Below are 288,358 nucleotides of genomic sequence, written 5' to 3'. Positions count from 1 at the left end.
GGCAAAAATGTCGAAATTTGACCCGTCCCAAAAACAGCTAAAAACCACATTAAACTGCATAAAATAGCCTTCCAAACCACCCCAATGCATAGAAAGTTGCAAAAAGGGCAAAAAACATCACATTTTGAAAGGTCGAAAAAATGACCAAAAAAAGCAAGGCTATAGTAAGGCAAAAATGTCAAAATTTGACCCGTCCCAAAAATAGCTGAAAACCACATTAAACTGCATAAAATAGCCTTCCAAACCACCCCAATGCATAGAAAGTTGCAAAAAGAGCAAAAAACATCATATTTTGAAAGGTCGAAAAAATGACCAAAAAAAGCAAGGCTATAGTAAGGCAAAAATGTCAAAATTTGACCCGTCCCAAAAACAGCTAAAAACCACATTAAACTGCATAAAATAGCCTTCCAAACCACCCCAATGCATAGAAAGTTGCAAAAAGGTTCAAAAACATCGTAATTTGAAAGGTCCAAAAAATGACCAAAAAAAGCAAGGCTATAGTAAGGCAAAAATGTCAAAATTTGACCTGTCCCAAAAATACCTCAAAACCACATTAAACTGTATAAAATAGCCATTTGAGACATACCATAGCATAGAAAGTTGCAAAAAGGGCAAAAAACATCATATTTTAAAAGGTCGAAAAAAAGACAAAAAAAAAGCAAGGCTATAGTAAGGCAAAAATGTCAAAATTTGACCCTTCCCCAAAAATAGCTGAAAACCACATTAAACTGCATAAAATAGCCTATTGAGACATACCATAGCATAGAAAGTTGCAAAAAGGTTCAAAAACATCATAATTTGAAAGGTCCAAAAAATGACCAAAAAAAGCAAGGCTATAGTAAGGCAAAAATGTCAAAATTTGACCCGTCCCAAAAACAGATGAAAACCACATTAAACTGTATAAAATAGCCTTCCAAACCACACTAATGCATCGAAAGTTGCAAAAACATCATGATTTGAAAGGTCGATAAAATAAACGAAAAATGCAAGGCTATAGTAAGGCAAAAATGTCAAAATTTGACCCGTCTCAAAAACAGCTAAAAACCACATTAAACTGCATAAAATAGCCTATCGAGACATACCATAGCATAGAAAGTTGCAAAAAGGGCAAAAAACATCATATTTTAAAAGGTCGAAAAAATGACCAAAAAAAGCAAGGCTATAGTAAGGCAAAAATGTCAAAATTTGACCCGTCCCAAAAACAGCTAAAAACCACATTAAACTGCATAAAATAGCCTTCCAGACCACACCAATGCATAGAAAGTTGCAAAAAGGGCAAAAAACATCACATTTTGAAAGGTCGAAAAAATGACAAAAAAAAAAAGCAAGGCTATAGTAAGGCAAAAATGTCAAAATTTGACCCGTCCCAAAAATAGCTGAAAACCACATTAAACTGCATAAAATAGCCTATTGAGACATACCATAGCATAGAAAGTTGCAAAAAGGTTCAAAAACATCGTAATTTGAAAGGTCCAAAAAATGACCAAAAAAAGCAAGGCTATAGTAAGGCAAAAATGTCAAAATTTGACCTGTCCCAAAAATACCTCAAAACCACATTAAACTGTATAAAATAGCCATTTGAGACATACCATAGCATAGAAAGTTGCAAAAAGGGCAAAAAACATCATATTTTGAAAGGTCGAAAAAAGGACAAAATAAGCAAGGCTATAGTAAGGCAAAAATGTCAAAAATGACCCGTCCCAAAAACAGCTAAAAACCACATTAAACTGTATAAAATAGCCTTCCAAACCACCCCAATGCATAGAAAGTTGCAAAAAGGGCAAAAAACATCACATTTTGAAAGGTCGAAAAAATGACAAAAAAAAAAGCAAGGCTATAGTAAGGCAAAAATGTCAAAATTTGACCCGTCCCAAAAATAGCTGAAAACCACATTAAACTGCATAAAATAGCCTATTGAGACATACCATAGCATAGAAAGTTGCAAAAAGGTTCAAAAACATCGTAATTTGAAAGGTCCAAAAAATGACCAAAAAAAGCAAGGCTATAGTAAGGCAAAAATGTCAAAATTTGACCCGTCCCAAAAACAGCTGAAAACCACATTAAACTGCATAAAATAGCCTATCAAGGCAAGCCATAGCATAGAAAGTTGCAAAAAAGTTCAAAAACATCATATTTTGAAAGGTTGAAAAAAATGAGAGAAAATGCAAGACTATAGTAAGGCAAAAATGTCAAAATTTGACCCGTCCCAAAAACAGCTAAAAACCACATTAAACTGTATAAAATAGCCTTCCAAACCACCCCAATGCATAGAAAGTTGCAAAAAGGGCAAAAAACATCATATTTTAAAAGGTCGAAAAAAATGACAAAAAAAAAGCAAGGCTATAGTAAGGCAAAAATGTCAAAATTTGACCTGTCCCATAAACAGCTTAAAACCACATTAAACTGCATAAAATAGCCTATTGAGACATACCATAGCATAGAAAGTTGCAAAAAGGGCAAAAAACGTCATATTTTAAAAGGTCGAAAAAAAATGACCAAAAAAAAGCAAGGCTATAGTAAGGCAAAAATGTCAAAATGTTATCTGTCCCATAAACAGCTTAAAACCACATTAAACTGCATAAAATAGCCTTCCAAAACACGCCATTGCATAGAAAGTTGCAAAATGGTCCAAAAACATCATGATTTGAAAGGTCGAAAAAATGACAAAAAAAGCAAGGCTATACTAAGGCAAAAATGTCAAAATTTGACCCATCCCAAAAACGGCTGAAAACCGCATTAAACTGTATACAATAGCCTATCGACACATGCCATATCATAGAAAGTTGCAAAAAGGGCAAAAAACATAAAAATTTGGCATGTCGAAAAAATGACCGAGAATGCAAGGCTATAGTAAAGCAAAAATGTCAAAATTTGACCCATCCCAAAAACGGCTGAAAACAGCTGAAAACCACCTTAAATAGCATGCAAAGACTTGCCATACCATAGAAAGTTTCAAAAACAGCCCAAAACACCATAATATAGCATCTCGAAAAAATTACCAAAAATGCAAGGCTATAGTAAGGCAAAAATATCAAAATTTGACCCGTCCCAAAAACAGCTGAAAACCACATTAAACTGTTAAACTGCATAAAATAGCCTATCGAGGCAAGCCATAGCATAGAAAGTTGCAAAAAGGGCAAAAAATGTCATATTTTGAAAGGTCGAAAAAATGAAAGAAAATGCAAGGCTATAGTAAGGCAAAAATGTCAAAATTTGATCCGTCCCAAAACAGCTGAAAACCACATTAAACTGTATAAAATAGCCTTCCAAAACACGCCATTGCATAGAAAGTCGCAAAATGGTCCAAAAACATCATAATTTGAAAGGTCGATAAAATGACAAAAAATACAAGGCTATAGTAAGGCAAAAATGTCAAAGTTTGACGCATCCCAAAAACAGCTGAAAACCGCATTAAACTGTATACAATAGCCTATCGACACATGCCATATCATAGAAAGTTGCAAAAAGGGCAAAAAACATAAAAATTTGGCATGTCGAAAAAATGACCGAGAATGCAAGGCTATAGTAAAGCAAAAATGTCAAAATTTGACCCGTCCCAAAAACGGCTGAAAACAGTTTAAAACCACCTTAAATAGCGTGCAAAGACATGCCATAGCATAGAAAGTTGCACATACAACCAAAAACACCATAACATGGCACGTCTTTAAAAACACCTGGATGCAATACTATAGTATGGCGAAAAATGACGTAAAAAATACGTCATGTCCCAAAAACTGATGAAAACCACATATTATAACTTGTAGGGATGCGTCATACTATACAAAGTAGAAAAAAAGGCCAAAAGCGTCACAATTTAGCATGTCCAAAAATTCACAGAAAATGCCATTATATAGTATGTCGAAAATTTCAAATTTGAAAAAATCAAAAAAATGCCTGAAAACAACATATTATAACTTGTAGAGACGCGTTATAGTATGCAAAGTGGGGAAAAAAGACCTAAAATGTCATAATTTAGCATGTCAAAAAAATCACCGAAAATGCCATACTACAGTATGTCCAAAAATGTCAAATTTTGATAAGTTAAAAAAATGCCTAAGAAATGACACATAATAATAATTTATTAAGATAACTTGCAGAGACGTGTCATCGTATGCAAAGTGGGAAAAAAAGGGCCAAAAACAACATAATTTAGCATGTCTAAAAAATTGCTGAAAAGGCCATGGTATAGTATGGCAAAAAACGTCAAATTTTTGACATGTCAAAAAAAACAGCTAAAAACAACAAGTTATAGCTTGTCAAGACATGTTTTAGTATACTATGTTCAAAAAATGGCCAAAAACATCATAAAATAGCATGTCGAAAAAAATGCCTGAAAATGACATAATATAATATGATGAAAAACGTGCTAATATGCTAATATAGAAATACTATATTAGCATGTTTTGAGATACTACACTATGATTTTTTCGATATGTTTTCGGCTATGATTCTGCTCACCCAAAATGCTATGATTTTTCCAAAATGTTATGCTATGATTTTTTTCTTTTTTTTAAGTTACATACTAAGAACTTTTTTAGACATACTTACTTTTTTGGCATACTATATCATGACTCTTTTTTGACATAATGTACTGACTTTTTTAGCCTAAAGTAGGAATTTTTTTCAGCAGATTATGCAATGCATTTTTAAAAAATGTTTTATGACACACTATACCTTGACTTTTTCATGGCACACGACATTTTATTTTTATTTATTTTTTTTACAGAGTATACTATGGCATTTTTTATGACACACTATACAATGACATGTTTTTTTGTGACATATTATACCGTCTTTGTCATTTTTTTTAAATTAAATTCTTTTCTATGACTTTCGATAACATACCAGTCTATGAAGTTTTTATTCGCTTTCATGGCATACTATACTACAACTTTTTCTGTCACTTTTATGACATACTATCCTATCACATTTTTTGGCATTTTTTTGCATGTTGCACCATGACCTTCCATGGCAAATTACATTATGACTTTTTTCATGAAAGACACTTTTAGTTCAATGGTTTCATTTAACATTTGAAACAAGCAAACATCACTCCTGATCAGCGATGCCATCTCTGATTTTGCAGAAGTGCCCTCAGGGCAAAGCAAGTTCAACGTCCTCGATGTATCATCACCTGAAACAAAGATTTGAATTGTTGTTTCTACCATAGAATGAGCCTGAATATCTACAAATGGAGCAGACGCTCGTCCACTTTGTCCCCCATGTTTCTACAGAAGTCCATAACAGCGACAAAACGCTGCGTCTACAGAGAACCATTCATGTTTTTGCATGCGCTTGACATCAGTTGGTTGCAATCTAAAACCTCACTGCAAGATGCTGCTAAATCTTATACGCTAGACCAGTCGTACTCACCTTACGGGCTGCAGGCGAAATCTGGTCCCTGATGAGATGCTGGGTGCTGGGTGCCGCCCCCCCGGGGATATTCTAACAAACAAGAAAAAAAAGTGATTTGATTCACACTTGGAAATGATTTTGTACTTTTAGTATACATTAGGTACCGGAGTGCATACAACAGCATCACAACAAAGAAAAAGTCAGAGGAGGATCTCTGCACCCCCCAACAGAGATCCTAGCTAAGCCCCTAATGTCCTAAAATCCTAAAAAAGTCCTAAAGTCCAACAATCCTAGAAACATCCTGCAATCCTACAAATGTCCTCAAATCATAGAAACATCCTTAAATCCCGAAAAAGGTCCTGAAATCCTATGTCATACATTCCTAGAAACGTCCTTAAATCCTATAAAAGTCCTAAAATCCTAGAAATGTCCATTAAGTACCAGAGTGCAAACAACAGTGCTAGTGGACCATCCCCCACATCCCCCGATCCTAGAAATGACCTAAAATCCTGGAAATGTCCTAAAATCCTAGAAATGTCTTAAAATTCTAGAAATGTACTTAAGTCTGAGAAATGTCCTAAAAGTCCTAAAAAAGTCTAAATCCTAGAAACATCCTGAAATCCCTGAAATGCCCTGAAATCCAAGAGAGAGTCCTAAAATATTTTTTAAAAAGTCCTAAAATTCTATGTTCTTCCTAGACATGTCCTAAAATCCTAGAAACATGGGACTGCTGCTACTGTCCCCTGGCCTCCTGTCATTTTGCAAAAGTGCCACCCAAGCAAAGCATGTTGAGTATCCGTGCACTGCACCTTTAAGACTAAAAAGATTGTATTTTGGCTGGTAACTGGGATACGGTGTGGAGTGAACTGGACGTGCCAACTGGGAGTAAACAAAGGAAAAATCTGCAAAAGTACACGGGAAAAAAGTGCATAAACAGTGATAAACAGTGAACCAAATAACTACAACATCCTGGGATCAAAACTGGCCACATTTGATTTTCACATCATCCTTTGCTTACTTTGACCTTTCATTTCCTGTTCTATTTCTGACTGTAGAACAAAAGGGGCAAAGTATCATGAAACAGTCTTCTTAAAAAAAACAACAGATTTGTTTTTGCTTGTTTCTCTGAGTGAAGGCCAAAAAGCTGTCATGAAGATGAAACGGAAAAAGAAATTCTCAGCAGCAAAGTCTATTCTCGGAGCTGGCAGAATGGAAATGTCAGCGTTGTGTTTCTTTCACTGGAGTGCCAGTTATTTAAAGCTCAGACTGCTGCAACAAAACAGCAAAATTAGCATTATTCAGCAGCAGGTTCGAGCTACAAACATCCTCTGTGTTCCCGCTAAAAGAAGGGGCTTTGTTGGGTCACATGGGAGCAATAATGATAATTATCATGGTGGTATTTGTGTTCCACTTTTCTTGGCAAATGTATTAATAAAGACAAAAAAAGGAACAAGGATCTGACTGAATATATAGTCTACTGTGCCTGAAAGAGCCCTTTGTCTTAACTGTATACACACTGTGAGGCAGTGATGTAAATAGTTTCAAAAATGAGAGTCAGTCTAAGGGACTGTTCTTTATTCATCAGAGGAGGGATGACGCTGTTTTTTTTGTACCCTCCCCAAAGCCACAAATATTTTTACTTGAGCCTCTCTGAGTGACTCGGGGACATGCATGAAGCATTCGTCCTACACGATGTCGATGTCAAAAATGTTAAAATCCAACAATGATGTAGCTACAGTACAATTTTACAGTTTCTGGCTGCAATAAATGGTGTAATTTTGGCAGGTGGACCATGGGTTTTCTTTAAAAATAAATAAAAAAGAAAGAAAAAAAACAAATACCCACAACAATACCCACAATTTAAAAAAAAAAAGAATTCATTTTTAAATCACCAACATTTTTAAAAGAAAAAGAAAACTCACTAAAAATGTTTACAGACAGAAAATCACCAAAAGGTTTTGAAGGAAAAAAATTGCCAACTTAAAAAAAATAATAATAATAAAATAAAATTACTACCCAGACCTGCGGGCCTAGGGGTTTGAAAGGCATGTTTTCTTTTTTTTTTGGCTGAAAGATAAATACATAACCATTTAAAAATGGATGCCTATCACATAGGCCAAAATAGAAAACACAGTCTGTCCACAGTGCTTAAAGAATTATTTCACATGCCTCCAAGTTTTTGCACCTGCCCTCTCATAAATAACAAACAGTCCCTAAAAATGATTTAAAAAAACCTAAATATAATAATCTGTCCATACTTGTGTTTGTCTTAATGTTCTTTAATGAATTTACAACCTTTAACAAAAATACAGACTATTTTTTCAACCCTGTTTAATGCATTTTTTTCAAATGAAAGCATTTGTAAATTATTGTTTCTACTCAGAGCTAATTACTAGCACCAATACTTTTAACATCACAATTAAAAATTACTGTTTTTTTTAAAAAAAGATTTTCAGGATATATAAAATAGCAGTGTGCATATAAAACATCAAAATAATGTCTTCAAATCCTATAAATGCCCCTGCTGTGAGACATAAACAGGGTGTTTTAAATTAGTATTTTAAGTTACTCTCATGTACATGCTTACATGGGAGTCAGTTGTTTTGATTTAAAAGCAATTTTAAAAAATGTGATTGTAGCTTTTGAGGAAAAATAACAGTCTGTGTTCAGCCTCCAGCTCCTGTTAATCACCAGCATGTCTGAGCAGTTATTTCCAAAAGGATGTTTGGGTCAAAATTTTCCACAAACTGAAGCTGTTTCCGGCAGCTCCACCAAGCTACTTACTGCCATCATTTCAGAGCCTGCAGCTTAATTTAACCCTTTGAAACCTGAGCAGATTGGCGTGATTTCCCATCAAAAAACATTGGAAGAAGGCAATGAAAAACTTAAATACATATAACCCAAAAAATTTGCAACAAATTAGTACAAAGCAGAAGAAAATTACCTGAAATCACCTCAAATAAATACACAAAAAAACAAATCAAGTAAAAGAGTTATAAAAGCACCTTATAAATGTTTTTTTTAAAAAAAATAAAACAAAATCTATAAAAAAAAAATCTTTAAAAAATAGTGTTTTATAATTACTAATTTCTTGTTAAGTTTTGCCTTTTTTCCCCGAAAGAAATTGAAAAAATACGTGTTTAACGTGTGTGAATGCTTTCACAGGACTTCTCTGGGAGGCTGTTTGTTTTTAGTCCGCTCAGTTTAGGAAAGTGACGTCTGTTTTGCTGTGTTTTTGTTTGGTTGTTGAACAGCAGGTTGGCTTGATTTAGCTGATTTAGGCTGAAGCGCCTCCATGAAACCAACACAAACATTTCACTGCGTAAAAATACGTTGATCAACGAGCAACAAAAAAAAAAAGCGTACTCACCCAAACATTTCCCATGACAGCAAAGCTTTCTGCGTCAGGTGATTCAGCCCAAAAAGTGCTGACTCATGACTAACACAAGTTTTTTTGATTTTTTTTGCAAAACCGGAGCAAAAGGGCAGCCAGCGTGTTTCTCCTCAGGAGCTGTCATGGAGCCGATCACCAATCAGGAACCACCGCAGCCAATCACAGCAGCCCACCTGCGGCTCACGAGACACACAAAAATAAAATAAAAAAAAACGTCTTTGGCAATAAAATGTTCCCTGATATCTTTATTTAAAATATAATATTTCTCAATGTGCAAATAGGCCCTTTTGTTATTTTTTTATTTTTATTATTTTATCAATGTACACTTCTTCCCAGAGACTTTAATGAGAAGGTCTTTTTTTTAATCACTATTTTAAATGACAGCATGTTGTCTTTAACCGTGAAATCTGGGCACATTGGTTTGATTTCTTTCAAAAACATGGGAAGAAAGCAAAAACAACTTGACAAGAAATTACCACAAACAAAAAAAAGAAAATAACTTGAAAAATAGCAATTAAAGAAAGTAAAAAAACAACAATGAAAAAAAATATATGACCTGCAAAAAACATGCACACATTTTCTGTAACATTCTTTTAAATATATAACAATATAATAATAGTTTTTTTCCCCTATTACAAAAGAAATCTAATATTTTCTCCCTTTCTCGCTCATCTCTCTTTTTTTTAAACTAGTTTTCAGGTAGTGTTTTTATTTATGTATTTATTTATTTTAACATTTTACTCATGTCTTGCTTATTGCACTTAGTGTTATGTTCAGCGTGTATAAAATGTGCTATGCAAATAATGTCTGATTGATTGTTTGATTGATTGATTGATATTGCCTTTTCTTCATGTTTTCAAAAGAAATCAAACCAATCTATAGTTGTATTAGGTTTATAAAAAGTACCTGAATGCAGCACAAGAAAACTGATGTCGATCCAGGTGTCAAAGGGTTAATGCGAGTTTGGGTTGTAACAGTGTACATGTACCATGTACATTTACAGGAACATGTTTATCAACGTCTTTGATAATTATTTTTAATAGTTTTCAACTTACCTTAACGAACAGACTCCAATTCAAATCCAGCCTGAGGTTCACGGGTTTACAGTCGGAGGTGATAAACTCTTCAGACGCTTCAGTTCACACTGTTGTTGTACAGTCTGTCGTTTCCATGACGACAACACCCTCAAAGTCACAGCATAATACTGTAGTTTTCACTGTGTGGATGAGAGACAGAGATGTTAACTGCAGAAAATAAATGATCAAGAACAACATTAAAATAATATCATAAGTACAGCTCTAAAATTGGAGTATACAACAATATTTCAAATATTTAACGACACAAAGTTTCAACATGTCCACTACAGATGTCGCCCTGAAGATACAGTCTATAATCTACATGAACAATAGTTCAATGCGACTTCTAAAACACCAACTTTTCAAGCAAATTTGACCCGTAACTCACCTAATAACGGCTTAGTGGAAACTGCACCAAACTCAATTTCAGCCTCTGAAACAACCCACACTTCTGCTTTCTAAGCTTTTCACTATAACTCGCAGCAACAGCTATATAATCAGGCGCCAGAAGACATGTTTTATTTATGTACAGGTTACATTTGGTTGTTATTGTAGTTTCCACGGAGCAGTTTTTGTCACATATTTCAGGAAAGCTGGCAGCAGTGAAGGTGTTGGAATGCAGCCTCCCGCGTTGGCTTGAATACCTTAAATCTTGTATTACAGGATTTTGTAGGATTAGGGTTTATTATGCTGTTGAGGGGATTTAGGTACATAAGTCCCACGAGTTGGGAAATTGAACTTGAATGGAATGATATTTGTCTGTGTGTGTGTGTGTGTGTGTGTGTGTTTAAACGTTGTCTCGACTGCAGGTGTTTATGTATGTCAGAGATACTCAACTTGCTTTGCTTAGGGGCCACTTTCGTAAAATGACAGGAGGCCAGGGGCCAGTCGCAGCAGCCCCATACATGTTTCCAGGATTTTAGGACATTTCTCAGATTTTAGGATGTTTCTACAATTCTAGGAGATTTGTAGGATGTTAGGAGATTTCTCGCATTTTGTTTGTTTCTAGGATTTCAAAACGTTTTGCATATTTGAGGATGTTTCTAGGATTTTAGGACATTTCTATGATTTTAGAATGGTTCTAGGAGTTATGACCATCCTCGGATTTAAGGATGTTTCTATGATTTTAGGAGATTTCTCAAATTTAAGGACATTTCGAAAATTTTAGGGTGTTTGTAGTATTTTAGGGCATTTGTAGGAATTTAGGAGATTTCTCGTTTTTAGGACATTTCCTGGATTTTAGGACTTTTTTTGGATATTGTTTAGCTCGGACCTCTGACAGGTGGGTGGGAAAGCTGAGTATCACTGATGTACATTGTTCGCTTCTGCCTTCACATATAAATCACACAGACACATTAGAACTCATGAGTTCATTTTCTGAAGACAAATTTTTTATTAAGAAATAAAAAAAGTTTTACACCTTGTAAAACCTGTTCAAACACATATATTTTTTTTTCATTTTTTTTCACCTAGCTTACAGGTTGGCCATAGAAATAAAAAATTAAACCTTTCAAAGTCTTTTAAAAATGTTTTTTTTTCTTCACCAAGAATTAAAAAAACATTTTCCCATGTACATTCTCAAAAAAAGAAGGGCTGGCATACAGTATAATGCAGGAAAGACAGAGGCATTGTCATTGGAGACCATGATCAGTATGAGTCTGGTAACACAGAGGATGGGGAGGATGAGCGGGGCTACATTTCCCAGGGTGCTGAGATCACCGTCTTTTTAGGAAGAAAAGATGATTTTACAGCCTTTTGTGTCTTTGTTAGGATCTCGTCCTCACAGGTCAAAACTTGAATCAAAGCTAAAAATGCAATAAAACCCCAAAACAATTAGGTTTAATACGATATGCAACACAGGTTTGCTGCGTGAGGACGACAACTTTTTCAAACTTTAAACCATAAAATAAAGATGATCTTTGCATTTGGGAAATAGAGCCCCATTTATCTTCCTTTGCACAGAGTGACTTCAGTGATAAAAAAAGATTTTGTGTCACCTCTATGCAGCCCAAAAATCACATCTGTACGGTCTTAACGTTGCATCTTTTTCACAGAAACGAGACAATCAGATTCTGAATCCTGCAGATATGGTGGCGATTTTCATATGAACGCGATGGAGGCAACATGGGATTTAGAATCAGGTTATCTGTTCCTGTGCAGATGAAGTTTGGTTCTTCAGTTTTTTTTTGATAAAGCACTAAGGTTGCAGGGTTTGGCGAAGTGGAGTTAGATAGAAATGTCTGAATAAGCAGAATGTAGAAATTGCATACGAGGTTTAAAAAGAAAAGCCCACATTTGATATGGTGCAATCTGGTTTTTATTGGATTTACTGCCTCTGTTGCAGAGGGGCAGGCTTCCCAAAAGCAGCCGAGATTAGTCCAAGCAAACAAATTACAGTTACAAGCCTTACATTGTAGATCTGGGAGATATCGTTGATGTGTTGTTGGTTAGAAATGAGGAACTTTGGTGGTGCTTTTGGGACGCTGCCTGATTTTGAGCAACGGAGCAGATAGGCAGGTAGGAAGATGGTGGGCTTAGTGGCAGTGTTACTGTGTTTCATACCCCTCACAAACTCACAACTTAGCAGTCTGTCACAGAAATAAAAAAAAAAAACAAACAGCAATTCGCTAAGAAATTCAGTTTGATGTGACAAAATTTTAGTATCATTCTCAGTGCATTTCAAACCACGAGATCTTTGATGGAATAGTGGTTTAGTTTGGTTAAGCTCCACACTGCAAAGCATTTTGTGGCGGGTTTTTAATTTAATTGGACCCTGAAGATTCAAATTTTCTTCATTAAGAATTCACAGGCTGTCGTGTTACTTCAAAGGTTAGTACCACCTCTTGGGGAAAAAAAACAGCAAGAAAATATTCTACAAAGTATTGCACATAACAAATCGTAGTTTTTTTGTGTTTTTTTTGCTTGTTTTTTTTTTGTTTTTGATTGATAGTTGTACATGTTACTCCAATGACAGAGGTTCAAATACACTATATTTGGAATACAAAAGGCAAATGTGACAGACACACGATCAAAAAAAACAAAAAAACAAAGAAAACTGCTGAATTCAATAAAATACGGTCGGTAAAAATTAAAAAAAAAAAAAAAGTTCTTCTTTTTTTCACCCCTAAAAAATAAATCTTCAGAAACTTTTACATTCACCCGCAGGTGACTTTCACATTTCAACATTCGGCGGTAAAAACTTGTGCATCGCTAATGCTTCGATTCTCTTGCAAATTCATTATCTCTGAGAAAAAGATCGGTTAGCTTAGGTTAAGGTTTTACGTAGGCTAACTGAAGGGGAGTGTAAGAAGGCAGAGGGACTGGTACATACTGTTAATATACACAGAGAGGCAGAATAAACCAATAAATGACTGCATTAGTTATTATTTCTGGTTCACATTTACCCACCGAGAGAAGGATCTTTGCACAAGGGAGGAATTTCTGAGAGTTTTCAGAATATGGAGGCTCATAAATCTAAATATATATATATTTTTTAAATCAGTTTTTACATTTTGCAAAATTGAACGTAAGGTAGAATATTTAACAATCAATTTTTGTGCCATAAATAATTTTGTAAATATTGTATTTCCGATGCTGTTGTTCTTACTGGAAGGAGCTGACAGATCTCGTCTTTCAGCATTTTTTCTGTTTTTTTTAACCGCAGTGCAAAGATCCTTCAGGGGCAACTGAGAACCAGATCTGTACAAAAGTTTACGATTAAAACGAAGCTTTGTATCTGTATTAAAATGGGAAGGTCTGGAATGGGAGCTTAGCTGTACAAAGACGACTTATATAGGAAAAGTTTGTTACTGTATGAAAATAGATGTCTGCTGTGGATTTGGTTTCACAAATCCCTTTTAATGATATGAACTACTTTATTCTATTCGAAAAAAATTAAATAAAAATAAGCTTAGATGACGCACAAAATGAGGCCCTGGTCTGACCATCACTTGGTTGTGATGTCGTTGGTCAAATTCCTGCAACGCACGAGTGCTGGATATGAACATTTTGATCTATTTTATCTGAAGCACTTAAAGCTAAAAGCTTAAGAGTTTTGAAAGTATTAAGATTTTTTTTATTTTTACAATGAAAGCCAATAAGGACCCTGAATAAAAACATGGCAGTGTTTTTTTTTCTTTTGGCCTCATCATTTGATATGAAGTCCATAGTCCAAAAATAAGGTGCAATAATAACTCATTTGACTCGCTCTTTTTGGATAAAATGTGATTTTTTTTTCATCCTGTGTGGCAAAGAACTGATCCGATGGCCTTTCGAGCTGGACAAAAACATCAATTTCGATTGCTACCGTTTAAAACCGGCTCTCGGTCACCCACAGTTACAAGTCTGATATTTTTTGGACGCTGGGTTAATGCAGCTTTACAGTAGATAAAAGCACTACAGAGAAGGTCCTGAGTGGATGGTCCCTGGTGACACGTACACGTGGGATTGTTACACAGACATGTTAAAGTGAATGTGTGAACGTCAAACTTCTCAGATAGTCCGCTTTCAGTTGTTAATGGCTCACAACGACAAATTAACGGCCATTTAAAGACATTTTAATGAGCTGAAGTTAAGGCTCTAAATGCATTAGCATGTGTTAGGTGCAGGTTTCAGGGGTGTCTGACAGTCATTTTCTTAAATGTTTAACAGCCTTAAATAACTAGAGTGCATTTATTTTAGTTTTTGGTCTTAAATTTGATTCCAGGCAGCATTTTAAAGGAATACTTCACCTGTAAAATTATCATTTGTGTATGTTTAAAAAGGCAAACATTGTTCACAAATTTCAGTAAATGGGATCAACATTTAACATCAGCAAAATTATATCAAAATATCTATTTAGTGCAGTATAACCCGGCAGATTCCAAAATCTACCACCCAATCAACAGATTAAGATAATTTAAGATAAAGTTAAATTAGCAACTTGCAGATTTTAGCTTTTGTCTGGTGGCTGGCGCTAATTTCAAACCCTGACACCAGAACAAAAAGTCTCCTGCACGGCCAAGTAACATTGCATTGTGCATACAACTGAATAAAGGAGACTTCAACTCGACTACACCTTGTTTTTCTATGCTATGTACTTAATGCTGTTTATGCAATAATCATTTTTATGTGGTAGCCTCTATGTTCAAGACAAATTTCCCAAGAGACAAATAAAGTAATCTTGAATCATACTGCAGGAGTTTTTTTTAAATGGGTGTTTTGGTAGAGTATTGCTGTTGTTACATGTGGACCCCATTTACTTCAATTCATGAAGAATGTTCGACTTTTTTGGATTCTACGTTCATAGTGAAAGCACGCACAAAAAACAAAGTTTTCTTCACGAAATCAACTTAACACATGGTGAGTAACTGATGTACAAATGGTAATTTTACGAGTGAAATGTTCCTTTAAAATCTTAACATTTCAACATTTTGTTTTTGTATAATTGTTTGAATGTTGCAAATTATGTTTTATTTACTGACGCTGCACCACAAAACTCTTTCTACTAATCTAAAATGATGACAGACACCCACAAACTTGCAGAGAATTTCAGCTGCAAAGTGTACAAATCCTAAAACTTGCATCTTTTCATGCTTTTTTAAAGCCGTTGGGTTAAAAAATGAAGCTCTCCAGCTCTCATTTTGAATGAGGTGAAGCAACATGGTGACGGTGAAAAAAAAAAAAAAAAAACATGACCAAACTTCATTCACTGGCTCTGATTTGTCTGCAGCCAGCTGCCACATTTCACAGTGTCTGGAAAAGGAGTTTGACACTCAGACGAGTCGACAGTCTGACGCTGGCTGATTTGTTAGTTGCTTTGAGTCATTGAGTTGGTGACGTTGTTTAACCATTGGCTGCTGTGCCCCGTCTGGCTGAATCTATCCAAATTAAATACTGTCCCCTGGTATTTACAGAAGAGGAAAAAGCTATAAACCCTCGACGCCTACGAACTTACAGTTGAAGCCATTGTAGAATTCCCATTTTTAAAACTTACATTACTTGCTTAATGTTTGACCCGCTGGAGATAATATTTGGGAAAAAATTGCTTGATGCTAATTGTTGGCAGGACCAACGCCGCATAAATGAGCGATGAGGACTATTACTACAATGGCTGCTGCTGTAAATGTATGATTTGTATAATAGCTTAGTATTTTCACCCGATGAACAAAGTGTTCCTTCTTCTATGTAAAACTACAGCAATTATCATCAATAGTGAATATCAATAACATTATAGTCTTAATAATAATAAAAAAAATCTAAACATTGACAGAGGAAAAACTAATAATAATGTAACTTCCTCTGCAGGAAATAAAACAAATCCAATCCAAAATTGTAAGCCAAGAGTGCCTAGTGCAGTCACTAATGTACTGTAAACTGGTCTAGGACAGAGAAAGATAGATAGAGAGATAGATATAGATAGACTGATTAGCTACTACTGTACAGTACGCCACAGACAACACACTCAAGGGTTCAACCTCCACACTTCAAATCCTTTCAGATACCTCTCTCTTTGTGCAGGAGCGGGTTTCCCCGACACGATTCAGTGCTAGTTTTCTCTTTGACCCATAGTTTACGGCTATGGAAGATGGGGATATTTGTGCTAAGGTGCATTTAAGAAGCAGGATCCTGGTTTGGAAAAGGGTCGCCGGCTGTCATGGCTGTGTCAATTTAGCAAATTTTTCTTCTAAGCTGCACCAGGCTGTGTTGTGTGTTAGACCATGTATGTAACCTTTTGGAGTTTTTTTCCTCGTGACAGCCACATTTTGTAATTTAGGTTGTTTAATTTGTCAAATTCTCATAAAACAAAAGCTCGCCTCGTGCAGCTGAAATTACAAAATGTTTCTTCTCAGAAGTTCTGATTACCGAAGGGGGACAAACAACTTTACACAGGGTTCCCACACATTTTTAACCAATGAGTTTTCACAGCTTTTCTGTGACTTTTCCGTGTTATTTTACTTTGAGTAGTTTACAAAGGGCAGACCTATAAACGTGCACCTCCGAGGCATTTGTGAATAAGAACTGTCTGCTATATTAACTCGCATTTAAACATTCCCAGCAAAATGTCACGCCTGCACCTCGTTTTGTGTGACTGAAAACTGAAAATCAATGGTAATGCAGTGCAGCACTAGATTTTAAATATAACGTATTTGCATAATGTTAATGACACGTTTTGGGAATTTTATGAATGTAATTTAAACAATTGTCAAAACAGCATTTATTTAAAACATTTCCAAACATTCTCTTAATTCCAAGCCATTTCCAGGCCTGGAAAACAGTTTTTCTAATTCCATAACTTTTCCAGGAATTTCATAACCGTGGGAACCCTGTTTAAAGCCGTCTTATTTCAAATTTTTTGATTAATAATGTACCTTTGGTGCCTCGATTTTCTACCTCATCTCAACTCGGCCGCATCTGAACAGTGGAACCGAATAAGCGAAAGTCGAACCCTATGGCACGTCCTCAGATTAACGGCACCCTGTTCATTGTGTCCCAGAAATAAAACTATAATATCTTGAAAGAACAGCCCAAAAACTGCTCTTCTGTGATCAAACCTTTTTCACATTGTGGCTACAAAACGCTGTTTGATTCCAAGACTCGATAACCACTTTCTTCCATTTTTAGAACAATGGCTGGTTTTCTGCAAAAGCTGGAACGAACATGAACGTACCAGCGTGTGACCAGACGCTGGTGCGAATCTGCCACTCTGCCTTTAAACAAGACAACAGTGGGACATCACATGGATATTATAAAGAGGAATACAAAGGACCAGCACCAGTAATTGTGAGTAATTCAGAAAAAGATTTGAAATGTGATTGCTACCCTATGGAGAAAACCCACCAAGAGCAAACTACTTCCAAAGTATTCCAACAAGATTTGAAACGGGAACTCCTTTTTTTTTTTTTCCTTAAAACCCTTATCAGTCCACCAGACAGACAGATAGACAGATAGACAGAAAACTAGCTAGCTTTAGAAGCATCTTAGAGGACAGGACAGGAGAGGAGAGGAGAGCGATCTCATGGAGAGCCTCCGCCTCCGTCCTTTTACATCATGGTCTCTACGATGGTGTGGGTGGGGGCCTTCATCAGCAGGCCCTTGTTCCCGTTGGGGTCCAGCGGGTAGGTGAGCTCCTTGAGGCCACGGTGGTCTGCGGGGCGGGAGCTGGCCCCGCCGCGAACCGGGGCTGCCACCGCCTTAATCCTCTGCAGGAGGGAAGGAGGGATGGATTAGAAAAGTGCGAGAGAAGGTAAGTGAAAGAGAGGAGCTTTCTTTTTCATTACTATATAACAGCTTTTTAAAATATATATTATTTAAAGATATAATGAAATCAGAACAGGATTAGACCTGTTATTTCAATATAACTAAGGGACTGTTCATTATTTATGAAACAGGAGGGGGACGTGCAAAAAGGGGGAGGCACGTCAAATTATTTTTGAAGCACTGGGCAGGGACTGATGTTTTTATTTTGGCTTTAGGGGAGGGGCATACAACTTTAAACACTGACAGTGAAATAAATACAAAATTCTGCCATTTATATAAAACATGTCTTCGAGGCATTCGAAATGTGGGCCAGTTTGTTTCTTTTGGCAATTTTTACTTTAAACATTTTGGCTTTTTGTTTTTCTTTAAAAATGTTGGTGATTCTTAAAGAAAAGCAATTAATGATTTATTTTTCATAAAACAGTGTTTGCATTCTTTTCCCCCTTTAAACATTTTTGAAGATTTTTTAATAAAGCAGAAATGTTTGTGATTTTTAAAGAAAACGTGCCTTCCAATCCTGCAGGCCTGCAAATTCCAAACTTTCAGGTTATATTTAGTTTTCCTAAACTTTTAACATGCTTGGAAATTTCTATTTGCTGGTTTTCAGGTTTTTCAGGGCTGTATAAACCCTGTTTAAAACCAAACTATTTGACGGCTCTATAACTACCAGAAGGCTCCTCCACTCACCTCAATGAGCGGCCCATCAGATCGAATGATCTTGATGACGACCACCATGGGGATGCAGATCATGGAGGTCAAGGCCAGAGTCCAACCTATTCCGACGGCCCAGTCAGGATACTCGTAGACCTTGTTGTACGTCAATGGCTTGTATTTGACCAAGGAGAAGATAAAGCAGCCCTGGAGGGGAAGAACACGTTTGAATACAAAAATTTAAAGGGATATTTTCAAGTTTTAAACATTTTTTGTATCCGGTCATTCAGATTAATCAAAAACTTAAAATAAATAACTTTATTAAATTTTAAATATACTACATAGCATTTCAACTAAAATGATACATTCAAAATGGGGACATGTGTCTTTAAGACATAACATTGTGGTGACACCAGTACAAGTTTTAGGAAGCAGAAGAATTGTGATAAAAGTGGGAAGAGGAAGTCAAACTCTTGTCTCAGCTCATCATCTGCGCTCTGAGCTTCACTGATGACTTTAGTTTACTGTTAATTACAATGAAAGCGGGCTCTCACCATGCACAGTACAGGAGTGATAATAGTCCAGCTCCATTTCATCCAAGGATTTGGTCTGTAGCCAAGCATGTCCTCAAGTGCATCGTAGAAATTATCAACACCTGTGAGGAGGGTCAAATTCCAAGTTAACAAAAATGCACCAGGACGTCTTATTTCACAGCAATAAAAAAGGAAAGGGAAGATTATTTGTGCAGAGCATTTCAAGCACAGAAGCAATTTAGTGCTTTACATAAAATGAAATAATAATGAGGGATTTTTTTTTTAAATGAAGAAAAAGTAGACAGTCAAGACCCTTTTAATGATAAACTCTTGCTTCAGAAGATTTATTTTATACTGGAAAAAGTTCCAAAATGGCCCTAACCTGTAATTGTCTCAACAACATAAAACAAATGTCAATATCTTTTGGCCAGTGCAGTTACCAGAAAATAAAGTTGGAACTGTAAGTTTCTGCAAACTGCAAATGTATTAAATTTGGACATTTCATGCATATAATATAAACGTGGAGGTGGAGCTGATGGTGGATGATGTGACACCTCGAACACACGCCTAACAAGCTGCAGACCACTGTTAAAGACCAATAAACAACAAAACCTGTTGTTTTTTGTGACCTGCAGCTGTGATTCAAACAGGGATAATGCCACTAAAAACAGCTGTTTTTCACAAAGTTGCTTTATAAAGTGATAAAGCGGCTGCTTTTTACTGAGACACTGCTGGCCAGATTGAGCAACCAAAACCAGGTGCTTTAAGCCAAAACATAACATAACAAAGTGTTTTTTGTGCATAAACCTAACCACAGAAAATCTGCCTCATATTAATGAACAGATCTGATGTATTCGTAGTTTGCAGTAACATACAATGACAACATTTTCTTCTGGCAACTCTGCTTTTGCAGGACCACAATTATCTGCATCTCATGTTCCATTTAAACTACTAAGATGTAAAAATGTATATTTGTTATTGTATCCTACAACAAATCGCATATTTGCAGTTGCATTTTCAGCAATAAGCATGTGGTAAGACATATACTTCTTCTAAATGGACTTTGCTGTGAGACAGTTATCACGGTGGATGCTCTTTTATAGAGAGACATCACATTCATGCACAGACACTACAGGAAAAAACATTAGAAGCATTAATATCCTGCACACTGAAGTCAGCCAGTAAGTATGCATCCCACAGGCTTACAAAGTTTTCTTATAGTTTGAAGGATGATACTCACCATAAACCCAGGCAACAGCTATACATTCAAAGAATGCCACCCACAGAAGGCACACACCGCTAGCTGCATAGTAATCGAACAGCTGGAAAACATACATGCCACCCTGCAAACAGACAAAAAGACAAACAATCAGGTTTTAAAATCAGTTTTTTTTATTCAGCTACATATAAGACAATATTTTTTTCCCATAGAAAAACCTGTGCACCTCCAGTACTTATTCTGCCTCTCAGTGAATGCACTCAATAAACGGCAAGAGCTTGTACACTAAATTCGTAACTCTTAGAACAGTTACATTCGGCCAAATCTGGCCAGTGGTAGGATGCCCGGTGGTCCCCAAACCATTTTCTAATTTGAAATAAAAATAAATTGATTCACTGGGAATTGGTTTTGTACTTTTAGTATTCATAAGATACCAGAGTGCATTAAACAGCATCGAAATAGAGCTTGCTTATTAAAAAGTACCAGTGGAGGATCCCTGCAGCCCCCAACAGAAGTCCTGGCTAAGCCCCTAATTTCTAAAAGTGCGAGAAGCATTATGAAATCATAGAAATCTCCTAAAATCCTAGAAAAAAACTTAAATCCTAAAAATGTCCTAAAATCCTAAGAATGTCCTGATACCTTGGAAATGTCCTAAAATCCTAGAAATGTCCTAAAATCCTAGAAATGTTCTAAAATCCAACAAATGTCCTAAAATCCAAGAAATTTCTGAAAATCCTAGAACTGTCCTGGAGTCATAGATACATCCAAAAATTCTAGAAAAGTCCTGAAATTCAAGCAACATGTTAAAATCTTAAAAAACTTGCTAGAATCCTGAAAATGTTCTAAAATCCTAGAAATGTTCTAAAATCTTAGTAACGTCCTAAAGTCCAAGGAGCATACTGCAACTGGCGCCCCGCCTCCTGTCATTTCACGAATGTGGCCCCCAGTCACAGCAAGTTAAGTACCCCTGCGTTAGGGGATCATAAACAACGATCATTAAAAGATTTATTAAGGAGACTGAACATAAAATGTGAGTAACCGTCGACACGTGAGACTGCTCCTGTGTCCGAGTGTGTGCGCGCAGCCCTGTGTGTGCTCACGTGTGTGTGTGTGTCCAGTGTGAAAACTGTTTTAACAATCATGGGAATCCTAAACTTGAACCAGGCCACCGCAGCCATAAAAAGATGTTGTCATGGGAACGGCAGAGGAGGAGAAAGAGCGAGCAGAAAATAGAATGACGGTGAGAAGGTTGAGTGTGTGAGAGGAAGGAGAGGAAGAGGAGGGACGAAGAAAAGAGTGATGATAACGGGTGAAAGTATGGTCATCTTTGAGACAGTGGGTGAGATTAAAGCTGTAGCTGATGACTTTTATGAAAGTTTTGCCATATTTGGGGATAATTTGGGGATGAGCAGGAGTACTCAAGTACTCATTTGGACGTTAGTATCATTCTGCATATAGCGTACTCGTTAACACCCCTTCCACATGTGAACATTACTTTTATAACTTTAATTTATTATTCAAAATGAGTAAAGTGTGTTTTATTGTGCTGCGTGTAGAGCCGGGATACTCATCTGTAAAGTGACAGGAGGTCAGGGGAAAGGCTGTTCCTGTAAATGTTCCAGCCTCCAACTGAAACTCTGAGTTCCCACAAAGGAAACACACCGAATAAGCGTGTGTGTGTGTGTGTGTGTGTGTGTGTGTGTGTGTGTGTGTGGCACTATCTGACACTGACACACCGTGAGGACAGAAACTGAGGTCTCGGCAGGGACGTAGCACCAGGCATAGCAAGCGAACACGCCGTCTTGTTATTTTGACTCGACCAGCAGACTTCAGTACAGGCCGGTTGGCTTTTGAATCAGGTGGAATCACGTTCTAAAAACTTTCACCAGCGATTTGAGTGAGACTGTCAGCCGGATCGAGTCGAGCTCAGACCGGCTGGTTCACACCGCCGTAACTTTTCTCTGCCGCATTCTAAAACGGTCTTCGGTCTGAACTGAGCTTTATTATACTCTGACTAAAGGTCAAAATGTCAAACTGAGGAGTGAGGAGGCTCAATAGACCATTCTCACAGCTGACCGTGCCATGCTATGACTCGTAATGAAAAGCTCAGGCGTGACAAATGATTTGGTTCCATTGTGTGTGGGAGTCCTGCTAAGCCACAGAGAGCCAGCATTCACACCACCGGAGCCCTGGGACATTATGACAGTTACAATTGTATGTGGAGAGTCAAAATGTCTGCACTGAGAAGGGTCTGTTGGTGCAGGGCAAGTGTTACGGGGGATGATACATCATAATGCCCGTATAATTGACTCTTGACAAAGAGATTCAAGATTTTTTTCTGGTTAAATAAAGGTCAAAAAACAAATAAATAATTCAAGGGGGAAGAAATGTCAAATTTTCAAGTTAGAAAAATGTCGAAAAAGAGAAAAGCAGCCATTTTACACAGAAATGACAACATAGGGTCGCTACAAAGTCCCTTCTGTACACCACCTTTGAATTTTTACACAGAACCAAACAACATCATGCTGCTCCTGTGTGTGATTATAAATAGTGTGCCAGCGTCGTGGAAACAAAAAAAGGCGTGACGGGTGAAAGGTTTAACAAAACAACTACGGCCTCTAACATGACATATAACATTTGCGTCTGCAAACAATAACAATGGTATAAGGCGGCAATAACTATCATTTAACGTCTCTGTTATATGGCAGCTAATTTCGTCCTCTGCTCAGAGAGCGAGGAGATCCAGAATCTTATTCTTTTGTTGGATTTTTGGAGATTTATGTCTCCTGTTCTTCTTGAGTTAGACGCTACACTGCTGCCAACTGTCTTTTAAATCGCCCTCTGGTGTCTGGCTGCAGTATACGAGACACAGGCCGAACTAAAAACTCACAGTGCACGTCAAAAAATTTTTTTTTACCAAAGATGGCTTCTGTCACTGACGGTAGGTCTTATCACCCTGATGTTTGTTCAAGTGTTTGTTTTTCTGATAAGTTTGGTTTTAATGGGTTATTTAGTTCGGCAAAAGGGGGATTTTCCACCATGATTTGCAGCTTTGTGAGCCAATCTGTACGCTCGCGTTCAAAGGTGCTGCTCGCATTTGGTTGGATGGGTGATTTGGCGGAAACTACTACATAGACTCCAAATGATATCACCGATGCAAGACGGCAGCTCAGTTAAACATAGCGAAGGTAAAAGTAGTGACGCATTGTCCATCTTTATATACAGTCTCTGGTCATGTCCTCCCTAAACCCCAATTCTCCGACTGTACCTTTAATACAGAAGGGCGAAGCAACATAATGGTGCAATATTTCTGCCTTGAACAGGCAGTGTGAAACGGGCTAAAATTGGTGATGCAAAGAGGAAAAAACTATGAAAAACAAACATCAGAAGAAAAGAGAAAACAAGGCGGAAAATTTATAGAAAAAGAGAAGAAGCGAATGACAGAACATGAAGGAAAGGACGAAGATGTGATGAGAAACAACGGAAAGAGACAGAAATAGGAGAGACGAAGTAGGAAAAGAGAAAGATTCAGAAAAGCTAAGTCAGGTCTACTGTATCTATTAATACCAGAGGAGGGAAGGGAAGTTCTCATGACTTGACAGTATAAATAGCCTGCTGTCATCTCCCCTGGGACCAGCACTAATAGCTGTTGTTCCTGGTGTATTGAGCTGTGGGCTCAAGCCAGCGGTCAGCGGTTAAAGTTCATATATGCAATTATCAATACAGGCTTTGTTTATACTGGATAGATTTTAATAGTCTATCCAAATGCTGCCCTAAACTCAACAATGAAAAAGGACAAGTGCCGTTTTTTGAGGTCAATTGTATAATAGCAGTGAAACCGTCTGGGCTGATTACTGTTTGAAGTTTACACCATTTCTATGTTTTGGTCACGATTAATGTTGCTCATCTTTTTTCAGTTTTTGCTTTTGTGGTGTTGTTACCTTGGTAACCATGGTGAGTCCAAGCAGGTAGCTTATGCAGCAGATGATAGCGATGAAGATCTCTCTGCGGTAACCCTTCCGTAGGAAGGACGGATACAGATCCACCAGTGATGTGATCTGCCCTTCCACCTCCACAAACTGCAGCAGGACACACAGACACAGCGGTGTTAAAACAAAACAAAAAAACACTCCACCATCCAGTCAAGCTGCAGTTTACATCCATGTCTGTAATTTATATGAAGTCACGACAGTAAGACAATGCTTCAAATATGGATATCACTGCAAATAAACTACAATTTTTAATAATAATAATAATGATAATAACAATAATTATTTTTATTATCATCTTTAACTCGGCAGCACAGAAAATCTTTAGAATTAGCACAATCACAAGGTGGACTTTATAATATTATAGTCAAGATGAATTTTGACCTTTTGGAAATAAAATGTCATTACTTTATCTTTTTATTCTACAAAGTATTTGACATTTGTGTGAAATATATATATCCTTTATTTAACCAGGTAAAAGACTCATTGAGATTTAAAATTTCTTTTCCAAGAGTGACCTGGCCAAGAGGGCAGCCTAATACAAGAAAAATATTACTAATTAGCATATGAGCTCTTGAGTTATGCTAATGGATAAACCTGCTAAAAATAGGCTATAGGCTCCTTTCCCATTGCCAGTAGCACAGAGCCATGTACATGGCTGTGCAGCAGACTGGTATGCCTATCTGTGTGTGGGGATTTCATTCGTTTTTTTGTTACTGGTGTGTCACATTGACATCACGGACCGGCCTAAACACAGATTAGATTAGCGAACAGCAGAAAGCTACATGGATGCCACTGAAAATGTAACATGGGTAAATTCTTTATATTCGTTATATCTCTTTCTTTCTTTTTTGCAGTGGTACTTTCTGGCGGTCTGTCATTGCATCCTGCAAGCAAATGGGCTTAAATTAGTGCTTCCACCTGGGTGTCGTATTGTCATCACTGCTGGAGCCGATAAATACTTGTGACTACTGCAGAGTCATTTTATCCAGGAGTGAATGTAGATTGAAACCTTTCCCATTAAATAAAAAAGGCAGATGTTTTTTTTTGTGAATTGTGAAAGGGGCTAAAGTAAAAAGACCCTGAAATATAATTCCTTTAAAATGGAAACAAATATTTTTTGGACTTTGGTTTACTGAAAAAAAAAAGTCAAATTCACAGAAACAACACATTCCCCAAAATAAAATATGCTGCAGGAGGCTTTTCAAACACTCTGAAAGCTTGTGCACGGTCCTCTACTGTAGGCCTGTGAGACAGCCATTGATGAGTGTTATGAACCACTTCCTTAGCATGTAGACTCCGGCAGCTCTACCAGCTGTACACGTGTGAAAGTTTCTGCTAACCTGACTGTCGAGGCCAAGCAGCAGCAGCATAATGAAGAAGAGGATTGCCCAGAGTGTAGGAAAAGGCATCATGGTTACAGCCTTGGGGTAGGCAATGAACGCCAGGCCTGGACCTGCAGAGGAGGGGGTGGGGGTGAGAGCAGACAAAGAGGGGTGGGGGGGAGGCAACATTAGTATCACGTTAAGCTCATCTGATCTGCCTCCCTGTGGGATGAAAAAACCCCCAACAACGGAGATGCAAAACCAGATATGAATGCATGATCAAACCTGGGCTACAATACTGCGAGCAGATGTTTGTGTGTGTTATGCGTTTGTATTTAGCTAGGCTTATTTAAAAAATGTTGATATCTAACACGTCTTTACTTACCTGTTAGTTCCTTCAATGTAAACATTTATTATGACACATCATTAATTTTATGCACTTAATACACAGCATCATTTCGTACTATTTGCAATACAATACAAATAACAACATAATATAAGTAAAACTTTCTTTCCATAGCAAGGAAAACAAAACAATAATACGAAACATTTAGAGTACAACATGTAATGTGAATGACTGGGCTTTGTGTCAGTGCATCTCTGTGGAAGTAAATCATGAAAAGAAATCATGAAATATACTAGAAATGGATGTGTGTACAGCAAGTTCAAGATCCTTACTATAGTATATGTGTTGTGTGAAGTTTAAGGGATGGTTTGGTTCTTTTAAGGTGAGGTTGTGTAATGTACTTTTGCAAGGTTGATTTATTACCTACAGTAGGTGGCTGTGTTTGGAGAAGCAGGCAGGAGAGAAGCTAAGTGATGTACTGCTGTGGACGGGGGCTGCAGCAAAATGTATTTAGCCACTTGAATGAAGAAATCAATAACATTTTAGGGCAGGAATACTCAACTTGCTTTGCATGGGGGCAAAATGACAGTGAGGCCAGGGGCCAGTCACAACCGAACCCCCTATGTTTCTAAGATTTTAAGACATTTCTAGGATTGTAGGTTGCCTCTAGATTTTAGGACATTTCTGGCATTTTTTAGACAGTCCTCAGACATTTCTAGGATTTTAGTACATTTCTAGAATTTTAGGACGTTTCTATATGTATGTGGGACATTTCTTTCTTGGCTAGGACCTCTGTTGGGGAATGTGGGGATCCTCCACTGGCACTGTTATGATGAACAAGCTCTATTGTGGTGCTTTTTTTATGCACTCTGGCACCTTATATATAAAACTAAAACTACAAAAAAATTCCCAACCGTGAGTCACTTCATTTTTATTGTGAATTAGAAAATGGCTGAGGGGGGCAGATTTGGGCCCCAGGCATTAACGTGAAAAACACCTATTTCCACTGCCTTTGCTGCTCTCCCAGTCCACAGCAGTACATTGCTTAGCTTTGGTGCTGGCACTCCTGCCTGCTTCTCCAAACCGCAGACATATCGACTGACATTTACTGTATGTAACACACTGACCATGGATAAGTACCTCACACAACCCCACTTCTAAAGATCCAAACTATCCCTTTAAGTTAACAATATCTAAATAAGTTGTATCTAAAATAATTTAGTTTTTATGAATGTCGACACCATTTTGCATCTCTGACTGAATTCAGCATGATCCGCTGTATGAGGAATGCAAAATGGTTGTAGCAAAACAGCAGCAGATGCAAACAAGGATGTCAAATAAAAAGCTTTTTTTCCCCACTAATTTGACGTTGATGCTACATTGGGAACAGTAAAAACAGAAGTTAAGAAAACAATGAAGCAGCAAAACAGCATTGCAGCTAATAGCAAGATACATGAGTATGTTCATTTTTTTTGTTGCAAATTATGACAAGGCATCCAACCAAACACCGCGTTGACTCAAAGAAAAAAGTACCAACTTCCATTCTCTTGAGAGGGGAAATAATAGCAGAACGTTAATCAAGTAACTCATGAAATATGATCCACTTAAAACTGCATGATAAGTCATTACTTGACTATGCAAAACATACTATCTTATAAAACCTAAGATTTAATATCTTTTCAATACAGTCTTGGGTCAAACGAAGCTGTAGCATATGTGCCTATGTTGCACAGTGAAAACCACACATTGTTCTCTGAGTAGTCAGTGAGAATTATTCTGGAAACATTCATTCGTCTGTCAGGTACATCAGAACCAAGCAGTTGCATTTAAGGCAGACTTACTTGTGATGTTCCCAAACTTTCAATAACTCAAGGGACTGGTGTTGGAAATCAGGTTCAGCTATGTGTACAGTACATCTACTGCAGCTGTCAATGTTTCTCTGTACTCGTCTCTTACAAATAAACTAACCATTCTTAAGCTAATAGCACATGGGCACAATTTTCCAGGCTGGAGAATTACCTCTTCATTAGCGACTGAGCTCAATGTTGCTCTCTGTAGCTCCTCTTACATACACTCAACCCACTCGCCAAACACAACGCTGATATTGGATAATTCTGCAAAAAATAATTTAGGCACTGACTGTATACTGGAGTCTACAGAATTGTCCAATATTCGTATCGACTGGGCTGGCAGCATGGACTGCGCTAAGCTAAATTTGCTTTTTTTGAAGTGGATGAAGTTGGGGCAGCAGATGAAGCCTTGGTTTCACAAAAACAGTTGACACTAACAACATCATTGTTCTGTAATCAAGAAAAACGACAGATTTCAGGTTATGTCTTATTTAATGCCAAACAAGATGAATGAGGCATGTAACAGAAGCCTGTAAAAACCCAGAAAAGAGGAGATTCAAACTAACTAAAGGTTAACAGATTTTTGTAAGACTTAGTCAACAGCCATCTTTAGGGCCCAAGGTTGAGATTGGAAAAACAACCATTAATGAAATCCTTGTGTGTTTCTATCAGAAAATCAGGCATAACTTCCATCTTAAACTGGGTTAACGTCTCCTCACAAAAACTAAAGTTGCATAAGAGTAACTGCACATTATCATAAGGTATCACTATATACTGAAAGAGATAAGTTTTGGGTCTATATTGGAACTTATGGTTTCATGAAAGCTTTTCAAAAACCAACTCAGTGTCATGTGATCAGAAATTCATATTTTGGATGCACCAGTTTATTGGCTAAATATCAGTGTCGGCAGATAATCGCCTTGTCCATCTGCCTATTGGCAAACAAAACAGATGACTGAGTCGGGAGATCGGATTACTTTCTGCAATGTAATTAATTAGTTATTTCATAGCTGTGGGTTCTAACATACATTACAAAAAGATGAAGTTGCCAGTCCTAGAAAAAAATACATATTTTTGTCAAAACAACTAATAATGCCAATGTGTCGCTCAAAGACTCCCTGGTGGAAGAGATCTCGTATCTCAATGGGACCTTCCTAAGTAGAAACAACAGCAATAGTGAAGTCAGACTGTCACATGAAGGTAGAAGAGGAACACCTTAAAACCAAAACTCAGCATGCTGAAGCCTGCACACTGGCACAAGATGCACTGTACATTAACGCAAAGCTAGCTCTAAGCCTAAACGTTGCCCCCTAATGTCTCTAACTCTCGCTCTTCAAAAACTAAATCATTTTCCAACATCTCTTGCTTAGTCCTAATCCATCCAATTTGCAAGACCGATCAAATAGGTTCATATTTTCTAACATTCTGCTTTTGTCAAGTAGTGTTTGATTGCGGAAACTTCCATATTCCGATGCCGTCATTTTTGATTAATCAAGGAAACCCATTGAATACCAAGTTGCCATTGAATTCGAAAAATAAACATATTGGCGAATTCTCTTTTGGGATACGTTGCTGTTTTTCTTTGTATTTACTGTTGTTTTATTTGTTAACCAGGAAGCAGCGCCCACCATCACTGCCGCCTTTACAGAACCCTCGTACCTGACTCTGCCACATCAGCAATGTCCACCCCTTGCTCTTGTGCCATGAAGCCCAGGACGGAAAATATTGCGAAGCCAGACACAAAACTGGTACCACTGTTGAGGGCTCCCAGCAGCAAACAGTCCCTATGTCACACATATGTCATGAGGAGGATTTGTTAATGAACACACAAGGATCCCTTCACTCCCCTCTCTCCCCTACCGCTAACCCCCTCACTGAAAACTGATGCCTCACCTGTAGCAGTTGTATTTGTACTTGTTGTAGCTCCCCAAGGACGTCATGGCGCCCAAACAGATGGCATAGGAGAAGAAGATCTGGGTGCCGGCGTCAATCCACACCTGTCAAGTGAGGGGAGAAAGTGGGGACAGAAAGGCTGAGGCCTGCTGATGAGGGGAGGCAAATTGGCGTGAGTCGTGCGGAGAAGCTAAGGGAGGACTTTAAGTCTTCGGTGACACTAATATAGACAAGGGAAGTCAGACTCTGGAGAAAACGTAGTATAATATTTCTGTTGTGACTAAATTATGCCTGATTTTAGTGAATGTTCTCCCTCGCAAAGTGACATAATTTATTGTATCGTGAATTGTTTGATTAGGATTATTAATTGCCACTGTTTACAATTGAGTTTCAGATTCTTTGGGCCTTATCTAAACCCACTATGGTACCATGTTCCCTCAAGGTAACACACCCATTTTTGGCTGTTTATACTCACACAATACATCTTCAACTATTTACAATACTTAAAAAAAACGAGCCAGCCCTAAAGAAACCAATAGCACTGTTTATATTGTAACATGACTTTCTGGAGGCCATTTTGAGTCCCTTTTTCAGGGTCTGTCTTTTTCTGGAGAAGATTTGATTCACAATTGAAGCAACACCATATGTTAATAGAAACCTACCTTGACATTTTATTTTAATTCTTGAATTTTCTTTTTATTTTGTCTATTTTATAACCAAAAAAACCTCAAACATTAAAACCTTTTTTTCTTTCTTTTTTTTTTTACCAACTGGCAAAACTATGAGTACCACAGAGGGTTAAACTCAGTGCAAAGCTGTCATTGCTAGTTTCAGACTGTAGGGTTTGTCAGCTTCACAGCCAGCACACATGTTAAGTTAATGATTGCATCATTAACAAACAAATCCCGGTCTCGAGACCATTGCACAGTATTTTCCTGCTTTTCAAGGACGCGTTAGTCAGACAGTAAGATGTGCCTGCATAGGCGGATTCACTACACTCTGCTTGTTATGCGCACACGGGTCATGGATGAGTTGCAGATATGTGAGATAAACCATTAATAAGAAATAATTGATACATTCTCCAAAAAGCGAACATAGCAGAGATAAGTGCAGAGCTGCAGAGCTGCTGTTGAACTAATTTATGCATGGAGCAGAGTAATAACATTGATCATTTCAGAAGCTAAAAGTTTAGTTCTGCTGCCCATGTCAAGTTTAAAACTACAGATTTTAGTTGTAGCACTGTTGCTAAAATGTCCTCGTCTCAGCAGAAAACTAGTCTTCATAGGTTGAATTTGCCCAAAACACATCTTTGATTAATTAAGGGACTAAATACAACCCCTTTGTCCCTTGCACCCAGATTATGCACCGTTTATCTAATAAAAGTGGAGCTGGACACACCCTAAATGGACTTGTGCCATGCATTTAAGACCAAGTGCTCATAGATGTCTGACCCGACACAGCGACTACTTCTCACTCAGGCAGCACAGGGGCACCTACCTCTGGGTCCTTCAGACGAGCGAGGTCAGGGTACAGGTAGAACTTGATGCCAGCAGAAGCACCCGGCAGCGTCACACCACGAATCAACAGCACGATGAGCATGACAAACGGGAACGTGGCTGTGATGTAGACCACCTAAGAAGAGATACAGAAAAGCAAGGTCAAGCATTTTGGAAATACTCCAATCTGTATGATTGTAATGGTGAAGTCTATTTGATTTTTTTAGCTGGAGTTTAAAAAATGATTTTCCTTGGCCATGACATGGATGCTAATGTTTTATTTGGTCCACTAAATAACATCTCCGTTGTCCTTAGAGGGAATTATGTTTGATAAATGTGTAAACTCTGGATGTAATTTTTGGATTAGGCCATGAACAGACCACAGGCTGTCCCTAAATCAATAGCAGTGTATCAGTATCTGCTGTTTGGAAAGCAGCGACCACACTTGGCCTTGTAGGAGAGACTTTATTACCAGAGTTACAACTTGGAGCAACCAGAGAGCATAAATCAGACCAGAGCGATCAATAAATAGTGTTGAGGCTATAAAAAGAGCAGTCTTGGATTGATTGAGCTCCCTCTGGTCTCGGGTGAGTTGTTGTTGTTGTTGTTGTTGTTGCAGCAATTGAACAAGCTCTGACATGTTCCCTTGATGCATTCATCCAAGGCTACATCCATAAACCAATACTGTACAAAAAGATAGCTGCTGCAGAATTTCCCTCCATAGACTTTTTGTCTTGTTAAGCTGTTAAACAGAGAGTTATGATGTGATACAGAATTGTAATCCTCAAATCATCAGCCAATTACTGGAAGCAACGTGCTCCCCTGTCCTTTTCTCATTGGATCGAAGATGTTGTGCAGAAAAAAATCAAATACACACTTTATTAAGATATGGAGAAAAAAATGCTAAAAGAATCCCTCAATAAAGAATAGGCTGGTACCTATAACAGTTGCATTACAGCAGAGAGCTGTTTTTTTGTTCATTATTTTTATTCAATTTTTTTTTTTTATGGCCAAAATATTAAAGTAACATTTGCAAACTAAAAACACTAAAATATTTACATCCAGGACTGAGCCTACTCTGTGAATCACCATGGTTACAGTGCCTAACCAAAGCTATTGTCCTCCTGGCAACTTGAGAACGAACAGCATTCACCAGTCATTCAGAGCAGCCACGCCCTTATTTATGCATGACTTTAATCCTTAATAACATTTAACCAAAGGAGTTATGTAAAGCTTATCCCTCTGCACAGGTGACATAAATGGGGAAATTAGCTTTAGAGACTAAAACAGTTTCTTGTAGCAGTCTGTGAAGATGTTTATTTCTGCTGTAAATTTGGGGGTCTTTAGGAAGTGACTTACTTTTGAAGCCATCCTCAAGTGGCCATTAGAGTTGCTTCTGGATTGAAACACATCAGCTATGGCACAGGATACAGAATTGCGCAGCTTTTTTTGTCATCTTTCAATTTCTTGGATGTAAAGGCTCAAAAAAATATTTTTACATATTTGTTTATTACAACAAAAAAATGCACATGCATTTGCTTCCTCTCAGCACGCCCAGGCCTCCAGAAAGACTTGAATTTTCTTGCACTTAGTTTGAACACAGCCCCTATTGTTCTCTTCGTCTGACCGCAGTGACAAAGTCATATGAGCATCACCCTGTCACGGTTTCCAGAAGTCATTATGATACCACAATGATACAAGCAGACACATTAGTCCTGTTTTATTTTGACTTTAGCTATTTCAAGAGGAGGGACATAGTGTTCCTCAGGATTAATGGTGCAAAACACAATCAAAAACAAAGCAATAAAGATAAAGTGCAGGATGCCAACAGCAGAACAGAAACACTTATTTACCTTGCCAGTGGACTTGACTCCCTTCCAGATGCAGAAGAAGCAGATGACCCAGACGAGCAGTAAACACAGAGCCAGGTCCCATTTAACAGGACCAATATCCTCGATTCCACTGGTGATACCCAGCACATTATGTCTGCAACAGAAAGGGAGAGCTCAGTAAGCGTGTGGGTCCATCTGTGTAACTCAGTGACAGCACTTCAGGGCATGATGGCAAAAAGCTTATAACAATCAGCTTAAGTTTTAAGCCTCGTTACAATCTGAATTTGAGAGCTACAGCGATCTATTTGTCAAGGTCTGGTCAAATGAGGATATCGAAAGAACTGACAAAAACAAAGGAAAATACTAAATGGAAACAAGAGATGAAGTTAAGCAGACGTTGGTAGTGCTCATCAACAACAATGCCTCCGAAATATTTGAGAATTCAAAAACCTAAAACTTCTACATTCTGTGTTTTTTCCAAAGGTCCCTCTATAGTCTCTCTAACCACCATTCATTCAAATCAAAGTGAACTGCAGAATTTATCAAGATGCTGTACCTCAACTAAACTTTTTAAATGACACACGAAGAAAATTTGGTGTGCTTATGCAAGCGAGCATGTATGTGTGCTCTTATGTAACTCACTCCCAAAACTCGGTGACGGGGGAGGTGAAGTTGGAGGCGTTGGCGGCCAGCCAGAGGGATTTGTTCTTGCGGTAGGTGTCCTCGATGCAGCGTGGGGTGTTCCAGGGCTGTTTGCACTTGGCCCAGGGCAGCTCCGGCTGAAAACACTGAAATAAAAAACAGGAGTTACTTAAAGGATGAATTTGGGACGTGCTCGCCTCTGATTGAAACTGACTGATTGACTGAATGACTGATTTGAAATAATTGACCGTGGACATACTAGGTGAAAATTTAAACACAGCTTGTCTTTTTGTCTATGGCAGGTGGTCACGGACTAAGTGTGATAATATACTCTAAGGCAGTGGTACTCAACTTGTGGCCCAAGAGCCAAATCTGGCCCCTAATAGGGTGTCGGGTGGTCCTCCAATAATTATCTAATTCACAATGAAAACGAAGTGATTCACACTGGAAACTGTTTTTGTACTTTTAGTATACATAAGGTGCCAGAGTGCATTTAACAGCATCAAAATAGAGCTTGTTTATCCCAAACAGTACCAGCACCTAAGCCCCTAATGTCATAAAATTCTAGAAACGTCCTCAAATCCTAGAGACATGCTCAAGTCCTACAAAAGGTCCTAAAATCCAAGAAACATTCTAAAATCTGAGAAATGTCCTAAATTCCAAAAAATGTCCTAAAATCCTAGAAACGTGTATGGGGCTGTTGCGACTGGTCCCTTGCTTCCTGTCATTTTACAAAAGGGTCCCCCAAGCAGAGCAAGTTCAGTATCCCTGCTTTAAGGTGTTAAAACCAAGACACTTAAAACAGTGTACCAACTAATAATATTGTAATAATAATAATGATCTTTCTGTACCTCGCTTAGCAGGTGAGTCTTCCCCGGAAATTCAACACCTAACAGTCTAACGTTTTGTACCATAAATATTAGCCGCCCACATTGCAGTCTGTCAAGGCTCAAAAGGCGCCTGCTTTGGGTTAAGGGGAACCATCAAAGGGCTCTTTTGGTTATTGAGTCAGCTTTAAACCAGTTATCAAAGAAATCAAGGAGGCTGCACAACAGATGACAGACAAGTACCGTTCTTAGTACAGGATATTAACAAGAACACTTCTTTGCCTCTATATCTAAAAAACTTCAGCTACAGCACAGTATTAGTTTAGAGAGCCTATAAGAGCCAACTTTGACCTGATAAACTCTTGAAAAAACTGGGTAAATAGATATTTGCTATTAAAGAAAATGTACTTTTACTGGTTTTATTCCAGCATTACTCGTTCCATTAATGTTGCATCTTCTTTCAGGTAAGTATTTTTTTTAAAGGAACAAACTCGGCTTATGCCGTGTTCAGGTGCTGGTTGGAAATTCTGATTTACTTTAGATCAACTATTGATTTCACTGATTCTGATACTCCAGAAAGCAGAGGTTAAAGAATCAGAAGTCACATTGCCCTGATAAACATCCTTCAGTATCTCTACATTTAAGTCATTTGTAATCATCTATTAGTTTCTTTTTCATGAACCTACCTGGAACAGGTAGTAGAGACCCCAGGCCAGGATGACGATGTAGTAGATATTCAGCAGGGACACGATCACAATGGAGGCGTAACCAATACCTGCAGAGAGGAGAGAGGTCAGTCCAGTATATCAGCCGAGGGCAGCTGAAGGTCACAATGTGATCCAAGTCTCTGGTGAAAGGTCATTTTCTTGCAGCAGCAGAGATAGCGGCAGACACATTTTTATAATGGCCTAAACAACAACAAAAAACCCCAAACGACTAAACATATACAATTTTTTTTGAAAAAAAAAAAAAAACCAACAAAACCCAAAAAACAGCTAAGGAATGTAAAAAAAACAACACCTAAACAATTTAAGTAAATAATGGCCTTATCTAAAAGAAATTATTAAAATGTGTGTAATTTTTATTTTTATTTTTATTAAAGTAATTAATGGCCTTATCTTAAAAGAACAACCTTTAAAAAACAAACAGATTTAAAAAAAAAAAAAAAAACTTAATGCATTAAAAGAACCTTTATAAAAGTAAATAACGGCTTTATGTTAAAAAATAAAACATGCATATATTTTATACTTTAAAAAAGAGTAATTAATGACCTTAAATTTAAAAAAATTAAATTTTTGTATTTAATCTTCTTTTTTTAATCTAAAATTAAATAATAGCCTGAAATAAAGGACTTTAAAATATGTACAATTTATATATATATATATATATATATATATATATATATATTAAATGATCTGGGACCTTTTTTATGGCCACACAGAAAAAAATTACATTTCCCTCCAACCGCATGTAAATAAATGATGAATGACATTGTCAACATCCTGTAAAAATCCCCGCAGTTTTCAGCATATTAGTCCCTGTAGTGTCTGCACATTTCGTTCTTGTGATTAGACAGAAAACAGGATGTAACGGTGGTGAGTTCATAATGAAAAAAGTGTTATGTCTGAAAAACTGGGAACCACCACAGATGTTCGGTGGATAAAAGTTGTGTTGATTGTGTATTTTCACCATATGACACGTTCATTTTGAGATTTCCTCGTGAAACTAACAGGATTAGGTTCTGATTTATGCTTCTGTCTTAGCCTTTTGGTCTTCACTTGATGCTGCCAGAGCCACATTTATTCAAACCCACAGAACTGTATTACATAAAACGCCTCAGGCTAAATTTCATCGCAATGTGTATGAAATGATGTAAATCTGATGCAACGCTGCAGCCGTAAAAAGAGAAATTAAATGAGAAAAACTCAAAATGTCAGGAGGCTCTGTGCTGATATTTTTTCACATTCGCCCGTGTTCATAAATACCCACAGTATTTTTAGCCTCCTCAAAGTCTGCAGCAATCATGTTTTGGTAAATCTACCCTTCGATAGTGTTGCCCTGAACTTAAATCTTTGACGTGTGTAAGGGACCGATGAGCGGACTTTCATTGCGTCGATACTGGCCTTGAGACAGAGCAGACGGTAAACACAGGATCAAGGCTGTGTGTGTGTGTGTGTGTGTGTGTGTGTGTGTGTGTGTGTGTGTGTGTGTGTGTGTGTGTGTGTGTGTGTGTTTCTACCACACAAGGATATAAAGATAAGAAAACGGGAACAGGTGTAGGAGTTGGGATTTGGGTCGAGATTTGAACATGGATTAGGTTTTAGGTCAGAGGTTAAGTAATGATTGTTGTCGCTGAGGGTCCTCATAAGTATATTAGTACAATTTATGAGTGTGTGTGTGTGTGTGTGTGTGTGTGTGTGTGTGTGTGTGTGTGCTATCAGTGAACACACACCGCCGACCGAGGCCACTCATCCAAATTAATGTCCTTCAACGTCATTGGCCATCTGTGTGTGTGTGTGTGTGTGTGTGTGTGTGTGTGTGTGTGAGAGAGAGTGAGAGGGGGAGTGTGTGGATAATGTGTTGGTCTCTGTGAACTGAATTTCAGAGTGTGTCTTCAGAGTGTGTGTGAAAGTGTGAAGTATTTCACCACCGCATCATGTCGTTTTAATCACTCAGCTAATTAGCAGCTGCCCAAAAGCATCTAACATCTCTCAACACACACACACACACACACACACACACACACACACACACACACACACACACACACAGCGACTTGCTCAGATCACATGGAACAGTGCTGATCAAACAAACAGACGCGTCCGCCTCCATGATGTCATTTCTTGTGCTCGTCTGCTGACCTCGGCTGACCTCGTACGCTCTGTTTACATTAAAAAATGATCCTTTTTGACGCACATAACCACTGTAACGATGAACTGTCTGACTTTACACGTGAGGAATCATCTGGAAGGATCTCTTTGTTAGATGACATAACGGGCGTAATTCTGAGTCAGGTAGAGACTCACATGTAACCATGACTAAGACTCAACAGATCATCGGCCCTGCTGATTATCAAGGCCGATATTTGGCATTTGCAGATTATCTGCATTTTATTTTAATGATCGCCGAGGAAATGAATGAATTTAAAGTACAGAGAAAGTGTCAGCATGGAAGGAGCTTTTACTTTGTAAAACCTCAGGGAGCTATTTTTATTTATTCATTTCTTTTATTTAAAAGGGTTATATGAACGTAATGCCAAAAGGCAAGAAAACGCTACATTTTTGAAATATACTTGTGTAGAAAGTCTTGGTGGAGGGATGCAGCAGGGGTCAAAGGAAGATCCAATTAAATTTTGCAGCAGATAAAAATTTGAGGGCAGATACACCATTTATTTTTCACTTTCATTGTGAGATATAGGGCACTTGGCCATGGCGAAGGTCTGTGCTCTCTGAGTGCTCGCCTCTTTGAGATGGATTAAACTGGAATGGACAGACTGAATTGGCTTGGTTGTTTTCAATGGGCACAACACAAGACCCTTTTCAAAAATCACAGACGTGGGCAGCAATTCAGACGTCTGGAGTGATGCGTCTCGACTCTCTTTCAAGTCTCTCGCTTTTATTTCGGTTCAAATCCTGAACACTTTATTACCATAACATTTATTTTTCCCATGTGTTTACACAAAGGTGTACACGACATACAAATAGCACAGATGGATCTCTTTTCCTTCAGTTTCCTTTATTATCCTTTCACTTTCTTCCCCCTCTCTTTCCTTGCTTTATTTTCCATTCTCTCCTTGTTCCCTCCATTTTGTCCCTCCTGTGACGGCCTCACTAATCTGTGCCTCTCTCCTCAGCTTCTTCCTTTGCTGCAGCCCCAGAGTAGTTGGGCCGTCTAAATGGCTGGCCACACCTATAGGCGGGGCCTACCTCTATAAAAGGGCTGCTGGAGTCACTCTGCTCTCTCTCTCTGGTGGTTGAGCAGCTGACGCTACATGGCCGATATGGTTTAGTTAAGTTTGGTTTGTTCTTTGTTTGTTGTGCACACACACACACACACACCTCATTCCACCTCACACACTGATCTACTGATATGCACCTTATTTTCCTTTTAATTATGTTTAGTTAAATTACATCTCCTTATTCCCTGGCAAACTTTGTGTGGACTCCCTCTTTGTTGCAAACCAGTGAGCCAGGTTTGTAACACTCCTGTCTCACTCTTTTCCTCCTCTGTACTCCTCTCTGTTTGTCTTCTCTTCCCTCTGTCTCTGTTTTTCTCGTCTCCCTCTTTTTCCTCTCAGTCTCTCCTCTTTTCCATCCATCCTCTCTGTCTCTCTGCCTTTATTTCTCTCCCCCTTTTTCTCATCTTTATCAATCCAACTCACGGCTCCTCAGATCTCGCTGCTCTGCTTTTCTCTCTCTTTCTCCATCTCTCTGATGTGTTGCCGCGCTGTTGCCGTAGCAACGCGTGATTTGGGACACTCTGTACACCGTCTCGGGTGTGTGTGTGTGTGTGTGTGTGTGTGTGTGTGTGTGTGTGTGTGTGTGTGTGCAAGACGGCAGAGGGATAATGTGCCTGAAAGGGAGAAAGACCGTGTGTACATGTGAGAGTGAGAACCGCAGCTTAAGTGAATAATTAAAAGAAGATAATGAAACTACAAGCGGTTAAGACGATAGAATTACTGGAAGTAAATTCAATGAACGAGGCAGAATCAGAGAGAGGCTTATGTGCCCGAGACGAAATCGTCAGTATGAATATTAAAAATCAGAAAACAGTGATGAATATGTTAACCTAAATCAGCTGGTGGCGAACAGGAGGAGAGGGGGAGGTGAGAAGAACTGATGAGGGAAATGGAAAAAGAGCAGCGGAGAAGCTCGGGAGGGAGGAGAGGGAAGGAGATGCTGCTTAAACGTCCTGCTCAGCTGTTTGGAAGAGCACATTTTGAGTCACTATATCGAGCCATCTCTACCATTCAGTTTAGGTATGTTATGTTGAGAAAATCCACTGGATGTCGCCCTGTCTTTGAGCCTTTGAAACCTGGAGCAGCATCACTTTTCTGGAGCTGCTTTCAGACACCTTTCACAATTCAAATCTTAAAACTTAAATTTGTGCATCAAAAAAATAAAATAAAAAAAACTTGGGCAATGCACAACTTTATAAAAAATGTTTCACAAACGGCAAAAATTACTAGAATTAGAAAAAAATAACGTGGCTGGGAAAAAATTACACTTTTAGTCATTTTTACTTTTTTTAAAAAAATTATTTCGTCTGTCATTGCATATTGGCTTCTACCCATGTATTTAAAAGAAATCAAGAATATTGCTTTGGGTTATTGTATTTAAAACTGATTATTTGCTAAGAAATTAATGAAATTCTGGTCATTCATTGTTACTAATTGATACATTCAATGTTATCCATTATATATGCGATTAAATCAGTATGATGTTTTACTGGCTAAATCTATGCTTAACCAAATGGTTAAATTGGTCTTGCAAAGGTATTGTTGCTATGATGGTAAATTTTATTAAATAAAAATAAAGAATGAATATTTATTGTTAATACCATAAATTACATGTCATTATATAGTTGATGAAAAATATCAGTATGATTACCATTATTTACTGTAACGGTAAATATATATATATATAACTAGAATATATGTAAAAAGTAGACTAGTACTGGTACCATGGTCACAAATTGAAATATATTGTATACTAACATAGTACAAGCAATATGACATAATTTTTAATTTAGATTTTTTCTTTCTTTCCGTTTTATAATTACCATAAAAAGACATCTCAACCGTTCGGTATGGGGTGTGTTAAAAAAAAATCGTAGATTTTTGTGAAATTAAAAATGCAAAGAAAAAAAGATCCACTGCTTTTTTTCTTAGTCAGGACATTAAAAGGTTACGACGGAAAAAAGGAGAGAGAAGTTGGACTGAAGAAAGAGGATTATGACTCTCCTTGTGATAGAAGAAGTAAAATCCGAGACAACATCTAAGATCTCTAAATATGCTTTCCTGGAAGAGCGAAGGTTTTCACAGGAGACGAGGTGAGAGCTAGAGGAGGTTGAGGCAGAATAGAGGCCTCAGTGTGTTGGTGTACCAGCACAGCCCTGGTTGCCTGGTAACGGTTGCAGGGTAAAGTCTCAGCAGTCTGATTGGCCGAGAGTCTGGTGTGACTCAGCCTTATGTTGCACAGCCATTCCTCTGTGAAAAACAACAGAGGTCTGGAAAAATTTAAGCAGAGTAGTTGGGCAGGAAAAAGGCAGGTGACACCGTGCTGTGTGCTTGTCAGTCATCGGCGAGATGTCAGGAGGGCGGAGCAGAGGGCGGGGCTTGACGCAGAGCTATGACAGCAACACACCACAATTGGTTCAAACAGGTAATAAACTGTGTTTGCAGTGAAGTGCCACAAGCCTAATTTTAACATCTACTCTCACAGAGACAAAGGGCCTCTGAGCACAAATATGCAAAAAATTTGCTCTCAGGAGCAAAACACACAGACTTTATGGTGGTTTCGCCTCTTTTTGTTGCTTTGTGTTTTTGTATTGCTTTGGAGTAATTTAGTGTCCCTTTAGGTAATTTTCTGTCTCTTAAAACATAATTGTGTCTGTCAGAGGTCATTTTGTGTCCCTGCCTTTATTTTACCTCTTTCTGTTGTTATTTTCTGTCTTTTTGCATTTCCTTGTGGTCTCATTTACTCCTTCACCACCAAAGTTCACACATGCACATTCAAACACGGGTAACCCCACTAGAAAGAGGCTATAGACTGCTTTCCCATTGCCAGTAGATTACAGATGTGTACAGAGTTCATTCCAGGGTCAAATGACTCTGCAGTAGTCACAGGTATTTGTTAGTCACAGCTCCAATTGGCTGTGACTAACCAAATCCATAACATGCTACCACAAAATACCATCAGTCTTCGTCCAAGCAGGGCTCGAATATCAATCCGAAGTAATCAGCGCTGAAATTTAAAGAGTATGATTTAATTGTTTCATATAAAATAAAAAGTAATCACCATAACAAAAAATAGAAAAGCATACTCGTCTACTGCAGTGCATTGTACATGTGTCACATGTCAGCTAGCAATGGGAAAAGAGACAGTCACCTGTTTTTAAATCTCCAAAATCATGCACTAATTGCAGTGGAAAATGGGTGTTATTTGCATGTAATATTGTTTAACTACGGTGGTATTATGTGCACCGTTGGACGTAGACAAAACCTTTTACAAGAGAAAAATGTTTTTTCTTCCTCACAAAGAATACAAACAATATATCAACATTTTGTTGGCAGTGTAGAGTAAGTTTTAAGAGGTTTTTCGCTGAAAAGAGCTGCCTACTGTGTCTGAAGACAATGTTAAATCTCTGCATTCAATTTCTCAAAGTTCTTTTGACCTTCTTTTGAGTACCTTTGCAAGATTTTAAATATTTTCAAGTAACCATACTCAAGTTCATGAAGCTATTAAAAGATCAAAAGTCTGCGGACCATACACAACATTAAAGGCTTTAGTTTGGTCTTTTGAGGATCAAATTAGTTTGTTTGACCCCTCAAATGTACTTAAATCATGCCCGTTCAAGCTCAGTGTTAATGATCTTAAGTGTTCTGTCCCCATGTGAAGGTAAACAACAATTTCAGAATGATGCTCATGATGTTAAGCGAGGGGTTGTCCATGACAAGAGTTTTAAAGCCCCCATGAGACCAAACACACCTGAGACACTGTTGATGCGGGTGAGCAAGTCATCCGCTCACAGCGTCACCTCCACACCCATTCTTCTTGCTGCTTGCCCCAAAAGTAATGCAAACAAATACACAATTTAATCAACTGGTGAGGAGCTACGTACCAGTAAAGATGGGGCAGAGCTTCTCCCAGCAGGTGATGCCACCCTCAGAGGTGAACTGACCCAGGGCAACCTCCAGGAAGAAGACCGGCAGGCCTCCGCCAAACAGGAAAATGAAGTAGGGGATGAGAAATGCACCTGGTCGAAGTGAAAACATCATCAGCATAAATCCAAAGCAGCTCAATGTGGAATTTGAGAGCATGTTTGATGTGCAGCTTGCCCTCTATGCAAATAAATAGTGCCTTACCTCCACCATTCTTATAGCAGAGGTACGGGAAACGCCAGACATTCCCTAAACCAACAAAGCCGCCAGCCACAGACAGAACAAAGTCCAGCTTGCTGGCCCACTTCTCCCGCTGGGGGTGTTTGCCCTCTGCCTCGTCCTCAGGCCGGGTGCCAGGGCTTTTACCAGGAGATGGCTTCAGAGTGTCCTTGTGGAAATCCTTCAGGCACTGAAGTTTCTCTTTTTGAGCCATTCTGTAAAAACAGGAGACAGAGAAGAAATCTAGTGAGAACTGATTTGAAATTAATCCACTGCCTTTAAATTCTGCCATCAGTACATTAAAATCTTAACAGACTTTCAGATTTTAAAGGGACCACTTGACCAAGGCTGGCTGCCCGTCAAAGTGACTGAAAGACCGACACACGGGCCACAACTCAAGACTTTCCAGCATTTAACTGGTGACTGGTGGTATTTAGGGTCCGCAAACAATTCAACCAATGAATTTTTAAAACTTTTCTACAGCCTTTCCATAAAATTCAATTAATTTCCACGACTTTAAGAAGTTTAACCCTCTGAAACCTGAGAAAATTGATTTGATATCAAACACGGAAAAAAAAAATGAGCAACTTGGCTAGAAATGTCCTGCAAACTGCCAAAAATAAGGTGAAAATTTGCTGTAGAGGATTTTTAGATTAGATAGATTACATTTCTGGGAGGGTGACAGTCCACGATTTCACTGAGGAATTGTGGATTAAAAACTTTGGATGGTTGGCTCAACTTTTAAATAGTTTTGTGATGCAGTAACAGCTCTTGTAGCACCTGCTGCATCCTGCCCAAGGACACCAGTTCCCACTGAAAAGCACATAGCCGTAGTGTCATGTGACCTATAAAAGCAAAAAAAAAGTGTTTCCATAGCAGTTTTATGAAATATGGATTTTTCGAATCAACTGAAATACCACCTTATATCAGTGTAAAATGATATAAGGTTTGTGATAAAAGGGAGTTTTTTGTTTTCATCTGACATATTTTACATTCGCAGTTTCAATATGTGCAATTTGGAAACCCGCCATGTGACGTATGAAGGCATGAAAATTAAAATACCACCCAACTTTAATACCTTCCATTAAAATTCCATGTTTGACGATGTTGCCAGACTTTAAAACTGTCTGTAAGCCGCCCATTATGAAAAAAATAAAAGTCTGGAATTTCTAATAGAGTGGTGAAATAGAAATTCAACCCTTCCTCTGCGTCCACCCTCCCTTAACTATCCCTCAACTATTAAAAATTGCTCTGTGATTGGTCAGAATGTCTGAGCAGTGCATTTGGGGCCACACTGACACAACCAGAGCTGTAAATTTCCACCTGACCATGACCATGAGAGAGAGATTCAGAGGGAGAGAGAGACATACTTGGTAGTCAGCAGATGTCTGTCATTGTGGAAAATGTCATGTCTTTATCTCTTTCCATCTGCCAGACTGCTGTACCCTCAGCTCCTGTCTCTCTGTCTCTATCACTCACTCTCTGCAAGATATTTACCCTGAGCAGGATCGAGGACAAGACGGCTCTTCTGTCGCTGCCTACTGATACACATATATTATTTTCTGTGTGCCGTTTCCAAAATAATCTTTTTTACCATAAAGATATTGTAGACACAGTAGCTTCTTTTACAGAACAATCAATAAAAACATGAAAGACAGAGATAAAACACAACATTGGGATGACATTCTTCTTTCAGTGAGAAAGTATTTCCAGCAAAATGTGCTTATACAGATCTGCACTCAGATAAAGGAGAGAGCCGCTGAATGCAAAGAGGGGGAAAAAAACTCACTTTTCTGGTTTCGAAAGCTCAACCAATTTCCTCTTTCAACTGTTTTTTGTGGATTGTGATCTGTACAATTGGTATGCTTTTTCTGCCGGCGTTCTGCTTATATGTAAAGTATATTTGGCATCCGTCTAAAGATCCCTAAAACGAGTTAATGATTTCACAAACACACACATTTCACTTCATGGCTAACTTCCTACACAGTTAATTAATAACACAGAGGAAGCTGTGTGTGTGTGTGTGTGTGCATACTTCTAAGTATTTCCGGCTTGGAGAGACAGTGGACTCCATTATATCTGTGACAAACAGTTAACAGCAGTAGACAGTAATGGCCATGAATTAAAGTAATATTACTTTCAGTACAGAAGCAGAGTGGCATATTAATGAGACCAGCTACAATGTATGATGCTCTGTAACCATGAAAAAAAATGGAAACACTTGAATGAAATGACTGTGAATAAAAAAATGAACAGGATGGACACCAATATAGAGTTAGGTGTCACTAAATGACAGTCAAAACAACAACAAAAAATTTCAATCCTTGCAAATGATGAGCCCCTGTACAAACAATGCATATTTTAAAAAGTAGAGGGGCCAGAAATGCGCCTTGTGGCACTCCACAGAAGCTTTTTAATCACCTTTTTAATAGTTACCGCTGTTAGAATGAGTGAAATGTATTAAATGAGACTTCTTAGTCACATATGACACACTATCATGAAATGATAGATAAAAAAATACCCCTTTTCTGGTTTCCCCCCTCCCTGTAATCCATCTCCAAGGAAACCAATCAAATAAAGCAAAATATGCCAGGACATTAACCAAATATTGTTATTTTGAAGAGGTTAATCTCCAAGACATGGGCCTTGTTTCCATACTAAACTTTCATTTAGCATTAACTGGCATATTTAGCCATCTAAAACCTATAACAATATGAACACTCCTGAACAAGAAGGAGAAAGAAAGAAAGAAAGTGGAGATACAGAGGAATAGGATGAGAGTTAATAAGATCCACGATCAATACTGATGCACATTAATATCAATAATTGAAGAAGTAATCTGTGTGTGTTAATATAAATGGATGTTTGTTGGGCTACTTTATGTTTCTGCATCCTCCTTTTAACCTTGTCAAGTTAACAAAGGCTTTCACAATTGTGTAACATATTTACCCTCTTGTAGCACTTTGCAATATCGAAATCTCTGCTGTACAGGAAGTGATGCATTTTGTACTTGAAATTCTTTGAAAATTTCAGTGTAGTTCTTCCAAGCAGTTTGCAAACTGCAGTCCTTTTTGACATTGTTGAGAAATATTCATTATAGGCTTTAAAACCAAACAGCCGAAAGGTAAATGGTGCCACTCTGAACATAAAAAAAGCATTTTAAAGACACCTACCATTGTCAATACTTTGCATGCTTTTCTTGGGTTTCATAGAGCCTTATGCCAACAAGCTGCCTGACAGACAAAATTGTCCACTCGTTTCACACAATTTTGATTGCCACTCTAACAATGTGTCCGATCCAACCAATTTCATGGGGGAGGGTGATTCCCTAATCACTAGAGACCAATGGATTGGCCTGAATCATTCACACTGGATCCACACTCATAGCCATGCAAACCTGTTTTGCCAGGGTTTTAAAAGTGGAGTTAAGTAAAACAAAAAAAAAGAAGAAGTAAGGTGAAGCAACAGTCGGCTTCATCACCGCTAGTCTTTGATATCTGTTTGGCATGTCTGGGCCTTTAGAGATACAGTCAGGAGCTCATTCATGTGATCCGCTGCTCCTCTGCATTGAAAGGAGCCAGCTGAGGTGATTCCAGCATCTGTTTTCTGGACGCTTTGCTGAGTAGATGTTCAAAGACCAGGAGACTAGATTCTGAAAAAGGACATGCCTGGGGAGTTGGACATAACGGCTACCTTGAAGCCCAATAATCAGCAGATAATGGATGGAGCTGAGCAGTGAGCTTGAGCAGAAGTAGCTGCCATCGCTAACCTGCCAAAGAAAAGAGCGCCACCCAGAGAAGCTCCATCTGAAGACCCACAGGAAGCAATGTCATAAAGCACATTTACGTTTGAAAAAGTCAAATTATTGTGTTAGACTGACTAAAACTGGACTTCTAAAATACAGGTTAACGTGTAAGTCCAAATGAAATCGCATCGCAGTCGAATTTCTTGAAGTTGGACTAAATTAATTTACTCTTTCATGTATACGCCTTAATCGAACCTGAACTGGCCGAGGGCAGTGCAAAGGCACGTGCCCTTTGACCTGGAAGTGAAATGGCTTAAATTCGTAGAAGAAAGCCAGAAAAAAAACAAAAGAAGAAGAAGCGGGAAAGAAAACAAAACAAGACAAAGGTATCAACATGGCGAGTGCTAGAGCAAGAACCATGCATTTCTAAACAGACGGGGAGACACTCGCTAACTTGTTTGGTTTGTGATGTAATAGCTCAACTGGAAGAATAGTCCAACAGCAGTTGGCCGAAAGGAGACGTATCTCCACCAACTGTGGAGGAGTCGAACATACTTCCATCAATAAATTGATTCTCCCTTGTTTGCTTGTATACTGGGACAAGGACATTCATCCAGTTAAATGGCCCAATCGAGCTATAACCCCAGCGACTAAACTGTGCATGTGAACGTACTGATAGAAAGTCATCAGAGTTACTGTCGGGAGTTCTCAGATAACAGCAGTGATACATCAGCAGGATATGTTGTTGCTGCACCGTTGCCTGCAAGACGACCTCCAGAGAGAGCGAGACTGGCCGTGGGAATCGCTATGAACTGTGGGACGATTTAAAAGCTCGGGCCAAAAGCTCGGTGTAAAACATAGAGACTCATTGTCTAGTGTGTGTGTGTGATTTTTGGGCCGCGACTCATGTAGTGACTTCAGAAGCCAGCTAGCATTACACACACAAACACACACACACACACACACTTTCAAACCACTTACATAACACACTCTCCTATTTTAAGACCATGTACATTTCCACTGGGCTGACCACCTATTAAATCCACTCCTCTCCTCCACTCTCCTCCATCCTCCTCCTCTGCTCCACATTCTATCACTCCTCCTCATACTCCTTCAATCACCTCCTTTCCCTTTCAGTTTTGTTATGGTCACATATAGGGTTCCCACCCATTTTCATGGACAAAATTTCCAAACTTTTCCATGACTTTTTGAGGACCCAAAACATCTTTCTTTTTCTTGCCCCACTTGTCCAGCATTTCAGTTAAGTTGAAACATAATTTCAGCTACATTAGGCAGAGAAGGAACGTGGGAAGAAAATGAAGAAATGCAAGTGATAGTGAACAAAATGTCTCACACACAGCTATGTTACACTGACAGATACAGAAAATAAATTTGCCATCATTTTACATTACATAGACATTATCCATGTAGTATTACTGTAATAATTTCATTGCACATGACAAAGATGACATGACCTTCCCAAACCTCCAATGGTTTTCACTAATAATGTAACTTCTCCAGACCTGGAAAATGTTTTTGTAAAATTCCATGACTTTTCCAGGATTTTAATGACTGTGGAAACTGAATAACACTGGCTGCATTATTGTAAGTCAATGGTCCATCCTCATCTCCTCTCTCTGTTGTTTCTTTCTTTCCTATCTTTTCCCCTCCCCCTCATTTTCTCATTCTCTCCCTTCTTCCCACACCTCCTACTCTTCTCTCAACTTCTCACCATCTCAATTACTCCTTCTCCTCCACATGTTCTTGTTTACTTTTACCTCCCTTCCTCTCCTTCTTTCCTCTTCCACTCATCCTCCTATCCTCTCTGTCCTCCCTTCTTGCTCTGTTTTGACTCACATCTTATTTTTTCATTTTTTCTTCTTCCTTTTGACTCAATTTACATCTTCCCCTCATGTTACCCCCTGCCTCCTTCCACACACCTCCTTTTAAATCACTTTAGTCTTGGAGAAATAGAAAGAGACAGACTTCATTGTGCATATAATTGTGCGAGAGAAAAAAATGGGGCATGAAGAGGAGAAAAGGGAGTCAGACGGAGAGAGAGAAAAAAGATGGAGAAACAAGTGATGGGCAAAGGGACAAAACAAAGGAGGGTAAAGAAAGAGCTGTTAAAAGTTAACCAAGAAAAAAGGAGGGGTAAACAGACACAGACAGAAGATACTAAACAGAGTGACAGAAAAATGAGTCACATGCAGATAGAGGCCGAGACAGATGCAACAGATAAAATGAAACTGAGGAGGTTTGAGACAGCACAGGATAACAGACAGAAAGCGTAGCAAAGAAAATCACAACAAGACAGAGTTTGCATGTGAGAGAGTGAAAAGCACAGAGATAACAGGAAGTGTAAAAAGTTACAGGAAAACTGAGAGGTGCTTACCTTTCAGTCTTATCTGGCCAAAGTCAACAGTCACTGCTGATTCTCGGTAAGTCTTTTGCATTCTAATCATATGATATCTTTTAGGTGAAAATAGGCTTTGGTCCTGTTTACACACACTGCTGACATCTCATTCTCACTCACTCAGATTCTTCCAAATTTTCCACGAAGCATTGGGTTATTTTGGTTGTTGAGCGGAGGTTGGCCCTGATAGAGGTCCGTGCTCTTATCCTGAGTGAGTCAGTTCAGTACTAAGCCAGGGTTTATAATGAATTATGTGTTGGCTGCAAGAATGCACCAGCTGCTTTTATCATCCTAACCCTGCATTCATGTCATGACAGATAGGTGGGAAGTACAAACTGCTAATGGGATTTCACTGAGTCAGATCACAAAATAATCTGCTACCAGTAAATCATCAGATTCTTAAAAATAAGGAGGAACTACTCACAGTTTTACCAGCAGGTGACACCTTAAGTGAAGTTCATGCACAATGAAATACCATCAATTGAGATCGATACAAAACCTGAATTTTTTGGTTAATAACAATCATGGCAGACAGTCAACTATAATGGTTATCATACCAGCATCTATTGTAACTCACCATCAACTAGGCTTGGGCGGTATCACTGTATCACTGTGTACCAGGGTACTTAGAAATCCCAGAGGTAAGTTATTTAGTATTGTCATAAATACAGCCCCTCCTCATTATATTAAACTCACTGGATGAAGTGCACAGCATGCACCACCAGAGCTCAGTCTCCGGTCTCTACTGCTTAGACAAGCAGTCAAGCTGAAAGACCCTGCAACACCTAGTGTTGGAAGGATAAGTTACAGGACTGTAAACAGCTGGTGGCCAGCAACGGCAGGGAGAGACCGTAGGGAATAACAGCATTTTTTTTATATCTCACTTTCAACTCAGCTCCCTGTTCTCCCTGCAGGGACTGGAGACTGAGTTCTAGTGGTGCGTGCTGTGCACTTCATACAGTGAGTTTATGAGTATTTATGATGGTACTGAAAAACATACCTTATGGATTTTCAAATACACTGGTATACCGTAATACCATGATACCGCCCAAGTCTAGCCCCATGGCGTCATGTGACAGTCTGAGCAATGTAATTTCACTCTTGGCCAGTATGTAAAATTGGCCTCAAAGCCTGGTGCTGTTACTGGGGAGCTTGGCCATTCACCTTCTATCAGAATGATTGACTTCCATCATGCTGCATGAGGATGTGCACTTGGCGTTCCTTTTAATAACATTAAGCTTGACCCTCAGATGAGAGCCGACTGTAAATCAACAACTTCACAGCTTTAACCTTCAGCTGCAAAGGTAAATGAGACCTTCTAAAGCTGCTGACTATGATAATTAGCTGTTCAAATTACAACACAATTTGATAAAATTGTACAAGATTAAAGCAGTAGTTATGTGGGTCAGTGGTTCATGATGGTTAATATGTACAGCAGCAGCGGGTGTTCAGAAAGAGCTGAAGGACACGGGGTCATAAACAATAAGTTTGACGGCAGCTCCTCCAGTGGAAGTGGTGATGATTTTATTCACTGTGTCACTGGAGACACTCTATTCCTCTCTCAGTTTCCATTTGCAGAAACTACTCTGGGAATGCTGACGTCCTTGTGGTAAAGGATTTTACCAGCACGTTTCACTACCCTCAGGTTAATGATTTAAATAATTTTAAAGGCAAACAAGCTTGTAGTTATTGCAGCAGCTTCCTCAGTGACAAGATTAACAGGACTGACAGAGAGACAACCATCAAACAAAACCTATAAAAGCCCAGTCAATTTTCACTAAAATAAAATGGCACAACTGTCAAATCTACGTAATCAATGAAAGCTGTTATTTTTTTAACTGTTTACATGCAACTGGATACCTAAAAATATGTGCAGGAAGTGATGCATTCCTTGTATTCATGTTATGCTTTTTGCATAATAAAATGAAGAACCTGGAAGATCAGCGGAGCAGCAAGAGTAAGTGCGCCACCTACAGAAGCTAAAACTCCACCCAAAAAAAACTCCAAGGATTTTTGAAATTACCAAATTTGGAAAATGGGTGTTTTAAGGTGTTCATACACAGATATGGCCATTGATTCATCACAGCCCGAGTGCAGATGAACTGGAACCTAATCAGATCAGGTGTTGACTAACTCGCCCGATGAGACACCTGATAACAGGTCACAAAAACATGGTAAACACGACAAGCACTCCATATCAGGATTAAATTAACCCTTTAAAACCCGATTTCTTTCAAAAATATGGGAAAGAAGGCGATGAGCAACTTGACAAGAAATTATCCCAAATTAGCAAGAAATTAATAAAAAGTTACAAGAAAATTTTCTGACAATGAGCAAAACTATTTTTTCTGTTATTTTCTTTGCCTTTTGCCTTTTATTTGCCTTTTCCCCATGCTTTCCAAAGAAATCAAACATATTTACTTAGGTTTCAGAGGTTTAAATACTTGTGAAATACTTGTGAAATGCAGCACAAAAAAAAAGAATGATGTCGATCCAAGTCTCAAAGGTTTAGGAGCTCTCACACACAGACAGCACACAGACAGCTTAGTGCTTGGGGGGGTTTCTGCCACCTACTACATTTCCCTCAAATGCTGACTAAGTGTGGTTGGTCACCACATTTCAAAGTGCTGCAAACCAAGAGGAACTTTGTTAGTTTAAGGGGAAGTTTTTATCGACCTGCTGTTTCAGAGACGTTTCCATCCTGCCAGTCCTTCAAACGCCTGCATCAGTTATCCTTGTAGGATATCGACTGTAACACCAAACATGGACATCCTCAGAACTATTGGGCTGGAGTTTGATAATATTGATTTGCATCCAGTTTTGACAGCTTATCAAAACTATTAAAAGGGCTATGAAAATCTGGAAAAAGATAGCTGATGGTTGAGTTTCATTACCATGTCCAGACTCAGCAATCAACTATCTTTGTCAAGAGCTACATAAGGCACCTTTAACTATCACTTGTTTTAAATCTAAATTATTTAAATCAGTGGTTCCCAACCATTTTCCGCAAGGAACCCCTTTTTGACATATTATATGGATATTTCAAATTATATTAAATGCATAACAAGGCAGGAAGTTTGTGTAAAGCAAGAGATTTGGATGAATTTGGAGCAGATCATTTCCTGTGAATATTACATCAGAGACGAGCTCTCCTGATGCTTTTAGGACCTTTTTAACATGATTTTCTCTGTATAATGTTTTTTAATAACCACACATAGTTTATAGGCTTCTGTCCATTGTTCTAATAGTTATTTGGTTGTTTTAACTGCTTGCTTTTTTGCAGGACTGGGCTATTAAGCAGAGAGCGAAGCCTCTGTGAATATAGCTTTTGTTAGATTTTTTATTGTTTTTGTCTTGAATAATAATCTAAATTTAAAAAAACAAGAACTTTATTTAGTTTTCTTCACAAAAAATGATTACATGTTGAGATATCTGGCAGTAATATATATATTTTCTTTTGTTTTCTTACACCCCTTGAAATCAAGAAGATCTTGCGACCCCCTGTAAGGCTTTGGAGACCCCTAGTGGGGGTTGGGACCCCAGACTAGGAACCAGTGGTTTGAACTTTTGAAATCTGAGCAAACTGGCTTGATTTCTTTCAAAAGCAAGGGGAGAAAGCAATGAGCAACCTAAAAAATAAATAACCTAAATTTACAAAGATATTTGTAAAAAGTATAAGGAAAATATTTGACAGTAAAAAAGAAAAACAAAGTAAAAAAAAAAAAAGAAAATGACCTGAAAAAATGCTTAAAAATTACAATAACATAATTTTGAATATGTTACTATGATAATTACAAATATAGTTTTCCCTATCATATTCCCTAGACAGTTTTACCTTGCTTTTATTTTATTTTTTTGTAAATCTATTAATTTCTTGCAATTTGTAAAAGGCGTCTGACAGCAGCACAAGAAAAGTGATGTCAAGGTCTCAAAGGGTTAAATGTCTTTTTATATATAACATTTGAATTTAAGTTCTAAGAATTAAAACTAAGGTTACCATTGCGAAAAGACTTTACACTGTAAAAAGAAACAATGTGGTTTAACTTGAAAAAAATAGTGTTTGGGCAGCCTTTAAATTCTAAAATGACTGAATTTGAAAAGACAAGTTGAGGTATTTTTGTTTTGTTCGAATGCTTCTTCTCAAATTCAGTCAACATAAAACTTTAAGGCAGCCGGGACAAAAACTTTACTAAATCAAAACACATAGTTTAGTTTTACAGTGCATCAATACCTGGCTGCCTGAATGTAACGGATTGTGCTCTTTGCTAAAAAAAAAAAAAAAAAATCTGTTGGTTAGACTTTGAACTTTATCAACTCTGGGTAATTTTCCAACATTGCAGCAGATATAAAATGAACCCAACTGCTATCAAACCCAGCCCTACAAAAGAAACCACCACCTACATTAACCTTTTGGCATTTGAGCAAATTGGCTTGATTTCTTAAAAAAAGAAAAAATGGGAAGAAGGCAGTAAGCAACTTAAGAAGCAATTACCAAGAAACAAGCAAGAAATGAGAAAGTTACCTGAAAATTAGTTAAAAAAAACAACATAAAAAGGGTAGAGTAAAAAAAAAACAACAAGGAACTGACATGAACTGCTTTAAAAATATAATAATTTTAATAATAATTTAAAATACATATTTATGATAATTTTAAATATAGTTCTCTAGATTTTTTTCCCTAGCCTTTTTTTTAATTTCTTGCTAAGCTGCTTGTTGCCTTTTGCCTTTTCCCCCCATGTTTTTGAAGGAAATCATACCAATTTGCACAAAGGTTTAAATGCTCGTTAAAGGCGTCTGAATGCAGCACAAGAAAATTGAAGTAAGTCCAGGTTTCAAAGGGTTAAAAGAAACGCGAGACACAAATAAACTCAAGAGACACCACCAACAGACCCAAGAACAACCAAATACAGCAACTATAATTATTAATACAAATCTAAACCGTATGCAGAGATGCGTCTCTACATGCATTTGACATTTAAGGTGTCAAAAGCGCATATCTGCAAAATTATCCAAAAATATGCACGGCTGCATTTTCCCCCTCAACATATTCCAAATCTATTCTTCATTGTCACGAGGCTGTTAAAAAAAGGGAGCCAAACTGAGAGATCCGACAAATAAAAAGAGGAAACGAGACAAAGGCAGAGAGACTATGAGAGACAGGCTGGAAACAGAGACAGAGAGAGAGAGAGAGAGAGAGAGAGAGAGAGAGAGAGAGAAACGGAGAGAGAGTGCGCGAGCGAGTGAGAGAGAGCGCGAGAGGAGGCTCGTGGTGAGGAGAAGCAGCGCACGATGTGCAACGTGCGGCTGACGAGCATCTCCGCCTTCTCACGGCTCCGAGCGCTTCACTTCCCCTTTCTGATGTCGTCCAATAACGGAATTAAAATTTAAAAAAGGGTTATATAAAAAGAAACCAAAGTCACATATTTTTGTTTAAATGGAAAACAAATCTACGAAACTACACATGTGGAAAAAAAAGATAAAGACTGAATGAGCGTAAAAGATTTTAAAAGTCTAAAATAAATGAACTGCTCGACATCCTAAAAGAGACGGAAAATAACAAATATTAATAAATTATAAATAAAACATGCCCCAAAACCGTTTGACGCCCGCATGTGGGGAACAGTCTGCACCTAACACACGAAGAAGACGTGGAAAAAAACCAATAAAGATATTAAGAAATCCACCGATTCAACGCAGAGAACAGCCTGTATCCAAATTAACATGTACAGCTTCCCCACCTGCACACATCAGCAAAAACACCAAAAGATACAACAAAAATACTCTTAATTGATTTTTTTCCACCAATAAATGCACATAAACTCTCATTAACTGCTTGTGATATGCAGGAAAAATCTCACTCAGACGCCAAACGCACACAAAAACACGCATTTTATATCAAAATAAGAATAAAATCAGAATAAAAAAAATAAAAGAAGCACAGTCATCCTGCTTTAAAGGTGTGCACCGAGGGTGTTTTCTCCCCTTACCTGCTCTGTTGATGTAATGTTGTGTATTATTTTGTCCTTTTAATGTCCTCTGAGCGTGGTCCCTTGTCCGTTTCGTCTTGTCTGTGTCCTCCTGTGTCCGTGAGAGCGACTGAGGGCTGGACGCGTCGGTTGCCTATATTTTAGCCTGTTTATAAGCCTCTCTTTCTGACCTTTGTCTCTCAAAACGGGGGGACATGAGACATCCGCGGCAGTGGAAAAACACCGGCCTGCCTCCTCTCAGAGCAACAGGAGAGCTGTGTGACGCTGGTTTAAGACCCGCCTCTCAATTCTGTCAAGTGCGCCGTTACACGAGGGAAGCAGCGCAGAGAAGTGGATGCAAACTGTGACCATTGGCGCATCTTTTCCAAAATCCACCGCACGGACCGCTAAATGCATGAGCGCACTTTTCCTCCTCATTATTCTGTTACAAAATGCCTCTTTTTCGAAATCTATTGTATCATCAGCTGTCAACCACAAGCATTTAAAGGCTCCGCCGAGTGATAAACACATTTTTTCAGTTGTCAAAGTCAGAAAAGGAGATTTACGAGCAGCACGTGAACGCAGCATTAAGGGGCAGTAACCCCCCACCCATTTCGCGAGTTGGTTGGTTGGTTGGTATCTTAACCGGCTCTCACGGGCTCTCTAGATCCTCCGCCGCGCTCCTCGCACGCCCCCCTTTACGCGCGTGCCCGTCAGCAGGCAGCGCTGGAGTGCACGCGGCGATGAAAATAAAGGAACTCAGTGTGAGGAGTGTGTGCAGCTGCACCAGCACGCGAGGAAACAGCAGCAGCTCTGATCCTCACTGAGAAATTAAAGAATCATGGCTTGGATGTTTACAGTATTTTTTACAGGCAACAATATGAATACTAAGTACAACTTTTTTACCACCTTAAAGGAATAGCTCAGATTTTTTGAAGTGGGGTTTTACAGTGATACTCAAGTTACGGCCATGGGTCACATCCTGCCCCTTATAAGGTGCCAGATGGTCCCCAAACCATTTTCTAACTCAACAAAAATAACTGTTTTTGTACTTTTAGTATAAATATATCTATACCGTACCAGAGTGCATAAAACAACATCAAAATGGACCTTGTTTATCAAAAAAGTGCCAGAACTAAGACCCCAATGTCCTGAAATCCTTGAAACGTCCTAAAATCCTACAAATGTGCTACATTCATACAAACATCCTTAAAATCTACAGACGTCCTAAAATCCTAGAAATGTTCTGAAATAGCAGAAATGTCCTAATTTCTAGAAACATCCTAAAATCCTAGAAATGTCTTAAAAATCCTAGAAACGTTCCAAAAAGGAAACCCAATGGAAAAATCCCCAGGGCCTTTTAATGAGGGAACCAGGCTGATGCTAACGTTCACGTCGGCCAGAGAAATGTACTCTCTGGAGCACTCTATTTGACGCACTTACTGTTTCATTTGAGGTATTTATTTTTATGCAAAATGTCAGTGCATTGTCTCCCCATTCTAAGTGCAATGTTGTACTCAATATTAAACAATTCCCTGCAGAATTTTTAATTTGTGTCAATACCAATGAGGCCATCATTTTTTAAATGTCAGACTGTGATGGGCAGCCATTAAAGTTTATTGCACACATGCTGTGGCATTTGGTTTTGCTCAAGAGGTATAAAACCCACAACTACCAGAATACACTATGCTACACTGTCCAATAAATGCACCTGCCACTGGTGGGTGACGTATTGCAAGCTTAGCCTTTTTTTTTTAATTTGCAGGAAACAATTGGGTGGATGGCTGGTAACAATCCAGTTTGATGTGGAATTTGTTAGTCTCTAGTAAAGATGAATGTTAAGTTTCAACATGTTGTGTCGAATAGTGGAATGGAAGCAACGAATAGATGCATCTGTAGTTAAAAAATGTGGCTATTCTGCAAGACTCTACTACAGTATCCGCCCACTCAAGCAGCTATCCATCATTAGTAACTGTCACCCACATCATTCAGCAATTTACTGCACTGCCAGTGAATATTCTGTATTTCAGCAAATCAATCACTGGATGCGTGAAAGTGTTCTCCAATTCAACAGAGATAATACCGACATAACTGTCCTTGGGCCACAAAATGAAAGACAGAGTGTCAGCTCTCACCTTCAGTCCTTCTCTCTTATTACTAAGAGTCAAAGTAAGAAACCTTGGGGTTATCCTGGACTCAGATTCAAATTTACATAGCCACATCAAATATCACTAACTTCATTATTCATAGTTTGACTACCATTAAAAACACATTGCTTGAGTCAGAGGAATAATTTCAAAGCAAGACCTTAGAGGGATCGTTCACCCAGTAATGAAAATTAAGTCATTATATTTTCACCCTCATGCCGCTGGAAACACAGGTGAAGTTACAGTCAACAAAACATTGCCGTAGTTTCACGGCGAAAAGGCGCTGCACTCATCTCCCAAACAACTGAAGCAAATGGTAACCAGGATTGAAACGTTAAAAAATACATAATAAAACCAGGACATGTTTCCATACTGCTCGTCTGAAGCAATCCAAATGTCCTGAAGCCCCAGCGTGCCAAATTGTTTAAAAAAATCTCACTAGTGCCATGTTTTTAGCCATGCTGTAGTCTGTAGTTTCCAGTGTGGGTGCCACGTTCACCTATTCACGCTCGCACCACTGAGAGCTCTTGGCGTCTGCATCCCAGTGTTTACATGCTACCCTAAAGCCCCGTGAAGTACGTAAAAACTGGTGTGCAGATACTGCGAGCTCTCGCTGGCCTTGCCCCTCTGCGCATACATAGACACAGCTCCCGCACTGGGAGCTACAGACTGCAACAAGGCTAAAAACATGACGCCAGAGATGTTTTTCAAAACATCTTAGCACGTTGGGGCTTCAGGACACTTGGATTACTTTGGACGAGCAGTTTGGACACATTTTGTGGTTTTAACAACATTTGAATCCTGGACACCATTTGCTGCAATTGTTTGACCGATGAGTGCAATGCCTTTTCCCCATGAAACTCTGGCAGTGTTTTTTGGGTTATGAAACTTCACCTGACTTTCCATCAGCATGAGGGTGAGTAGATAATGGCTGAATTTTCATTTTTGTGACCTCTCAAAACAAGCTGCTCAAATTCAGCTTAATCAGAATACCGATGCGAGGGTCCTGACAAAATCTAGGAAATATGACCACATTACTCTGATTCTAAAATCCTTACTCTTGTTACCCAGAGAAGTGATTTCAAATTCTTGCTGCTTGTCTATAAATCACTCTGAGGCTCAGTACCAAAATATATATCTGACATGCATGTGCCATATAAACCTTCTGGTAAGCCTCAGGACATCTCGTGCTGGCCTGCTGACCATCTCAAGAGTAAGAACAAAACACGGATAATCATGCAGCAGAAACCTGGAACAACCTCCCAAATGATGTTAGACACTTTTAAGTCAAAGCTAAACACATTCCTTTTTTACACTGCCTGCACCATCCCGTACTGACTGCAAACTTATTCTCAAATTTAATTTAAAAGCTTTTAAAATAATTGTATTTTTATCTTTGCACCTCTTGTCTGCACTTTTACTAGTTTTAATGATTTTTTATTTTTAAATCATTCAGAAATTAATTTTACCTTTTATATCTTGTTTTTTTACCCTTTTATCCTAAGTCTATGTCCTTTTATATTTTTCATATTTTACTGCTCTGTGAAACATGTTGAATTACCCTGTTGTATGAAATATGCTATAAAAATAAAGCTGCTTTGCCTTCCCATTTCCATGATTCTCTCATTAAGTAAAACAAGATTCTCTCCCACATAACGAGGCATGGCGCTGGCGTTGCCATTAGTGTTGGTCTTAGCGATGGCAAGACCGCTGTCCTAAAAAAAATTCATATCTACATCTTATCTTGAGCCCTTGATTGGCAGTTAATGTAGCCCTCCCCCCTGTTTTTGAAACACTATCTCACTTTTGTCTTTATACTGGTGTTATGTAATGACTGAGAATAACCTCTCACATGTAGGTTATGGTTTTGGGAGGCACAAATAAAGAAATAAGGTTAACACACCCGAGTTAGACGAGAGACTCAGACCTACATAAAAAGATCTAAACAGCAGCATTTAGAGAGGAAGCAAACCAGGAGGATTCAGACCTATATAAATTTAAATAACACTAGAATTACTTTCTTGCAGCATCAACACCATTAAAGCCCAGAAACACCACACCGGCATCAGAGAACTTGCATCCACAAAAGCCACCAGCTGCATTGCCTCACATCCATGTCTCGGCCAAAAAGTTGCACATGAATGCACCGCAAAGATTACACCAACGGCCAACAAGCATGTTCATTCTGCGCCAACCTCAATATATTAAAAGGCAGTGCACCTGCGTAACTTAACAGAGCTCAAAGCATCACCGTTTCTGTTGAAATGAATGTTTTGTCCTGTCTCCTTGATTCCATATGAAAGCAGCATAACTTTAAAGGAAATATATTTTTTTTTAAACTAGGGTACTTCATTCATTTGTTGTTGCCAGTATTATTTGGTAAGTTTATATATATTGGTAGTTTACTTAAAAAACATATATAAAGCAGAGATACTCAACTTACTTCGCTTGGAGGCCAATGTTGCAAAATGACAAGAGGCCTGGTCATTCGCAGTAGCCCAATACATGTTTCTAGGATTTTAGATTGTTTATAGGATTTTGGGACATTTCGTGGCTTTGAGGGAGGGTTTGGGATTATATTATATTAGGACGTTTCTCACATTTTAGGAAGTCTTTTAGGACGTTTCTGGATTTCAGGACATTTCTCGTGTTTTAAGATATTTCTAGGATTTGAGGAAGTTTTTGGAATTTCAGGGCGTGTCTAGGATCTTGGAACATTTCTCTAATTTTAGGAAGTTTCTGGGATTTTAGGACATTTCTACGATTTTACAACATTAGAGGCTTAACTAGGACCCCTGTGAGTGGGTGAGGAGGATCCTTCACTGACACTTTTTTTTTTTTAAATAATCAAGCTCTATTTTGATGCTGTTTTATGCACTTTGTCACCTTATGTATACTAAAAGTACAAAAACAATTTCCAGTGTAGTCACTTTATTGTTATTGTGAATTAGAAAATGGTTTGGGTGATGAGGCCAATGGGCCACAAGTTAAGTATCAGCTGAAACAGACTCTTTATAAACAGGCTGGTTTACACCTCACATACAAAATATGAACACATGAATAAAATCTACCCTTGAAAAACTTTCTACTGTTCATGCAAAAAGTGAGATGTCATCAACGTTCACCCAAAAGTTTGTATGTCAGGGGAGTTTGTTGCTCTGGAAGCTTCAGATTTGCATTTCCTAAATTTAGAAATCCGCCTGGTGTTGAAATTAACTATTTGAGGAATGTTGATTCTTGAAAAACATTTTTTAAGACATTACTTTGCTGATGATGTTTATTACTGATACCAGTTTACGCTCCCGGGTACCACGTGCACTCTGAGCCAGGACACCCGCATGTGCCCATAATGGAGCTTTATCTATTCAGAGCATCTGGTCAGCACCCATGTGGTGCTACAGTTAACCAAGAAACTGGCACAACAAAGCTCACGGGCCAGAGCAGCAGGTTGAAGATAAGAGGTGTGTCAGTTTTACTGCTTTGTGTCAATGTATAACAATATCTGATAATGTGTAGAAAAGCAAAGTAACAAAAAAAAACACTTTTTTCCATGAAATGAAGTGTTGTTGAGATCATGGATTGTAAATCCTGGCCAATTTGCACCTTCCTGCATTAAGTTTTGTTGTTGGACGGCAGCATTTGTCAGAGGGCAGGGGCAGTTGCTTTCCACCACGTCATGATGAACCCGTTTCCCTCACACATTCTCTGAACACCTTTTAACATATTAATAGAGGAGGTTAACCAGATCAAGAGTTAGAGGGGACATTAAAGAGGAAAACACCTTTTAGTGAGACAGCCTTCATGGTGAGAGCTTCCCAGTTTTGGAAAATGATTCCATTAAATAAACAACAGTGACTCTCTCTGCTTCTGTGTCTATAATCTTTAAACCTGGTTAAAAAGCAACCAGACTAGGCCTTGTTTTTATTCACTAGACGTGTGTTGTATTGTCTCCTTGTTTTATCTGTGTCTTCAGTGTTAAAATGTGATCATGTGACATGTTTTAAAAAGATGGTTCACTCCCAAATAAAAGCACATATTTTTCCTCTTACCTGTAGTGCCATTAATCAATCTAGATCTGCCATTAATCAATCTAGATTGTTTTGGTGTGAGTTGCTGAGGGTTGGAGGTAGGATGTCTGCCTTCTTTCCAATATAATGAAACTAGATGGCACTCAGCTTGTGGTGCTAAAAGCACCAAAAAAATACATTTGAAAAATTCAACAGCGATGACTCTTTCCAGAAATCAGAGATCTTTGGATGTCATGTGGGAATCTGGCAATTTTAAACGCTGTCTCTCAAATTATATAACACAAAGAATATGTAATTAGTTGTCTGTGAAGTTCCCTGCAAAGACGGGTTATGTTACATAAACACGCTTGTCATTAACAACTGTGGAATGGAAACAATGTGTAAATGGAATGCATCATTTCGAAAAGTAAGGCTAAACGTTTTTCCTATTTGTTTAGTATCGACCACAGCGGTTTACACTCTGGAAATTTGTCTTGATTTCAATGATAACATTTTCATGAGCTAAAAGGAGATACTGTAAACTGGAGAAAAATTTGAGGGGGTTTTCTGGAAACTTTTTTAGGCGCAACTAAAATTTTTCTAAAATAAACTGGCTGATTTTTTCTTAATTTTATCAACAACCATTCAGCATATTTGCAATTCATCAATTGCTTTTCTTAGTATGCAGTATCTTCCATTGTTACTGGAGGAGTTTGCCACTCACACACAGGAATTAAATAGAAACAATTAACCAAAGTCACCAATTCATGTAAATTGATCATTGCCAAATTCTACATAGGCCTGTGTCTTCTTTTTATTGCCCTTTGTTGCCTTTAAACACAAAGATGCTTCCTGTAATAATAAAAACAAAAACACCAACACTCACGCACGCACACACACACACACACACACACACACACACGAAATAGACAAACTGGCAAGCGGATTTGGAGCACATCATTTCCATGCTTTGGCATTGTTTTTCTGGCTGTTATATAAGCACTAAGGACAAGATTTGTTTAGGATTTCCATAAACAAAGAAACACACACACACACACACACACACACACACACACACACTGCATTTTGCACACTGAGCTTCACTCAAATAAATGACACAAACACGCACACGCTCGTCTGAAGGCAACTTTGCATAATTCAAATGACTCAGTCTGACCACCGAAATCGGCTCCGAGGTACCAAACATCCTGCTCACTTGCCTATCAAATCAAGTGGTCTGGTCCTGATAACACAGTAGCACTCAAGTATTTGAGTGTTCTGCTGTGATGCACTTGCACACGTTGACCTTTCCCCGCGCTCTGACACGAGACCTGCTGTGGCAGTTGTGTTTTATGTATCTGCCGGTAATGAGACAGAAAAGCCATGTGATAAAGGTGCTATAAATCGTTACAACATTGTCAAATTGATTGTGACACCATGGTACAAAGGGTGCCCAGATGAGTCAATGTTGATTTTAGGCGAGAGAGGGTGAGCAAGAAAAGTGTCCATAAATGCTGTTTTTTGATAAGCAAGGCAAGTTGAGTAATACAGCATCTTTGCTTTTCTATGGCGCTCCATAGCAAACACAAAAAGGTAAAAAGGTGTTTACCTTGATGCCATGTTGAAACCCTGTGTCCTAAAGCACGTCCAAGCTGTCTCTCCTTTCTGGCTATTGGTGTCAGGTCGAGTCAAGTCAATTATATTTATAAATCCCACTATCAAAAGATCACAATGTACCTCAGAGGGTGTCTTATTCCAGGTGTTTGGAGGAGGAGATTTGTTTTCCCTCCTCTCACTCTCTGTTTATTTTCTCCAAACTGTATGAAGGCTGTGCTTGAGCTTTGTCTCTTGTGTGTATATGCCGTCTGTCCTCTTTACTGTCTCCAAGGGGACATATACATTTACAATATATATTTGATTTTGTCATCATGATTGTCCATACTACAATTATTATCATCTATTGCATGACTGTCTGACTGATCCTGCCTTGGTTGCTCCTCCTGATCCATTTTTTCCCATCAAAGACAAAAATACAGCTCATGAGTTGCAAAAAACACCCTTGCTTGGTGCCTAAAAGGCTGCCAGTGAAACAGTGGCAGGTCGATAAAAAAACACTGACGTTGGTGCCTAAAAAGGCAGCCTGGCAGACATCTCACCTAAGTGTAACAAAGCCAAAAAATGATCTTTGATAATAAAATCTTTCATAAAATGTATGTTTTGTTTTCATTAATGAGATGGGACTAAAGTGTCTGTGTTGGGCTATCAGACCATATGAGTGTTATGAGCATCAACAGGTTGATAAATGCCAGTAAATAGTCAGTGTCAAGATGTTTAGCTAGCCAGCAAAACACTCACACTGGAGTAGCGTCAGCTGTCAGCATGAGTTTTGAGCTTTGATTCAGCAGTAAATAAGTCACAGTGTGTTTCTGACTTTAGATGGTGGAGCTGTTGTATGTATTTTTGGAGTTTGATGGTTGCAATGGTGGCTGTTAGCAGCTAGCTCTGCGTGTTAGCCTTAGACCTGCAGCAGCGCGAGCAGCCATCACACATCTGTTAATTCCTGAAGGAGTCAACTCAGATCCGTCTCGCGATTTTTTCTGGTTTGTTTGTTGTTTGACATGCGGGAAGGAGGCTTGGTTATCTGTGAGTGTGGCCATGCTGTATGTAAATAGTCTAAACCATGCAGAGTCTTCTTTGAACTTTTATTAGAGCAGAACGTTCGGTTTTAATAACATCACTAAAAATACGTCACATATGGAGACAAACACAAGATCAATCACATGATCATAGAGGTTGTTAAGAAAAGAAAGCAAAGGTCAACAGTAAGAAAAAGATTACCTTAATTCTCCATTAACATCCACCACCATTTACAGACTTCTTCAAATATTTGCAGTTTTGCCGTCATCATAATTCTTAATAATAGTTTTCCTGTGCAAAGAGGGATTCATTTATAAAGCCCATTATCAAAAGATCACAATGTACCTCAGAGAGTGTCTCATTCCAGGTGTTTGGAGGAGGAGATTTGTTTTCCATTTTTTCCCCATCAAAGACAAAAATACAGCTCACGGGTTGCAAAAAACACCCTTGCTTGGTGCCTAAAAGGCTGCCAGTGAAAAAGTGGCAGGTCGATAAAAAACACTGACGTTGGTGCCTAAAAAGGCAGCCTGGCAGACATCTCACCTAAGTGTCACACCATTCACCATCTTCTCCACCTCTGGATGACAAAGTCATCTCATATACCACGTTAATTCAGAAACGTTGTTATGATCTGTACGACACAATCATGGTTTGCAGAAAGCCAAAACATTTTCTTTCCAAAACATTTGTACATTTGTATTGCACATTTTAGACACAAAGTTCATTCAAAGTGCTTTACATAATGCAAAAAATATTTTTTAAAGTAATCAGTATCAGTATAATCCCACATAAATGTGGGACAGAAGGACAGATAGTCTGTGATGAGTGTTTAAGGTTCAGGCAGCACAGAACAGAAAAATGTTTACCCTGGATTTAAAGAAGGTCAAGGTTGGTGCAAGTCTGATATCCACTGGAAATGTATTCCAGCTCTGTGGTGCACAGTGACTAATGTTGCTTCTCCATGTTGAGTCTAGTTGCACTCTGGGAACAGGTAGCAGTGCTCTAACTGATGACCTGAGAGGCAAAGATTGTTCGCATAGTAAAAGACATTCAGAGATGTATTTCAGTCCTGTAGGCTGTTGAAAAAATGCACCGTTAAGCAGCAGAAGTTCTCTCCGTTTAAATTGAATTACATTAATCTTACCTGCTGGAAATGAAAGCACAGATTTGCCTCTCAAAGCCCTGCATGGACACAAATCCTCTGATTCTCACTATGTTTTTAAGATGCAAGAATGCAGACTTTGTAATTGATTTGACATGACTGTTAAAGTTTAACTTGAGTCCAAGATTGCACAAAGAGTGTATTCGGCTTGTGTAATTCCTCCCTGCAATTTTTAGAACTGATCAGCTGACAAACTAGCATTGACTTGTGCTGCGAACGAAGCTCAGCAAATTCTGTAATAAACACATCACATTTCACACGTACCACAGTCAGGAAGACTTGAAATGACCACAGAGAAGCACAAAACGACTAAAAAGAGATGCAATACAACTGCAAAAAGACACAAAGAAACTCGCAAAGGCTACAAAAAGCCAAAACTAAGAGACATGGAATAACTACAGAGAGAAACACAACGATGACAAAAACCCTGCTTAGACCTGGCATCAACATGTATCTCAGGTGATCTGATCTGGATAGTGCTAAATACAGGTACGAACCAACGCATTTCCAATCCAATCACTCAAACCACTTGCTGAGGTGGTCTGGGATGCTATCGACCGCATATGTTTTGTGATGTAAGAGCTCACGCCGTCCTGATGTGTCTCAAACAAGGACCACGTCATCGGCGCAGGGCGTGGTGGTTGTTTTGGTGACAGCATGCTAATGCTCTGTAATTTAACCATTTTCTGTCAAGTTGGATGAAGTGATGCATGACCATCCCTTGTTTTGCCCTTTGGAGAGAGACATGTTGTTTGTACTGACAACGATATCTCCAGCTATACTGACACAACTGCTAACGTGAGTAGTGAGCATGCTACAGAGCAGCTAGCAAAAGAGTTGATGTAAAAACTGTGTGCGAGGCAGTACTGAAATCTGACTACAAGTGGAGACCCATAAAAGGGACAGGTATGAACAGTGATGGGTCTCGGTTGTCCACTTGCTTTCAGATCCCTGAAACACATGCTAATACCAGGTCTAAACAGGCTCAAATATCGCTTTCCCACCAAAATTAGCCTGTGAATGTGGATTTTTCAAACACAGATATACCCGCTGCATTCCCACAGCGCATGAGTCTGCCTTGTGTGTGGGGGTTGTTTTGTTGGTGTGTCGGTGAAACGTCATAGACAGATGGGAGAACAGCTAAACAGTAAACGGCAACAGGAACAAAAGTCTTTGAAAAATTTTCAGTGGTTTCTACTTTTTCTCTATCTCTAACTTATTCAGTCTCTCTTTAAACTTGGTACAGATGTATTTGGATTGGTGATTTAGAGCTGCTCAGGAGGAGATGGATGGTAATTAGTGACGACACATCATTGCATCTCGCCGGTTAAGGAGCTGAAATTACTACATTCACCCGGTGTATTCCCATCAAAGCAGATAGGAGCCAGAGGTGATAAAAACCTGTGACTACTGCAGAGTCATTTGGCCCGGGTGTGAATGCCAATCGTATGCATTCCCATTACATTTAAAAGCCCAGATTTGCAGGAATTTATGTAGTGGTAATGAAGCTAAAGAGACATAAAGCAGCTGTAATGACACTAAAAAAACGTACACAAAATGCGCAAATGAGTGAAATTAAACTTCAAGCTCCAAAGCTTTAATTACAAGCTACTAAAGTACTTTCTCTTTGGTCACCGGGCCAACCACATGCATGCTGAGCTGATCAGTTTAGCTCAAGACATGGCTTTTCATGACTATGGGGAGAAAGGGGAAAAACTTAGAGTGAATAATGTTTTTTGAGACCCAGGTGAGTCCTTAAGTGACACTGCATTGATGTAAATCATATCAAGTTTTATAACCATTTTCGATTAATCAGTAACTTCCTGTTGTAGCTCCTCCCATTGGAGATGTCCTGTGTTTTCTGAATGGAAATCTCCACTACATGCTCCTTCCCTGGATAAGTCTAATTCTTATCCCTTTTTATTGGCTCATTTGACAGCAGGAAAACATGTCTGCTATCAGATCCTGTTGGCACAGACAAGTAGGTTGATTTCAACCAGTCAAGTATGCTTACATTTTAGAAAAAGCTGTATTAATTAGTTAGTCTGACTAAAACTACTTTTAAAATACATGTTAGTCAGACTGAAGTTGTACTAAGTTAAATTTCTGGGTGTCAGACTTATACACCAAGATAATGCAGTTGGGGGTCCATTTATGCTTTCATGTATATGCCTCAACTGAACTTGAACTGGCCTAGACATTCTGCGCATGCTCCATAGTCCCTGCGCCGCGCTTTGACCCAGGAGTTGAACAGCAAAAATTCGTAGAAGAAGCCCCGGGAAAGACAAAAGAAGAAGAAGAAAGTAAGAAAACAAAACAATGGTACCAACATGGTAAGTGCTAGAGCAAGAACCACACATTTTTGGACAGACAAGGAGACACAGTTTATGCTGTGGCAGCAAAAGGGAATCAACATGCAGCCCGTTTACTGCTTGCTAACTTGTTTGGTAGATGTAATAGATCAACTGGAAGAAGGTCCAACAGCAACTAGCTGAAAGGGGGCATATCGCCACCTACTGTGGCAGTCAGACATGCTTCTGTCAATAAATCCTGTCTCCCACGGTGCTTGACAACTGGGACAAGGACAGTAGTCCAATAAAATGGCCTAATCAAGCTATAACCATGACTTGACTTAACTCTGCATGTAAACATACTGACTATTCATTAACGAAGACTATGATGACAAATGGCTGTCAACCTTTTTCCATAATGAAGACTAGACGTTGACAAGCCAAAAAATGAGATGGGACTAAAGTGTCTGTGTTGGGCTATCAGACCATATGAGCATTATGAGCATCAACAGGTTGATAAATGCCAGTAAATAGTCAGTGCCAAGATGTTTAGCTAGCCTGCAAAACACTCACACTGGAGTAGCATCAGCTGTCAGCATGAGTTTTGAGCTTTGATTCAGCAGTAAATAAGTCTCAGTGTGTTTCTGACTTTAGATGGTGGAGCTGTTGAATGTATTTTTGGAGTTTGATGGTTGCTGTTAGCAGCTAGCTCTGCTTGTTAGCCTTAGACCTGCATCAGCGCGAGCAGCCACCACACATCTATTAATTCCTGAAGGAGTCAACTCAGATCCGTCTCGAGATGGTTTATGGTTTGTTTTTTTGTTTGACATGCGGGTAGAAGGCTTGGTTATCTGTGAGTGTGGCCATGCTGTATGTAAATAGTCTGAACCATGCAGAGTCTTTTATTACAGCAGAACGTTCGGTTTTAATAACATCACTAAAAGTACGTCACATATGGAGACAAACACAAGATCAATCACATGATCATAGTTGTTAAGAAAAGAAAGCAAAGGTCAACAGTAAGAAAAAGATTACCTTAATTCTCCATTAACATCCACCACCATTTACAGACTTCTTCAAATATTTGCAGTTTTGCTGTCATCATAATTCTTAATAGTTTTCCTGTGCAAAGAGGGATTAATTGTAACACTGCAAGTGTGCTCACTTTCAGTTTGACCTCCAGCTTGAGTGGTTTAGATAAACTGGCTGACCTGATGCCCCCTCCATTTTACAACCTGTATTATCTGAGCGATTGAGTTTGTTGCCCAGTTTGACCTATTTTGTGATGTTTCCACATTGCCAGATGTCATGCTGTTGAGTACATTGTTATTGCTGATAGAGTCAGTGTCTAAAGCTACAAAACTGAGGCGCTTTTTACACAGTGATCGTGTCATAGGCCGCATAGCCGAGAAGCTGACGCAGATGATGGCTTCCTCATCAAAATAGGCTGTGTGACGCAAATGTAAAGCGTAATTGGAATTCAGTTACCTCCATCATGTGCACACCTCGAACTTTAACTGGACTAAGCGTTCTGCGCATGCTCCCTATTGGTTGTTAGGGATCGGGACTGTTTTTCACCCATGAGGGGGAAGTAGTGCTGCAAAACAGGTTGAGTATTTTTAAAAAGAATTATGCACTGAGGAAGGACTTATGTTTATAATTTTGGCTTAGGTGAGGGAAATACAATTTTAAAAGGTAGTCTTTTATATTTATTTCGAATAAAAAAGTCACACCCCAGCCACACCCATCCGCTGATACATGAAGTACAGTCCCACAACACTGGCACAGAATCTAAGCAATGTACTGCTGTGGACGGGGCTGCTGCAAAACATATTTTAGCCAGATAAAAATGTTTTAGTGTAAACTATAATTTGAATATTTGCTCCATTTTACCTCACACAATAGCTGGTGGAGGCAGCAGTAGACCAGACACTCCACCATTCGGTGGAGTAAAATGACAGTTTTCCTCAGTGGAGTCTGGTGTTTTTGATGTAACGGCTTCAAATACCTGTTGGTAAGGGCTGTTTTACAGCAAGGTAAAATGGTGAAAATATTCCAAATATAGCATACACTTAAACTGATATTGATTTTTTTCAGGTGGCTTAAAACTAATCAGCAAATGCAGAGTTTGCTTAGTGCTGTTTGACTATATGTATGTGATGCGGCGATTTTCTATCCTGAAGTTATTGTTAAGAAACAGTAATGATTGTGATGCAGCCTATATCAGACTGTAAAAATGATACAGGACCAAAGCAACTTGCTGAAAGCGGACATGTCACCACCATCCATGGTGAAATTGGACATACTTACGTCAATAAATCAATTCTCTCCAAGTGCTTGTATGCTGGGACAAAGACAGTAGTCCAATTAAACGGCCTAATCAAGCTATAACCGCAGCTAAACTACACTGTGCATGTAAATGTACCGAGGCCTGCAGGAATGACAGCAGGTGGTTTGGAGTCCTAATCTCTGCACACCTGTCATACAGGGCACCTAGTGTGTTTGTTACTATCAGTACTTATGATTGGGTATCAGAGTGCACATCTGGGTCAACAAGAGCGAGCATAGGTATATCAATGTCAGTTTCAAGAAAAGGTTTGTTTGATCCATCCACCTCTCCTTCCACCTGCCCTATATGGACCTTCATGCTCCTTATATTATGTTGTTATCATTTCAACCTGATGCCATCCTTCCACACATCATGCTTCCACGATAGGTGTAATCTTGCAGCGTATAATAACACAGTAAAAAGTTCCCTCTGGCTGTATTCTCAGCTGACGCTGTCCAGCGGCTTATCATGCAGATGGAAAAGGTGTTTTTTGGCGTCGAGATCTTATGCTGAAAGCGCTGCAAAAGAGACAGTACTTGATGACTTCGGGATAAGAACGGACTGGTATTGGGAACACAGTGAGACAAACTTCAGAGTGATGGATTTTGCCACTGTGGATGCTTCTATGAACTCTCTTATACACTGAAATAATGGGTTTTTATTGGTGTCTATCCTGCTGAAAACAGCAAAAAACTTTTTTCTAAGTCACATTTCCTGTCTACACACGGTAAGTGTTTGATATTCAATAGTTTATTTATTTAAATGGTAGATTGTTATTTTAGGACCAGAGAGAAAGAAAAAAGAAAGTTAGAAGAAACAGCTCTCAGCAAAAATATTCATGTAAGTAATGCAATGCCATAATTCATCCGATGTTGTAGTGTAGTGCAGAAACAAGATAATTAAATGTTTTCTATATATTGTGTTTTCTTTCAGCCTCTCTTTCGATCTTACAAACACAAGTCAACACCCAAGATGTGCAGATTGCAGGCTGTAACACCAGGAGCGGAGGTGTTATGTTTGCACAGCCGCTGTTAGTGCCGTTGGACAGGAGGTCACATGACAGGAAAAGAGACAAACATCTAGATGGTAGACTTCCTGAAAGAGGCAGAGAGAGAGAGAATAGATGCAAGGCTGTGTGAAACAGCTGGATCCTGCCACTCTTCTTTGTTTAACTTCACCTGTTTGCTTTGTTTCCACATGAATGATTCTTTTGTGTCTCGCTGAAGTGAGTTAAATGAGAAAGAGATGGTGGGACAGCTAGGAACAGTGAGAGGAGAAAGAAGAGAAAACAAGTGTGTTAATTCCCAGAGGAAAGAGAGACAAAAAGTGAGAAAGAAGACAGGTGGCTTCAACTCCTAATGAAGCTGTATTTCAAGAGCATCTCACTTCTATAATGTCAAGTATTTCCTGTCAAAACAGAGTATGAAAGCCTGCCATCCAGCAGGGTATCACGTGGACAAGAGAGTTTCTGATGGCCATGTTTTCAAGTGACGCCGCCCGTCCGCATGCTGCTGTGGTGTGGAAGATACAGCAATGATATCTTTAATTTACCCATAATAGTACTTTTATGAATATGAATAATGAGGAAATAAGTATTCATACATCTTTGCAGAGGTTATGTCTCTGCGTGCACCGCTGATCCTTGAGTGGTTTGTTTACATGATGTGATGGAGTTTTATTTTAACGGATTGAGTGTGAACAGCAAGTGTACGATGTAACGCAATGCGGCACTATGTCTGATGCTCGCGTCCAGTTAGGACTCAGTGCCAACCAAAACTATAGTACTGCTTCCTGTGCTGTGAAAATGGGCACATCAAACTCTATTGCGATGGTGAACCAAACCCAGTTTTAGTTGCATAGAAAAGGAAATTGTTGAAAGAAAAGCAAAGAAAGTGGGGAATGGAGAACCCTGCAGCTCAGAAGTTAAACTAGGAACTTTCCCTGTTTCCCTGGGACAAACGGGGACTGTAGCAATCGCAGGCTACTTCAAAAAAGCACAAACAGCATGCTAATCTCAAACTGTCCTACATGAATACACCACCAGTCTGTAAACTGCCTAAGGGGCTAGCAGTATTGAAATGCACAGCTGTTGTCGGATACTGGTTCTCAAGTGACTACAGTTCCATCGTAAAGACAGAACTTATCAGGTCAAATCCTTCAATGACCTTTTACAGGTTGAACGTGCAGCTGGGCAATCTGCCCCCTGTCTATGTGACACAGTGATCGCTGGCAAATTCCCCAAAGACTTTCTTGAAACTGACACTGAAAAACCTACGCTCGCTCTTGTTGACCCAGATGTACACCCTGATACCCAACCATAAGTGTTGATAGTAACAAACACACTAGATGCCCTGTATGACGGGTATGCAGACATTAGGACTCCAAACCACCAACCATGTCGTTATGGTCACAGGGCAGTACTGAACGCACAGAACAGAAATGGCAACTAGGTTTAGTCAAAATGGGAGGGAAGACTCCTGCTGTCATTCCTGCAGGCCACACTGTTGTTTAGGGTCAGCCAACATCCCAAACCCCTCTGCAGACAAATGGGTCATTGTAGGATACCCCACTTAGTCATCACTGCCTGGTGGTCTTTGTGAAAAAAGTTGCATGATCACACTTCCTATTAATGCACAGCGCAAAGTGCCTGTTATGATATATATATATATATATATATATATATATATATATATATATATATATATATATATATTTAAAAAAAAGAATCAGAAGAGGATATCACAATTCAAACTACCTGTGTTGTTCTCCAAGTCTGAGATTTCCACAGAATCCTATTGCAAAAATGGTGCAATCGATCAGCTCATTCAGAAAAAAACTCAAAACCAGACTTGACCTTTAACTTTGGAAATTCTCCAGTACCACAGGAGTGGAAAGAGCATATCACAAAAAAGCTGAATGCAATGCCTGAAGTCTTCTTGCACCATGACATGGATTTCAGATACACGAACAAGGTGCAGCGTAATATTAAACCCCAGAAATGAGACTCCCTTTAATCACCCCACCAGGCCCAAACACCCTCAAGATGATTAGGTGATGTGATGTGAAAACATCTTCAAGAGTTGCTTGATGCAGGTGTGATAAGAGAGTCTGAATCCCTGTATTGCTCTCCCATTGTTTGCTTGTGCATTGACTATCGGAGGCTCAACCTGCAAACGATGAAGGGTGCCCATGCTCTCGCAGGTCTGGAAGACTTTTGCAGCGCTAACAGCATCCATTTGGTTCACTGTGCTCGACTTCAAGTCTGGTTATTACCAGATTGAGGTTGACGAAGCTAACAAAGCCAAGACAGCATTTGTGACTCCATAAGGGTTCTGGGAATTCAACCCCATGATGCAGGGCATAACCATCACGCCAAGCACTCTCCAGAGATTGATGGAAAAATATGTTGTGTTGTGTAAGTACTCACGCTCATCTGTGCACCCATGAGCATTTTGGTCTTAAAATGAGGTGTGGACGGGGGCATTGTTGGTGTTTTTCTATTTTGAGGCAGCAGAAAGTGATGACTGACTGACAAAAACCTGGTGTAAAGTCAGAATGGTGCAGTATTTTCCTGCTATTGAAAGGGTGCATTGTTCAGATAGTAACATGTGACCACATAGCAAATTCATAAAGTGTGTACACTCTGCTTGTTACACATACAAGGACTGTGGATGGGTTGTGGGTGGATAAAATAATGCACCACTCATGAGAAAAATATAAAAAAATTTCAAAATGTCCCAAAATCTTAGAAATGTACTAAAATACTAGAAAATATCCTAAAATCATAGAAACATCCTAAAATCCTAGAAACATCCTAAAATCATAGAGATGTTTTAAAATCCTAGAAACATCCTATATCCTACAAATGTCCCAAAACCCTGGAAACGTCCTAACATCCTAGAAATGTCCTGAAATCCTAGTAACATCCTAAAGTCTGATAAATGCCTAAAAGTCCAAGAAATATCCTTAAATCAGAGAAATGCCCTAAAATCCTACAAAAAACCTTAATCCTAAATCCTCGAAATGACTTAAAATGCATAAAATGTCCAGAAATCCTAAAAACATGTATTGGGCTGCTGCGACTGGCCCGTGACCCCCTGTCATTTTGCAAACGTGGCCCCCGAACACAAAAGTTGAGTATCCCTGATTTAGGGTAACTCATGATTTAATTCCAACATTAGAAATCTGTCTGACAGTGAAAAGGTTGTTTGGTGTAACGCCGGCATTAAAGAGAATGAAAGTGGTGAGAAAGATGTGACGCAGCTCATCATCTGCCAGCTTCAGTTCACCAGAGTCATCATCTCCGCTGAGCCCACTTGTTGGGTTGAGAGCCGGCTATGTGATGGAGGCGTGCTCGGGTTTAATCCCACATTAGCGGGCAGGCAGTCAGTCAGGCAGGCAGGCCAGAGATTAGCGCCTGTCATCTGACCGCTCCGGCCGGCCAGGGAGAAGGATTAAACCGAAATAAATGCACCACTTCCTAGTAAACACCAGTATTACAAGCAAAGGAGGGTCGCTTAGTCTCTGAGCAGAAAAAAAGTGTTTTATAATTAGACGAGTGTTGAGTGAAGATGTTTTTATTCACTCTGTTTCATTAGGGGACAAAAGACACTATTTCTACTCACTGATGTATCAGGCAGATCACAGTAAATGGGGAGAAGATGTGATTTTGCAGCGATGGTGATCATATTATATCTGCAATTTTAGACGACTTAATCAAAGCAAATGCAATACATAGATAGCTGTATTGTCTTCATAACAATACATCTATCTTTGCTTAGTACAACCTCTTGACATTGTTAAAAGGTTGGAGCCTTGATCCGCTATGGAGTTAAATCCATCTCTCTCCCCACAATTTAGCACCCAATCCTCATTAGTCAGCCTGTTTCTCTTTCTCCATTCATGCGTGGTTTCATGCAGCTCTGAGAGGTCAGACAGCTACCTCATGACATCGGGATTATTTAAAGGACCATACTACGTTTTTTTTTTCCATTTATTACCAGTAACGTGTTTACTTGTTTGGTGCAGTTTTATGGGGAACTTTTTTGTTCGGTAACATAAAAACAGTTATTGATTTGGTATATATGGATGATGCACAGGGATTAAGAAGGTTATTTATGTCTGAAACATTTACATTAGCTCAATATCTGGAGAAAGCATGGGAGGTGAGAAAACAGGCTCTTTACCAAGATAAACTGTAGATTTGTAAGATTAATTTTTCACTGTACATTTCATTTTTGCAAGACTATAAATCATACATTATGTTGTAACTTAATTTATTTTGAGCACCAACTTTTGCTGATATCTGTAAAACTGGAAAATATCACACGCTTTGTATTGTGATGGTGTTTTGTAATCCAATGTGGGATGGGCCAGAAATGACATGACACAGAAAAAAAAAATAACTATAGGCATATATATATATATAGCTGCAGCAGCCCCGTACGTGTGTAGGATTTGAGGACATTTCTATTTTAGATGTAGCATGGCTAGGACCTCTGGTGGAGTTATGCGACGGTAGCATAATTCATTTGCCCTAACATTAGCTTTTTACTTCTGGCAATCGCAACTAGGTTTCAAAAATCATCACAGTAGTGTTCATTTGTAAAGATTATTTTGCTCAACAGAATGTGTAAGGCTTTATGACGAGGAAACCTTTGCATCGGTCGACGGAAAAACGTCATCCCTGGCGTCCGGCCAAACTCAGCTGGTTCAGGCCCAATTGGGTTCAGGCAGAGAATCAAATTTTAAATTCAGACTGTGAAAAATAACCTTTCTCAATTCCGAAATGTGTATATAGTCATTCAGTGAGTGAACATCAAGCACAGTCATGTGAGCTGATAATGAGGACACTGAACTGTTGGGAACTAAACTGAAGCGTGGCGAGAAGTGCGGCTGGCAGCGGTGCATGAGACGGTTTTATGGTTGATCAAACAAAAAGGGGCAGGATGTCCTGTCATGATATTGCTGCTGCGCTGTGTTTTATGATCTAAATTCAACACTGCAGCAGAGTTGAACTTGCAGTAAATGTGTCCCAGGAGATTTCCACATAATCTTCATGCCTTATTGGAAACATCATTTCAATCTTAAGGTTAAAATATGGCTTCATTAGAATGCAGCCTCAACTCTGGGTGCTATTCACTGTATCACTTTCACATGCAAATAAATGAATCAATCAAGCTTTTACATTAAGTTTTTTGCAGTCAAATGAGCTTCTGCTATAACACTAAAGAGGCAATATAAGAAAATGATCTGGGACATGAGATGTTAACCCACGGCATTATCATTCTCTCTGCAGAGAATAAAAATGATAAAAGAAGGATAGGAGAGGTGCCTTTCAGATCTGGCTGGCATGCTTGTGATTGTTGCCATGCAACTTTTGATAATGTTGCCATGGAAATAATCATAGCTGCTGAGCGTAAGGCAGCATGTCTATCTGTTACCATGGCAGAGGCTGTGTTTCGGAGAGCTCTCGGGAAGACAGTGTGATCTCCAGACAGTTAGTCCGCTCATGCATGAAACATTCAATTGTTCATTTTCTAGACATGTATTGAGGGTAGGTAACGATTCAACCAGGTGAGTAACATGTTAAATTTAAAACAGACAAACAAAGGGTTCATTAACATTTTTACCAAAAAATTTTCATGACTTTGAGGCATATTTTACATTCTCTGAAACGACAATCTAAACTTTTTACTTTGTTACTATATGATAGCTTTTTTTAAATATAAATTTAAAGTAAATAATAAATTCAGAACAGGATTTGAACTGAATATTTATATATAACTCAGGGACTGTTCATTATTTATGATGGAGAGGGGCTGGTGCAAGACGGGAAGACATGCCAAATATTTTTCTAAGCACTGGGGTGGGACCGTCAATTAAAAAAAAAAGGACATTTTTTTTTCCTTTAAAAGGTTTTGGTGATTTTCAAAGAAAAAAAGTAGGTAATTTTTTTTCACAAACAGTTTGGTCAAAGAAAATTTGGCAATTTTTTTGTCTTTAATTTATTTTGGTAATTTTAAAGAAAATAATTTAGCAATTTTTTAATTTAAAATTTTTGGTCATTATATTTTTTTTCCTGCAGTTGGTGCACGCCTTTGTGATCTCGATCGATCGTGGTGTAAGGTGGTCATAAAACTCCGCACTGACTGTCTTAAGTCAGGTTTTTCTCATCTTGACATTCTGAACAAATTAAACAAGTTTATATTATCATACGTTTTGAGTAGTGACTACTGCAAATACTAAGTTTAATAATGTGAACATTGTCAACAAACAATAGCTTCAGCGTTTTAAGCTGACAGCATTCAGCAGATCACAGCACCGGGACAGGTGCCGTCCAGCTGACTGGCATCATATCATTCTGCCTTTTTTGCCAAAACTTAACTATTCTTTCCAGCATGTGCATTTGTTGACGTTGCTTCATTTGTTGCCATGTGCTATTGTTGCCATAATCTAATTACGTGCAGCGTAATCCCACCGTGGGCTTGTGTTGATATCGTGATAGCGGCGTCAACGGCAGATGCAGAAGGATACCTGAAGCATGATATGTGACAACAGGGGATGAGAGTGTGCTTGACATGAAAGTGATTTCAAACATGCGATCTAACGCTTGACAAGAGACAAAATGTTTCCCAAAAGGTAGAAATATAGTTTTGACGTAACCTCAGATCATAAAGCACTCATTCCACAATCACATTTAGATTCTGTGTTTTGTAACAGTGCACAGTATTTCTGCTTAGCTTTGAGACTTCCTTCTAAATAACGTTGCAATGAAACAAACCAAATCCCCCGACTTACATACAAATGTGATCTGAAGGGAAAGTATGTTGATGAATAATTTTTCTCATAATTTCTGTCGTATTTGCAGAAATGTCCGCCCTATGTGTCTTTATGATTCCTTGCTTGTTACTCAACAAAAGACCTCATTATTGTCGTGCGTCTGGTGGGGGATTTAGCCGACAGGCCAATCAGCGTCTCCTTAACGAAGCATTATCCGGTTGGCTGAGCTCCTGCTCTGCTACCCGCTCATTAAACGCTCTAAGTCAATGATTTTTTTCTCCTTAGAAACAGACGTCAAATCTCGTCATCGCTTGATTTAAGGGATAATCGCATTCTCAAACACATTCTGTCTCACTAAAAACCGCACACACACTTGTCATTCAAACTTAAGTGAAATATTGGCTCATTATGGTTAAAATGGCCCCCTTTTTTGTCTCTCCCTATTCATTTTCACGTAAATATTCTTATTTTCTCCTCTGCTCTCCCTCATCTCTTCCCTTCCCTATTACCTCTTTTACAAATAAAAACATTTTCTCTTTTGCTTTCTGTCAACAATTATGTTGTTTTTCCACCTAAATATTCTCTTAGTCTTTTTCCCCATTTCACCTCTCGTTCTCTCTCTCAGGAATAAACACTGTGGAATGTGTTTATCCCGGCTCACCTCCTGGTTGTTGGGTCCCTTCGCTTGACTGCTCGCCTCCTCCTGCTTCTCCCACTACTTGACCATGAGGCCATGTCCTGACTGACATTATGTATCAAAAACTCACCTCTCTCATTCATTTCAATGAGCCCACTGTGCTCACACTTGAGAGCTTCTGTAAAAAAACACAGAGTGATGAAGCAAAAAAGCTGCCTGGCTCAACTTCTGCCAAAGTGCAACATCATCCAGCCGGGTTGGCCAATCGAATTTGTCCAAGTACACATTCCTTATGGATTATTTTTTAAGGTTAGGGGAATAATTCATTTTTTTTAACCACATGATCATCAGAATAAAGTTTTTGTGGCTGTGACAACTTTTCACATTTTTTTATATACAGAGACAGTTAGGCAAGATATTGAAATCACAGCCTTTAATTATGTGTATTTAAGGCAAAAGGTCGCAGATAATGATGTTAAGGGATTTTCTGAGGGCTCTTTTACATAAAGTAACAGCTGTGAAAGTTATGACAGGATGTCACAGACACAAGAGAATTGGTTTGATGTCAAAATATTCATGAATGAGCAAGTTGAAATCACAACCTTGAGGTATGTGTATTTATGACATTTGATCACTGATAATAACGTTAAGAGATTTACTGAGGGTTTTTAAAACTAACAGCTGTGCAAGTTGTGATAGGATGTTCAAGACATACAGGAAGTGGTTTAATGTAAATATATTCATTCAAATGAGCAAGCTTTTAAAACCACAACCTTTAAGTGTGTGTATTTAAGGCAAGAGTGCACTGATAATAATGTTAAGGGATTTTCTGAGGGCTCTTTTCTGCAAACAAATGGCTGTTAAAGTTGTGAAGGGATGTCACAGACACATGGTAACTTTTGTCAATATATTCATAAATGAGCAAGCTAGCAAATTCACAACCTTGAAATCTGTGCATTTACATCAATTGGTTGGCAATATTGATGGTTTTATGTAATAATAAATGAGCGAGCTATTAAAATAAAAACCTTTAATTGTGCGTATTCAAGGCAATCAGTCACTGAAAATAATGTTATGGGATTTTTTTCAAGGGATTTTTTTCTTTCACACTAATTAACAGCTGTGAAAGTTGTGACAGGATGTCTCAGACACATGAGAATTGTTTTGATGTTATTTGCGTATTTAAGACAGGAAAGGTGGCTTTTGGCGTTGGGATCTTACGCTGAAAGTACTGCAAAAGCGGCTGTATTTTGACGACTACAGAATGAGAACAGAAGAACAGCAGTCTCATGGGAGTTTAACACACACCAACACCACGGAGGGCAGACGACAGCACATGCAAGAAGGTGGACGAGCAATGACTCTTTTCTTTCGAGATAAAATTCTCTTTTTTAATTTGTTCTATTTGTTTAAATAAATGATTATTGGGTCAACAGCCAGGGAGGGAACAAAACTTTCTCGCCTCTTCATTATTATTAATAATATTACATTTTTTTTCCCCATTATTTTTTGTATTTTTTAAATTTAGATAAGTGGACCTGAAGGGACAAGAGGAAATGTTTTACGTGTTTATTTTTGACTCATCCATGTATCACTGTGGTGTCTTGCTGGTTTTTTTTCTCTTATTTTTTAAAAAAACACAGAATGATTGCAAACATTTAATTTTAAGTTTGTTGTATTCTAAATAATAACCGGTATTGAAATCACAGATTCCTACCCAGCAGCCCCAGGTTCACTGTGGGTCAGTTACTTTTGTTTGATTGTAATTTGCACAGCTGAAATACAATATGAACTGCATCCTACATTAAGTTATGTAATCTGTGGCCCTGTCTTGTAGAGGAGAGCTGTGTCAAAATGTAGTTTTAAACAACTTAGTTTTTTAGATTATATTTAGCTCACATGGTGTAGTTTCCTAGAAAAAAGAAGTTGTGTTTTATCACACAACCATAAACTACAGTAAGTGACACACAGATAGTCTGAGTCAGGTGGTTTTCTAGTAAAAAAAGATGTTACCTACAGCAGAGTGTGTGTATGTGCGCTGGACTTAATGTCAACCTGGAGGCAGCAGGGGCCCAACGGCAAATATTTGTCCCGTGTGGCACAAACAGGTTAAACTGGCTGTAATCCCCTCCTTCACCTCATACTTTACTTTAGCTCCACCTTTTCCTAACGTCCATGTCTCTCCCCTTTCTTATAAACCATAGACCAGGATATTTAGCTAATATGCTGAGTGATTTTTGCTTAAATGAATAGTTCAGCTTATATACAAAATAAAAAATGTTTTTGCCACACAAATTTTTCAACGTCCACGTCTCATCGTCCCCTACTCACCTCCGCATCTGTCTGCTTACATCCCTACTGACACTAATTTTCTCCCTCACCCGTTTACCTTTCTTTTCCCTTTTTATTTTCTTCCATCTGTTTTTATTCAACGTCAGGAGCTACAGGCAGGTGGGAAACAGGCAAGTCATGGTTTATGTCTTAATTAAATGCGGCAGCCAAAGCCAATCAGTTTCAGTCCTGAGTTGCTGAAGGGACGGACGCAGGGTGTCATGACCTCTTTGAAGTTCACAAGAGGGAGCAACTGGCGCCAATGGTGCATTATGGGCATTTTCCGACAGGCACAAAGGAGGGCGATAATTTAGTGATTGGACTTTTTCCAGGGAATTATCAGCTGGGAGGCTCGCCCAGATCCGACCTGTGGATGGATCTCGAAGTAGAAATGCTGCTATTGAGGGAAGCAAAAATGTAATCCAATGAAAAATGTGAATAAATTTGTCACCAGTATGAGCATTTCAGAAAAAAAGACAAATCCATGTTGATGAGCTGAGGTTTGAGGAAATTGGAATAGATTTGTTTAGAGTCAGCCCTCAACAGAAACACTGCAAAGTAAACTTCTTCACCCTCCTCTGCAGGTAGTTTAGAAAAGTGTCAGGACGGATGTTTAAGATCCAAGTCATTTTTTTTCTTTTAGCCTCAATATATTTTTACCCATGACCCAGAGAAAACAACAGATGGGAATCAGGGAGTAAACTGACCTGATATTTTAAGTATGTGGAGAGGGGAGTGAATCAAGCTTCCTGCCTAAATGTGGTTATGTCTGACTCAGAGTTGAAAAACAAGGAATGAATTCACACAACCGAATCACAAGAATGCATTATTGCTAAAGAAAGGCTGTGCAAATTAGCACTAGAAAGAGGCTTTGCTCAGAGAGTTTAGCAGCAAAGAAGCCTAAATGGGAGGAGTCAGCAGGTATACCATGAAGGAATCAGTCAGGATGACTTTAGTTTAAGAAAACTATTTTTCCATATTTATCCATATTTGGTGGTATGACTCTGTTCTGGGACCTCTCTGCCCTACCTCGTGCCTGCGTGGAAAGCCTAAGGTAGAGAGAGCACACCTCTCTGCACCTCCACGTGCCTATGTGTTAGGCACAAAACAACATGGTTATGGTTAGGAAAAAATCATGGCAAAAGAACCACTACAAAAGACAGGCCATTAAAAAACACCCATCATCCACAGCACAAAAGCTGCTCTAAAAGCGGCACAGGGTCCCTAAAAAATATCCATCATTGGCAACAAAAGCAGCTGGAAAAGAGGTCCCTAAAAACCACCCATCATTTGCCGCATGACAGCGGCAGGGAAAGCAGTGATTGGTTTCTAAAAAAGCCCCACGTTTCCTGGCACAAAAGCCGCTGGAAAAGCTCATATACATGTAATTAGATGGCACCTAGGTAACGTATCATACAAATTTTGACCACGGATATTCCACATGAAAAACTACATGCAATGCCATATTGCATGTTGCCATTTTTTTTTTTTGGGGGGGGGGGCTCTGCAAATCACTACAACTGACCCCTTTCAGACTACACATGCTCATAGTCAGCTTTATATCTAGATCTAACAGAATCCAGCTTGCATTTTACAGTTTGCATCATATCTATTTTGAAACACACAGAAAGCAGTAGTGAATGTTAAATGTATACAGATTGTTAAAATGCCAGATGGAGATTAAAAGTGCAACAAATGATCCATTTTCTCATGTAACAGAGAGATAAACATCCACTCCACACACAGAGTGAGAATACATTGTGCAGAAAGTAAACAGACAGTTAGAAGGATTAACACTGTGAGATTGGGATGCGTGTACACACGCATGCACACGCATGCATGCGCACGCACGAACACGCATGCACACGCACGCACGCGCACGCACGCACACGCATGCACACGCACGCATGCGCACGCACGCACACGCATGCACCCACGCACGCACGCACACATACACACACACACTGAAGCACACATACTGTATCAAACAGTGAGAGCACAGCACCCTTCTTCCTGTTATTGCATACTGAGAGAGACGTCATGCCCAGCCTGGTATTGACAGACAGTTAACTGGTAATGTTGTCTAATGTCTTCCCGCTCAGTCTTCCTGGAAGCTTTCCTCACTCTCTTACAGAAGCATTTATTTCACTCTGAATGCTATTTGGTGGATGCTTTTATCCAAGCAGATCAAGTGCACCCTTCAGTTGTTTTGATAAAAGCCTACCACGAGGGACGTGACCTTTCAACCCCAGTGATGTTAATGGCCAATTCATAGACAGGGCAAATACATAAATAAATGCAAGTTTTTGGCTTGTGTCATGCTTCCTGCTGCCGCTTATTCGCCAGAAGACAATGTCGGCCTCATGTGTTTCTGCAAACTACAAATATGTTACATTTATACGTTTTGTATCATATAGTGATGTAGTATATGAGCTGATTTTGTCATCAGAAGGTCGAGGGCATGGTCAACTGTGTGCCATCTAAGTTAGACGCCGGCTAAGCTGCAGTCCAACAAATAAAACCAGCTCTTTTTTTGACTCATCACTGAGTGTCGAGCGGATATTTATCCACCAACCGTTTTACCGTTCATGCGTTTATTGGAAACATGGAATTATACCAGGTACAACTCAACTGAAATGAGATCTCATCAGGTCCTTCACATTGTGCTCTGAAATGTAGGCTGCTCATGGCTGCTGCCTCATAATTGTCTATGGTTCTGGGTGGTTCAGGTAATCAAAGGTTTATTGTTGTGGAACTGCTGCCTTCACGTGCTCCTCGGAAATACTATACTTCCCAGTTGTGCAGGCGTAATTATGACATATTCGCATTCAAGTGCTCTATTCAGAAAAAGCAACAAACCTGGACACTAGCAGTAAAAAGGCTGTTTTTTTTGGTGGCTGATGTTTTACCACAGAGCTGTTTTGCGCCTCAGCGGCAGAACAAAGCACATAGAATGTGCATCAGGTATGCAGTTGACATTTTAATTTGTTTATTAGCAGTAATAACATTATAATTAGCTAATATTTGCTAAGCTAGCTACTTTTATGCTCCTATTGTCTTAGTGAAAAAGAGCTTAAGGTGTTGCAGAGGTAATTGCAACAAAAATGGGCTGTTCACATTGTGTCAATACTTTCCGCAATTTCTGCTGCCCTGAAACATCACACAAACGTCACAGCCTGGGTATCCTTGAAATTTCCCACTTGTACATACGATATTTCCGAGGAGCAGAGGAAGGCAGCAAATGGTTTAACCATCTACACATCCTGACCTTGATTCTCATCCCAAGTTGTCACATGTTGCCGCTTTGCAGTGGACTGCCATGTCTATATATTACACTCTAGGTATCCTTTTGCGTCTGCTGTTTATACTTTGGGATACCGCTACCGTGATGTTAACGAATGCACATGTTGGGACTACGCTGCACACTGGTTATGTTTAGGTAAAAAAAACACATGGCAACCAACGCCAGGACGCCAACAAACATCCAAGACTTCCAACAAACATCCAACAACAAGCATCCGGCAACCTATCAGGGGCCAGATTTGGCCCATGAACCCTTTAGTATCACTGTTATAATGACCAGGCATTATGCTGGCTATTTGATTTTTATACCAGTTTAAGCGAGTTTAAGTCTTTTTGCTTTTTTATTTACATGTACTGCTTCATAACTTTCTTGTTGGGCAAAGAAGCAGCTATGACTGGAGCCAAAAGATCAGCTGTAATTGTCAACAACACAAATTACGGCAAGATGTGAACTGAATTTAGCTTCACAACAGTGATATCACACACTCACACACACACCCGAATGGGGAACCCTCTGAGACTCTTTTGAGAGGGACGTCTCCATCAGATCAGATGTGATTTTTCAGGACGGAGGAGTGTGAGGGCCAGCTGAAGGGTATGAGTTAACAGATGGTTGGCATGGAAACAAGACATCTTCGGAGCCCAGGGAGACCCTGCATAGTACTCCTGACAGACAAGATCCCCAGGCTCCCAGCCTGGATAACGCTGACGCACAGATGGGATGAGAGGCAGAGCGCAGTGTTGTTGATTATCCTGCTGCCGTTAGAACGCTTTGCTTCGTGTCTGTAATCGTCTCTCATCTTTCCAAACTGTGTAGTCAAACACTTGAAGCCAAGAGGTGTAACTATGACAAAATAATCTAATTTAAGTTGATTGAAGTTCAGTGAAGATATTAGGCCAGATTAGGCCAAACAGCACAACTGTCGTTACTAGTTCCAGACCAGTGCAGTTGTCATTTTCACAGCAAGCTCATGTGTGCACTCATGGGTAAGGTGATCTTAAAATGAGGTGTGGACGGGTGCATTGTTGATGTATTGCCATTTTTAAGTCAGATGGTACGGTGTTTTCCTGCTATTGAAAGGGTGCAAAAAGCGTGTACACTGTGCTTGTTACACACACAGGGACAGCAAATAGGTTGCAGGGTGAAATAATGCATCATTATTGAGAAAATAGTTATTAAAAATTCTCAAAAAAGTCAGAGAAATGTCTTAAAGTCAAAAAAACGTTTCAAAAAAATCCCAGGAATGTCCTAAAATCTGAGAAATATCCTAAAATCCTGTGTCAAAATCCTAGAAACATCCTAAAATCAGAGAAATGTCCTACAATCCTAGAAACATGTACGGGGCTGCTGTGACTGGCCCCTGGCCTCCTGTCATTTTGCAAAAATGGCCCCCAAGCAAAGCAATTCAAGTTTTTGTGTTCTTAGTCGTGTTTTTTCTGTATCTGCTGCCTGTGCATTTTCTTTAAACAAGACGACTGCCTCGAGCCCTGAAGGCCCTTCAGCCGTTTTACCTCCAGATTCACTGTGTGTTAGTTGTTTTCAGGTCATTTATTCTTGTTTTGAGGTACTGTCTTGTAGAGGGGCCCTGTGATAAAAAATCCACTTTGAAAATGAATGCTGATATTTTTTTTAGATTTTAAATAAATGTCAATCTATTTATCCTGATCAGCTATGTTTTTTGTTGTTTATTTTCTTTTTCATAATCACATTTATTTGTATTAGGGATATAGAGCATTTTATTGCAGTTTATAGCGTTGGTCTCTGTTTACTTCCTGTAAGCTGCTGCATTAACAAACATTCCAACAGGAAATACAAAATAACCTGTTTAATGTTTATGTTGTCAGGTTTATTGTGGTCGGTTTGCTGTACTCGTATTTACTTGATTCTTACAGTCCTATTGTGGTACTGATGTGTTTGCTGTATGTATATATTAATCAAATGAATCAAAGTAATTGACAGATAAAACCTTGGTGGTATTAATGCAGCTGGTCGGTTTATGGGTCTGTGGGAAATTAATGAAGCTGCTGTGCCATTAAGAGAGCAAGGGGAGGGGGGAGGAGGCTGTCGTCTTCTGCCTGAGGGCCCTCAAACAGGTTAATCCAACCATGATGACTGGGTTGCAATTCTTGTGTTTATCTCAACCATTGTTTATCCCGATGTGTCACATAAGCTGCTGAAGAAAAACATGCTTGTGCACTTTTTTAACCCTCAGTGGCCGATTATATAATGTCGTATGTAATATGTTTGTTCACACGCAATATCATGTCATGCCTTTTTTTTCCTTTTTTTTTTTAAACAAATTGCAATGTCTACCAATTACATTGGGAAACTGGAAACATTTCTGAAAATTTGCCTTATGAAACAATTAATTGAATCATCCCAATGCCATAATTCCAAACATGATACAATCATAAAAACATATATATATATATATGTATATATACTTCGAAACAATGCATAGGCATACTGTAACATTAGTATATAATTAGTATTATATAGCTAAGAGTTAAGTTAAACACACAGATTTTTTTCAAATAGCATTTCATGTGTCCCTAAACATGTTAAATAATGGCTTTTCTGTGTATCCTCACTTGAAAATTTATAATATAAGCCCACCTAAGAAATGAAGTACACATGTAATGGTGCCAGAAATATAGTAACTGATACCAAGTCCACGATTCTCGATACCAAATTCAAAACCCTTTAAAAGTAATAATAAATAACATTTTATTTAAATTCATAGAAAGGTAGAAACGGGACTTACTGCCCCGTCAGCTCAACAAAAATTACATCTACAGTACTGGAGAAAACCAAATATGGTCACGCTTTGAGAATTTTGGCATCGACTTGACACAGAAGAACGGCTACTTGTGACATCCCTAACATGAAGTGAGTATAAAATGAGTGTTTAAGAAATGAATAGAAAATTAAGCTAAAGCAGCCCAACATATGTCATGAAAAGAACGGTGTGAAGTCCAAATAAACTCCATCGGTTTGTTCCAAGTTTAACACAGAGTCACTCAGTTTGAGTTTGCTTCGTATGGAGGTTCCCCCTCCCCTGTGAATGACAGCCAGAATGACCAGTTTGACCAGTATATCTGTGTGTGTAAGCTCTCAAGTCCTCCTGACAGCTCGGCTCTCAGCCCCATTAATAGAGACGGAGTCACAGCCGGAGCATCGCCTTCAGCTATAGATAGACGAGGGACAGGACGAGAGAGACAGCCGCACACAGGAGTGTGACACCAGAGACAGGAAGACACGAGGTGTTCGTGAGTCTGCAGATTTACAGAGAGGACAGCAGGGCCGAGGAGGCTGCATGGAACATTTCATAAATTGTTTATATAAGAATGATGTTGAATGAAACTGTAACTGTAAAAGTATAACTGTAGACAATAATGCTGTGCTTTCACTTCTGTATTTTGGCCCTCACTAAGCAGAACATGTGTCATTGCAGATCAGGCTGCATTATGGGTTTATTTATCTCCTCTGGTGTTCTCAAAGAGCTCGTGAGGACATAAGGAAGAGCAACTGAACCTAACATATCACAAAAAGTGACATACAGGTGAAACGGGAAACACAATAGCTGCATTTTGACATAAAATATTACAGGCATTTGGCCTAATTTGTGGCTGTTCTTAAGTTTCTTCTTTAAACCCATTATTTCACAAAGACTTTAACGTTCACCGCTGTTTTCCCATTTGAGATTTATTTGAAGTTAGGAACATAATCTACGTACATTCTGGAATATTAAACGAAACAAATATGTAACAGCAGGGATACTCAACTCGCTTTGCTTGGGGGGCATTTCTAGAAAACGGCAGAAGGCCAGGGGCCAGTTACAGCAGCTTTATACATGTTTCAAGGATTTTAGGACGTTTCTGTTTTTTTAGGACATTTCTAGGATTTTAGCATGTTTCTAGGATTGTAAAACAGATTCTCAGATTTTTTTTAAGGATGATTCCAGGATTTTAGGACATTTTTAGGACTTAGGACGTGTCTAGGACATTTCTAGTTTTCAGGCCATATCTAAGATTTAAGCATATTTCCAGGATTTTCAGACATTTCTAGGTTTTTAGAACATTTCTAGGATTTTAGGAAATTTTAGGATGTTTCTTCATTTCTAGGATTTTAAGGCTGTAAGTCCAGTATTACTGTGTTACAGCTTCTCTAAATAAACCATGGCTCTATCATAGAATGAACATATAAATGATGCCACAAACAGTTTTATTTGTAAGCAAAAATGAACTCCCTTCTAACAAAAAGGGGGTGGGACACATCAATACCAGTATGACAACCAATTACAATCAGATTCTCTTTTGTTCAAAGATGAAATGTCTCAAGGCTTGATTAAGCAACAAATTCCTAAGTATCAAACCACATTGTGGAGAGCAAGACTAAGACAAGTTTAGATCACGCAAGACGAAAAGTAGGTCTATCACAGCCCAATATGAAACGCAGCCCAAAAATAGCACACACAAAAAGACAGACGGCAGCAGCAAACAAAATGCATGTGCATAAAATTTACACACACACACCAAATGTAGGCAATACTGATTAAGCTGCATATCAGTTTATATGTGGAGAGAAAAAAGTCACAATGACACAATATGTAATCACTCACACACTGTAAGCTGCGCCAGAAGAAAACACACATCTACAACAGTAAGACAAAATAAAGAGCCATCAGCCAATAATCTGCACTCTGCACTTAAAGCAAGTCTGCAAACACAATGTCAGTGTGGAAAAAGTGTGGACGAGCCCACAAATAGAGAGAAAAACATGATGCACATTGATTTCTGACTTGTTTGTGTAAAAATTACTGGTTACTCTCTACAGATGTATTATAGCATTTACGTTACTAATTTTGTGGTTTATAAGATATTTTCATTGTTTTTTTAAAGCATAATCATCCCATAAAATAAACACTAAACTAACACTTTACTGAATTTGAATTATGTTGATTGGGAATAATATAATAATAGTGTTTGATCACACTATTTACTCATCCTCCAGGCACAGATCTGTTTGCAGAGAGTGACGTCTCTTCTGTGTTTGGTAATCATTTTCTTACCAAGATTTGAGATCAAATTTCAAATTTTTTTTCAGGTAGTTATCTGTAGTTTGTTACCTCCACTTCCGACCTGTGTGAGCGCACCGCCCTGAAACCTCATACCCTTTAATGTGGACTGGCAGGGCGTTTACCAACACTATACAATATAGGATCAACTGGCAATTTATGAGAACAATGGGACTCATCATTAGCTGCTTTTACACAGCGGTTGCACTATAGGGCAGCAACGAAGTCCCCCCTTTATACCGCCCCTTCACTTTTACACAGAACCAAACAATGACGGCATCATTCTGCTCCAGTGTGTGATTATACACTGTACCGCAACATCCTACGATCAAAAGAGGCACGACAGGTGTGACATTTAACACACGAGCGTCTGCGTCTAGCGTGACATATAACACACACATTGACATCACTTTATAAACAACCTGTCCCTCCTTTTACACGGTCACACAAAAGCATTTATGTGTCCACAACAATCGTTTTCTGGCTCTGTTATACGGTGGCTGAGCTCATCGTCTGCTCTGAGAGTAAGGAGCTCCTGAATCTCATTGTTTTCTCAGTTTGCAGACTTTACCGCTGCCATTCTTCGTCTTTGGACTAGCTATGCTAACAGCTGCTTTTTAAATCTCGCACAGTGAGACCTCATTACGATGCTGTTACTACCTCTGCTCCCGGCTCAGAAATGAAACCACTCTGTCCCCCATTTTTGCAATCGTACGTTATATAAAGAATGGCGAGGTGGCATAACAGCATGTTACTCCCTCTTTGAACAGACAGTGTAAATTCGGCTATTATAAGAATACAGATGTGAACAATTCTGCCATTTAAGGACACGTCACAAATCTGACTTTTCTTTTAGCAAGGACAAATTTAAATAAAAAAAACTTTAATTTTGGCAAATGAGAACTGTTACTATGTGGTTGTTTACCTCATTCTGTAATGAGGAACTTCTAAAATACACAGAGTAAGAAACAGACTCAACGCACTTCTGGCTGAACTCATTTTCAATTTTTTTTTTTTTCAGAAAAAAACCTGCACTCACATGGTTACTCACATACCCGTCACCATGGTTACACAGTGATCTTGCATAGACAGATGTTATGCATTGCTTAAACAGACTGAGAGGTCACTTTAACATTCTGCAGTGGATGGATTAATAGTAGTTTTATCACAAATCCTGTGGTTTGAAACTAGACAGAGGGCCCCTGTTTTCGGGCAGTCCTGGCTCTGAATTGATTCCAAAACAAAATGCAACAGTTTTTTTTTAACCCCGCCTCACAGATTTGAAGTGAAAACACCCTCAATAACAAGTGTTGTCAGGTCCCTCACACTGTCTTCTCTACTTAAAAGTCCAATGTGTAGGATTTAGGGCGATACAGTGACAGAAGTGGAATATAACATATTTACTATGGTTTTTTGGTGGATAATCATCTGAAATTAAGAATAATGTCTTCCTTACCGTAGGAGCAGGTCCTGGTCCACAGAGATCGTCACGATGTACCTCCACGTTTCAACGTTAGCCTGGACCAGACAGATTTAACTCTGATTTAGCTCTAGATAGCACCATTTGTCTTTTCGTATTTGCCACCGTAGCTGGAAGCCCCTCTGCGACAAGCACATCTGAAAAACAGAGATGTTTTAATGTGAAACTGCTTCATTTTTAAAAAAATATATATTACTGGTTAAATAATCTGGTCCGTTTGTTTTGTACATACACTGTATTTAGAGACACTTATATAGAGCAGAGCTCCAAAAACTGTGGGCTCTTGTATCTGGTGAAACCCACTGAAACACACTTTTACACTTTCACTTTACAGAGTAAAGAGTGGATTCCTGCAGCCTCTGATCCTAAAGTACTTCCTGCTACGTCTGTTACTTTTTATTGAAGCAGCTTCAGTTCAAATAGGAGCTTTTGTGACAAAAGAGTCACCATGTGACACCATTGAAATGCATCGGATTCACAGCTTTTTCATTTAAATTTTACAAGAGAACAATCACACACAAAGCTAGTGTGTGTAAAAATTTTTATGTTATTAAATTTAAGGTTTGGATTCTTGATGCATTATCTTTGTTCATTCAATGTTATAACAGAGTACAGACACGTCTCTCAAAGATATGTAAATTACGCTTTTGTATCTATAAAATGTTTAAATAAATTCAAGTTTTTGGTAAATAATTATTTCTAGGGGTAAAAATTGAGTTTTTGCATTATAGCCTTGACACTTTTACCTGGCATGACCTTGGAGTTGCCATTAAATGTCATTATAGGTGGAATAAATTAAAACATACTTGGAATCACTGGCTAAAGATGACACTGGAATAAAATGAGAAAAAACTTCAAAAAAGAAGAACTGCTTGAAATAGTTTCAGTGTTACGTGTCACTCCTGCATCATGTGGTGGTTTCCAGAAAAGCAGCTGTGCAATATCGAAACATTTTTGTATTTCTTCTCATTCCAGAGAAGGAAAAGGATGAATCGGTTAATTTCAAACATATAAAACATGTTCAATCCTTCCTTAAAACTCACCTTTTATACAGGCTTTTAATGTGTCCATTTTCAGTGTACTTTTTTTGTAGGTCGTCAGTTTGTTTTTTGCGAATTTGTTTGTTATTTCACTTTTTTTTACTTTTGTACAGTGTCTTTGAGTTTCTTTAAAAGTGCTTTATAAATAAAATGTATTATTATCATTATTATGAAAAAGCAAACAAGCCTTATGACCAAGTGCAATAAACAAAAAAAGAATATATATATAATTTGTATATACAACCCAATGCCATGTAAATAGAAAAAGATACTCACATTTTAAATATACAGTCCAATTCTATGTAAAAAAAAAAAAATCCCAAATTTTATATACAACCCAATACAATATAAGTCACTTTCCCAATTTACAATACAACCCAAAAGAAGGACAGAAGAACAGACAGAGGATTGTTTAAGTACAAATAACGAGGACAGAGAGAGGTGATGGCAGACGAGACCAAGCAAAAGGTCTGGAAAGGAGGTTGGTTAGGGAGCCAGATGAGGAGGGAGGAGACAGGAAGGGAAGGAAATAAGGGAGGAAGGAGGGAAATACTAAACGGTGTTATCTGGATCAGTCGGGTGCGGTTGGATGAAAGTGTTGAAAGAAAGGAATGAATATTACAGTAAGGAAACCAGTGAAATTGGGAGGCAAAGCTCGGTGAAAGGTCGCTGTTCTCGTTGCCCAGACTTGCAATCGAGATGAAACCTACACTTCTGTCGAGGTCACGATACAGTTGTGTTATGCAGGAAAGACGAGCACAGGAGTGGAATGCAAAAAGACAAAAACAAACGAATAAACACCCTCTTATCAAGTAATTTCTGTTGATGATCTCTCAGAGGGTCTAGGCCTTCAGTTTCGAGGTCACGATAACTTAGATAGCGTGGCCCTCTTAATGAAAACACAGATATGCAGACGCTCTCTGGATGTCAGTGATGGCTGACAGACTTTATCAGTCACAACAGTCTGACTGTTGTCTTGAGTAATGCATCAAATGTGGCACTATGGTATTTGGCAAAAATACATATTTTTTGGCTTTTGTTTGGAACAAGCTGAGAATTAATTAAAAGAGTCTGGCATACAGGATGGTATCATCAGCACAGAAATTTGACTGAAATAAATAAAAAATAAATATTTAAAATAAAAAATATCTCATCCCAGGTCGTTACATATTGACGCTCTGCATTGGACTTCTGCATCTACATATTACGCTCTAGGTATCCTTCTGCATCTGCTGTTTACGCTCCGGGATGGCGCTACCATGATGTAAACAAATGCACACGGTGGGATTAGGCTGCACATGGTTATATTTAGACAACAAAAGCACAAAGTAACTAATGCCTAACGCACGTGGCACGAATGGTTAGAATTAGACAGAAAAAAAGACTGGAAGTGAACACGGGACTCCTGCATTTAAAGTCCAGGGTTTGTTGGATCGATCCACCGCCCCTCCCACTTGCCCTATAGGCGGCCTCATGCTCCTTATATTATGTTGTTACTGGCAGCGTTTCAACCCAAAGCCGTCCAGCGGCGTATCATGTGAACAAGACAGGTTTCGTTCAAGCGCGTTCTCAACTGTCTGTGTGTGATGCTGCTGCTACAGGTGCCGTCTGGCCGTCCACCAGCACCGGCGAACGTATTTGACGTGTTCGGAGTGAGAATGTGCTGGCTTATCGGAAGGAGGTGAAAAGTGTTTTGGCGTCGGGATCTTTCTCCAAAACCACTGCGAAAGCGGCGGTATCTTACGACTTCAGAATGAGATCAGGCTGTGACGTCCGAGGTGAGAGTCTTATGCAGTTGGTCCAGACTGTCGTATACTACAAAGCCAAAAATACTTTATGTATCCATTCCGAGATTCAGATCCATCCCAAAACTTAATGGGCTTTTTCTTGGCCTCTTACTTTCATGAAAATTGTGACGGTGGTTTTTCTGTAATCCTGCTGACAAACAAGCAGAAAAATGCACCCACTGTGTCAAACATATGACCTCCTGGGCTGCATGACCACATGTTTTGGAAAATTCTTGTGGGTTTACATTTGAAACATTGTGGAAGATACAATCATCCATGTGCCGTAACCAAAAACCCATAACAATGGATGATGCTCCGCTGTGAGCGTATCTTGTTTAAATGTTTTAATTTCAAATGGTTTTTTTTGTGTGTTTTCTCAAAATTTTATGAACTCTGAAATTCTGAAATCGTGTCTCTTGAAATAACTACATTGTTTTGACCCCTTGATAAAAATATCAACATGAAAGAAACTGAGAAGCCATTAAGTTTCTGTTTGAAGGATCCAGGAATTACGTATGGATTTTGGGGATATGAAAGAATTACAATGTCTTCTTAAAACATGTTTTGATTTCACTGGACGGACAAAAATGTGCAGCTGAGTCAGAGAGGATGTCAGTTAAGAATGAAATAAAGCGAGTAAGTCACATTAACATGACTATAACTTGATCTCTGTTTTGAAGAATGTTGTCGGCTCATGTTACCCTCCAGTGTTGTTATAGATCAATCAGAGACATGCTGCCTGTTGGTGGACGGTGTTAATAGCTGCCAGAGGGAGGAATGACGGAGGAAAAGCTGGCCATAAATCTGCTGCCCCCTCCACCCCACCTGCCACTCCCCACTGTGTGTCACTGAGCGCTGGATGCTTGTTGTGCTCTTTGTGCGGTGGCGGAGAAAAATCTAGTCGAGAATGCCGTGGGTTCAATTCCGGCAGCTTTACTTTCCATCCACACATTCCTCGGAGCGGTGCTAGAAAGCTGCCTGCACTGCTGCTGTCACTGAAAGTGAGCCGAAGACAAACTGACGTTCACACGCACTGAAATATGACCTGACAGTGGACAATGCTGACATGGGATCGTCTCCTATAGCAACTTTATTCAGTTTTATCTTGTTAACCCTTTTTAACCTTAAGAGACATGGGAAGAAGGTGACAAGGAACTTAACAAAAATGGCCCAAATATGAGCAAGAAATCAGTAAAAAGTAAAAACATGCAAAAAAAGAATAAGAAAAGTAACGTTAAAAAACAAACAAACCAAAAAAAAATCCTCAAGAAAGTGCTAAAAAAAGTTTTTCAAATAAAATGAAGAGAATAATACATATAGTTTTTTGGACATTTGTCTCTACTTTTTTGATAATATTTACTACTTTTGCTATAACTTCCTTGTCACCCTTTACTAATTTATTTTTTGCAGTTTTCAGGATTTTTCTTGTAAATATGCTCATTATGTTTTTTCCCATGTTTTTGGGAGAAATCAAACCAACTTTCTCAAGTTTCAGATGTTTAAATGCTATAGAGAGGCATCTGAATGCAGCACAAGAAAACTGATGTCGATGTAGGTGTTAAAGCAGGCATGTCAAACTGGTCCACAGGGGGGCCGGTGTGGCTGCAGGTTTTTGTGCCAACCAACCAAGAGCACACAGTTTGACCAATCAACTGTCTGAAGACGGAGATCAGTTGATTAAATGAGTCAAGTCTGGTGTGCTGCTACTTGGTTGGAAACAAAACCTGCAGCCACACCGGCCCCCCTGTGGACCGGTTTGACATGCCTGTGTTAAAGGGTTAATATTGTGCATTGCTTTCTTTCTGGTTCCAAAAAAATGTTTCCTGTGATGAAATCAGTAACAACACGTGATTTCTTATGTTCAGCATTACAGCATGTTATGTCAATAAGAAAAGATAGAATCATAATGGAGGAGAAACAATTTCTCCTCCTCTGAGTGAAGTGACTCTTTATATTTAAAGGTGTGTCAGATTCAGGGGAATTTAGTGGCATCTAGTGGTAAGTGACACACAGTGAGTAACTGGTTCACACACGGTCATTTTGTGGTTCCTGTAAAATGAATTTGAAAATAAACACGCATTGTCTTTCCTTGTCTTCTGTGTCCATGCAGCCCAGAGACGTCTTATCTATATTGAGTGATGCAGCACATCGGATTGTAACCTGAAGGTTGTGAACTTTGGTTTAAAAAAGCTCGCCTCTCTTTCCTCTCTCCTCTGCTTTATCAGTCACATGCTTTGTGTCGGGGTCAGGCTGTTCTACATGAGGAGGTTTGGGCTGTAAACTTACAGCAGTCCTTGTGAATTGGTGATGGTGAGATGTCCTTCATGTGTTAAAAAGCTGACAAATATCTGCACATTTTTCAGTCAATTCCTGCGATAGATATTAAATCAAGCAGAAATCTGAGAACAATAGGCGGGTTTCCATTTACCCTCAAACTGTGCAAATATAAAATACACCTAATGGAGACAAGTCTATTTGGAAAAAAAACTCCCATTTATCGCAAAAAAGTTTTTACACTTGCATGAGGTGGCATTTCAGGCAATTCGATAAAGCCATATTTTACAAAACTGCAATGGAAACATGATTTTCGCTTTCATAGGTCACATGGCTATGTGCTTGTCGGTAGAACTGGCTCCCTCGGGCATGATGCAGCAGGCACTACAAAAGGTGATATTGCATCGCATAACTCTTCAAAAGCTGTGAAATCGTGGACTATCACCTCCCAGAAATCCCTCATGACGGTTAGTGTGATGACTGCAATAGAAATAAACCTGCTAATGTTTTTAACATCCATCGCCATGTTTCTTAGATTTTATTGCAAGAGGAGAAGATGCTTAACATCACTCATTGGAAACACAGTCATTTCACAATTGTGCTTTATCAACATTTTTAAAATATTGCTTAAGTTTTGCATAAATCTGTGATGGAAACCCGCCTTTTGTATTTCAGTGACAAGAAATAGAAACTGGCATCTTGATGACTTGCTCAAAAAATGTTCCCAATCTATTGCAGCCCCTCTGCTGTGGTATTTAATATTTCATGCATTCCAATTAGTTTCCAATCAGAGCTGCAGACTTCAGCATTTGCAGATTTAACACTCATTGGAACAGGATTAACATTCCAGTGGGAGGTGGGAAATTAAATGTATGAGGAAAATCATGTGAGGATTGTGGCACTGAGCTTAAACTGCATGCTCAGTCAAAGGCACTGCTCGCTGTGCAAAAACACTTTGACTTTAATGTATTACATTTAAATCTCTGATCTGAAATAAACTTTGTCATATGGATTAAGTCGATCCATGATCTATTTTACAAACATTTATCCAAATAGTTTCAGTCAGTACGTTTATATGCACAGTTTAGTGGGGCTGCGGTCACAGCTCGATTAGGCCATTTTACTGGACTGCTGTCTTTGTACAAGCACCGGGGAAGAATCAATTTATTGTCAAAAGTCTGTCCGACTACTCTACGGCAGGTGGAGGTGCCCTCTTACAGATAGTTGCAATCAATCTATATAATTTAGATCTAATCACAATCATAATTGTTTTTTTACAATAACTTCTTGGTTGCTTTACAGACAGCCCTTGCTGACGGGGATTTGAAGCCGTTATATCAAAAACACCAGACTCCATGAAGAAAAACACTCATTTTTCTCCACTGAATTGTGGGACTGCACTTTATTTATCAGAGAAGGGGGGTGACTGAGGTGTGACTTTTTTTTATATAAAATAAAAATAAAAAATACAAACTTTTCAAATTGTATGTTCCTCACCAAAGCCAAAATCAAAAACACTAGTCCCTCCTCAGTGCTTTCATTTTTTTTAATGCCTGATCCATTTTGCAGCCCCCCTTCCCCCTCATAAGTAACACACAGTCCCTTTCCCTGACCACAGTAGACGGCCGATGCTGCGTCTAGGAGCACGTGCAGAACACCTGCGCCAATGAAAGTCCACTTGAGGTGTTTACAGGACAAAAATAGCTCAACTTCCACTAGAATTATCTGGGTGTGTTATACTGATTTCAAGAAATTTGATCTAATTCAATGTCAGTCATATTACCATGTTTACATGTACTTTAAAAGTCTAGTTTTAGTCAAACTAACAATAATTTGACTCTTTCTAACATCATGTAAATGTACTGAGTGAATGACTTTTCTGATATTGGGAACTGTTTATGGATTTCTGCCATTTAAATTTAACTTTTTAGCTTGCTGTATAGGAATTTGGTGGAAAAAACATCTTAAGAGGAAGGCATACAGAGTATAATACAAGAGACTGGCTTGCTGGATTAGGCACTGTGCTACACATGACTATGACTGTACATTTTCTGTGGTGTCTCAACAGGAATCAAACCTTTTACCCCTAAAGCTACGCATGCTCTGACAGTTACACTTCTGTACAGTACTTGCTGTGTTTTCCTTGTGATTTACGCCCTTTGAAAGAATCAGCAGATCAGAAGCCGTCTACTGGCTTATCTGATTGCTCACTGTATTGTAAATATTACAGTGTGACTGTAAGATAAGCGCGTGGTCACCTCACACTGTCCTCTGTCTCAGGCACAGAGGTCATGCAGAACTGTATTATTCACCTGCATCAGTGTGGATGAACATGTGAACAAAAATCACTAATGATTAGGCACAAAATTACTTGGTTATGGTTTGCAAAAGATCCTGTTTTGGCTTGCTATTCCTTCTTTTCTTGGCACAGTCCCAGCAGGAAACGCAGTTATGTTTCAGTAAAAAGAGGCTTTTAGTGGCTCTGCACCTAATGGAAACACAGTGATGGGCTGATAAAAAGCAGCTAGAAATGCAGCGATGATTTGCTAAAAACAAGCAGTTTTAATGTTTGTTGTCCCTCGCTGTTTAAACATAAGGACCGTGCTGCTTCATTCCACCATGTACATTTGTTTACATCGCTGTAATGGCATTCAGGAGCATAAACAGCTGACACAGAAAGATACAAGTGGATGTTCGTGCTAAAAAAGTAATTCCCTCAAGGCTTCCTTCAGACATCTTGTTCACAAGAATGGGCCAGACAGATGTGCGGACAGACAGACAACCCGAAAACATTACACCTCCAGGCTCAGCTATTGCCGGCACAGAGACAAAGAAAAAAGTTTTGCAAGTGCGAATCTGCCCCTTTTTTTTTTGTCTTGTGTTTTCTGACAAAAGGAAGCAGTCAGACAGGCTCAAAGACCCTTTTGTTCCTACTTCAACATCTATTACTGTTTCTCAAGGTTGTTTATCATTTCTTTTATCCAGCATGCATCGTTGATGAGCACACCGAGGGCACTGTGTGTGTTTCATTGTGGGATTGGCCATAAACAAAACTACTAAAAGAGACAAAAACAATGTGACCTTGACCTCAACTTTTACAGCAGCACACACACAACCACAAAGCCACGAGTTCAAACTACTTTCACTATGAACATGTTTCACAGAGGAGACAGAGAGGCGACAGTAAATGAGAGAACGAAAGCAAGGAGCTGAAATAAAAAACAAGAAGTCTCATGAGGAAATAAAACTAATCTGCTGATCAGAGGTACGAGTCGTGTTGTTTTAACCATTTTGGGAACCGAAGATTGAGAATCTATGAGGATGTCAAGTGGACAAACCGAACAATTGGAGAAGAAAATTACAAAATTAAGGACAGAGCTGCCCATGTGTGCTTTGAGCAAAACTGAAAATAGAAGCACACACACACGCATTCAAACACACAAAAATTACATAATAAACTGACCTTTCATGCTACATCATAACTTGAATTAACACGCATGGAGGGCCAGAAGCTCTGCGGCTTATTTATTGTGGAACAGCGGGTTTAAAAGAGACTCGTTGCTCACTGAGCCTTAGGCATTCAGCACAGCAAACTTTAAATGACTAAATTCACATTTCCAGCATGTTCACAGCAGTGACGTGCAACTGGTTTTTAGCAGGAGAGTCTTTTTGGCTGTGTGTTTTGCTGTGTAACATAGATCAGGTGAGGCCAGACGACATTATTAAAGGCCAGAACGTTTCCAGATGTAAACCACTGTAATGTACAACGGGACACTTTATTTTGAGCTACTTGTAATTTGTTATATTTTTGTGACCCATCATTATTTTTCATGCAGCTTTTTAGGCACCAAACAAGCAACCCGTTGCTGTTTTTCCAGCCAGGATAATACCTCAGAAAGCAGGTATTTTAAGCCAAAAAATGATATTTTCCAAGCCATACCCAAGCAGTTTTGTGCCTAAAAAAGCACAGATTAATCACAGCATGGCTGAAACGTAAAGTAATGTAAGATTTCAACATATCCTCTAAATAATAGCCTACAGATGAAGCATAACTGTGGTGTGCAGAAATACGAAATGCCATCAATTTTCCTTCCAATAGGGTTGCATTGGACAATAGCCGACGGGTTGCAAGATTGCATTTAGGCCATTTAGTCTGTCCCTCCTTTCCACCTGGACTGTTTATGTGCCATTCAAACATGATTGGTCAATACTACTTGTACTACAAACGGAAACCAGACACCCTCTAATACCAAAATCTTTTCCACTGCCAACAGATTCTGCATACATAGATACATAATGAGAAATCCAATCTAACAACAGCTGCTGCAGAGAGGATGTGAAGGAACAGGCTAACAGCTTTTCAGGACTACAGGTGGTGGGTTTATAAAAGTATTTGATCCCCTTTCAGTGGAGAAAAAGTAATGCAGTGCCATGCAGGCTGTCCTACATGCTAGAAAACTTTCTTCATGCTGGAGCCTCAGACAGCATGAATCCACCACTGCTTTTGCTTTCATGATATTACATTTTTTGAATATTTTTAAAAAATTCAACCAAACTGTCTTGATCAGTAGGTTCTTCCTCGAAATGAAAAAGACATTCATATAATCAAACTGTCAGTGTGAGAGCACCCTGATCAAACTCCTTTAAAGACAAATCATTTCCTGTTTACAGTCCTGAGATGGCAGCTGTCAGTCAATATACTGTCTCAATTAAAACTTACAAGAACACCAAGTTCTTTCTTTCCTCTGTCCGAATGTTAGCGTTAATGATTTGTACATATTTGGGTCATTTCAGTATATGATGCTTATAAACCAATGTCAACATGACTTAAACAGCTCTTCAGCTAGAGGTTGGTGACACATGAGCTATTAGATCTTCACAACAACTGAAAATGGAGGAAAGTTCATAGAGATCTGAATCCAGTACCCGGGACTTAAATTAATCATGAAACTAATTTCTCCTATATCAGTAACTTCTCAGCACCTCAAACAGCCTCTCCCTTGTTGACAGAGGGCCTGTACCTCTTGTTGCACTGAATATTATCAGTGTACTGTATATTTTGTGTGAATGTGTGTACCATGAGAGGGAACACTAAGCCTGAGGGCTACCATGTAGTGTTACATAATCACACACATATATGCAGTACATATCTGCACACATACACGTAACATTTTAACCAATTATTCTCTTTACATGTTCTGTCAAGTTGACAGCATCATCGCCAGGAGACTAACATGTCCTGTTTCTATCTCCAGTGTTTTTTTTAACAATCTAGTGCTGGAGACACCAGTACAGACTCCAGTGGCCCAGATACAAAAAAAACCCCAAAACCTGTAGATTTACAACTAAAATTGTTTGTAAGCGCCGAAACAAGAATATATCTAATCATGTCATCAGATCCAAAAAGCTGTGTATATCAACGTTTCTGTTTCACAAATCTCAGTCATTGTAGAATTGAACGTGCATGCACTAATAAATCAATGTAGAAACGCCCCTAATCACCACGTTACATCCACTGATGAAAAGAAGCGCTAAGTAGATGTGTAATTTCACCGACTGTGCGGTGTCAGTGTGGTTCCAACAGTGCCGGAGCAGCCATTAATTGATGTGTCATTACACACAGCTGCGGCTATCCATAGTGTAAATACCATGAATTCATCACATGTACCTGTAAATACAGAAGCTCGAGGGGCAAGGGAAAAAATGCTGCTAATGTTGGCCAAAAAAGTTTATCTCCTACATATTAAATGTTATCTTCTACGTACAAAATATTATCTCCTTTATCTCCTAGCTATAAAGACATGCATCATTATGCACAGCTGTAGTTATTCATAGTGCCCTTACCATGACTCATCACATGTACCTGTAAATATGGGAGCTCTGAGAAGCATGGAAAAATTGCTGTCAATGTTGGCCAAAACCTAAGTTTATCTCCTGCGTACAATATATGATCTGCTACATACAGGACATTATCTCCTTTATCTCCTATGTATGAGATGTTATCTCCTACATACGACTTGTTATCTCGTTTATTTCATATGTCCGAGTTGTCATGTCCTACATAAGAGATATTATCTCATATACAGGAGATAGCGCCTTAATAAGAGAGTTTTTTTCTTCCACATAAGTGATAATGTCTCTTAATAGGCTGCTTCAAAAGTAAGAAAGCCATGCAGAACTAAATGCTCAGTGCATTTTACAAAGTGCATTGAAAGTTCAGGGTACATAGGAGACAATATCTCAAACATAGGAGATTACTTTTTTTTTTTTTTAATTTTCACCTTGCGTCTTGGGGCTTCCATATGTAAACCATAATTGGCGATGAGATCGAAATCATAGCTATGCAGTTCCTCCAGAATTTTGCGATCACAACAATGAAATTAGTAAAATGACAGTGCTCATATAGAAACAGACATGCACAAGGTGTTCCACAATTGATGGTAAATCGAAAACAGCATTAACGAGAAATGATGGCTTGGATAAAAAAATACCCTTCTGCACAAATGAATGCAAAAATGTAGCACTAATAATTAAAGAAAATCAATTATATACAAGTGCATTTAATATTTTGTAGACTTTAAAAAATAATAACTCAATAAGACATACTGACAAACATAAATACACAGCCTTTTACTAGAAGGCTTCATCTGTCAAGGAGGCTTGAGGAGTGAATGATTTTCTGATAAGACAGACAGTGAACTAGAGTTCTGTGTCATGAACACTTTATCTGTCAGTGTGAACAAGTCCACCCGGAGTGCATAAAGCTGGCAAAACAACCCGGTTAACTACTAAACAGAGTCAAAGGTCAACTAAAGATGATTGTTGTATATTTGACACTATTATGCTTTGCAAACACGGTTCAAGTTTTTGTTCAATCTCCCACAGTGGCAAATGTTTAGCACAAACGGTATGTCACCGGGACAAAGCTGTGAAGTGTCAGGCTCTCTCCTGCTCGTGCTGCCTCAGCTTTCGCTCAAGCCGGATGGAGTTATTGTCACTAACAGCTGTGGCAGTGATTACATGTGAACATATTTTGTTGTTAAAGGATCAAACTGCCTCTCAAGATAGCTGATTGGATTCAAGAACTCTGATGCCTGATACAGCAGCAGATGTGACCTCGTACATAATCAATCTCTCTCGCTCTCACACACACACACACACATACACACACACACATACACACACACACTTGGTAATGACAATACAACTAAAAATAATAGAACAGCATGAACCATAAACTCTCATCCTTTGGAAAAACACAAGAAGTAAAAGCTCTATAGACTGCAAGTATGCATCGGGATAACAAGCTTAAGCCTTGTTTGTTCTTGAAGAACATACCCCTTTTCCTTTTTTATGGCACACAAATAAGCGCAAGAGATTACACTGCAAAAAAACAAAATCTGACATTTCTGACAGAGCAGTCAACAGGAAGAAGCACAAAGGTCAAAGCCATGGTGTAAAGTCCTCTTGAAAACAGCTGCCAACCACAGAAGAGTAAACAGAGTCATTATTAATCTATTTATGAGTCAATAGAGGAAAATAAATCAGCTCTCTGATTACTGACCTGCCAGCTGCTGTCAAATCAAGTTCGCCACGTCACAAAGTGAACTTTGCCTAAGAAACCGAACCACAATGTTCGTTTACAGTAACTTCTGTGTCACTTACAATAAATGCAACGTCGCTGAACAAACGGCACCTCAGTCTTTTGCCATCTAACAAACACCCAAAGAAATCAATGACAAGTTAAGTATACATTACATTTCAATAGTGATTCACAACAGCAATTTTTTTTTTTACTTTCAGTATACATTATGAGCATTGAGTGCTTAAAACAGCATCAACATTTAGCTTGTTCATCAAAAAAGTGCCAGTGGAGGATCCCCCACAACCCTACAGAGGTCCTAACTAAGCCCATCATATCCTAAAATCCTTGAAACAACCTCAAATCTGAGAAAAGTCCTTAAATCTTAGAAATGTCCTTAAATCCAAGAAATGTCCTAAAATCAGAGAAATGTTCAAAAATCCCAGAAATGTCTCTTTATCTTATGAACCTCCTGAAATCCTAGAAATGTTCTAAAATAAAATGAAACATCCTAAAATCTTAGAAACATCAAAACATTCGATATCCTAAAAACCTGCTGTAGACGGATATGTACAGTTTTGCTTAAAGTATGCTATTTAATTGCAAACTGAGTCTGGAGCGGCGAACGTGTTGTCAGTTTGGCACACTTGATAAATATATTAGCTACAAAGTTATATGGATTCAGAGATAGTGCTTCAATAATCACCATTTGTATATCAGCATTCAGAAAATTCCCAACATTGCAAGCAGTGTTTGTAGAAACATAACCGTGCAGCCTTTGTGATGCTATGCACAGTCCTCTGAAGGAATTCTTTCAGGCCTTGATCTGTTGTTACTGATAATCCAAAGGAAGCACAGGTGAAGCCACTGTGGGCTTAACGGGAGGCAGCACCTGTAATCACAGCGCGTGATCGTTATCTTCTTTCTCTTGAGGCCCTAAAGGAACATTGGTTCTCAAGCGACACATTCAAAGAAGTGGAATTAGTCAGCAAGAATTTGACATGGAAAAGTACCAAAACACTGTAAAGAGAAGGTGCACATGTGTTTTTGTCACACACTCACTCACACAAACACTCATCAGGTGTTGCTGTGCGTTAAACTGATAGCTGACACATTCCTGCCATTGTTACCACAGACTCCCGAACCTCATGACCTAATTATGTCACGAAACAGACCCCTTCCTGCCAATCTGCATGGCAACAATCGGAGCAGAACAAAATCAAGCACGCACCAAGTTAAGGTCCCTGATGTTAAAATGATAACTCAAGACTAATTTAGAGAAAGCATGTGGACGTTGGAGGGCAGAGTGGAGCCCTGAGACACATAAAGGTCGGTAGTTGAATACCGAATGTCTAGAGTCATTCATTGCTGTAATACTTCCATGGACGATTCTAGGATTTTAGGACATTTCTGACATTTTAGAATGTTTCCAAGGTTTTAGGATGTTTCTAGGATCTTAGGACATTTATTTGATTTTAGGATGTTTCTCAGATTCTAGGACATTGCTCAGATTTTAGGATGTTTTCAGGATTTTAGGATGTTTCCAGGATTTTAGGACATTTCTAGGATTTTAGGACCTTATTCAAATTTTAGGACTTTCCCCAGGTTTTTAGGATGGTTCTAGGATTTTAGGACATTTCTAAGATTTTAGTAAGTTTCTAAGATTTTAGGACAATTCTCAGATTTTACAACGTTTCCAGTATTTTATGATATTTCTAGAATTTTAGGACATTTCACAAATTAAAACGTTTCTGGGATTTTAGGACATAACTCAGATTTTAAGACATTTCTTGGATTTTAGGACATTTATAGAATTTTATGACATTTCTAGTACTTTAGGACATTTCTCAGTTACTAGGACATTTTAGAAATTTACAACGATTCTAGGACATTTTTCAGATTTTAGGACGTTTGTAGCATTTTAGGAAATTTCTAAGATTATATGACGTTTCTCAGACTTTAAGGCATTTCTCGGATTTTGCAATGTTTCTAGGATTTTAGGACTTCTTGGATTTTAGGAACGTTTGTAGCATTTTGGGACATTTCTAGGATTTTAGGACATTTCTCCACATTTAAGGATGTTTTTAAGATTGTTTCTTGGATTTTAGTACTATTCTTGGACTTTAGGACATTAGAGGCTTAGCTAGGACCTCTGTCAGAGGGTCAGGGGATCCCTGGCAAAAAACTCTTTATCTCTCTCAAGCTCTTTATGTATACTAAAAGTACAAAAACAATTCCCATTGTGAATCACTTGATTTTTTATTGTGAATTAGAAAATGGTTGGGAGGCCAGCCGGCACTGTATGGAGTGTGAGATTTAGCCTGTGGGCCCTAAGTTGAGTATCACGGTGTTAGATGCTGTTTTGGATCTTCCTTTGTAAAGGATGGCTGGGCAAAAGTGTTCCCACAGTTGCGTTTGTTGTCATGAATTTATTCTGAAGCAGTTAAAGATTATTTTAATATTTTGTTCCTATTCTGTTTTTATAATTAATGATTTGCAGAAGATTATTCTTCTTGTGAAAGTTATTGTCTTAATAAGTTAATCTTATCTCTTTATGAGAAAACACTCTGGAGTCTGGTGTCCAGCTTCAGGGGATGTTATCCAGTAAAATGATATGATCCTATTACCTCCACTGTAAACCACGATAACATATAGTAAGTGCGTGAAAGGGTGCTGCTGCAGACTTCACAAGGCTTTTTTTCAAACTGGTTTTTATTGTTGTTTTCATAGCTTTGTGCATCTCTGTGGAATTTCCCACATGGTACAGTTAAGTCATAAAAATACAATAAAAGTAATTGTAGATAAAGTGAAGTTGTTGTTTGGAAACTGAGCTGCTGGCGGTTGAGCAGTCTGGTCCAAACTCCGGGGGTGATGATTTTTATGCTGTTGGTTTTGGCATTTTCCTTTTTAAGTGAGCATAAAGTTGAAAGGGGAACCACATGATGGAGAGATTTGTGTTGTATAGCTCAGAGGGTTCAGCAGAATGAACACTGACAGTCTGTTTGCACCAGACATCAATTCTGCCATAAGCCTCTTTGCATAGAAGGAGCTACGGCTGGGTGATGTGGAAAAAAGTCTTATCACGGTAATTTTTTTTTATATATATCAGTTGATATCTATATATATCATGATATACATCAAATCACCATTTCTGTCAATCTTGAAGGTTCCCTTTGTGAGATATGAAGATATCATGACCAGTGATGCGCGATAATGATTATGTCAACCAATACCAATAAACCGATAATTTTAAGCTTCTCATAGCCGATAAGATATCGATAACCGAATAATGAGAGCAGAGCGGACACCGGCGGGGAATGAGAGCAGAGCAGACATCAGCAGAGACACCGGCGGAGAATGAGAGCAGAGCGGACATCCGCAGAGACACCAGCGGAGAATGAGAGTGAGCAGACATTCGGAGACATTGGCGGAGAATGAAAGCAGAGTGGACATTCGGAGACACTGGCGGAGAATGAGAGCAAGCGGACATTCAGAGACACCAATGAAGGTCCCAGCGGAGACACCAGCGGACACATCGGCGGAGACACTGACAGAGAATGAAAGTTCAGCGGAGACACCGGCGGAGAATGAGAGTGGAGTGGACATTTGGAGGATCGGTGGAGACACCAGCCGAGAATGAGAGCGGAGAATGAGAGTGGACACCGGCAGAGCGGACAATGGCAGAGCAAGCGGAGACACCAACGGAGATCCCAGCGGAGACACCAGTGGAGACAACGACAGAGAATGAGAGCCGCGCAGACATTTAGAGACACTGGCGGAGAATGAGAGCGAGCGGACATTTGGAGACATTGGCTGAGACACCAGCGGAGAATGAGAGCAGAGCGGACATCAGCGGAGACATCGTCAGAGAATGAGAGTGAGTGGACATTCGGAGACACCAGTGGAGAATGAGAGCAGAGCGGACATCGGCGGAGACATCGTCAGAGAATGAGAGCGAGCGGACATTTGGAGACATTGGCTGAGACACCAGCGGAGAATGAGAGCAGAGCGGACATCGGCGGAGACATCGTCAGAGAATGAGAGTGAGTGGACATTCGGAGACACCAGCGGAGAATGAGAGCAGAGCGGACATGGCTGGAATGCGTTCTATCGACTACATCTCATATTTCAATCAAGGAAAAGTTATATCATGATCATTTTATCGCCCAGCTCTAGAAGTAGCCCCAATATAGATTTTTAGGGTGTTTAAGAATGATAGGTATTACATAACAATTTATAATAAGGTAGGATTGTTTTTAGCTGTTTAGCACTGTAGCAGAAACTATTCGTAATTGTGTTTTTGTTGTTGCCGCATTGTAAATATGCCTTGTTCTTTCTGGTTGTGTTTTTGATGTGGTAACTGGCTAATTAGCATCTTGAACCCGTCCTGTCAGTCCTCTGTTTTTACTTTTTGAATGACAAATTCAGACTACTGCCGCCTGCTGGAATGAAGAGTTTTTTCCTCTCACTTAAGTGCAGATCATACGTGCAAGTTGGTCGTTGGCTGTAGGTGTTCTTGACGGAGACAAAGCTAGTTCTAGCATGAACCTGTAGCACTCAGATGTAATGTTTTTTTAAAAAAATATTTTGGGGCTATTTGCCTTTATTTGATAGGACAGATTAAGCGTAAAAGAGGAAGGGAGAAGGGGGATGAGATGTAGCAAAAGGCCAGAGGTTGAAGTCGAATCAGCAGCCGCTGCACATGTACATGGAACGCCTCCTCGACCAGGTGAAATATCCGGGGCCCCAACTCAGCTCTAAGTTAACGTTTGATGTGTAGAGAAAAAGTTAAGTATTTCAGAACTGAATCCATCTTGTAGCTCATATCTGTCTTGCTAAGTGTGTGAAGAAGTTGTTTGTCTCTTCTACAGATTTCCCCAAGGCTGGATGCTAATGCAAAACTACAGTAGAAAGAAGACTTAACTGTGTAATTCTGTGAGATTAAGATCAAAACTTGACTTTTACTGTTCGTGGTACAACCTCTGATGTTAGGATGGAGTCACAAGATCAATCTCTATTAACTGATGATATGGGGTGAAGAAAAACACAACTTTCCACCCTGACGTTGATGGTTAGTTTGGACTTTCTTCTGACATTTGCTTTTCTTGCAAGTACAGCAAACAAAGAGGGTAAATCAGCCACTCTTGATCTTCACAGCTGGTAGAAACATGCAGCCTGTTTAGAGCTTTTCAACCACTCTGCCATCACACTGCATTGCTGTACACGAGTGTATGAGTGTAAAAGTTTGTATAGCGTCAGTAATGAATCTCAAACTGTGTCAGAGATGCTGCTCCACAGATATCAGCATTGATTCAAGATTTAAACTCTTTTTTCCATTACGCAAGCACAGCAAAATTTCACTGGCATCAGTGTGTGGTTTGACCTCATGACATAAATAGGTGTTCTGTCCTTGAAGTCATTAGATGAATAACACATGACTTATTACTGTGTTAGAAAAAGGGATTAAGCATTTCAGATTGCAGAAATAAGCCTCGTTACCATCATCATGATGAGCTAACTGATGAACAACTTGGCACCACCAGAGCTGCAGCTGCAACTTTTCATCCTGTCCAGCAACATTAAAAATGATCTCTGTATAAAAAGTATTTGCTCCTTGTTCATTTCTGCTGCACGACTGTGTGATGAAAGCCACAAACCACCAGCTCAACACAAACAACTGTCACAAGAAGAGGCCCATGCTCTGGCACTTCCTATAAATGTGTCCTTTTGTCACATGTATTATGACAACAACTTTTCACTGTCAGCTAATGTAAAAAAAATGGCAGAAAAGAAATGAGCTGCTGAAATCCGGTACATACTGTACGCTATGATTTTCTTGCAGTGTTCAATGAACACGGCTCGTAGATTTTCCACTCCCTCTGTCTGCTTCACATACACAGACAACACATGCTGCCGTCTGTCATCGCAGCGTTCCACAGAAGATTTGCAGCAGCAGCAGGCAGGATGATCAGAAGACCTCACGCCCACCACCGCCATGCTTCAGATCCTCAGCAGGCCAACAGAGTCCAACTACAACACTGATTATGAACCGTGGAGTCAAGTTACTGTGACCTGCGAAACCTGGAGAATCTAATAATACCACCTGTCCTGCTCAACCCAGTCACTAGAATAAGTGTTGGCATTGCATGTTTCTGCAATGTTACAGATTGTATACATAGTGGATATGTTGAAACTTTGTGTTGATTTACATTTAAATTTTCAATTTTATGTTGTGACAGTGGTGTGGTTAACGTGTGGTCAGGTTTAGGCACAAAGCCCACATGGTTTTGGTTGTCAGTGCTTTCGGCATGTGAACATGTCGCCAAAAGCAACCGTCCATATCAAACCAGAAGTTTAATTTGGAAGTTTCATACATATCATCAGTTAAGTGATGTAGTTCAGTTTACACGTGTTTGAGCTACAGTTGGGTCAATTTCTGGTTTTGCCAGTCCGGTCCACTGTATAAATTTAGGATGGTTTGATTTATGCAATCGGTTGAACTGGCATTTGTTATTATGTCACGTTCTGGCAGTTTTAAAAGTAGCACAGAACTAAATCTGAGTCAGCAATATGAAGGTGTGATTAATATAATGTTATGCCTATAAATGAAGTAATGCAGCCACTAGCGTCCAACAGGTCGTGTGTAATTTACTGCCGAGCCGAGGCTGCCATTATCTGCAACATGAGAGAGATCAAATATCAGCAGAGGGGGGAAAGTGGTGCACGCCATGTTTCTTCACTTTTTGGGGTGATGAGAGGAGACGAGGTAGAGTTAGTCTATTAAAAATAGTAAAGCGACAACATTCTGGATTCTAAGCTGACAAAAGAGCTGTCCTTACTGGCTGCAGGTGTGTGAGCTGAACTTTCGTTGGACGTTGTGTTTCTATTTATTCCTGTCGCTCGCTTTAAAAGTGCTGCAGTGGATGAGGACTGACTGATTCAAGAATTTGAAATGAGGAACTGTTTACAAAACACATGCTTTTTTCTCTACAGAGCCCTGAACACAGTGTCAGCTGACGGGAAGAAGATCACCAGGAAGTTGAAAGTTTCTGCTAAGGTAAATGGCCATCGCTAAAAACAAGCTAGGCTAACGTTACCTGCTGTTGGCCATACTTTAAGTAATTTCCAATCAATATCACAATAAAAAACGTGTTTTCTGATTTACCAGAGACCTACAATTGGGTTTTTCGTCACACACAGATGAAGCATGCATGACACTCAATCTCTGCAACTGCACATCTGCAACACAGAAATCCACACATGTACACAATTACATCAGTGTGCCGTCGACACTTCAATCTGTTCAGCACATTACCAGATGAAAACAAAGATCTAAACTTTGAGAAGCCTGACAATAACAGCACATTATAGTACATCTGATCAGTTCTGACTTCCATATGCAATATGCCCTCAATCCTCCAGAGAGAACAGAATTACTTCTTTCAGTAGCCTGACTGGCGAAGGCTGATTTCTAAGAGGTGACTCAGCATTTTTTGCTTTTCATTTTACAAGATTATGTATCCTTGACATATCTGAGGGTGAAGTATCCCTGAAAAAGATGAGTAAATGCTTTTAATTATGCAAAAAAAAAAATCTAAGCATGTAACTGGAAAAATCTGTTAACATCTGAATCTCACATTTCATTGTCTGAGGTACTTCACAGACGTCTCTGATGTAGTTTGTGATTTTAACAGCAGGTTATAATTTGTTTAAATAGAGAAAATATAAAGTCCTGGTCAGTAAGTGTCCTCTGTGAGATGTAATCCACTGTTGTGTATCATGTGCTGGTGTTTATTTGTCTTTATTAGCCCCGTGCTGCTGTCTAATACATTTTAATACTGTATGTAGGCAACACAGAGCTATATTTAGGAATCAGCTTACAGCACTAACAGTTACATAAGCCTATAAGACATAAGTACACATTCTGATGTGATGACTTTTTACAGGAAAGCTTTCTACATAGGATTGTGTACTTTGAAGAGAGGATCACATAAAATGATCATGCTTAAAGTTCAAAGTCATGTTGTCATAGTGCAGCTGCATTGGCTGGATGACGCCTGTGATGTCTGAACAAGTGCAAGATGTGCTGAGTGGATGCTGGGTGGTGCAGAAATAGAAACTGGATTTGACAAAACAAACAGTGAAAGTCAGGAGACAGACAGACAAGAAGTTGGCAGAAGAAAATGTTAGCATTGTGTGACTCTGCAAACCACGAATACATAACACTGGTATTTTCCATAACACCTCTAAAGTGACATAGTAGATCAGCTGTTTTTGTCATCAGGAGGTGGACAGGATGGTGTGACATCAGAGCGACATGCCTGCCAAGTTTCAGAATACTATCTGAGACCAACAAATATCAAAACTGGTTGTTTTTTTGCGACCCTTCCCATGCATTTCTGCTGGGGTTAGTACAACAAAAAGTGTTGCATTTTCTGTGGTGACTGTGCCACCAAAGCGGCTGTTTTAGTCAAAGCATCTTTTCCTCACCTACATTACTTTACTTGCTCAAACCTATGTAACTTTATTTGTCCAAACCTAACCTACATAGCTTTACAATGGGTCTCTGTTTTGATTTTCTTTGAAATGCTCGGACAGGAATTGGAAAAAGAGCTTTTGGGTATTCTGCAACCTCAAGCCTTGAATTTGTTGCAGAATGACCTGAAAATCAAGGAGTTGGTGTCTTTAAATGTTAATTAAAACCTAAATTGACTATGGGATGTCAATAATTTTAGCCTGCCTGGTTGTACAACTGACTCCAAGAAAGTTTTCTCTTCACTCATAGATAATTCTCTTTTAATGCAAAATTTTAGTGCTTGTGAATTATATTTTGTCTCACTTTGGGTCTCTCTCTGCAAATTTGTGTTTATACTGCTGACTGTCTTGAAAAAAAGAGATTCTTAATGTCAGTGGGACCAACCTGGGTAAATGAAAATTAAATAAATAAATCCTTCAATTTTAATTTTAATGTTTTATTCTCTCTTTTTTTAATTCGTTTTTTTTTTTTTGCATTATGTAAAGCACTTCGACTGACCTTTGTGTCTGAAATATGCTGTACAGATAAACCTGCCTTTGATGACAGCCCACAAAATAATATAACACCGATACTGGCATCGTACATATCTGACAATACACAAATTTGTCACATTCGTATGTTTCATTGGTATCATTTCAACATTTCTATATTAGCTGACTTTGTTATCTGGAGGGGGAGAGGATAATGGATTGCTTGACACCTCAGCAAGACACCTGCTAAGCAGCACATCACAGTCCAGCCAACAGACAACAAAACTGGATGTTTTTTTTGGCAACCCGTTGCTGTTAATTTAGCAACCCACCAACATATTCCAGTGGCTTTTAGGCACCAAACTTTGGTATTTTTAGCCAGCCTTAGCAACCCATCTCCTATTTTCAGTGGCTTTTTAAGGTACAAACTTGGCTGTTTTTTAGCCCCCATTTGCTTATTTACAGAGTTTTGTAGGCATCAGACGTACGTATTTTTTTGCAACCCATCTCCTGTTTTTCAGAGGCTTTTAGGCACCAAACTTGGGTGTTTTGTAGCAACCCATTAGTGTTTTTCCTCGATTTGGCCTAGGGATCTTATGACGAAATCAATGCAAAAGTGGCAGTATTTGACCACTTCAGAATGAGAACGGGCTGGTATTTTAAAATTCTGCTCTTTTTCTTTCTTTCTTTTATTTATTTAATTTTTGGGACCTAAAGATTTCTGCCTACCCGCATGAAGGAAATAATTAAGTGGAATTAAGCAAACTAATTCTATTTCCCAGTGCTGAAAGAATCATTTCAGCGTAGAAATAAAAGATTTGTCTGTTTGTTTCTACATCAAACAACTGTTTGGAAAAAGTTTGTTAAATATAAATCACATAACAATGGCTTATTTGTACACAATAAACATATGATACAGAGGCACAGCTGCCCAGAGCCGTTAACAAGATAACTGGCTGAAGCATCTGAGCAGCAGCCAAGTAGATCATATGACTGTTTGCTACCCTGTGTGTGTGTGTGTGTGCGTGTGATATGACAGTCTCTGTATGCAATATAAGGAGGTATAATGACAGCCAGTTGGCTCACTCAGAAACAACTGATACCGCACCACTCACTCTCCCTCTCTGTCTCTCTTTTCTCTCCGGCACACTCTCACTGCGTCTTCCTCTCTAATCACACTCTCTGCATCTCTCTCCCCCTCTCAGTTTCTTTCACACAGTCTCACCCACACACGGACATATAACTGCAGTATAATTTAACACCCACTGAAGCCCGAATCATGTTAGCAGGTTGCCAGGCTGGTATAGCACTGTGTGTGCTTGCGTGTGCTAATGAAGATCGAAACCTTCACGCCGCTCTCGTCTACAGTTCATATAAGGTGTTGCAACTAGGAACAAACACACAGGCCTGCAGGGACAAAAAAACAAGATCTGACTCCGATTTTGGCATACCTAAATTATTTACCAGGCAAGGAAAGTGAGCCTAAATCGTGAGAGCTCAGCTTTCACCAAGAGATTTTCTCCTGGAAAACATCCATAGAGGGCAGACAGATCAGCAAGATATCTGATGGGTTTAGATGAAGATCCTGATAGCTAAAAACACAAAAGTGCTGTCACTGTAAGTAAAAACCTTTGTCCTCATTCTGTCAATGAAGGAAATAACGCTACAGCACACAATCACAAGACAACAGTGTGAAGTTCAGAGTTTGTGGGCTTTTCTGTGTCAGCAGGACAATGCCCTGGTGCACAAGGTCAGGTCTATAAAGGGAATGGTTTTCCCAGTTTGGTGTAGAAGAAACCTCGGCATTGACCTCGACCCCATTCAGCACCTTTAAGGATGATTTATGCTCCCTTTACGTACGAAAATAGATTTGTCAGTTTCACATGTTAAAGTCACTGCCGTCATACTTCCATGCGTCCTTTATGACGGCACAGATTAGAGGTCGACAAATATTGTTTTGTCAAGGCCAATACAGATACCGATTATTGGTAGTTAATGAGATGGATAACTGATATTTGGAGCCGATATTCATTTACAATAAAAATGAAAACCTTTCTGTCAACTTTTTAAAAAAATAGTCAAATGAAAATTTAAATAAAAAATGTATTAATAAAAATAGCTCCCTGAGGTTTTACAAAGTAAAAGTTCCTCTCATGCTGACACTTTCTTTGCACTTTTCCATTAATTAATTTTATCAGTAGTCATTAAATTACAATAACAAATAACTGGCAAAATACCAAACATCGGTCCCGATAATCGGCCAAGCCGATATTCTGTCGACCCCTAGCATAGATAAAGCCAACTGATGGCACTAGAGGGCAGAGCCAAAAGTTTCATACAAAAGAAAACAAGGCGACAGTGGGGACGGTTGTTACAATGTACTTTTTAAAGGAGACGGTGGTTGTCTGTGAGGTCAGAATTTTTTTCACTATACCACTCAGTCTTTCCGTTCTGCCTTTTAATAAATGCTTTTGTCGTCTCCTATGGTTGTATCTCGCCTGAACTAAGCTACACTGCCCCCACAATCTCCAGTGGTATTGCTTTATTTCCCTATCTGTAAACTTTCAGGAAACGTGAACAAACACAGATGAAATGCAAAGTACAGACAAAAGGTTCCATCCATCTCTGTTTATGCGAGTATAAATGAGCCCTTTGTGACACTCAATATACACCCCACGGGCCAAATCTGGCCCAAAAACCATTTTCTAATTCACAACAAAAATAAAGTGATTCACCCCGGGAATTGTTTTTGTATCTTCAGTAAACGTAAGATGCCGTACACATGAAACAGCATAAAAATAGAGCGTGTTTATCAAAATAAGTGCCATTCGAGGACCCTGCGTACCTTTCAACAAAGTTCTGAGCTAAGCCGGAAATTTCCTAAAATCCTGCAAACATTCTGAAATCCTAAAAATGTTCTAAAATCCTAAGAATGCCCTAAAAGCCTATAAACATCCCGAAATACAAGACATTTCCTAAAATCCTAGTAATGTCCTGAAGTCCTAGAAACATCCTAAAATCCTGAAAACATCCTAAAATCCGAGAAATGTCCTAAAATCTGAGAAATGTCCTAAAACCCTGGAAATGTCCTAAAATCCAAGAATTGTCCTTCAATCACGCCAATGGTGAGCCAGACCTTATCACTCATCATCAGTGCTGGGCCTCGCTGATAATCTTGCTGCTGAATGGGATCAAATCCCTGCAGCCTGGTGCCAAAGCCCGGTGGAAAGCATTCCCAGAAGAGAGGAGGCTGTTATTTTTCAGCAGCAGATTAACGCGTTTTCGAAAAGAGATGTCATGGGTGTAGTATTTGGATGCCCATGCTCTTTTTTAGTCTGGTTACAGTACTCCACTGATTTAGAGTTACACTCCTATATTACTATTGGACTCACACAGGAGAGTTTTGAAATGTTTTTAAAAATGGATGCAGCAAAACCATTACACATTCCCCTTCCTTGTCAAAATCTGGCTCCTATTATCTTTTATGCAACACAAAGGTGAGCAGCAGGCTGCAAAGAGATATAAGCTCACTTTTCTCTAAATCCAGATTTATACTTCTGTGTTGAATCTACACCGTAAATGCTGCTTTGAGTAGATCAGCCTTTACCGTAGTCTGATGTGCACCTCCCCAGAAATGTACCAGCACATTGCAGCGATGTAGTGTAGTTTTGTAAACTGACAACAGTTTCCATCAGTGGAAATACATCTTTTATTTTAGATAATAACAACAAGGAGCAGCGCTATTGATCTCAGCGCTGATTTATCATAATAAATACAATACTTGAACCTTGTAAATATGAACTTAAAAAAAATTGTAGCATCCTCCTGCAAATGAATATCCCAAGTCATGCCTCGTATTTATTCAGAATCAGACATTTCAAGAAAAGCTCCTGGATTTTTCCACTTTACAAATCTAAAGGAAATGAGAACTAGCCTGGCTCCTGCTGAGGCAGAATAATTAGGGCAGACCCCTCTGAGAGAAACCATTAATCTTAATCTTGGAGACCAGCAACTGAGTAACCTTTCATCCAAAAGTTGACAGGGTGTCCAGCTTAATGCCCTCGGGTTCGTGGAGCAGTTACCAGCAGCTCACCTCTCAGTTTGGACCTTCAGTGCTAAAATATCTCTCAGCGATATCACCTACAGCTGAGACAGAAACCTGCAGCTGCAGGCCATGACAGACAAAATCTTTTAATTTATTAAATGTTTACTTCAGGGAACTCGTGCAAAGTCAGTGATCCCCAAAAAAGGAGACCAGCTTCAGGATGCATGTTTCTGGTTTACATGTTTGTTTTTTTATATCATAATTAAAAGACTTGGGGGCCACTTTTGCAAAATGACAGGAGGCCAGGGGTCAGTCACAGCACCCACACGTTTCTCGAGGACATTTCTGGGATTTTTGCACATTTCTAGGATTTCAGGACGTTTGGGGGATTTAAGGACATTTGGAGCTTAGCTATGGCCTCTGTCAGGGGTGCTGGGGATCCTCTACTGGCTCTCCTTTTGATAAAAATCTCTATTTTAATGCTGTTTTATGCACTCTGGCACTAAAAGAACAGAAAAAAAATTCTCAGTTTAAAGCACTTTATTTTTATTGGGAATTAGAAAATGATTGGGGAGCCATCTGGCACCCTATCAGTGGCCAGATTTGGCCCGTGAGCCATAAGGTGAGTATCACTGCGCTACAATATACTTTACATGCTTGCTCTATTTTTACCAGACCAGCTTGTGTCTTTAAAGCACAAAAATCACTTTTGAATAGGCATAAAGGCCTGTCAGGTGACATCAACTCAATATTTAATAATGCCTTACAATGTTTTTAACAGTCTTTATGCCATTTAGCAAAATAACTTTTTTCTTTTACAGTATATTTATGTCACATCTAGCACAGACATAGATTGTTTTCTTCTTTTTGGATTTTACCCTTTAGGTCACCAATCATATCCTTTACTGTGTTTCATAAACTAATCTCAAATCTGAATTGAGTTACAATTTGTCCTCTCACCATACTACCATGTCACTGTTTGGGGTATTCCCCAAAGATCATATTTGTATCATTGTTTCGAAATATAACAAAGGTTTAAAGATTCACTTATCAGACACAGAGCCTGAGGGATCACAGAGGATGTTTTGAAAGCTGAGCACAAAGCACCTGAAGCTGGAAAAGTATCTCTCCACCAACTATTGTTCTTAGAAGTCAAGAGAAGTCAGAAAGATAACATTTTACATATCACTGTCCATTCATCCCCAAGGCAATGTTATTAATGTGAATATGTTTACTCTTATTAGTTTACAATACAGCAGTGATATTCAACTTACAGCCCGGGCCAAATCTGGCCCCCGAAAGGGTGCTGGATGGTCCCCCAACCATTTTCTAATTCACAATAAAATATAAAGTGATTCACAGCGGGCATTGTTTTTGTACTTTTAGTATACATAAGGTGCCAGAGTGCATAAAAGAGCATCAAAATCGAGCTTTTTTACATACATATACATATATATATAATAAAATGCCAATGGAGGATCCCCCGCACCCTACAATAGAGGTCCTAGCTAAGCCCCTAATGTCCTAACATCCTGAAAAGGCCCCCAAATCCAAGAAATGACCAAAAATCCTTAAAAAGTTGTAAATCCGAGAAATGTACTTGAATTCTTGAAATGTCCTAAAATCCGACAAATGTACCTAAATTCCTGAAATGTCCTAAAATCCTAGAAATGTACTTAAATTCCTGAAATGTACTAAAATCCTAAAAATAACCTAAAGTCCTAGAAACATCCTAAAGTCCTGGAAATGTCCTAAAATCCTCAAAATGTCCTAAAACCCTAGAAATGTCCTGAAATCCTAGAAATGTCCAAATATTCCAGATATTTCCTAAAATCCTGGAGAAAAATCCTAAAATTTTAGAAATCTCCTGAAATCAAATGTCCTCAAGTTTGACAAACATCCTTAAATCCCAGAAACGTTCTAAAATCCTAAAAATGTTCTTAAATCCTAAAAACATGTCTGGGGCTGTGGCCTCTGAGCAAAGCACATAAATTGAATATCCCTGCAGTACAGACTGAAGCAAAGCTTGCAAGTGAGTTTGGGCTGAAGATACGCTGCTCTGCACTGCTTTCATGGACAATCTGTGAATTTGTCCGATATTTGTCCTGTCAGTTTGCAGGAAACGATGAAGTCAGTGACTAGACACCAGATGTACATACTCTATTTAGATACCAAACTGTTTCGTGTTGGCAGCATCGACTCTTGGAAGTTTGACCACTAAAAATAGAGTTTTAGTGTTTTTTCTGTCCTTTCACTTCCTGTGTGACTCACATGATGTGACATGTTTTGACATGAGCAGAGAACAAACGCATCGACTCCGAACAGCTGGAGATGAATTCATGTCCTGGTGTGATTCGTCCCTACTGAGGCAAAAATTGTCTTTCTGGCTAAGGAGTGGCCATACTGTGCATCATCAGCTGATGCAGAATTGAGGTCCTCAGGTCCAAGTGTTTGTTAGTACACAGGTGTCCTTCTGTCTGAGACATACAGCAATTGTTATCTTCAAACAATGGAAGTATGCACGAACCAGTGAATGAGTGAGTGTATGTGCATGTGTGGACATAGATGTTGCGGGCAGGTGATTCTTGTGCATATGAAAAAGAATCTGCCAGCTTCACTGTTTTGTCTTTCACAGTTTTACATTGGACGTTTACATTAGTTAACAAAGAAGGTAAAATGTTTTGTTTATGCTGCAACTGGTTGAACACTCAATACCATTTGTATTGTACACTAAGCATTTAAATGTTTATTTCCTGGGAGATAATAGCCTGTACATAGAGGATATGGTCTTGGTTTTGGCCGACATTGCCTGCAAAATAAAAATAATTTTAAAAAATCACTTTGCCTCTTAGTAGGAAAACTTCACTTTAACTAAATATTCTAAAATTGTTAAAAGTTCGATGCTTCTGGCTGCTGAGGTCCTGATGCAACTTGGTGGGAGTGTGAACTGTTTGAACTGTAATGCTCTCATTTCTCAAACATACTCCAAATATTGGTCTTGGAGGCAAACCAGGTTCCCATATCCACCCAGAAATCGAATCTCCCTCTCTGTCCTTTCATCTGCAGGAGTCAGCAACACAGAGAAAAGTTTGTCTCATCATTCATCTTTGACTTTTGCCTTGCAGGCGCGCTGTCATTTGACTGTTGTAAAGTTGAGTACTTAAAGTAACTGTGCAGCCTGATTTCACAGGGATTTATTTGTACAAATGATGCATTTTTGTATAGTGTACTCAGAAAATAGACAGCAGATTGACCATGCAGCTGCCTCTACATTTAAACTGTATGCAGATCCACAGTATAATAAATTACTTCATCGATTGTTTGTTAGAAAGTTAGTAACTGTGCCAGAGTGCATAAAACAGCATCAAAACAGAGCTTGTTTATTGAAAAAAAGTGCCAGTGGAGGATCCCCCACACCCCCTGACAGAGGTTTTGCCTGGTTTAGCCCCTAATGTCCTAAAATCCAAAAAATGTCCTAAAATCCTTGAAACACTCTATAATCGCAGAAATATTCTATAATCCTAAAAATGTTCTGAAACCTTAGAAATGTACTAGAATCCTAGAAACAACTTTAAATCCTAGAAATGTTCTAAAATCCCAGAAATGAACTAATATCCAGGAAACATCACAAAATCCTAGAAATGTCTTAAAATCTTAGAAATCCTAAAATGGGACTGCTGTGATTGGCCCCTGATGTCCTGTCATTTTGCAAAAGTGGCCCCTAAGCAAAACAAGTTGAGTATCCCTGCTCTACATGATGTCCAAATGTATCCTTAAAGTTCAAACTCAGCTTGCTTTCTCACCTCAACCTCCTGCTTTTGGAAAGTGACAGAAATTGAAGACTGTCGTTCCCCAAATTCCAATGTCTGAAACGTGTGAGACTATTCAACCATCAGACAAGCGGTGCAGTTAAAGTACAGTGACATCTTTGCTACTTTATCAGTTTACCCTTTCTCCTCACGGTCTGTATCTCCTGCTCTCTGTCTTTTCCTTTCCATCTTTCTTTCTATCTCTCTCTCTGACAGACACTTTGAGGACAACAAGGACCGGTGTAATGTGAACTTGAGATGTCTCTGATAACAAAGCTTGGTCTCAAAAAGAACCAGGGCACGCACTCACACGCACGAAAACTTAAAGCCATCTCAGCATTCTTAGACCACGAGAGAGATCACCGGACAGTCAAAGCTGTGGCGTCAATAGCTACTCATGCTAACATCTATATTCTTCCTCTTTTTGTTCTGTAAACCGTGAAATGGACATGACGGGCAATCTATGGACATGCATGTCTTAAAATAACACACCGGTTAATTTACTGTCCAGTGACTACAAATGTCACACCTGTCTTACATTATTCAGGTTGAAAATGTTTCTGGAAAAATGTTAAAGAGCATTACTTTCCTGATAGAGGTGTTCGAGTGATAACCCCTTCACCTCTGCATGCTACATGATGTAATCAGATTAACATTTTACTGCCTCTCTCATGTTGTTGTCAGCTAATATGTTTTTGAGGGTTCATTTTCGACAGGAGACATTTACTTTTCTTCCTGTGGGTGATTTCCAGGAGAGACCACCAAAGGAGAGCAAAGTGCTGCACCAATAAAACAATCTCTTAAAAAAAAGAAAAGAAGGGGCTAAAAATGTCCAATACAGAACAAACCTGGATGCTTCAACCTCATAGCTCTTCAACAGAGAACGCTAATAATGAGTCCGAAAACCAGAATAAGCGTTTCAGCATCTCCGGTTCCCTTGTCTCAAACCAATGTTTTTTTTTTGTTGTTTTTTTTTTAGGTTTTTGGTTTGATGCCTGAAATCCTGCTGTGGTTAACAGAACATATGCACAGTTCATTTCTAACCTAACGTTATCTTTTTACTTCTGCTGACTGCAGTTAGGCTTCAGAAATCCAAACAGTGTTTGTTATTTGTAGAGATTATCTTGCTGAACAAAACATGCGAGTATCAAGAACATTTGTTTACCACAAAGCTTATTTTCTGCAATAATTCAAATTCCAATATAAAAATCCCATTGTCTTTTTGACAAGGAAACTTGGACGACAGTAGCTCTGCATTAGCCCACAGAAATACGTCATCCTTGGGGCAATCTATACTTCTCACATGACACTTCACTGTATTCTCTACCAGTGCTAAGTAATGGCAGATTGATGACTGTGGTTGTCGTCCTGTTATAATCACCTGCCACTTGACACGTCTGCTGTTCGAAAAGCCGGGTTTCATCTGCACAAGCTTCCTGCGAATTACGCAAACGTGATTCAGACAGATGGAGAAAGAAGAGCTCCATTTTAAAATTAGACTGGATAACTAATAAGAAAAACATTATATACCATGGGATACTTTTAAAAAGGTTACAAGTCTCAGAGATAATGATCGCACTGGATGCTAAGTAATGAACTTACAGGAACAGACAGTACGTTGCCTTCAGGTGGGATTAGACTGCATGAATTAAGCACGAAGAAACTGGACCTCAAAGGCATCGTTTTACATTCTCTACACAGAGCAGCGCGACGGAGAGAAATGCAAATGGACCCCAACACACACACACACACACACACTGCTACCAACCATCACAGAACCAAATAATAGTCTGCATTTAAACTAGGTGTTACATCAACAGCCTGGTTTCCCTCTGAGACTGTATTTTCCTTTGACACACACAGACACACTACTCGCTCAATGTCGGGTCACTGTGTGCTCGTTATGCCTTTACATCTCAAAGTAACACCATTTATAAAGAAAGGAAACAGCTCCCTGAATAGCAGCTCACTTGACTTTACAAGTTTCCTCTTTCCCATGTTTGTCTTCAATAGACTTGAAGTCCCTAAAAATGTTTCAGACAGCTGCAGCTGATTCTGAACGTTGCTGCTCGAAGCCTAAGAGCAACAAAGTTTAATCACAACACTTCAGTTCTGAGGTCTTTAAACTGACTATCAGAGAATTGATTTGGAAATACAACCGCTGGTTTATAAAGTGAACCATCCAGACTACGCAGGTGTTCTGTTACAAAGACTGCTTTGTATCCCAAAATTCAAGACTTTACATGGAGAGGCAGCATTTAGGTACAACACATATCTTAAACAAACTTCAGGTCTGTTTCAGCTCTCAGTTCATTTAAATCAAAGCTGGCTGCCTTTTGTTACATCACATTATTTTACCTTTCGTACACTGTCACTTATTCTTGTGTTTACACCCGTCTTATTCTTTTTAAGCTCTTTTTTTTTGTTTGATTGTATGTTTTGCATTGCTTTTGTACTTTTATTCATTCATTGTCCGTAACTGCTTGTACACATACGTGTCGCGGGGGAGCTGGAGCCTATCCCAGCTGTCATTGGGAAAGAGGCATGTACACCCTGGACAGGTCGCCAGACTATCATAGGGCTGACACATATAGACAGACAACAAGTCACGCGCACATGCACACCTACGGGCATGTCACCTGACATCCATATCTTTGGACTGTGGGAGGAAGCCGGAGAACCCGGACAGAACCCATGCAGACACGGGGAGAACATGCAAACCCAAGGTCCGAACCTTGCCCCAATTTGAAAACCTGATTGCTGTGAGGCGTCAGTGCTAAGCACCACACCACCCACCGCCCAAGAAACTGAATTAGGCTTTTGTACTGAAGTTGCAAATTAACATTAATGTTATTAACTCTCAAACATGCTGACATTTAAAGGAAATTGTTTCCCTTCCTTTCCCTCAGCCATCTGTCTTATTCAAATATTGCCATCACATGTGTGCAAGTTATTTAATTGCAGGAAAAACAGCCAAATTGCCAAAATGAGTGTCAGCATTGTACATATTAAGTCGTGGATATGTTTCAGTAATGCTGTGTTAACTGGTGGTTAGGTTTAAAAAATCATGTTTTGACTTTAAATACCTGCTTTTTGGCACAATCGCAGCTTGAAATGCAGCAACATCTCATTAAAAACCACCACTTTCTGTGTCACTACCCCCGCTGAAAAGACTGCAACATGTCACTCAAAAACACCCATGCTTGGTGGCTAAAAACTCCCTAGAAACACAGCAATAATTAGATTAAAAAAACAACTGTTTCTGTTGTTTATTACTCTCAAAAGTGTTCTGCAGCTTGGCAGGCATCTTGCCAAGGTGTCACCGCTTCAACAATCCCCTCGATCCCCTAATGAAAAAATCAGCTATACGTCACTGCATCACTTTAAAAATGCTGATATGATACAAATGAAACGTACAAATATAACGTATCCTTGGTTTTCAGAAACATACAAAGCCAACATTTTCTTCTGGTGACAGGGCTGTGCAGTGTCCTTTAAAAAAAAAACATAATTTCATTTACAACATTTTACAGTATTTAGCTGTCTTTCCCAAATACCATCCACATATTTGTGCAAAAGTTGCACAAAAAAAAAAAGAAGCTAGTCGCCAAAATGAATGTTGGCATTGTACATTTCTGCATGGGTCAAAAGAAGAAGACTGCAAGGAAATTAAAACAATGGGTCACTGAGTTTTGTAAAAAGTACACTGGTTCCTCAAAGGCACCAAATCCTCCATGGTACAATTGGTTTCAGTTTGAATGCTGTATGGTACCCCGAAGCAGTGAAACAAAGCTTCGATGAATAGCAGCAGGCTACTAATACATGTGGGAAAGACAGTGTGCACAAATGCTGCAGGGCCTCCACTCCGCAAGAGTCGAGTACACAATCTTATATAAACAGCTGATCGTCTGAAGAGTTTTATTGCAATGTGACACCTCCTCATTCAACACGAGGGCCTGAGCCTTCACGAACAATTCAGTTATGTGATACTGCAAGTCGAGAGATTAATGAAATTAGATAACAACCAAGTGAGACAAAGGGACACCTACTGTCAAATTCTGATAACAGTGACATACAGTATGGCTAAGTCTATTTTTTTAAAATCATTTAGTAATAGATCTGACCTGTTATATCTTATTGTAAATCTGTATCTTATTGTGTTTTTATATTCTATTGCTCTGTTAAGCACTTTGAATTGCCCTGTTGTATGAAATGTGCTATACAAATAAAGCTGCCTTGCCTTTTCCAAAAACTGTGCCTGCTCCAAAAGTGCTCTCTTCACTTTCGGCTCCTTCACTATGACACAATGGCTGAACCCAACAGGCACTCGACCTGCCACCAAACCAACAGAACATCCCGACCTCAAAGCTGGAGTCGCGGTCGATCCAAACCAGCACTTGAAAAGGTCCACCATGAGCAGGTTTCTTACCTACATTCATCCTGAGTCAATGCTGCTTTTAAGAAGTATTTTACTGATATAAAGAAGGCCCTCATAAAAATACTTGGTCGTCTCTGTAGTAGAAAGAAAAAAATTCTTTTGAAATTGGTGCTACATGGCCAGAGAAATAGGATGCTTTTGCTCAAGAGGGAGAAAACCTACAACTACCAGAATGCACTGCGCTTGATCAGACAAATAGATGCTCCCACTGGTGGGTGTTGTAATGTGGAATAGTTGTATCCTAAAGACTACAAGGACTTATATCACATATCTGGTATCACTGGAATCAGAACAACTTGAATTTCCACAGTATCTGATTTGTTACAGTGTAAATATAATATTAAGCATATAAAATAAGTACAAAGGCTATCTTTGTGATATTCTGCTTTGTCTATCAACAAAGATTAATTTGAGATTTTTTTTTAACATGTAAAGTCACATCTTGACACTTGACACAGAAAATGTTAAATTTTCAACTCTGACAAAAAATTATTTAAAGGGGCTTTTCCTTAAAATACTAAATACAGTCAGAGGTCATTAATGGGTTAAAGACATTAGATTGTTTGCAACTGATTCTAAATAAAGTAAACACAAGCGCAACCAACTGTCTGCCGTTTTGGGTAAAGCAGACTGGAGATGTGCCTTCAGTAACAGATTTTTCTCTGTAAAACTGAATCTAAACGCCAGTTTGTTTGTCACATAAATAGAGTCCAGCTGAAACTAAAGTTTGTAGTCTGAAGGTCACGGTTTTGTGGGGGGTTTTTTGCTTGTTTTTTTTTTTTAAGAAACAGAGGCTCCAGTCTGTAACATTTTGTCAGCCAAAGTTTTCAGTTACCTGCTATCCTTTACAGAGGTTGACGGGGCGGGACAGGACAGGACAGGAGAGGAGAGCGTGCTGAAGAGAGTGATCCGCCGCCATGGTGTAACTACATGAATAAGAGAACAGAGGAACGCAGTGAATCAGGCTGTCGAGTGTACGGTTACACCTTCTGCACAGACAGCCCAGGTGAAAGGACATGTCGGGTAAACATACGCAACAACTCACCGACACCAAAGACAATTTTCAAATGTTCATTCTGCTGTTTAGAAAACAGTCTGGTTCAGTTTGATTTAGTGATGGCAAAACAGAGGTAATACAAATAAAGAAAAACAGTTCATCCATATTATAAAACACAGATCTTGATCCCTTTATGTATTCAGCCGTGCTCATTTTATAGTTTAATGTGATCAGGATCCACCTGAAAGATTTCCACTGAAATACCAATGAAAGGAGCGAGCAGGTTAACCAACGATGCTAGTGATGGTGTCTTTATAATGCTACAGTGAAAAGGGGAGGAGTTATGTAAGTAGGGGCCCTGTGCATCACAGAGCTCCCTGTTTAGGCCTGAACTGAACTGAAAAACTGAAACTGTTTCGTACCATCTCACTGTTTTAATTACGTTCTAACTCTATAATTCATGACTTTATGGAATTGGTGTTTTGAAAGAAATCTTTAAATTTCCTTTACAGGGACTTTAATGAGTACTCCTGTTTTTTTAGTGCTGTTCTTAATCACAAAATCTTATTTTTAATCATGTGTTTGGTTTTACTGTATGAAGCACTTTGTTTTAGTTTATATGATAAGTGTTATACAAATAGAATCTGATTGATTGTATAAATACATATATATATATATATATATATATATATATATATATATATATATACATACACATGTGTGTGTGTGTATGTGGATAGATAGATAGATAGATAGATAGATAGATAGATAGATAGATAGATAGATAGCGAGATAGCTAGATAGATAGAGATGAGGCCAAAAAACATAGTTGATTGACTCATTTAGGACTTCCACACCTTCAGTAACATTCCCCGTGTCATGTGGTGGCAGGAAAGGATCCTCCCTGATGACAAATATTGCCATCACGCAGTTCTCCTGAACAACCTAACAAAAGACAAGACAAGACAGTTACTGTGTTGAAATCAGTGTCTGATGTACCAATATAAGCATATACAAATGCTCCCCATCAATTCTCAGCCTAAAACAAAAGCACAGTGTTTTCTTCGAGGAGCTGACAGACTGTACACACAATGCAATCAGACAATAAATCTAAATATCAAGTGAAATGTCACGTAGAAAACAGTCCTCAACAGTCAGATTTTTATCCCGCCTGTAAAGTTTTATCCCAGAACTTCTGTGTCTCGGCGTTCCTCCGGCCTCTCCTGCTGTGAGCCAGATATTAGATGATGTTGAATTATTTGTTTAGGTATTAAAGCAGTCAGGATGAAGAGGTTATATCAACAAAGAGCTCTGCAGGGAAGTCACGTTTCACTGCTGTGAGTGTGTGTGTACGTGTGTGTGGTTGGGTGTGTTCCTTGATTTGCAGCCATGTCAAAAACTTGCTTTGACAAGTTATTTTTCATTGTAATTGTAAAACTTCTTTTAGCCAAAGCTTTGACTGTGTGGATCGATTGGGAAAAACGTGTTCTGTGGGTGAAGTGTAGACGATTTAGGAGGATTAAGGGGCTGTTTACATGGTTCTTGCATGAAACGTTACACATTTGTCGCATTTTGGCCATTACGATCACACGACAACTGCTTTTTGGGGGCCTAAAAAACGCAAACTTTGTGAACTGTCCTCCTGAGCTACAAAGTAATGAATCTACTAATTATTTCAGCTCTAAGGGAAAAAAGCACGTTTAATGATATATTTAAAAACTATTGTGGTTAGAAAAGTGAACAATCTTAGATTTAAAGAATCAGAAGTTATTTTGAAAACAAATGTGTGTCTGACTTGTTTTTGAAACAAGAAAAAAAAAGAAAAGAGGAAGTGGAAATGGAGAAAGACAGCAGAACAACAGCAGAGTGACGGTGAACATCAACACCATGATTCACAGAGGAGGGATGTAGGTCACCTGTAATCAGACCACACATCAGGCTGTGTGTGTTTGGAGGGGCACACAACCCCACACAGAGGGAGGACACACAGACATGGTGATCATTGTGACCTGCTAACCTGCTGAGGGGGAAAGGATCATCACACCGCAGGGGGTTATAGGATACAAAAGACGACTACGTAAGGACAGCATCAGCTTCTGATGTGATATGTAACACTTTCTAAACAATAACAATGGCATCAACAACAATCCTTTATTGTCTGTGTTACATGGCGGCTGACCTTGTCCTCTGCTCAGAGGGAAAGAAGCTCCCAAATCTCGTTGTTTTACCAATGCGCTGACATTTACGGCCACTGCTCTTCTTTTTTTTCAGTTAGCCACTAACTGCTACTTTTTAAATCTTGCTGTGGGTCACACACATAACTCATCATCAAAACATCACATCTGTGCCACCCGTAGTCCCATCCTGCCGACTCTCCTGTTTATACAGACACCATTTGTTATCGCCTCCCCTGACAGATTAAAGGCGAGACAGCTTTTCCCCCCATTCTGTGATCATAGCTGCGACCACATATGCACATGCAGTCGTCGTTTTGCTCATAACAAATATTTCCACAAAATCTTGTACAAGTCTGTGAATCCATCTGAAAGTTTGTGCTTTACCCCCATGCCAAATTTCAACCAAATAGCAAAAACTCTGGCTGCCAAAGGGCGGAGAAATGTTTGTTTTCATAATGATGTGGAAAAAACAAAACCAGTGTAGAAACTTCACAGCCTGTAGCCTGTAAAACATACGTGATGCCAAAAGTCACATTCCACATCCACATTCAACAAGTAAGAACACGGCTGGAAAGAAGAGGTCACATGTGCATGAAAGGCTGCCATCAGTAACAATGTAACATAAGGAGTGCCACTGTGTTTACCGGTGCTTGGGTGGGGAGGCTGATGGGTCCAACTGACAACAACTGACTTTTGTACAAGAGTCTGAAATTTGTTTCCCGTGTGGATGTGTGTGTGTGTTTTTTCTTCACCTTGCCATGTACCACTTTTGCTTAAACCAAACCATCCGTGACTTTGTTGTCTAATCCTAACCATCGTGAAAGTCGGCGTGGGATGCCATGAGCTGTTTTGTAAACATAAGGACCACATTGCGTCATGACGGCATGTGCATTTGTTAACATCATCGTGAGTGTAAACAGCTGACGCAGAAGGATACCTCATACGTCATAAGTAGTCACAGAAGGTCAGAGCAGCACCATGTGACAAGTTGGGATAAGAACGTGTTGGCACAACACACACATGTCCACTTTGCAGAGGAGCTCAAGTCTACATATTCTGTTTTAGGTATCCTTCTGCATCTGCTGTTGACGTTCTGGGATGCTGCAACTATGATGTCAGCAAATAAAAATGGTGGGATTATGCTGCACGTGGTTATTTTTGGACAGCACAAACAGATGGCAACCAACGCCAGGACGTCAACAAAAGCACATACTGGCACAGATGGTGAGGATTAAGAAAAGAAGCACGCGGTAAACTGTAGGAGAAAACATCACATTCAGATGGGAAGCGAAAACCAGACTCCCGCATGAAAGTCCAGAGTTTGTGGGACCCATTCACCGCCCCTCACATCAGCTCTAGAGCTGCCCTTGCAATCCTTATATTACATTGTTACCGCCAGCGTTTCAACCTGCCACCGTCCTGCCATGTCTCATGCACACGAAACAGTGAGGTGATGCCACCCATCCATGTATCATGTGAACTCGGTGCCATCTGGCAATCTGCTGGTATATAATAACACGACAACCAGTGACGTTTCATGTGCATGTTGAAAGGTGCATTTTAGCATCACGAACTTATGCCATAAGCTCTGTCAAAGCAACACAATTTTCAAAATGAGAACTAGTTGGTGTTTTGAGATTTCATATTTTTTTATTTTTTGTACATCAGAAAATGAGTTGAGGGATGTAGCAGACCCTGGATGTGTTTTTTCCTAATTTCTGTTTTACTTTTTATTATATTTCTCTTGCTATATTGTCATAGCAATTACATGCATTTACTCAAACCTTCAAAACATTTTTTCTACCACAAATGCAGTAAATAAGTTCCAACCCGAGAAAAGTCCTCACTCGTTTCAAAGGCCTGGCTAAGGCCCAGATTGAAGTTATGAAGCCTAGAAAGCAGTAAATACAGCAGTTAGAGTTGTATAATGGAGCACAGTCTCGTGCTTTAAGCCAATTACAGACCCTGACCTAAACACATTGTCAACACCATCACACTGGAACAGAAGACAGAAAATAAAAAATGCTGCCAGAGGGAAGCCAAAGCCACCGTGAGCATGCAGAGCTACTCGCAGACTGGACTGCTAAAGATAGACTAAATACAAAAAACAGACCCCAACCAGCCTCATTACCCGGTCCAGACCAAAACTCAACATTAGCATCAATTTAAATCAAATCAGGTTGCGGGAAAAATGTTACTCTTCCAAACCACAGTCCACACATCCATCCAAATTTCTTTTTCACATGCAAGCTGCTGTTTGGTAACTGATTTGTTATGGTTATATGGATACTGAATTGGCAAAAACAAAACTAACCAATAAATTATTAAGTTGCTCAACAGGAACAGTCAGCACTTGTTTTCTGCTTAACAGTTCAGATAAAGTGAACTAGTCCAAACATGACAGAGAGCACCTGTACACCTTCCACTCTTCAATCTTTTAATCTTCATCAGTGATTTAAAATTACTGTATGCGATGGTAACAAAGAGTAACACAATGTGCTTTAATTCGTTAGCTTCCTGTCCCTCTGTTGCTATTAAGTTTGCTCCACATCAGGGGTACTCCACTTTTTTGCTTGGGGGCCTCTTTTGTAAAATGACAGGAGGTCAGGGGCCAGTCGCAGCAGCCCCATGCATGTTGCCAGGATTTTGGCACCTTTCTAGGATTTTAGGACATTTTTCAGATTTTAGGACATTTCTAGGATTTCAGCACCAATCTAGGAATTTAGCACGTTTCTTGGATTTTGGATGTTTCTGGTATTTTCGGATATTTCTAGGACTTTACGACATTTCAAGGATTTTAGTACATTTCTATAACTTTCAGACATTTTTAGAATATTTCCTGGCTTTTAGGACATTTCTAGGATTTTAGGTTTCTAGGATTGGAAAGCCAAAAAACAGGAGAGCTTCTTGAAACTGTAATAGCACAAAAAAGACAAATTAGGAAAAAAATAATTAAAATTAGGAAAGAAAAAATAATTAAATTAAAAAATATGTTTTACCTTTAGAACCTGCAAATAAAATAAAGGCATTTTATCTTTTTTTCCTAAAGACAATTGTCTCAGTTCCGTCTTGTATTTTCAGGTTTCTAGGACTTTAGGATATTTCTAGGATTTATGGACGTCACTCTCAGAAGGATCGCAACAGTCCTCCACAGCTGCACCCTCTAAAGTCAAAACATTTGTGACCTAAGTCCAAGTCACGTCCACACCTCTGCCCAGAAGGATTATTATTTGAATGCCTGAGATAAGTCAATATGTTTTTCTAACATTTCAGGATTCTTATATAACGAAATTAATTTTCTCTATTTTCTTTTAAAAATGTATGAGGCTGAAATGTTGCTGCATAACAGGAACGACCTGTATGTATTTAAATTCAAATACATGAAATATATATGGTCAAAAATAGGGCTTTAAGGAACGACTGGGACTTTAAACGTGAGCCAACCATCAGACTGTGATTTGTATGTAGCTCGATCACTTGTGTATGAACTAACAACTGCCAGAATTTCAAGTAAACAAATGCCTGAGGCGACGCGAGAGCTCATTATGGCTTCTGTTATATAATTGAAAATTCCTCAGCTCATTAGCCTTCCTGGCATTTCTTTAAATATGTTGTTACTCATTTGTTGTTTGCTTCTCGCTCTTGTGTGAATGAGTTTGTGATTTCCAGTGTAAATTTCATAGTGTTGTTTAAAGAAAGTATTGATGGCAGGGTGGAAACAGAAAGCTGTCCCTAAAAGTCAAATCAGTTTTATTCATGGAGAACAGATGTCGCTGGTCAGGTGGGAGTCGAGCTACTTTGTGCAACACAACACTGAAACGAGATTATATTTTTATGCATTCATTTTCTCCTGCATAAATACATCGCAGCACCTCTCTCTACAGCACACAGCCTGTTCTCTGCTCTGTCAGGGTTCAAGGACAAAGCAAGGTGAGGTTATTTGAATAGCACCTTACAGCAACAAAGCAATTCAAAGTGCTTTAGATAAGACACAATATAGGATATAACAGGATAAAAAAGTGTCAAATAAAATGGAAGATAAAAATAACATAGTGTAAAAAAAAACAGGAGAATAAAAGTTACAGTGCAGTGCTATATCCAGACTTAATCAGAACCAAATTAAGTTTTAAACCTTTGAAACCTGACCAATAGTTTGATTTCTTTCAAAAACATGGGAAGAAGGCAATGAGCAACAAAAGAAGAAACTACACAAAAATTAGCATAGAATTAGTAAAAAAAAAAAAAAAATACAACAAAATTACCATTAATTCATTCCTAATTATCTCTAAATCGTAGCTTTTTTTTTTTTTTTTTTTTTTAAGGATTTTCTCAAGTGGCCTTTTGGGTAACTGGAGTTTTTGGTGCATTTATGTTTTCATTTTTCAGCCCCGGAGATTGACTAATTATGTGTCAACTGCAGGTTCTGATTGGTTTTCCTATATTGCCTGAGGGTTTTGTTGCAGCAAACCGGTAAAAGTTTTAAGAGGGAAATCGAGTGCCACTCTGTTAAAAACAGACTTTTGATCGTTTTTATGCACCGTGAAGGTTTTCTGCTGCTGATTTGTTTCATATTAAAAGTGCAACGCAAATGAGATACATGCTGATATTCAACTCAGGGCTTAATATGTCATATCAGGTAGGTTATTTGCAAATCTTGTCTAATATTTGCGCAGGACATCCAGGTGCCTTTGTTTAGAGGTAAACAGCTGCACAGGTTCAGGATGTCACTCTGCAAAATTGGTCACCCAGCAGTGTCCATCTGTCTGTCTGTCACCTGTGTATCCACCTCAGCTGGTCCCAGATGTCTCTTTCGGGGAAGATATTTTTCTTCCTGCAGTCACAAATCTTTCATTTTTCTACTCATCCCTCACTGTTTATTCCTGCATCCTTCATGTAATCACTTAGATTCCCTCCTTCATTGTCTCTCGCTGCCTCTTGTTGCACTCCTGCCTTCCTTTCTGTCCTCCCTAATTATGATCTCTTATCACAGATGCTCTAAGGCGTTTCTAAGATTTTAGGACATCAAGGGCTTGGCCCAGAGCTCTGTAAGAGGGGGATTCTCAATTTTGATGAAGAAACTCTATTTTGATGCTTTTTCCCCTGCAAAACTTTTTAAATTGTGACCTTAACAATATTAGTAGCTGTTAGTAATTAGTCTTGAGTAGAAACAGAATACTTAACATCTGTTATCATCAAATATATATAATGACTAGAGTTGGAAAAATAGTATTTGTTTTTGTTACAAGTGGCAGAATCAAACTAAGTATATTTAGTTAAGTACAAGTGTGGACACAATATTAGATCGGGACTTTTTATCATTATTAGGGACTGTTTGTTATTCATTAGAGAGGATGGGGTGATGCAGAAAGGAGGAAGCATGTTAAACAATATTCCTCAAGCTCTGTAGAGAGACTTCTGCATGGTTTTGGATTTATTTTTTTAAAAGTAAACAAGCCTGTTGTCTTTTTTTTAAAAAAATAATAATGTTACTGTTTTTTCTTTCTTTTAAAATTTTTGATGTTTTTATTGTTCTTTAAAAATGTTTTGTCATTGTATTTTTATTCCTTTCATCATTTATGGGGACTTTTTCATTTTGGTGATTTTAACAGTTTTTTTTTTAACACTTTCTCTTTTCTTTAAAAGGTTTTGCCTTTGTTTCATTTTTTGTCATTTTTGAAGAAAACATGCCTTTTATAAACCCACAAGCCCATCAAAATAAAAAATTCCAAAATAACACATGCACACTCACATTGAGATCTGGGGCTATTTATAAAACATTTTGGGCTGACGCCTCGGACGCCCAGGCCTAATGATGCCACTGCTGATGCTCTCAGCTCACATATATAAGTGAAATTATAAGTAATATCAGCAAAAAAAAGGGAGGCACCAAGACAGATTCAGAGGTCACCGAAGACATTTTTTAGAGCTTAGTTTGCATCCACTCAGTCTTTCCTTTCCTTCCTCCCTGACTCTCCCCTCCCTCCTCCTGGTCTCTGTGGTGAACCACACGGTTAACTGCGGTCCAAACCTTAGCGGCTGTTTCTTGTAGACCTTGTGGCGGCACAATGACACCCTGGGCGGCCAGCTGCCACAAAGCTCCACAGTCAAAACAGCTCCATCAACCAGCAGCTGAATATCTCAGATAATTCTGTGACCACTTCAGTTTAGGGTTAATCAGATAATTTAAGAAGAAAACACACCCGTGCCCATAGAGCTGAGTGGTTTAGTCCCTGAGGAACGATATGTTACCCAGTAAAACATTAAAGTGGATCAAAACATTGCTCTTTTTTCAATGTATGTCACAAGTAGAAAAAGAAGTAGAATTAAAAACAAATAATAAAATTGTGAAAAAAAAATCAACATTTTTATTAAGAATCAGTTTATTTATAGATGAAGTCAGTATTTATGAGAAAGCTCACAAAAAGTCACATCTGTTAAGGTCGAGAGGGAAAACAAAGCCTTCACTGCAATGCTGACAGCTTGCTGTGTGGCTTCCTGAATGCTAAATAAATGTAAAAAATCAAAGTGAGAGGGTTTTTTTTTTTTTTTTTTTAAATCCTGGACCCTATTTATTTATTTATATATTTTTGTGCAATTAAAGGGGATATGACTTACATCAAAATAATAAATCAGTATCTCAAAATAATGTAAACCTTTTAGAATAATGACTTGGTTTGGTTCCTCTTTCTTTTTTAAGATAGTAAGTTATTATTTCGAGAAAGTTCCTCATCATAAGAATCTTTGTTATTTGATCACATGGGCAGCTTCCATAAAAAAGACACGCAATCAGCCTCAAAAATGAAGAAAACAACATTACAGAGAATTGCTTAACTAATCTGCTTATGTTTCTTGCAGTAATTCACATTTCAGACTATTTTTAAACATACTGCCAATCCACTTTGGACCAAACTTTACTGTAAATCTCGTGACACATCCATGATTTTGCCCGCTGCACTTTGTCTTAATTGACCAAAATCAAGTCAATTATGGCCAATTTAGAAAAGGAGCCAGGGTCCCAAAATGATCTCTTTGTGGTGATGACTGGTAGACCAAAAATGGCAAATGAGTTTTTCCATTTTGATCAAATATGTGAACTGCAACAAACAACTTTAGATGAGCACGAATGTCAACATCATATGAGCTATTACCAACTGATAAATGAAAAGATTAAGGGACATTTTGCCCAAAATTCTCCCAACATCTGCAAGCTGCTGTAAACTGCATGGTCTGTTGAGTGCACGTTGCATACACTGCTGGATTTAGAAAGTAAACTGACATGTAAATTTCAACCGTCTTTTCTGTCTGCAAGAGGATTCATTATATGGTAAAATCAGACAGTTTTGCTTCACTTTCTTTAGTAGGTTATTTTGGTTAGTCTTTGTGCCCACATTGTGTGGTCTCTGTCTACCGGGAACTACCCCACACGCACACACGCACACACACACACACACACACACACACACACACACACACACACACACACACACACACACACACACACACACACACACACACACACACATCTGGATTTTTAATATTCTGAATTTCATTTAAACAACGTTGGGAAATTAGATTTTCACCTCAAAACCCAAAAGGCATGCAGACAAGAAAGTGTGGAAAAAATGAGGGACTTGAACACTCAGTAAGATGAAAATAATTTTTTCTATCTAACAATTATCACGTCTCAACTCTGGCACAAGTCCATTTATTCTCCACAGACAATTGTCTCGTCTCCCTTCTCTCTTTTTTAAAAGGGCAGCTGTTATCAAATTCACCATATGATGGTAAGTTTTTACAGTAAGTTCAGGTTGGGAACTTACAATATTTGTTTAATGTAGCGATATTTTTCATGCACACTTACTTCTGTTGGCAGTAGTTTTGACTGTAAAGCTTAACCTCAGGCACAGTTTAAATGTCTTCTTTGGTAAAAACATTTTGAGTAACTGGTCAACATTTGGGGTTTATAAGCACCTTTTTTAACATGGAAATCAATGATACTCAATTTACGGCCCACAGTCCATATCTGGCCCTGCAACCATTTTCTAATTCACAATAAAAACACACTGGGAATTATTTTTGTAATTTGTATACATAAGGTGGCCAGAGTGCATAAAACAGCATCAAAATAGATTTTGTTGAAAAAGGTGGAAGCGGAGGATCTCAACACCCCCCAACAGAAGTCCTAGCAAAGCCCCTAATGTCCTAAAATCATAGAAACATCCTTAAAACCGTGGAAACATGCTGACGTTAAATCAACACTGTTGATTCCTGAAGGACAGTCTAAAGATATCACCAGGTCCCAGTCGAGTTTCTAAAAGTACCATCGATGTTCTTAAGGAAATATTTTTCCTGAAAATCTCCAGCAATGTCCGCTTTATTCTGTCTGTCTTTCTGCATCATATATACACTACCGTTCAAAAGTTTGGGGTCACTTAGAAATTTCCTTATTTTTGAAAGAAAAGCACTGTTTTTTTCAATGAAGATAACTTTAAACTAATCAGAAATACACTCTATACATTGCTAATGTGGTAAATGACTATTCTAGCTGCAAATGTCTGGTTTTTGGTGCAATATCTACATAGGTGTATCGAGGCCCATTTCCAGCAACTATCACTCCAGTGTTCTAATGGTACAATGTGTTTGCTCATTGCGTCAGAAGGCTAATGGATGATTAGAAAACCCTTCTGCAATCATCTTAGCACAGCTGAAAACAGTTTAGCTGGTTAGAGAAGCTATAAAACTGACCTTCCTTTGAGCAGGTTGAGTATCTGGAGCATCACATTTGTGGGGTCGATTAAACGCTCAAAATGGCCAGAAAAAGAGAACTTTCATGTGAAACTCGACAGTCTATTCTTGTTCTTAGAAATGAAGGCTATTCCATGCGAGAAATTGCCAGGAAACTGAAGATTTCCTACAACGGTGTGTACTACTCCCTTCAGAGAACATCACAAACAGGCTCTAACCAGGGTAGAAAGAGAAGTGGGAGGCCCCGCTGCACAACTGAGCAAGAAGATAAGTACATTAGAGTCTCTAGTTTGAGAAATAGACGCCTCACAGGTCCTCAACTGGCAGCTTCATTAAATAGTACCAAGAAACGCCAGTGTCAACATCTACAGTGAAGAGGCGACTCCGGGATGCTGGCCTTCAGGGCAGAGTGGCAAAGAAAAAGCCATATCTGAGACTGGCCAATAAAAGAAAAAGATTAATATGGGCAAAAGAACACAGACATTGGACAGAGGAAGATTGGAAAAAAATGTTATGGACGGACGAATCGAAGTTTGAGGTGTTTGGATCACACAGAAGAACATTTGTGAGACGCAGAACAACTGAAAAGATGCTGGAAGAGTGCCTGACGCCATCTGTCAAGCATGGTGGGGGTAACGTGATGGTCTGGGGTTACTTTGGTGCTGGTAAGGTGGGAGATTTGTTCAGGGTAAAAGGGATTTTGAATAAGGAAGGCTATCACTCCATTTTGCAACGCCATGCCATACCCTATGGACAGTGCTTGATTGGAGCCAATTTCATCCTACAACAGGACAATGACCCAAAGCACACCTCCAAATTGTGCAAGAACTATCTAGAGAAGAAACAGGCAGCTGCTATTCTATCTGTAATGGAGAGGCCAGTGCAGTCACCTGATCTAAACCCCATTGAGCTGTTGTGGGAGCAGCTTGACTGTATGGTACGCAAGAAGTGCCCATCCAGCCAATCCAACTTGTGGGAGGGGCTTCTAGAAGCGTGGGGTGAAATTTCTCCAGATTACCTCAACAAATTAACAGCTAGAATGCCAAAGGTCTGCAATGCTGTAATTGCTGCAAATGGAGGATTATTTGACAAAAACAAAGTTTGAAGGAAAAAATTATTATTTCAAATACAAATCATTATTTCTAACCTTGTCAATGTCTTGACTATATTTTCTATTCATTTTACAACTCATGGTGGTAAATAAAAGTGACTTTTCATGGAAAACACAAAATTGTCCAGGTGACCCCAAACTTTTGAACGGTAGTGTATATATATATATATATATATATATATATACACATACACACACACACACACACACACACATATATATATTATATATATTTATCTGTATTGTACTATTGTACCAGAGGTGGCCTAAAGTTGTCTATAGTGGCTTCATGTTACAGCAACAGGCGATTTTACAGACAAACAAGTTAATACAGGACAGGACATCTGTTATTACTTAATATATGAAACGTCTCAGACAGGAAGTACAGTGCGTGTTTAGTCCTGCTGTCCTCAGCTCATTAAAACCTGTCAGTCATCTCTCCTGAGGGAGCTGCTGTCCATAAAGTCTCCGCAGGTGTTAAAGAAGCAGATGGTGATCATGCAGCTGATTTGATACTAATGTTCACCAGATTTCTAAATATTTATCTTTTTTTCCTCATCCTTCTGTTTCCCACCAGAGAAAGCCTCAAAGGCAAACAAGCATTTGAATAAAATCTTTTGTAACTTGCTGTTTTACACAGAAAAACCAAGAAGCAGTGAAATGTGGCCTGCAGCAAGATGCCATGCAGTGGAAGCTGTGGACATTTGATTCTGCAGCAAAGTGAACCGAAAAAAGTGGCCAAACTTGGGACTAATTTACAAAGGTCGGCACCAGTAAACAGATCCTGCTCTTGTTCAGGCCACTCAAAGCGCTTTTTACACAACATGTCACATTCACACACACATTTAGACAGAAGAAGCTTCTCTGTTAACATGAACATGCGCTCACACACGAACAGAACAATCATCAGGAGCAATTTGGCGTTCAGTATCTCGTCCAAGGATACTTCGACATGTTGACCGGAGGAGTCGGGGAACAAAACAGGAATTGTAAAATCTTGGACGCCCCCACATCATTACACCGGTGTATACCTGCGGTCTGTGGTGCAGGTGGACTCTGCTTACAGTTTATTCTAGAGCTGGCAGATCCACCAGCTTACCGCTAAATTTTAACAGCCAAAGTGGAATTTACGTCACCACAACCACATGGTCGAAAACAAGTCAACGGGGTCAATAAGACAGATAACTGATGAACTTAATTGAGGAGTAAATAGTGAACATCAATGTCCGTGCATGTAATTATGTGTCAGCTAGGAAAGCTACGGCTGTGAAAGGTGCCTCTGCACGTAAGTATCAGACACTAGGTGGGTTTCCATTACAGATTTGCACAAAAACTAAGCGATATTTTCAAAATGTCAACACAACATAACTGAAAGATGACTGTGTTTCTGCTAAGTGATGTTAAGCGACTTCTCCTCTTGCAATAACGTCACTGTTCAGCATGGCGATAGATGTCCAAAACATTAGCAGGTTTATTTCTATTGCAGCCACCACACTAGCTGTCAATATTTCCAATCAAAGGTGACGTAGACGTGTTATACAAACACTAATATAAAGCCAAGCCCCTTATACGTGGGAGTGGCCACGTATGAGGGGCGTCTGGGAGGTGATAGTCCACGAAAACTTATGGATGTTCGACTCAATTTTTGAAGAGTTATGCAGTGCAATTTGAGGGTTAATGGAAACCCTCCTAGCATCTGACACCAACATCCACTGACAAAGTGGCGGTATTTGACTTGTTGGAAGTGAGAACGGGCTGATAAGTACAAATTTTGAGACAAAACAAAAACTGTGGTTCATACAAACAGGACTATTCCTCTCAGCCAGCTGTAATAAACGATCAACTCTTTAAACTGATAACTTTGAGTACTTTAGAATATCCCTAGATAGTAAACTCTGAGTTTTGATATGTGTTATAGAAGTGTGTGTAAAATGTGTTTAAGTGACTGTGGGTTTGGGTTTAGTCAGAAAAGTCTCACTGGAAGTTCTCTGTCATGTTATGTCTCTGTACCTTCATATAACCTGAACAGTAAACACAGGAGCCACCAGCACCATGACAGGTGCTTGGTGGACGTTTGCGATGGTGATGACAGTATTTGGCAACAGGTCGACTTGGTTTTAACTTCATATCCTGTTACATGTTTCAAGATAGTGTTTAACCAAGACCAAAATCTTTCCCTAAAACAACAGATGAGTGACAAAATATGACACCTGACTAAAAACCAGAGAGGTGATACTGTAGCAAAGATAAATGACAAACACTGAATAAATGCTGACATTATACTGACATACAGGTAATAAACTACATCTGTTGTTTTATTAACAACTGCTGCACATCGCTGCTCACACAAACAAGATGTGTGTGTGTGTCTGGTATCTTGAAAATCATCATGTGGGTGGTGTCCGCTAGCACCAACCACAACTGACCATTCCCCAAAAACATGTTTTTTATTTTTCCACGCTGACATAACTCCTGTCCACTGGTCCCTAATAATTACAGCATAAGTGACATTATCCCATGCATTGTCCTGTAACCGGCTGTAACAATAACCCTTTAGGAGTCAGACAAAGGGTTCGGCGGGAAGCCAGCAGCTGAAACTAACTCCTCCAGACACCTACAGTATTGTTGCTATGGTCATAACAAGCCCCGAGCTGTATGCAAATTAACAAGCCGGGACATGCTAACCCCGCCACATGCTGCTGTTTCAGTGCTCACTGATGTGAAAACCTTTTAACTGGACTTGTGGTCATTTTGAGGGTTTTTTAAAAGCCCCATCAGATGAATTTCAAAAATGTGCTGCCTTAAAGCCCACAAGAAAGTGTATTTTAAGAGTTTTCGAGCTTCAAAATTGTGACACACTAAGTGAAACTGGACAGGCAGGTGGGATGCAACATTGAGAGGAATTTGATTTGATTGTTGAAAAATGGGTGCGTCATAACATTAACGAGCAGGACACACTGCCTGCATGAGCAGTGTTTAACGGCACCCTTGCCAAACTTCTACGGCTTTCATGCTTGTGGTGTCCACACTGACAGCGTTGCTGCTGTGGAGCTGCTGCAGAGCTGCCTGCTGCTATGAGCTATTTCCACAATTTTAAGACAATATTCCACTCATTTAAGGAGCCATGCAACCACTACATCGTCAACAGCGCGGTCCTGCAAATGTTGACAATGTTAATAGTTTCATAATTTTGAGCTATAGTCTGTGCAGTGGTGTCTGGGAAGTGGAGCTGCAGTATTGAGTGCTCGTCAATGTAAGCACACAACTGTCAATCATGACGTCCGGACGATCCGCTTAACTTTTGAAAAGTTATACGATGCAATAACACCTCTTACAGCACCTGCTGCATCATGCCCAAGGGAGCCAGTTTCTACCAACAAGCGCATAGCCATAGCATCATGTGACCTATAAAAGCAAAAGAAAAAAAATCCATTGCAATTTTGCAAAAAAAAATTGATTTTTGGAATCGCCAGACATACATTCAAGCGTAAAAACTTTTTTACAATAAGTGGAAGTTTTTTTCTTAATTGACACGTTTCCATAAGGCATATTTTATAGTCGCAATTTCATTTTGTGTAATTTGAGGGTGAGTGGGAATCACCTACTCATGCAAATGACTGTTCTGATCCACAGGTCATGAAAAAGTGATATTTGGTCCTGCCCCTCGAAGTGTGATATCAAAACTAAAGGCATCCTCTATGATCTGAGAGATGCACCAGGCTTTAAACTTAAACCCATCTCACGTGGTATAAATAATGAGAGTCCACAAAGGGCGGGACGGCAGGGATGTGGATGGGTCAAACAAATTGGAATTTAATATAAGACTAAAAACAAGCTGATTTTTTTTGTCTTTTTTTTGGCATGTTTCGTTAAATAGAGGACCAATATGATCAGAAATGATGATCTAAAGGGATTAAAAAGGCATTTTTTTCATCTTGACTTTAAAGGAGTAACAAGGCTGTCATTTATGATACCTTTTGGAGATACAAGGTTTATCATCTCACAGGGAAATTTGACCAGTGAAATGAATCCTCAGGACAGCGGCTCCTTTGCAGATGACGGTGTGTCCCACTGGTCTGATGGTAAATGAGCTGTTACATAATCATTTTGTCTTCCCTCTCCCTCTTACTTTCTCGCACAAACATGATTAAAACCCCTGTCCAGACAGGATTAGTAATTCTGGGTCAGTACTTTTTTTGCTCTTATGAGATTTTTGTGAAATGGTCCCTTGGTAAAGGTCAAATGTTTTTTTATCTAACTGACGCATTTCTAGATTTTATTGCAGACAGCATTACCGCCTTCTGCAACATTTTTTCAGCAAACAAATGAAGCTCACATTCACAAATCACTAGAGTTGTGTCCACAATCACTGTTTGCCACCTGTTATTTACTTCTTGTCTGAATCTAATTTGAATGACAATATACGTCCTGTTCAAAATCATGGATGTAGCCACCATGACGCACCAACTAGTTTGTTGACTCCTATTTTTAAGTCTTAAGTTTGGCATTTTGGCTGCTGCCATTTTCATATTTTGGAGACAGAACAATATCTGGAAACAGGGCAAAATAAATATGCATTTTTCAAAATGTGAAATTATTCCTTTAACTTGCTCATGACTGCAACTGTCTGCTGACAAAAAAGGGATTAAAAAAAATACAAAATGTCTTTCAAACAGCCAGAAAGCCTGAATAAACAAATAAGATGTAATCTCAAAAGCGAAACAAGAGATTTGAATAAAGAGACAGTATAAACAATAAATCAGGTGATAAGATCAATGAATTGTTGACTGATTTATTTTTTTCATAGCACCGTGTTTTCTGCTGGCTCTCATCCTCTGGCCTGGTGTTTACAGGACAGCTAATTCTCTGATGATCCTTCATGAAAGCGCCAGGCGAGGCCACTAAGAAATTAGTGATGTAACTGCAGAGCATCTCCAGGCCGGCAGAGCCCGTCTGTGTTTCTGTGTTCATGTTTTGCCACGTGTGCCTGCCTTTCCTTCCATGTGACCTTTTGTCATTTTAATTTCTCTTACACTCTGCCTGCCCCATCATGACCTCACCATGCTTCCTGTCCGAGAGCACAGGTGACTGAAACACACACATGGTCAGAGGACCCAGGTGTGTGTGATGTAACAAAGAGAGGACATTTGGTATATAAACTAGCCTCACCATCATTACACTACACTGAACAATACATCTACTCAACTCGCTGCTTCTATAAACTGTCACTGCAGAATGTGGATGCAAATCTTTTACAGCAAACAAATGCAGAGAGAACTGACGTCATTTGTTAATAAGATTAACCAGATTTTTTTTTTTTTCACAGATTTTTAGCTGCATTTTAATTAACCCTTGGGGACTCATTTTACACGCTTTTCATTCTACATTTTTTTGACAATTTCCATGCATATGGTATCAACAGCTTGTGGAAGATTTTGTATATTTGTTTAATCTTGGAATTTCCAGCTTAGCTCCCACAATAAGTCTAGAATACACCGTGTAAACAAAATTGTTAAATTGATACTGTTAAGTGCAAAAGATGTGCCATTGAAACCCATTCAAACTGCAATTTTTGATCCCACAGCCATCAAAGCATGAAAACATGCATTGTATTATTTCTGGGTATCATTATGATCTTTTTTTCTTGTAAATCACACTCTTGTAAAGTATAAAGTATATTGAAAATCCCCCCTTCCTGTCAAGCACAGAGCAGACAGGAAGTCAGACAGCAACACAACATTAAAACATCCAGTTAATTTTCAGAATAAAACATCCAGTGTTGTTGATGTCAGATTGTATTTTACATAACTAAATCAACAAAATGTCACAATGGGTGAATCCAGGCCTGGAGTCAACTGGTCAGAGGTTTTCAGAGGTCACTATCGACACCACGGACGAGGAGAAGCTAATTATGGAGGTGGAAAACCACAAAATTATTATGACACCACAAATCCTTTTTATAAGGACACCCATAGAAAGGAAATGGCGTGGAACAAAATATTGGGAGTTATGGGATGAATGGTGAGTTATTACCTATTAGCTTCTGTACTGCTATAATGTGCGTGATCCCGTAGACCATGGGAACTCCTTGGTCTCGCCACTCCAGCTGATCTGGCAGTGCAACACCGTGCTGCATCCCAAATCACAACTAGTGGGAGTTGATGGATGAGGGAGCACGAAGCAAAACAGCAGCCGAGCTGTTCTGCAATACACATGCAAGCAGTGGAAATCTCTCTTTATAGCACTTTATCACAGGGGACAGGGGCTCAGGTTCAGTTGTTAGGCATGCAACACACTTTAACGTGAGAAGTGATGCCATAGGACAAATTTAAAAACTAACATATATTAATAGAAAAAGACATAGAAAACAAAAGTGTGTTGTAACAAGGGCACTAATCTACTCAGAGGAGGAGGTGTTTGAGCGTCACCTGGGGTCTATGCGTGCACATCAGATACTCCTCTCATTTCCTGACATGAACTCCTCACCTGACTGCTAACATGTCCTGTACATTATGACTTGATGACACCATAAGTTCCACCCTGTGATACCTTTCACTTCAAGCTACTGTCATGAAAAACTTTGAACTAACATGTAAAAACTAAAAAAAAAAACATTGACATAGGCTAATGATAAACCAGAAATTGAGTCATTTAAAAACACATCAATTACCCAGCAGTGATTGCTTTCCCTCGGGCTTTCATCTGAGAGTTTGGCTCGTGCAGCTGGAGTCGCTCCAGCTCTGTGAAACTTCCGGGCACAGAAAGATGAAGGCTCGTCTTTACACGGAGGAGCAGCCAACAACTCCAAACTCACAGTCCAAGCCAACTAGGCCATAAAAGGAACTTCACTCTACAAATCCAAAACTATCTTTACCGGCAGCAACCATAAAAAGTTTTTAAAAAACCACCAATTTATGCCACGCAGCGCTCTGCAGGAACAGAGACAGCAGCTCTGCAGCTCTCTGTAAGCTGACAGCCCTGATTAGACACAGGTGTGATAGTTTCCTCTAACGAGCCTCTGCTCACATCTTGTTGAATTAAGCCTCTGAATCAGCTCCTCACACTGGAGTTAATAAGATGCAATTCTTGTAAAAGTTTAACAGCTCTTTAAAGGGCTGCTCCACTATTTTTGTTTAAAAAATTTTTTTATGTTTAAAACTATTTATCCCCATTAATTTCTCAGTGGTTTAACCTGCATTCCATTTATATAATGCAAACTTGTTCTGCCGGTTACATTAGGAAAACATATTAGCTGCCAGCAATATATTTACTGCACTCTTAGAAAGAAAAGTTTCAAAAGGATTCATCCTGAAGAGCTGAGGTCTTCAGGACCCTTTTTTGAAGAAAGGTTTTTTCAAGGTATCTTTGAAAGAAAAAGAGATCCACTAAGAACTTGGTAGAAGAGAGATCTATGGGTAATGTAGTCAATTACTGGTTCCCCTGGGTGAATTCTATTAGAATGTAGAAGGGTTCTCAGTAAATCCGCTTGGGTGCGTTCAAGATGAAGCCCTTGGATTATGAAAGGTTTCTTGTTAGAATCCTCTGAGTGGGTTAAAGATGACACCCCTGGAATATACATGGGTTCTTGGTAGAACCTCCTAGGTGGGTTCTTGTAAGCACCCATAGAAGGTGGAAGGATTCTGGATAGCTCTTCCAGAGAGGGTTCTGGGCGGAACAATACATCATAGAACGGTTCTCTGTTAAACCACTCATAGGAAGTTTTGGAACCTTTCATAGATGGTTCTAGGTATTACCCGTTACTGTGGGTTCGAGGTAGATCCCCACTGACAAGGCACCAGTTGGAACCTTGATAAATGGTTCTATGTGGAACTAGGGCTGGGCGATAAAATGATAACGATTTCAAATGCGCTATTTAGCTTTTCCTTGAATTGAAATATGAAATGTAGTTGATAGAACGCATTTCATCCATGTGCGCTCCGCTCTAATTCTCCGCCAGTGTTTCCGTATATCCGCTCCGCTCTCACTCTCTGCCGGTGTCTCAGCCGGAGTCTCTGAATGTCCGCTCGCTCTCATTTGCCGCTGGTGTCTCCGCCAGTGTTTTCGAATGTCTGCTCCGCTCTCATTCTCTGCCAGTGTCTCCGAGTGTCCGCTCCACTCTCATTCTCCGCCGGTGTCTCCGCCGGTATCTCTGACTGTCCGCTTCGCTCTCATTTTCCGCCTGTGTCTCCGCCGATGTCTCCGAATGTCCGCTCCATTCTCATTCTCCACCGGTATCTCTGGTGTGTGTGTGTGTGTGTGTGTGTGTGTGTGTGTGTGTGTGTGTGTGTGTGTGTGTGTGTGTGTGTGTGTCTCCAACAGTGTCTCCGCCAGAGTCACAGTCTATAATCTATATTACACTTTATAGTTCCACTATAACTCAAACAGAATATTATTTTCAGCATTATTATTATTATTATTATTATTGTTATTAAGAAGAAGATAAGTGGGGGGAAAAAAATCCCAAAATAAAAAAATGAAATTGATTTTGGGGAGTTGTTGATTTTAAAGAAACATAAAGTTTCAACATATCTGTCAAAATGAATGTACAAATGTTCCATATTGTTGGTTTGCAGAAACTTGCAATGCCAACATTGATTCTTGTGATCCTTCCTCATACTGAGGTATCAGGGTAAAATTAAAACAAACAACAACAGCAACAACAACAAACACTATAGAGAGTCAAGTTAAAAACCCAACAGAGAGAAAGCATAACATTAGTGCTGTAATAAATTGTTCTCCTGGCGTCACTCTGATGAAAACGGGGTCTATTTTAGAACACATGCAACGTAACCTCAGCAAAGCACACGCTCACACGTGCACACACACACTCGCACATAAGTTCAGGGCATTTTTAGAACATTTGGTTTCCCATGAGTCACTGCTGCCCCTCAGCTGAATGAGAGGACATCTCACTGATTACATCAAAATAAACACACTCACGTGACCATATAAAGTCACGTTATATTGGCACATGTAAAAACTCACGTTCTCAGTCACACTGAAAGCCTGCAAACAATGTGATAAAAAGTATTGTTTTGCTGTTGTTGTGATGCTAAACAAAATGTGGCGTTCACAGTAACCCTGTTTTTTTAAAAGTTTCAACTCACTGGGGAGAAGTAAAGGAATGTGTGTGAAGACTATGGATGCATTGGGCTGCTTCCTGTACACATGCGTGGAACATGTGTACACGTGTAGTGGGGGGACAACAATACGTTAAATGACTGGAGGGTTAAATCATAAAGAAATCTGCTGGTGGGAAGGCACGGAAAATCTTGAGATATCCTTACATGAGGTAAAACAAAGCACAACAATGTAATTTATATTCTTTCAGGTCTCCCATATATTAAATGTATTTTTGTATAAAAATACTTTACAGCAAATGTAGTTAAACTGACAGATTTTGACCCCATCCCATTAATAAAATAAGTGCAAAATAAAGCCAGACTGAATAGGTCAAGATGCACCTGAACTCATCTTATTTCATAATGTAAGCTTTGATTTTTCCCAAATTTGGTGTGATAGTGGGCAGAGGGTTCCTCTACATGTGTGTTAAATAGAATATGAATATCGCAACGCAGTGAGGAAGTACTGTTCTGCAAACACAAGTGCATCAAATGGAAAATGGGACATTCCACTTTTGCTTTTGATACTTTAAGTATATATTAGTGCTCACACTTTTGCTGTTGAAATGTTGAAGTGCTCATGTTAAAGAATCTGTGTTTGACAACATAAACAGTAAAGACAACCAGCAAAGGCCCTTCGGGGTAAATATGTATCTAGAAGAACAGAGTGGGTGGAGGTCGAAGGAGCAGGCTCCTCAGGTGTCTAACTGAAATGATGATGTGCTTATATTAAAGAATCTGTTTTTAACCACACCGGCATCACAGCTCTGTTGATCAGACAGTCGCAGTGATGGGAGAAGTGCTCAGATCTTTGGCTAAATTAAAATGAGCAATTTGACAGTGTAGAAATACACTGTTACAAGTAAAAATCCTGCATTCAAAAAGTGTACATAGTAGTTCCAAGGTATGAGTATCAGAATATAAATAGTATTAAAAGTGTTCAAGTGTTCAGTGCTCATTTTGCAGAATATCACATTCCTGCGTGTTGTACTTGTATGAGTTTGTAGTACTGCATTTCTTAAGTGCATCAAGATATGCACATTTTGTTTTTAATACACGAAGAGGAACGCCCTGCAGACTGTCCTACCAAATTTGGATAAATCAGGCCTTGCATCAGGATATTACATGAGTTCAGGTGTATTACGATGCTAAGCGTCTGATAAGATCATCAAAACGATCCCAATACCCGACAACATTTTTGCAAAATAACAGGAGGCCAGGGCCCAGTTGTAGCAGCCCCACACGTCTCTAGGATTTTTGGACAATACTAGGATTTTAGGACATTTTTTAGGGTTTTGGGATATTTCTTGAATTTTAGGACATTTCAAAGATTTCAGGGCATTTTTTAGGATTTTAAGACATTTCTCAGATTTTAGGAATTTTCTAGGATTTGACACTTATCGGATTTTAGAACATTTCTAAGATTTCAGGACATTTTTTGGAATTTAGGGAGTTTCCAGGATTTTAGAATATTTCTAGGATTTTAAGACACTTAGGAAATGTATAGGATTCCAGGACTTTTCTAAGATTTTAGGGTGTTTCTAGGATTTTAGGACAATTCTAGAATGTAAGTACGTTGGGACCTTTGCTGGGACCTTTGTCAGTGATTGAGGGATCCTCTATTAGCACTTTTTTGATAAACAAGCTTTGTTTTGATGCTGTTTTGTGCACTGTGGCACCTTATGTATACTTAAAGTACAAAAACAATTCCCAGTATGAAATTCTTTATTTTTATTGTGAATTAGAAAATAGTTGGGGGGCACCAGGCACCCTTTCGAAGGCCAGATTTGGCTCACAGGCTGTAGGTTGAGTATCACTGAGTGAAAAGCTCCATTTGATTAGTAAAACTCTGAGTAAACAACACATAAAATGAGGCTGCCGTGTCCTCTAGATCCTGCTGACTTTGCCAGTTGTCAATTTTAGAGGAATTCTGACTCATTAGTACCTGAAGCCTTCATTACTGCACAATAACAGAGAGGACAGACAGTCGCTTAAGAGGCAAAAGGGGCTGGCGTCTGACCAAACGGTGGTTGGTTTAAATACTGAGATCTGCAGGGGAAATCTTTTTTCCAGAAACAGCCACAGTTGAAGTGGAGCTTTCTGCAGAAGACTGTGGTCATGCTGGGCAGCTCTTATTAAGGTTTGAATGTCTGGAGTCACCACAAAAGCCTCTCTTTGGTTCTGAATATGTCTCATATAATGTTGCGAAATGTGCAAGAACTCAGATTGCATGTTGACGATGTGGATTTTATGTCTCATTTACATTTATGTAACACTGTATATAATATTCTGCATTCCTCTGTCATGGAAAGATTATGTGACAAAACCACAAATTGCCGTTTTTACATGTTTGTTACACGAAATTGTTAGCTAACAGTTTTGTTTTGACAATAAAGCAATTTATTTCAACATTTGTAGCGTGCAACCAGGAATGAGAAAAGTGCTGAAAACACTTGAAAATAACACAAATAAATGCAAGGAATATTATTACAGGGGTTCTGGATTACATAATGACCACTCAGAACAAACGTCACTTCATTTTCATCTAGAGTTTGGGACATAGAGGCACCTCAAATTCACGTACATAAACACACACACACACATAGCTGTGCCTGCTGTTCAGCTCAGCAGGCAGATCTGCGCTGGCATCATAAAACGGTTGTGGCATCTTGGTATTTTCTGGCCATCTGTTCTGCTCTCTTGTATAACAGATCCCACTGGGCTGTAATTTTTAACCTCTACAATGGGTCACTTGTTGGAGAAAAAGGACACGGGGCATTCATGTTTTTGCATAATAATTTCAATTCTTGGCTTTGCATCTCAGTCAAATCCCAGACAAATAAGTTGGCAGTGTGGACGCTCCTGCCCGTGTGTCTACTCTCTGTTTGTTCTGCACGTGTTGGGCAGCCATCGTCGTCTGGATGGTAAGAAACAGAATTGTTCAGGCTCCCAGCGGGCAATCACCGCATAAATGCTGGTATTGCAGGATCACAGTGTCCAACACATAAAGCATTTGGGGGAACAACCACAGAAATTATGTGTTTTTCTTTGAATTCTTAACCTTTCTGAGTACAAAAACAACATAAAGCAGTGGTATTTAACTTTGCTTGGGTGGCACTTTTGCAAAATAACAAGAGGCCAGTGGCAGCAGCCCTATACGTGTTTCTAGGGTTGTCGGACATTTCTATGATTTTAAGATGTTTCTAGGCTTTCAGCATGATTCTCAGATTTTAGGACCTTTCCATGATTTAAGGATGTTTCTATGATTTTAGAACATTTCTAGAATGGTAAGCTGTTTCTAGGATTTAAGGACATTTCCCGGATTTTAGGACCATTCTAGGATTTTAGTACATGACTAGGACAAGGAGACTTTTCTAGGATTTTAGGACATTTCTTGGATTTTAGGATGTTTCTACTTTTTTATGGCATTTCTAGGATTTAAGGGTGTTTCTACCACTTTAGAACCTTTCTGGGATTTTAGGACATTCTTAGTTTTTTAGTATTTGTCTAGGATCTTAGGACGTTTCTACGATTTTCGGAAATTCAGGACATTTCTCGGAATTTAGAACATTTTGGGATGTTTCTAGAATTTAAGGACATTAGGGTCTTAGCTAGGACCTCTGTCTGGGATTACAGGGGATCCTTCACTGGCCTTTTTAGATTAAAAAAAAACTCTATTTAGATGTTGTTTTATGCACTCTGGCACCTTAAGTAAACTAAAAGTACAAAAACAATTCCCCGTGTGAATCACTTTATTTTCATTGTGAATTAGAAAATGGTTAGGGGAGCACCTGACACCCTGTCAGGGACCACGTTTGGCCCTCGTGCCATAAATTGTATCACTAAAATAAAGTTCCAGGTCATAGATTTCAAGAAGCAGTATGTGAAGTGGGAGTGGGCCAATTTCAGGCATACCTGTAACTATATTGGGTCAGTGAGGCACTTCATTGTTATGGATAAAATGATCCATAAATGTCTTTCATGTGATTGTTTTATTCACGTCTGCAATGAGCTGTTGATGAGGTAGAGCAGTAGGTAGAACAGTGGTTCTTGTGGTTTGCTGTGCTGCTGTTTTCTGATTGACAGCTGGTGTGTTCATACGACCTCAGAGACAGAATTCTTGGTTGAGTCCAATAAAACTTAAGAAAAAAGTTTGGAGTGTTGGTGTGGCGCCCATTATGGTTGAAAAAAAGGAGGCATGTTGTTTTTAAAGCTAAAGACCAAATATTCTCATGTTGTGCTACAGCAGTTTGACTGTACCTCGTTTTGGATACTCTGGGGTTAGTGGCTGTGTGCAACTGTTGATATACAAAAGTTCAGGGGCCAGATGCATAAACAATGTGTATGCACAAAAACCTTAAGTACACCTTTTCCCGTGCATAAATTGGTATTTATAAAGGAAGAATGTGCACACCTCATGCATTCTTCAGACCAGGCACACATAAAGTTTTAGCTGAGATAGCAAAGGTGAAATAAGCACTTGACTGCGACAGCTGCGGTGGTCACCGGAGCAAAAACCAGAGTGTGTTTAGCTACATAATAAATGTAACATATGGTTTGCAGAATTGCACTATGCCAACATTTGATCTGGTGACTGAACTGACACAGAGCAGACACACAGCCAAAAACAACGACAACAAAGCTAAACAAGGTAAACATAATCCAGAGTGCCAGGGGTGCTGGAATAAATATTCTATAGTATATTATGTAGTTGATTCAATAGGTGTATTTTAGATATACTTAAACTGTAAAAAATACGAGTTAACTGCTACAGTGAATGTTTGGTTTTACAGGGTTATTTCACAGGGATTGTGGGCTCTGTGGGCTAGTGTCAGGTGACGGCCTCTGTGTCTTCATTGTTCTGTATTGCACTCTAGAGGATTCATTTTAAATGCATCATACGGTGTGCAAAAAAATACTGTGCCCATATTTGCATTTTAACGCTTCAGTTGATGACTTTACAGGAAAACCAGAGTTTGTGAAACATTTCTTATCTTCTGTAACAACTTTGTTAGTGTTGCGAGAGGACACCTGTGAATGCGGGCAGTCTGCTGATGGTCACAAGAGAGTCTCTCATGGTGTGCAGCTGTGTTGCTCAACCTTTAGGTTGGAGCTTGTATGGACATGCCTCATCTTCTTGGAAGATGTGACAAAAGCCGTATTTACATGTTTGTCGAAGACGGGAATATCACGCCGATTTACTGCCTCGCTGTTCTGTATTTGACATCCGATCGTGAAAAGGGGGGACAGAGCGATCTCGCCTCTGAGCCGGGTAAGTAGGTAGTAACAGCGCAGTAACAAGCTCTGTGTAAAACATACAGTGACAGCAAAGTAAGCATGGCGGCTAATACAGAGAAAAAGAACAGGGGCTGAAAAAATCTGCAAACTGGGAAAACAATGAGATTCAGGAGCCTTCAGAGCAACATGACCTCCATAAACAAGAACCCGCTCCTTATTTAGATGTAAATGGCTCATTATAAGGTAAAGAAATCACAACTATTATTGTTTCCAGGCGAGTATAAACTCAAGATATTATATTCAATTTCTGCCAATATATCCCCGTAATTCCTACACACTAGACTTTTAATCCATCCATCAAACTTAAATAATTTGTTTGTTTTTTTTAAGTTTTATTTGGACACTAACAGCCCCTATAAGAGCCCCAACTGAGACAGAGTTGTTTAGTTGCTATGAGTCAAACAGAAAATATGTTAAAGTTTGAGAGGAATGTTGTGTTTCTGTTTATTTCAATATGTTTTTATTCCAGAAAGTTTCACTGAACTGCAGTTTTTAGGATTTTAAACTGTAAAACTGAAATCTTAACCTGTACTCTGCTGCCCCCTGTGGTGCTGAAAGGCAGCTGAAATTGTGTAAGATCTATCTCTTAAAAGGTTGCTGAACAGAAGTAGTGCACCAGTGTGGATGTGTTAAAACACTCAGACATGCAGATGATATGTTATATTCTTGCAGAAATAAATCAGTTTTAAAAGAGATTAGAGATTAGAGTATCTCTGGTCAAAGGAGAATTCACAAGACCTTTTTTATTCCCACCGCACTTTAAACAAGCCAAAATAGTCACTGCTTTTTTGTAGCTTTGCACGTGTTTTTATTGATCTATGGAACTGCTGTGTGATTTTATGTCTAACGGGTGTGAATGCTTTTGTCTTCATATTGTTTGAGCCCCTAACCGAAGGCAATTTTCTGTCATTATATGATAAACAAAAGTTTTTTGAATCTTCAAAGCACACAACTGCCTGTCACTCTTTTTTCCAAAGCAAAAATCAAATATTTTGATAAACTACCTACAAAACAAAAGAGCATCAAACATGTGACCACAAAGACAATATGTACATGGTGACAGTGTGAAATACGAATCAAACAAAAACTCAACAAAGCACTTCTGATGTTCTTGTTTGGACACACACACACACACACACACACACACACACACACACACACACACACGAAGTTAGGTACATGTGCAATGTACAGTATAGAGTCAGACAAAAAGAGGAAAGCAGGGATTTAGCAATGAGATCACGTGTGTGTTCTGCCAGGCAGCCGTGACATGTTATGTAACACATAAGACACACACACATACACACATAACTCAACTCTGTTAAACTGTCCAACATGTCGACAGACTCGGGGGAATGAGTAGGAAATACAATCTGATGAGGACCCCGCTCCTCCCCACAGAGCAGACTCAACTCAATGTTTTCCTGTCGTCTGCAGAAAAGCTCTTTTTCCACAACAGTCTCACATTTTACAGGTTTAAAATGTAGAATATGACGCTTCCAAAGTGCACACACACTCAGACTGCACCAGCGGCAGCTATGGAAACATTTGCCTGTTAAAGTGTCAAAACCACTGCTGCTTTATTGTCTCAGTAAACCCGGCCAGTCGCTCAGGGCCCATTTCTGCCATTTAAACAAGATGGTGGAGACGCAGCTGCATTCAAGGACACCTGAGGGACACTTCACCTCACTTTGTAAAAACAACCCACAAAAGCAGTTCAATGTGGGTTTCAAAGGAGATGTTTTGTCTCACAGGTATCTTTTTGCTAAATTAGAGTGTTTATATGAGTGATAGGCTTCTTTTCCATTGTCAGTAGATGAATGTGCTTTTCTATTTTTTACTGGTGCCGGTGATCACAAGAAAACAGGCTATTAAACATTAGAAAGCAGCAGGGAGGCCAGTGAAAATGTTTCAGCGGTTACTTCTTTTTAATACTGTATGTGTTGTTTATTTCACCCTTAGGGCCCCCTTAAATTTTACACACTCGTGTCACTCTGCGCACAAAATGCACTTTTCCAAATCAAGCTTAAAAAAAAATTACACATTAATAGCGTTTTATAGTTTCATTAAGTTAATTTCTTAACCACCATCAATCCCAATAATAACTATCAAATATCAATAAATTTTCAGAATGTTTTTGCATTAAATGCAAAGTTTTCGTTATGATGCCACCATGTTTTTGAATGAAAAAAATATATTTTATTATTATTTTCAATATCAGTGATTAATAATAATAATAATAATAATAATAATAATAATAATAATAATAATAATAATAATAATAATAATAATATAATTAATGTTAAAAATTCCAAGGCAAAACCCAGAATGACACCCAGAAAAAACACAGTGCACGTTTTTATGCTTTGATAGCTGTGGGATCCAACGTTGCAGTTTTAATGTGTTTCAATGGTGCAATTTTTGCAGTTTTGTTTTAGTCTTACTGTAGGAGCTGAGCTGGAAATTCCAAGATAAACAAAAATACACAATCTTGCCAAAATGTATGCCATATGCATGAAGACAGCCAAATTATCGAAAAGTTAAGAATAAAAAATACGTAAAATGTGCCAAACAGTCCCTGAGGGTTAAGCCCCTTTTTCACTGCCTCTTCAAGTTGGGAATTTCACGCCGTTCTGCCACCTCGCCGTTCTGCGTACAAGGTTCAGTCATGGAACGAGAGGACAGAGTTGTCTTGCCTGTAAGGCAGCGTCAGCGGTAGTGACAGCGCCTAAACAGGGTCTGTAAAAGTGGGAGAGCCAACAGGACCAGATCATGGGTGATACAGGTGTGAAGTTTTGAACGTGTTATACACAACCCACCGTGGGAAATTTTAAAAAAGTAAGTAAAAAAAGTAAATGTCCATAAATCAGGGAAACGATGAGATTCAGGAGCGCCTTACCCTCTGAGCAGAGGATCCGACTAGCTGTCATATTTCCATGTTATGCCATTGTTCCTGTTTATAAAGCGTTGCTGATGTCAGACTAAAGAACGACACTTATGACATCGCCCTCATCACCACCTCTTAAACTGCCAGAATTATCATCTATGCCATTATGGGATCTTTATTTACAAATATTTCTTATGTGATTTATTTTCACAAATGTTGATTGGTTGATGGCTTGCACTAACATTACACTGGAACAGTGTTTTTTATTTTAATGCTAAGCAGGAAGCATGTTCACAAAGTGTGTTGCAGGGACACATTTAGCTGCACCTTTTTTTCTCAAAGAAGACACGTGAAGTGGCTGAAGCTTTACACTCTGCCTGAAGCGTTTTAAAGTAATATTGCGTCTCCAGTTTTGTTTTGCTCAGTGGATTCATTCCTTCTTGGTTGTGTGCATCCAGCGAGCTATGTTTATTTATTTGTTTTACGTTTCCCGGTACATATCTATGGTCATGCTGAACTACAGTTTGCGTTTGATGCAAGTGTGTGTTTATTTTGTACATTGTCATATAATAATAGTTCGATGGTGGATTTGATGAAAGTGACGTTTTGTGAAGTGCAACTGAAATGAAAATATCCGTCCGTAAGAAGAACTATGGTCTGTGTATCTCCTGGGGCGAGCGACAGTCGGCATGCTATCTATAATCATTCACTGGATCGGCATGCTGGCGCCATTTTTTTGGTTCTGTGGAAAAATGCAAATAAGGCATAAAAAAGAACTAAGTAGCAGCACGATATTTGTGTTTTAAAGGCAATAGTCTCTCTTTCACACCTGGTGCAGACTAAATTTGGAGCAGTGTTTGAGTGCTGCTTGGACAGAGACAGACGGTATTCTGTCTGAAAAGGGGCAAAAATTAGCACCCCCACCCAGGTGTTGTATTTCCATCATTGCCCATCAGATCTGATTAAAGCTGGAGCGGATAAAAACCCGAGACTACTGCAAGTCTTTTTTTTCTTGATCATGAAGGCCAATTTTAACCTTTCCCATTGAAGAGGAGCTTTTTATCCATTGGGAAAGGAGCTTAAATTTACACGATGATGAATGAAAATCATTTTTTGGCATTTTTATCGTGATTTTTAAATTACACGGCTCACATCACAGCAACAGGCGCCCCACAAACCCATAACAGATGAGTATAAGTTAAACACACAAACACTAGATTTGTCACACCGCTGAGTGTTAAACACAGAAACAGGCAGCAGCCAGTTTGAGGTTGTTGTGACATTTCTGACGCCTCCGAGAGATGCAGTGTGTGAGTTTATTTTATTGATTCAAGGACGTCTTCTGTGTATATCTTTGTTACATGCCTGTCTCAATGACAGATTTATTGTGTCTGTATGTGTATGTGTGTGTGTGCGTGTGTGTGTGTGTGTGTGTGTGTGTGTGTACGTGCACGTCTACAGTTATTTCTGTCCACAATGCTTCACCATGTGACAAACGTACGTGACTCTTTTTTCAGTTCTTCTTGTCATATGTGCAGCTACAGTTGTGTGTTAACAGAAGGTCCAGTAACACTACTAAACGACAAAAACACAAAGCTTAACGTTGTTGTTTGACCTATTATACCTCGTCTACAGCACAGTGAGAGCAGCACATTAGAAACAGCTGTAATCAGTCATTTATTAATTTAAGGAACACTTCAACTGCAAAATGACCATTTGTGAGTCAATTACCCAAACAGAGAACAAAGAATACATATTTTTTAAAAAAGGCTAACAGCAACATCATGTGTTCATGTATTCAGGTTTGTGAAATTAAATTTCACACCTGATTGATGATAAGGCCAAATTTCTATTTGCAAAATCCCATGACGTTTCAAGGTTTTTCATGACTGTAAGAGCCCTTCATTTTGGTGAAAATGTGACAGCGGAAATATAATTTATCTGGGATTCCAACTGACATCCATCCAGTCACTCGCTCCCCTCTCGAGTGAGTGTGTGTTTGGTGTTGGAGGAAAACTGACGGGGACAGATTCAAATAACTTGAGCCACATCAGAGGCAGAGTTAGATTGCCGAGCGATGTGGCTTCATTGCAACCGAGCTCTAGTGATTAGAACGTAAAAATATATCTCTGACAGCAGTACGAAGACATGTGAGGCATGAAGTCGTTTGTTGACCTCTTCGAGGAACTGTGTGACATAATTTTCGAGGGCCGTTGCGTCTGTCAGCCAGTCAAAATGCTGCAGGAATGTGTCAAACATAACATGAGAGAATGAAGTTGTTTTAAATTTAGCTGTCACATAAATCATTTTTGTTTACGCTCAGCATGTCCACAGCCTGAGGGGAGGCGACAGACCGGAGGAGACTCAAACATCGTTCCTACTACGAAAGTATTATCATAACTTGAGTATTTGTTTTTCACTGTTGCAGCAGACACATGCTCAGCCATGTGTCCTCGCCCAACGCTGCCTGCTCATGAGATTAAATTTAAACTAAAAAACACATAATAAAAAAAGGACTTTTGCCAGGTTCATATCAAATGATTTGTCATTTTTTACAAATAAATTTAAATTTTTTTAAATAAAATTATGGGAGTATGACATCATTCAAGTATGACCTTGTTCGGTGCTTTTGTTTTCTTTTTAATTGATTTATTTATTTTACCTTTTCAGTTTATATTTTATATGTTTTATTCTATTTGTGGTTTTATTGCTTGTTGTTTGTGGTCTGTTTCTTCATATTATTTTATACTGACATTTTACATCCAAAGTCTTGCATTATTTGTTTTAATTTTATACTAATTCCACCTTAGTTTCGTCTCGCTTGTGTTCAGACTGTTTTGATTTTTGTTGTTGAATTGCTGTCTACGTATCCCACTTCTGCTTTAGCTTCGTTTGCCAAAGCACTTTGTAAAATCTGTTTTTAATGGTGCCATATAAATAAAATTATTATTATGATTATGATTATTATAATTAAGTGTTAACTGGTAATAAATCGCTCTTAAGTCAGTCTTAATTTTGTCTTGATAGTCCCTTAAAAATAAAAATTTGATAAAATTGTAGGTCTTTAGTCTTGGATCATGCAAAAAGTGAAGTTTAATGACATGAATATTGTCAAAAACCAATAGCTTATCAACGGAGGCTTGTAGCAGGTTGAGACAAAAAAAATCCAAAATGTGAAGTTTGCCTGCAAATACAGTTTATATTCCTGGATTATATTAATGCCGTATTAATAAGAACACTGTCCAAATGTCAAGTCTTGTATCTTGTGCTTCTAGAGTTTTGTATTCTTGCCGACGCTTAAGGAATTGTTAATAAGTCATATTTCCCTAAATGGAGTTTAGCGTAATATTTTCCACCAGGAGGATGAGAAATAATCTAAAAAAAGGAATCCAACTGTAGTCTTGCGAACATTAACCATGCAAGAATCACTCTTTCTTTTTGTCGTTTTTTTGACAGGGCAGTTACTTCAAAATACTGGGTAACCATGATCATGTCATTAAATTTGAGAACAATAGTGTACATGTATTTACTAGACTAAAAAGTGGACTGTGATAGTATTATTGTAATGAGTGTGATACAGTTGAAAGCTCTGGAAAAGCTAGGCTGAGTTTGAGATTTTAGAACTTGAGATTGTTCTTCAGTGTTATCACCCAGTTCGAGTAACGTCCACAATAGGCCTCATTTACCAGGCCAGCATTTAGCAGTGAGAAGATGCTGCGCTCCTCATTAACGTGCATTAAGGTCTCGTCCTTCTGATGTTACATTACATTAATAGTCCCTCAGAGGTAACATTGTATGGTGATAATGGGCTATGATGATGATGTGGCGAGACAGGCGGTGCAGCGGAGTACCGCTGGCATCAACAAAATGCTTCATATTCCCAATAAAGAACCTCCTGCGGGTGATTACTTATTTTATACAAAACACTGCTGCTGGAAACACAAGAATAAAAATAAACAGGAAGAACGAGTAAAGATTTCTATCTAGCCCGTCTCAATGAAGAGTATGGAGGAAGAACAATGACATAATCACCCATAAATAAATGTATGAATAGATAAAAGAATACATTCATATTAAATCTAAAAAATACATAAAATATAAAGGGATATTAAAAATACTTCAACATTGTTCTAATCTTTGTTTTTATAAACACACATCCTCATTTTTTAGTGGCTTTATTTGGGGACTTGTGGATTTTCTTAAGTTATACATTAATTGAGCAGTTTTAAAGTCAACAAAATCTCTAAAGTTGATAGCATGAGAATTATAAATAATATTTTTGGTGGTTTATGATAATCAGCTCTGCTTATGATTCCTACGACTCAGAACAATTGAATATGCGTTTTTTTTGTATGCATTTTCCCAAACCTTTACACATTAGGTAATATGAAACTATAAAAGAACAATATGTGATGAATTTAGACTGAAATTGTCTTGTTTTGTGCAATAAACATTTTTTTGTTTACATGATTTATATGTAATCTCCAGTACAGTTTATGGTCTCTGACAACCCCTTAAAATGTACTTCCATAAAGCCTTTGTGTTGCAGTATTAACTATCATGATTTCATACCGAGTTTATGTCCTGTATCCACTGAACGTGTCTATAAACATGCCACAAGCATAATTTGGCCCAATGTACTAACAGCAGGAACTGGACTGTTTGTAGAACTTGGTGTTCATGATTGTTGAATTGATGCTGAAAGTTCAGTTTTTGGTTTATAGGAGAAAAATTGCGGGGAAAGTGAAGCCTGCAGCCTGTTCAAACATAATCCTGATAAATCAATGTCATCATTACCATCACCTGCTTCGTGGCGCCACACTGTAGACAGTTTATTATTAGACACATGCTGCCATCTAGTGGTTACAACGCAACAATACAAGAAGCGTTCATGAACATTTTTACCAATAAATTTATGACTTTTCCATGATTTTAAGGAAAACTTTAAAGACAATATAGTCGGAACAACCATCGATCAACCTTATTGGTTCTTTTTAATTACTAGAATATGTTTTTTAATTATATGTGATTTAAATTCAGAACTGGATTAGAACTAAATACTTAAATATAACTAAAGGACTGATCATTATTTAAGAAAGGGGAGGGGGGAGGTGCAAAAAGGGGAAGGCATGTGAAATAATTTGTCAAGCACTGGGGAGGGACTTATGTTTTTTATTTTGGGTTGGGGTGGAGGAGACAACTTTAAATGGCTGTATTTTGTGTTTATTTTACTGCTGATTTTTAAAGAAAACATTTTAACCAGCCATGTTTGGCATCTTTGCTTACAAAAAACAAGGGTAGTTGCGGATTAATTTACTGTTGACTGACCAATATTTGCAGCTCTATTATTTATCAGTGACAGAGAAAAAATGAACTGTAGGTAAAGTTTTAATTTGAGAAGATTTTGACACAAGACCTGAAGGATTTTTTTTCCAAATTACCTTTTTTTTATTCAAGTTACCAAAATGAAATGAAACAAACGTTGACACATCTGAGCATGATGTACTCCCAAGGCCCACAAACACTACAAATATATATATTTGAAAAAAATAATAAAACCGTCCCAGAGAAATGCAAACTTCCCAAATACTTCACAGATCATGGGTTTGGAGTAACTGCAAGAGTTTTGCTTTGAACATAAAAGTTCTCTCTGCTCAGTCTGTTGTCTGGTAATACTTATGAATTACTCTGATAAATCGGGCCAAAGCACGCTAACAAGCACATCTAATGCTACTTAAAACCACGATGAGACATTTGTAACTGAGAGTCCAGTGAAAGGAGGTAAACTGAGAGGATTAAAAATAATATTTAACTTTTCTGGGTAAAACAGTATGGATTTTTAATGGTATTACTGAGCAAAATCAAATATCCTGGTGAATAGAGCTCAAATGTTCTGAAATCCATAATCTCAAAATCTGTTTCACCTTTTGAAACTTGAGCAAATTAGCTTGATTTCTTTCAAAAACATGGGAAGATGGCAATGAGCAACTTCAAAAATGCACCCAAATCAGCAAGATATTAGTAAAAAAGTGGAAGAAAATTACCTGAAAAGAAGCGCGAAAAAAAGAGAAAAATAAGAAAATGACCCAGAAAAGTTCTACAAAATAAAATCAAATTAAGTTTTTTCTTCCTGTAAAATAATTTAAATATAAAATTATGATTACAGTTTTCTCAACATCTTTGCCCCTTTTAATAAAGCAAAATTTCATGTAACTTTCTTGTCACTTTTTACTTATTTCCTGCAATATGAGTGACCTTTTTTTTGCCAAGTTGCTAATTGTCCTTTTTCCACATTTTCTAAACAAATCAAAAGAATTTGTTCAGGTTTTTAAAAGTTTAAATTATTGTGAAAGGCGTCTAAACACAGTACAAGAAAAGTGATGCCGATCCACGTTTCAGAAGGATTAATAATAATTCGCCCAAATTTTTTGTGAAAAAAAAAGAAAGAAAAAAAAAAAACAGGCGCTCTTTCTCCAAAACAAAAGTCCTCTTTCTTCCCTCGAGTCAAAACATGTTTATATCCACACAGCCGCACAAAAAGGAAGTTGAGAATTGGTGATGTGGTCTCGGACCTCCGGGTCATGAATGTTAAGTAAAGGGGACGGTGTTGACAAAAGAGTCCGACCTGAGGGGGCTGAAGATGTTTGAACCCGACCGGTTTCAGCCCGTCATGACGGCACCACCCGCTCCCTCAGGGTAAGAAACCTCCCAGCTGCCGTTAACGCTCCTTCACACCCGGAAGTGGTCGGGGGTTAGCCCACCCTGAGGGGCGGAGCCACAAGGACAACGCCATCTCCTCTGACAAACAGCATGGGGATGTTCCTCTTGGTTGACTAAAAAGACACCAAAAATGCACGCTTTTACTTTACCATGAGTCACGTTCCAGGATATTTTATTAAGGTACTTCTGAAAGATGTATTTGACAGCGAAAACAAAAAATGTGTTCTGCTTTTCCAGTTTGGTGATGTTGATGGATGTTTTCAGAGTCGCAGGTTGTCATTTGAGTGTGTGTCTAATAAAAAGTGTGTGTTTTTTGACAGACTGTAGTGTTGTATGTTATACTGGATGTTATATTGTTCGAACTGTGCTTGTATTCATGCATGTTAAAAATGTATCTGAAAGTTAAATAAAAGTGGGTAAGATTTGGTAAGTATTCACCTTCTCCTCCTTTTCGGGCATGAAGCACTTTGTCTACTGAATCTGTCTAATGGGCATTCTGGTGTTTTTTTAACTTGCTTATATTTTATTTTCTTTGCCTACTTTATTTGGCATTTTCACAATAAAGATCTTAAGTCATAAATAAATTAAAAATCTGACTGTATATGTATCTTTATATACAGTCAGATATACAGTTGTGTTAAAAGTAGTAAATATGATCAGAATTGTAAATATTTATATGTAGGTGGTTTTATGTGTACAGCATACATATATGACAAGTTTAGGATCTCTATAGGGGCGTCAGTGATAATTTTATTTTTGAATGAAGGGGGAGGATGATGATTTAGTTTATCCTACTCCTTTGCACACACATTAATTGAGGCAACTGTGGATGGAATTTATTATGTCTTTTTAGTTATTCATGTTTTAAATATTGTTTTGTTGTATTTTTCATGTCCAAAATACAGACATCAATCAATCAACATGTACACAACATTCAAATGTCAAATCTTGAGCTGAGCACGAAAAGCACCAATATGTCATTCATCACTCACTGATTTATGCTTGTAATGTTTATTATGTGTGTTCAATTCTCCATGTGTGATTGTTGTAAAAATGTTTTCACCGCTGAGATTTGCATTTTGTTTTTACTGTTTATATTGTTCTTATTGCTTTATTTTTCTTGTACATGCCTTACTATAATATCCCTTTGCTGCTGTGATAATACAAATTGCCCTGTTGAGGGACTAATAAAGGATTGGATTATCTGATTTTACGTATCTTAAAAACAAATAAAATAAACCATAGTCATAGTATAAATTTAATAATTCAACATTTTGCTAATATACTATTTTTCTTTCTTTCTGAAAAGAGTTTTTATGTTTTCCTTTCAATTACTGAGACTATGAACAAAACAGGATCCTGACAGTAAATCAACAATATGAGTCAATACAGTATCGATCTGTGGTAAAATCACGATATCACGATGTATAATTATCAGAGAAAAAAGTATGGCGCGTCCCAGTTATCGCTGACATGAGTGACTTCAGTATCTGCTCTAACAACAGACGTTGGGATTCAGCATTACAGTAATGTCTGTGGTAATATCCCACATATTCATAAACTCTGTGCATTTTTTAAACTTAATAAAGCTCTTAAAGAGATCCCAGTCCCCCCTTTATACCGCCTCTACACTTTTACACAGAACCAAACGAGAGCAGCATCGTTCCACTACAGTGTGTGATTATACTCATGCCACAATCCAGCGAGGCATGATGTTGCGTGACGTTAAACACACAAACGTCCGCCTCGTGCGTGACATATAAAATACATGTCAGCAGGGCTTTATAAAGGAATTAACATGTGAATAAGAATCATTTATCTTCTCTGTTATATGGCGGCTGATCTCGTCCTCTGTTCGGAGGTTAAGGAGCTCCTGAATATCGCTGTTTTCCCAGTGTGTGCACATTTACGGCCGCTGTTCTTATTTGTATTAGCAGCTAAGTTAACAGCTCTTTACACAGACCTCATTTCAGCACTGTGACCACCTCTGTTCCCGGCTCAGAGGCGAGACCACTCTGCCCCCTTTTCCACAACTGGACGTTACATACAGAACAGCGAGCGATACTCCTGCCTTAAACAGGCAGCGTAAACTCATCTTGTGATTTTCAGACTGTTTAAGTCACGTGACGCCACAGTTAACCTTCAAGAACACCGCGATTATCTGCTGCTGGTTTATTGGAGGTTCCCAGCAACAGTCGAAAAAAAACTGGGAATGCAGCCTGTTTCAATTACACCCCAAAAAATACGGAGCTCACTACCTGTAAATGTCAGAGAAGCTGGCTCACTAAATATTTTTAAAAGAAAACTAAAAACACGTCTGTTGAGTCTAGCCTTTAACTAGCTCCGACTTTCTTTCTTTCTGACTCTTTTTTTACGCTTTACACTGCTGCAATTCTTTTTAAAATCTTCAATCTTACTTGATTTTATGTTTTTACAGTTTTATGATCTTTTATTTATTTTTTTAAGATTTTAATATTCTAAAGTTTAAGATTTAAGTTTTTAAGAATTACTTAATTTTTGTTTTTCATTGGTTGTAACTGTCCTCTTATAATAAATAACCATGTTAGCCCGTTTTCTGTTCATTTTGTCTTTTTTCATGTGAAGCACTCTGTACTTATATTGTCCTTACTGTAAAGCACTTTGTACTGCACTGTATGAAAGGTGCTTTACAACTTGCATTTACTATACAATTATTATTATTGTTATTATTACTTTTTAACTAAACATATAAATAGTGGGCACACTTCATATCAGATTTAAATGTGTTGGGGACACATTTATTTTTATTTCCCCATTGGACAACTGCATTAGGCATATTACTCCACTTGCTCATAGACTTACCTTCACCCAGAAAATAATAATGTCCATCCCTGATCGAGCTGTATCAGAATATGCATTTAAAATGCTAACAGTAACAGAAAAGGAGAATATAACAGTAAAGCAATGTTATTCTATTACTGCAGGTAAGCCCACTATGTCAACACTTGTTTGGGAGGGAGGACCACCACATCAAAAGTTTCGATAAGGAGAAATGAGGCTTTAACAGTGAGGAATCCATGTTGTACCTTATAGAGTTCTTCATAAGTCTCCTCGTCAATCTCCACCGTCGTCACCGTCTCCTCCACGTCACCCAGGATCATGTTCAGGTGCTGATCGTAGGCCTGGGACAAACAAACAACCCCTAATTTGAACTGAGTGAACTGCACACAAAAGGTTGCAAAACAAGAGCACAAACATTTCAGGCATGCTGCTCTAAAATGCAGAAACCCAGGCATCAACCACGCACGCTTCCAGGTGTTTCAGTGTTTTCGAGAGAGTGTAAGAAGACATTCAGAGTGTGACTTACATGCAGTCGACCACGAAGCTCCCGGTCGTTCCTCATTTTGACGTAGATCCTCTCATCTAGACTGAGTCTGATCAGATCGAGGGGCTCCTCAACCGTGTTGGTTGTCGGTTGCTGCAGCATAAATAAAAGGCATTAGTTAGTAACTTTAAAGATACAGTTTTCAACACCTGTAAAGACAAAAATAAATGCAATGAAAGTGTTGCTACCATTTCCATTATTCCATTACACTACTATTACCGTTAAACGGGGCATGAAAATATGTGTCTGAAAACATTTAGGGGGGGACATTGGCAGCGTAGTAACATAATCTTGATTTACATTCGATCATCACTGCCTAGTTTTACCATTTGATCATATTTCAGTCCGAGTTTTAAAGCAAAAGAGTGGGAGAGAGGGGTGGGTGAGTCTCTTGATGAACTTCTAAAATCTTTGTGTTGGTGGTAGCAGGCCATAGAAAAAGACGGAGGTACAGCCGTAAGTTCCAGTAACCGCTCGAAAGGCAGCAAAACTCCACTAGATAACATGTTTTGCTTAAATTTGCATCATCCGATTGAGTTTTGCTGGAGGAGGAGAAAGGATCTGGACACTTGTTAGATGGAAGGACATTTACTATAGTTCATCTGCACATACTGCCAACACTGCTTTGATACAAAACTGGTCGAAAATCAGTATCCCTTTAAGTCCTGCTTCACTAAAGACCTAAAGGCCAATGTTCTCAGCACCCAGCAGTGAAATGTTAATAATAAATTGGACACATGAATAGGGGCTGATGAATATATGACTGGGGCTTGATGCATAATCTGGAGCTGTAACACCTTAATCGAAGGGTACATTCAGCTACCAGCACACAACCACTGCAACCATGCAGAGTAACCTGAGAGTGAAGAGGCTGCAGAGGATCTGTGATGGGAGGAGCAAACAAGTGTGCGTTTGTTTGCATAATAATAATTCTTTGAATAAGTATCTTGATACTCACTTAATTTTCAGTAACTTGTGAAATAATTTTTAACATAACTAATTCTGCTACCGAGCAGCTAAAATTTCGGTAGTGTGGCCGTGTAGTGTAGGTAAAGCAGACATATCTTATGATAAATGGCAATACAATTGGGAAAACAAATTGAAATAGATAGCCTTTGATAATGTTGAGCTGTAAAGAAAATTAGATTCGTTTATAGTATGTTCTTCACTTTACAGTAGCCCCTTTATCATTTCTACAATATATCTTATCCTAAATATTTGGTGCATTTCTAATCCGGTTAAAATGCAGCCCCAACGGGTCAAACTCGTTTAACTAGTACTCTGCAGCACACAGTAAATAAAAAAAGCAAACTGGTAAACACGGAGAGTGTTATGCTATCTAGCGTGTAACCGTTTAAATCTTTCTTACACTCAGTTTGACGTGAACCAAAGCTCCCAAACACCGCTAATCAAACACGTTTTGTCTTTTGGAGGGTAGCACTGCATGCTAACCGGGGCTAATGTAGCTGGCTTGTTTAACAGGCCGCTGGGCCTTTTTAACGGCGCAAAAACAACCAAAGTGACACAATAACGCTCCTAAAACAAACACACGAATAAACCGTCTGCTGCCCTTGTTTAAGGGTGAATAAAGTTACGCTGTGTTGGAGAATAACCCCACAATTTAACGCTTCTGCACCAACCTGCTCAACTTCGTCCGCCATTAGTTTTGAGTCTGCGTCCTGTCGTCGGACCGGTGCGGGGGTTGCCAGGTCCGTAAAAAAACACGCGTTTTCAGAGAGGGCCGCCACTTTTGTTTGTAAGTAATTTCATCTCTACTTTAGAAATGTAATAAGTTAGATCAGAAACACTCAACTTATTTTGCTCGAGGACCACTTTCACAAAATAACAGTAGCCCCATTCACGTTTCTAGGACTTAAGCACATTTCTAGGAATTTATGACATTTTTAAGATTTTAGGCCCTTATTTAGGATTTTAGTACGTTTAGACATTTCTGGGATTTGTGGATGTTTCTAGGATTTCAGGACAACTCCAGGATTTTAGCACAGGATTTTTAGCATTTAAGGACAATTCTGGATTTTAAGACATTTCTGGGATTTTAGGACATTAGGGGCTTAGTTGGGACCTCTGAAATAGATGCAGCTCAACAGGATGCTGGGTTTGCGTGCATTGACTGTGACTATACAGTATAGTATATTTATTCATGGGGCAGTTGCTTGAGCACCACCACGGGTCTTTCTGTGCCCCTGCTTGTCACTATAAATTGAAAAAGAAAGCATAATTAACCATATGTTACAGTGTCTGGCAAAAAAAACAACTGTATGACTTTAGTGATTTGAAAAGAAAACATTTCTTTCAATCCCACTTGCAGGTTTTGGGGATTCTGGTGGTAGTTTAAAAAAAAAAAAAAACCATTTAATGCCCATTCCCTCAGATTAATCAAAAATCATAACTCGCTCCCTGGTGCTTAAAAAACGATTTGAAGTGCCTCCCCCCATTTTGCATAACCCCCTCCCCTCTTATAAATAATTAAAGGACGTGACTAAATCTCAGAGAACCGCGCTCTACACATGTGTTGGGGGATAAACCGCACACCTGGCAACCCGCTGCTGAAAATAAGTACCACTTTCCTCTTTCTTTCTCTCTTTCCAGACCTTTCCATCCTCCATGTCGCCTCACAGCGACACACTGCTCTGAGGTAAGTGATAAAACAACCTCAAACTGCGTTATTTGCTGTTACGTTTACAGCTGCGTACAGCTACGTTTACGAGCTGTTTACAGTCTATTGTGTTATTCGAGCGACTGTAAGCCAACAAGTTCACAGCGTCACGTTTACAGCCGGACTATCGCGTTACAAGGTCAGAGCGGCTGTGAGTTCAGGTAATGAAAGTGTTAGCCACAAAAATGCATGACATAAACATCCAGAGAGCGAATAACACTAATGCAACGTCGTCAATTATGATACTGACTTTACGTTATAGCCGTTTGCTTTGTAAGAAAAAAAGTAACGGTAGCCGTGCAGGCTCAAATAAAATGTTGTCATAGTTAATATTGGTCATTTTTTTATTGTTATGTACACGTGAGACAATATTATAGTATTTTTTTTAAATAACTATAGTTATCCCACGGTCTTTATGTGACTGCGCCCCCACTGTGTTTATGCCACGTATGCACGTGTCCTTCTGCAAGTTGTAAAGTTTAATAAGACTACAATAATGGATTTCTTTCTTTCTCTCTTTTTGATATATATTTTTTTTTGTTTTTGCAAAATACACATTAAAATAAACTTTAATGTGCGATTTCTCTATGTCTTGTGTGAAGTGTTTCGTCATGAAGGCATCTGAGGAGTGAAACTTGCTTTGTTTGAAATGCATTACATGTATGCGTTATGTAATCATCAATTTAGCCCATTACTTTATATTTAATTTCTATAGAGTTCAGAATGAATTTAAATAGGGTTGAAAACATTATTTTTTAAGGATTTGTTTTTTACTTTATTTATTTTTATTTATTTAATTTTACTTTTTAAAAAATATATTTTTGTTCAAGCAGCAGTCCAAAAGCCAAAAATATTTAATTTAATATAACAAGGGGAAAAAAAGGTTATTTAAGAAGCTGAAGACATCACATATATGGTACTTTTGCTTGAAAATGGACTGAAACAACTAATCTTTATGCTCCAACTCATTCTGAATGCGTCTTTTTCCTGTTTATAAAAAGAACGTGTGTGTTGTGGTGTGCAAGTGTGTCTGAGCCTCTTCTCCCAGTTCAGCCCAGTGCTTCATACTGGGTGTGTGTGCAGGCTGAGGAGGCAGAGCAGAGCAGAGCAGTGGCAATACCCATTCCACCCTCAGCTGCAGCGTGGCTCTGCGGTGGAAGAGATCCCTGCTACAAACTAAACACAACAGCTAACATGTGGCCCAAAACTGGCATTTGACTGATGGCAGTTGTTAAAACTGCGTGTTAATAGTATCCTGTCATTATTGTGCATCTCTCTCTCTCTCTCCCCCTCCCTCCCTCATCACATCCTGCAGGATCCAGTGAGGGAGACACCGACCACACGATGGCGTCCAACAACAGGAAGACAGGAGTTCACGTCAATGTCTGTTGAAGGTCATCAGTCCAACTGAGTGAATCTATTTATTTCAGCTGCTGTAATAAACATTAAGTATTGCGTATTGGCAGGGCTTTATTTATTGATTTTTTAATATTTTTTTTTATTTAGCATTTTAATAAACTGTGTAACAGTAACTTGTAACTATTTTATTTAATTATTTTCCTTTTATCTGTTGAACAGGATTTTTTAAAAAAATTGTAATAATAAAGACAGGGATGACATACAGATAAAAGGGTAGTGGACACAGGTTACTGATTTAAAGAACATTGAAATTTAGAGATTAACTGTACATGGATAAGATGTAAGTTATTGTAGAGGAGCCGCTGTGTGGAGATGGTTTGGGCAAAAAAAGCGCCGGAGTCATCGGTAATATTTGCAGAATAATAATTCAAATTAACAAAAGGACGGTCAATAAAAAGAAAATAATACATTTTAAGTTGTTTTTTTTTCTCAAGTTATGAGATTTTCAGATGTTTGTTTTGGCAAATACAAGTTGTCAAATTTAAAGTAGTTTTCTCAGAAATTTGGTAACATTACAGATCAGTCTTTTTTTTACCATTTCATATAGCATAACATAGAATTTAACAGTTACTTTCACACAGTTACTCCAATATATGTGTTTATCCTCTTGTGTTTAGTGCCACTGAGAAACACTGAGATTAACAAGGGAGAACATATGAAAAAATACACAATAGTCACAAATTATGTAAGTTGTTTGACGTGTTTGAAATGTGAATAATCTGATTTTGTTGTGACAGATATTTCACCAGATAATACTTTAAAAGAGTTGTTTAAATGCTTGACCAATATTATTATCTTAGACTGTACCAATGAAGTTTTGATCGAGCATAACATCATTTGCATCAGTTGAATTAGAAAAATAAAATAAAAAATGTCTGAATTGGATGCAGACTGTACACATTCATTTAATAAAGTCACATTTTATCACACTGACATGTCTGCTGAATCTTTCAGTGTTGGTGAATGATGATGACTTGTGTTTAGGAGCAAAAAAGGAAAAAAAAATGCAATTCCTCACTGTTATGGACAGGTGTCGCACATAATTTTTTTTTAATAGATACATTTATCTTTGCTAATATGCTGGGTTCATGTTTATGTATATTTTCAGATATTTTTTAATTCTGAAAAAGAAAAGTGTTTTTCTTTTTTGTTTTCTATTTTAGTGCACATAAGCTTCTGAGTGATTGACAAGACTTTTGCAATAAAGATTGACATATTTTAGGCCTAAAAAGTTCGCTGCCCCCAGGCTAACTCAGAATTACGATCCATATTTCCATGGCAACAATCAGTGACAGCTGCTAGCCAGTGTTTCCATGGTAACATGACTGCCTTTGAAACATGGGTCTCAGGTCTGAGTTAGCCCCGGGTTGGAGTGGCTACTGTTTTAGGTTTTTGTGACTATTTTGTGAAGCTGGCTAACTTGGATTAGAAAAATCTATGTGCAAAATTAAATAAATAAGTAAAGTTTATTTGCAGAGCGAGGTCACAAAGAGCTTCACGGGAATAAAAAGTGACGCAGTTAAATAAAAATCAGCTGTCATAAACATATTTATTTCACCAGGAGAACAGAGGTCAAATGAGGGGTAAGAGATAGCATTTTTATGACAGGGGAATTTCATAAACTGATATGGACTAAACATAATGAAACAACTGATCACTGCTGAGTGACGGGATGGAAATAAAGCTCTCCAACAAAATACATCTATAAGATAGAACCTGAGTCGAGTCGTAGCACCTCACATAATATAAATAAGCCGACTAGCCTTAAAATATTCATGTTTCCATCTGTAGCTTTATAGTTTCTCTTCTGTTTTAAGAATTTCATTCTCAAACTGTGAATCTTCAACCGGATCCACCAAAAAAAAGACAATAAAATTAAAAAATAAATATAAACTCCCAGACAAACATATTTTAGAGTGAAGCTTTGAAAAATCATAGCTGTTACAGTCTTTGAGCCATCGGCATGTCATCTGTAGCTTTAAGTAAATCTAACAAAAGTTCTTTTATTTTTACAACAATCAAATTATTAAGAATTTACAACTGAACCACTAACCCAGCAATTTATATAGGAATAATGTATTTGTCAGGTTGATTTACTGTAGAGGATGATGCACATGCAGTCACATCAACGTCCACAGCAGGTCAGTGTTGCACCACAAAAATTAAGAGTTCCTCTGATTTTCAGTGTTTCAGCTGCAAACCGATTTTAACTACGCTGAAGAGTTTAAGTGGAGATTAAGTGATCTAGATTTTTAAAGTGGCAAACTGCTGCATCCCTAAACTGACATCTAAATGCCTAAAATGGGGGAAAATTCCCCTGAAGGAAATTATAAAATCAAACCATAAGTTGTTTTTAAATATCGCATATTTTCACATTAATTTAATGGATCACAGCACAGAGAGACAAGTGCAATTAAGTGATGAAGACAGCATCTGACAAAGATCACAGGTCTATTCAGCCGATGAGTGATCTGTTAATGATTTACATGATGAATTGTGAGATGAAGCAGCTTTAAATGTTATTTAATGAGGAATAAACAAGCCAGGGGAAAGCAGCATTATACTTTAATTATCCATGACTTCTTGCTTATCATTGTACGACCCTCCACTTGTCCGGAAAGATCTTTCACAACATTTTGGAACCTGGCTGGAGGGATTTCCTCCCATTCAGCCGCAAGTACATTAGTGAGTGTGTTCAACTTCATCCCAGAGTTGTTAAATGGGGTTGAGGTCAGGCCAGCCAAGTTCTTCCACACCAAATTGGGAAAAACATTTATTTCTATGGCTCTGGCTCTGTGCACAGGGGTAAAATCTGTTCTGTAAACTGTTGACTAAATGTTGAAATATAATATAAAATATTATATGCTGTAACACTAAGATATCCCAACCCAGTCACCATTACGTTTCAGTAACGCTGTGGTTTTATGTAGCCTGTGACCATGGTTTATTGGTCAGCTAACACATTTGCTTACTTAGATGTTCTTGGTTATTAAATTTGACTGAAACACTAAACCTCAAGTAAGTGTGCTGCTGAGAGGTCAAATTTAAAGGTTTTCTTTTGAAATTAGATACACACATTTTTTTTAAAAAAAAAAAAAAGGGACCTCATCTGACAAAATGATTGATGGGACATAATTAAACATTATGACTTTTCTTTTAAAGGACATCGGGTCACTTGCAGCTGCACTTGACTACCTCTCATTCTGGCTACTCCGAGTTGAAAATGATTTAATGTGATGTCAGCAAAGTGCACACAGCACACTCATGTTTAGAAACGCATTAAGTATGTTAACTGTTGCAAAAAAAAGAGATTAAAGGGCTACACATGTTGTAAAGACAGAAGCTGTCCAACTTTCCATGGATGGAGAGTTTTTTACTGCTGTTTGTGAAGCAGCTGAGATCCAGTGAGTGGAGATTCCCAATAGTGACCACTGCCAACACCATAATTTTGATAATTTACCATAATTCATCATTTTAATATTATATGTAGATCAGATAGGCCAAACCAACAAACAAATCAACAAAACAGCATGTTAATTAGAGTGTATGCAACGCTCTTCTCTATTTTAAATTGGGCTTACAGAACTTTTTTTTTTTAATGTTTTAAATTTAAATTTATATTGATGCAAAGTTAAAAACTGAGGGCAGCATTTACGGGAGGTTAGAGTGAGTTTTTGATCAAAACTTTGCCGGAAGGCTTAAGGGGTATATAGGATTTCATGCCTTTCTGAAATTAATATAAAAATATTATATTACCAGATACCAGACTATCTATCGTCTGAGATACTGGATATTGTTATATCGTGATATGGAATAAATTGTGTTTCCTGATTTAAAGGTTGCATTACAGTAAGTGATGCACTTCTCTCAACTTATCAGACAGTTCAACTTATCTTTACCCACTTAGTCATTATATCTACATTACCAATAATTATTCATCAAAAATTGAATTGTGTTAATATTTTTTCAAAGCACAAAATGTCATTCCTACAATACTGTTACATCAAAGAGAGAATTTGATTAAAAAAATGGAACATTTCATTCTGTCTCCAGTTCTTGCATTAATGAAGTGCTTTTGAGGAGATTTAAAAATATTGAGATATATATCGTATATCGAGATATAGCCTAAAAATATTGCAATATAATTTTAAGCCTACGTCCCTGAGCCTTATATGACAGTGTAAGTGTACGGTGCTAACACAGCAAGTGTGCTTCTTACTTCCAGCTTTTTAGACTAATAAATAAACAACAGAAACCAACAAAATGTCTGAAAAGTAATATTTACACACCTATTTTCCTTATCAAACAGAGAAATACAACTGAACACCTTTCGAATTCAATTTTCTCTCACTCAACCAAACTGTCCTGGTAACTCTTGTTACTAATCTAGTTAGTAAGTCAACTGTTCCAACAATTGCCAGCTTCGGGTTGGTTGAAATAAATCCTTAATTCACCAAGATAGATGTAAAAAACATGCCGTTGCAGTCTGCCGGCCATTTACAAGTGTCACTGTGTCTTTCAGCTCAGCTGCCTGTTCCACCAGTAGCAACCGGAGACTGAGGTCTGGTGGTGCATGCTGTGCACTACATACAATGAGTTTAATAGTATTTATGACTGTATTGAAAAACATACCATTGGGATTTCTAAATACCCTAGTATACCATAATACTGTGATACTGCCCACGCCTAGTATCCAATGTTTATCTTACAAATTCAATATTCAAATTCAAGGAGTAACTAAACTAAGTGTATCATCAGATTTGAACTGAGGTTTTTACTCAGTTTTACATTACCACTTTTTAGTAATCACACTCAAGATGATGCATCAGAGCCCAATGGCCGAAAATTTCAGTCCAGCCAAATGAGACAACAACATGTCGTCAAAACATGGCGGCGTCCAACAACAACATCCTTTTGGCAGGTTACGCCAATTCTAAAAAGGACGCTACAGACCTCTGAGTGTTGTGACACCAGCATTTGTCTGTTGACTGATGTAATGTTATTGTATTCAGTCTGAACACAGACTCACAGCCGAAAGTCAGTCTGTTGTTCTGCGTCAGAAGGCAGAAGGACGTGTTCACACCATGAATGACTGCTGTTTATCTGTACTTTGACTTCACTTGTACAATCACATCTCCTCCCCCTTTAAAAAAGATGAGATTTAAATTCCATGCGACGATCTAAAAATACACTACGATGAGAGGAGGAAGGGCCAAGAGATGAAAGTTGAAAAATGGAGGGATGGGTATAGAAGGAAGAATAATTAATGGCTCAGTAAGAGTGATGAAAGTGCGTACCTGTTAGGTCGGTCTGACCTGAGAATAGCCCTGCAGTCGTGAAAATGTCATTCAGCTCCGCACATTACAGCAGTGACTGACAGACTGATTTAAATGCATTTAATTATGGATGAAGTCAAAGTCAATGGAGCAAATTGAAACGCAAACACATTTACACCTGCACATACTAATATGCATGCACTAACAATAACAGCAAGCTCATTTAGTGCAGTGTGTCCCATTCCTACAAGATCTATTTAAAACACAGGCTGAGGACGAGATAAGGATGACAGGGCCTGCAAAGGACTGCGGGAAAAACACACATGATCCTTAAACATCTACCCTTCATTATTTATTCCATAAAGAAAACAAAAAACACTAAAAAACAACATCGCCCTTTGATGGTGAGCATCCAGTCGGCAGCACCAAACCATGCACAAAATGTGGACAGGCTGAGAACATCCCATGGACTGTACAACATGTTTGACATGTCTCAGTCTGTCCAGAATGTTGCTATTGCAACAATTTGCACAAATTCAGCCAATCCACGTGAATTCTGCATGACCTTGCAATTTTGTCCAATCACCAAAACCTTACCACAAATATGACTATTTAAAATTGGTAAAACCATAATTCATTGTAGAAGTCCGTGCAGCATATTGATTCACTCACCCCCTCCTTGTCCCTCTCTCTTTTTTCTCTATTTGTTTATCATGAGACATCTGCCGCAGGAGAGTGCACTCTGTGCTTGAGGAAAAGTCACACACATGGTGACAGGGCTAGCTGTTAACATCACATGGCTTGCGCTACCCAACCGTTTTTGATGTGTTTAAGGACAGTCGAGCTGTTTCAGTGTGAGTTTGTTGTTTTAAACATCTCGGTAAGCTAGTGCTAATCAGGCAGAGGCGGTCCTTAAGCACTTAGGCAACTGCAGCAACAGCTCATCGCTGGTGATCAGCTAAGTTTTTAGAAATGCGGTTGTGAAATTCTGCATTTCAGGCCACAATAATCACAAAAACGGCCTACAAAATTCTTGAGGGACTGATTTTTTTTATTTTTTTTATCATCATGTCATATCACGTCATTCATCATTTCAAATCTCTTATATCCAGATTAAAGCACAATAAGCCACATATATTTGCCTCCAACAGAAAAGTTTGCTCACCCCTCATGGACCCACACAGATTATGAGCTAATCAAGGATCAGATAAGCTCTACAGCAGCATTTTTTCTCCTTCTAGTCAGAGTCAGTCTTTTTAACACACAAATACAGCAAACTTCACAGTACAGATGAAGACAAAAATAAGCAGCATGGAATGGCTAGGTGAAAATGGGATACCGATCCTAGTTGAGAATACTGGATAAACTACAGCTCAGGTAAAAATATCAATAAAACTCTGTAAAATTTAATATAAGGTACAAATTCAGTTTGCAGTTCTTGAAGTTTTTTCTTCGACCAGTTTTTACATCCCTTTCTTTCACATTTTAACTTTTCCAGTATGCAATGCTGCAATTGCAATAATTAACACAAATTCAGTCACTTAGGGATGTGCACTATTACTTGACTAGTAGAATAAACACTGCCCTGCTAGTCAGCATCAGAAATACTCGTCGGATAAAGTTTTAACTGAAATTACTGAGATTTCATACGATTGCTTTTTCACCCTATGAAAATGCTGCTGTAGCCTAATAATCAGGCACATTTCCAGAAAACGTATTTTTCTAAACAATGTCCCCCAAAAACGTTTCCCATAAAGTAAACCTACACAAACAAGACACTGAGGTGCCAATGAAGTTTCCTGCACCAGAATAAGTTCTGGTGTCTTTGAACTCGCTGTGTCGGTTTGCTTTCGTTGACAGAAAGCCATTATGGAGAAGGGACTTACAGCAATTTAGGCTGCGACCCACTGCTGGCTATTTGGAGCAATGTGAATTAGAGCAGGCAGAAATGATAGCTATCTGTCATGTGGCTAGACATCTCCTACACTGCTGAGGAGAGAAGGGAAATGAAAGAAGAGGGGGAAAGAGGAGATGAAGATAAAGATAAAAAGACAGGAGAGCAGAAAAGGAGAGCTGGGGAAAAATGGAGAATAGATCAGGAACGGGAAAGGTGAGGCAGGATGATAGCAGAAAATTTGAGCAGGGAAGATGAGAGCAGTTTTTATTGAAGACCTGGAGCCAGAGGGATCTTACCTGCATTTGTGGTAAAAATGAAATCTATCTATCAAGTAAAACCTCTGTGAGACATCTCCTGGGATCCCTGATGTAAGAATTTCTGTGTGTATTGATATGATAAAATTATCTGTGTAAAACAACGTTGGCATTAGGTAATAAAACTTTATGTGAAGGCCTGTTTTGACAGAAAAAAAAAACTATCTCCTCATTTTTCTTCTGTAAATTTTATCAGAATCAGTTTCTGAGCTGTCCTTGTTTACTGTAACCTAAATTGAACAGCAACACAACAACGTCTGGAGGACATAAACACAGGAGAAATATAAACAGTTTCAATCCAGCTAGATGAGGCAGTCCTCACAAGAAAAACAACAGCATTAGGTGTTCCTGACAAAGGCTGAAGTGGTGTGACGTTATTATACGTGCTACAAAAAAGGCTTTTAGAATGAATGAATCAACAAAAGGTGTGACTCTGACAGAGAATGAAAAATGAAGCCAGTGCACGAGTGCAAAAACTGCAGTTCCTCTAATAGCCACTTGAGGCTGAATACAGCGGCATGTGCATTTTTGTGCATGTTTGTGTCCCACTAATGGATGTATCAAGAAGATCTGGATATAGCATGGAGGCGGGGCCGCAATCATTCTTAAGAGAGCTGCTCAGTAGAGCATGAAGCAAAAAAATGGTATGAATGTACCCTGGATCCCTGAACCGGACCTGTGAAAGTTGCGCACTAGAGACTTGCAGCGGCCGTGTGCATCCAAATGTGCTCGAGCAGGTTAACTTCAGTTGGTGGAGCGAGTGACTTCCTTTTTGGTGCTTTAAAAAAAATCTAAAAAAAAAAGTAATGTTGCGGCTCTTTTAGACTTTCTGAATGTTATCAAACTGGATGGCTTAAATCTAGATAGTAAAATGAGTCGTTTCGAGGGGGTTTTGACACTAAGAAAAAAATGATTAACTGATTTACAGACATGTTTTTCCCAATGCAAGTCACTGGGAAAAAGTCTTTCTGGGCCCATGGACATCACATGACCAACCCAGACGATGTAATTCTATTTTTAGCCACTATGCAAATTTGCCTCAGAGCTTGGCACACTTCCTTGGCTGGTGAGTAAAATAGTGAATTTAAAACACAGGTTGCCCCCTTCTGGTCCCTTCCTCCCTTCCTTAAAGTAGTCTTCATTTTTAATCTTACTGTGGGATGTTGCTTTTTTCCCCTTCTGCATAAATTGAAAATGGGGCGTACATGTGCAGTACATCAGGCAGAATGCCGGTTACACAGCAGTCCAGCAGCAGGTTAATATTATCTGTGACTGTTTGAGAATCAAGGACTTGTTAGTGGGTCATCGGCTTATCTCTGAGGAGCAGCAGCAGGACACACTGACATTAACTGGCTCTTTGTGACGGTAATGTACTCCAGCAATGTCAAAGACAAACACTCAGAGGTGTGAGCCGTAATAGACCACCGCACAGCTAATGACAGTCAGGGGTCAATGCGTTTTTATAGAACACACACGTTTCCGTTTCTGTGTTTGTGAGGACCCTCAGTGACATCGCACATCTCCTTCCCTTAACTAAAACCACAAAGGCAAATGCAAAAACAGCTGAACTGAACACACACGTACAGTACACTCACATACTCACACACACACTCATGCAGAGCTCAGGGCTGGTCAAAACCTGAGAGGTGTCTCTTGTCAAGGCAAACAGCTTGTTATCCAGACTAATTAATATATCAGAGTGTCAGCTGGTGGAGCGACTCCTCACAGCAGAGACCAAACAGTATTTCTTTTTGGCCAGGACAATGACACGATGAGAACTAATGGACCTCAGCAGTTTGTATCGTGCTAACACATTAATTTATCACTCAGAAAATATTATTTATAAATCACTTTCACCTCCTCGCCTTTCAAACACGAATCCTTTGTTATACGTGTTGAACATCCAACATGTTCTCATCCCAAATCCCAAGTCATCACATATTGTTGCCTTGCAGCAGACATGTGTGTGATTGGTATGTGATTGAGGTTATGAACTGTTTCCATCTTATTGTTCTCCTGCTCAGTTTCAAAGTAAATATTGTATAACTAACTAAGTGCTGAAAACAAGTCTGTTTAATGTAATAACAGTGTTTCGATTGTCTGTCTCGGTTGTGAATCAGTGGGACACGATGGTGTCTCTCACCTGCACCAATTTCCCTAGCGGGCTTTCAGAGAAGACCAGGACCTGGTTGTAGAGAGGATCCAGAGACTTCCTCACTGACTTGGTCTTCTTCTTGGCCACACAGACCCCGTTCTCCAAGAGGTAAACTTTGATGTAGGCCGCTGAAACGACAGCAGACAGAAAAGTTAAACCTCAAAACCTCAACACAATGTTGACAAAACACTCATCTCAAGTCATCACATATTGCCGCTTTGTAGTGGATTTCTCGTCTTCATCTTACGCTGTAGGTATCCTTCTGTGTCTGATATTTAAGTTCAAGGATGGCACTACCGTGATGTTAACACAAGCACACGGTGGGATGATATTGCACGTGATTATGTTTTTGCAACAAAAGCACACGGCAACCAACGTAGTGTTCCTACAGCTTATGGCAACTTAGATTTAAGACTTTTAAAGTGTAACTTTTAATGCCACTGGAAGTCAAATTTAACATCAATTTTACAGTAACCAAAACTGAAAAAAAAGAAACCAACATTCATTAGATTTGGGGACAATTTTTCTGAAATATCTACTTTAACAGACAACATTTTTAATTAAGTTAAAATGTTAGATAATCTGCTTAAAATGCTGAAAATATTAAAACTTTCTAGTGTCAAACACATGTAAAACAATGACCATATGTTAAAAACTATCCATTTTGTCTTGTCTTGTATCTTTTGTCTTGAAAAAAGCTTGTTCATTCGTCATTTGATTTGATGTGTCCTCCCATTGTCTTTGCATTTCTAAGACTTTTGGAAGGTTGACCTCACACACTTTAATACTAATTAAGGCCTTATTTTTAGATAATGATGCTGACCGTCCATGTATCAGGCTACTGTTGCAGGTGCAGTCCAGCCATCTGGCTGTGAAAAATTAAAACAACGAATGGTTTCGTCTGGCCGTGTTCTTGGCTGACAGCGTCCAACAGCGTATCATGTGAACGCAAAAGGTGCAATTCGAATCTTGTGCTAAAAACACTGCAAAGGTGGCAACATTTGACGACTTGGGATGAGAACAGGATGGCCTTTTCTATTGCAAAGTTCAGAGGGTTTAAAGAATCTTAAAATCAATTTTGGACTTAACTGTTAACCAATAAAAAAAGGAAAAACTGGGTTGCAAAATTTACAGGCACTCCATCCAATAATTGTTGCAATATTTCACTCAGAAACCACAAAAACATCAGCGGATTCATTGGGAATCATTCTCTTGGATGCATGATCACATTTTTTCACAATCTACAATAGTTGTTGAGATATTTCAGTGTGGACAGAAGTGGTGGGTCGACCGACCATTGCCACCAATAAAGCCACATTAGTGTGTCTAAAAATACATTTTGCTTATAATCTGACAACAGCGATATATCAAATAACGCATGACAGCAGCAGTATTTTGTATCTATATAAAAACTAACACATCATTTATGTCGGAGCTTGTTTAATAAAAACCAAACAACGAGGAGGAGCACTGATCCAGAGGACGTAATTGTCTGTTTCTGACACGAGCTCCTCATTAAAACTGAGAGATGGTGACCAATAAGCACCAAAGAAGAAGAGGCTGCTCATGGCTGTGGTAGCTGCACATGATGAATATATTAAAACCATATTTGACAGCAGCAATATTTTTCTGTGCTGTGGAGCTTGTTGCAGGATGAAAGGATCATTTGTTACACAGCTTCTTAGAACAAGGGCACTTAATATCTGACGTGCATGTAATGTGCATATATGCGTTCATGTTGTATACTGGGAGCCACTGAAGACCTGTTTCCTTGTGCATATGTCCTGCATCCATCCTGCATTTGGCCAAAACAATCTCAATACAATTGAAGAGAAACGGGTGGAAAAGACGACGAGTTAGCAGTCTTTCTTGCTTCCTGCTCATTTCCGTCATTTTTGAAAGAATATGCAATGCTAAGATGTTTTAAATACTTGTAATAACGTTGAAATATTGTTGATGCTTTTTGGCCAATTAAAACTGAGCGTCCAGGAAATGTATCAAATCTATATATTCCGCATTGTGTAAAGGAAGTGGAGCTGAGGACGGCATTATCTGCTCCATCACAATATTAGCTCCATTATCTAATGGGTTTGGATATGACTGCACTGCTGCACTTACAGCAAGTCTGCTCAAATACGGTGTGTCATCAAATATCTTCCACCATTACAGACTCACTTATTGGGTTGATTATTGTTAAGGAAGGAACGAAGAAATGAGAGAGAAATAATGGAGGGAAAGCTGGAAAGTGATGAATGTTGACAATACTGTTTCCAATAACACGTATTAATCTCCATTATAAGAATGCAGACTCATTTTCTTTATCACAACAGCAAGAGGGGAAAAAAGAGATGGAGAGGGAAATGGACAGAGCGACACAGTGACGACAAAAGAGAGGAAATGGAAGAGAAATGATAGTTGGCATACAGCTGTGAATTTCACTTTACTAACTTAAGTACTCGGCAAAACAAAGTGCAGCTGTACTAAAACGGCAAATGTGTGTGTGTGTGTGTGTGTGTGTGTGTGTGTGTGTGTGTGTGTGTGTGTGTGCGCAACTGCAGCCATTCACCTGCAGTGTTGGTCAACTTTCTTTTAAAATGTAATGCATTAGACATTATAAGTTACTTTCATTTGAAAATAATAAAATACTTCATGATATAACTGTCTGTGTCGAGCAGTGATACTCAACTTACAACCCCTGCGCCACATTTAGCCCCCTACAGGGTGCCGGGTGCCAGGTGCCCCGCCCCCCCGGCTAAGCTATTTCTTTCCTAAAATCCTAGAAACATCCTAAAAGTCTAGAAATGTCCTAAAATCTTAGAAATGTCCTACAATTCCATACATGTCCTAAAATCAGAGAAATCCTAGAAACATCCGAGGAAATGTCCCAAATCCTAAAAACATCCTAGGAAATGTCCTACAATTCTAGAAATGTGCTAATAAAATCAGAGAAATGTCCACATGAGCCGCACAGCCAACAGGAAATGTTGAGAAAACTGATGGCTGGAAGTTTTGCAACTGCTTTAAAAAAATCTATCGGCCACATCGTGTAGGTCCACGAGGGTTGCTGTGTAGAAATAATATATAAAGACTGTTAGGTATGTATATTTATTGTTGCAAGCTGATAGGGAAATCTGTTGGGAAGTTTATGAAACAGGAGAACTAAATTATTAGTATGCTGTAAACGTAATGGAAGAATTTGATGGCATGAATGAAAATGTGTTGTCTGTTTAATCACATCAGTGGTTAGATTGTACTGGAGATGACAATGGCGAGATGGTAAATCGCTATAATCCGCTTTACTTAGCCTATAGCCAGCTATAAAGAGGAGCCTCGGGGTGTTATATTCACACACTCACACACTTCAAAGAGGAGATGTGTGTAGGTACGTTGCTGCCTTGTCAAGATATAAGACTGAAGTTGATTGATCCTATTAGGTTTTTCTGCTGATACACACCTGTGAACACACACAAATGAGCTGCACATTAATGAACACTCCCTGTCACAAACACACACACACAAGTCGCTGTGTGACTCAGCTGTGTCATATCCACAGATGAGAGGGAACAGAGCGAGGAGTGCAGAACTCAAGAACGCCTGTCAGGTTTATTTCTGTCTCCGGCTGGCTCTTGCCTGGGCGACGGTGAAGCTGTGAACAGAGCTTCATGCTCTGATCTGCTGCTGTCCCACTTCCCCGTCCCCTCTCCCTGCTCTCCTGCATAATGGCAAAAATAGAAATAAAAAACTAAAAACAGCTGAGGAGTGCTGCAGCATCTAACTTCTTCCACCAAACCTCGACACGAACCCAAAATAATGCAAACAGTAAGCATTAACTGTCCGTCCAGCTTGTACTTCTGTCGCTGCACTCTGAGAGATGAGAGAGTTTTAAGAGATACAGAAGTTATGTTTCCTCCTCAAAGCACTGATTTAATTTTGGTTCATGTAGTCAGCGCTGATGACGTGACTGCGGCTGTTTTAGCTACTGTCTGTCCTGAGCTGTGTCACAGGGCTGGGAGATATGACTAAAAATGATATCACGATAAAAAAGTGTTAAATTGGTGGGTATCAATGATGAGTTACGAAAAAGGTCTAATTATTATTACTCTTAAAGTTTAAAGGCTGATTTCTGCTCCTGAGTCAAAGTTGGAGGACTCATACAGCTAACTGTGGTTTAAACTATTTGAATTTCTATTTGAATCTTTAGAATTTTTCTTCAGGCCCGTACACACTGGAAAAAAACCTTAATTGACGCAACACCCGGGATGACATAATGGCGTGGTTGGCTTCAGATTGATGGCACAGGGGGATCAGCAATCTAACCATTTCAATCAAATTTTTGTTCACTCTGTATATTAAAACAAATAAAACTATGTCAACACAACAAGGACAGGATGTCTGAACAAGCTGTAAATATTATGTAGCTCCTATGATTTACCGTTGTTTGATTGTACTATTAAAATGCAGTAAACAGTATAAAATATAGCATAAAAAAATGTAAATTAATATTTCAGAAAAAGAAGGGGCATGGGGAAAATAGAAGAGTGAATATTTAAAATACAAGAAAATAAATATACAAAAGATAAATAAAATATATAAACAAAAAGACGTAGCTTATTTAAAATAGAATTACTTAAGTGCTTCAAGCAAAAATAAGTGCTAAAATAATTAAAACTCATCTAAAAAAACATTTGGGTTTGTCATGAAATCATAAAGTGATAAGTACTATAAGTATCAAACCATAAAAAAGGAAGAGTTGTCGACAAACACCGAAATAAAGTGCACTGCAATGCTCTGCCACCACTTTCCTGCCAAATAAAAATGCTACGTGGGCACACGTCCTTCAGTGAGTAACAGTTTCCTCCGCTGATCCAGACTGATGAGGATCCAGAGCAAAGGACAGTTGCTCTTTTCACCAGAAATGGGTCAGAACACATTGTTCATCATCGCAGCTGCGCAATGATGTCATTGTCGTCATGGGCAGCCAGCTGACTTCTCAAGCTGACTCCAATCTGTTTTCTTGCAGTGTGACGAGGACAGTGTGAGTGTGAGTGTGTGTGTGTGTGTGTGTGTGTGTGTGTGTGTGTGTGTGTGTGTTCTTGTACACACCACATAGTGAGGACAAAAAAAGTATTTTTGCAGAGGAGTGAGGACATTTTTGGAAAGTGAGGATATTCTGACTGGTCCTCACTTCTTTCAAAGGACTGTTTGAGGGTTAAAATTTAGTTTTTAGGGTTCAGGTTGCAATTGGGGTTAGGTTAAGGTTAGGGTAAGGATTGGGGCTAGGCATTTAGTTTGTATGGTTAAGGTTAGGGTAAGGGGCTAGGGAATGCAGTACATAAATGAGGATCCGTACAAAAATATAAGTACAAGGATGTGTGTGTGTGTTTGTGTGTGTGTGTTTTAACCTGTATGTTTTGTATGCATGTTTGTGTTTACCCTGTGTTTCCAAAAATCAAGGACTTGTTAGAGTTTTAGACTTTTTGTAAAGTGACCTCACTTCTCTAAATGGCACTTTACGGGTTAACACTCTGAACGTTTTAGCGTCATTATTGTATGCAGGCTCAGGGTAATGATAGCAGTAACATTAACTGTGTGGCTGTGATCATTAAGGTTAGGAATATGTGTAAAGGAATGTATCATGTCACCCAGGGCCCTCACAAGTATAGAAGTGCAAATGTGTGTAAGTATGTGTGTGTCACAGGCTGTGCGGTCGCAGTGTGTTTCTCACCCTGCCAGGACTGGCACTCGGGACCAACCAGTAATGAGATCTCCCTCCTGGCTCGCCTTCCTGCAGCAGTGGCGTCAGCAGACACTGAAAAAGACATCCTCCAATTAGACACAAATATACACATTATGTAAGAGAGAAACACACAAGGAACAAATATATAAACTGTGATCTGTGTAAATATGTAACGAGTCAAATGGTGGTTTTGTCAGTGAAAAACACTTCGGGATAATCGACCTCAGCTTTCTCTTGTTGAAATGTTTTGTGAAGAAAGTGAACAGTGTGTGTCTCTTTCTTCCTGCTGAGGTGAAGATGGGTCTTTACAGCTGCCGCAGGAGTGTTGAAATTACGTGAACTGTTATATTTAAATAGAGCGCTGGAACAGAAAAACGACATCATCACTCCTGCACGTTGCAATCAAGGTCATCATTGGGATCTTAAAGCCATTTTTTACAGAAAATGTTGGCTTTTTTTCTTTCTTTCTGGTGATTTTCAAAAGGCATGCATTTTTCTGCAATAAAAATAACTGAAGGGAGGAACTTTATATTTAAACTTTATCTTAACTGTATCATTAAATAAAACAGACGGTGACAGTTTCTTTTTTAGGGATATAATTTACAGATTAAAAAAAGGTAATACATCGCAATATACATTATCACATCACAAAAGCTTCAAAATTGCAATAATATAATACTGTGACTAAATATCCTGATAATATATCCTGGGGCCTCTGGTTATTCCCACCCTAATCTCGCCATGGGGTTGCAGATTGCAGCCAGTTGAAACTTCTCCCATGAGCCGAGCTTGTCGGAGAACTACAGAGACGGACGAGAAATTGTGAAAAACGCTGAATTTCGGATGATTTCAGAAAAGATGCGTCTTGTTTTTCAACTGCAACAAAAAAGTGTTCGGGATTTTCTTCCATTCCAATTTGCTTCCTCTCCATGGCAACAGTTGCCGAGCCTCATGGGTGTTGTAGTATTTTGCGCTGTCCGTCAGTGCCAAACTGACAGACAGAAAAAACCCTATATGAATATATTACATCATCTGGGAGAGTCCTGTGATTCTATGTTACATAACACGGAGGATTCTGTACAGTTTTTCATTAGAAGTACTTGCTGACAGTACACACTAACAAGTACAGGTTCACATTTGAAATACTGCAGCCAGGTTGTCATTGGTTCTGTTGCATAATCACATTTCGGAATCTGACAAAATGATTAAACAATGAAATTCCAACTTCTGCAGAGAGAGAGAGAGAGATTGCAGAGGGCTTTCGGCATGCGTGTACTTTTCAACATCACATGTTTGAGCCCAGCTCATAAATCCTCTCTTCCTGACTCTACACATTTTGTCATTAATGCCGAGCAAACCCAATTACATCAGATCAATCAATCTCTGAAAACTTCAATACAACTCATGCAAACTCAAAAGACTTACTGATACTTTTTAAGTTTGCTTGCCATAAATTTTATGGCTTTTTACTTATTCCTTGTAAACCAACAGCTTATCATCATGAGTCTGAGCAGATGGAGGCCTGGCTAGGTGAGATTAGAGCAGACCTCGGTCAACAGAAACATTTTTCATTGTAGCAAAGACTATAAACATTTTTTGTGACCAAACCAACTCTACTGTAAATTCTTTTTCTGACAGACACTTTGCAGCCTGTGCATACAACCACAAATGGTGGTAAATTAATGAAGAGGGCTACAGACACTGCAGCGAGTACAACAAGCCCTATTAAGTAACATAATTCAAATAACTTATATAGCAAAAAACAACTATAAACAACAACAGCATGAAGCTTTACAAAGGGAGACAACACAAACAGAAATACATGGGTATGTGTGATTGTATGAGTATGTATGAAATATCTATTTTATTGACAACCTGCCTAACTTTGTGTTGCATGACTTGCCTGTGTTTTAAATGCATAGAAAATACATTAACCTCATGGTGATACCACAATTATCATCATAGATCATCAGACCTGTTATTGATGATTAATTAACAGCTCTCACATTTAAACAGGCTTTTCAAATTACTGCACAATTCAGGATAAAATGGAAAGATCATGGACAGGGAAATAATGGCTTAAATGTAAGCTGAATTAAAATTATGATAATAACATAATACTTTCATTATGATATTACATGTCTGACAGCCCACTGCAGCGCGCGGACATGTCCCACAGCCTGCTCCAGTGTGGACATGTCCAACAGCCCGCTCCAGTGTGGACATGTCCAACAGCCCGCTCCAGCGCGCGGACATGTCCAACAGCCCGTTCCAGCGTGGACATGTCTAACAGCCTGTTCCAGCGTGGACATGTTTGACAGCCCACTGCAGCGCGCAGACATGTCCAACAGCCCGTTCCAGCATGGACATGTCCCACAGCCTGCTCCAGTGTGGACATGTCTGACAGCCCACTGCAGCGCACGGACATGTCCAACAGCCCGTTCCAGCGTGGACATGTCCAACAGCCCGTTCCAGCGTGGACATGTCCCACAGCCTGCTCCAGCGTGGACATGTCCCACAGCCCGCTAAAGCATGGACATGTCCGACATCCCGCTCGCTCCAGCGCGGACATGTCCAACAGCCCGCTCCAGTACAAACATGTCTGACGGCCGCTCCGGCTTATAAATTTGATAAATAATAATAAATCATATGTTTATTACACTCCAAAAAAATATTTTCAGTATACTACATGCAAGTAGCAGTTTTTTGCTGATTTGTGGGATCAAAAATGACAGTTTGAATGGATTTCAGTGGAGCAGTTTTTGCTCTTAACAGAATGAATGTAACACTTTTGTTTACAGAGTGTATTTTAGACTTATCGAAGGAGCTGAGCTGGAAATTCCAAAATTAAATAGAACAAAATACATAATCTTGTCAAAATGTATGCCATATGCATGAACGCAACCAAAATCATCAAAAACTTTAGTACGAAAAATGTGTAAAATGTGCCAAACAGTCCCTGAGGGTTAATATCATTATAATTACGTTATGATTTCTTTTAGGTCTGTCTGTTACCAAATGTAAAATATAAAATAGTCCTAATTTTAGTGAGCCTAAAGTTTACTTAAGTGCCCTTAGGCAACACACAGATTCCCTGCCAGTTTACTGCTCTGCAGCAGAACCCGCTCTACCCTGCAGGTAAAGAAACTCTGAGTTTTCCTACAGGGATCAACGTTATTATCCAGTCGATGACTCACCGTTCACATACAGTACAAAAAAAAAAAACACCTTTCCTCTGATAAAGTCACGTACAAATATTGGTATCATTACACACCCTGCTCACACCTTTCTCATTGCTTTCAAGTGCCAGGCATGTCTATTTCTGTACAAGCCTGCCGTGCACAGCGAGCGGTGGGAGCGTGCACGTGAGGCAGCTGCTGGCATAAGGCCGGGAACTTGAAGCACACACACATGCATATGCCAGAAACCTGAGCCGGTGACAGCTTGGACCCTGGTTGGTTATTTTAGTCTGCAGATATTCAGAGGACTCATTCAGCTTTGTCTGGCTGCAGCAAAGATACGACTGTTTCAGCAGGACTGAAAAGTATTGTTTGCTTTTGTTTGTCAAACAAATGAACCTGAGTTCTTTATGTTGTGTATGACAGTGATGCAACAAGGTTCAACAAAATGATCAACACCTAATACAACTAAAAAGCTTTGGCTTATCAACATGTTTTTACTGTAATTATAGCAGCAATAGCAAAGAATTAAATCATGAATAAAACCGAATTATAGTTGGAAGTTACCTTAGACTCCTTTGTTGAAATATCTCATTTAATTCTGTTTCATGCACAGTAATAACTGGCTACTGCTAATGAGCCATTTAATCACACAATAAATCTCACAGTCATTCTGTCACTCACTCTACAGTAACGCTGCTGGTTTTAATACACTTTCCCCTGTGAATATTATCACTCTCACTAATTAGCTTTTCCAAAGAGAAACTTAAACCACATTTTACATATTATGTAACAAATCACATGAGAGTAAATCTTTGGGGAATATGTGCTGAAAAATAAACAGGTTCATTAGTTTGTGTCAAAGTTGTTTCTTTGTTCATTACAAACAACAACAGACTCATTTCAGATAAAACTACAGAGGCAGCCAGCTTTTGTATGTATATATTTGTTACTGAAAACTTATAGTTTGTCCCAATTTGAGATCACTTGACAAAAAATACAGATTGTTACAAACTTCATGTAAAACAGCAAAGAAAAAAAAATGTTGTGAGACAGTAAGGGTGGGAATAACAGGAGGCCCCACAATACGATATTATCACAATACTTAAATCAGGATACAATATTATTACAATTTTGAGTCTTGCAATAACATATATTGCGATCTATTGCAATTTAGTACTTTTTTTCAATTGTACATCATGTCCCCAAAAGAAATTTGGGTCAATATCTGTTTAATCTAATAAGATTAGGTTTTAAAGCTGAAGTTTCTCTCCCCATTAATTTTTACTGCAGCAAAATGTATCTTCTGACTGAAATAGCAGTTGATTAAATTGGCCACCAAAAGTTTAATGTCTATTTGCATTATTCCTATTTTTTATAATTAAAAGAATGGATACTTGTGGTCTGTGTATTGATAAAGTATTGTGGCATAAAATATAGCAATACTATGCTGTATTGATTTTTTTCCCCCCACCTCTATGGGGCAATAAAATCCTAATTTCCCTTACCTTCCACTGTTGATATTCATTTTCTAAATATTATTGTTAACTATTTCTTGTTGCTGTTTCTTCAAAAAGAAGTCATGGTTTCAGTGAACGATGACACTCAAACGTGTCAGTCTATAGCAGGGAGACTCAACTTGTTTTGCTTAGGGGCCTCTTAATGACAGGAGGTCAAGGGCCAATCACAAAAGCCCCATGCATGTTTCTAGGATTTTAGGACATTTCTAGGCTTTCGTACATTTCTAGGATTTTAAAGAAATTTCTAGGATTTTAGGATGTTTCTAGATTTAAGGACATTTCTAGGATTTTACATCACTGCTAGAATTTTAGGATATTTCTGGGATTTTAGGATACTTCTTGGATTTTAGGATGTGTTAAGGATTTTAAGACATTTCTTAGATTTTAGGACGTTTCTTGGATTTTAGGATGTTTCTAGGATTTCAGATCATTAGGGTTTTAGACAAGATCTCTATCGGAGGTTGCAGGGATCCTCCTCTTTTTTTTCCATAAACAAGCGCTATTTTGATGCTGTTTTATGCACTGTGGCACCTTATGTTTACTAAAAGTACAAAAACAATTCCCAGTGTGAATCACATTTTTTTGGGGGCGGGTTATTGTTAATTGCGGGCTATAAATTGAGAATCACTGGTCGAGAAAAAAAAAGAACAGTAAATTTGTTCATTTCCATCTCAATGATATAGAAAATGGGTTTCATTTTATTTTCCTTTGTCCTTTATTTTTACCGCGAGTTTGTTTAGTTTGTTTAGATAAAAGCGATGGTAGGCAAAAATCTGGAAAAGACAGAAAAGCAGCAGACTTTGAAATTACACCCTCCTCCTCAATCAGGCTTTCACTGAAGGGACATGCACTCGCATCTGTATTTGTAGAACAGCCAACAGGAGCGCCCTCTCTCTGAAATGATCTGTGATTGGCCAACATGTCTTTTCACAAGATTTTCTTAAGCATGGAAACAGAGCCAAAAGGAGGAGCAGAAGTCTAGTTTTTTCTGTCCCTTTGAATTACAATATGCTCAAAAGATATTGTAAGAACACCAAAATAAAAGTGCTTACCTCAGGTTTAAACTGAATCTTAATTTGTAAATATGGATGACATACGAGGACCAAGCTGGCTGACCACATACAAAAACTGTACAAAATACTGCAATGCCAATTAAACAACAATTAAGCAACAAAAAATACTAATAACAACAAATACAAACGTCATCAAAAACATCAGATGAGGGCTGAGAACATGTGAGTAAGATGCATTTAAAGCCAGTATGGAGTCACCGCAATTAAACCTAACACATACACACAGTGCATGAGTCATCATCCAGAATTTCAATCTTGCATATTCACAAATATACACAGAGCCTGAAATAGTTCCAGCAACACATGCACAGACATGCAGACAAACACACACTCTGAGTGCTTTTTATGTGACCCACAGTTTAGGAATTCACACTCATCCATGGAAGTGATCAAAGCATAACCTGCAGTGCCGTAAATACGTTACGCATTTGAATGAAAACATTTCTATATTTACACAATGAACACACACACTCGCCTGTGATTAGCAGGCTGACTCAGAGCAAAGACCTGTTTGTGTTTCAGTGTATTTGTGTGTGAGAACAGAAAACTTCTGAGGCGCTAAAAACACTGGGCACCTGTTCCCTGGATCCCGGTGGGAGACATACCACCCCTGTCTGTGTGTGTGTGTGTGTGTGTGTGTGTGTGTGTGTCTGTGTGTCTGTGTGTGTGTGCGGTTGCGCTTATGAACCTGTATCACTAACAAGAATGTTGACACTGGACTTTCCTGTCTCACGTGGACGCCGTGCAGCATCACTTCCTTTACGACCCTTCCCTATTTAAAGGCCGGTGTGGAGCCAGAGGGGCTTCAGTAGGGGATTAAAGTCAAAGTCCTCGCACCCTTCACACCAGAGGCTCACCCACTGACCGACTGACGAGCTGGAAAGCTCTGGATGTTTCCGTGAAGATCCCCACCGGCTATAAAGGCTGAGATACGGATTTTTGTTCACAATTATCTGGGAAGCGTAACTTTGCAAGCCAGGAGTTTTTAAGATTTAAGTCGAAATTTGGAGCCAACAAAAGTTGAAGATTTGCTCGGACAGATAAATGTTTGACTTTTTTTCTTCACACTAGACTTCTGAACAAAACCAGAGCAATTTTGAGAGATTCTGAGAATTCTTAAGACTGGAAACTGTGCAACACATAGACAACTCCTGCAAAGGCTTATTACAGTTCTCTAACAGCAGAGTCGATTTCTGCAGTATTAGGGAAGACAAGAAAAATACCAATTTCTGGAAAGCGTATTCTCTAGAATCATTTCACCATGAGTAGCAGCGGGACCACTACAGTTAAACCACAGGAGCCTCCTGCTTTCAAACGGGCAGTACGCAAGATAAAATGTGCCGCTATGGTGGCCAACTTAGCCAAAAGTTGGCAGGGCTGGGCCAACGAACACTCCAACAAGCAGGACGCCATCCCGAGCGGCTGGATGCCGTCATCTGTTGAAGAGGCAGACACAAGAGAGCGTACCCATCAGACTAAACTTACCATCACCCCGCGTGTCATCGCAGTTGATGCCGTGAGTGGGAGTAAGATCCGAACTGGTTCTGTGATAAAGACTGTCAAGCCAAAGCGCAGCGAGTGCAGCAGCAACGATTTGGTCAACGCCATCCGAGGCAAGATGGAGTCAGGCCCCGGGGAGAGCAAGCCGTTCCTGGGCAATGAGTCGCCAACACGGCGGCGCCAGATGAGGGCGCTACAGAGCTCAGGAGGAGGAGGACTAATCCAAGACAGAAAGCTTTTGCTTCAGGAGAAGAAGGAGGGGTCGAGGAGCAGCAGTGTTGACACAGAGGACAGCGGGCTGGGAGATGAGGCCAGCCTCAGCGACAACAGCGAATCAAAATCTGAGCAGGGCGACATTCTGCCCAAGAAACACACCAGCAGGCCCAAGGTAGTGTTCATCACAAAGAGTAAAAATGGCTGAAAAAAATTCACACGATGATATAAAGTCACCAACATAATTCAATCATTATCGCAACATAAAGAATGTATCAAGTAACTGTAGAAGACATCGCTTGAGGTCAGTCAAGTTGATTTTGTCGGTCCAGTGCAGCGTACAAACTTAAACCAGCTTGATTTCATGTAAACTGGCTGAACCAGCGTTTGTCATTACAACACGTTCTGGCAACTTTTGAAGTAGCCTAACTCACAGCGCTACAGCCAACTCAAACAGCATTAGTAATATGACAGCGTGATTAATATAATATCATGTTTAGAAACAGACTAACGGAAGGACTGGTGTCAAACTGGTCGTGTGAAATCTTCTGCAGAGCCAAGTGGCCGATGGCGGTTCCACGAAAGAGATCAAATTTCAGCAGAGGGGGGAGAGCGGCGCGTTTGTTTACTCTTTAGGGTGTTGAGAGGAGACATGGCAAAATGTAAAAACAGAAATTACTGTTGCATTTCACATTTCCTACAGTCCTTGATCACAATATGTACTATTATGCAGGTTTGTGAAACACAATTCCATTCCATGACTGTTCCAAAACTTTTCCAGGCCAGGAAATTGGTATTTGCAAATTCTATGACTTTTCCAGGTTTTTCGGACGTTCTAGGGATCCTGAAATACTCTCAGTATAGCATACACTTAAACTTAGGGTTGGACGATATGGCTTTAAAATAATATTGCAATATTTGCAGGCTATATTGCGATACATGATATATATCTCAATATTTTAAAATGTCCTTTAAACTAATATTAACTACTGAAATACAAAACTGCTGAATAAACTGCAGTTACAATAACATTAAATATAGTAGCTACCATTATGTAATAAAGTGCTGTTATGATAACATTTATTTTATATGGTTATAAGGACATTTATAATGAAATATAATATAAATATTATTGCTATAATTGAATAAGTCAAAGGGACCCATGGTGCTTTTATTTTGGAGGACCTGACTCATCTCAGGAAGTGTCGATGTTGTTGCTGTGGACTTGAAGCTTCTGGTCAACAGTTGGATATTAGCGTTAACAGACAGAAACCGTGACGCCTTTAACTGTGAGGATTCATTCACTGTGAGCGAGCAACAAACAAACAGCTCTCCAGTTCATATATCATTCATATATGCAGATTCCACTGGTGCTCTGTGGTCACAAAATGACCGGAGCTCTGCAGATACAAACACACGCCCCATCTACGCACGCTACCACCACTACCACTCAATTAGTTAGACTGTTACTGCAGTGCCGTTAAACGTGATGATTAATTCACTGTAACCTGGAAACAAACAAATAGCTCTTCACTTCATGTATTAGTCGTAGTGGTGCTCCATGGTCGCAAAATGCTACTAAATATTCACGATCTGGAGTTCTGCAAAAGCCCTGTTTTGTTTGTGTGTCTGTGAGAGGCAGAAAGCCGTAGAAAAGAGCAAAATAACCTAAATGCCTGTGGCTTATAAAAAAAAAAAATGACATAACAATTTATACTTGATGTCATGTTATATTATTATTGCACATGGAACAAGCTGCGATACATTGAGTATATTCCATGCTGCGCACCCCTACCTGTAACATGAAACGTGGGGGTATTACAAATGTTTCTGGTAGTATGAAACATGCTTTTCAGTGTGCAGCTCGGACCAACTGTAGATTTCACTACCAACCAACCTCTGTTGGAAACATCCTTTCTAAATATCCAAATAACTAAAATGATAGAAAGGTAAAGGCTGCAAGGGGGCACTTTTTGTAGTTTGTCCTCCTTACAAAGCACAGAAAGAAAGTGAAAACAGAGATGGCACAAAAGGACAAACACTGAAATATTTCTGGGTAAAACCCAAACTTGTCATTTTATGACACAGGTCGTGCAAGAATCGGTCCTTTGCACATTTAAGTGTTGTTGGTGAGAAGATTACAGAAGACTCAATATGAGTATCTGGAGTTATGTAATTGCCCTTTAATGATTTTTTTTTTTAAGCATGAGACAGTGGATTATACACAAGTTTTGACCAGACACTTCTGAGTTTCTGCTGTTTGATCTCTCTATAACCACAATGTCCCAGAACACACAGTGGAGAACAAATACCCTAAATTAGAGCATAAATGTTCCCACACGGGTCACACAGTGTGAATAAACAAGCTGAAGCAGAGTTCCCTTTGATGTCACCTGAAGAAATCCAAACCCCTCATAGACACCAAACAGCATAACAGTTGCATAACTGCGATTAAAAAAAAATCCCTCCTATAAAAGGTAAAGGAGCCGGCAGGAGGCCCCCCTCGACGTGTTGAGGGGGTCGCCAGAAAGCCAGGCCAACTCATAAAAACACAAGTTGGACGCAATGGAATATATGTAAATAAATATAGTCCTGCGCTGCAACGTGTTCCCCAACCTGACCTTCAGGTGGAACAGCCAGGGGGAGGGGAAATGAGGTTAAGGGACATGGGCAAGAGAGGTAACATGAGAGGCAGACACTGTGACGAGAATAAATGAAAGAAAAAATAGGAAACCTTCACAAGATATGAGAAAGTGTACAGACATTTAATATATTTATTTATTTTTTATCTATAAGTGGATATGTTTGGATATGTTTACATTATGTAAATCCCATCTGAATAAACTGGTTTGATAAATGTTTAATATTAACATCTGAAAAGTGAGAGACTGGTTTAATGATTGAGCGAAATTCTTGGCAATCTGGCCAACAGCCTTTAAACTATTTATGTTGGTTACAGGAAAACCACTAGCAGCTGTGTTTCCGTGTCTACCAACTTCTTAGAAAACATGTAACAAAAATATCTGTCTCTTAAACTGCAGGATGCTCTACTTTTTACCACAACCTTTTATCCACACTCGTTGGTGCAGTAAACTGAAGAGTGGCAAAATTAACCAACAGGCCAGGGATACTCAAATTGCTTAGCATGGAGGCCATAGGTTTCTAGAATTTAAAGACGTTTCTAGAATTTGAAGATGCGTCTGGGATTTTAGGGAACTTCTAGGATTTGAGAACATTTTCTAGAATTCTGGAACAATCTCGGATTTTAGGACATTTGTAGGGCTCAGGAGGACATTAGGGTCTTGGCTCAAACCTCTGTGGGGGGTTGTGGGGGAACCTCTACTGGGACTTTATTTTTGATAAACACGCTCTATTTTGATGCTTTTTAATGCACTCTGACACCCTATGTGTACTAAAAGTACAAAACAATCCCCAGTGTAATTAAGTTTATTTTTATTGTAAATTTAAAAAAGGCTCGGGGCGGAGTGGCACTTGACACCATTGACATTCAACTGTTGACATTACTATCTTGAACACATATATAATTCTTTTCCAGCCATGGTAATGTTCATGATTGCACTATTTGGCACTGGAAATAAATGCTGAGAGCCAAAGATAGAGGCAAAAAGAGAAAAGGAAGAACAACAGTGATCATTATTGCTTTAAAGGTTCACAGAGTTTTGCAAAGGGTCATGACACATCTTCACTTTTCATAGAGCGAATACCAAAGAGATACACTGACACTGATCTGAAGGCCTGGCAAGCTGACGAAAATACCAAGGGAGGAAGATGGAAAGAGAGGGGAGGGGGGGCAGACAGAGGTTGGGGTGGGAGAAGAGATGAAAAGGAAGGGTCATAAGATTTTGCTGAATGAGGGCATGAAGGAATAAGAGAGTATAAGAGGGGAGACAAAAACAAAATGAGACAAAAGTAGAAATTAGGGGGTTTTTTTAGTTTGAATTTGTCAGTAACAACGCTTCTGTTTCATGAAAAAAAGTCAAAAACCAAAATGTTGCACTTTTTGTCCAGTATCTGAAAACATAAAATGTTGCAAAAATGCAAAAAAACAAAATAAAACAAAAACATAGAAGCGGCTGTGCGTGTTCTAGTTTATATGGGCATACCAAAGGTGTTTCCATTACTCTATATGTATGGATGGAAACATAGCAACAGCCACGACAGGGATCAATTACACCAACTAGAGGGGAGTTTATTTTAAGACTGAGGGTCATTAATCAACATTAACATAAAGGCAGAGGAGCGGCGTCAATGCTGAATTTTTAGCAAGTCTGAAAGACAGGAAACAGCAGGGGCTATGGGAGATCTGGTCCAAAATTTGACAAAAGCTTACACATTTCAGTAAAGTCAGCAGAACTGAAAGCAAGAGATTTTTTTTAAATGGTTATGAAATTTGTGCAGCAGAGGCAGATACTGTATATCCTGACTGTTAGTCCCTTGCAGGGTTCATACACATTTTCACCAATAAATATCCATGACTTTGAGGCAAATTTTAGAGACCATACATTCTCTGAAACAACTATAGATATTCCTCATCGATTTGTTTCTTTTTTTCAATTACTATATAACAGAGTGTTTAAATGTATATTATTGAAAAAAAACAAGGACTTCAAAACAGTATTATAATTGAATATTTAAATATAATGTAGGGACAGTTTGTTATTTATGAAAGGAAGTTGTGCAAAAATATTTTTTAAGCACTTGAGTTCTTTATTTTGGCTTAGGGGCATACAACTTTAAATGGCTGTATTTTGTATTTCTTTTGCTACAATTTTTTAAAGAAAACATGCCCTCCAAACTGAGATGAGATTTTTGGTAATTTTTTAATCTGATTTTCTGATTGTATTTGGATTAGATTTTTAAAAAGAAATGCTTGCAAAGGCAAGTTTCTAAAAGAAAAACAACTGTTGGCCATTTATGATTTGATGACATCACTATGACATCATCAGATGCCGAGCTAAAGGAAAGTTTCAAGCAGTTCTCACTATGACAAGTAAACTGATTTGCAAAACTGTTAACATGCAACTTTAAAAAAGAAGCTAATTTTGATAAGTTTCACTCTGCTTATTTGTTTATTATGAATTATCAATCATATTTAAACTCGAATGTTAACCTGCACACCATCTTTTATCTCCAGATTAAGATTGCCACTACGGGCGACATCAAAAACCGTTGGCAGCAGTGGTCTGAGCAGCACATGGTGGGCCAGAAACTCAACCCCTTCAGCGAGGAGTTTGACCACGAGTATGCCATGGCCCAGCGCCTCCGCAAGGGCGACTCCGGCTATGGTCGACCCAAAGACGGCTCCAAGACGGCAGAGAGGGGCGACAGGGCCCAGAAACACATCCACAGGGAGATGGAGGAGATGGTGTGGATTATCAGGGACATGGGCATAAAGGACAAAGAGGGGAGAACCATCATTACCTTTGGTCGGCTCTTTGACCGCTACGTGAAGATCTCGGATAAGGTGGTGGGCATCGCGCTGCGCTGCCGCAAACACAAGATGTTGGACTTTGAAGGGGAGATGCTGTGGAAAGGACAGGACGATGATGTCATCATAACATTGAGGGACTAAGGACAGATGTTACATCTTATGAACATTCACACATGCAAACACGCCTACAGCACCTGCAGAAATAATGCTGTTCATGGTAACCACAATGCCACATTGTGCGAGCGAGAAAAATGGAAGAATATTTGGAAGAGACAAAATAATACGGCAAGATTATAATGTTCAAATAATATGTAAGATAACACACACAGCTTCAGGGATGGACATGCTGGAAGGAAACTGTAGTTTTATCAGTTATCAGTAGTCAAATTTAAATTTAATGTACATAAATTATTAAAGGACATGTGACTGTGCATGTGGAGGCTGCACACACACTAAGACACACACACTGTCTCTCACAGCAGACTCATTAGTTCTTCTCATATACCTGACAGGTCATCCGGTGAAAGGAAGCTATCTTTAGCATGCTAACCATGCTCGCCTTGCTAACTATGCTGCTACATGCTGGAGGCCTCAAGCATCCACCACAATGCCAGTCACGCTGGACATCTTCACCGAGTCTCTGGCTGAGGAAACTTTGAGTAGCCATTATGTTATCCCTCATGGATAATATTTTGGACTTTCTTGGTGTTTTAGACGGACTTAATGGTAACAGGACAGAAAACCAGATAAATGTTTCCCAGCAGGATTTTATTGTTTGTTTGTTTTTTTTTGTCCTATTTTGCTCAATCTTGGTGGTGTGGAGGACAAAAAAATGACAATATATAAACAAATAAGTAAATAAATGGAAAAAAATCATTTTAAAAATAACTAAATAGGGAAGAAAGAAAGAAATATATGGCAAATTTTAGTAACAATAAATGCACAAATATATAAATAAATGTAAGTTGATAATTAAACCTGAAATCATGAAATAAATATCTTAAAAATAATTTCTACATTTTTGTACAACCACATTCATTTATTACTGTATTTCTGTGTCTGGCAGTAGGCCCATTTATTTATTTATTTATTTATGCATTTATTTATTTATTGTATATATGTTTTTATCATTCTTTCATTAATTTGTTTGCTTATTTCTGTAATATATTGATTTCTTCACACTTTTATATATTTACTGATACAACATATTGTACTTACATTTTTCGTCCTTCATATGCCAGCAGAGCTTACACAGTTTGAGCAAAAATCTACATTAAGGCAAACACAAAAGAGGGAAAATATAAAGAGGTACCATAAATAAAAGCTCCATTTAGTTTTGTTTTTTTGTATTGCTTTGTTTTTATATTGTTATTATGTGCACAAATAAAAAAAACATATTTTGTGCAAATACTTTAAGAAAGACAAGTGGGTGTATGTATTGGAATAATTTCTCCACATTTTTAAAAAACAGTTATAACTTGTTCTGAACCACACTAATTATCTGTTAACTGATTTCCATCCAAATGATGACTGTTTTCTCTTGATTTTAAGAAATGCTCTGGAGAGTTGTGTGATAAGCAGTCACCTGCCAACATTTTGTCTGTAAAGGAACCCAGCAAAAACAAAAAGTTTGACTCATAGAAATCTTAACTCTGTATGTTTAGGAAAAGTTTTGTTTCTTGAGTGCATTTGCAAAGTGTGACTGTTTTGATGTAAATGATTGTATCATTAAATGTATTTTACCTCATTTTAACATTTGGGACATTTACTGCTGGAATTGTGTTAAATGAAATGTAGTGTAAAGATTTGAACATTTTCTTCTTTCAAAGTGAAAGCCTGAGTCTTCTTACAGAAGGACAATTTTGCTACAAAAACTGTGCAGCGTGATGCATCATACACAGATAGAGATTATTGTAAATATTCTCACAGATGTGTCATTACAACACCCATTTAGTATTAAGAATAAAAATGTGTCTTTTTGCTGTGGTCAGAGTGTAACATGGAAGTCAATAAAGCCTGACATTTAAATGTTGATATCCTTTGTTAAACTGGGTAGTGTGGTACTGACCTACTAAGCAAATATTGTGTATTGGTCCTCAGTGGCAGCACGAAAACACATTCATCATCAACTTCAGTGTCTGTTATTTCAGCAGTACAACATATTAACATACTCTCTCAAGCCTGACACATTAACAACCATAAAACTGCTCTTAGAAAGGGTCTGGTACAATTAACTCACAACTACTCAACTACTGCAACGAATATCTCAACCCAGCATGAATTTATGTGTACCGTGGTATCTACACATATTAGACACTTAAACTAAATGCTTTATAAGACCTTTTAACATATATTTTTGACCAAATTTAAAACTATTTTTTTTTTTAAAAATCATACTTTTCATATTCAAGCAATGCATGTAAGTATAACATTTAGTATACATGGGCAGGGGTAGGTTTTATATATGAATATGGTTATTATAGTGAGTTACACTGACATTTTGTCAACAGATAAGCGCAAGTATAAAGTAAAAAGATATTAGGTTTAGGGGTAGGTTAAAAGATTTGTGCAACCAGAAATGTGGATTTACTTTGACAAGAAATTACTTATAATGTGAAGGAACAGATTTTTTATTTTTTTATTTTTATGGTTTGATCTTTAACAGTTAACATTATGTTCCCAACCTTTGTTTCTACGCTGCAAAGTTTATTTTCTTGGTGAAATTTTAAATGGGACTTGTGGAAAGATGCCTGATTCCTGATGTTAGCCTAAGGTTTCATTACATATGATTTGTTCAAGGACTGTCAGAGATTTGAAAATGTAAGGATTACTTCAGGTTTTACAGTTTTTTTAAAAAAAATGTAAATTTCTATTTATTGAGGTGTAATCAATTTTGCAGTTTCAGCTGTTTAAAAAAACATGCCTTTCAAGTCTGACAGTGGATTTTAAGGCTCAGGGAACTTTTAAATTAATTAATAAAAATATACCTTAATAAAGTTAAGCCTCTATGACCCTCCTATATGGTCAAATAAAAACAAACAGTCCCTCGGCATGCTTAAAACATCATCTGACATACCTCCACTGTTTCCCACCACCCCTCCCTTCTCATAAATAACGCACAGTCCCTTAATGTTGTCGGGTTTACCATGAGAGTTTAACTTAGACGGCGAACTAAATTCTTCTTAGGTTGACCAACAGCCGCCTCTAAACACACCCCAATAACTATAAAGTGGAGTAAAATAAAAGATTTAACAAAAACAGTTAGCAGGAGCTTATTAAAGTTTCCCAAACATCTACAGCACGAGCGGGACGAACCGACAAAAACGATGTTTACAAGTTCGTCGCCATTTAAGCTAACATGCTAGCCCTCGGTCAACACCGTGGGCTAAACTACTACTTTACTCACAAATGCCGCTTTCATAAATACATAAAACTTAAATATTCACTTTCAAAACATTTACCTAACATCATAACGTTTTATATTTATAACACTGTAGACACAAACTTACCCGTTTAGCAGGAGAAAACCGTTTGTTGTTGGAGATAGCAGCCCCTGAGTGAAGGTGTTCCCAGAGTGAGGAGCGCCGCTGCTGCCCCCTACAGGCCCGGACAGGCTCCAACACTGGCACGGTTCAGAGGGTAAAGGTAATAAAAGCCTTAAATTCTCTTAATTTCTTTGGGGGAGAAATGGAGAAAAGGCAATGAGCAAGTCAACAAATCAGCAAGAAATAAGAAAAAAAAAATTACCTGGCAAATAGTGTCCGCCTCCCCTCAAAAATGACCTGAAAAAATAAATAAATAAAAATAAAGCTTTTTAAAAATTATTTTCTAAATCTACTAACTTCTTAAAATTTGCAAAACTCCACCAGAGTTTGTTAAACCCTTTATTTTATTTTATTTTATTTTAAAACATGGGAAATGGACAATGACCAAGTTGCCAATAAATGTTGCAGAAATTGCAGATTTTCTACTTCAGAATTAGTTTTTAGAAAGAGAGGAGGATTAATAGAAAATAATTTTTAAAAATAGGGAAAATGTCCGGAAAACTATATTTATACGTATAATTATTTTATATTTCAAATAATATTACAAGGGAAAAAATACATACATATTTTACTTTCAATACTTTTTTCTTTTTTTTTCTTTCTTTTTTTCTATCTTCGGGTCATTTTCTTATAATTCTTTGCTACTTTGTTTCAAAGGGATAAAATAAAGCTGACACGTTTCAAACGGCACCAGAGTAAGGTTTTACACCAGCCCAAATGAAACGCAAAAAGAGGGGACACCCACATTTTTTTCCCAACACATCAAAATTAATTAGGTGTGAAAGCTGATTCAGATTAATAAGGGAGCCACAATCCACCTATCATCTCCTTACTAAAAACCCAACTAAAAGATGCAGAAAGGATTATTTATAGTTTTGTTTTGACTTTACATTTCTACCTGGCGCTCTTGATATGCTTAAGTTTCTTGGATGCTTCCCCAGTGTCCTCATTTACACATGACACTGTTGCAATGAATTATGGGCTATTCACTCTGAAAAGTCTACAAGGTTGCAGACTCACTAAAAATCCTCGGGGACGTCTCCAGAAGTTCATGCCAGAGCCCTTAAGCACTTGCTGATACTGCAGTGAGACAGTCTTAAGCCTTCATGGACTCTTGTTGCTGTCAGTCCACACACTGTTAGCAAATCGCAGAGCTTTTCCATTTTTCCTGCTCACCTTCACCATCACTGCATCTCCTGCTGCTACCAGGCGTCCTGCAGAGGAGGCGATGGGAGAACAGGAGCTGGTATGAGGAGTGGTGAGTGACAGTGGAGGCTTTGGCACAGCTGGGATAATCCAGATATTGCCGTATGAATAAGCAGCACGATAAAAACTGCAGCAGCTTCTCAAAGTTTTCTGTTGCTGTTTTCAATTAAATTACTTTTTGCTTTGTTTCACCTAAAATGACATGCCTTTCTTGCCCCCTTTTAGACTAAGTTCATTTTCTACCTGAGAAGCTGCACACCAGAACACCAGAATCCACTTCATATTTGACACAAGTGTCATACATAACTATGACAAAATGCTTAAAACATCCTGTTTTTCTGAAAAGGGACTTGCTGAATTAAGCAAATCTAGACTTGTGAAGCGGTTCATATTCTTTTCCTCTTACACGAGTGAATTGCTTTGCAAGTCATTGCAACACATTCACATTCCATATTATTTTAGTTATTATAGTTATTTTTTATTAGTTTTTATTTGTATTAGTTTTATTTTTGTTTTCAATTGTTTAATTAGTAATAAGTTTAATTTTATTTAGTTTCTAGAGTTTGCTTGTTTCAGTTTAGATTTTATTGTTTAAAATGTTTTAGTTTTCTTTTTATTAATTTCAGTGTGAGTTTCATTTGTTTGTTGGTTTTTTATAATATAGGTGGTATCTGATAGGGGCAAGTCTGAATAGCTTCACAATAGGTATTAAATACAAACACAGCACTTTGTAAAAGCAACTGACTCACAGACAAGTCAACACGTTCTCATCCCAATTTGTCACATGTTGCCGCTTTGAAATGGACTTCCACGTCTACATATTACGCTCTAGGTATTCTTTTGTGCCTGCTATTTTGTTCTGGGATGCCACTACCATGATAGAAACACAAGCACATGGTGGGATGATGATGCACGTGGTTATGTTTAGACAACACAAGCACATGGCAACCAACACCGGGACGTGAACAAAAGCACATGCTGGTACGGATGGTTAGGGAAAAATATATATAAAACATCATATTCAGACAGGAATCGAACACCAAACTCTTGCATAAAAGTTCCAAACTTGATGGTTCGATTGATTTTGTTTCTTCTTCTCTTTTTTTTTTTAAGTTTCTTTATGTCCATTATTGTTGTTGCTTTCTGTTATCCAATCCAACATCACTGCTTTGATGACTTTGTAAAAAAAAAAAGTTGTGGAAAAAAACCCATTACTGTCAAACGGGGAGCAAACACCGGACTGATGAAAATCTACCCCCTCCCTCCCTCCCACCCACCCACCCTAAAGAGACCTTTGTGCTCCTTATATCATGTCGTTGTCGGCAGCGTTTCAACCTGATGTTGTCCAGGGATGCATCATGCAGACGTTCATAGATGGCTTTTGGCATCAGGATCTTACACCTAAAACACTTAAAAAACGGCAGAATTTGATGACTTTGGAATGAAAACAGGCTGGTCTTTTACAATGGCAGCCCAGGGGGATTTTTTTGCTGCAGTATTACAAGTAGCCATTGGGAAAAATTGGCTGCAAGGCTGAGTGGCGTTCCTAGTTTGGACATACTTAATTTCCCCCCATCATACTGCTAAAATATAAAACAGGAACTAAGACAGAGTGTTGGAAGGAAAAAGAGAAAAAAAGAGAAGATTTGGAGACAAAAAAATGTGGATAAGGAGAGCTGGCAGAGTAATTGGTGGTGTTTTTAAAGTACCCTTGAACTGCTCCCTGTAACTTTATTTCCTCCTTTAAATCCGTCTACCAAACTGGAAAATGTCACACTAGAAAAGTGAGGTGCAGCAGGAGGCGCTTCAGTGAGAGTCTGTCAAGGCGGCTGAGTGTTAAAGCACAACTCTTTCCTACAGTATTTGGTGTCCGTGTTTTACTGAGGTGAAGCACGCTGTTGTTTGGAATTGTAATTTCCCCCGTGGAGAAAAATGATTTATGTCTCAATTTGCATGTGCACCATCTGAGGGCCTCCTGCTAGTTCATCCAATTTTAGCGTGTGAATTTGTCTTTCTGTCTTTTTGCATGCAAGTCACGCTAGCACTCGTGTGTGTGTGTGTGTGTGTGTGTGTGTGTGTGTGTGTGTGTGCGAGTGTGTGATGTCTTCAATGTCGGTCTGCGCATGTGCATGCAAGTCATGCCTTTGCCTCTGTGTGTGTGTGTGTGTGTGTGTGTCTGCCTAGTGTGACCTGCCTCGCTGTCACGCAATTGCTTTGTGCATGTGTATGTGTGAGAGAGAGAGAGACCTTAATACGGGCTGATCAGTTTGGTCGCCAGAGAGTCTGGACGTCTGCCAGAGAGAGACGGAGGGAGAAACAGTGAGTGATGTGGGGAGGAAGATTGAAAGAGAGCAGGAGAGATACCGTGAGAGAAAAGGGGAGATAGAGGTAGAGAGGAGCACAGAGGGAGGTAAAAGAGCGATGGACGTAGAGGCAGAGAGTATTCCATCTGGACAGACAGAATAAAGCTTCATACTTGGTCGTTTTTAGCTGCTGACTGTCAAACAAAATGAATCCCTCCTCTCTCCAGCTCCCCATCTCATTTTCTTCCTCCATCGTTCTTATTATTGTGTTTTCCCTTCTCCTCTCCTGTGTCTTTTTTCTTCCTTACCCTCTCATCTGAGGATTGCAGGTTATTGAGGTTTAGGGGAGTTTTTAGGAAATGTAGCCATTGGTCAGCCTACCTGTTCAGAGAGCTGATGCTGTGTACTTGCTATTAACAAGATTTTTCACACAAATAACAACAACAATGTTGGAAAATTAAGGGAAAACAAAACCAAAACAGCTTGTCTGTGCTGCTGCTTTTTTACCGTCATGCAATAAGTTCACGACATATTGTCTCATATTGTTAAATACTGATGTTCATTGGCCCGCTATGTCAAACATGATGGTACCCATAGTATCTTTTCAAAATAAATGTCCCTTTTCACAGGGGATGTATGGATTCTGCTTTTTAAAATGAACTCACAACAAAGGTAAACACCTTGTTTTTAGGTTTACTTCCTGGGATCTAGGTAAAAAAAGCATGTGGTTAGGTTTCAGAAAAAAACGTAATGGTTCTGCTTAAAATAATTACGTTTGTCCCAAATGTTACATATACAAATACATTTAACTTGGTTTAACAACATTATTCCACTAGCTCTCCGTGTTCACTTTTTTTGCCTCCACATCTTTTATTTCTTTTCCCATCCACTACTATTTCTTAGATCATATTTTATATTTTAGTATGTTGCAGCCTTGCAGCCAATTTTTCCCAATGGCCACTTGTTGTTCTGCAGCGAAAAAAAATCCCCATGGGTTGCCCTTGTAAAAGACCAGCCTGTTCTCATTTCGAGGTCGTCAAATACCGCTGCTTTTACAGTGCTTTTGGCTTAAGAACCAGACAAACAAATAAATAAATAAAAACATTTACAAACAAATAATGGAGTTAAACTATTTTATTGACAGCTGGAATAGAATAACAATACACCAAATTGTGCATTTACTCAACAATATAACAGTTTGCCAAAGAATCTGCAAATATACTTGTGTTTTAAATGACAGTGCGGTGAATAAAAACTAAAGTCACACCACTTTGTCACTCTTCTGATAACATTCAGGTCCTCAAGGCAGCAATACATGAGCAACAAATGGAGAGCAATGCCGATGGGCATTTGCTGCTTAACGCCTTTCTAACATTAGTTTATGCTTTGAATATTTGTTGACGTTTACCTTCTGCGGCGCTAATGTCGCCAATGCCAGTGTGCCGACAGCCCAAAAGCCCAATTGGTCCAAAAATTGCTCTATTGGATAAAAAGCCAGTTTCTCTGACAGCTCGTTATCCCAAATACAACCAGCCATTGCTCCAAAGTCAGGTTTCTCAGGAAAATACACATTTCCTGCAGTTAGTTTCAGTTTTCCATTTGATCCTGTGTTTTTACCGATCCTTCTCAGTGTTTCTTAAGCTGCGCTTGAACCACCGAACCAGGTGTTTTTAGAGGCCCTTTGCAGCGTTCACTAGCATTTATTAAATGAATTTACTAGAGGGTGTTGTTTCCAACTCGTTGTTTCTAAGAACCCTTTGTGGTGTTTACCAGTGGCGCTTAAACCATCAACCTCAGGTGTCTTTACTGATCCTTCTCGGCATTTCTCAGTCACATTCAAGCCACTGAAACCTGCATGATTTTCATTGACTTATCCCTGCTTTTACAGCAGCTTTTGTGCCACCAGCTGTGGCTGTTTGAAGCCAAAACATCTTTTCCAACCATAGCCAAATGGTTTTTGTGCCTAAAACAATCCACAGGTTTACCACAGCGTTATTGAGAAGTTTAATGCTTCTATGTCTCCGCTACAAAATAATGTACAAAGGTAACATACCAGAGAAGTACAATCTGCAGTAATTTTTTGAAGACTGGTGTGTCTAACTGCAGGCACTGTGTATTTTTTTGGAGAAACAGGACTTTGAAGTAATGGCCATTTGTTTTTGAGATAACAGGCTGTCGGAGATATGGGAACAATGGAGCTGCAGAATTTTGGGCCATCGAATAATGGGCAGTCTCCTCAACAGGTCGGATGAAAAGCATTGAGAACTTAAAAATAACTATATTTGTAACTGGAAGTTTGAGATCCTTAAATGGCTCTGTGATCGAGTCACTTCAATGAAGCTCCTCAGTGTCGGACATTAAAAGGGTGAGTCTGTGTAACCTGAGGGGTGTGTAGCTGAGGAATATGCTTGGAAAACTTTCCCTGAATGAATTATTTTCTCTGAGGAAAAAGTTGTTCTTCCATCAGCATTGCTTCCAAAAGTTGCCCATATCACATGTTCCTGACAGCATGAGAAGGCCTGTGAAACTGACTCATCAAGTATCCCAAAACCAAAACATCACCTTCTTATAGGAAGTATTTTAGGGGCCTCAGGAAGGTTTAGAGGTGAGAGTTTATGGCTGTAAATGCTGTAGATAAAATGACTTTGTGTCATGAACCAGTTTTGGAGAAGTAAAAGAATTATTTGTTTAGAAGATCTGGCGTTGAAGCTAGTGCTGGCGTGAATGCTTCAAAGCTTTGATCATTGAAATCAATTTCCAAATCAGTATTAAAATGTTCAGTTTTTCTACACGATTGCCCAAAATCCCAAATAGCCCATAAATTAAAAAACAGTAATCCAACATAATTCATGATGCTTTAACATTTATTGTTAGTTATTCTCAGACGACGACATTTAAACTTAAAGATAGACCTAGTTTTGTGATACACAAGCAACATGTTGAAAAAGCCAAATGCCTGGAAAAGTTTTAAATTTTACCAAGAGGACCCCCCAAAAGTCCAGTGCCAGATATGCCAAAGCAAACTTGGATATCACAAACCTTGCAAAGTATTCTTTTTTTCTACCTGTCATGGCTAATGTTACTTAAACCTGCATGCTGACAAAGAGGCTAAGTATCTTGTTATTTTAGGTGCAACAACTGGATACTGATGTTTGTTCAAGAAATGTCCACATGTTTGTCAAAGCAGCCCGTTGTTATTCCCAACTCGTCAAATACCACTGCTTGGTCAGTGATTTCGGCGTCAGACACCAATGCAAAAGGGTAGCTTTCATCGCAGCCAGTAACAACGTAATATAAGACGTTGGAAAGTCCCTATAGGACGGGCTGAGCGGTGGTGGTCTGGTCCAACAAACCCGCGACTTTCACTCAGGAGATAGCTGTTCCTTTCCAGTAAGAGTCTTAACCAAAACCTTTTTTTTTCTAAACCTAACCCCTTGCTTTTACTGCGCAAGGAAATAAATGTAAATATGAGGTGTTTTACCGCAAGTTTTTGAAAAGGACTGCATGCATCTACCGAGCAGAAACTGTACATTCCTGTGAAAACAAGTGTATTTTGAAGAGACACAATGTATTTAACCCTTTGAAATTTGAGCAAATTGGCCAGATTTCTGTCATAACGTGCAGAAGGCAATAAGCAACAAAAGAAGAAATGACCCAAAAAATAGCAAGAAACAAGTTAAAATACAAGAAAATTATTAATTATATTTATTATTAATTATAATTTTTCACATAAACAAGGAAAAGAAAGTAAAAAAAAAGCTGCCTGGCTTTTTTCCTTTTTCCCTAGTCTTTAATAAAACAATTTTCTAAATCGACAAATTTCTTACAATTTGTGGCACATTTCTTACTAAATTGCTAATTGCTGTTTTTCCCATGTTTTTGAAGGAAATCACACCATAATTCAAAGGCTTAAATACTTGTGAAAGCTCACTCCAGGTTTCAGATTAACAGGCATAAACCGATACATCATCCCAGAACATCATCAACAGATGCAGGAAAACACCTAGCGCATTATATGTCGACATGAAAGTCCACTGACCAAGCTGCAAAATTTGACAAGTTGGGATGAGAATGTGTTGCTCAAAGCTTGATGCCCCAAGTATTCAGAGTTGGGACCCCGATGAGTTGACACCAATGTGAATAATGTGACTGAAATGAGATTGTAGAGAAAGATGAGAGGTTATTTAACCAGGATTGATGTTGAGAAACACAAATTACAAAGACTTGATGGCACTTTGACTCACACTGGGTTCGCCCAACCTAAAAACGTATGCGCTCGTCGTAATGCGGGACGCTTTGAATGAAAGGATCTATCAGATGGCATGTGGGGTAACGCTTTTATGAGGGCTGGGTTGAGGAAGGCCTCTAAGGGAAACGTTTGGGAACTGCAGCACAGCAGACTAGAGGAGATGTATTGCTTTTGGGATCCGCCAGCCACCGTTTCGTAACAGCCGCAGAGGAGCTGCATCCACCCTTTCATCCTCCCACTCCTCCACCTCTTCCCCCCAGAGATAACATGATATGATATGTGTCTAGAAATGTACACACTGTCACTCTAAAAGAAAAGGACACAAAATAGCGCTTGCTTTCTTTCTAATCAGTAAAACCCATGTACTTAAGAGGAAAAAGATATGGACAATTTAAGCTCAGGTAACAGAAGGGTTGTTTAAAGAACTTCAGAGAGACCCAGATTCTCTTTCAGGTTGATCTTCTGCATAAACAGACCAAAATGTCACTGTGCAAATATTCCTGGTTTCCAAATATGCCATCCACAAACAGAATGATCAAAAAGGTAAACTTTTGCATTTTGCATCCATGCGCACTAAAATGTTTTTAAGTTAGGACGCTAATGTGAATAACATACATGAAATAAGTAAGTGGAAGCGTAACAGGATCCAAATTATTAAGAATTTACCCTAAAAAAAACATCAGCACCGCCCACCATGCGTCAAAACTGAAAATCCAACACATTCTCATTCCCAGTCATCACATACTGCCACTTTGCAGTGAACTTCCATGTCTGCATATTACGCTTTAGGTGTTCTTCTGTGTCTGCTGTTTACGTTTGGGGATGCCGTTATCGTGATGTCAACAAAAGCACATGGTGGGATGATGCTGCACATGGTTACCTTTACTCAACATAAGTACATGGCAGCCAACACCGAGATGTCAACAAAAGCACGTTGGCATGAATGGTTAGGATTAGACAATGACCTTCATGCTTCTTATATTACGTCGTTACCAGCAGTGTTTCAACCTGACGCCGTCCAGCGGCGTATCATATGGACTCGACAGGTTCTGTCTGGCCACGTCTTCAACTGATACTCCAGTGGCATATCATATCGGGTGGCATCCAGCCCTCTGGCCGTTTGGCTGTCCGGGGGTGTATAACAACACCACAAACCGTTCTATCTGGCTGTTCCCAGCTGACGCGGTCCAGTGGCGTATCATGTGGACACAAAAGGTGGCTTTTGGCGTGTGGATCTTGTATCGAAAGAACTGCAAAAGCGATGCTATTTGACAACTTCGGAATGACAGCGGGCTGATGATTCTTGGGCAAAGGGCCCTTATGGGGCCATACAGGTGAGAGGTGCTGATGGAAAAGGTCTGGTTTTGCAGAATATCAACCTAAAAGGCCATTAGGGTGGAAAAGGACCCCATCAGGAATCAAATACAATTTTTACAGATGGTACAGATGGCTAGCGAATATTCTTTTGTTTTATCATTTTACTCTACTCAATTGAAACCACAAAGTACCATTATGTGCATCCAAACATCAATAAAGAAACAACAGTGTAAGTTTTCTTAAGTTTAGAAAATAAGTCTTGTTAAGAAACAGGTCAATATGTTTGAATATCTACTCTGCAAAAATGCTTTTTTTGCTCAGTATCTTCAATTAAGCCCACACCAAGGAGTGGGGAGAATACACAAATAGCCTGTTGAAATATCAGTATATCAGAAATTCATTAACAACAAAGATAGTCATTTCCATACAGTAGATGACACTTAAATCACTTTAAGTAATGGGTTGAAATGGTGACACTGTAAAACTTTTTTTGCGTCGTTTTGATTACTTCATGTGACAATTCTTAGTCCTTAGCCCTGACAAAATGTATATCGGTGTGTTTAAGGCCTCTACTTACATTACAATTGATAGTAAATAACATCCATGTGGCAGACACAATCAAAATGTGGGTGAATGAAGAAAAAAACTAACATTTTTGGTGCTGAATGTCAACTATAACATCTATTAGCTCATTTGTTTGCCTTCAGAGTTACAAAATGTCACAAACAGATTCAGACGGGTGAACGAGAAGCTTCCGATGAGCAAAAATACACAATCAGTTTTTAATAAACAAACATTAATTACTCTTAATCCTGCCGGCCATGTGGGCATGTATTTCATCTCTCTCCTAAACAATTACAGAAGAACGTTTTCTTGCACAGTTGTAGCCATCATAGAAAACCCATCATTCACTGCATGCACGCCATACTGCTTTGCAATGCTCAAGAGGAACATTTTTAGCTCTCAAATGCTACAATAAAGGATCAGCTCTTAGGTAACTTTTAATGCTTTATGAAACGTCTGTGGCACAGGCAGCTGCTACAGGTTGGATGTAGACAGACGGGGAACTTCTATGATGGTTACCGCTGTAACTTTACATTTCTAGCTGTCTTTGTGATCGGTCCTAACTAAATCTAAATCAATATCATGCAATTAGTTTCTTTTTCTTTGACAAAGAATCATTCTTTACACCAGAATGCACTCTGTTTATGAGTCGCTGATAGAAAATTTGAGTGTGTAAACTTTCCTCATTCGTTGGTCCTTATTTGGGAAATCAGCCCTCGGTATAGGTTGAAATTTTGGCACAAAAGAACACTGACAAAAACACATTCCTTGGGTCACAATAAGAGGAGTTAATTGATTTTGAATATATTTATAGATATATATTTTATTTTTACAACCTCCTTTTTAAAAACAGTCCCTTTTTGTTCCAAGCAGTCCTTGTTATGATTAGATTAAACTCCATTCATGTTATTTTAGGTTGTGAAAAATGATCCCGCATTTTTCAAATCAGGAATTTTAACATAACACTGGGTATTATAATTCAGCTCCTTCTGAATTTGACATAGATTTCTCAGAGATTTCGTGACACTCACCCTGGAATAAGTTATGAAAAAAAATATGAATGCCCGGGGTTAAAATGGCACAACTTAACAAGTGATTTTTTTTCCTGCATTCAGATTCCTCAAGCTATTATTAAGATGTTTTAGGTCATAAAAGTTCTGGTGCCTCACGTTTTCTCTCTTGGACAGCAGGTCATTATAGAGTGGCGCAGGAATGAGTCCTAAAACGTGAAAATGAATGAGCATATTTGCATTTCCAGTTTCCTTGTGTCAAAGTCAAGGGGTTTTTGGCTCAATGCCTAAAAACAGATCTATGATCCACACAAGGTTAAGAGATTTTCACATTTTGTTGTACGACATAAAGTACGTCAGTAAATACCCAACTCTAACGAGTGAACAAATGAGACTGTAGAGGTTGTCTGGGACATTAAAGGTAGACAATGTAGATTTGTCAGCAACTGTCAACACCATAAAATGGATGTAATCACTGTGATGTTAACAACTGGTTTGTGGATTCCCGTTTTGGAGTCAGGAGTGACCATATTTGGGTGAGAGGAGCAAGGAGTGGAACTGACTAATACCTCTTTTCCACCGAAATTAGTGCATGCAGGCAGGTTTTTTTAAACATGCATAAATCCACTAAAAATAAGCTATAGTCTGCATTGCCAGTAGAGCAGAGCTGTGTACATGGCTCTGCAGCAGCCTTTCTCTCTGTTTGGGGGTTGATTTGTTGAGTCTGTTCGATGTCACAGACAGATCGGGGAACAGGTAAAGAGACAGCAGCATGGATGGAGGTCTTTGAAAACTTTATGGTGGTTTCGTCTCATTATTTATCTCTTGCTTAAGTCTCTCTTTCAGACTTGGTGAAGACTAATTTGGATCGAACAGTAAGAGAGACGAACAGTAATCAGTGTTGGTGCGTCATCCCATCTCACCAGTTAAGGAGACGAAATTAGCATTTTATGTTTTCACCAATGCTGACTGAAGCTAGAGGCGATAAATACCCATGGCTGTCATTTGACCTGAATGTGAATGCCAACTGAATGAGGATTTAGGATTTCTGACGAGGGAACCAGGCGACGCTCACTCCCGGGTTGGCCTACAGAGAGCGTCATCCCTGCACCACTCAATGACTTTTACATGTTTTAGAATCACAAATTTTTCTAAAAACATACATTACAAGAAATTGTCTCGTGGGACATTACACTTGATAAATCTGACTGCAGTGGAAATCACCGGCTAAGATCGCCATTTTCCACAGTTTTCACTTTGCAACGAAAAACTGCAACGACTGGATGTTGTTTGATTATTGCTTTACAGAATGTAGCTGATTTGTTTGGAAATAAATACAGTATTAATATCCCTGCAACACTGCTACTGGCAAAAACAGAGGCCACTTTTGCAAGTTTTTTCTCTTCAGAGTAAAATTACTCCAAATCCTGGTTTAATTAAAATATTAGTTGATTAGTATAAGAGAAATTGGTTCTGAAATCTTGCTTGAAAGTTTAAAAAAACAAAAAAGTTGGTTTTTTTTCTATTATTTCGATAATTGTGAACGAAAATGAAATTCAGTAAACTTTGAATCTGAATTAAATTGCTACATATGTATGTTTTCCTCAGTTAACATACTGTAATTCAGTTCTCTGCTTTCTGTGTAGCGTATAGCTCATGCTTAGTCTTATCAAGTAATCTGCTAATTTATTAGAAGTTTTAATCAGTCATGCGGATGCTACCAGCTAATGCTACAATCTTACGGTAACTAGCGACGATATCCCTTCACTCCCTTTTAAGATTAATCAACTAAATCCTTATAGATTAACTTTGGCTCACTCCAAAAGACACTAACAACCATAATATTTACACATAAAAAAGAATCATAAAGTGCCCAAATGAAATACTTTTGTTTTTCAATAAACTATAAATTTCTCTACAGTGTGCACATTGTGTTCCCTTTAAATTCATCCTATTTTTGTGTCCTTTTTTTTTTTTTTTTCTAAATCTGTGAAACCTTACGTCAGTCCAGATAGATCCTTTGTTTGGGTGATGCAAAGTACATTTCATGCTTCCTTCCTCTCTCTTTCCCTTTCCTCCCTCTCTTCCTCTCTCCATGCTGAGTCGTAGCATGGCTAATCACCAGGTGCCGCGGCCGTCTGTGGATTAGGGCTGTAATTTAGAATAAAAGGGACGCTTCTCTGCACAGCCTGAATACCGCTGTCAGATGTTGTGAGTGGTCGTTTCTGTTCCTGCCTCCGCAATAGCAAATGCCGCAAGGTAATTGAAGAAGAGGAAGGAGAAGACACTTGCTGGTAGAAATTGGCACAGTAGAAACTGTTATTAGACAACTGTTTGCCAAAGCTTTTTTTTAAAAAAAGAGGAGGAATCTCAAAAATCTACTTCTAGACTATTAGAAGAAGAGCATTCTGAACTACAATTAAACTGGGATATACAGCGAGATATCTGCCCGACGCTGTCAGCCAGGCGACCATCCTCAATGCTTCTGGAAACATTTTGTTTTAGCATCATGTGCCAGTGCTACAACACAGGTACAATATCTCCAACCTGCACTCGATGTGGTCTGCACAGCCCAGTTACCAGAAGAAAATATTGGCATTGCACATTTCTGGAAAACAAGGATATGTTACGCGTGTATGTTTCTGAAGGGACATAGTATATCAGCTGACCCTGTTATCGGGAGCTGGAGGGAATGGTGGATAGTATGACACATAGGCAAAACAACTGCCTAGCTGCAGACCACTGTTTGACAAAATAAAAACATTGTTTGAGAACTGGTCATCACTGTGTTTTCAGCAGCCTTTTAGCAACCAAACAAGGCTATTTGCATTTACTGCCAAGATGGCGCCATAATAAGCGATTGGTTTTTACGGAGCCTTATCTTGGCTACAATAGGTTGTTGTTGTTTAACAAATCATCGCCACGTTTCATGCCAAGATGCTGCGACAAAAAGTTTTTCTTATAACAAGTCATCGCTGCGTTTGCTGCTGAGTTATTGCCACGAAATGCGGTTGTTTTTTACAGAGAGAAAAGGGGTTGGGTTTTACTGAGTCGTAACTGCCTTTCTTGCCAAGATAGTGCCACAAAAAGCGTTTTTACCAAGACTTAGTGTGTTTTCTGCCAAGATAGCACCCCCCAAAAAAACCCCGCAAAAACTGTTCTTTTTTACTGTCATCACTGCATTTCCTGCCAAGAAAGTGCCATAAAAAGCATTTGTTCTTTAAAGATTCATTGCTGCATTTCCTGCCGAAAAAATGCAGTGAAAAGTAGTTGGTTTTTACAGTCACCGCTGCCTCTCTTGCCAAGATTATGCAACAAAAGTGTTTTTTTTTTTTAACCAAGTCATCGCTGTGTTCTCTACACCAAAAAGCGATTGGTTTTTTACTGAGACGTCTCTGCATTTGCTGCTAAGATAATGCCCCCCATAACAGTTATTTTAAGCCAAAAGGTGATCATTTATTAATCCACCTAGTGGGGTTTGGGCCTAAACCTAACCAAACGTTAACCACAATATAAAGAAATGTTAGGAAACAACGCTTCAATGTTTCTGCTACATAATAACATACAGATGTAACCTGTCCGAGGTTTGCAGAAATCTACAATGCCAAACATTTATGCTGGTGACTGGGTTTGCCTGCACGACCAGGTGGATGTAAAAATTTTGAACAACACAGAACTTAACCAAATGACGATATAACACCCTTAACACTTCCGACCCCATTCACGGCTGGCTGTTTCATGCCAGCTGCATCTACATTGTATCCTGATGAAGTTGAACCACATTGCATTTTTAAGTCACGTGCATCTATGGATCTAAGACATTTTTGCATGCATAAAATTTAGTTTGGCCATGGCATAGATATCAATATCTGCCATTTTCCCCACTTTGGTTATGTATGCACCAGAAAGGCTTCTGGTTGATACACATCAAAGACTTTTACATTTTCCCCCCATCTGGCAAAGCAGATGTACCTCCTGAGGTGTTTCAGGCAATCAGATTTCAAATTGTTCACGGTGTGCCTTGGGTGAATTTAATCTCTATTTGATCGATTTGCTACAGATTCATGCAACAGCCAGGTAAAATGGGGACTTGGATCGCTTTTTCTAAAAACCCACGAGGCTGCATGTTTCCATTCCTTCCAAACACAACACTAGCTGATTCATCTGATTGGCACCTTCCACAAGAAATGACAAAATAATCACTGAAATCAGCTAATGTGGCGATTGACTGTAATGAAAATGTACAGATTCTTGGGTCATATATGATCTCTGGGAGCCCAGAACCTGCTGGTTTTGTCTTTAAATAACCTTAAAGGTTAAGTCCAGTATTTTTTAACCTGGCACCTATTTCCACATGTTTTTTTGTCCAAGTGACAAATGGCAACAACAACTTTTGAAACTGGTCCGATGCTGAGTGAGACAGCTGCAGTCAGCAGCACCAACACAGGCTGTAATGTAACCACTTGGGGTATGTTTGCACCGTTGTACTTACATCCATTAAAAGTGCTTGAATTATAAATATTGCAAATATGTATTAACGACAGAGATGAGACGCTTCGGTGTCAGCGTGAGTTTTTCAGGAACGTTTAACAGTGTGGTGGTGAATGTTTGCTGCTGCTGCAGCTGTGTAGCTCGTGCTAACCAGGCAGATGTTGAACTGACCGTTTGGAGAGCAGCTTTTGGGGATGGCTGTAACAGAAAATCTGCTGATCTGCTGAGAAGTTGGGACAGACCACCTGCGAACAAAGGACCGAATGCAGGTAACATTTGACTAGGTACAGAGTACCGATACCCAGACCACGTCCGGAGAGGTTATGTTGTACCTAGGTGCGGAGAACCTGAGGGACAAAACAACATTTCTTAACATTTCCCAAAACACTACATTTCCAAAACCAAAACTACATTCAAAAAAACAAAATTATTTTGTTTTCTGAAATGTTCTCGTGTTTTGGGTGATATTGTAGTGTTTTCTAAAATGTTGATGTGTTTTCTGAACTGTTGTTTTGTTTTCTGAAATGTTGTGTTTTGACCCTCAGGGCCACCATAGCTATGGCATATTCACTGTCGAAGCTTCCCCACTTTGTATTTGGCAAAGTGGATTAGCTATAAGCAGTCCAATCGACAGTGCAAACATGCCCCGAGTGGTGAAATTACTGCAGCAGTCTCTCAGTACTGGAGGGACTTACAAAACTGTTGTTCCCATAAATCACTGATACACAAAAACATGTGTAAATAGGGTCCAGGTAGAAAATAATGAATTCCCCTTCAATCCACCCAGAATACCTGCAGGTAAATGTAATGAAGTAACTGGTGGGACAGCAGGACTCTGGTTCCCCAAGACCAAGTACTGATGTAGATCTTTCCAGACGATGAAAGGGACTTCCATTAATGCCTCCACTAATGTACACGAAGTACCGAATTAACTGAACACTGAAGGGCCAACTGTGCGACACAAAAACCAAAAACAGCTCAAGTCAGTGTTTGAAACCAACATATCTTGGTTGGATAAAACAAATAAGTTATATATAGCTATTTAGCTATATAAATAATCATTTTTAAAAGCCCTCTGTAGTCCTGCTGCGCACAGATCAAATCACCTACAGTCTGCTGTCCCCAGGCTGGTGTCTCAAACAGTCTGAGGGCAGTCTCACTCTCTCCGGACTCGTGGACGGACAGATAACACTCAGGAGCCGTACAGCCCCTTAATGAGGACGCAGAAAGACAACAAGCAGTCCTGGGAATGAGAATCGAATGTAGGCGGTGAAGGCGCGTAGCTGAAGCGAAGCTGAGCCCGCAGTGAGTCGTGGTCCCAATAGGATGTGATCAATGTCGGCAACCGAGGAGGACTCCTTTGAAGTATCCTCATTAAGTAGGTTTTTGTTTTCTCATCAAAGAGATCTTTTCCTGTGAGTCTAAAGGGGCGCTCGGTTGCAACAACAAAAGAAATGTGCTTCCCGTGAGTCTCAGGAAACAGTCTGATACAATATCAAAAGAATTATTTCCAATGAGTGCCAAAATGACCTACGAGTTCAAGAAGTCATTTCCCAATCAGGAGAGTGGTTCAGTCCCAGGTGTGGTTGGACCTGTCAAAGTGCCCTTGAGTAAGATACTTAACACCTACCTGCTCCAGGGGCAGGACCACCCGGCTGACCCGGGCGCCGGGCTACAGCATGTATAAAAACGCGTCCAAGGATTTGATTGAGACAGCAGTGGAGTCGCAACAATAAAACTTTACATTTTTCTTGAGTCTTAGGATCGCTCACAGCAGGGCCCGATGGTGCTCTCCAGGGACATCTGGGAGGAGTGGCGGATGAGTGGCGCCATCGTTGGGTCCACCATGGAGGAGGTAGGGAAGAGCTTGTACCAGCCAATCACCATTGTGCTGAGGTCCAGCTCTTCCAATAGGATTCGAGCTACTCCCATGAAGCATTTGCGGTCCATCCGTCCGTAGTTGCCCCAAACGATCACCTACAGAAGAGGATGACAAGATAGAAGAAGTCCAAATGATACCTGAACTGTAACACCATACCAAGATATATGTAGAAACTAAGAGTATTTTCTTCATTAATTACTTCAGGGAAACATAATTTCTGTCTGTATTGCATTCACTGACAAGCGTCTTTTTTTTCCAATTTCCCAATAAGATGCCGGATGGCCCCCGAATCCCCACAGGAGTCGGAGATAAGCTCCGAATGTCCCAAAATGCTTTAAATGTCCTAAAATACTAGAAAAACATTCTAAAATCCTAGAAATGTACTAAAATATAGGGAATGTCATGAAATCCCAGAAACGCCCTAAATCAAAGAAATGTCCTAAAATTCCAGAAATATCCTAAAATCCTAGAAACATCATAACATCCTTACATTGTAACATTTTTACAGTAACCATATCAACACAAAGTAGAGCTGAGGCTGATGAGACTGTCATGGGATTGACTGGTTTTGGTCATAAACTGAAGATAGAGGAATATTTTGAAAATCAATCAATGTTCTACCTTACAGTTTTATTCCAACCTAATATTCAGACTATATTGTCAGAAATATCACTTGATCTTGAATAAAAGGTATCAATTAGATAAAATCTGTCTGCAGGTAATGTTCTCAGTCTGCCCGGTGATTTAGTCCCCAAATTTGCCTTCCGGGGCCCTTGAATCCTGCACATAAAGCATCCTGAGGGTAATGGAGGACCAAAGAGATGAACTGACAAAGTGATAAGGTTAAGAGGATGGGGTTAATTAGCATTAATCCAGGTGGTTTGGAAATCTGTTCGGAGGCAACACTTTGTGTTGACAGTTTCTCTGTTACAGCAGCAGCGGGCTGAGGTTTCAATTAAAGCAAATGAAGAGGGATCGTGTGCGTGGAGGGGGACATGATAGTGGTCTGTGCTCAGAGACCTGTGTGTGTTCGTGCATTAGGTGTCCTCTGTCCCCTGACATCCTGATAACATCAGGGCTCATTTTAAACAGCCTCACATCTTGTCAAATGGTGGACAAAATAATCAATATCCGTCTGTGCGTGTGTTCGCTCATGGTGAAGTCTTGTGTGGCTGAGCGTGGCAGCATACCAATTTATTTGGATTGTGTGTGTGTGTGTGTGTGTGTGTGTGTGTGTGTGCGATTTCCACAGAGACTCAGAGGCCAAATCCGCTCCAATCTATTCCCTCCATCTTTAAAGAAGGAGAATCTATATGTCTTTCTGTCTGCACTCAATCAGCTCTCCAAACAAGGTCCTGACCTCAAACACTACAACTTAGCGGAGAGAGACTGTGGGAGAAGGACAAATTTATGGCAGAACTAGAATTACCATCTGGCGGTTGTATGCCTCCATGTACCGGTCAAGTTGTCGTTACAATTTACATCCATGTCTGTGAAAACCTGGATGCTTCACCCCCCACCCCAGCAGCACAGAAGATCTTTACATCTATTAGCACAGTTTCGAGCAAAGTGTCACCAATTCAGTATCTGACCAAATGTCTCCCCTTCTGTTCCTGAGTTAAGACATTCAGTAATGGCCAGAAAAGTGTTTTCGCAGAACATCATGTCACAGTGAAGTTGACCTTTAAAAGCTTGAAAATAAATTGTAAGCACTTCCTCATTATCCTACTGAACATTAGAGTGAAATTTGTCCTAATTAGCACATGAATTCTTGAGTTATGGCTAAAAAGTCTTTCATAAAGTCACAGTGACACAGTGATCTTTGACCTTTGGCCACCAAATTCTAATCTGTTCAATCTTGAGTCCAAATGGCCGTTTGTGCCAAATTTGAGGCAACTCCCCGATTCTTGAGATATGTTGAGATGGATGCAAGGTCACAGCGACTTTGACTTTTAAACACCAAAATCTAATTAGTTCATCATAAGAGTCCAAGTGGACGTTTGTGCCAAACTTAAAGAAATTCCCTGCAGGCTTGAGATATCACACTCAAGGGAATGAGATCACAAGGTCATTGTGACCTTGACATTTGACCTATGAGAACCAAAGTCTAATCATCTCATTTATGATTCCAAGTGGAAGTTTGTGCCAAATTTGAAATAAAAAAACTCAAGGTGTTCTTGAGATATTGCGTTGATGCGTGAGACAGAAGAAGTCACAGGGACCTTGACCTTTGACCACCAAAATTTAATAACTTCATTTTTTAGGCCAAGTGGATGTTTGAGCCAAATTTGATAAAATCCTCTCAAGTTTTTATTGAGATATCATGCTCATGAGAATAAGATGCACGCAAAGTCACAGTGGCCTTGTCCTTTGACTCATGACAACCAAAATCTCATCACTTCATCCGTGATTCAAAGTGGAAGTTTGTGCAAAATTTGAAGAAATAACCTCAAGGCGCTCTCGAGATAATATTCCCGTTCATAATAATGGGATGTATGTACAGACATATTGACAGATGGACAACCAAAACAACCAAAATGCCTCCAGCCTCAGCTATCGCCTGCACAGAGGCATTAAACAAGAAGAAGTTTCTGAGGGTTTGGAAGATGAAAATAATGCGTCCTAGATCCTCTCCTGGTCTACTTCCTAAGAAGTGGAACTCACATACACACACACACACACACACACACACACACACACACACACACACACACACACACACACACACACACACACACACACACACACACACACACATAATGAAGGTGCTGATGGAAAGACAAAAAGGGATTTAACAACAAAACCCTGCATGTTGCGCTGAAGTGAGGATAAGTGGATACAGAAAACGGATGGATGAACTTCAATTGCAGGGAAGAAGAGGAGCTACAGAAAGTGGGACAGCAACATTCATTTCAACATTTGTGCAAAATATGAAATATGGTGAAAATTTTTTGTCTTCTTTTAATATGGGGGCTGTTTTTTTGTTTGGGGCTTCATTTTCATCATACACTAGAAGACTTTAAACACAGTTTTAAAGGCTACATTCTAACAAGCTCTCACATCTAAAGACAATGTGAGGTTTTAGTCAAACAATATCAGAACTTACAAAAACTGGGGATCTCACAGGATCAATATTTGCAAGACTACATCTAGATTCCTTTTGGGATTATTTCCAATCCTGCTCCTGGTGGAAAATATTACACCAAACTATCCAAAAACAGATAACTCTAGTAACACAAGATAAAAGGCATCACATGTCGACAGTATTCTTGCAAATTCGGCATCAACATATAATCCATGAAGTTGAACTCTATTTGTGTACAAACCACATTTTGGACTTTGTCACCTTAACTCACGACCAGCCTCTGTTGCTTAGCTGCGGTTATATAGTGGGAGGAGGCTGTGGGATCGAGAGGTGAAGCAAATATCACTTATGTAATATAAATTCAACTCATTGTCACTATGTGTCATTGTTTGAGATTATATATAAATCAGAGTTGAAGCCCTTTTTTCTGTTATTTTGTCTTTAATGAGCAACTCACACATACCAGGGGATAAGTGTGTGTGTGTGTGTGTGTGTGTGTGTGTGTGTGTGTGTGTGTGTAAACAGAGGTCAGGTCAGCGGGTTTGAACCTGTGTGTGTTCAGTGACGAGGCCTGAGGCGGCCGTGCTGCTGTCACTGCGTAATGAGTCGCTAAACGCCTCCTTTCTCTAATTATCATCTGTCCGTCTTCCTCTGCTCTGCGCTCTCTGCCCCCGTCCCCCTGTCCCCCCGTCCCTCCGATCATCTCATTTTCTTATCTCTTCCTCTCTGAAGACGACAATGTAATCTTTTATTTTCCATATGCTGATGTGTGTTTGGTTTGCGTTTTCCGGAGTTAGTGCGAGCTAAACGGCGGCTTATCCTGATTTCTGTGCGAGTCTCTGAGTGACTTTAGATGCTGAAGATCTTTATCAGGCTGTTATTTAAACATCTATTGTTGTCTCTCTCCCAAAGTTCACATAGGCTTTATTTATATAAGTAATAACCATTGTTGCACAATGAAGTACACAAGACAGATAAGAGAGTAAACAGTCGATGTCGACAAACAATTGGAAAAATAATAACAGCTCATTATATGTAGAATATTAATGTGTGCCAGCAGTTGTTGTTTGTTTTTTTTTAGCAAATTCAGCATTTTACTTTTGTCATCATAAATAAGTTTTTTCTTTTATTCAGAGCTGGGAAAAGTAACAAATCCAGGGTTTATTGTGTTTTTTTCCGAAATCTCTCTCCCATCATTCTTCATTATTCTGTCTCAGTCACACCAGCATTTATTAAAAGCAACATTTTTGACTAAATCAACACATTTAATAAACGGCATCAGTGGATTTCTCCCCTCAAAGCGAGGTAAATCTGTGCTTTTGTGTAGCGTTCAACTTTGTGATAATAATAAATATCCTTCATTGGAACTGATGCTGACCTTACTCCCAAAAACATTTCAGCACTTTCACCATTCACACGCAAAGTTAAAATAAAATCCTGCAAGCTTTTATAAGACAACAAATGCTGCTGTATTGGTATTCCACCTAATATATGATCAGCAGTTTTTGTAGTGTGATTAAATGTTTTATTTTTGTTTAGAGCTGTTATCTGAAGGCCAATTTGCACAGAAAGAATAATGACTGAATATTGATTCCCCCTGATAAAGAATAATTGTATACAGATTAAAACTGTAGTTTCTGAGGTCTTGAACCAACAATACAGCAAGGACATGTTAAACCTGCCACCTTTATCTCTCACATCTAAAGTAAAGACTCTTAAAAAACGTGTCTGACATCAAAATAAACTCGTATAAAATCGTGTGCTTTGAATGAACAAGATGTTTTTCCGACGTGACGTGTTTTGTAAAGGAGGAATGGAGTCGTGGAGTCAGCCCAAAAGATTCTGAATGAATCTTCAGCGTGCGCTTAGCAGTGCTCTGCTTTGCTAAATCAGGAAGTGACAAATTGAAAAGCGCTGCTGATTTCAGCGATTTTCATTATCCAGTGTGAATGAGTTTGATGAAACTCGGAGGACAGCGACACAGACAGCAGATAATTAAGAGGGAGGCGTTTAGTGGCTAATTACACGTCGACAGGAGCAGCGGAGCAGCCTGAGGCAGAGCTGCAGGCCTCTCCGCTGAAAACACACCACGACTTCCACCTGATGATCAAACCGACCACACAAACCATGTAACACGGAGGCTGGAGCATACAGGAGGGCATGCTGGTGTTTTAACCACTACATGAAGGAGGACAGAAAAGATAGATAATCAAGTTTAAAACAAGTAAGCAGGGGTAGCCATTATGTTAGCCCTGATGAGGAATATATTGGACTTTTGGGTGTTTAAGACAGACTTAATGGTAACAGGACAAAAAAACAGGACAAAAATTACACAGCAAGAGCTTTTTTTTTGCCCTATTCTGATCGACCTTGGTGGTGTGGGGGACAATAAAATGATTTAAGTATCAATAAATAAACAACTAGGTAGGTAAATAAGTGTAAAAATAAATTTTAAAATGAATAAAGAAAAAATACAACTAAATAGGGAAAGAAAGAAAGAAAGAAAGAAAGAAAGAAAGAAAGAAAACAGATTGAGCATAAACAAAATATAGAAAATTAATGTAGGAAATGAATACAGACTAAAAGAAAAAGAGAAAGCAAAAAATGTTGGAAGGAGACAAAGATTATGTTTCTGCAAACAATGAATATGTTACATTTGTACATTTCATACGTCATATCGCCATATATTTGTCTAGGATTTTAGAACATTTGTAGGATTTTTAGGACATTTGTAGGGTTTAGGGACACTTCTAAAATCCTAGAAATGTCACCAAATTCTAGGACGTTTCTAGGATTTTAGGACATCAGAGGAGATAGTGTGAAAAAGGAGGGATGGAAAGTAAAATGCTGAAGAGAGAAGAAAAGCTGAGAAAAGTAAAAGTAAAAAAATTAAGTAGTAAGCCCAGATGCCACAAGAAAATGTTGGCATTTTGCTTTTCTGCAGACCATGAAAACATTAAATTTGTATGTTTCATAAAGTGATGTAATATATGAGGTGACTTCACGGGGTGGAGGGAAAAGTGACACTTTCACGAGACGACCGCCAAGTTGCAGATCACTGTTCAATACCAACAATTTAAAAAACTGTGTTTAGCGAGTCATCACTGCATTTTCTGCCGGGATATTGCTACAAAAAGTAGGTATTTTTGAGCCAAAACGGGATCTTTTCCTGAAAAACCTACCACTTGTTAACCACAACACTGCTTAAACATAAATAAACATAAAGTTTTAACATATCAGTAACATAATGACAAATCTAACACATCTGTGGTTTACAGACAGTAAATACAGCAGAAAAAAAGAAGCGATGAGAAAATCAGAATACAAAAGAGGGAGGAAAATAAGTGTTATATGAAGGAAAGAGAGACAGGGAAAGAATACAAATTGTAAGGAGGGATGGAGGTGAGACAGCTCTGAATCGGCTGTAATCATCAGTCGCTCTCAGTCTGTCTTTTGTGACATTTTTGATCCTGAAAGCAGCTGAAGCTCAAACAACCGACAGAACAAAATCAGCTCAAAGAGCCTCCCGGTCCCTCAGGTCAGACTCGCACTGTAAATGTCAGATTTCTGCTGTGTCTCCTCCAAACCTCCTCAGCTTTCTCTGAGTCACAAAAAAGCAGCTAGGAGCCGTTTATAACTTAGATTCATCAATCCTCACCATCCCGGTGAAATTCTTCCTTTTGCTATTTTATGGTGACGATCTGGAGGGATTTATATGTGACTGCGGTTATGAATTGTTTCCATCTTTTCCTTCTTGCGGTCAGATTCAAAGTAAATATTACTTAACAGACCACGTGCTGAAAACAAGTCTGTTTAATCCTCAGGGACTGTTTGGTTCATTTTACGCACTTTTGTTAATTTTGGCTGTGTACATGCATATGGCATACATTTTGGCAAGATTGTGTATTTTTTTTCAGTCTTGAAATTTCCAGCTCAGTTCCTACAATAAGTCTAAATACACTGTGGAAACAAAAAAGTTGCATCCATTTCTGGATGTCAGTCTTGGCTTTTGCCTTCGAATTTGTTATTTTTTAAATTTTCCAGCTGGTGATGTCATTTTTACCGCATCTGACATATGGACAAAATACATGGTATTTCCACTAAGTGCACTCTCACGCTCATTGTTGCTGCAAATCACTAACATATCCCCGGCTGTGCTATATATATATTTTAAAGGGGGTAAAAATCTATATAGCATGTAGTATACTGAAAATAATTATTTTTTTCTAATCTAAAAACATAGTGGCATCAAGGCAAGAAAAACAGTATTTAAAGGCTTAAAATTTGGAAAATGAATGAATATTTCATATTTATGATTAGGACTGATGTTGGTTAAAAAAATAAACTCACTGAAAGTAGAAAATAATATTAATGTATGATATTTTTGAAGCTTGATTTTGAAAAGCGCATTTGTGCGCAAGGCGATACAAGTGTGTATAATTAAGGCCGGTCCTGAGGGTTCATGTAATAACTGCGTTTCGGTTGTTTGTCCCGGTTGTGAATCACTGGGACACGATGGTGTCTCTCACCTGCACCACTTTCCCCTGCGGGCTTTCAGAGAAGACCAGGACCTGGTTGTAGAGAGGATCCAGAGACTTCCTCACTGACTTGGTCTTCTTCTTGGCCACACAGACCCCGTTCTCCAGGAGGTAAACTTTGATGTAGGCCGCTGAAACGACAGCAGACAGAAAAGTTAAACCTCAACGCATGTTGCCGCTTTGCAGTGGACTTCCTCGTCTACATCTCACGCTCTACATATTCTTCTATGTCTGTCATATCATGCAGACGCGTCCGGCCGCGTTATCAACTGACGCTGAGTATCCGCATATCATGCTGCCGCGGCAACAGCTGTCCATCTGTCTGCTGTCTTATAATAACAAAGCTGACCATTCTGTCCAACCGCGCTCTGAGTTACGGTCGTCCAGAGGCGTATCATGTGGACACGGAAAGTGGCTTTTGGCGCTGGGATCTTACGCAGAAAACACTGAAAAATCGGTGGATTTTGATGATTTTGGAATGTGAACGGGCTGGATACATTGGCTAAAATTCTTAAAAATTAGTTAATATTATATGTTTGCTTTATTCTTAAATAAAGAATAAACTGTACAAGGTGATTTTTAATCCACATTTTCTCATTTTCCTCACTTTTTGATGAGATTTTTTTATTTATTTTTTTCCATTTTTACTCTGAACATCACACTTATAGGTTAGCTGGTACAATTTTGTGTCCTGGAATGAAATTTTGTTGCTGGGAAACATGAGCGCACACACACACGCACGCACGCATGCACGCACGCACGCATGCACGCACGCACGCGCGCACACACACACACACACACACACACACAGCTCTAAAGCTTTTTGTCTTGTTAGATGACAAGATTAAAGATTTGACCCTGGCACACTAAAATATGGAGCAAGGTCCTTCGTCTTTCTGCTTTATATGGACTTCCTTCCACCTCGGTGTCTCTGTTGTGTTTTTCATTCACACTAAATCGCTCTCCAGTTGTTTGTCTCTCGTCCGACTCGTTTTTGTGCTTTACTCTCTCATCCTTTCCTCTTTTATCTCTCCCTCTCAGAAATGGTTTTTGTTTTTCCTTATTTGCTGACGCTGTTTTGTTCTTACGCAATTAGGATCAATGGCTGGTTTAATATTATGCAACCACAGAGGGGGACTACAATCAGAGTTAATAGTTTGTTGTTACACAATCCAACTTGCTGCGAAATAAAACAATAGCAGTCATGTTGACGTTCTGTCAGTCCTGTTTCTGTTTCCTATGAGCGATGTGAACATTAACCCTATCAAACTTAAGTATATTGTGTTAAAAAAAAAAAAGTTAAAAAGTTATAAGAAAATTACCAAAAAAAAGACCTCAAGATGGTGCTAAAATATTTTTTTTCTGTAGCATGATTTTAAATATATAATTAAGAGAATTATATTTTGAGTTTTCTAGACATTTTCTAGGCAGGTTTTTGATGATAAATGATAAAAAAGATGATTTTCAGATCATTTTCTTGTCACCTTTAACTTTTTTTTTCTTGGTTTGCAGTACATTTCTCGTTCTTTATGTTTTTTTTTTCTCAGGTGTCAGAGATTCATATGATTTTGAAAGGCATCTGAATGCAGCACAAGAAAACTAATCCAGGTATTAAAGGTAAACTGACTGATCCATTAACTCGCTGATTGTTCTCTTGATCAGTTTAGTGCTCTGCTGGTTAAAGCTGAGCGGCCGACTCGTATGAACACATCTCCCAGTACATTTTGATTTTGATGTGTTTCAGGTGCGACGGTGCATGAAGCTGAAACTCCTTGGAGTGTGTTGGAGTGAAGTTTTCACGCGCAGAAAATGAATCACCAAATTACTATTGCACCTGTGACGGGAGTTTAGTTCTAGTTCGTGAACTAAAACAGTATGTGGGATTTTTTTAGTTTGTCTAAAACGTTAGTATGAAACCAAAAGTGTGTAAATTGCATATTTTATCCAGTGAAATGTTGCAGTATGCAAAAACTGGACATGTGATGCAGTAACAGCTCTCGTAGCTCCTGCTGCATCACGAGGGAGCCAGTTCCTACTAACAAGCACACAGCCATAGCACCGTGTTACCTATAAAAGCCAAAAAAGTTTTGCAAAATATGACTTTTTTTGAATCACCTCATGCGAGCATAAAACATTTTTTGCAATAAATGAGAGTTTCCCTTAGGCGTATTTTTATTTGCAATTTCAATTTGCAAAATTTGAGGGTTAATTCAAAGCTGCCTATTGTTACTTTAGCGTTAGCTTCATCGACAGCTCTGACACTTTCCTGTCTCTGTAGTGTCTCTTGTAGTTTCCAGATCATTTCCTGATTGATATCTGAGTGATTTCAGGACATTGATTTCAGCTCACCTCAGAAGCACCATCCAGATATTACGTTTTTACATTCAGATACTAAAAGAGCAGCAAATATGCTGCATCTTTCCCTTGTGCATTAGCAGATGTAGATCTTACTTATTTAGCAGATCACCTTCCTCTGCTCTGTGTTAACTCCCTGAACACTGAAAACACTGTTTCCTCCTCTTCACTCATGCATCTTTCATATCCTCAAGGACCACAACTGTTTTTGGAGGATACATGTCGCTGCAGGCTGTTCTGGGTTGAACTGATGCTATTTGCTGTCTTTTGGTGCATTTGTGTTCTGTGGGAACCTTAAAGGAACCAGATTAAAATGTTTTGACTCTGAACATCTGATATTTGTTGAAAAAACACAGCTTTGATTGTCCTGACAGACGACAGCGTGGAGCAGTACCTGGAGGTCCCTTTGAGCCTGGTTTCATGGTGAGTCCTCGGGCCTGGACGACCTCCACCTCCAGACCGCCGTTCCTCTCCATCAGACCGATCTCGACGTCACCTGGATGATAAATGGAAACACACTTTAACCCTTTGAAATCTGACTCGACATCAGTTTTCTTGTGCTGCATTCAGATGCCCTTCACAAGCTTTTTGACCCTTTGAAACCTGAAAAAAGTGGTTTGATTTCTTTTGAAAACATGGGAACAGAAAGGACATGACCAACTTGGCAAGAAATGTTTTGGCTTTTTGTGGCACAACCACTGCTGAAAATAACACCAATGCTTTGAACAATAAAACACAGTTTTGAGGCACAAACCCTGCTGGAAATGCTGCCGATGCCTCACAAAAACCTAATGTAATTTGCTACTGATCTTTTTATGCACATACATAGTCACGCATGTAAATTTATACAGCGCAGAGCTAGTCAGCAAAAATGAGCTTCCGCGCGCACGATCCCAGCGCCAAACAAAAGTTATCAGGCAAAGAAAGTGGAACATTTCACTCTCTGGAAGTCATACTGGATGACAGTTTTCAGCTAACTATCCCGGAAATGACAAATGCATTCCTCTGAAAGTGACAGAACGAGGATGACGGCCAAGTTATTTATTCTGGGTTCTCTGACATTATATAATGTTGGACTGGACAGCAGGTTTGGAGTGGAGTTGGTCCAGTCAGTGTCACTGTTGTCGGGCCAAGGACACTGTCTGGCTGCCAGCGAGGAAACTGACCCACTTACAGTACATCACTGCTGTGGAGGACGGGCTGCGTGCAAAATATCCGCTGTATACGACCTCCATGTGAGGAGGTGCAGAGACGATGAGAAAAAAACCTGCAGCAGCTCTGATTCATGAGGCACCTTTCTTTTTTTTGCAGACGTGAAATGTTTTCAGCAGTCATGTCGTTAAGTTTTATGAGAAAATACATTTTTTATTTTCAATTGTCAGAAACATTTCTTATGTGGGGTCTTTTGAGAGGCTTTGAAGGAGGATTTTGAGGAGGTGAGGAGGTCAGCTCTGCTCTAACGCTAACAGTGGGCAGCAGTACCTCACATTAGCTAAGAAATGCAGTAAAAATGTATTTAAACAAATTAATATCAAGATGCTATGACTAATCGGCAATGTATTGAAATAAGGACAACTAATAAGGGCAGTTCTACAAATTTCTAGATATAAGTAAGATTGCTTTAAACAAAACAACACCTACACAAAAAATCCACCCCTTTACCACAATGAGTTATCCAAAAATGCCACCTAAACGGCCTCTAAGGGCCTTAATGGGCGTTAGGGTTGAACTTTTTCATTCTTATGTTATTTATATAATTAAAGGTGGTATAAAGGACAATTTTAATAAATACTCTTTAGGAATAGTGACAGCGGTGTCATATTTGTTTAACGCAGACCTTCTTTAATTTGTATTTGAGCTCTTTTAAGGTACACAATGATGACTCGGGACTCGGACTCAAAGATTTTCAAAATGGTTGTGACCCAGATATGTCCTCTCTCACCCATGGACGTCGTCGCCAGCGTCTGTCGGCCAACAAACTGGGCGGGTCCCATCCCATCCAGGAAGTCGCTGAACTGCGCATCCGATGCCAGACACATGCCGCTGTAGTTGAGGCTGCAGGGAGAGTTTAAAGAGGTAGACAGAGAGGCAGATGGTTAAACATGAGCAGGCAGTTCTCATTTCACTTCAATTAGAAAGTGAGTCAGAGACTGGAAGATGATGAAAGACTGCAAGAGAGGAGAAACAGAGCAAAGAGACAAAAACAGTCTGGAGAAATAAAGACACGGGAGGAAAAACAGGACGTCATCACTCCCGTTTCCACTGAGTTAATCTATTAACTCTCAAATTGGCTCCTGAAATTAAACTCAGGCCGCTGGTTTGAGAGTTTGACCCCTTGTGTCCTTTTTTCTATGTGTATGCAAAGAAATCAGTTCAGAGTGCTTTGGTGGCAGAGTGCCAGGTACACTACAACTCTGTGTGTGTGTGTGTGTGTGTGTGTGTGTGTGTGTGTGTGTGTGTGTGTGTGTGTGTGTGTGTTCAATGGAAGGACAAATCCACCCTAACATGTTCTGATGCATGATGATGTAAATCATCAATCTGTGATGCGCCGCATGTGTCTAAATCCACTCCTGGTAGATTACTATTTACACTCAGAGCAGTGCTTCCTGCGAGCAGCTATCCATTTAAAGGGACAGTTCACCCCCAAAAAAAAAAAAAATGTTTTCCTTCTTACCTGTATACATGTGCTATTTATTACGACAGAGTTTTAGGGCCACACTAAGGAAAAATAAAAACATTTTTTGAGACTTCGAGAATAAAATTGTAATACTATGAGAAAAAAGTCATAATATTACGAGAATAAAATCGTAGTTTTACGAGAAAAAGGTCGTCATTTTATGAGAAAAAAGTTGTAATTTTATGAGAATAAAGTCATAATGCTACAAATAAAACACAGTAATTTTACAACTCAAAATAACATGAGAAAGGGAATATTATATTACGGAAATAAACATATTGTCAGCAAACTATAGAACAGGCAGCCTCCTCTGTCACGCCGTGCCACACACAGTCAACCACCCGATGGATTTTCCTTTAAAATAAGAAAACCAAAATCAGGAAACGGGCTGTTCCTTGCTACTGTTTAGAAACAGGAAGACAAAAAAACAGAAAACGATACATTTTCCATATTCTGACTTGATAATAAAATCAGAAAATGAAAAAACAACTCGCCCTCTGATTTTCTTCGATGTGCTTATAAATGGAAATTAAAATATGTGTATGGAAAACTTTTGCTGTGACCTGCAAGGCACTCTTACGAGCAGTTCCTCCCTGCCTCACTCCTGGCTTATATGAGACAACTTTTGCCGTGAGGAGACGGACTCGCTGTAGCAGCTGAATTCAGCCTGAGCTAACTCGCTAACCCAGCGAGGGCTGTCACGGCGGGCTGATGGCCGCTGGGTCTAACCTGGGGAGTTGAGGTTCATGCTGGCTGTATTTAAGCTGGTACTCCCGCTAACTGAAGGAGCATCTCCATGGCTGCTGTCTGCTCTCCTCCCCGCTGAGGAGACTCACAGTGAGGCAGAGGGAGCGCGGGGACAGCGAGCTCTGAGGCGGCTTCCTGTGCTCTCAGTCGCAGCAGTCAACAGGAAAAAGTGAATGCCACATAAAAGAAGCCGCTACAGAAACTGCCAACGCTTCTCGTCATTTCACATTTAATTTGTCTGCATTTTCAGCGTCTAAAAAAGGAATGGCTGGCCGCGGGTCCAAAACTGGACTGCTCGACTGTCACAAAGACAATAAGCAGGTTAATGTGAGTTGGGCCTGACATCAGCTGTTTTCTTTACAAACCCAGCAACCAAAGCCAATACATTACGTTAAAGTTTGGCTCTCGGCCCTGTAGTCCACAAGGCTAATCAGATGAAGTGTGCTCCATTGCTCGAGGGGCCTGTTGTTGTGACACCTGCTCCAAAAAAGAGGCACGTCAGTTATGAGACAGGAGCCGACGTTACAAATACTTCTCTTGAATAAATTGTACTGACTTATTGTTGGTCGTGTGTAGCCAGGCCAAATATTACCACAGTGCTGTGTCAGAGAGGAAGGAGAAAGGTCTGGAAGCACACATCATCAATCTGCTGTACGGGAAAAACTAGAATCACCAAAATGTGACTGCATCTGCATCTTTGCATCTGAACGTGTAGTTTTGTCGTAATTAGCGTATGATTTCTTGAGTTATGGCAAAATGTTTCCTAAGGTCACATGGACCTTGACATTTAACCACCAGTTCATTGTTGAATTCAAGTGGACGTTTGTGCCAAATTTGAGAAAATTCCTTCAAGGCCTTCTTGAGATATCTTGTTAACGAGAATGAGATAGACAGAAGGTCACAGTGACCTTGACAACTGACCACAAAATTCTGATCAGCCAGATGCTGAGTTCAAGCTGACATTTGTGCGACATTTAAAGAAATCCCCTGAGGCCACTCTCAGGATATTGCCTTCACGAGAATGAGATAGACACAAGCTCAAGGTGACCTTGACCTTTGACCACCAAATTCTAATCAGTTCATTGTTGAGTCTACGTGGATGTTTGTGCCAAATTTGAGGAAATTCCCTCAAGGTCCTTTTGAAATATCGTATTTACAAGAATGAGACAGACACAAGGTCACATTGCCCTTTGACCACCAAATTGTAATCAGTTCATCATTAAGTCATCAAGTGAATGTTTGTGCCAAATTTGAAGAAATGCTGTTATGGCCTCCTTAAGCTATTGTGCTCTTTTGAATGAGACGGACATAAGGTCACAGTGACCTTTGACCTATGACCACCAACTATAATCAGTTCATCACTGAGTCCTTATGGACGTTTGTGCCAAATATCAAAGGAATTCCCTGCAAGTGCTCTTGGGATATCGTCTTCAAGAGAATGAGATGGACACAAGGTCACGGTGCCCTTGACCTTTGACAACCAAACTGTACTCAGCTCATCATTGAGTCTAAATGGACATTTGTGCAAAAACTGGTTGTCCATTTTCAGCATGTAGGTTTTATCTTGGAATTTACTGTTGTCACTTCCTGTCGCAAAGCGGATTTTGGTGACTCGCAGTAGCCGACCAATGGCAGGTTTCGCCACAGTTTACATCCGTGAGACGCCCAGTGGCTCAGTTGATAGAGCAGGCGCTTCATATGCAGAGGATTCGTTCTTGTCGCAGCAGCCGTGGGTTCGATTCCAGCCCCGGCCCTTTGCTGCATGTCATCCCCTCTCTCTTCCCTCCTTCAAAAAAACTCCAAATCTGAGCTCCACAGCTAAAGAGCAAACCAACAAGCCCCACAGGTTGTCACTACATCACTAAACATCCTGGGACGACCCGACACACTGTAACACCCTGAACTATTAAAGCCCGATAATTTTACTCCGGCGAGTATGTTTATAAATTATTATGGCAGCCTTTTCTTCTTTCCTCCCTTTTCTTCATCTTCTTCATCTCTTTAACCTTCATCTCTCTTCCCCGGTCTCTGCTTTCATATTTCATTGTAGTTTACGGCTGCACAATCTTTATTCATCGCTGCTCTGATGAGAGTACTTCAGCTGCACATTTAAGGGAACAGGTGTGTTATTTTTTCTACCGCAGTCCTTCCACAAGGACTGCGACCTAAATTACCCAACAGCTTTGTCTTCATTGTTAAATGAAGGAAAAAAGTATTAAAATATTTACTAGATTGTTCCTGCAAAGTCACACAAAGGCACACCGGCTCACATTTAATATTAACTTTTTACTTTAAACACAGCAGCTCTTACAAAATAATTTACAAGGCAGTCTCTCTCCAGTGTGATTAACACACACAATCACTTAGCCTAGATTAGATGTTTATGCAGACGTTGGCGAACATGAAATTATTGCAGGTCATTTTGAATATTTGACATAAATAAATACTCAGGATGCCTTCTACTTTTTTTGTGTGTGTGTGTGTTTTTTCCGATTGGTCACATATTAAAATGTTTGTGAGTTTTAGGTTTCAAGTCCTGAATGCATTGAATGCTGCTGTGTGCTGCAACACGTAAATTAACCAGAACCGTACATGGAATTAATAAATCAACATATTAGATTAAGAGACATTATAATGAGGTAAAATCCTCTTTGTATGTGTGTGTGTGTGTGTGTGTGTGTGTGTGTGTGTGTGTGTGTGTGTGTGTTGGTGCGTGCGTGCGTTTTGACATGCAATAAGTCAGGCAACATTAGCCGAGTGGGTATTACTGGGTGATAAAATCCTGAGCTGTAGATTATAATATCGGTGTGTGTGAGGCACATCTGGGGATTACACAGCAGTTTCACAGAAATATGACGCTCGATGTAAACTGCGTGCTGCAGTCAGATGACACAGTTGAAATCTTACAAATATTCAAAATTGTATATTATTTTGTATTTATGATTATTTCCTGACTTTTCATCCTTATTTTCAAATAAATGTGAAGTGAAACCTGGTTTGAATTTGCTGAAGTGAATGAAGGTGAAGAATTACTGCTTCATTCAGGTGGTCTTCTTCAGTGTGTAATGTAACTAAGTAATAATAGGTTGTACTATAGGTTGTAAAAAAAAAAAAGTTTTTCTTCATTTATAATGTACGCTCCATTTTTAATTCAGAGTACATAAAAAATCAAATGTAATACTTCTTAAAACTCTTGCTTTTTTATTAACAGCATTTACTTGTACTTCTACTTTTATTACTTGAATACATTAAATATGATAAAATTACTTTTAATATTTAAGTACACTAAATATCATTTTTAACTCAAGTAATATTCTAAAAAGTGACCTTAACTTCTACCAAAGTCATTTTCTAGCAAGAAATCTGTACTTTTACTCAAGTATGGCTTTGAGGTACTTTATCCACCACTGGTCTTCCTCAACATGTGATGTTGGAAACATAAACTGGACCAATGAAAACATCATGCGTGAGCTGTTAATTGAAAGCATCCAAAGCAAGAAAACACAAAAGTCTACTCTTTATCTTTTTTATAATTGGTTTATAATACCAGGAATAACTAGCAGCTACCTACCAGGCTAAGGCGGTATCACAGTATCACAGTATTACCGTATACCAGGGGATTTAGAAATCCTGAAGGTATGTTTTTCAATACTGTCATAAATACAGGTCCTCCTGTATTGAACTCATTTGAAAGTAGTGCACAGCACGCACCAGAGCTCAGTCTTAGGTTGCTAAGAGTCATATAACATATAACCCCCGGTGACATTTCAGGAAGCTGTGAAATATAAGATACCACCAAAGCCTCTATAGAACCTGCAACACAATATTTCATCTTTTTTTTCATTATGCATTTACATCATACAGTACATGGCCATCGGACATATTCTGTCACGTGTGTGTACTGACCCGATTAACATCAACCACAATCTTTTCCAAACCCTAACCAGGTAGTATTGTTGCCTAAACCTAACTGCCAACTAGGGGTGGGCAGGATGTAACATTTCATACCTGTGTGTTTCATACCTTCCTGAAATGTCACAGGAGTTTACGGTATATGACGGTATAAGTGAGCGGTGCTAAAACCAACCCCACCGAAGGCAATGTGCTACTTTTTATTTCAGCTTTTCAAACTAATGAATGCACAACAGAAAGAAACACCTTCTGATCTGACGTTGAGGTACTTCTGAAAAAAGTGAACGCCAGACGAGTTGCTATATTTAGTAAAGTCAAGAGTGGATGTGAAATCACAAAAAAGACGCACGAGGTGCTAAAAATACACGTTTATCTGCCACCTGACCCCTAAACTGCAAACAGAAGAAGAAATGTCAGGAAAGAGACGAGCGCCAAGGACGGTGCGAGGAGTGTGTGTGCGTATTCAGAGAGAGACGGAGAGGGGGAAGAGAAGGTGAAGAGGGAAAATAATAATAAAAACATTCACACAATGTTTCTGTTAGATATTAATAACTTACTCTAAACACTGCTTCGTCACTTTTTGTCCTGCCCAGCCGAACCACCAGTGATATTTCCTGTCCTGATCAATCAGTAATTATCAGATGGCATGGATCGCAACTGATGTGAACTGAAGTGTTAGTGTTGTGTTTATTTTTATAAGTACATACATTTTAAATTAAATTTAAAGTTATTATTGTCCAATAATAAAAAATAATGATAAAAAATATTATAAATTATAAAAAATATGAGTGTAATATAAATCAGATAATATTACACAAAAAATATAAATAACTTATTATTGACAAGAACGCAATAACTTATTCTGCACAAACATGTCAGCACAAAATGTGCATACGAGCGCTCAAATCCCAAATAATAAAACACTGGTGAATGTCTCAGCCAAGAGTTAATTACCTGAAAAAAGTAATGGATTTTTAAAAAGGCAGAAAATTTAATAACCACGTTGCATCATATAGATACAAGAACTGAACGGAGGTGTTGTAACGCAAAATATTCATAATCCTCACACAAACACAGCCAACCATTTCTCTTTAGATCCATCACCACCATCAGCTCTCTCACACACACACACACACACACACACACGGTCCTGAATTGCCCGGGCCATAAATCAATAAGCTCATAAGTGTGATTGGATGGTGTTAGCTAACAAAGTGCTTATTCATGGTCGTGCATACGCAGCCTCTGAGCTTTTCAATCAGCCGAGCGAGCCAAACAGCTGACGGAAACACCGACAGACGGGAGGACGAGCAGCGGTTTGCTGCTGCTGATTTAAATAATGTTGTGGTGCGGCAGCAGCGGCTCAGTTTAATGATTCAGCTGTAGTTTCCCTCAGAGCCGTCATGCTTGTGGCTGCGAGCATATAAACAGATTTACATTTTAACCACTCAGCTCCTCTGTAAGGCAGAATCAAGAGATAATAAAAATGATTATGTAACAATAGTATTATTCAGACATTTCCTAACTTTTAAATTTAGGAAGAACATCTTTTCATTAAAGCTGTGAAGCTTCCCAGAAAAATAAAATGGCTTAAGAAAAACTATTTTCCTGTAGTTTCATCCATCCATCTATAATCTATACCAGCTTATCCTGCGCAGGGTCACAGGGAATTAACTCAAGTTAAGCTTGTAGAGAAATGAAAGTGGATATATGGTTAAAGTTTAACATCGAGGGCAAAGTTTAGAAATTTCAATGTTTATCTCCTCCTCCATAACATTTTAAAAGCACCGATACTGCACTGTGAAAATAATCGTAAAAGTCCTGCATTAAAAATGTTACATAAGTAAAAGTAAGTAAGAGAGGAAAATTGGGAAAATGTACTTAATATATGAAAAGCAAAAGTACCCTAATCAGAAAAATCTAAAAAAATTAAATAAATAAATTGAAATATAGATACTATAATAATAATAATAATAATAATAATAATAATAATAATAATAATAATAATAATAATAATAATAAAATAGAAAAAACATCCCTCAAAACTCAAAATTATTCAAGAAAACTGAACAAAAAAAGAAAGAAAAAGACTTAAATGTTTTTCAAAATAGTTGTCATTTTCTGTCAATCAGCTAAGTGATTAACTGACTAATCATTTCAGTTGTGCCTGTATGAGCTATCTGGTAGTTTAATTTATAACAAAACATCATATTTTATACTGTTTTTTTATGCAGAAATATTGCAAATATTATAAAATAATATTGCAAAACAAAATTAAAAAGTTCAAAGTAAAGCCCTGCATTAAAAATGTTGATTAAGTAAAAGTATGTAAAGATGTAATTTACGTATAAAAAAGTACCCGATTCAGAAAAAAATACCCCTTAAAACTTAAAACTATTCAAGAAAAAAGAGAGAACAAAAAAGCAAGAAAGAGACTTAAATGTTCAACGTTTAATCAAAATAGGTGCTAAATAATTTTCTGTCAGTCAGCTAATAGGTTAAATAATTGTGCTTGTATAAGCTGTTGGGTAGTTTAATTTATAACAAAACATCATATTTTAAACATTGTTCTTGTGGATTTTTTAATGCAGGAATCTTAATTTGTAAAGTAACATTTGCTTTCAGATAAATGTAGTGAAGTAGAATATTTCCCTCTGAAATGGAGTAAAAGGGATGAAAAAAAGACTCAAGTACCTGAACTGTACTTTAGTGCAGTACTTGAGTAAATGTACTTAGTTACATTCCACTCCTGGCTGCGTATCACAACATTAAAGCGTGTATAGACTTTACATCACAGAATAAACCAGCCGGCATCGTCTTATTCGTTCTTTGGGGACACAAGCGAATAACGTTTCCATGCAGCAGCTCATAAACAGAAAATCTACATATTCCAAATATAAATATCATGTTAAAATGATGCAATCATCCTCTGTCGAACTCTTCCTCTCCTCATTTTCCTCTGTGTCTCTTTAAACCCTCCCATCCCCAAACAGTCCGTCTGTCTGTCCGTCTCCTCTTGTTATGTAACTGTAGGAATTCAAGCTGGTAGCCAGGTTGGCACTGATCTGCATGTGTCCGTGTGTGTGTGTGTGTGTGTGTGTGTGTGTGTGTGTGTGTTCAGTAGTACTACACTAGTATTGCTGATGTCATAGGTGCTGCTTTTCCACTGGGCTTTACTCTCTGTTTGCCATCATCTCTGCTGACTGTTAGACGGATGAGAGACGCGAGCAGGAGACATTTTAGGAAGCAAAATAAAAGAATTTTCGAGTGCAAAATCTCCACATATGCTAAAGAATTGTCACAGTTTCACATGAATTTTTTCTTACATTGTTGATGTGATCTGTGATCCGGAAACAAACAGCAGTGTGCACACCTCAGCCAAATAATGTGCAGATTTCTTTTTCACTGATGTGAAAAAAAGCAAAAAAGCTCTGTGTTACAAAGACAGGAAACCCTTAAACCAATCCTGGTTTCTGAATCACACCTAAATCTATTCTGTTCCTGAGCTGAACTGAACCGTTACTGAATTTCACTGAAATAAAGTGTTTATTTTCTAACAAACAGACCTGAACTGAGTGAGTGTTCTTACTCTCAACTTGTCGAATATTGATGCTCGACATCTGAAACCAGTGCACAGGAACCCTTTAGCATTAATATGAGACCGCATCAGGAAATGGTTTTGTATGCAGTGTTTGTACACATTTTCACCAATAAATTTTCATGACTTAAGTCAAATTTTAAAGACCAAACATTCTCTGAAACAGCCATCAATACTCCTCTCTGCTTCTCTTTCATCACTATTTAATAGCTTTTTTAATATATATTATTTTTTAAAAAATGATTAGAACTGAATATTTAAATATAAATTAGGGTCTGTTCAGAATTTATATGGGGGGGTGCAAAAAGGGGTAGGCATGTTTTTTAATTCTGGCTTCAGGGAAGAGGCATGCAACTTTAAATGGCTGCATACTGTATTAGTTTTACCACAGATTAAAAAAAAAAAAGAAAGAAAAAAAGAAGATGAATCTTTTAAAAATTTTAGCATTTTTTTTTTCTCTTTAAATTTTTTTGCCATTTGTGAAGAAAATAAATTAGTGATTTTTTAAATTTTTTCTCTTAAAATTTTTGGTGATTTTTCACAAAACACGCCAGAGGCCAGCGTCATGAACCTACTTTAATTGCACCGCGATACACGCATTAACGCTGACGGCCCTAGTATCAAATGAAGTACTCTCGCTCTAGTTCTCTATCATTTTAAGGGTACTGGTATTGTACTGGTGCCATAATTTTTTGTGCCCAACTGGCTGAGTGGTTAGAGCACACACTAACAGCAAGGTACATGTTTGGATTCAGGTTTCACCTTTGCTCCCCTTGTTTCCTTTCTGCCTGTAAAGTATCAGCCGTCCTATAAAAGGCTGAATTCCTCCAAAACAAATAATAACATGCCAATGTGTCCAGACGACACAGTATCAGACTGTGCTGGATCCGGCTAAACTAACTACATTTAGTGTGTTGTGTCACTTACTTCCCCTCGGAGCCGTAGCTGTTCATGCTGTCCTCTATAGACTCGTGGCTCGCCTGCCGGACCGTCCGGCTGGGCATCTCCACAGCCAGACCCGTCTCCGTGCTCCTCTGGATGCCTCCCTTCAGCTTCCTGCCCTCTGTGTCCACTGCAGGAGACAAACAAATACATTCAGCTGCTACACACACGTGGGATACCATTTTTATCCACCAGAGTAGAAAAAAGAAAAGGTCAGAGCCGGCTGACAGAGTTTATCTTTTCAAACAAATGCAAAATTCTGACATTTTTTCCTCTAAAGTATTAAGAGGAACCACATTTGTGTGAAAACCAGGGACACTCAACTTGCTTTGCTTTTGCAAAATGACAGGAAGCCAGGGGCCAGTCACAGAACCCCAAAAAACATTTCTCGAATTTTCTGACATTTCTCGGATTTGAGGACGTTTCTAGAATTTTGGGAAGTTTCTAGGGTTTTAAGATGAAAAGAAAGAAAAACAGCAAACTGTAAATCAGGTCAGAGACAGAGAGATGTGAGCAGAAGTCCAGATTTATGTTTCATTTTTTTCTACCGAGGAGACGGTTCAGAGTAAAATCACCTCACCTGCATTTTCATTTAAAGGTTACATCAGTCAGCATAAATCTCTATAATTTAAATTTGTTGTTATTCACTCAGCAGACAAATCTGAAAAGATTATTTAATTTGAGCTAGTTGTTAGTTTATTAGTCAATTCCTCCCCAAATGCTTCACCTGCCCCACTAACGCTAAACATAGGCATCTTAAGCCCCCAAAAATTCTCACATTGAGCGTTTTTTGTCACTAAAGCAAGGACACTCAACTTGCTCAAACATGTTTCAAGAATTTTTAGACGTTTCTAGGACTTCAAGATGTTTCTGTGGTTTTATGACTTTTAAGGATTTTGGATATTTCTACGATTTTAGGATGTTTCTCAGATTTTAGGATTTTCTAAAAGTGTAGGATGTTTAGGATTTTTATTGACATTTCTTGGTTTTTATGACGTTGCTAGGATTTTAGGACATTAGGGGCACAGCTAGGACCTCCATCAGGATGCAGGGGACCCTCCACTGGCACTTTTTGATAAACAAACTATTTTGATTATTTTAGGCACTCTAACGCCTTATGTATACTAATATTACACAAACAATTCCCACTGCGAATCACGTAATTTTTATTGTGAATTAGAAAATGACTGGGGGGGCCACCCGACACCCTGTGGGGGGCCGGGTTTGGCCTACCGGTCGTAAATTGAGTATTACTGGTGTAATCGATTCAGTCGAAGCTGCTTATGTGTTTGTCCTGTTGTGACCTCATCAGTGTCAGGAGAAGGTCGACCACAGTGATGAGAAATCACTTTAACAAGGCCAAGGACAAAAGCACTCGATCCGCCTCAGAGCAGAGACATACATCTTGTTGCAAAACAGACCACAAAATCGATGCATGGCACACTTTATGGGACCCATCTCTGGCTGCAAGGTGTCCTGTGTGTTTGTGTGTGGGTGCGCGCACGTGTGTTGATGGAGGTTGAGTTTATAATGAAGTTCTCCAGTACGAGGTCTTTGACCTTGTTTTTGGGACAGGACGGGAAAGTTGTTTTCCTTTAATAGTGAGGACACACACACTGTGACACACACACACACACACACACAAACACAATTTATGTAAAACGGTAATGCACTCCTTCTCATAATGGAGCTTAGTGTGTTTTACTGCGAGTTCTCTGACTGAATAAATGCTAAAATTCATCAAGTGAGTGGATTAAAGGTGAAAATCAATCAAATTAAATACAAATATTTTTCGGCCTTTCCTCCACCTCCAGAGGTTTTTGCGTTCCTGTGTTACAGCCATGATGTCTTTCTTTCTCCACAGACAGTTTCAATCACCTTAATGGAAAGAAAAATGCTTTAGGAAGCCTGGTATACACACACACACACACACACACACACACACACACACACACACACACACACACACACACACACACACACGAGAGTGCCATGAAGTTAGTTCTGCAGTTATTAAAGAGCGACCTAGAACGGTGCTATTTCTATCGTTCACGTGGGACGGGACGTTGGCAGATTTGGGTTACTGCTTCTGCTTCCTGACTGGTTCCATATGATCAGTTATCTCCTGTGTTATCTCCTGTGTCAGTCTGTGAGCAGACACAGCAGCATCACAAAGGTCAAGCTCACACTACCTGAGATATTCAGGAGGAAAACATCACTTTCACTCACTAAAAATGTGTCATCAACATATGACACATTTTTATATTTCATATGTTGCTCAAAATCAACTTTGAAACACTGATTTGCCAAAATAATTTGTAAAAAATGTGCAATGCCATTATTTTCTCCCGGCGACTGGGCTGAGACTCAGATGTGTTGGGCCAACCACAACTGTTCATATAACATGGAGGAGGTTTGACACGATGACTGACAACTTGTGGAGCCTTTTCACTTAATGCAAAATATGCAATGACCTCATTTTTTGGCTTTCACACCTTCCCACCAGGGACAAGTATAAACCTAACTTCATAGAGACGAGCGCCAAGCTGACGCCAAGATGGCTGCAGCTGATGTGGAACTTTCTTTTCAACCATTATTTCTGATGGAAGAAACACTGGTTCACACTTCACACAATTTACTGCTGCTGCACATCACAGCTCATCAGTGCATGCCGTCATCTGTTTAATTTTGCCTGATGCCCCTTATAAACCAAAAATTAATGAGAGGTTTCAAAAAATGTGCATTTGCAGGCGAGTAGTCACCTGTATTAACAGTTTTCCTTCCAAACATTTACCTGACGCTGTCATTCAGGCTGATTTACTCTGAGCTTTAGAGAGGCATAAGCTTAAAACTCCTCGGATTACAAGCAACAAAAACTGGGTCAGGATGCACATTTAATGAGACTCGGTGAGCAACCAGAACAGCCACATAAAAACCTTTGTAGTTGTAAAACAAACTTCCTAATCCTAATCTTGCCCTGCGTCCGGATTTACAAGCAACCAAATCTGCTTTTCTCTCAGTCTGGCAGCCCAAAGTACAAACGTTGTGGTAAAAGCAGTCACGAGTCGTGCTCCTCTTCATAAGCATCAAACGTTAAAAGGTCTGCATGATGTCACAGACTTCTCCTAAAACATTATTTTTTTTCTGTAAAACCAAATCACGATCAGAAAACCTTCAAAGGCCACAGAAACGCACAAACATGTTTTTGGTTTGACTCAAATGAAACTGGCAGCCACTTCAGACTGTGTCCTCACCATGAGGCCCCTCTCACTGCAAGACACATCAACAGAATGACATGCTTCACAGTCTGCAGACAGCGGGCGACTTTAAGCGTCTGAACGATTACCACGCCGAGCCTCAGACACGTCAAGTTTCTCTGACAGCTAGAAAGTGAAGATCGGCTCCTGACGCAGACGTTATCACTATGAACTGCTGTCGCAATAATACACTAAAAATAATAAACCTTATTGTGTCTTTATTATACTGTTTACTTTTACAACCGTACAAAAAAACATTTTTACAATGATGATAGACTTGTACAGTGCCTTTTACACAGAAATTGCAGCTTTACATTAAAATACTTTGATGTTTTTCTGCTGTTCTCCGGCCTGTGTGTAATGTCAAATGGACACAGCCTAAAATAGGCCACACACACAAACACGTACTGGTCTGCTGCAGAGCCGTGTACGCAGCTCTGCTCTACTGGCAATGGGAAAGCACTATATAGCCTATTTTTTTTTTTTTTGCTGTTGTTGTTAGCAGGGATTAAAAACCCATGTGCACAGGCTACTTCTGGTGGAAAAGCGTTGAGTGTGAACGAGGAAGTGATTTCAGACACGGTTGCCATGGACATGGATGCTGTTACTACAGAGACCACCCTGGAACCCCAGCCTGCGGTGAGATCGCTCTGAGAGCCTTTTAACACACAGGCCTGTTATTTTCTACATTAGCGCGTGTGTGTTTGTGTGTGTGTGTGTCTGTGTGTGTGTGTGTGTGTGTGTGTGTGTGTGTGTGAACCCTGCTGTCACCTCTTGTCACCGGTGGTGTATTGAGGCGGAGTAGAGTTACATAACTCATACAGCAAGTGGATAATGGCTGGAGACACATCAGCAACTCTGCTTCACGGCGACCCTTTCATGGCGCCGACGGGGTATTATCTCAGTTCAGTTCAATCCAATTCAACATGCTTTATCTGCTGCGGAGTGAAAGGTAATCTCAGCAGGCAATCAGAATAAAAGATTGAAATATAGAGGGTTGACAGTTTTTCTTATTTACAACATTTCTTCCCTGATTTGCTTTCCTCATAACGATGCTTCTCTGTCTCTGCCTGTCTGCATCTTTGTCCGTTTCTGTGCTTTAAGCCGCATTCAGCATCAGGTGTCAGTCGATTCCAATATCCTGACTGTGGTTAAATGTGGTTCACGCAGACGTTATCCCTGAAGCAGAGGTGGTGCAAACCAAAACTCAGACAGAATCAGAGGCCTGCACTCATGGAAATGTTTTCAAACTTAAGTGACTAATTCAGGTTAACACTTTAACACCAGCAGCGACGTCACTTTTCTGGTGCTGCTTTCAGACACTTTTCACAAATATTTCAACCTTTGAAAAAATGTGTGTGATTTCTTTTAAAAATATGGAATAAAAGGCAATTAGAAAATTGGTAGAAACGTTTGACAAAGTAAAAAAAAAATTAGTAGATTCAGAAAATTATGTCTAAAAAAAAAAACAAAAGAAGCTAGGGACAAATGCCAAGGAAAAAAGAAAAAACTACATTTATAATGATCATTATCAAATAATTATGTTGCAGAATAAATTATCATTTTTAAGCACTCTTCTCAGGTCACTACATTGTTTTTTATGTTTTTTCTAGATTATTTTTATTGGCATTTTTTATTTTTATTTTTTGGGGGGGGTTACTGTGAATTATGATTGGATCAGAAAAGAAATTCTATTTACCATAATTATTACTGTAATGTCAAAAGAAAATAACATAATTAGACCTTTAAATTGTTTCTAGAGCCACCTATTCTGTTTTATGAAGTTGATTTAAATCTACTTTTTTTGTAATTACAGCATCTTTCAAATTATTCGGATGACGTGTTTTTGTTTGTGCAAAAATAAAACTATTTGAAAGCAGTCTGTGTTGTTTTTTAAATAGTGAGCAGTCCACACCAGCTACAGGTAATGACCATAAAACACAAATGTTTGCGGGTATAAGGAGACAGATGTTTGAGCAGTGAGCATCTGCTTGGAAAGCCAAGCCGGGTTGGTTTCGCGCTGTGACCAGCTGTTGTTGTTTATTTGTTTCCAGATGTTTGGGATCTAAATTTGGTCCACTTATTTAAAAATCTGGTGGCTCAACTGGTCCAAGACATGTCACTTAGTGCTATAAAGGTCAAACGTGTGCAAGGATTAATCTTAAGATTGTTGTTAAAACATGAACATCATTTTTTTATATTTTAAATCGTACAAGTGTTTAAATATGAGGACGAGCGTCTCTCCCATCTGTTCTCAGTGCACTTAAAAAGTCAAATTCCCACCCGGCTCTAAAATAGCCCACTGTGTTTGTGGCGAATGTAGTTCACAGCGTGTGATGTGGAGCACCCACTGTGATGTAGCACAAAAAGTGTCTGATGTGACGCATAAAAGTTGTGATGTAGCAATCAGAGAGCCAGGACTCATTAGTTTGTCTCCCAGCAGAGAGATATTAATGAAAGCAGAACACACTCAAAAATAGCTGCTCCCCATTCAGCCAACTTATCTGTCCAACACACTGACAGACAGACAGACAGACAGACAGACAGACAGACAGACGGACAGACGGACAGACAGACGGACAGACAGACGGACAGACAGACGGACAGACAGACGGAGGTAGGTCATACCTCGTGGCCTATGTAACACACAGATAGGGCCTCAGGACGTCTACAGAGATTTTCTATTGGCTTTGCCGTAAATGTCCTCTGGAGAATTTGTTTTTCGTCTAAGTAAAACTGCATCAGTTTAACACACATTAAAGCTTGTGTTGTGAAGATTCATTTTGTGGAAACGTGGTGGTGCAACTTGGTAGACGAGGACCGGCTTCTTATGTAGACATAAATGGCTCATCATAAGTTGATGAAAACACAATGATTATGCAGGTGATTAACTTTAACAGCCATTGTAACTGCATGGTTGACATTTATTTTTTGTGATCAAATTGCTTTACTTAAAACTTTGCAAAACCCAGTGTCATTTTATACAGATGCATTTGGGTATTTTGATTATACTGTAACTCTACTAAATTCTATTTTCATGATATTTCTATTTATCTACCAAACATTTCACAGATTTTAGATTAATTTTTTTGTATTATTTTTTTTCTGTTTATTTTTCATATTTATTTTGTTTGTTTATTTGTTTATTATTTCATGACGTTTTTCAGATTCTTATTATATAGCACTGACATTTTTTAACCATATACCAGATTTTTTTGTGCTAGCTTCTTTTTTTTTGCATCCGTTTATTTGTGTTTATTTATTTTTAAAGTTTTATTCATGATGTTACTTTTATTTTCAGATCTGTATATATTGGATATTATATTACCTTTATTTAAAATGCATTATATAAGGCAAGTGTTTTTTTTTTCTTAATAAATTGATGCATGATGTGATGATGTGTTAACATATTCTACGGTCTCGAATGTTAGTTTTTTCAAAGGTATTTCTTAGTGTTAAAGGGTTAAAGAAAATAGCCGAATTATATTCCATTTCTGTCACTGTATCCCCTGAATCCTACACACTGGAAACATTAAGGATAAGCAGAGTTGAAACACGGTAATTTCTTGATTTATTCCACCTTTCTACAACAATTAAACAACAACCTTTCACAGCCAACATTTGGTGCAGGATTATATCCAAATCTCTTGACAGCGATGCAAATATATCCACTTCCAGCACAGTGGGGGGTCACAGTGAGAATCTAACCTGTCGGAGTCGGTGCCACCTTCTATACGATCAACTGCTGCATCGTACGGGCTCCCACTCTTTCCTCAGGACGCCTTTTCAAGTGAAACCCTTTATAAAGTTTAAAAACTCTCAACTTCATACATCTGAGGCTCTATGTGCCTCTAATGTCGTGCTGAGAGCTTGTGACGTTTATCCCCTCGCCCACCCACCCCGCTGTACCTCCCGTGTGTCACAAAAGCTCACCATGGGTACGTCTCCTCCTCTGGGTGACGTAGGAAAGATAAATCATCATGATGCATTTTAGCTTGACCTAATTTAACACAAACAGTCTTTGGGAGAAAAACTCTTAAACGGCATCTTAACATTAGAAACAAACGTGTTCTGATATTTCAGCTTTGTATTTTGTATTTGTTGGTTTTGTATGTTGTTTAGTTTAGTGAACTGTACTATGTAAAGCATTCTTGAGTCTCTTGAAAGGCACTATATAAATCCAAGCTGTTATTATTTTTATTATTATAAATATTACTGGAGACCAGGGACACTCACCTTGCTTTGCCTGGGGGCCATTTTTGCAAAATGACAGGAGGCCAGGGGCCCGTCGCAGCAGCCCCACGCATGTTTATGAGATTTTAGGACTTTTCTCAGATTTTAGGACATTTCTAGAATTTTTTATACTTTATTTTTCCGCCCTACCATTTGCATACAACGGATCTGTTTTTCGGTTTGCAATTCATTACAAAGAAGTTGACATATATATTAAAAAACACAAATAACCAATATATCTGCCATATAAGAAAATGAGAAAGAGAGAAGAAAAGTAGTCGAAAAGAAAAAAGTTGAAGAGAAGCAGACAATTTAATAGAAGTAATGACTACTAGATTCTAGGACATTTCTAGAATTTTAGGACATTTCTGGGATTTCAGGACATTTCTAAGATTTTCAGACATTACTAGGATTTTTGGACATTAGGGGCTTTTTCGGGGGGTTGTGGCAGATCCTCCACTGGAACATTTTTTTATTTTGCTGCTGTTTTATGCACTCTGGCACCGTATCTATACTTAAAGTACAAAACAAATTCCCAGTGCAAATCACTTCACATTTATTGTGAATTAGAAAATGGTTGGGAGGCCAGATGGGCCATAAGTTTGGTGTCACTGCTGTGGACATTATATCTACTGTAAAAGACCTCTGGCTTGCATTTCCCAGCTTCTATCAACATTTTTTATCTGTCATTTCTCCAAACACCAAGTCATCACTTCGTTCCTTGAATCATCATTGGCTCAAACCTTTTTAATCCATCCTGTTCCTGAGTCACACTGAAGCAACGCTGTGCTGGGAAAGGGCCAGGCAACGCTGCACATCCCAACCGCCACGGATGAATAAATGGTTAAATAAAATAAAATGGATGTACTGCAATATCCAGTGAGTGAAATTGCTCTGTCACCGTCAGCCCATTCATTACAGAAAGAGAGAAAATCTGGCATAAGGTGCTTGTCAGAGCAAGATAGAGGAGAAAGAGGATCCTGGGAGGCGCTGAAAGAGTTGCATTTATTTGAAAAATGACTTTCTCGTGGAGGTGCTACAGCCGATGACGAGGAATGACTAAGGCTGGAGATGAATAAGAAGCTGCTTTTTGAAACCTCTTGGCACCACAAACGACGGGCAGCAGCAGAACGTAGCGGGCCGGAAGACAGAGTCAGAGCTAATTACTTTATTGGTAGATAAGCATTTTTTAACCTTTCTCCAAATGAAGGGTGCACAGAGCTATTTTGGAACACCTGGGAGCTACTTCACCATTTATAGTTGCAGACTTTTACAGTTGGCAAAAAGACACCAGGGTTTAAATGTCTTCTGCAAGGACACATCAAGACTGATGGACACTGAAAGAAGTTCAAGCAATAATACTCAACTTATGGCCTGTAGGCAAACTCTGGCCCCCGATAGGGTGCCTGATAGCCCGAAACCATTTTCTAATTCACAACGAAAATAAAATGATCACACTGGGATTTAGTTTTTTTGTACTTTTAGTAAAACATCCACCCCCCCGACAGAGGTCCTAGCTAAGCCCCTAATGTCCTAGAAACGTCCTAAAATCCAAGAAACGCCCTAGAATCCCTGAAATGTCCTCAAATCCAAGAAATATCCTAAAATCCTAGAAAAGTGCTAAAATCCTAAAAATGCCCTTAAATCTTAGAAAGGTGGTGAAATCCTAAAACTGTCATAAAACTGTCCTCAAATCACAGAAATGTCCTAAAATCCCAGAAACATCCTAAAATCCAAGAAATGTCCTAAAATCCTATAAACACCCTGACATCCTAGAAACATGTATGGGGCTGCTGCGACTGGCTCCTGTCCTCCTGTCATTTTGCAAAAGTGGCCCCCAGGCAAAGCAAGTTGAGTGTCCGTAATTTAGAGTCTTCAAGCTGCTTGATGCCAAAATGGATAAAGACATCAAACTGTCAACCGTGAGACCATAAAGTTTTTATTCGCCTCTTTGTGAAATCAAACCTTTGCTCCAGAGTATGCACACCTACGTCAGAACAGACGTCTAACCACTAATTTATCGATTATTCTAAAGAATATTTTTATATTTCTTAATATATCAATGAATCTACATAAAAATAAATTACAAAAATGCCTATATTAATATTTGAGTGATGTTATTCCGTCATCATCTCGAAATAAACAATAATTTTCCAACACAGTTTTTATGTGTATTTGTGCATGAATGAACTGCCATCACATCATCACTTTTTCCTCCTTCCTGCCACAGAAAATGTCCCTGAATTGGATGTTTTCCATCATCTCCACTCAGGGTAAATTAAGTCCCCCGATGACGTGGGAAAGTTATTGATCGGGCCTGCAGCTGCCAATACTCTGGTTAAACATATGTATTGATTGCACATTTCTGTCATAAAAATCTCCATTCATCATTGGCTCATTAATGACCTTTTAACCTGCTGCACTGAGTTTGACCTGCTGCGTGCTTTGAACACACACACACACACACACACACACACACACACACACACACACACACACACACACACACACACACACACACACACACACAGGTGATTCTGTAGACACATCTGTTATGAGAAGGTTATGGCTCTTATATTTCATGTAACATACATTTGCTCTGATAAACCATGAAATAAATGCAGAGAAATGAAAATGTCGAGCTGCGTTACCTCTAACAGGATCAGTTTAATCTGATTAGAACATTAATCTTCAAATGCTTCAATATTGCACTAACGTGTGCACTATCCATGTAAAAGCATGCTCACATTAGTCGAGTAGCACAAAACACAAAGTGCATCCGATGGGAATGTTATTATTCTGATCATGAATCAAATTATGCGACAAACTAATATCTGTACCCACGTTTGTAGCAATGCATTAAGTAGATGTTGAAATATCATCTTGCAAAAGCAAGCAGCAAAGCTCCAGAGAGCTGACAGCCCTCCTCGAGAGCTTGATTTTGTTTTTCTGTATTTTAGTGACCTGCTAGGCGGGCTGACTCGCTAACCTTACTATTTAAGATGTGTGTAAGATTTAGAGGGATTTAGTGGCATCTAGTGGTGAGTATTGCAGATTGCAACCTACTGAAACTTCTCATGGATAGAATTTCAGTTTTCAGAGAACAAAACAAACAGAGCAGGTGATTTAATTCATTAAAAACAACAAATAAAGCAGTTTCACATTACAAATCATTGTTTCTCTAAAGCTGCTTGGCATGTCGGAGACAAGCACCTCGTCCATATGTACTCACTTTTTCTTCTGATAACTTCCAGATGTTCAAAAACGTTTTACCATGAGCTGCATTATCAATAAAGGTCTCCTCCTCTCAAAAACAAATGTCCCAGGTTATTTAAGCCAGAAAAAACACAAAAAGGAGCAGTTTCACTTAAACAACCAACTAAACCAGCCAAACAAAAAAAGACAATGTACTGCGACGCTCTCATCGTCGATGAGCTTCTAACTACGTTGTCAAACTCAAAAACACGAATGTTCGTATTGAGAGTTTGTGTTTGTTTTTTCTTTGGCAGTGAAACATTGTGATCACCACTCCTCATTTAGATATAAACAGCTCATTCAAACGTAAAGAAAATACAAAGATTCTTGCCGTCACATGATTATACACTAAAGAAAACATAACATATTCCAATTCTGCCAATATATCCACCTAAATCTTACACACCGGACCTTTAAAGACACTGAGGTGATAATCAAAATGATAACTAGCTACAAAACAAACTTCTACTTTTAACTATACATATAATATACTATTAACATTATGTACAAAGCTTAGTGTAAAAAGTTAAGTGAATAAAGCCTCATTCCCAATGCACAAAAACACGCTTACATCTTGCTTTTTAATACAATGACGATGCAAACGATCAGCATTTGCACCCGGTTCATTTGATTCTGCAGTAGTCACAGTTAAACCCAGTTAAATGTAGTAATATCAGCTCCTTAACCAATGAGATACAATGACGCACCATCTCCAATTTTCTCCTAAGCGGCCCTAAAACCAACCAAACCAATCCAAACACATCTGCACCGAGTTTGAAAGAGAGACTAAATAAGTAAGAGACATGTAAAGAGAAAGAAAACAATGAAAAGTTTTCAAAGACCTGTCCTTGCTGCGGTCTACTGTTTACCTGTTCTCCTGCCTGTCTGTGACGTTGCACGGACACACCAAAAAAAAACCACACACATAAAAAAACTGGCAGAAAGGCAGACTCGTGTGCTGCAGCAGTGTGTTCACTGGCTGTGGGAATGCAGTCGATCGCCTATATTTAATCGGGTTTACACGTGTTTCATAAACCTGTGTGCACGCACTAATTTTAACTACGGGATGATAAAGCACTGTGATCACTTAGATTGGAGGTGAAGAGCTGACGGAAAGTAACCAGAAGTGCAGTTCGATATACTGCACATCACACTAATATATATGTAAAAAATTACTTTAAGCACCTTTTATATACTTCTAAGCAACACTGTAATTAGGTCAGCTCATCACAAAAAATTACATATAACCACAAACATGAATTTGTATCCATGAGGACACTGGCTGAGTGAGGATCAGCCGTCTCCCTCCCTGAAACCTCCTCCGGGATGTGTTCAGTGTTTATAAGAGGACGCTGACGTCAGGATGTTTAAACATTATTTACTTAAACAGGCTTACACATCTGCAGTGCAAATCATTTCCATATAAAGTGCTGTGTTGTATTACTTTGATTTACATACACCAGGAGATTGTGTCCTGATCTATAATGTATTTTATCATATTTGTAGGACAGACTAATATATTTGGCAAAAGGGGCGGCTATATCCTGAAGGAGAGACAATGAGATACAGAGAAGAGGGAGGGACACAAAAGAGACACAAAAGAGGACACAGAATTAAAAATAACGAGACAGTGTGTCAGCGACAGAGATACAGATACAAGGAGATAAAATAAAGAGGTTGACAGTATTGAGTGTGATAATAAAAGAGAGGAGAAAAGAAAGATCACATATTCTGCTCCTCCAAACAATAAATACTGTGTCACTGAAGCAGTACAACAAACTGTTTTCCAGAGAATTACAACGCTGATATTTATCTTACTGTGAGACCGCAAAAAATAAACTCGTCTTCCACCACTTGATTAAGTCAAAGATGCTTTAAATGCGTAGTTTGTAACAAAGTAGAGAAGTTAAATTTCAGTGGCTGTTTCACTGAATTCTAAACCAGAGATGCTGCCGTGGTAAAATGGGAGTGAGGCAGGAATGTAAAGCTTCTGTTTGCAGCGTTTAGAGCATTAATAAGTATTTCACTGATATTAAGACACAGATATTAAAACTAGGTCGACTTATTAGTAGAAGAACATGAGAAAAGAGGAAACAGAAAAAGGACGCGCTCGAAAACCTACAACTACCAGAATGCAATGCGCCTGATTAGACCAATAAACCAGCTGGTAGGTGACGTAATGTGAACCGGTCCATGTGAAATAATGGTGGCCGTCTGGATCTTGTGTAACACTTAAACAGTGAGCTAACAGAATCCTGATTTATATTCAATCAGCCTAGTTTTTTGTATGATCATTTCTCTATTTTCTTTTTCACATGTTCGAAATACGTCAAATTAAATCAAATAAAAATGACGTTAAATATGACATTTCGCTGGGGGGCACTGGTTAGATGGAGGGAAGATTTCCTCAGGTCGTCTACACACACACACACACACACACACACACACACACACACACACACCCCACATTGTTTTGATACAGATCTGGTTGAAAATCAGCGAAGTATCCCTTTAAGTCCAGATACAGTTTACCGAAGCGTTGTCCTGTCAGACTAATGCTTTATACATTCTGTAAATTAACTCAGCAAATCTTTATATTGTATTTCCTAACCTTTTAGAGACTTAAGTATGACTTAAAAGCGACATATCGACAAGATCTTAATGAAATCGATTTATTTAATCGAGTCTTTTGGGTTTCCTGTCCTCGCTCTCTCTCCTCTAACTGGGTGCAATGACTGGACAGTTTTACTGTGTTGCTGATGTGAGAGCAAATCACTTTAAGGGGGACCAATTCTGTCGGTGCTTCCAATGAAATAAATTTAACATGATCTTGGCTGGATCTTTGACCACACACACACACACACACACACACACTCCCGTGCTCCTCCATTATAGCTGGCACTGTGGTGATTTGTTCCCGCCAAGGTCTGTATTGAGACTGCAGGGCAGCGAGAGGAGTAACTGCTCCAAGATGGAGGAAGAGGCTCCAACAAGGACTCTTTGGAATTAGGAAAATGTCTGAGCAAGGACTTTTGGAAATGAAACTCTGAAGACTCGACTATAACAAAGACTTGATGAAATTAAATAAGGGCTCCAAAAGCGCTCCTGAAGCCAAGACAAGAAACAAATGAAGTAGTTTTATATCGACACGAAAGGCCGTTTTTAAAGACACCTTCTCCAGAATATGTTGCACAAAAATATTTTGAGGAAACCAGAGCTACGAGGACCTGACAAAGTCTTTTATAGTTTATTTACCACCTCATCAACTCTCCCTCTAAGTGCTTTATACCCCGAAAGCCTCACAGCTGTTATGATTTAAAATTTGTATTGTGTCAGATGACGGCACGTCGTGTTGCTTCTGTTGTTATTCTTGATAATTCACTCTGATCCTTCTAAAATTATTCTACACTGTGTGAAATATAGGACGCGCTCTTGGTCGCTTTACATCTTGCATTAAAATGTGTGTTGAATCTAAACTGATATATATAAACGTGGGTGTTTTTATAGCAAACCAACATTTTTTATCCACAGGGAACAGCGCCACAGAAAGCTTTTTACTGAGAAATCACTGCATCTCCAGCGGGGATTGTGCAAACTAAAGCAGTGTTTGAGCCAAAACATGGTCCTTTTCAGCAATGTTAAAATAAAAAATGTCAACGAATCCACTAATGTGAAAATATTTCCTATCTATGGTTTGCAGAAACATGAATGCCAACATTTATTTTGGTGACTGGGTTGCATACCAACCTTGAGGAGGCACTGGTGCATAAGTTTATAGAGACCGAAATGTCTGCATGACTGTGAGTCAACTGCCTTGACAGAGCATTTTTTTTGTGAGGCCTATTCTGAGCTTAAATCTTGCTGATGATAAATACCCTGATAAAAATAATTATTTAAAAACATAACCATTATTACTAAAATTAAATAAAAACAAAACCTACTATAAAAAAAACTATAAAAATTAACTAAAACAAGAACACTCTGTGACTAACAAAAAAAAAAAGAAAAAATACAAAACCTTGCTCACTCTAATTAATATAGCAGAAATGTTACCTGCATCATACAGGTGTCATTAGAGATCCTGTCCCTCTGTTGCAAGTGCTAATGCACTTTTCTGCATGATAATCATATCAAGAAATTGCACAAAAAATTGAATTCGAGCTAAAGTGCATCTCACATTGAATTACTTAGCAACATTGCAGATGAAACATCTGATGCTTCTGTAACTTGAGATCTTCAAAATAAATCAGAAATGTGATGTAAGTAAACTATAACAGCATTAGATTCATTAATAAGGCCTGAAAATCACATTAGATAATTACACAAACTAATTTCATTCAAGATTCTCTGTATTTCTGACTTTATCGAATTAGCAACATGACACCAGAGAGGGGAACGTCTGCACTGCTAGGAGAGGTTTCTTATATGTTTTTCGTCATGCTCTGTCATGAAATGGGATCATAAACAAACATTAAAGTTTGGAGACGTGTATCAGCTCTCTTTGATTTCGCAGCACTGCACCGTTGGAGTGAGACGTGGAGGAAAGGTGGAGCTGTGAGTCATGCATTGTCTTTGATGCTGTCACGGCTTTGAGCTCAAATTGGTGCATCAAGAAGTGCATACATATGTGAGAAACTCAGATTTCATACCTGCAAGTGTGCTCAGAGTGTCTGGAAATTCAAACCTGTCCCTTAAAAATTACATTTATACACTACAGGGAAGTATGACACATCCTTATATTGCAATAATGTCACAGGGAGGAGGCTGCGGACGATGACTGGACGCACAGAGAAAAAGACTCTGGAGACTGGACTTCACGTCCTGCGTCCTTTGTGTTGTAAGATTTAAGACACTAAAACAAAAAGTTAAAACCGAAGTTTAACATTTTGTAAAATCCTCGATTTCTGGCAGAGAGTTAGATGAGACGATCGATACAACTCTCATATCTGTCCACTTCAGAGACAGACTGCTGATAGTGTCCTCGGGTTCTCAGTCAGATCCACCCCTCGCTCCTACACACCCTCTCGCCCAAATATGGTCACTTCTGGCTCTAAAAAAACAAGAGGGCAACGGCTGAAATGTTGAACTTGGGGCTTCAATCAAGAGTCCATAAACCGATGGGCGATGTTACAGTGGTATCGTCTTTTATTTCACAGTCTGTGCTCCCTATTCCTCCAACACGGCAGTTCGGTCAGTAGCCCTACGCTTCAAACTATGATGCTTTAAGGACCCCTTTAGCATCACTTTCGATAGCGTCCGTTTCCATGTCAGGTTGCAACGCTGCAAGTAACTACGTCATATAAGGTCGGGTGTCATTATACGGTGTGAGTGGTGGCGGATGAGTCCAAAAGACCCCGAACTTTCATGTGCGAGTCCACTGTTCGCTTTCCGTCTGCATGTGATTGTTTTTTTCTGCACTTTACCATGTGCCCTGTTGCCTAATCCGAAACATCCATGCCAGCATGTGCATTTGTTGACAGTTCGGCACTGGTTTCCATGTGCTTTTGTTGCCTAAACATAACAACGTGCAGCGTAAATCCAGCATGTGCTTGTGTTGACATCACGGTAGCAGCATCCTGAAACATCGACAGCAGACGCAGAAGGATGTCTAGAGCATCACATATAGATGCGTAAGTCCACTGCAAAGCTGCAATATGTGATCACTTGGGATGAGAATGTGTTGACTACATCCACTGTTTCATTTCTCTATCATAACCAGGTCACTCAAAACACCTGTTTTGGGGGGGGTGCATTGTTACCATAACTGATCAAAAAAAAGTTCGGAACAATGAAAATAAAACCCAATATGCAATAAACTCCTTTTAGTTTGGATTTTTTTTTTAATGTAATCATAAACACACGGAGAGAGAAGGAGAAACAGCAGAGGAGAGAAAACAGAGCTTGAGGTGTAAGCAGAGACAAGTGGGAGGGATGAGGACAAAAGAGAGCAGAAGACAGAAAATCGGTGGCGAGAGGAGAGGTACAGTCAAAGCGGCTGATGAAAGAGATGAATGAAAGTGGGGAGGCAAAATAGAAGAGGACTGGAGAGGGAAAGGAAGAAAGAGAAGTGGAAATAAAGAGTAGGGACGAGAGGAAAATAAACACATGCGTGTGGAGAACGGGCTCAAGAGGCAGGGAAGATAAAAAAGGAGGGGGAGAAGAGGAAAGTAAAAGGTCAAATAAGAGGAAGATAACAATGTTTTTTCAAGTTTATTTTTTTTTTTACTCAACTAATATTTTTATTTCACTACAAACAGACGCTCGTATCAGAACAATTTACAAGCTGCCTGAACAGGAAGGGAGGATCCAACCTGTCATCGGAGACAATGGGAGGTGGCTGTCAGAGCTCGGCGGATCAACACATTCAAATTGCCTCTCAGTGATTTCCTGTCATTACCACACAAAGCACGGCTGTTAACCGGCTGCGGCATTAACAGTGAAATCACACTCTCATTCATTATGTAATGGTATGTTTGAAGAGGCGTCGCGGAGCTCTTCTCTCGTGTGGCTTTGTCTCCTCTTGAAGCCCACATGACAACTTGACTTCCTGCTCTCAGTCTGGCACAATGCAGCCTGTCAGGACAGACGGGCCTGTTACAAGAGCATCACTCAGACATCCACAATGTCTTCGGACCAGGCTTCTTTTTCCATCTCTCTATCTTTGCATCGTCCTTCTGCTCTACTTGTCTCCATCTCCTCATAATATCTGCTCTGCACCTCCTCCTGGATCTCCATGTGTTCTCATTCACATCATCGTGTGTGCAGCAGTAAAGTGCAGAAAAAATGGCGACATGTTTTGCTGCTCTTTAACTGGTGGCATATCATGCTGCTGCAGGTATTCTCATATTATTAGGGGCTTTTCTCGTCTACCATATTTTAGTGTTTCAGGTCTAAAAATTCGCTCTGCTCAGGTCAGACTGTCCCTTACAGATTTGATCTTTTTTGTTTGAGATTAATTTATGCAGGTCTGGTTCGAGGAGGTTTTCCATGGGTCAGTTTCAGATCAGGTCCAAAATGTTCAACATATGAAGACCACATTAACTCAAACAGCAAAATCATCTTTATACTAATAAAGCAGAGCCAAGGGGTGCTTTAAATTCAGTCTGAATGCCCCTCGAAGATTTGTTTATACTCGTGCGAGACACCTTGGCGCAAACGTCCATAGATCCTGCACGAAGATATTTTTGCCAACGTAATCGCTGAATAAATGCTGGCAGTGTGCATTTCTGCAAAACACGAATATCCATTTGCAGGTTATTATGTAGCGAACATGCTCAAACTTTTCATTCATGCTGTGGTTAACATGCGTTTAAATTTGGGCACAAAAAACACTCAGTTATGGTTAAGACAAGATCATGTTAGGCTTAAAATACCCTGTTTAAGGAGCATAATTTCAACTGGAAATGCAGCAATGTTGGAGTAAAAAACAACCACTTTTTGTGGCACTAACCTGGCAGGATACAGAAAGATACCCATAAAATATGATAATTTTCATGGCATTATCCCTATAGAACCGCAGCGATGCAGAGATAAAATACGAGGTATTATCGTGGTACGATCCTGGCAGGAAAAGTTGCTATTTCTTTAAGCAATGTTGTGGTTAATATGTGGTTATGTTAGGGCACAAAAAACAGTTGGTAAGTGTTAGGAAAATATCATATTTTGGCTTAAAATACTTGGTTTTGTTGGCACAATCCCCGGCTGAATGCAGAGTGATGTCTTGGTAAAAATGAAAAACATTTTTTCAAGTTTTATATAACTCACCTGTTTACATTTTTATTAAGGCTTAAAGTCACACATCATCAAGGAGGTATTTCATTGATATAGAGGGTCCGCATATAAAAATTAGGGTGTCTCTGCAGTAGAAAGAGGCAAATAAATTCTGCAATCCTGAAATCCTCCTATTTTACCAAACGCCAGATCGCTCTGCATAAATTTAGCCGAATTTAACACAGACAAGAAATCAGACAGCGATGCAACATTAAAAAATCTGGTTAATTTTCAGAATAAAACACTCAGTGTTTACGTCTGATCGTATTTCACTTAACGTCATCAACAAAACGTCAAAGCGGATCCAGGCCTGGAGTCAACAGGTCAGAGGTTTTCGGAGGTCATTACCGGCAACGCAGTCGAAGACAAGCTAATTATGGTGGTGGAAAACCAAACCATGAGTTATGACCCCACACATCCTTTTATAAGGACGACCACAGAAAGGAAATGGCGAGGAGCAACTTATTGGGAGTTATGGGAGTGAATCAATATCACTATAATTAATCCATGGAGTGAATGGAGTTATTACTTTTTCTTCTGTACTGACATACTGCGCGTGATTCTGTAATTACTGCAAGAACTCCTCGCTTTCCCACTCCAGCTGACCCGGCAGTGACTCGAAACACAACCGGTGCGGATTGACGGATGACAAAGCACGGAGCAAAACCGCAGCAGAGCTGTAACGCAACGCACATGTAAGCGGTGGAAACCCGGCGTTTGGGTCCACAAAGGCCGCGGTGTGGTTGGCGTGCAATTCGAAATTGCGGAAGTACAGTCTGAAGTTGGAGCAGCGGCTCCAACAAGCAAAGACGGATATTTTGACACGTAGATGGATGGACGTTTACCAAAGTTCATCTACACATACGGCCACATTGTTTTGACACAAAGCTGGTTGAAAATTGGCGAAGTGTCCCTTTAAATCTTCATCTTCTCAGAGCTCTTAAGTCTTCATTTGGTGAAGACAAGCATACGGTCTGACGTCATATCAGATTATTAACGCAGGGTAATGAAAAGCTAATTCATCAAACGTCCCCTGAACATGTGGTGCCGATGATGCGCGTCGCTGCTGCCTGCTGCTGCTTCTCCACAGCTCGCAGAGAAACACTGAAACAACCACAGTGACTGTCAGGGCAGCAGACTACAAGACGACGACCAACACCTCCACTGCTAACATAACGCTCTGTATAACAAATGCACCTGCAGCCTCCTCCTCCTCCTCCTCCTCCTCCTCCTCCTCCTCCTCCTCCCTATAGAATAGACCTCCTTTCCTGGCAGTCCATTCTGTGCTCCTGACTTTTCTGGGTCATCTCTCCAACTCAGAGGCACACCAGAGACCCCTCTCTCCTCCTCTGCTCCCCTCTTTCTCCTCCGTTCTCTCTCCTCTATAACTCACACCGCTGACATCGGCTCGTGCATCGTTCTGCCTCGTTCTCTGGTTCTGTGTATTACTCTAGCAGCACTCCTGCCAGTGGAAATCTTTTCACTACATTTTTAATCTTTCACTAAAAAAACATAAATTCTGAGATTAACTTCAATTTCTAAACCTACTTTTATAAATAAAGGTTCCAAAAGGGTTCATCAAGGGCTCTAGATAACCATAAATGGGCTCCCAGTAGAATCCCCTGAATGGGTTCTTGTTAGTATCCTTAGGAGGTGTAAAGGTTCTGGACAGAACCTCCAGAAATAGCTCTGGGTGAAACAATTACACCACAGAGGGGTTCTCCGTAAAACCTCTCACAGGGGGTTCTCAGTGGAACCTTTCATAGGTGGTTCTAGGTATAACTCATAATGTTGGGTTCGAGACAGATCCCTCTTAAAGGGTTCCAACCTGAACCTTAATAAACAGCTTTACAAGAGACCATAAAGGGTTCTCCTACATGAATAAATCTATATGGTTCTTTGTAGCACCTTTATTTCTAAAGGCCTTTGCACACTCAGTCCATTTTTTTCAAACCCACAGAAACCCTGCACACTGAGTGTGATCCGTCTTATTCTATTAGTTACAAATTTTCACAATACGACACAAAGCGAAAAGACACCCTTTGCCGTATGCGAAAAAACCCCAACAGAAAACCAAACCTGCTCCGAAAACTTAGATGATGAATGAAAGTTTCAGAGTCAATGTGCAAACGTGACTGAAACAATGTGAGGTTTTATTTATTTTTAAACACGCAACAATTTCGGACAATAAAAAAACAGACTCCGTGTGCAAATGCCTTAAGAGTGCAGTGTGTGTGTGTGTGTGTGTGTGTGTGTGTGTGTGTGTGTGTGTGTGTTTCTGTCTCTTTGTCCTCCCTGTGTCTGGCCTCCATGTGACTGGAAAGCAGGAGTGAAGACGGAGAGATGGATGATACAGTGACGGGGTGGAGATGAGGGAGTAAAGGATGGAGGGGAGGTGCAGATGAAGGAGAGATAAAAGACAAGGGTAACGAGCAAGGAGGGAAAAAGAGACCTACTGAGCCATTTTAATTTCTCCCTCCCTCCTGCTGCTGTTCTTTCACCTCCATCACTCCTCCCTCCTTCCTGTCTCCCGCTCATTCATGTGACCCCCTGCTTGATATATGACTGATGCTGCTTTCCTCTCTTCATATCTACATCTCCTTCCATCCTTTCTTCATCCTCCTCTTTCTTTACTCCCTCCACCTCTGCTGCAACATCCATCAGTACCAACCCTACACATATCCCTCCATCCTCCCATCTCCTCCCATCATCCTTCTTTTCTTATGCATCTGTCCTCTGATTTGCTAAAATGTTCCTCCCTCAGTGAGTGACATCTCATTAGTTTAGCTGCTGTTATGACGCCATAATATCTGATGAATGCTCACACTTCACATGCATCTGAGTGACACTCTCATTTATAACTTATTTAACTGAAGAGTCCTGGGAGGGAAACCGCTGGCCAGGAAAAAAAACGCTGGTTTGTTTGTGTTTCTGCAAACCATAAATATGTTACACTTGCACATTATAATGTAACGTTATAATGCCTTTTCAAAGGCAGTATCTGGCCAGGAAACACAGTGATGTCTCAGTATAAAAACAAACACTTTTTGTGCCACTGTCTCAGCAGTAGGGCTGGGCAACATAGAGAAAATCAAATATCACTGTAATTTATAATGATCAGTCATTATTACTACATTGCTGATCATAATAAAGCCAGGTAACAGAATAGCTGTAACAGTCTGGTAAGTTCAGAAAATGGCATCGCTCACTGTAATGGAGCCTTTGAAGCCAAGAAAAGACATCAATTGCAATATAACGATAACGGAAATCTAAGACGATATGTAGTCTCATGGCACGGTATTGATATAATATTGATATATTGGCCAGCCCTACTCTATACACTGTCTCAGCTGGAAATGAACAAGTATCACTTAAAAAGACTGTCTTTCATGGCACTATACCGGCAGGAAACGCAGCAATGTCTCAGTAAAAAACAACAACTTTTTGTGGTACAACCCCGAAGACACATTGCGATGTATCAGTAAAACACGCTGCTTTTCGAGGCACCACCCAGCAGGAAACGCAGCAATGTTCATGAAAAAAACAAACAAGCCTGCAGGAAACACTCTGATGTATCAAAAAAATACAACCATTTTTTGTGGCAACATCCTGGCAGGAAACGCTGTGATGTCTGTAAAAAAAACAACCACTTTTTGTGTCACTATCTCAGCAGGAAAACGCAGCAATGTCGCAGTAAAAATCATAAACATTTTGTGGTACGATCCCCAAAGGAAACACACACATATATCTGTAAAAAATACGGTTTATCGTGGCACTGACTCGGCAGAAAATGCAGAGATGTCTGGGTAAGAAAAAACTGCTTGTCATGCCCTAATCTCAGCAGGAAATGCAGCTTTTTCATAGCAAAAAACAATGTTTTTGTAGCACAATACCGCAAGAAATACAACAATGTGTCAGTAATATATGTTGCTTTTCATGGCACTTTACTGACAGGGAACGCAGCGACGCCTCAGTAAAAAAATAACTGCTTTTTAAAGCACTATCCCTGTTGGAAACAAAGCCACTGGTTGCTAATAACACCCAGTTTTAGTGGCTTAAAAGTCGTGTAAGCAGCGCTGGTCAGGCGCGTCTCAGCTGATTGTCAGCCGCGGAACATCGAGTAACAAACAGTAATGGTGGTTGACAAATTTTTCCCATGTGCCGCGCACGGCTGTCAGCAGAAATAGACAGTAAAAATGGTGTTTTGTTGACTATATTGACTCTATAACATCTATTATTTAAGTTTCAATGTCTCTGTCTGTCACAGACACGATGAAATACAAAGATGTCTGTTTTACTCAAACGTCACTGCTTCCGTTTCAAAATAAGTCCTTTGACAACGTCTTTGTCGACAGAATCCCCTCAGTTGTTGACACAAGGCATTTTATTGTGAAATATTTGCAGGACCGTGTTGTTGACCATGCAGGAGCTTGCACAGCTTTAAAATATGTGGAATACATGCTTATAATTGTGGAAATACTCATAGCAGCAGACAGCTCTGCAGCAGCAACAACACTGCCTGTGCAAGACTGCAGTTCAGCGAGGCTGCCTTCATGCACTGCTCACGTATGCAGGCTGTTCGAGGTGTAAAGTATTTGTATTTTGCACACAGTACATTTTTTTTGGCAACTGGGTTGAAACGTGACCTCTGCAGAGTTTTAAAATGCACACATATGCAACAAATAAAATATAACCCAAAATCTAACCTAAATGTAATCTTTGTTCTTATCGCAAACCCAACATTTTGTCCGAAGTCAGCAGCTTAAGAAAGTGAAACAACCTCACATTTCCTGAGATTTTTCTCTTGTTGTGAGAACATTTGGCAGAATTACAGCAGCACACACTCTCACACAAAGAAATATAGACTCAATTAGTCTCCCTGAGCAGCAGCAGCAGCAGCGCCTGCTCTGTTTCTATATTAGAGAGATTTTTTTTTTTCCATCTGATTAATGGGAAGATCAGAATGAACAAGAACAAGCCTGAGAGGAAAAAGAAATCCTCCTAAAACACTTACACCATTACTTCTTTTAAAAAAAAACAGCTGTTGGCAATGTACCTTTGCTGTCTTTGGCCGTTTGCTTCAGTGCACAGTGGTTTTGAATTTATGTTTCATTATCAATGACATGGACCAAATTATTTCGACAGCTGAAAAAGTGAAGTAAAAAGGTGTTCGGCTGAAAATGTGGAAAATCTGAAGAACAAAGAGTAACTTGCAGAATATGTGACATTACTGTTAACATTGTGACTTTTAGGGGATTTCTCCTGTAAGGAAAATGGACGTTGGTTGATGATGAGACGGACGAGAAGATGAACATTTGATGATGATGTTTTATGTGTAATGCAGCAGAATCAGACGTCAGTCTGCCACGACAGCACTGAAATCTGACACCTGAGCTGCTAGATTACATATACATGAGGGTGTCTGTGTGTGTGTGTGTGTGTGTGTGTGTTGTCTGCTGATCGTCTGAGGAGACGTGAGAACGGAGGAAAAACAGCAAACTGTAAATCAGGTCAGAGACAGAGAGATGTGAGCAGAAGTCCGGATTTATGTTTCATTTTTTTCTACCGAGGAGACGGTTCAGAGTAAAATCACCTCACCTGCATTTTCATTTAAAGGTTACATCGGTCAGCATAAATCTCTACAATGTAAATTCCTTGTTATTCACTCAGCAGACAAAACCGAAAAGATTATTTAATTTGAGCTAGTTGTTAGTTTATTAGTCAATTCCCCAAATGCTTGCCCCAATAACGCTAAACATAGGCACCTTAAGTCCCCAAAAATTCTCACATTGAGCGTTTTTTGTCACTAAAGCAAGGACACTCAACTTGCTCAAACATGTTTTGAGAATTTTAGGATATTTCTAGGATTTTAGGACATTTGTAGGGTTTTAGGACATTTCTTGGATTTTTGGACATTACTCGGATTTTTGGACATTTCACGGATGTGAGGACATTTCTCGGATGTACGTTCCCCATTAACAACAAATAAAAAATAAGCTACTGACTTAGAACTGTCAGAGTTGTAAAATCCACCAATTTTTATTTCTATTCCACTGAGCATTGCTTAGGTTTCTAATAAACACACAAATCTAAAACTCAAACTGGACTTCCCAAATTTCACCATCTCACCTCGTACCAACGTGCCCACATCATTACAGCCTGTTTTGATGTTCTAACGCTAAGATAAGTCAGAACTAGATGGTGGAAATGTCATATCTAAAAGTAAATTCATGTCCACAGACAAATATCATTAAGGCTGTAGTTTAGTGTTCTCGATTGTTAAGGCTTCACTTGGTGCTCTGCTGCTGTGAGAGCAGACTTCCTTCCTGTCCTGTCAATGTAACACGTTTGAATTAAACTGAAGTGAGAGTGTGAAAAATGAAACAAAGAGGGCGAGAGAGGGAGCGGAAAGAAAAGGAAAATGAAAAAAAAGAGGGAAAGCGATTAAAAGCCAATTTAAGGTGGAAAGCCAGAGTTAACCTGCAAACAGGGATTTTAAACCACAGAGTGAAACGGGGGGCCGAGAGAGAGCGAAAGCTCGACAGAGAGACACCGAGGCAAACAGGATGAGAGAGAGAGAATTAACCTGCAATCAGGCCTCTATTTAGCTGCAGTCAGCCACAATCAGCAGCCATATTAGCATTTAATTAGACTGAGAGCCACAAACCACGGCCTGCCGCTCCGCTCTGATTACCCCACACACTGCCTTCATATCTGTGCGTGTGTGTGTGAGTGTGTGTGTGTGTTTCTAGGCATGAGCAGACCTATACTTGTGAATGCATGAGTGCTAATACAGGTGCGTGTTTATTTGTGTTGGTGTGTGAAGAGATTTTTTTTTTCCATGGCGAAAGAGAGAGTTGGCAGGTGGAAATCTGTTCTGTAAAAACATTGTTCACACCTCCGTACAGGTGATGTTCCCAGCATGCCGCCTTTCGTCAGGTTGTTTTTCGGTTAGCATCAGTAAACACACGCACCTAAGAAGCAGGTGACAGTGTGAATTAACTTTGGAGGGGGGATCTGTGTGTCTGTGTGTGTGTGTGTGTGTGTGTGTCCTGTGTGCCCTCACATTACGGGGTTGGGATCCAATTTTCTAGGACATATGATAAATTTATAAACATGCTTCATCTGTGATACTTACTTTATGATCTGCAGGCCAAATCTGGCCCCTGATGAGGTGCCGTGTGCCCCCTAAACCATTTCTTAATTTACAATAAACATAAAGTGATTCACACTGGGAATTGTTCTGTATTCTGAGTATACTTAAGGTGCCAGAGTGCATAAAACAGCATCAAAATAGAGCTTGTTTTTCAAAAAGGCGCCAGTGAAGGATCCCCCACAACCCCAGACAGAGGTCCTCCATCCTGAAATCCTAGAAATGACCTTAACTCCCACAAAACATGTATGGGGCTGCTGAAACTGGCCCCGGCCTCCTGTCACTTTGCAAAAGTGGCTCCCGAGCTAAGCTAGTTGAGCATCCGCGTGCAACATGATAGCTGCATTAACACTCTACTCAGACAAGCACAAAAACAACTAAACTCCTTTAACATATAAAACTTCTAGCGATGGGAAAAGAGTCTATCTCCTATTTTTTGCAGGTCTACCCGTGTTGAAAAAAACCTGCGTGCACGCATTTATTTTGCTGGAAAAGTGGTATAAGTCTTATTTTGATGCAAAGATTAGTACATTAGTGTCAGTGTACCACAACATTAGAGTAAAAGCAGTGATCTTTTTATTTAAATGTGAAAGTGCAATAAAAAATGTTGGTCCCTAAGAACAATGAATAATAATGAGACATAATCGTGACCTCAATAATGATCAAAATAACTGTGATTATCATTTTGGCCATAACCATGCAGCCTAGTGCAGTGCAGAGGACAGGAAATGAGGGAAAAGACAAACACCAGGTGACGTGAAACAAAGGATTGCGCTTTAACTATTCGGCCACCAGAGCACAGACATGAAACCTGGTAAAGCTAAAGACTATGGAGCTGCTGACCTGTGGTTTCAGAGCACCTCACCCCTGAGGACACTGAGTCAATGTTTGGGGGTGATTAGCTCGGCTGGCACAGGTAAGATATCGACTCAGCAGGTTGATTAAAGGTGATTTTAGTCGTGTGCGCAGCGGTGTTATCTGTGATCATTACAGGCCACACGCCCCTGTGAGAGTACAGGACAAATAATGTGTTAACATACGTCAATGTGTCAATTCTACCGTCTGAAAAACAGATCGCAATCAGCGTTTTCTTCTCTAAAACTCTTTACTTTTCCAGCTTTGTGTCTCATAGAGAATCGGTGGCAAAAGGGAAATGAGCGTGTTGACTGACTTGTTCTAAAAATGAGCTGCCCTCTCAGAGCTCTGGGTGAGTGGTTCGGTTACTGCGAGTCTTGGATTGAAAATGACTGTGATTTGCTGTGTAAATAATTACAACAAGTATTTTCGGCCAAGCAGACTATTTGCTCATGTCCCAGCTGTTCCAACAAGGTCCAACTGTGTGAAAAAAAAAATCACAGGAGATACTGCTAACCATGCTGCGGACGTTTGTTCTCCCCTGTGTGTTTTACACTGTTATTATGGAAATGATAGTGATGCAACAGCGGCACTGAAGCTTTGAAATCACACTGACAAAGATACTTAAACATTTTCTATATATACCTCAGGTAACCATGTCTGACTTCACCTGTTCCTAACTGGTCCATCCAAGAGGCCCAGATTTCTCTCATTAATTCAGGGTCCACATCAAAGATTCAGTTTTATCCCACAAAATGTAAACATGTGGAGAATTAGAACATAGAACAGAATGAAATAAAATTGTATGCAAATTTAATGTAAATAAATAGCTCTGCAACCACAAAAGTGCACATTATTGCTGTAAGATCAGTGACAATGCAAAGGTGCAGCAAGTTAATAGGTCAAATAATACCAGGAAAAAGTAAAAAGAATATTTGCTGTAGTGGGAAAAAAAGGTTGATATGATAAATGGGTCCCTTAAAACATCTGTGGGTCTGTTACCTCAAAATAAAATGTTATTTGCAATCTTGAATCACAAGTCACCAGTGGTCCATTCTGATTGGACCTGCGACCCACTTTTCAACCATGACCCACCAGCTGGGAACCACTGGTTAAGAGAACAGGCAACAATGTCATGGTGCAGTGCATTCTGGGCATACTGGACATGCCTCTCCAGGGGAGACAGAAATGCAGTACTGTAGGTGGCGGTAGGCACCTTCAAGTTAAAGGTAGTTTACTACAATCCGCCAAAGCTTCTAAATTAGCTTCTTAATTTAGCTTCCAAATGCAGCCCACGTGTGTTTTCATAGCTTGTTTGTAGGGCTGGGCGATAAAACGATAACGATATCAATCGCGATATAACTTTTCCTCAATTGAAATATGAGATGTAGTCGATGGAATGTCGATAGAACGTATTCCAGCCCGGTCCGCTCCGCTCTCATTCACCGCCAGTGTCTCTGCCGGTACCCGCTCTGCTCTCATTCTCACTAGTGTCTCCGCTGCTGTCTCTGAATGTCCACTCGCTCTCATTCGCCGCTGGTGTTTCCGAATGTCTGCTCCGCTCTCATTTGCCGCCAGTGTCTCCGCCGGTGTCAGCTCTGCTCTTGTTCTGCTTTGGTGTCACCAATTGTCTGCTCTGCTTTCATTCTCCGCTGATGTCTCCACCGGTGTCTCCGAATGTTCGCTCCACTCTCATTCTCCGCCGGTGTTTCCGAGGTGTGTGTGTGTGTGTGTGTGTTTGTGTGTGACGGAGACATGATGAGAGGACACGCACGGCGGTTTGAGTTCAGGTGTAGTGAGTTTCCAGCTCGGTTATGCTTTAAGAATAAACTGATCTCTGATGTTTGATTCCTTCCAACAACAAGCAGAACGACATGTAAATCTGCAGAGATCACAGCAGAGCCGTTACTTAGGGACTGTTCTGTAGCTGCTGCTTCCTGACATTTTGGGGAATATTCCTCTCTATAGTTCCACTATAACTCAAGCTGAATATGATTTTCTCTGTCTTTAAGCTTGACAGAAATAGTGATTTGATGTATATCGTGATATATAACGATATCGACTGATATGAAAAAAATTATCGCGTTAAGAATTTTGTCCATAACGCCCAGCCCTACTTGTTTGTTAAGTGAGTGCCAACACTCGAGCAGTTCCGAATTGTTATGGTAAGAAACCTAACCGCCACACACACACACACACACACACACACACAAACACACACACTCTCACACACACAGACACACACTCTCACACACACACACACACACACACTCTCTCTCTCTCTGTGTTGCTAAACTCAAGAAAACATATTTTTCTAGTTTCTGTTGCTGTGATTAACGTTAGCTGTGCTGTGAACACAAAAACATGCGATGGAAAATGTTGCTAAAGACGATGTTGTCGCATCTTACAGCTGCTACCCATGATGCCATGTGACGACTCTTTGTTAAGTTGACAACCTGAGATCAACTGTTTTAAGTTAGAAAGCTTTAAAATGAAAAAATAAAAAATCGCACTTCATTAGCAATCTGTTAACCACACCAGTCATGAGAACAGTTGCAAACTTCCACCACCCCTGTATGTTTTCAAACCGGATAAACCGTTGCCTAAACATAACCACGTGCAGCATCGTCCCACCATGTGCTTGTGTTGACATCACTGTAGCTCCCTGAACATCAACAGCAGACGCAGAAGGATACCTGGAGCGTAATACGTAGACATGTAACTCCACTGCAAAGCGGCAACATGTGATGACTTGTGATGAGAACATGTTGGAGGAGCAGTTATTGTGAAGCGAGGGCAACAGAGAATCCACCTTACTCACAAAATAAATTCCTTTTCAGTCAGTCCCATCATCCTCTGCTGTTTTGATCAATCTTTTATTTAGAGCCTCCTTGTGTTTTTCATTTATCTGCTGGTTTCACAGTCTCACACTGAAGACAGAAACAGTCTGAGCAGCATTGTTAAAATCTGCTCTCAGATCAAAGGAGTGTCCACAAAGGGACTTTTTGCAATCAACAAATCCTCCAGAATGTGACAAGTGTTTTAGCTTCTTCTGGAAACGTTTCTGCAGGTGAATTTTCTCTGTTGCTATCAGGGCGTCGTTACGTTTTACCCGCTTGTAAGACATTTCTTATCTTTTATTCCGTCTGCAATCAGTTTTTTAAACTCTCTCTCTATTTTTTTATTGGTTTTATTGTTTTTATTTTTAATAGACAATCAAACTTAACTCTATTCCATTTGTGGATTCATTTATTCCACTGAATTTGAATTTATTTTTATTTTGTAATAATTACTAATCTGTTTATATGTCATCATGTTGTCTGCATGTGTACACAGCAAGCTGTAAAAACGAATTGCCCCTGGCGGGATTAATTGAGTTGTCTAAAATTACCCAAATTGGCAAAGAAAATGTTGGGATTGTGCCTTTCTGCAAACCATTGATTTGTTACATTTTTATATATTATTATGCAGCAGAAACGTTGAAACTTTCAGCAACAGCTCATAAACTACATCACTTCAAAAAAGGTTCATATGATACATACAAAATGTACAGTTTTAAGTTTTAATGGTTTGTTTAAATCTATAATGCCAGCAACTTTTTCTTGCGACTTGGCTGCTGGAGAAGTTGCCTGAATTCCACTGTGTGTTGTGTTTTTAGAAACTCTGTGACCTACTTAACCCTCGCCTGTACAAACATTATCAGTTAAAACCTGCAAACACGCATCCTTATAAAACTTTTGTAAGCATACAATATAATTTTATCCTTTACCTCAATTTGTGTGGGACAGACAATCTGGAAATGCAGGTTTTCATTCAGGATTAGTATGACAGGAAATCAGGAGTAATGTCATGTAGCAATAATACCAGTTGAGAGCAAAATTACATCATCTGATGCCCCCGATTTGAAGAAAAACTTGATCCCACTGACAATCTCATCATAGCGAACCTGACATAACCACAAAGGTGTGCACAGTTTCTCTCTCTCTCTCTTTACAGACACACACACACACACACACACACACACATACTATACACATATGATATGATACAATATTATCACGATACTTAAGTCACGCTATAACATTATTGCATTGTTGAAATTTTTACAATATATATTGCAATAACATGTTGTCATATATTGCGATTTATAACATTTTTTTAAACTGCAAATTATGTTCCAAAAGGACAACATCTAAAAAGATAAAGTAAAGGATAAAGAGTCTGTCCATCTCAATTTAATAATTTATTTTCTAAAAGTACCTAGTGGAATAAAAAGCAATTGATTTATTATTTTAGGAGGCTACCAAAAGTTTGTTTTGTACTAGCAATATTAATATTCTTTATAATAAAAACGCGTCCATATCAGATGGAAACTCTAGTAAACATATTTTCAGCTAGCTGGCGTATATGAACAGAGGGACAAGACGATAAGGCAGCCAGGATACTAACTTTTTATATGAAAACAAATAGTTTCTTCTTACAGTTTGGAGAAAATGAAGACACAAATGTGACGGCCAACAAAATGCTGCATCGGTGCATATTAGAGCTATGTTACGCCAGCAGCTGCAGAAAGTAAAGTTGTTGTTTTTCATTATGCTGAAAGTTATCCATGGACGTTTACTGTAACAATTTTTATCACACACAACAAAAATCTATGATTTTTCCAAAATGTACAATGATTTTTACCAAGTCCATGACTTTTCAAGGCAAATGTAATTGTGAAATTCTATGACTTTTCCAGGTGTTCCATAACTTTGTGTACCCGGTAGATTGATTGTTTCGTCCAGAAATATTCATTTTAAATGTGGCATAAAACAGAGAAAAAAACAGCAAATGATCTCATCAGAGGAGCTGAACCAAGAGTGTTTCTGCGTGACAAACGAATAATCGAGTATTATCGATTCATCGTAACTGTTTCAGCACTAAATGTTAGTATCATTGTTTAACACATTTTGTGTTTAGTATACAGAGTATTTTTCTTGGGTTGAAGCACGGGATCGATTAGAAAATAAAAAAATGCATCAAAAAATGCACATTTTGGATCTACCAAGATAAATGGTAAACATAAACAGTTTGCAAGTTTTCTGCAGGACATGCACATGTTGACATGTGTCTCTCTGAGCCCTGACAGATTTAAATAACACACCACGTGACGTGCAGACAGGTGACAAATAACACACGCCTTGTATTCAATGTTTTATGCATGCCTCCAACACTCTCACTGTGTGTGTGTGTGTGTGTGTGTGTGTGTGTGTGTGTGTGTGTGTGTGTGTGTGTCAGTCCCACTCACCCCCATCATCCTCGTCGAAGGAATTCATGCAGGGGAAGTAGATGGCGAGGGCCTCGAAGGACGCGGACAGGCTGATGCGACTCTGCGACCGCTCCATGTAGAGGCCCGCCGTCGGCCCCGGGTCGGCCGGCTTGGCCAAGCGCGGCTGGGCATTCTTCACGCGGAGTACGGCTCGCGGCGTCTTGGATGGCTGTCAGCTGCCCCCGACGGCAGATCCACCTCACCCCGAAAAGAAGAGTCGAGCGAGAACCCCAGAGGTGCCTCACACCGAATAAAATCGGTGCAAAAACTTAGTTGCAGCACGAAGATTTGATGTTTTGTCTTTACGTTAGACAAAATGCGAGCTCCGGTGGTGCACGTACATCCTTTAGAAGTGAGAGTTGGTTGCTCACTTGAGGTGAAGTTAAATGTTCGGATGAATCCTTGTTTATTCTTTATCTATCTGTGCAGAGCAGAGTTGAATCGTTCTCTTCCTGTCATTTCTGCTCTAGTTTTCAGATTCTTGTTTTGCTTCTGCACTAAAGCTGACGCTGGCGTACGTCCTCCTCTTCATCCCTCGTTATCCTCAGAAGTCCAGGTGACAGTCTGATGGACTTATTGTTGTCTGGTTGTCCGTCTTCCCTCCTTCTTCACGCCAACAAACCCTGATCTTGCTCTCTTAGTTTCAGAGCAAAACTCCCTAAACTCTGCTCTCTGCACGTCAGTCTAACATCCTCCTCCTGTTTGTGCATTCACAGCTCGGATGCCTGGTCTTCTCCGGATCCCGTTTAAGGCAGGAAGATGGGAGGAGACGCTGGTGGTAGAGGTGATGTTGACGCCCAGCTTGTTGCTTCCCGACTGAATCAAAGCTTTTCGTTACTCAGCGTTGTCATTTCCTCACGCAAAAGCATTTCTTTCACACTGATAAACTGCAAAAACCCAGGAGACGTCGGCTGCTGGAGCTGTTGCAAATCAGCTTCGTTTCGGAGCCCAGGTCCACCGGGAGAGCATCAGTTGCAGCAACAATTGCAACTGGGGGCAATCTGTTGCTTCTGCTTTGATCTGAACTGCATTACAGTTAATTCACCGTTGTCAATGTTCTTAATGTTGTGGTGCTGTCAGCCAGGTTTGCTGTCCTCTTCTCTCCGCCGTCGGTCCTGTGTGGTTTCGCTGCCGTGCCGATGCTCCACTGACTGTCTGCTCCTGAGACAGGAAAGGACAGAGAGAGAGCAAGAGATGATGAGGGAGAAAGAGAGAGAGGCTGTGCTGTTTAACAGCTTGTGTCTGACTGGATTCATTCAGTGGCGAGCTGCACGGAGAGCGAACGAGAGAGAGAGCAGGGGGAAAGGGAGGGGAGAGGAGAGAGAGGGAGCGGAGGGGGAAACAGAGGGGATGGAGAGCAGACTGTTGCTGGCAGCCCGACCAATCAAAATGTGGACGAGGGAATATGGGTGTGGCTTGGGGACAGTGGAGGCAATGCAGGACAGGACAAGTTTACAATGTCTCTCTTGCTCTCTCCATCGCCCTGTGTCTCACGATATCCGTGGTCACCTACCTTTTTGCGAAACAAGATCATCAGAAATACACAAATCAAAGCTCAAAAAGGTGTTCAAATGCTTAACAATGCCGTACCCTATATTTCTGTGAAGCAGAATATTTGACCTCAGATACGTGTGGTTAAAAACATGTGTGGTTACATTTTCTCGAGGTGAACCTAAAGCACCGTAAAAACTGGAAAGGTACACTCAGTGGGGTGCAGATCTCTGCCACACATCCACCCGACCCCGTTCTTACTCCAAAGTCAGCAAATACCGCCGGGTTTGCGTAAGATCCCGACTCCAAAAGCCACCTTTCGTGTCTGCATGATATGCTGCTGGAAGGCGTAAGAACACGGCTTGACAGAACGGTTCGCCGTGTCATCATATCATATCACACGCCCGTACAGCCCCTGCTGTGGCAGCATGATACACAGACAGTTGGCTTTAGTGTATCATGCTGCCAGCTGTCCCATTCATACAGATATTGTTTTGGCGATGTTACTACCTTCAAAATTGGCCTAAAGGCAAGACTGCTCCGACCCCCGATTTTGCAGTTTTACCTGTTAAATATTTGACTTACAGTGCTCGTCAGCAGGGAAGTTCAACCTGCTCCGTGCGACATGGCTCAGTTAAAAATAGACCAGGCGCACTTTTTATTTTTGGCCTCTGGGACGTTTTCGATACAGGCTGCGCTGTGCCTGCTGCTGCGATCAGCTCGGGTGGACCAACACGTTTTCATCCCAAATCGTCAAATTTTTGCCATTTTGCAGTGGACTACCACGTCTACATATAATGCTCTAGGTTTTCTTCTCTGTGTGCTGTTGACATTCTGGGATGGCGTTACCATGATGTCAACAAAAGCACATGGTGAGATGATGCGATAATATTACGCAATAATATTGTATTGCGACTAATGTATCGTATCTTCAGGTGTCTGGTGACTCCCTCCCATAGTCTTTGACGACTTTGTGATGAAAACAGGCTGCAAAAACAGTCCTCACATAAATAAATGAGAGCATTCAGTTCAGACTGGAGGGATATAATTTAACATGGGACTTGAATAGATTGACAGATTGATCGCTGTCAGCCAGTTGGTGTCCCCTCCTGTGTAGAATAATTTTATCTTTCATGTCTGGCTTTGTTTATTCTCTCTGTCCGTTTATTCTTAGCGTACTCCTCCCTCGTTCTCACCTCTTCTTCCCTTCCTCCTTGTGTGTCTCTGTCTGTCTTCGTCTCCATGTTGTGCACCGTTTCCCTCTGCTCTTTTCTGTTCGTCTTGTTTTCTGTGAAGCAGAGAGGAGAGGAGGGAGGAGATGGGCTGTGTAATTAACGGTGCTTCACAGGGCTCCATTCATCTCTCTGCTTCCATAGATGGAAGCCATAGGGGACACACGCACGTGCACAAACACACACACACACACACGCAGAATCAAAACAAACAGGCACACTGCACAGTTCAACCTGTACAAATACACGCACATGCAGAAAGAACAGACGTGGAGTGAAAAGCTAGTTTGTCGCCACATGTGTAACATGACTAAGGGCTCATTAACGCTCAGTGTTAGATACAGAAACAGATGCAAACTCCTGTTCATACTTTGCATTCATTTTGTCCTTATTTGTCCATATTACACATTTATCTAGTAGTGCATCCACCTCATCAACTACCACAACACTCCAGCCAGTGTTTGGTTTGTCTGCTCTGGGCTACTGTAGAAACAACATGGTAAACTTCACGTTCTGTGTCTGTTTTGGACATTCATCATTGGTATACCACCGCAAAAGGTGCCTCTGTATGTCCGTGTCTCACACCAACATCTAATGCCCACGTGGTGGTATTTGACGAGTTCGGCTGCCGCCTGCTGCCTCGAAAACTGACGCACTGGTGCGTATTATACTGCCGCAAAAGATGCCTCTTTGAGTTGGTGTCGAGTTGGAAGTGAGAAGGGGCTGCAAGAGCGGCTCAATAAAGGTACAAAAATTACACCTTAGTCTTAGATTTCAGGACATTTAAATGATTATAGCACATTTCTAATTTTTGGGACATTTCTCAGATTTAAGGACATTTGTACGGTTGTATGGCATTTCTATGATTTTAGAACAGTTTAAGGATTTTAGGCGATTTCTAGCAGTTTAAGACACTTCTAGGGTTTTAGGACAGGATTTTAGGATATTTCTGGGACAGTAGGGGTTTAGCTAGGACCTCTGTCATTTTTTGTAAATAAAAAAGCTCTATTTTGGCACCATAGGTATACTGAAAGTACAAAAACAATTCCCAGTGTCTTTGGGGGGCCACCTTTCATGCTGTTGGGGCCAGATTTGGTCTGAAGGCCATAAGGTGAGTATCACTGACCTAAACCCTTCACACTGGACCTTTAACTTCATTTAAATACACAATTCAAATATCTATGGATGTATTTTTGTGTTTTTTAAATTGTTTATTTTTTACTCACTTGTTAATGCTGAGACATTGTTTGAAAATCCTGCTTTGTCAGTCTAATTTCTATTTATCTATTTCTTTGTTGCATTAGTATGGGCTATGAGACAGAGGAATGTACCATTGTCCTCCTTCCACTGTTGACATCAGTTCACATTTTGGACATTCAGCAAATACAGGCCCGAAAAAAAGATTCTGTAAAAGTCAATATCAGCAGCAAATCATTTTTGTAATTGGTGATAAACAGCTTATCAACTCTGTGCAGACATATCATAATCTTTGCTCTGGGACAGCAAATCTTTTTACCCACTGGCCTTTTTTATACAGCCCTTGTCTTATTTGGGGTGCATGTTTGTGTAAAGTTCAGTCAGCAGCCTGCCGGTGCTTCGTAAAAGGCTCTTTACACTGCGATGCGTCTGTCCTTGTGTGCTCTGCTGAGTGTACTGTGGCCAGTGAAGTGCACTGGTATCGTGTTGACAAGCGTTCGGCCGCTCGCTGTGAGCATGCTGTCCAAGCACGCCTTATCACAGGAGCACTGACCTTTTACCACAAGTACCTGCCTCAGTCTCTGTCTCCGCCTTTTTCATGTCACCGCTTGTCTCTCTGCCTCCCTGCCTTTTCCCTCCATCTGCTCCTCTGTCACACTCTGTCCTCTGTTTTCCCCCTGCTATCATCAGCGGCATTTTCATTCCAGTTTGTCCACCTGCCAGTCCTTCTACTGTCTCCTCTCACTGTCCATATGAATCTGATTTCTTGTCTGTCAGTTTTTATTTCTACCACTACACCCATTGTTGTCTTTATTTGTCTGTTTCTCTCTGTGAGTTTCATTTGCTGATCTTTTTTTTTTCTGCCGTGGTGGTTATTTTGTGAGTTTTTTTTTATTTCTCTGTATCTGTAATTGTTCCTGCCTGTCTATTTATTTAGTGTTTTAGTCCTACTGAAAAGTAAATGGCATGTTTTTTAGGCTACAACATAAATACCAGTGATACTCAACTTATAGCCTGCAGACCAAAGTGATTCACAGCGGGAATAGTTTTTTGTACTTTTAGTATACATAAGGTGCCAGAGTGCATGAAACAGCATAAAAATAGAGCTTGTTTAACAAAAAAAAAGTTCCAGTGGATTATCCCCCCAAACAGAGGTCCTGGCCAAGCCCCTAATTTCCTAAAATCCAAGAAATACCTAAATATCCTTTCAACATCCTAAAATCCCAGAAACATGCTAAAATCCTAGAAACTTCCTAAAATCAGAGAAATGTCCTTAAACCCTAGACATATTTTTAAGTCCTATAAATGTACAAAAATCCAACAAACATCCTAAAATCAGTAACGCACTAAAGTCTTAGAAATATCCTAAATCCTAGAAGTATCAGAAAATCCTAGAAATGTCCTAAAAGAAACCTAGAGACATCTTTAAGTCCTGGAAATGTACAAATATCTTGCAAACATCCTAAAATCCTAGAAAGGTCCTAAAATCCCAGAAACATGCTAAAATCCTAGAAATGTGCTTAAATCCTAGAAACTTCCTAAAATCAGAGAAATGTCCTTAACACCTAGACATATTTTAAAGTCCTAAAAATGCACAAAAATCCAACAAACATCCTAAAATCAGTAACGCACTAAAGCCTTAGAAATATCCTAAATCCTAGAAGTATCAGAAAATCCTAGAAATGTCCTTAAAAGTCCTGGAAATGTACAAATATCTTGCAAACATCCTAAAATCTTAGAAAGGTCCTAAAATCTTAGAATCGTCCTCCAATTCTAGAAACCTGCTGAAATCTCTTGATATGGGGTAAAACCTCAGAAACATGCTAAAATCCTAAAAAAAAACAAAAAAACATTAAATTCTAAAAATATCCTAAATCCTAGAAGCATCATAAAACCAGAGAAATGTCCAAAAAACCTAGACATATTTTTATGTTCTGGAATTGTACGGAAATCAAACAAACTGCAGAAAATCCTAGAAGTGTCCTAAAATGCTCGAAACGTTGTGAAATCCTGGAAACATGCAGGAGGCTGCTGAAGCTGGCCCCTGGCTCCTGTCAGCCTGCAAAAACTGAGCATTGCAGGTCTGTTGACAAAGCAGCCTGCTACAAACAGGAGCCACAGACTCCTAACAACATCCGACATTAGCTTACCTGCAAAAAAAACTCTCCTTACTTAACTCACAGACATGACCACACATCCTGTCCTGCACCTTTGGCTCTCACGAGCGAGCGACCAAACACACAGTCACCTGGGAAAAGGTGCACAGTTAGCACCATTATTAGCACGAGCGCTGCACTTGCCAGCTAAATAGCTAATTAGCTTCTCAGCTTCAGCTCATCAAACAGCAGCTGAACATACCTGCAAATGTCAGTTTGCTCGGTTAGATGCTGGTTTGGTCCTTTCTTTTTAATATCACTGCTAACAGGCTGACAGCACGAGGCTTGTACGTTACGCTGAAGTTTGTTAACTCTTGCTCTTCCAGCTGCTGTCAATCACACACAGACACGCCCCTCCAGCAGCTGAGCGCTGGAGCTGCACCTCTGATATTTCCCCAAAGACCCTTTTTCTTCTAGTATTTACAATAAATCAGAAAAAATAGACATATAGTTTGGAAAAAATAACGTTTTTTGTGTTGTTGTTGTTGTGACACTCAAACAGCTCAAACATCAGAAATAAAAAAAAATAACATGTTAGGTGTAAGATGTAAATTTAAAAACATGTATTACCTTTCAGGCAGGCGAAGCTAAAATGAAAATTGCTTTTATATTTCTGAACAGTTCCCAGATATCACCTGACATCATTCACATCAGTTTTCTTGCGCTGCATTCAGATGCCTTTAACCCTTTGAAACTGAGCAAACTGGTTTGATTTGTTTCAAAAACATGGGGAGAAAAGGCGAAAACCATCTTTGCAAGGAATGGCCTTTAAAATGCAAAAAAAATAAATAAATAAAAATGTCCAGGCAACTGTGTTTAAAATCATTACAATCACCATGAGCATAATTGTACATTCAAAATTATGTTGCAGAAAAAAAATCTGATCAAAATCATATTTATTTTTTTTGTTTGTTTTCTGTGCTTTTTGTGGGTAATTTTCTTGTTTGTTTGTTTGATTGTTGTTTTTCTCCCTTTCCTTTTTGTGCTTATTTTCAGGTTATTTTCTTGTAGCTTTCTTCTAATTTCTTGCAAGTTTTGGGGCCTCTCACAGCGAGAATTTCTTTAATGTTCATTAATTAGAAGGTTTTTATAGTGAGCCAAATTGTTCACAGAGGTCTCCTCCTCTCCAAAAAAAAAAAAAAAAAAAAAATCAGGTGATTAAAACAGCTATAAACACTGAAAAAAACAATTTCAAGTTACAAATCAGTTCATCTCCGGTTTGGCATCTCAGAGACGGGCTGCTCACCTCTTTTCTCTCATAAGTTAAAGCATGCTCACTTTTTTCAGATCCAGACATTCAGGAGGTTTTTACCATGAACTCAATTATCCATACAGGTCTCCTCTTTTCAAAAACAAACAGACACTGTGATTTTAAACCAATCGAAAACCAAATAATGCTGTTTCAGTTTAAAAATCTATATTTTTCTGATGCACTTTGGCATGTTGCTGCATGCAGCTAGTCAAGCACATGCTAATGTGAAGTCACCTTTTTTCTCAGATAACTTAAAATCAAGACATTCAAGAGGTTTTCAAGAGGTTATCCACAAAGGTCACTTCCTCTCCAAAACAAACGGATTCAAAACGCTATAAAAACTGAATAAAGCGCTTTCACATCACACACATTGTAACTCCAGCACTGCTCACTGCAGCTGGGTTCTCACTATGATGACTGGCGAAAAATGTGAATGGCTGTATCTGGAGCCAGTGTTTGGTTTGACCCTTCTGGGCTACTGTAGAAAGCAGCTACTGAAGCGGTGCAACATGTCAATTTCCTATGTAGACATTAACAGCTCATTCTAAGGCAAATAAAACACAACAGTTTTTATTTTCAAGTGATTATAAACTAAAGAAAATACCAATTATATCATATTCCATTTCTGCTAATACATCCCCCTAAATCCTACACACTAATGAATTTAAAAGTCCTTTCTTCATCAGGTTTTCCCATTTCTGCTCATCCTTTTAATTAAAACAGCACATGTGAAATAATTTTAGGTAACACCTAAATCAAGTAATAGAGCAGAACCTTGACCTGGACAGTCTGATCAGGACATAAAGGTCACGTCTCTGCCGCCTGCCTGCTCGGCTGCTCACCCACCCAAACCGGGGCGTTGCCAAGGCAACTAACTCGAGTCGCAGTAGCAACGTCAGGATCAGCTGACACTGATGGGAGATGACAAGACCACCCAGAGAGGAAGAGAGAGTGAATGGGAGAGGGAAAGAAATAATTGAGGAACACACTGAGGACATGGAGACGTTTCCTAACGGCGTGAATTTAAAGAGACGACACAGAAACTGATGGACGAAGATGGAAATACAGAGACAGGAGAGGAGAGATGAAAGATAACAGGAAAGGGTCTCAGTCAGTGGACAGATTGGTTATTTTTCACTACAACTCTAAGCCACACACACACACACACACACACACACACACACACACACACACACACAGAGCCATGTAGTCCACTGAGATTATGCAATTGAATCTGTGTTAGTCCATCATAATCCTGCCTCGCTGGGTATTAACACTGAAACTTTTATGAGTAGAGCAGGTCTAAGTGTCTCTTATTCTTTTTCTCATCGTCTTCATCACTTTTCTGTCACTATTTCTCATGTCCAATTTTACACACACACACACACACACACACACACACACACACACACACACACACACACACACACACTCACACACACTCATATCCATATCTTCTATTTTCTTTTTGCATCTCAGTATTTAGCTCTATTGATTATATTTTGACAAAAATGTAATCTATCTTCAGTGAAATTTCTGATTTTTGTTATGCGGCGTTACACCAAATGAAGGGTGAATTTTATCATTTTACAGGTTTCAGATGGTAACAATGGCACATTTACTGAAATGTTGATTAATGTCTATATATTATTAGTTTTGTTTTTTTATTTATTTATTTATTTGTTTGTTTATTTATTTATTTATTTTTAAAGCAGTTTCACTTTTACAGACAAACATCCAATTCCAGAATAAAATCATAAGTTTTTACCTCAGTTGGTGCAAGCTCCCATGATATCAACTGTTTGGTGTGAGGGGGTCATAAAACTCACTTCGATCTATCTTGTGGGATTTTTTCTCATCTTGACGTTCAGATAAAACCGTACATATTACACACCAAAAGCCTTCTTTTGCAGCAACATGTTTGCTGCAGAAACTGACAGCTTATTGGCATAATGTGTTTTCTTTTATCTAATAACAATTGAGTTTTGCAGTACTTTTCTTCAGTTTTCTTTAAACCATTATATGCTATCACTTCAAGCAACGTAATCTCCGATTTGGACCTGCACAGAATTTGGACCTGCACAGAAAAACCCAAGTGGATTTCAGGTTCATTTCCTTGAGCTCTCAGCCACAACAAACTCTCCTCACAATCACCTGCTTGTTCAGGACTAACAGACCTTTGCAGATGAGGTCAGCGAGCATGGATTTATCCCAAAATTGACAGAGTACGTCCACATCAGTATTGTTCAATGAGTCTTTACGGTGTGGATTAAAGAGGAATGTGTCATTTATGCTGGTGGCTGTGATATTCAGTGTGCAGATGCAAAATGTACAAAATGTTCTTGATCTGGCTCGTTGGTGGTCTACTGGGTAAAATTTGGCTCTTGGCCCAGGTTTGATTTCCGGTCAGGGAATGTGGATTTGCACTGTGATGCTCTTGTGACCTCCCCAGACTGTTTCTCTGCCTTTCTCCCACATTGTGATTCAATACTTAACCTGAATCCGCCCCAGTGACCCCACAAAGGACTGACTGCAAGAAACTAACTGCAGAAAGTGGATGAAAGTTATTCTGAAAAAGAAACCGACCAAAGTGAACTCAAAGTTTCTCTGCAGTTACACAGAGTTTGATTTATTTCATACAATGTTCCAAAGTCTACGACTATTGAAGATAATAGACAAAATATAACATTTATTACAAACATCTTTCAGTATTCTCCACAGTCTTTAAATAATTTAAAGCATATGACTGTGAAAAAAAAGAAGAAGAAAAGTCATATTTTTCTAAAGACCAGCAGACAATGTGCCCTTTTCAAATCATGCATCCGCCGGGAATGTTGTGCTTCTCAGTTATGCTGTCTCTCTAAGTATCTACACACACACGCACACACACACACATACACACACGCACACTATATGACGTCAGTCTGTCAGTCTCTCTCGCTGTGTCTCTGGGGTCCATCCAGGAGGAGACAGAAGGCTAAGCAGCCAGAGGTAAAGACTTCCACTGAGCTACCACAGTGACTGTGAGCATGCGTGTGTGTGTATCTGTGTGTGTGTGTGTGGGTGTGTATTTGTATGTGTGATAACATGAATGCTTGTGTGTGTGAAGTAAAGAAACATTTATTTATGCTCCTCTTTCTATGACATGTTTTTCTGTCTGTATGTGACTTCATGTGCCGAAACAGGGAGGGGGCGGATAAAAATGTTATATAAGCACGTCATGATGGATCACCAGGTAGCCCTCTACTGTGTGTGTGTGTGTGTGTGTGTGTGTGTGTGTGTGTGTGTGTGTGTGTGTGTGTGTGTCTCAACAAATGTACATGCTGGCAAGGATGGTAAGGATTAGAAAAAGAAAGCATGTGGTTAGGTGCAGAGAAAAAAAATAAAACATCACATTCAGACAGGAAGCAAACACCAGACTCCAGCATGAAAGTCCATACAATGCCCCGGGACCGTCATGTTCATATATTGCGTCATTACCGGCAGCGTTTCAACCTGGCACCGTCCAGCGGTGTGTCATGCTGCTGCAGCAGGTGCCGTCCCCCAGGCTTTTGGTGTCGGGATCTTAGGCAAAAAGCACTGCAAAAGTATTTGACGACTTCAGAATAAGAACAGGCAGCATTAACTAACACATACACACACAGAAATGAGAGCAAATAAACCAGACAGAAAAGAGAGAATGTGACTAAGCTGTAGAAAAACTGTAAATTGTATTTTCTCTGTGTGTGTGTGTGTGTGTGTGTGTGTGTGTGTGTGTGTGTGTGTGTGTGGGTGTGTGTGTGTGTGTGTGTGTGTGTGTGCTGTTTGATGGCGTGTATAACCATGGGAGGTGAACAGCTTAGTACCAGCACGTGATATGTGCAGCCGTGTGTGCATGTGCGTGTGTGTCGGTGTTCATGCAAATAAAGAGGTGACATTGATTTGTCTTTGAGGATGCGGCGGTCCTCCCCACACGGCTCTGTATCTTTATTTGTCAAACCTCTAACCTCCTCCTTTCCTGCCTTTCTTAGCCCCTCCATTTGTCACCTCTATCTTCCCATCCCTCTCCTGTCACCCTCTCTGTCCCTCTCATCTCTAATCACAGAGAAGAGGAATGTGTTTAATCTCACTAAAACACGAGATGAGTAATTTGCTTTAAGTCCTAATAAAGCAGCTCTTCCTCAGTGTGATGTATTTCCTGTTAAACCGGAGGCTGAGGCTGGACGTCAGGTGTAAATCAATCGTTTATCAGTTCGGTGGTTTTATTTAATGGGAGAAGCAAAAGCTGGATTGTTTAGAAATGTGTAATGATTGTATTGACTTGGTTTCAGTGAGGGAAAAGAAATGTGTTTGTTATAGGTGGTGATTATAGAGATTCTGTTTTAACAACTGATAATTTGCTGTGATGCTCACAGCTCGGCTTTATTAAAGATGTCACAACCTGGCAGTCCACCACGTTGGTCCAGACTAAAATATCCATAAAACTGTGTGATGGATTGTCACAAAATCTTGCACAAACATTCCTGATCTACAGAGGGTGAACCCTGCTGACTTTTCCACACAGACATGTCCAAAGTCCAGCCCGGGGACCAATTGTGGCCTGTGGACAAATTTTAAACAGCCCTCGGCTTTATATACTATATATGTGGCCGACCACACAATATCACATCATTTTGCATTTTTCCCTTCACTTTACAATAGTATGACTATCATACAGTTGTAAACTTGGATCTAGAAGAACGAGTTGGAAGTGATGTGTCTTTTTAAACAGACAGTAAACAAGGAAACCAACAGAAATTGCCACAGCAAAGAAGTGTGGACAGTGAGGACTGTCGCGTTTAGGAGTGGCTGAAAGTAGGTTAGATTTTCATTGAAATAAGAAACTGTTGCATTTGCGACACCCCAACATGTTCTCATCCAAAGTCGTCACAAATTGCAGCTTTGTGAGTGGACCTCTGTGTCTAAATATTGTGTTTTAGATATCCTTCTGCATCTGTTCTGCACGTTTCGGGATTTAATGTAAGGTCAAAAAATGCACATGGTGGCACGGACAGATAGGTTTTGGGAAAGAAGGCACATTTAGAGGGGAAGCGAACACTGAACTCACAGATCAAAATCCGAGTTCACCTCCACTCCCACACCTCACTCTCCTTATATCACTTCGTTAAGGGCAGTGTTTCAACCTGACGCCGTCCTGATGCACAACAGGTGCTGTCCAGCTGTGTTCTCAAGTGATCAGGCAGATGCAGCTGCTGCTATCCAGCAGCATATACTAAAACTACGAACAGTCCTGATAGAGGTACCTCATGTGCACGAGAAAGGTACCTTTTGGCTTTGTGCTTTTAAGTCAAAAGCACTGACAAAGCGGCACGTATCATGAGTTCAGAATGTAATCAGGCTGGACACCGTCACATCACACTTTGCTTAAAAACTCCTCACTATTGATGAGGTCTCAAGGCTGAAATCATGACCACTGTGCTGAACTACAGATGAAATGGACATGGGGGCCGAGAAGCATCGCACCAGGCATGACAGCTCCAAAACCGCCTTGCAGGCACATCTGGAAAAACAGCTAGGAGCACCTGTGGAACAGGACTGCGTGCATGTGGCCAAAAGTGACAATGACAAGCAGTGTGACTCTGAGCCTTGAGCTGAAAAGATGAAAATATTTATCTTTTACCCGCGCCCAAAAGAAAAAAATGTGTCGCGCAGCAGCAGGAGAGGAGCGTCCAGCAGGTGCGCTGTACCAAAGTAAAACAATGGTTTTGCGACATTCTCTAGCGATGTGTCTCAGTCTAATCGGCCCCTTACTGAAGAAAGCTGACTGTAACTCACTCCACTGCATGTATGGATTGAAAGACTAACTAAAATCATCAAGAATAAATTACATTTGTGTGATATTACATTTAGGTTAGAACAGTGTGGGAATGCTCCTTCAAATATCAACTGCTTTCATTTCTCTGTCTTTGTTTCGCCCTTCTCTGACCCAGAAACTGAGGAAGTAAAATCTTTCAGCATCTCTAATGTGTTTTACAAATGCTCTGCTCCACGCCCACACACACACAAACACACACACTGTATATGTCATAGCACGTATGTGTGTGTGTGTGTGTGTGTGTGTGTGTGTGTGTGTGTGTGTGTGTGTGTGTGCGTGTGTGTGCGTGCGCGCAGTGGAACATGTTAGTTAATGGGCCTGGTCTCTCTCTGCTGCAGACTGAATCCCAATCACATGTTGGAAAGGTCCCAGGAGAGCGCAGGTTCAATTCCTCATTCCAGCCTTTCATCTGCTGCATCACTCACTGTGTGTGTGTGTGTGTGTGTGTGTGTGTGTGTGTGTGTGTGTGTGTGTGTATGTGAGATAGAGACGATGTAAATAATGATTTTGTGGCCATGTGACTGTGCGTATGTGTGTATGTGGGGCAGGGAAAGAGAGAGTGAAGAAACGGGAAGACAATAGTGAAAAGAGAAAAATGAATGAAAAACACAGAAAACAACTGAAGTGGACTGAAAGATATACAATGGAGAATTTTTCTAAAAAGCAATGTACTGATTCATACAAAAGTAATCCCTCTCAAATATCATTTGTGACCCACTCCCAATGTGTGGCGGTATATTATTCTGCAGATACGCTGCCCGCCTGGATTTTCTTATTTTCTTATCTCCTGCAGTCATGCAACTCATTCTCATTCTGAAGTCGTCAAATACCGCTGTGCAGTGTTTTTTTGTCCTGATTACGACACTAAAAGCCACCTTTCAAGTCTGCATGATACACCGCTGGACGGTATCAGCTGAGAACGAGGCCGGACAGAGTTGTTATACGTCTTATCTTCTGCTGTCATATCTCACTTAAACAATACTAGACTGTCCCCATGATCTCTTTCATCCATTTCCAAAAGTTTTGAGAAGACTTGCACAAATACGGATAACATGAGCGCAGAGTACGGACAGAAGGCTCCGTCCGTGTAGATATCTAACGTTGAGCAGAAGTGAACCCATAGATAATGAGAGGAACATCACAGACACAAATTGACTGACTTGCTCCTAAGCTTCAGTTTCAGGGTGGAAGAGCCACAAGCAGCTGACTGAAGAAAATTAAAAAAAATATACATTCAGACCTGTAAAATATGCTCCTCGGTGTGGGAAATGCTCAGCACGGGACCATCTGCTCATCTCACCCGATGTGTTTACAACCTGTTCGGCAGGTGACTCACTGTATTAATATGTTCAGTTTAATTTACTAATTTATCATTTACTCAGGTGAGCATTGAGGACAGGGATTCTGTCCTTGGGGGGCCAAAATGACAAGAGGCCAGGGGCCAGTTGCGGCAGCCCCATACATCTTTCCAAGATTTTAGGACAATTCTTGGATTTAAGGTCATTTCTAGATTTTTAGGTTTAGGCTTTTATGATTTTAAGAGATCTATAGGATTTTAGGACACTTGTAAGACTTTAGGATATTTTTAGGACATTTCAAGGATTTTTGGCCATATCTAGGATTTCAGACCATTTCTAGAATTTTCAGTTGTTTCTAGGATTTTTGGACATTTCTTGTATTTTAGGATGTTTCTTGGATTTTTGGATATTAGTGGTTGAGCTTAGGAGCTGCCGGGTGTTGCAGGTGATCCTTCACTGGCATGTTTTTGAATAAACAAGCTCTATTTTGATACTGTTTTATGCACTCTGGCACCTCATGAATACTAAAAGTACATAAACCCCATTTCCCATATTTTCATTGTGAATTAGAAAATGGTTGGGAGGCCACCTGGCACAAATTTGGCCAGCAGGCCAAAGAAAAAAATTAATGAATCCAGTTTTTCACTGGAAAAACTTGTCCCCCACATGTTATTTAGAATCCAGTTCAAAAAGTTATTTTTTCTATAACTTTATCAAAGATGCAGACAAAAAACATTTGAGACAAACAGATTTGATTTTACAGTATTCATATTTCACTAAACACAGAAATCTCAGCACTGAACTCTCAAAATGAATCTAGAGGTCCATCTGAGCAGCTGACTGTGACATGAGCTGCTGTCTGAACACCCTGACACACCAACCTGACGGTCAGCTGTCCGTCAATGTTCAGCCGTCAGTATGAACCATTTCTAGGTCCAGTGGAGTCCTGGAGAAATGTCCCTTTGGAGATAAATTCTCTTTTTTGTTACTCTGATGTCATCTGATCGTCAAAAGGCACAGAGAATAAACAAATCACACACAAACACTCCTGCTGCAGCAATTTGTCACTGCCCACGCGTCGAACATATGACATCACTGAGACGCCATCAGTGACTATGATGTGCAGTCATGGCTGTTTATGTGTGAAAGAGATATTTAAAGGGACAAAAATAGCGTGTGGAGTCTCTTTTCAGTCAGGAGGGAGAATGAAGAGACGCAGGCACAGATGGAGCAGAAAAACAGAGCAGTGTTTGTTTGCTTTGTTTGCATGTGCTGCCAGAAGCCGTTTTTGGCAGACATTACAACCCAACAGAGATTCAGCATGGTGAGCCAAGTGTTCAACAGTGAGCATGACAGTGATGAGGTGACTCTTCACCTGATGGTACCTGATGGCCAGGTGGTCGTGGTAAGGAAGTGGACTCTTTTCCCAGTGATTTACACTAATATACATAAGGTGCCATAAAACAGCATCAAAACAGAGCTTGTTTATTGAGAAAAATGTCAGTGGACGACCCCTGCATCCCCCCAGAGGTCCTAGCTAAGCCTCTGATGTCCTAAAATCCTTGACATCCCAAAATCCTACAAATGTCATAAAATCCTGAAAACATTTGAAAATTCTAGAAATGTCCTAAAATCCCAGAAACGTCCTGAAATCCTAGAAATGTCCTGAAATCCTGGAAACTTTCTAAAATCCCAGAAACATTTTAAAATCCTAGAAAAGTCCTAAATTCCTTGAAATGTCCTAAAATCCTAGAAATGTTCCAAAATCCTAGAAATGTCCTGCAATCCTACAGACATCCTGAAATCTTAGAAAAATCCTAAAATCCAATAGATGTCCTAAAGTCCTTGAAAGGTCATGAAATCCTAAACAGAATGACCTAAAACCCAAGAGACATCCTCAAATCCTAGAAATGTCCTGAAACGCTTCAAATGTCCTAGAATTGGGGAAACATCCTAAAATCCTAGAATTGTCCTAAAGTTCTGGGTTACGACAAATTGAAGGTTTTGATTGAATACATGTCACTTGTGTATTTTTGCATCATCATCTACAAGTTTTAAATAGAACTACAGCGCATGAAGAGTCCCGGAGGGTAAAGACACAAAGCCTAAAAGTGTGTCAGGCAGCCACTCAGTACTTTGGCAGACTTATATGCATTGTCTCCTGTTCTGATCCTGCAGCTGGCAAAGGATCAGAACAGATTTACGCTCCTGAACCCAGAAAACACACACTGGATCCACCACACTGACTGAGTCTCTAAAAATATAGATTTTTCTATAAAAGATATGAAGAGACAAATCTGTTGAAACTTCAAAATCATGAAATTAGTAATATCATTTTTCAAAAGGTGGACCTTTACATTTATTTGTTAAAGGACAAAACAAATGCCTTTAATCTCAAACAATGACAAGATGTGTACAAAACTCACCTGCACCATACCCCCTGTGCACACTTTAAAACAGTGTACACGCACAGGCAAGTGTGTGTGTGTGTGTGTGTGTGCATGTGTGTGTGTGTGTGTGTGTGTGTGTGTGTGTGTGTGTGTGTGTGTGTGTGTGTGGATGCATGTGTGTGCGTGTCAGTATGTCCGTCCTCTTGTTCAGTTAATGAGCGTGTGCACTGTACTGTAGGTACAAAGGGACAGCAGGTCCTGCAGGGGCAGAGGGAATACACCATCTAGTCAAGGACACAGATGCTGCCCAACTGCTCCACTAACACTGGGTCTCAAACATA

At 39.2% G+C, this 288,358-nt stretch overlaps 4 protein-coding genes and 6 long non-coding RNA genes across 14 annotated transcripts; 3 read left to right on the top strand and 7 right to left on the bottom strand.

The window, feature by feature from the left end:
• Window positions 1-4,675: 4,675 nt before the first annotated feature.
• LOC121949236 (uncharacterized) lies at window positions 4,676-10,405 on the bottom strand. The gene is made up of 4 exons (XR_015775007.1): window positions 9,805-10,405; window positions 8,726-8,922; window positions 5,374-5,445; window positions 4,676-5,134 (listed from the first exon to the last, which is right to left on the bottom strand). It is a non-coding gene; the product is annotated as an uncharacterized LOC121949236 (long non-coding RNA).
• Window positions 10,406-11,194: 789 nt separating this feature from the next.
• LOC121960466 (sodium- and chloride-dependent taurine transporter-like) lies at window positions 11,195-55,155 on the bottom strand. Its single transcript, XM_042510174.2, has 15 exons — window positions 54,916-55,155; window positions 42,753-42,982; window positions 42,509-42,643; window positions 35,353-35,441; window positions 33,840-33,985; window positions 33,219-33,351; window positions 31,367-31,501; window positions 29,870-29,973; window positions 29,636-29,760; window positions 25,799-25,911; window positions 24,408-24,545; window positions 20,488-20,590; window positions 19,269-19,369; window positions 18,751-18,921; window positions 11,195-18,005 (listed from the first exon to the last, which is right to left on the bottom strand). Exons 2-15 carry the CDS (start codon window positions 42,979-42,981, stop codon window positions 17,847-17,849), a joined length of 1,881 nt encoding a protein of 626 aa, XP_042366108.1. The 5' UTR covers window position 42,982; window positions 54,916-55,155; the 3' UTR covers window positions 11,195-17,846.
• Window positions 55,156-63,774: 8,619 nt separating this feature from the next.
• On the bottom strand, window positions 63,775-126,003 carry LOC148190280 (uncharacterized). The gene is made up of 4 exons (XR_015775374.1): window positions 125,914-126,003; window positions 124,895-124,985; window positions 90,055-90,215; window positions 63,775-64,699 (listed from the first exon to the last, which is right to left on the bottom strand). It is a non-coding gene; the product is annotated as an uncharacterized LOC148190280 (long non-coding RNA).
• Window positions 66,929-79,597, top strand: LOC148190281 (uncharacterized). Its single transcript, XR_015775369.1, has 3 exons — window positions 66,929-67,180; window positions 77,875-78,195; window positions 79,074-79,597. It is a non-coding gene; the product is annotated as an uncharacterized LOC148190281 (long non-coding RNA).
• Window positions 126,004-142,763: 16,760 nt separating the features above from the next.
• Window positions 142,764-143,988, bottom strand: LOC148190279 (uncharacterized). The gene is made up of 3 exons (XR_015775366.1): window positions 143,760-143,988; window positions 143,123-143,291; window positions 142,764-142,994 (listed from the first exon to the last, which is right to left on the bottom strand). It is a non-coding gene; the product is annotated as an uncharacterized LOC148190279 (long non-coding RNA).
• Window positions 143,989-148,696: 4,708 nt separating this feature from the next.
• Window positions 148,697-166,258, bottom strand: lsm3 (LSM3 homolog, U6 small nuclear RNA and mRNA degradation associated). 2 transcript variants are annotated; one of them, XM_088070084.1, is made up of 4 exons: window positions 166,121-166,258; window positions 164,463-164,573; window positions 164,182-164,277; window positions 148,697-149,128 (listed from the first exon to the last, which is right to left on the bottom strand). In XM_088070084.1, exons 1-4 carry the CDS (start codon window positions 166,139-166,141, stop codon window positions 149,036-149,038), a joined length of 321 nt encoding a protein of 106 aa, XP_087926210.1. In that variant the 5' UTR covers window positions 166,142-166,258; the 3' UTR covers window positions 148,697-149,035. The 2 variants fall into 2 exon arrangements, with proteins under 2 accessions (XP_087926210.1, XP_087926213.1); XM_088070087.1 differs by lacking the exon at window positions 148,697-149,128 and adding an exon at window positions 159,821-161,229 and having other exon boundaries at window positions 166,121-166,253.
• A 740-nt stretch (window positions 166,259-166,998) lies between these two features.
• On the top strand, window positions 166,999-169,509 carry LOC148190278 (uncharacterized). The gene is made up of 2 exons (XR_015775365.1): window positions 166,999-167,136; window positions 168,473-169,509. It is a non-coding gene; the product is annotated as an uncharacterized LOC148190278 (long non-coding RNA).
• Window positions 169,510-184,009: 14,500 nt separating this feature from the next.
• LOC148190277 (uncharacterized) lies at window positions 184,010-200,586 on the bottom strand. Of its 3 annotated transcripts, none has more exons than XR_015774988.1 (4): window positions 200,402-200,585; window positions 198,111-198,160; window positions 196,883-196,985; window positions 184,010-184,027 (listed from the first exon to the last, which is right to left on the bottom strand). It is a non-coding gene; the product is annotated as an uncharacterized LOC148190277 (long non-coding RNA). The 3 variants fall into 3 exon arrangements; XR_015774989.1 differs by lacking the exon at window positions 184,010-184,027 and adding an exon at window positions 184,638-184,755 and having other exon boundaries at window positions 200,402-200,586; XR_015774987.1 differs by lacking the exon at window positions 184,010-184,027 and adding an exon at window positions 184,763-184,946 and having other exon boundaries at window positions 200,402-200,577.
• Window positions 190,518-198,926, top strand: abraa (actin binding Rho activating protein a). The gene is made up of 2 exons (XM_042497670.2): window positions 190,518-191,615; window positions 196,596-198,926. Exons 1-2 carry the CDS (start codon window positions 190,989-190,991, stop codon window positions 197,031-197,033), a joined length of 1,065 nt encoding a protein of 354 aa, XP_042353604.1. The 5' UTR covers window positions 190,518-190,988; the 3' UTR covers window positions 197,034-198,926.
• A 4,479-nt stretch (window positions 200,587-205,065) lies between the features above and the next one.
• On the bottom strand, window positions 205,066-273,929 carry rims4 (regulating synaptic membrane exocytosis 4). Of its 2 annotated transcripts, XM_088070078.1 has the most exons (7): window positions 273,835-273,929; window positions 271,127-272,308; window positions 239,299-239,443; window positions 229,380-229,492; window positions 227,832-227,933; window positions 225,074-225,213; window positions 205,066-217,554 (listed from the first exon to the last, which is right to left on the bottom strand). In XM_088070078.1, the coding sequence occupies exons 2-7, from the start codon at window positions 271,221-271,223 to the stop codon at window positions 217,336-217,338; spliced, it is 816 nt and encodes a 271-aa protein (XP_087926204.1). In that variant the 5' UTR covers window positions 271,224-272,308; window positions 273,835-273,929; the 3' UTR covers window positions 205,066-217,335. The 2 variants fall into 2 exon arrangements, with proteins under 2 accessions (XP_087926204.1, XP_042366096.1); XM_042510162.2 differs by lacking the exon at window positions 273,835-273,929 and having other exon boundaries at window positions 271,127-272,419.
• Window positions 273,930-288,358: the final 14,429 nt, after the last annotated feature.

The sequence above is a fragment of the Plectropomus leopardus genome, chromosome 2 (assembly GCF_026936395.1).
Source record: "Plectropomus leopardus strain MGB_pleo_1.0 chromosome 2, ASM2693639v1, whole genome shotgun sequence".
Lineage (NCBI taxonomy): Eukaryota > Metazoa > Chordata > Actinopteri > Perciformes > Serranidae > Plectropomus > Plectropomus leopardus.
The sequence above is the reverse complement of the archived record's forward strand: the minus strand, read 5'-3'. Positions and strand labels throughout refer to the sequence as shown.

Coding starts and splice junctions, on each gene's coding strand:
- LOC121960466 (XM_042510174.2), bottom strand. CDS start 42,981: ATGGCTCAAAAAGAGAAACTTCAGTGCCTGAAGGATTTCCACAAGGAC. Junction 29,974..31,366: donor CTCGTCTGAAGGACCCAGAG/GTAGGTGCCCCT, acceptor CTCACTTGACAG/GTGTGGATTGACGCCGGCAC. Junction 25,912..29,635: donor TGCTGATGTGGCAGAGTCAG/GTACGAGGGTTC, acceptor CCTCCTCTGCAG/GTCCAGGCCTGGCGTTCATT.
- lsm3 (XM_088070084.1), bottom strand. CDS start 166,141: ATGGCGGACGAAGTTGAGCAG. Junction 164,574..166,120: donor TGGCGGACGAAGTTGAGCAG/GTTGGTGCAGAA, acceptor TTTATGCTGCAG/CAACCGACAACCAACACGGT. Junction 164,278..164,462: donor AGCTTCGTGGTCGACTGCAT/GTAAGTCACACT, acceptor TGTTTGTCCCAG/GCCTACGATCAGCACCTGAA.
- abraa (XM_042497670.2), top strand. CDS start 190,989: ATGAGTAGCAGCGGGACCACTACAGTTAAACCACAGGAGCCTCCTGCT. Junction 191,616..196,595: donor AACACACCAGCAGGCCCAAG/GTAGTGTTCATC, acceptor TTTTATCTCCAG/ATTAAGATTGCCACTACGGG.
- rims4 (XM_088070078.1), bottom strand. CDS start 271,223: ATGGAGCGGTCGCAGAGTCGCATCAGCCTGTCCGCGTCCTTCGAGGCC. Junction 225,214..227,831: donor AGGCTCAAAGGGACCTCCAG/GTACTGCTCCAC, acceptor CTGTCGTTTCAG/CGGCCTACATCAAAGTTTAC. Junction 217,555..225,073: donor CGCAGGGGAAAGTGGTGCAG/GTGAGAGACACC, acceptor CCTCTTCTGTAG/GTGATCGTTTGGGGCAACTA.